This window comes from Thalassophryne amazonica, chromosome 2 (genome assembly GCF_902500255.1).
Source record: "Thalassophryne amazonica chromosome 2, fThaAma1.1, whole genome shotgun sequence".
Classification (NCBI taxonomy): Eukaryota; Metazoa; Chordata; class Actinopteri; order Batrachoidiformes; family Batrachoididae; genus Thalassophryne; species Thalassophryne amazonica.
The window spans coordinates 96108497-96394666 of NC_047104.1; the positions used below are offsets into that span (position 1 = coordinate 96108497).

Sequence of the window (286170 nt, forward strand, 5' to 3'; positions counted from 1 at the left end):
TGCCCATTCCTCTTTGCAGCACCTCTCATGCTCCATTAGGTTGGATGGGAAGCGTCGGTGCAGAACCATTTTCAGATCTCTCCAGAGATGTTCAATCGGATTCAGGTCTGGGCTCGGGCTGGGACACTCAAGGACATTCACAGAATTGTCCTGAAGCCACTCCTTTGATATCTTGGCTGTGTGCTTAGGGTCATTGTCCTGCTGAAAGATGAACCATCACCCCAGTCTGAGGTCAAAAGCGCTCTGTACATTGCTGTATTCATCTTTCCCTCAATCCTGACTAGTCTCCCAGTTCTTGCCGCTGAAAAACATCCCCACAGCATGATGTTGCCACCACCATGCTTCGCAAGCCTGATTAGTGGATTGCTCCCGAGATGGATGTCCTTCTGGAAGGTTATCCTCTGTCCACAGAGGAATGCTGGAGGTCTGACAGAGTGACCATCGGCTTCTTGGTAACCTCCCAGACTAAGTCCCTTCTCCCCCAATCACTCAGTTTAGATGGACGGCCAGCTCTAGGAACAGTCCTGATGAATCTGAACTTCTTCCTTATACAGATGATGGAGGCCACTGTGCACAATGGGACCTTCAAAGCAGCATAAATGTTATGTACCCTTCCCCAAATTTGTGCCTCAAGACAATGCTGTCTTGGAGGTCTACAAACAATTCCTTCAACTTCATGCTTGGTTTGTGCTCTGACATGCACTGTTAACTGTGGGACCTTATACGTAGACAGGTGTGTGCCAACTGAATTTACCCCACGTGGATGCCAATTAATCAATTAAGCTGTAGAAACATCTCAAGGATGATCAGTGGAAACTGGATGCACCTGAGCTCAATTTTGAGCTTCATGGCAAAGGCTGTGAATACTTATGTACATATGATTTCTTAGGTTTTTTTTTTTTTTTTTTCATTTTTAATAAATTTGCAAAAATCTAAAGAAAACTTTTTTCACATTGCATTATGGGGTACTGTGTGTAGAATTCTGAGGAAAAATTGAATTTCGTCCATTTTGGAATAAGGCTGTAAAATAACAAAATTTGTGAAAAGTGAAGCACTGTGAATATTTTCCAGATGCACAGTATAGCACGTTTCCATCTGAATCAGACACACAAAGCACTTTACATTGATGCCTCACATTCATACACACACCGATGTCAGGTGCTGCCATGTAAGGTGCTCAATACACAATGGGAGAACTTGGGGATTAATGACCTTGTGTGTTGAGGCCAGCAGGAGTCGCTGTGCATGTGGTAGTCAATAGGCCTCACTCCCTGACACATACTTTAGCCACTCAGGCTACAGGTCGGGTTTTGACCGACTGGTCGGAGCGTCTGCCTTCCATGCAGATGGATTGAGAAATGGTCTTTTGTGTATATAGAAAATGTTTTAGATCTTTGAGTTCAGCTCATGAAAAATGGGAGCAAAAACAAAAGTGTTGCATTTATATTTTTGTTCAGTGTAGTTTCCTGTCACCAAGGTCATTAAAAAATCCCTGTTCTGAGGAATGGGTCCCTGCTTAAATGTCTCTGAGACCTACATAGAGACACCAGATGTGCAGAGTTGTGTTTTCAGTAAGTTTTCTCTTCTGTTTGATACATGAACACAATAAGATTTCAGACAGAAAGCATGTTTTATCACTCCATTAGAGTCCAGCAGCAAAACAGTGAGGCCTTGTCCACACATAAACGGATAATCTTTTTCTTTGTTGTTTTCCAAGTGTTCTGTAAATATGGCACTGTTTCAAGAAATATCTGTGTACACATGAAACCACTGGAAAGGACTTAAAATGCTGTATTATATATGTCAGGCCTGTCTGTGTTGCTGTAACGCTCCCACAGAAAACAGAGAAGATATGGAGAATGCAGATATGAAGTTAAACTGCTGCTTCTGGTCACACTGGATTATAAATCAACTAAACTACACAAAAATGTTGACCGAGAATCCTGTCAATCCAAATAAGTATATAACAGATGTGTTTCAGATGCAGTATCAGAGACACTTGACAGAGAAAGACATGACGTACTGCGGCAGAGGTTGCTGAGGTTAGAGAGGTGTGGCTATGACATCATTTCACAAAAGTTGCACATTCGTTGCACACACAAAAACACAGCTTTATCTACTGTGGGACCTGCTTTCAAAAAGTAGAGTTTTCGGGCTACAAAAATGCCAGTTCCATGTGGACGAAATGCTGTTACGATATAAAACTTTTGCAGAGATGCCAAAACATGGGCCCTTAAAGTGTGTCAGATGTGTTTCTTCTTTGTTTTGTTTTTTTCAAGGACACCGGGTATGTGTTTGTTTCTAGTATATTGGGGTTTGTTGACAGCACTGTATGTCCAGCCACACAGAAATAAATAACATAAATCAGAATTAAGGATAGATAAGACTAAATGTTCACAACTGATCATTACAACAAGCACAAAAATGAAGCAATATTTCAATCTGTATCAGTCTGTATTTCACAAGAGTTACAGACTAGCTGGTGTCACCCCATGAAACCTATAGTTATGTTATTAATACAAAGAGGATGCACTCTGAGGAAGACCTGGAAGTGTCTAGCCATAAAAATTACAATGCATGACTCTGACTCAGATGTTCTGCATTCAAAAAGGTTTAATCTGGTCACAGGCAGGATTTGGTACACAAAAAGACAGTCAAAGATCAGTAACGGTAATAAATACATAGGGCAAGGCGTGGTTGAAAAACAGGCAGGTGGTCAAAAACACGGCAGGCAATCAGAACAAGGACTATGACAAAACTCGGAAGGAAGGCTGGAAGTGAAGGCGATTAAGCACAACGATCTGGCATCGAAGGACAGAAACAGCAAGATTTGAATAGAGGGTGGGATCATAGTAAATCAGACACAGGTGCAGGAGACAAGCACAAAAAGGGCATGGCAAAAAAAGGGAATAGACACACCCTAAACCAAAGCCCACACCGAAAGTCAAGTGCGTGCAGACAAAGAAACACAAACCATAAAACCCCAGAAAGAAACACACACAGCCTAGGATACATCAGCGCCTCCTCTGATTCACTTGTGACATCTGACTGTACATAAAGCAGAATAGCTGCCCTTAGGCTACATTGCATTGACTTCTTCAAATTTGAAATTACTACTGTAATTTTTTTAAAGGACAAACATAAGGTTTGGTACTGTGACCATTTGCTTCTGCTTTTTCTTCTTCTGTTATAGTGCTGAATTCTAGAAAGGAATGTTGGGATGTGGGGGGGGGGGCGGTGTTGCTAGTCAAAATACTTGCTTGGTGCTACAGCAACTGGTTTCAGGCAAATTGTTTCACAGGTGGGTTGCATCTCAGGAAAAGGATCTTTGGTATGGTATACAGAACCTGTCGTTGCTGCCTCTGGGCCGGGTTCTGTGTTGGGTAAGGTGGCCTTCAAGTGGGATTTCTACTTGTTTATGCTTGAACCTATACACCATCATGACCTTTGCTTTAGCATTCCTTTTGTCAGGGTGTCACAGTGGTAATTCTTCAACATTGCTGTGAGACTGGTTTGGCGTGACTAGTCATGGGAAGATACCTTGTGTATCGTGTTTGGACTTTTTCGCATCAGTCTATATCTGATTGTTGGTGTGGATCCCAGACAGCAGACGCATATTTGAACATGAGGCGGACTAGCATTGTGTAACACAGGCGTTTCATGTTCTTGGGGACACCATTAATATTTCTTTGCGATGGCATCCTGGTGCAGACAGCTTTGTTTGCTGCAGCACTGCAGTTATGTGCTCCAAGACATGGTCTCGTGGTGATTTACTCCCTGGTTGTCAGCATCCTCTACTTGAGTATGTTTGATGGTAGTTGTCCTAAGGGTGAACCTGATTGTCTGACACTTAGCTGGATTGAATTTTATATTCCATGTTTTTCTCCCACTGTTGTAAGGTGGGAGGCAGGCCAAGTGTGCCGCAGCCCGTGCGGTCGCAGAGGCAAAAACTCAGGTCTGGGAGGAGTTCGGGGAGGCCATGGAGGAGGACTATCGGTCGGCCTCGAAGAGATTCTGGCAAACCGTCCGACGCCTCAGGAGACGGAAGCAGCTCTCCACCGGCACTGTTTACGATGTGGGTGGGGAGCTGTTGACCCTGACTGGGGATGTTGTCGGGCGGTGGAAGGAGTACTTCGAGGATCTCCTCAATCCCATCGTTACGCCTTCCGAAGAGGAAGCAGAGACTGGGGACTCAGAGGCGGACTCATCCATTACCCAGGCCGAAGTCACCGAGGTGGTTAGAAAGCTCCTTGGTGGCAGGGCTTCTGGGGTGGATGAAATCATCCTGAGTACCTTAAGTCTCTGGATGTTGTAGGACTGTCTTGGCTGACACGCCTCTGCAACATCGTGTGGCGATCGGGGACAGTGTACCTGGATTGGCAGACCGGGGTGGTGGTCCCTCTGTTTAAGAAGGGGGACCGGAGGGTGTGTTCCAACTATATGGGGATCACACTCCTCAGCATCCACGGTAAGGTCTATTCCAGAGTACTGGAGAGGAGAATTTGACCGATGGTCGAACCTCGGATACAGGAGGAGCAGTGTGGTTTTCGTCCTGGTCGTGGCACACTGGACCAGCTACACGCTCCATCGGGTGCTCGAGGGTTCATGGGAGTTCGCCCAACCATTCCACATGTGTTTTGTGGATCTGGAATAGGCGTTCGACCGTGTCCCTCGGGGCACCCTGTGGGGAGTGCTCTGGGAGTATGGGGTCCGGGGTCCTTTGCTAAGGGCTATCCGGTCCCTGTACGACTGCAGCAGGAGCTTGGTTCGCATTGCTGGTAGTAAGTCAAACCTGTTTCCAGTGCACGTTGGCCTCCGCCAGGGCTGCCCTTTGTCACTGGTTCTGTTCATTATTTTTATGGACAGAATTTCTAGGCGCAGCCAGGGTGTAGCGGGGGTCTGGTTTGGGAACCACAGAATCTCGTCTCTGCTGTTTGTGGATGATGTGGTTCTGTTGGCTTCGTCAAATCAGGACCTTCAGCGTGCACTGGGGCGGTTTGCAGCCGAGTGTGAAGCGTCCGGGATGAAAATCAGCACCTCCAAATCCGAGGCCATGGTTCTCGACCGGAAAAAGGTGCTTTGCCCTCTTCAGGTCGGTGGAGTGTCCTTGCCTCAAGTGGAGGAGTTTAAGTATCGCGGGGTCTTGTTCACGAGTGAGGGATGGATGGAGCGTGAGATCGATAGACGGATCGGTGCAGCATCTGCAGTGATGTGGTCGCTGTATCGGACCATCGTGGTGAAGAGAGAGCTGAGTAGGGGGGCAAAGCTCTCGATTTACCAATCGATCTACGTTCCGATCTTCACTTATGGTCACGAGATTTGGCTCATGACCGAAAGAACGAGATTGCGAGTACAAGCGGCCGAGATGAGTTTCCTTCACAGGGTGGCTGGGCGCTCCCTTAGAGATTGGGTGAGGAGCTCGGTCATTCGGGAGGAGCTCGGAGTCGAGCCGCTGCTCCTCCACGTCAAAAGGAGTCAGTTGAGGTGGCTCGGGCATCTTTTCCAGATGCCCCCTGGATGCCTCGCTGGAGAGGTGTTCCGGGCACGTCCCATTGGGGGAAGGCCCCGGGGAAGACCCAGGACACGCTGGAGGGACTACATCTCTCGGCTGGCTTGGGAATGCCTTGGGGTTCCCCGAGAGGAGCTGGGGGAGGTGTGTGTGGATCGGAAGGTCTGGGCGGCTTTGCTTGAGCTGCTGCCCCCGCGAGCCGACTCCAGATAAAGCGGAAGAAAATGGATGGATGGATGTTGTAAGGTGTTACAGTGTTCTTGGAGCTGGTTGGAGTCTTGGAGCATTGTGATAGCTTGATAAAGGAAGCTGTCATTCATGAAATGTCTGATTGTTGAGGTTATCTGTTCAGTTATGTCATTGATCGAACCTTAAAAAAACCCAGATGCCTCAGAACAGTACCTTGTGGGGCTCCCAAGGTAACGGGGATTGTGTCTGACTGCTACCCTTCCAGCACAGCTTTCTGGTATGGTCTGCTAGGAATTATCTGATCCACCCCCAGCTGTGGTTCCGGACCCGGTAATGCTCCAGCTTTAGCACTATCCTTGATGTATGAAACTTTATCAATAGCCTTTCAGAAATCTAGTAGGACCAAGAGGTTGTTACCCTTGGGGAGTGTTTACACCAATTACTTGGAAAAGGGCCACTAAAAGTGAAAGTCCAGATTCATGTAAAGTGAAAGATTTTTGGATGAAAATATCTTACTCCAAATATAAAACCAGTCAAGTAAGGTCTGGCTTTGAACAACAGTCTCATCTAACATTAACATTTTAATTAACCTTGAAAATGACATTCTTTAAAGGTTTATTCAATGATCAACACTTTGACATGGACATTATTTCTGCAATATGTTTGTCATAGAAGGATTCAAGGTCATTTCAGGTCCTATCAGTTCATGTCAAATCCTCTCCCTGCTCATACCTTTGCTGTTTCACAATATGTCCCATTGGCGCAGACCAGCCACGGCCAATCAGGCCAAAAGCAAACCCAGCATTATCTTTGAAGTGTTTTTCCTGCTGTCCTCATTCTGAAGACCAGTGTGGGATCCACTCTGCTTTCCAACCCTCAGCTGAGCAGATATCCTTAAAAGATCTCATGCACCAGCAGAAAAAAGGATCTTCTCTTCAGAGTCCAACTTTTTGTCCCCTTTAAAGTACTTTTTACTTGTAGAAAAAGTATTCTTTAGAAGGAATGTTTCTGGTCAAGATCCTGTGCTGTTTGGTCTTAACATTACACTTCAATGAAGGGAAGAAAATCCAACTCAAGACAGCAGGTGAGTGACACTTAAATTTTGTTCCTCCATACCACCCCCCCCCCCCCCCCCCAAAAAAAACCTTTTGATTTGGTTTTGCTTCCATTCTTAATAATGAATAAATAATTAATTAATTAACAAACAGATTAATAAGTAATGACTTTTCTAAACTAATGAGTTTGAAGTATAAATCTAGAAGTTTACATCACTCATGATGGGGATGAATATCATGGTACTTTTGGGCTTTAATGGTGTCTTTGAACTGTTCGTTTGCCAGGGTGGAATGGTTGTACTGCATACATCATTATTTAAAAAAAAAAGATTTGATGTGTGCTTGTGATCATTGTTCTGTTGGAACACCCAATTGTGGCCAAGTTTCAACCATCTAGTTGTTGATTTGAGGTGACATTGAAGAATCTGGAGGTAGTCCTCCTTCTTCATTATTCCATCCACTATGTACAATGCACTAGTATCACTGGCAGCAAAACAGCCCCAGAGCATCATGCTACCACCACCGTGCTTGACAGTCGGTACAGTGTTTAGTTTTGAAAGCCTTACCTTTACTCCTCCAAACATAGCTCTTGTCATTGTGGCCAAATACTTCAATCTTGCCTGAGCCTTGATGGTTCCTGGGTTGGTTCTGAACATCCTAACCAATTTCCTGTCATCTGAGGGTGATAGATTGGGTCTTCTTCCAGACCTTGGCAAAGTGGTGACCCATCTGGCTAACATCTACTTCAGTACAGTTGTTTGAACTGATGATCTTGGGATTTGCAATTGTTTAGAAATGGCTCCAGGAGGCCTTCCCACCTTGTGTAAATCTACAGTTCTTCTTTGATCTTCACTGACTTTTTTGGACTTTCCCATTGTTCTGAGTATTGGTCAGCCAATGGGTGCTGTCAAACACGTCCTTTCTATGATGACAAAGAGAAACTACCAGTTATAGTCATTCATGATGACTAACAAGAAGTTCATAGGCTCCACAAATGCAAGCGTGGAAGCAAGCGTGAGTGTGAACTAAACTGCAAATACAATTTATAACATTTGCATAGTCTGGAATGGGTCAAAAGTAAATGAAACCTTTATATAATAATTATAGATCAGTAATTATTCAGCATAAAGTAAACACATCCAATAGAACAGCATGTTCTGATGTTTCTGAACAAACAGATGATTCCTCTGATGCTTGCAGTGCACACAGACCAGAGGGACATCCTGAAGCTGAAAACACCATATGTCAGCAGATCAGTCTTCAGGATGTTCTCAGGAGGTGAGGATACATGTAGGCTGGACTCTCTGGAGCTGCACACAGTGACCTCATGTGACTTCAACAGTACTAATCCACTCATCATCATCACTCATGGCTGGTCGGTAAGGTCAACTCCCAATCTCTTCCACTCGCCACTGCTAGACACATAACATACAGATATCCAGCTGTGTAATGCAAACCTGGTAAGTCAGAACAAATCAAGCCGTTTAATGGAACTAATCACCTCAGGCAACATAATATGTGAGGAGGACGAGTCTACAACTCCTCTTGGACAGGACACGAGTTTATTTACCCAGCTAAGGATGGTACCCATTTAACACTGGGTGAACTAGGACAGCGTAGATGAAGATTCTTGTCCAAGCACACAGACAAGGTAGCGTGACCAGGTAGCTCAACTCCATATCCCACTAAGCTACCTGCTCTACAAGTACTATAAAGCACTCATTCATAATAGCCATTCAATTCAATTAAAATGTTAAATGTGACTAGATCTGGCCGTGGCTCATGCAGTCAATCACTGATGCTCTACTACTTGCACATTAACCCAAAACAGTGGAAGTCCTTTACACAAAGTCAAATAATCTATTAACTGAGATTCTTATTTTAGGGAATACGGCCTTGCCCCAAGCGAAAGAGTTCAAGTACCTCTGGGTCTTGTTCACGAGTGAGGGGATGACAGAGCGTGACATTGGCTGGAGAATCAGCGCAGCAAGGGCGGTATTGCATTTGCTCTACCGTACTGTTGTGACGAAAAGGGAGCTGACCAAAAAGGCGAAGCTCTCGATCTACCTGTCAGTCTTCGTTCCTACTCTCACCTATGGTCATGAGTGTTGGGTCATGACCGAAAGAACTAGATCGCGGGTACAAGCAGCTGAAATGAGCTTCTTCAGGAGGGTTGCTGTTGTCTCCCTTAGAGATAGGGTGAGAAGTTCGGTCATCCGAGGGAGGCTCGGAGTAGAGTCGCTGCTCCTTCGCATTGAAAGGAGCCAGCTGAGGTTGTTCGGGCATCTGGTAAGGATGCCTCCTGGGCGCCTCCCAAGGGAGGTGTTCCAGGCATGTCCATTTGGGAGGAGACCCTGGGGAAGACCCAGGACTAGGTGGAGAGATTATATCTCCACACTGGCCTGGGAACGCCTCAGGATCCCCCAGTCAGAGGTGGTCAGTGTGGCACGGGAAAGGGAAATCTGGGGTCTCCTGCTGGAGCTGTTGCCCCCGCGACCTGAACCCGGAAAAGCGGTTGAAGATGAGATTACATTATTACTGTATGCACATTTTAGTTGACTGCACAAAAAATAATCATTTAGCAATTTGATTTCAAGAAGAATACTCTCCTCAAGCTGTTAAACTTATTCCGGAATATCCCCCTCCTACCTCCAATAGACATTTTCCCCTAGAGTGAAGAAAATGTGGAATGGAATATGGAATAATACTAGCTGAGCGCCGTGCAGTGGCACAAGGCTCACTCTATGGTAGACGAAGGCACAAACCGGAAATGGCACAAAAAATCTCTGCTGTGGGGAAAAAGCCAAAAACCGTTGTCGTAAAAAGCCACAATCCAAGGGTAGACGAAGATAGACATTATAAAGAGGAGTAGATGCCACATTTGTTGTTGAGACACAAGAAATGTGGCCGCCATCTTGGAGAGGTCATCAGACACAGTAATATTTTATAATCTTATTTTCTTTTTAATCTTTCTAACATAATATGTATGAAATACCAAGTGTTCCAATACTTTTGGTGGGCACTGTATCCTAAGCTTATGATGAGTGCAGAATGAATGTGGTATTATTACTGTTTTGTTTAAGAATGTTTAATTTTAACTTTTGCTGCACTTTGTGTGAAATCATAGTCATATCGTATCATAGCTTTCTCGATGACTTATTGAGAACATTTTCTTCATAATCTTCTGCTTGTAAACTCAAGGCATGGGACACTGACTTGCAGGAGGAAATAACACGTAACAGTGTAATACTGCATGCAAAGCAACTTAAACAGGAACAGACAATATCTCCCTGAATCCTCCGTAATGTCATTGGCTAATGAGAGTGTACATTACACCAGAAAAAGTTAAATTCAATTCTAGTATTCCAGACTTGTGCAACAGATGTTGTGAGGACAAGGGTACACTGTTCCACTGTTTATTGCTATGTCCAAAAGAGGTTAGGATCCTGACAATCAGACTCAAGCTGGAACCAATTTATTTATTTTTTAAACCAGGCTTATATCCAAAAGGGCACAATATAAATCATTGTGAACAAATATTCATAAACATGTTTATTACAAGAAAAAGGAGTGATTGCTTTAACATGGAAAAAGATGGACAAACCAAGAATTACACAGTGGTTCAAGGAATAATCTTTGTTTACCTTTGGAAAAAACATACACTGTTAAAGATAAGCAAGAACTATTTCAAAAAGTCTGTGGATGATATATATATATATATATATACTTTAAGAACAATGATGGAACTCAATGAGCAAGCCTTGATTAGGACTCCTACACCCTCTGCAGGATTAGAGTCACATAGTCTATGGATTTGTAGGAGCAGATACAGCACTTGAATGAACACTCAAACTTATGTGCTTATTACTAAAAGTTTCCTTTTATTCATTGGGTTTTGTTTTTTTACAGTTCAGGTTGTTTAAAATGTGCATATTACCTCCACCAATGAATCTGTGCAGAGGTCACGTTTTCACTCCTGTTCGTTTGTTTGTTTGTTTGTCTGTCTATCGTAAACAGCCTGTAACCCACAATTTTGCCATATATCATTATGATTTTTTTTTTTTTTTTTACAAAAGATTCATATCCTGATAGGCAAGAACTGATTCAATATTCAAGGTCATAGGTCAAAGTCAGGAAAAATCTTGGAAAAATCCCTATCCTTTATCATTGAATGAATTTTCAAAAATTCATAACTCTGTCAAAAGATCAAATTTATTTCATATTTGAGAATGTTATGTAGAATGGTTTCCTTTATTGACTGACAAAGTTTGATCCAAATCTGATCTGGTGTTGCAGACTGAATGGTCCCCCCTAAAAATTGGTCCACCCTGCCTTCCACTTTGCATGGGTTAGGGTTTGGGACCACAGCAGCACGTCTGAGACGGACACTCTTCACGCAAAGGGATCACATGGATTAATGTGATTATTAACCATCAGATGACAAAGTAAAACCCCTTAAATCATTCTAAAGTCAATTTTAAGCAGAAACGAGGCAATAATTGGTGAGTCGTTACTGACACTCTGAAATTACGTAGGCACTGCTGGAGCTACTGTGCGCTGTGATCGGTCCTTTGTCTTTTATTATGAAATAATGCTGAATTTATGTGGAAATGATTGTTATACAAATGCTTCAGATATCTGTTGCTGAGATAGATGATGACTGGAGTACAGTTTGAAGCAGAAACAACGCTGTTGAGCTCCAAAATGATACATGCGCAGTGAAGGCAGGGGGACCGATTTTTAGGGTGGACCATTCTGTCTGTGACACCGGATTACAGATTTTGTGGCCATTTATATTTAGCATTGTATATTTTACATTATATCTTAATGTTCCAATCACTCTCATATTTGAAACTCAGGTGCAAACTGGCACTCAATATCAGATGAAAAGTTTGATCCAGATCTGATCGGGATTGTGGATTTGGTGAACATTTAAATTTAACATTGAAAACCCCATTTAATGAATATTTTACGTTATATCTTAATCAAACATGTCCCAATCACCCTCATATTTGAAAGTAAGGTGAAGACCGGCACTCACTATCAACTGACAAAGTTTGATCCAGATCTGATCTGGATTGTGGATTTTGTGGAGATTTGAAGTTAATATTGAAAAGCCCATTGTGTACTTTTTGCATTATATTTCAATCAAAAGTGCCTCAATCACTCTGATTTTTCTGTTATGGATTTACCGACACCACCAAAAATGGATAGAGGTTCCAATTTTATGCCTGTTCATCTGTCTTTCAGTTATCAGTCAGAAACCAAGTACCAAAAAACAATGACAAATTGGGCATATCAGAGATAACCAATGTTCTGTGAAAATTATCTGAAAAAGAATTCAGAAACTGACAAAGTAAAAAAAAAAAAGTGACAACAAAACAAAAAACTTTTCTTATTAAATGCATACTCCTGACATTTGATCACTTCTAATTTAGCTTATGAAAAGTCACTTCTAACAGGACTTTGACCTTGAAAGTATTTCCACAGTAAAAATTTGTGGAATTGGAAGCTAGTGTTGGTGGAGGTTTGGGCTCTATGAGTGTGATGCTCTAGTTTACATATGTATATACTCAGACACGTGGGCAATTTTGTGTTCGGATTTCTACTTTTTATATACAGTAAAACTTGCATAAACTGTCATTGTATAAACTGGATATTCACACTCACATGACAAAAGCAAAAGTCCCAATGCTTTTGTATGGTTTTCCATGTAATAAACACCGTATAACAGATTTTGTATAATGGATTTTCGCCCACATTGGACAAAACGTCCTGTCCAATTGCAATGCATTTCCATTTTAAAAAAAATTTTAAAAACTTCACACATACCAGACAGAGCAGTGTAGGCATGCCCAGTAAGAGAGGTATGAAATGAAGTTCAGCATTGGCACTCTCCGATTTGAGGGAAGTGGGTACCATATTTCCTTGATTAAAAGCCCGGCTGTTAATTTTTTTCAAACTGTGCTTAGACCCAGCAGGTAAATGAGGCAGGGAATAATTCAAGACCGGCGATTAACAAAATGCAGCTTGCTGCCTGCACTGTAATATGGTGTTAAGTTTCACACATATCCCTGGGTGCGATGAACCAATCCGCTTTAGATCAAAGCCCTTTGCCTGGCTGTGAACCCTCTCCAGAGTCTGACATGTACCTGCTAAATGACTGAGACCACAAAGGGCTGTGATTTATCACTTTTATGTTTTCACTCCTTCCTCTCCCGTCATATTTTTAAAGTTTTTTCAGTGCGTCCTCTGATTTCACTTCAATCATGAATCAAATACGTTTGGCAGAAAAGTCCGCAAATATGACCAACTTTACAACAAGGTGCTAAAATGATCCACAAATCATGGAGAAAATTGTTCGTACCATACCGGTGGTTTGGAGGTTGATGATTGCATAAAGAAGTGAAGCTCAATGAGGGACAAATTCATCCAGATAAAGCCGTTGTTCCTGCAGCAAACTGTATAAAAACGGAAAATTTTAAAGGGCAACGCGCACATCGACGTCATTGCATGGTCACAGACTTACGGAGTTGCAGAAGCATAAATCAGGCTTTAGGATTTTAAGGTACCACTCCGCAGCATACTTAGAAAAAAGGATTTTGTCCGTTTTATACATATAGCAGATTTATATTGTAACGGACAAAATTTGCTGGTCCACCTGAATCCATTGTTTGCATGTTTTACTGTATATACTTGAACAACAAAAAACGCACAACTATGTGTTAATATTGCTTTATGTGTAAAATATCTGTCAGATTTTGTACAGGATATCACATACATTAGTAAATGATGGTGTGTTTTAGTTTATGGCGTCAATAATCAGAAAGGTAACGTTCTAGAGCAGATCACAGTCAAAAGCATTTGTGACCACCCTGTACTGTAATTCATGCAGCTGATCTGTGCATGTAACCCACTAAATGGTTGTTGAGGAAAAGCCTGCCACTCTTTCCTCAAGGCATTCTGGAAGTGAACAACAGTGTTCTGTATTGGGATATGAGCATGAACACGATGATCCAGAACACCGTGTTGTGCAACCTCCCTGTGTGATAGACCCTCCTACTTAACCAACGGATGGTCGACTCATGAACATTTAAAGAAAGGCTAGCTTAAATATAAATCTTATTTTTTCTGATAAAACATAATAAAAACATACATTTCCCACCCTTTTTATGATTTTTTTCTATAATTAATAAATGGATAAAATAAAAAAATTATTAAGAACACATCTGGTTGGGCAAAAATTTTGACATATGTATATGGGGACCAAGCTCCCACCTTAATGTATCCATATTGAATTCTATGTGTAAGTGAGAAAAAGTAGGACAGTGTTTCAGCAAAAAGGGGCTTTTTAGATAGCGTGACTGCTATGAAAGAGATTTTCGAGTGAAGCTCATGGGTTCAAAACCATGGGTTCAAAACCAAAAAACTTGTTGAAAGATACTGCAGTCCCAATGTTATTTGACTTCAGTGAGTGTGTAAACACAGGGTGAGCACTGGAAACAGGATCCTGTTGAGAAGAAAAAGCCAGCTGTCTCCGTGAGCGCAGAGACAACCGAGAACCGGAGCAAGTTTTTACAGGAAGTGAGCTTCAAAAGTAGACTATTTATTCATCAGTGTACCTGAGGATATGATTTCAGTTCAAATATAAATTCTTAATCTTACCTGTTACGTCGTTTCAGTCAGATTCATCATCACAGCCTGACAAAAACTTTTCCACATAAAGCATCCTGATTTTGGACGACAACAACGAAGAAAATAGTTCCTTATCATGGCTGAAAAAACATAGTGTTTTAAAATAAGTCTCTGTGTTTTCAGCATGAACCAGAGAATGCTGGGGTTTTGTTCCACAATAAGAAAATTAACTTAAATGTTGAAAAGTCACAGCGCCTCATTCATTCATTCATTCACATTTATCACAGCCATCAGTCGACTCTTCTGCAATGAAAATAAATGCCATTATCCACCAAGACAAAAATAAAATAAAAGCTAAAAAATGTTAAATTACTCTGTTTGGTGTCTGTGTAAGAAGTGAAAGAGATGCAGAGCTTATGGCTTCCTGTTGTATTGTAAGCATATTACCCCATACACATAGATCACACTTCCGGTTTGAATGCAGCGCCTCTAGTGGCAGTTTAATTTTAGAGTGATAATTAAACACATTTAATTATCTTTATTATTATATTTAATTATTATGATCATTCCTTGTCTGTCCAGTTTTTTAGTTTCACTCCTTTCACTGTTTCCGAGGTGCATAAAGTCCTGACGCTCTTAAACATCTCTAAATCAGCTGGTCCTGACAAATTAGAGCCTTACTTTTTAAACCTAGCAGCTGATTTTGTTGCTGCTCCTTTAACATATATTTTTAATTTGTCTCTTGCAACCAATGAACTCCCCAGTGTATGGAAATCTGCTTATGTTCTCCCCCTGTTCAAAGGGGGTGACCCCTTAATATTGAATAACTATCGTCCCATTTCTAAACTGTCTGTCCTAGCTAAGGTGCAAGAACAACTCATTAGTAATCAACTCAAAGAATTTCTTAATAACAATAATATTTTATCTGTTCATCAGTCGGGTTTTAGGAAATCACATAGTACAACTACTGCAGCTTTAAAAGTACTTAACGACTTAAGTGACTCTCTTGACAGTAAGCACCACTGTGCAGCTCTTTTCATCGATTTATCCAAAGCCTTCGACACAGTTGATCACACACTGCTATTACAAAGACTTCTCAGAGTCGGACTTTCTCCACAATCTGTCAACTGGTTTGCTAACTATCTTTCGCATAGGTCTCAGTGTGTACAATCAATGGGGCTCACTTCCAGTTGGGTAGAAATTACTAAGGGCGTTCCACAGGGGTCGGTCCTCGGGCCACTCGTCTTCATTCTATATATAAACAATATTACAATGTTTCTGGTGCTAAATTTAATTTTTACGCAGATGATACTGTGCTATACACCTCAGCTTCCACATTACAATTGGCCGTATCCCAGTTGCAGACTGCTTTTAATATTGTCCAGTCAAATTTTAAAGACTTAAAACTTGTTTTAAATGCAGCCAAAACCAAATGCGTGTTGTTTTCAAACTCCAAATCTAAATCACAGAACTTGCCAGCAGTCACCTCTTCAGAGTACAAATTGAACAAATGTCTCAGTACAGATATCTTGGGATTTTAGTTGATGCCAGTCTCTCTTTTACACCTCACATCCAGCAGCTGGCAAAGAGACTGAAATTGAAATTAGGTTTTTACTTTAGAATCAAGTCTTGTCTGTCATTTGAGGCCAAAAAGCGATTGGTTGCATCTATTTTTCTGTCTGTGTTGGATTATGGTGACATAATCTACATGAATGCTTCTGTTCAAAGCCTGCGTGTTTTAGATTCCATTTATCATGGTGCCTTAAGGTTTGTCACCAACTTAAAATCTCTTACTCATCATTGTTTGTTGTATTCTCCTGTTGGTTGGTCATATCTGTATTCTCAAAGAAAAAGCCACTGGCATCTTTTAATTTACAAATGTATTTTAGGCTTGCTTCCAGCGTATCTCCAGGTTTTTATCAGCACAAAAGCCGCAGGTAGTTATAGTCTGCGCTCCCAGGATCTGCTGTTGCTGTCTGTTCCTGAGGTCAGAACAGAACAGGGAAAGAAGGCTTTTAAATTCGCTGCGCCCTTCACCTGGAACAACTTACAAAATGACCTGAAACTTCAGGAGCTGGTCTCTTTAAATACTTTTAAAGCACTACTACATGACTCGGAGGCTGAAACATCAGTCTGTAGATGTTTGGCCAGATGATCACATGATGCTTTTTTTAACATGTTTCATGAGTATCAATGTTTGTTTTATCCTGTTTGTCTCTTTTGTTTGTTTTAACTTTGTCTCTTTTGCTGCCTGTCTTGGCCAGGACTCTCTTGGAAAAGAGATTTTTAATCTCAATGAGCTTTTCTTGGTTAAATAAAGGTTTGAATGAATGAATGAATGAATGAATGAATTCATAGAAAATGCGAATTTCCAAAATAACTGTTAAAAATTGTTTTATTTAACACTTTGAATAACACTATTATATAAAAACATTAAAAGAGGTCCCTTTTAAACATATGGCTATGTTCCATGCAGTCAAACCAGCATCCACCAAGCCAATGGCGCATTCATGAAGAGTTTCAGTGAGGAGTGGCATGGCAAAAATGCAACAAATTTCAAATTTTATAATTTCTTTTAATCAGCATTGCAATTACAGAGATGTTGAACCCAGTATGTTATGTTTAAGCTACACTGAGTCAAAATAGAACCCCAAAAGCAGGCAGCCAGGAGACGGGCCTGACAGGCCATAACCAAGGTGGTTTAATATTCCACAGTGACAATAGTGCCAGAACAATCCAACGTGACAAACAATCCACAACATCAAAAGACTAGGTGAGAAACAAAACAAGGAAAAACCAAAAACAACTATCAAAAACACAGCGGGGTACAAAACACTTATGGACTGGAGAACAAGGTGGAGATGGACAAGACACATGGCGAAAACAGAGGAAATCAACTGGCAACTGTTGGAAGGAAAGGTGCAACTTAAATACGAACTCAGCTAATGAATAACAGGTGTAATATTAGTAAGTACGGAAAAGCTGGAACACGGGAGGAAATAAAGTAACACACAGAGATGAAGGAATAAAACAAACAATGCGAGGTAAGTGGGTAAATAAAACCTGAACACAAAACATAAAATCATTTACATATCAATCCCTGTTTCCTTAAAAATACACTCAACAAAAATATAAACGCAACACTTTTGGTTTTGCTCCCATTTTGTATGAGATGAACTCAAAGATCTAAAACTTTTTCCACATACACAATATCACCATTTCCCTCAAATATTGTTCACAAACCAGTCTAAATCTGTGATAGTGAGCACTTCTTCTTTGCTGAGATAATCCATCCCACCTCACGGGTGTGCCATATCAAGATGCTGATTAGACACCATGATTAGTGCACAGGTATGCCTTAGACTGTCCACAATAAAAGGCCACTCTGAAAGGTGCAGTTTTGTTTTATTGGGGGGGATACCAGTCAGTATCTGGTGTGACCACCATTTGCCTTATGCAGTGCAACACATCTCCTTCGCATAGAGTTGATCAGGTTGTCAATTGTGGCCTGTGGAATGTTGGTCCACTCCTCTTCAATGGCTGTGTATATGAGCAAAGCGGCGCGCAGCGGCGTGAAGCTCACTCATGGTACCAGACTAAACAGGAAGTGCCAATTTTCAAATCCACAGTAAAAGAGGAAATGTTCAAATGTCAAACACTTCCTGGATTGACAGATGAGATCCCATGGAATCTCGTGGGAACTTGGTGGCAAGCTCACACTCAAACAGGAAGTGCCAATTTATCAGTCACAGTGAAACAGGAAATGTTCAAATGTCAAACACTTCCTGGCATGGGTGGAGCTAGAGTGAATGCCAGGGTTTCACTGGACTCTCCTGAAATCTGATTGGACACAGATGATTGACCTGTCACGGCACCACACGTCTGGTTGAAAGACCTGCATTTTCAAATCAGTGAGCCACACTGACTGCTAGGTTCCTCCTGTCCAGTAGTTTGTGCTGTGTACCACAAAAAGTTCTAATCCACCTTAGTAGAAGAAGAAAAATGTTTGCTCCATATTTCAACTGAACACGTCGTTTGAACTATGGACTTCTAATCACACCAAACTTATCTTGGTGAGTAAACAACCATATTTTATGCCAGAAATGAGGTCCAGGTTGTTAAAAGCAGCATTTCTCCTTTAATTCGGGTGGCTTGTTGTTGGCTTATTAGTGCAGCAGATAACTGAAACAATCTTTAAAATGGTGATACAAGCATCAAATTCAGCACAAATACAGCTGGAGCAAAATTAATGGAGCAACTTTAACTTTTGACCCCTGTACAAACTGAAATTGACCTTTGTCGCAATTCTTGCTGCTTTTACCTCATAACTCCATAATATTCAGTCACAGATTGTCCAAACTATATCTTTGTGGAATCTTTATGATTAGGCAAATAATATGGTGTAGTTTTCTATATGATTGGGGCATCTTTTAATTTAGACCAGGGGTGGGCAACTTGTTCCAGAAAGGACTGTGGTATACCGAGACCCTGCGGCGCTATGGATTTTTCCGCAAGAAATCTATCCTTGCGGGCTGCCTCCACATCAAAACAGTGAGCGTAGTCTCTGGACCTGTTGCCACAGTTGGTGCAGCTCCGCACAGCAGAGAGGGGGGTGGTGTGAGTGGCCCGCTGCAGCGTTTACCGAGCCCGCAGACTCAATAAGCGCATCAGAGGCAGAGCAATCACGGTGACCGGTGCCGCGACCGGCCCGCCTGATAAGGACGCAGAACACAATGCGTTGTTTATCTCTGCTTCTGTAGTGTCCGGTGGGTTGTGCGCACCGCATACAAGTAGTTGCCGTACTCAAAAGACCAAGATTCCTTGGGGATAGGACATGCGCAGAACACAAAATAATGTTCCTTTCTATGGGGATATCCCGATGCGCGTTTATATGACCTGATATTCGGATTAGAAAAGGAGTAACCCAGGGGTCTTATTCGGGTTTTTAAAAACCGGAATATGAGCATATTCGGGTTTTTGCGGATGTTTACATGGCCGTGCGCAACCGGGTTATTGCTAATATTCCAGTTATGAAAGAGTTATGAAAGGGTTATTGGCTGCATGTAAACGTAGTCACTGTTTCTCAATTGCCCTCAAAAGTATTGGAACACTTGGTATTTCACACATTTTAATTTATTTATTCAATTTCAAATACATTTTTTTCTAAAATTATGTTCCTTAAACTCCAACTGAAAGCAAATCTCTACAACTTGATATAAATGAATTAAAAATATAAAGTCCAGCTTCCTGATGAAGTAGTGTAGAGGAGGATTTTCTTAAAAAGAAGACCTGATAGATCAGCTACAGTTTGACAGAAAGTACGAGGTCTATTAGAAAAGTATCCGACCTTATTATTTTTTTCAAAAACCATGTGGATTTGAATCACGTGTGATTGCGTCAGCCAAGTTTGAACCTTCATGCGCATGCGTGAGTTTTTTCACGCCTGTCGGTTGCGTCATTCGCCTGTGAGCAGGCTTTGAGTGAGGAGTGGTCCACCCATCTCGTCATTTTTTTCATTGTTTAGGAATGGCTCAGAGACTGCCGCTTTGCTTGATCAAAAATTTTTCAGAAACTGTGAGGGACATCAAAGTGGACACCATTTGAAAAATTCAGATGGTTTTTGGTGAATATTTTATGGGCTTCAAAAAGATTATGGAGTGTTACTGTCGCTTTAGGGACGGCCCAGAGCGACTGGTGGTGCGCCTCGCTCCGAAGCCGCCATCGACAGGCTGAGCGACCATTTCATTTCTAAACGGATGGCTGTATGGATCCTTGACCATCGTGTGCAATTTCTCTGGTTATCACAAGAGCTGGACATCAACCATTTTCTGGCAGATTTCACTTTTAACAAGAGATTTTGTCATGGAAAGCTGAGCGGAGGCTTCATGTGTCACGATGGATTCGCTACTGGAATGAGACAAAACCACGTCCATTTTGGTCTCACAGGACGGCTTTGAGATGGCGTTCAGACAGCTGTCGGTGGTTTTTCCATCGAGTGATTATCCAAGAAATTGTGGATGTGCCTGGACATGCCAGAACATGTCCTGTGAGGCTTCATCACGGCGTTGCTTTGCGCCATGCGGCACCGCCGCGACACGCGGAATTCCTCCGCACGTCTGTCTCAATGTGCCAAAAAAGTGCTGATGTCCATGTCTTTTCACAATTCCTGTGTTAGCCAGATGACATCCCGGATAAAACACAGCGTCCAGTTTGGAAATGAACAGCACATTCCACTGTTACAGGAGTTTTTGTCATGGAAAGAGGAGCGGAGGCTTCGTGCGTCGCGGCGGTGCCGCATGGCGCAAAGCAACGCCGTGATGAAGCCTCACAGGACATGTTCTGGCATGTCTAGGCACATCCACAATTTCTCAGATAATCACCCGATGGAAAAACCACCGACAGCTGTCTGAACGCCATCTCAAAGCCGTCCTGTGAGACCAAAACGGAGGTGGTTTTGTCTCGCTCCAGTAGCGAATCCATCGTGACGCACGAAGCCTCCGCTTGGCTTTCCATGACAAAATCTCTTGTTAAAAGTGAAATCTGCCAGAAAATGGTTGATGTCCAGCTCTTGTGATAACCAGAGAAATTGCACACGATGGTCACGGATCCATACAGTCATCCATTTAGAAATGAAATGGTCGCTCAGCCTGTCGATGGCGGCTTCGGAGCGCGGCGCACCACCAGTCGCTCTGGGCCGTCCTTAAAGCGACAGTAACACTCCGTAATCTCTTTGAAGCCCATAAAATTTTCACCAAAAACCATCTGAATTTCTCGAATGGTGTCCACTTTGATGTCCCTCACAGTTTCCGAAAAAATTTTGATCAAGCAAAGCGGCAGTCTCTGAGCCATTCCTAAACAATGAAAAAACGACGAGAGGGGTGGACCACTCTTCACTCAAAGCCTGCTCACAGGCGAATGACGCAACCGACAGGCGTGAAAAAACTCACGCATGCGAACGAAGGTTCAAGCTTGGCTGACGCAATCACACGTGATTCAAATCCATATGGTTTTTGAAAAAAAATAATAAGGTCGGATACTTTTCTAATAGACCTCGTACATTTGAGATGAAAGCCTAGATTGTTTTGGTCAAAGAAACTTTTATATTTCTTCATAATTGATGTAAATAAAGTCCAAGACATGTTCAGTGACTTGGAAATGTTCATGTTTCCATCCCCTGACTTGTCTGAAGAAAACTGGCAATAAAACTGATTATTATTTACAGGTTTTATCAAATTTTAGAGATTTGCTTTCAGTTTGAGTTTGATGAAGATAATTTTAGAAATTTTTATTCTTTATTTTTTTGTTTTTCTTGTATTTAAAATGTGTAAACAAATTAAAATGTGTGAAACTCCAAGTGTTCCAATACTTTTAGAGGGCACAGTATCCTTATGATGAGTGCAAAATGAGTGTGGTATTATTACTGTTTTGCTTAAGAATGTTTAATTTTCACTGTTGCTGCACTTTGTGTCAAATCATACTCATATCGTATATCATATTGATATGAAAATTCAGTAAGGTATATCTTCTATTATACATTCCAAATCTGAGGTGGAACTCTACTAGTGTTTACTAAGGTACACATAAATAGCTTTAAAAAAAAAAAAAAAAAAAAAAAAGAGTAGAGCCACTTAGGTGTCTGGTCTTGAGAACCAGGGACAGTAGGTTGAAAAGCTTTTTTTATCCCATGGGAACTCTCCCTACCCACCTAAGCAGCTCAAGAATATGGACAGCATGTATATATGTGACATATACGCGACAATTTATATGACAATATTGAAATATGATCATTTGGCCATATTGTGCAGCCCTACTGTCAACTAGCTGAAAACTTTGAATATTAATTTACATGTACATTTAAAAAATGCGTAAAGTGGCAGGGGGTTAAGAGGGCTGTAATTAGGGGGGTCAGCTGAAAATCAAAAAAGAAAAATCCTTAAAAAGGTGGAGAGTATGGGGGGCAGAGCCCCTCCAGAAGCTCAAAGGCAAAATAAGGAAAATGCTTAAAAAGGCGGGGGGGTCAGGGGGGGCAGAGCCCCTCCAGAAGCTAACAGGTTCTTGCCATGCTAATGCTCCCCTGAAGCGTTTACTCAAAATAACGTCTGAAGAACCTAAATGACATGGTGAGATGCTGACGAGCTTTGCTCATTCATGTCTGTGAGATATTCATATTAATAATAATAGCAACAACTAATAGTAACAATAATAATGATACAATGATACAATACAATTTTAGAAAAAAGTCAAAGACATAAGGAACCTGACACAACAAAACACAACAGAAAAATAGACCCAACTAACAATGATCCCGTGAACACCTAGTGACTCTCACACTTCATCCCTGTATCCCATGAAAACACATTCCTTATATTTAGTTTTAAAATGTTGAATGTTTGGACACTGCCACATTCATTGTAACATTCACAATGAACCGGCAAATCATGGGCAAACAAGGAAGTGCTTAAATCACCAAGATAAAAGTGACAACAGGTGTTTGAAAAACACTGAGGCGGAACTAAAAGAAGCACGTGAATAAACGGAACACACTGATATACAATAACTAAACAGACAAAAACCGGTGACAGAAAAATTATATGAAAAACAACAACAACAACAGGTGAGTAGAACATAAATAACAATAACCAACCAAACCCGCAGAATAACAGAAGTAAAAACACTGACCTAAAGGACAACGTTGGTGGTGAGGAAATACAAACCAATACAAAAAACTAAGAAAGAAACATCACAGGGATAAAACATGAAAGACAATCAGAACACAACTGCAATCAAACCAAATCCCGAATAACAATACAACCCCTGGCAAAAATTATGGAATCACCGGCCTCGGAGGATGTTCATTCAGTTGTTAAATTTTGTAGAAAAAAAGCAGATCACAGACATGACACAAAACTAAAGTCATTTCAAATGGCAACTTTCTGGCTTTAAGAAACACTATAAGAAATCAAGAAAAAAAGATTGTGGCAGTCAGTAACGGTTACTTTTTTAGACCAAGCAGAGGAAAAAAATATGGAATCACTCAATTCTGAGGAAAAAATTATGGAATCACCCTGTAAATTTTCATCCCCAAAACTAACACCTGCATCATATCAGATCTGCTCGTTAGTCTTGCACCAAGTGGACTGACATGAATCATGGCTCCAACACGAGAGATGTCAATTGAAACAAAGGAGAGGATTATCAAACTCTTAAAAGAGAGTAAATCATCACGCAATGTTGCAAAAGATGTTGGTTGTTCACAGTCAGCTGTGTCTAAACTCTGGACCAAATACAAACAACATGGGAAGGTTGTTAAAGGCAAACATACTGGTAGACCAAGGAAGACATCAAAGCGTCAAGACAGAAAACTTAAAGCAATATGTCTCAAAAATCAAAAAATGTACAACAAAACAAATGAGGAACGAATGGGAGGAAACTGGAGTCGTGTGTGACCGAACTGTAAGAAACCGCCTAAAGGAAATGGGATTTACATACAGAAAAGCTAAACGAAAGGCATCATTAACACCTAAACAGAAAAAAACAAGGTTACAATGGGCTAAGGAAAAGCAATTGTGGACTGTGGATGACTGGATGAAAGTCATATTCAGTGATGAATCTCGAATCTGCATTGGGCAAGGTGATGATGCTGGAACTTTTGTTTGGTGCCTTTCCAATGAGATTTATAAAGATGACTGCCTGAAGAGAACATGTAAATTTCTACAGTCATTGATGATATGGGGCTGCATGTCAGGTAAAGGCACTGGGGAGATGGCTGTCATTACATCATCAATAAATGCACAAGTTTATGTTGATATTTTGGACAATTGAAAGGATGTTTGGGGATGATGAAATCATTTTTCAAGATGATAATGCATCTTGCCATAGAGCAAAAACTGCAAAAACATTCCTTGCAAAAAGACACATAGGGTCAATGTCATGGCATAGGGTCAATGTCAATGAGCAGATCTGATTTGATGCAGGTGTTAATTTGGGGGATGAAAATTTACAGGGTGATTCCATAATTTTTTCCTCAGAATTGAGTGATTTTTTTCCTCTGCTTGGTCTAAAAAAGTAACCGTTACTGACTGCCACAATCTTTTTTTCTTGATTTCTTATAGTGTTTCTTAAAGCCAGAAAGTTGCCATTTGAAATGACTTTAGTTTTGTGTCATGTCTGTGATCTGCTTTTTTTCTACAAAATTAAACAACTGAATGAACATCCTCCGAGGCCGGCGATTCCATAATTTTTGCCAGGGGTTGTAGAACAAAGACATGGAACAAAGAATAAAACCGTGCACACACACCTGTACCACGTACAGACACATGACCCAGCCCCGCTGAAAAACATACACAGGGGAAAGGACACAGAGGAGAACCTGCACAAACACAAGACCGAGGAGGAACAGGGGCAACGAATACGACACACACATGCACGCAGGATGTGGGAAGACAGGGTGCACACAGTGGATCAGGAGAGACACACACACATACACACACTGGAGTCAGGGAGAAGTACACACAACGGACCATCAGGGACACACCCACACACATACAGGAGGCAGGAGACGAACACATAACCAGAGGTGTAAAGCTCAGGCTTCAGAAAGTAAAAGCCCAGCCACATATTTGTTCCATCTTCCTAATAAACCAGCTAACTGTAATTAGTTCAGCTCTTCAGGCAGGTGGATGAGCTCATTATTGAGATCACCTGTTTTAGGTGCACAGGTAGAAGCAACACATGGGAGGGTTTTTACTTTCTGGAGCTGGAGTTTTACACCGCTGCACATAACATAAAACCTACAGGACAGACATCATGGGAAAACAGACAGATGACAACTCAAAAATATGAAGAAAAAAAAAAAAAAAAAAAAAAACATGGCCAAACAGGCCACTGGGGCAGAACCACCACAACTGGCCCCTTATAACCAAATTGCCATTCCTAATTGTTACAGACAGTGAGTTGCTGCTCAAAACATGCCACACTGCCTTAATTTTGTTGAGGTGCTTGTCAGCATCTACGGTCGTGTTTGTGTGCAAACGCATGTTCTGTGACTCAAAACACGCTATTTATAATCTGCAACTTTTTTTTGTTGTTCAATATACAGTAAAACTCACCTAAACCTTCATCATATAAACCAGATATTTGCACTCACTGGACAAAAGCAAATTCCCAATGTTTTTGCATTGTTTTGCATGTAATAAACACTGCATATACCGTATTTTGTATAACGGATTTTCACTCACATCAGACCAAACGTCCCATCACATCGCAATGTATTTCCATTAAAAACCCTTCACACATACTGAAAAGAGCAGTCTGTGCGTGCCCAGTAACAGAGGTATGAAATGAAATTTAGCACTGACACCAGCCGATTTGAGGAAAGTGGGCAGGCTCGGACTGATAATCTGTGATTTGGGGCATTTGCCCGGTGGGCCGCTGCACGTTTAGCCATGCGTGGGCCGGCCCTCCCATATTTATAGAGATTATGGAAATATACAGTGTTCTCGAACCGCGCACTGCTGTCAACACGAGGAAAGTCCGTGATCGGTGAAGCTACAGCATTTAATCGGCGCAGCTGCAGAGCCACTTCCTGAATTTGTGTCAAAATAAAAGTTCTGTAGTGTTTCATACACGGCGCAGTCTTATTCTAGGTTTCAGTTTTGTTTCTATTTGATCAATCAATCAATCAATCAATCAACTTTTTTCTTATATAGCGCCAAATCACAACAAACAGTTGCCCCAAGGCGCTCCGATCACACAACGGAGACTTACATCGAGCACAATGATTGACATGACCAACAGCCAATGACAATGGAGAAGCATACAGGGTGGCCAATCAGATTGCAGGAAGAGCAGGCGGCCGCTCCCGCTCCTGTGAATGGATTGAGTCCTCGGCACCTGGACTTCTCTCCGCTCTTCTACTGATACAAGGTTGGAATCATTTCTTTTATCCTAATTAACTGTGCTTTACTTTTGTTAATCTTTAAATGCAACAGCTACGGACTTCAGCTCCTTAATTTGCTGCTGTGTGAATCGTAGCAGTGGTTACACATTACCCCCCCCCCTTCTCTCTCTCTCTCTCTCTCTCTCTCTCTCTCTCTCTCTCTCTCTCTCTCACACACACACACTTTGGAGACACAAAAACGTTTTTCCGCTTGTGTGCATTTGCTTCTGTTTTGTCAGACCCGGCGCCAGAAAAAAAAAATATTAAGGGGGCGATGAGCTTATCACAGGGGGCGGGGTCGCCCCCCCTCTCCCCCAAAAAATAGTGCGCACCGGAGGAGACGTGCGCTCCTGGAAAGCTCGTGTATTTACGCTGCACCGTTGTAAGAGACTGACTAAGAGTGAAGACAGTATTTTTTAAAATTATTATTTGAACGTATAGCCCCTCGGTCAAGTGATCTCTTGCATACCACAGAGCCGGTGTTCTGTTGAGATGAGGTGCGCCAACTTTCGACACTCTGAGCTGTGACGTACCTTGGCATTGTCCAATAGGAACGACGCGTCGGGCCAAAACACGGAAGACTCGTGGCAGAAACCACTGATCTCTACAAAATGGATTGGACCAATCCGATTGGTGCAGAAACCACTGATCTGTACAAAACATTAACGTGTGACAGGACTGCTCATTTATAGAGCAGTTTTCTGAAGAAAAATCATTGGAAATGTTTTTTTGTTGTTGTTACCTCAAAATTTCTGATTACTGTTAAAAAAAAGTTTAGAACACTTGTAATTAATAGGTAAATAAATCAATAAATGGTTCTTTAGAAACCTTTCATCTGTATTAAAACCACCTGTTATTTCAGATTAGATAATTTCTTGTTTAACATAAGGAACCTCAGACATTTATTTTTAGACAAATAAAATAACATGGAAACTTGTATATTTTTTTGAAGTCTGGTAGATTATTTATATCTTATTTCAACCAGAAAAACAAACACTAAAACACTAAATAAATATTTTTATTATAAATGCAAAAGGAAATAATTTAACAATGACTGCAGTGTGATTGTAAAGTAGGATTTCTGTGACATAAACCTCATGATGTTTATATATATATATATATATATATATATATATATATATATATAGTCCAGTGATTTTCAACCTTTTTTGAGCCGCGGCATCCTTTTTATATTTACAAAATCCTGCGGCACACCACTGTCATGTGTCACGCACCACTAACTCGACTGTCTCTACAAGGTGCGTTAGCACGTTAGCAAGATGTGCGGTAAAGATATGACGTAACATAGTATACTATAGTCATGGAGCTGTATATAAGAACTAGAGAGCGCAGTCCCATTGCTGCACACTAAACGAAAACGTCCCTTCATGGACAGCGACATGAGGTCTCCTAACCCGGCAAAATATTGACGAAGTACCCGGATGTTAATGCATTTTCAATGGAGATTCGCGACTGAACACACTCAGAAAAATGCACGCAAAATACGTGTTAAAATGCCATTTTGTCCTGGATATCGAGCCAGTAAAATTAAATTACATTAAATTATGTCAGGAAAGTGTTAAACATACTCTGACACACACACATTCACAAATATTAGTGTTGAAAGTTACACGGATCTGTGCTGTTAAGCTACGCTGCTCGGCTGAGCTGCTGCTGCTGTGTTCATCGCAGCGCGGCTCCTAAAACCATTACAATACTTTTATATATATTATATTTTTACACAATTATCCTTTATTGACCGAGTTTCATTCATGAAGTCAGTGGTGTATGTGTGCACCTCTGTGTGTGTGGCAGCACAGCGCGGGTCATTAATCTCATTATTTTAAGGTGCAAAAAAAAAAAAAACTCCCCAGTCTTGTCCAACAATTTTTAGTCACTAACGACAAGAATTTTAACTAGACATTGGTCTAGCAGTGGAAAATATCAACTAGACATAAGTGAAAATAATGATCCGTGTCATCGGGCGACACAGGTACGGCAGGAGACATACAGCTGTTTATCATCCAAATATCACGGACAAAGTGACAACAATAACCAAAACCACTTACTTATGGAAGGAAATACTGTCTCCCTTGTTCCTCCGTTAGTGACTTTGCCAACATGCGCAGCTTTCCGGCATATTCCACCTGTTTCTTGACGAGACTAAGTGAACTTCTATGCACACAAATCACTAACTTGCCCAGAATTAAAATGGCGATCACGCCTCCTTGTCGGCACACGGCTCAGCGCTACTGCGCGCTTTGCTGCCATCTACTGGAATAAAAGAGCATTACACCACCTGCCACACTATTACAGCACATACACCCGATAATGGTGATATTTGATAATTGCCCACGGCACCCCTGACGATCGATCACGGCACCCTAGAATGCCGCGGCACCCCGGTTGAGAATCACTGGTATAGTCATTTAAACTTGTAATTTCGTCAAAATATGTAATTGCCTTTAATGTTATCAGGATGCCCCCTCGTGGCGCCGGGTCCACGTTTTGTACTATGATCAAGGTGAAATGACAGTGAAAGTGTGTGTTTAGGTGTGTGTTCATGGTGTTTAGGTGTATAGTATTTGTTCATTGAGGGTTCGGTATGGACGGGTGGGTGTGCGTGTTTAGGGGTGGATTCATCGGGCCAGTAGTGGGCTGGTCCAGAGGAAAAATGCCAGGGCCGAAATTTGTTCCCAGTCCGACCCTGAAAGTGGGTACTGTATTTCCTTGATTAAAAGACTGGGTGTTTATTTTTTTCAAACGTGCGCCGAAACGAGGCAGGGCATAATTAAAGGCTGGTGATTATTAACAAAATGCTGCTTGCTGCCTGCACTGTTATATGGTGTTACGTTTCACACATATCCCTGGGTATGGTGAACCAAAGACAACCGTTTTAGACCAGAGCCCTCTGTTTGGCAGCGAAACATCTCCGTAGCCTGACGTGTACCTGCTAAACGATGGAGACAGCAATTTTCTGGTTTCACTCCTTCCTCAATATGACAGTTTTACAACACGGAGTTGAAGAACTACAAAGACACTCAAATCACCTGAAATTCATTGAGGGAAATTGCACGTACCATAACACTGGTTTGGAGGTTGATGATTGTATCAAGAAGTGGAGCTCATTGAGGGACAAATTTACCCAGAAAAAGCCACAGTTCCTACGGTAAATTACATTGACACCCACCAACGTGACGGAGAACTCATGCGTACATCGACATCACTGCATGGCCACAGAGTTATGGAGTTGTAGAAGCATAAATCAGGCTTTAGGATCTTAAGGTACCACTCTGCAGCCGACTGAAAGAAGAGTGACTCAACTAAATGTTATCCTTTTAAATGCGCATAATGCTTGGTTCTTACTTAAGGTTGGCGTTTATATTTTTCAGATGAAGTTTTGACCTAGCCATTAAATGAGGCAGACCCCTATTCAATGCCAGGCTGCTGGGGGATTCCCCGTAGATTGTTCGGCGCCTCCTGACTGTAACTAATCCGTTACATACATATAACGGCTTTTGTCTGTTTTATACCTTTTGTCCATTTTATACATATTGTGTGCGCTGGATGAGAGAAAGCACAGCCATTTCATTTATTTAACTATTTATTTATTTAACAACCAAGCATTTTGCTTAACGCATTTTCATTCACACACACCACAGACTTTGTAGAGATGCTCAGCTCCACTCCTTAACCCCAGAGGGATCCTGATGGGAAATCATCAAAGGGGCCAAGACAGTTCAATCATATTTTTAGCGATAACAGACAGTCGCCCATCACCCATGCAGGGGTCCTGTCAGGAAACATGCACATCCCGTAGGGATTCCAATGGGAAGGCATCAATATGCACATTTCGGCTTGTTAACAGATGTAAGGCAGGGAACACAGTGTAATCACAAGTGGCGACACTTGAATATGCGCTTCACTCATCTTGGCGTTCTATCACATGCAGAACAGAAAACATACTGTAACCACAGGTGACAAGCTGGTATGGTGAATTATGTCTGCACTGTCCATTGCAGCTTGAAAGTGGCCTACCTGTTCTCTACTTTTGTGCTGGCTGCATGAATGGCCCCGCCTTTTCTAAGTGCCCAGCGAATGGTGTTGGATGATTGTGGGTGGCACCTGGACTCTGGCCAACTCCGGCCGAGAGTGGGTCAAATGGCCATTCACCTGGCATTTGCCGTCATTTAGCCGTTGGTGTGAAGGCTGTCTCGATCACGTCATTCAGCCAGGGTTCGACATGGCCGGTGATTTCGTGCAGCCCCTCAGCCGCGGCACGATAAGGACGACCTCCATTTGACATGCTGTGCAAATGTTGCGAGCATGATCAGATGGCAGTCCAACCTCATCTGGCTGCCGTTCGAATGGGTTGCCGGTGCGAAGGGCAGATGAATGTAGAGTGCATGTGCTGTGCCCACATGGATGTGGCGACTGCTGTACAAGGCGTTTGAGTGCAGCTCCGATTTTTCACAAGTGTCATTTGAGTGTCATTTGTCATTTGTGCACCATTCAGCCTCAATCGTCTTATGTGTGAAGGGGCCCTTAACCTTGTCCAGAAGTAGCGTCAACCTCGCTGGGGTCAGAGGCATCTGGTTTGGACCATCACACAGTGAAAATGTGTACTGTGGTCAGACAAATTAGTATTCCTTTTTTTTTTTTTTTTTTTTTTTTTTTACAAGAAATGGACACAGTGTACTCTGGACCAAAGATGAAATGTACCATCCAGTTTATTATCAGCTTCAAGCCCAAAAGCCAAGGTCTGTCATGTATAGGGGTTGTGTCAGTGCCCTTGTCAAAGGTAATTTACACTTCTGTGATGGCAACATTAATGCAGAAAAGTACTTTGAGATTTTAGAGTAACATATGCTGCCTTCAAGATGATATCTTTTTGAGGGACATCCACACATTTTTTCAACAAAATGATACAAAACCACATTCTGCGCATGTTAGAACTCATGGCTTGGAGGAACAAGGTACAGATGGTGGACTGGCCTGTCTGCAGACCTGCCCTGTTCCCTACAGAGAATGTGTGGATAATTTTGAAATGAAAAAATGTGACAACAACAGTGCCGTACTGTTGCATGCCTTAAGAAGTGTTTGCTGGAAGAACGGCACAAAATAACACCAGACACACTATTGTTTGCAATGCTCAACATTAAAACATCTTTTAAGTGTCATGAGGAGGAATGCCAACATTGCAAAGCAGCAATGTTGTGGCAAAGTGTCCCAACTTTTTTGGAACATGTAGGCCTGGAATGCAGCAATGGCTCTATATTGGTTACAGAAGAAGGGAGTACAGATACAAGACTGGCCTGCCTGCTGTCCTGACCTGTCCCCAATAGAGAATGTGTGGAGAATTTTGAACTTAGAAATGCAACAACGTAGTGCAGCGGATAACTGAAAAAAATGTTTCAAATGGTGATGCAAGCACCAAATTTGGCACACATACTCCTTAGACATTACTCTTTTAAAAATGCCGGGTACCCATGTGAACTTTCAATAGGCGGCCAAGAAGGGGTCAATTGAAGTATTACACAGGGGTCAAAATTTAAAAATGCTCCAATCATATTGAAAGGTATTCCATATTATTTGATCATAAAGATTCCAAAAAGGTATAGTTTGTACTATCTGTGAATGAATGGTCTGGAGTTATGGGGTAAAAACAGCAAGAACACTGAGAAAGGTCAATTTCAGTTTGTACAGGGGTCAAAAGTTAAAGTTGCTCCAATTTTGTAATACTTCAATTGACCCTGTGTAATACTTCAATTGACCCCTTCTTGGGCCGCCTATTGAAAGTTCACGTGGGTACCCGGCATTTTTAAAAGAGTAATGTCTAAGGAGTATGTGTGCCAAATTTGGTGATTGCATCACCATTTGAAGGATCCCTCAGTAAATATTCACTTAGCTGCTGCACTAACGAAGATTCCTTACTGTTGCAGACCTGAAGACGTTTGAAGGCAAAGTAACACCTGAATTGTTTCATTACTTGGTATCCTTAATGCAAAAAAGTTTAAGTTTTTTAAGAAGGAACTGCAACCTTACGAAGTGGTAAATGCTTTAGCATCCCAACATTTTTTGTCATGTGTCACAGGCCTAAAATACAGGAATGGATATCTATCAACTATTTCTGATTTGGTGTTGTACTAACGTAGCAGGTATATATTTAGCTGATTGCTTTACAGTGTGCCCACTAAATGTTATAAATAAATCTGTTTTCCATATGCATTTTGGTGTTCTTTTTGTTGTTATAATTTTTTTTTTTAATAGATCAATGGTATCATGGAGAGCTGGGTGCTCAGATTAGCTACAATCCTGAAAACCAAGTTAACAGATGTCAATGTAGTAATCACCGACTGGTTGCCCCTGGCGAACCAGCACTACCCCAAAGCTGTACAAAGCGCCCGAACTGTTGGAAGAGACATTGCCTACCTGCTGGGGTCACTTAAGGTAAGAAGATGGCTTTCTGCTAACTTTATTTTCAATGTGATTATCATTTATGTGCTTCTGAATCTCCTACATTAAAAAAGATTGCAGAAGCAGCCTAAAATAGGGTGTAATTAAAGGATAACTTCCGCTTTTGTTGAAAAACCATAACATATGAACACATTTTTAACAATCAAATCTCTGAGTGCTTGATTCACCACTGTCAGCTGCATCCCATGAGACAAATCCCCTTTTCTACAAATTTATGGAAAGGAAACATGTGTCAATAGAGCACCTGGAACACAGCTTTAAATGACATCATACTATATTTTTATACCTATCAAAACTGAGTAGTAGAATTATTAGTGCTGGGCCACACAAATGAGCTGTGGGGGAACACACCACAATAGCAGAGATGATCGGACAGGAACAGCCACTTCTGCCAGTCTGGCCAAAGTTGCAGTGGACATGAGTACCTCTGTTCTTATGCATGTAAATTTTTTTGGTTTGTTTTTTAATTGAGGTGCACGAGACTGGAGCACACAATACTGTGTAGCTTAAATCTTTTTTTTTTAATCTGGAGTGCCCTCTCTGCTCCTCCCCCTCCTCTCTCTCTCTGAGGACATGCGATGGGAGTTCATTGATGTGCACGATGTGAGGAATGGACGAACAAGAAGGGACTATGATGACATGCTTTCATTAAATGAGACACACTGCTCAGTTCCAGCTCAAGCAGCACACGTACAGTGCATCTGGAAAGTACTCACAGCGCTTCACTTTTTCCACATTTTGTTATGTTACAGCCTTATTCCAAAATGGAGCAAATACATTTTTTTCCCCTCAAACCTCTACACACAATACCCCATAATGACAATGTGAAAAAAGTTTTTTTTTAGATTTTTGCAAATTTATTAAAAATAAAAAAACTAAGAAATCACATGTACATAAGTATTCAGACCTGTCTACATATAAGGTCCCACAGTTGACAGTGGATGTCAGAACACAAACCAAGCATGAAGTCAAAGGAATTGTCTGTAGACCTCTGAGACAGGATTGTCTTGAGGCACAAATCTGGGGAAGGGTACATAAACATTTCTGCTGCTTTGAAGGTCTCAGTGAGCACAGTGGCCTCCATCATACATAAATGGAATAAGTTCGGATCCACCAGGACTCATCCTAAAGTTGGTCACCCATCTAAACTGAGCACTCAGGGAAGAGGGGTCTTAGTCAAGGAGGTGACCAAGAACCCAATGGTCACTCTGTCAGTGCTCCAGCATTCCTTTGTGGAGAGAGAAGAACCTTCCAGGAGGACCATCTCTATAGCAATCCACCAATCAGGCCTGCATGGTGGAGTGGTCAGATGGAAGCCACTCCTTTGTAAAAGGCACATGCCAGCCCACCTTGAGTTTGCCAAAAGCCACCTGAAGGCCTTTCAGACCATGAGAAACAAAATTCTCTGGTCTGATGAGACAAAGATTGAACTCTTTGCCATGAATGCCATGTTTGGAGGAAACAAGCAGCATCCCAACAGTGAAGCATGGTGGTGGCAGCATTATGCTGTGGGGATGTTTTTCAGAGGCAGGAACTGGGTCAGGTTTGAAGGAAAGATGAATGAGCACAGTGGCCTCCATCCAGTGATGCTGGTAAGGCCTTACTTAGTAACACATTACTTGGTAATGCGTTACTCTAATCTGAACGTTTTTTTCAGTAACGACTACTCTAACGTGTCAATCTTTCTAAATCAGTAATCAAATTAAAGGTACTTCTCCAAGTCACTGTGCATTACTGTTATTTTTGTATTGTGGGTCAATTGCTTAATTAAAGCCGTACTCAGAAGGGGGAGTGCTGAGTACCTCACACCGGTGTCAGGAGCACAGCATTCGGTTGAACTGTCCACTTTGCCCACTTTCAGTGAACTGCAAGCTTTTCCTCCACTGTGCTCCGAGTTGAAAAACAGTTTTCTCTCAAAGCATTCAGAGTTATGGCTGTACAAAGACATGTTTAGACTTTTTTTCCCTTTATTTAAACTCTGTGCCACTCTGTCTCTCCTCGCTAAAAACAGCTGATCCACAACGTGTTTTCAACAAATACTAACCCTTTTTTGTTCCACTCACATGCACCTAATGTCTCTTTCTGCAGTTCTTCATCCAGGATGAAAACTCCAGAGCTCTTTTGAACTCAGACTGGGGTGACTGTTCTTCTTTCAGCAGGACAGTGACCATAAACACACAGCTAAGATATCAAAGGAGTGGCTTCAGGACAACTCTGTGAATGTCCTTGAGTGGCCCAGCCAGAGCCCAGACCTGAATCCAATTGAACATCTCTGAAGAGATCTGGAAATGGCTGTGCACTGACGCTCCCCATCCAACCTGATGGAGCTTGATAGGTGCTGTAAAAAGGAATGGACAAAACTGCCCAAAGATAGGTGCGCCAAGCTTGTGGCATCATATTCAGAAAGACTTGAGGCTGTAATTACTGCCACAGGTACATCAACAAAGTATTGAGCAAAGTCTGTGAATATTTATGTAGATGTGATTTCTTAGTTTTTTTTTATTTTTAATAAATTTGTAAAAAATTAAAAAATACTGTATATATTTTCATGTTGTCATTATGGGGTGTTGTGAGTAGAATTTTGAGGAAAATAATTTATTTACTCCATTTTCAAATAAGGCAGTAATATAACAAAATGTGGAAAGAGTGAAGCGCTGTGAATACTTTCGGGATGCACCGTATGTGCCTTTACTGTATGTGTTGCGGTGGTGTGATGCACTCTATGTGGTGGTTGGCTCTCACTGCGGTATTGTATCACTTCCTGTTCCGGAGGACAGCGGTGTTTTGCTGCATCTGTTAGCTGTTTAATCTGCGTAGTTAGATTGATCTAGATAACTAGATAACGATTTGTTTCACAGTGTAATCTTCACATGCCTTAACTAAAGCACTCCCTCTGCTGAATCACCTCTAAATTATTTACACATTATTCACTTTGTGTGTTTGTAGGAATCCGCTAGCTTAGCGCAGCTACTAGCTCTTAGCTGGTTTAGCATGGCGGCTTCTCCTGTCTCTCCCGCACTTTTCTGCTCTGGGTGTGAAATGTTTAGTTATTCCTCGGCCTCCTTTAGCAGTAATGGTATTTGTAATAAGTGTAGCTTATTCGTAGCTTTGGAGGCCAGGCTGGGCGAATTGGAGACTCGGCTCCGCACCTTGGAAAATCCTACAGCTAGCCAGGCCCCTGTAGTTGGTGCGGACCAAGGTAGCTTAGCCGCCGCTAGCTGTCCCCCAGCAGATCCCAAGCAGCCGGGAAAGCAGGCCGGCTGGGTGACTGTGAGGAGGAAGCGAGGTCCTAAACAGAAGCCCCCTGTACACCACCAACCCGTTCACATCTCTAACCATTTTTCCCCACTCGACGACACACCCGTCGAGGATCAAACTCTGGTTATTGGCGACTCTGTTTTGAGAATTGTGAAGTTAGCGACACCAGCAACCATAGTCAAATGTCTTCTGGGGGCCAGAGCAGGCGACATTGAAGGAAATTTGAAACTGCTGGCTAAGGGTAAGCGTAAATTTGGTAAGATTGTAATTCACGTCAGCAGTAATGACACCTGGTTACGCCAATCAGAGGTCACTAAAATTAACACTGAATCGGTGTGTAACTTTGCAAAAACAATGTTGGACTCCGTAGTTTTCTCTGGGCCCCTCCCCAATCGGACCGGGAGTGACATGTTTAGCCGCATGTTCTCCTTGAATTGCTGGCTGAGTGGTGTCCAAAAAATGAGGTGGGCTTCATAGATAATTGGCAAAGCTTCTGGGGAAAACCTGGTCTTGTTAGGAGAGACGGCATCCATCCCACTTTGGATGGAGCAGCTCTCATTTCTAGAAATCTGGCCAATTTTATTAAACCCTCCAAACCGTGACTATCCAGGGTTGGGACCAGGAAGCAGTGTTGTAGTCTTACACACCTCTCTGCAGCTTCTCTCCCCCTGCCATCCCCCCAATACCCCATCCCCGTAGAGACGGTGCCTGCTCCCAGACCACCAACAATCAGTAAAAATCTATTTAAGCATAAAAATTAAAAAAAAAAAAAAAGAAATAATAATATAGCACCTTCAACTGCATCACAGACTAAAACAGTTAAATGTGGTTTATTAAACATTAGGTCTCTCTCTTCTAAGTCCCTGTTAGTAAATGATATAATAACTGATCAACATATTGATTTATTCTGCCTTACAGAAACCTGGTTACAGCAGGATGAATATGTTAGTTTAAATGAGTCAACACCCCCGAGTCACACTAACTGTCAGAATGCTCGTAGCACGGGCCGAGGGGGAGGATTAGCATCAATCTTCCACTCCAGCTTATTAATTAATCAAAAACCCAGACAGAGCTTTAATTCATTTGAAAGCTTGACTCTTAGTCTTGTCCATCCAAATTGGAAGTCCCAAAAAACAATTTTATTTGTTGTTATCTATCGTCCACCTGGTCGTTACTGTGAGTTTCTCTGTGAATTTTCAGACCTTTTGTCTGACTTAGTGCTTAGCTCAGATAAGATAATTATAGTGGGCGATTTTAACATCCACATAGATGCTGAGAATGACAGCCTCAACACTGCATTTAATCTATTATTAGACTCAATTGGCTTCGCTCAAAATGTAAATGAGTCCACCCACCACTTTAACCATACTTTAGATCTTGTTCTGACTGATGGTATGGAAATTGAAGACTTAACAGTATTCCCTGAAAACCCCCTTCTGTCTGATCATTTCTTAATAACATTTACATTTACTTTAATGGACTACCCAGCAGTGGGGAATAAGTTTCATTACAGTAGAAGTCTTTAGAAAGGTCTTGTCTCAGAGTGATGCTGAAAAACTAATTCATGCATTTATTTCCTCTAGCCTGGACTATTGTAATTCATTATTATCAGGTTGTCCTAAAAGTTCCCTGAAAAGCCTTCAGTTAATTCAAAATGCTGCAGCTAGAGTACTGACGGGGACTAGAAGGAGAGAGCATATTTCACCCATATTGGCCTCTCTTCATTGTCTTCCTGTTAAGTCTAAAATAGAATTTAAAATTCTTCTTCTTACTTATAAGATTTTGAATAATCAGGTCCCATCTTATCTTAGGGACCTCATAGTACCGTATCACCCCAATAGAGTGCTTCGCTCTCAGACTGCAGGCTTACTTGTAGTTCCTAGGGTTTTTAAGAGTAGAATGGGAGGCAGAGCCTTCAGCTTTCAGGCTCCTCTCCTGTGGAACCAGCTCCCAATTCGGATCAGGGAGACAGACACCCTCTCTACTTTTAAGATTAGGCTTAAAACTTTCCTTTTTGCTAAAGCTTATAGTTAGGGCTGGATCAGGTGACCCTGAACCATCCCTTAGTTATGCTGCTATAGACTTAGACTGCTGGGGGGTTCCCATGATGCACTGAGTGTTTCTTTCTCTTTTTGCTCTGTATGCACCACTCTGCATTTAATCATTAGTGATTGATCTCTGCTCTCTTCCACAGCATGTCTTTTTCCTGATTCTCTCCCCTCAGCCCCATCCAGTCCCAGCAGAAGACTGCCCCTCCCTGAGCCTGGTTCTGCTGGAGGTTTCTTCCTGTTAAAAGGGAGTTTTTCCTTCCCACTGTCGCCAAGTGCTTGCTCACAGGGGGTCGTTTTGACCGTTGGGGTTTTTCTGTAATTATTGTATGGCTTTTGCCTTACAATATAAAGCACCTTGGGGCAACTGTTTGTTGTGATTTGGCGCTATATAAATAAAATTGATTTGATTTGTCTTTAAACCGGGAAAACATTTCTTCTAAATGCAGCGCCATGGAAATGTGACATCATATGTCCATCAGAGCCAAAATGCACGAGAATGGAGGAAGACGTATCTGTGCCAAATCAATGTGCAGATCCAACTTGGATCTGCTGTGGAGGCCCTAAATAATAAAATACAAACAAGAGAACAGCTGAAGGGACTTAAAATGTTATTGCTGAATAAATCAAATCAAATCAGAGGATGTACACCCCTGATGCACTGCTGGACATCATTGCATCACAGAGAAAAGGCTGGTCCAGCACATGAACGATCACTGTGCATGGATCTCTGAGCCATCATGACACTTAATTATATATGGATTATGGATATATGGATTATATATGGTATATGGAGCAGCAGGGTGGCTTAGTGGTTAACACTATTGCCTCACAGCAAGAAGGTCATGGGTTTGCATATCCCCCGTGTTTACATGGGTTCCCTCTGGGTGCTCTGGCTTCCACCTGCATCCAAAGACATGAAGGTTAGGAGAACTGGAAACTTTAAATTGTCCGTTGGTGTACGTGCAGGTGTGAATGTGTTTGTTTGTCTGTGTTTGGCCCTGCGACAGACTCGCGTCCTGTCCAGGGTGTACCCCACCTTATGCCCTGTGACTGCTGGGATAGGCTCCAGCCCCTGTGACCCTTAATTGCAGTAAGAGGTTGAAAATGAGTGGGTGGGTATAAAAAAAAAATGGATGGATTCTATACTGGACATGGAAGATAGGACACTAGATCCAGCAGGGACATCATTCTGCAAATCAGTGAGTGCGCTGTAGGCTTTATTATCATTTATTTATTTTGCTTTATTTTTGCCATTATTGGTAAGAGGCAGAGCTTGGGGTGGCAGAGCTGAAGATGTGATTCTCTTTGGGAGTGACGAGAATGGACAGGACTAGGAATGAACATATTAGAGGGACAGCTCAGGTGGGACAGTTTGGAGACAAAGTCAGAGAGGTGGGATTGAGATGGTTTGGACGTGCAGAGAAGGGACCCAGGGTATATAGGGAGAAGGATGCTGAGGATGGAGCCACCAGGCAGGAGGAGAAGAGGAAGGCCAAAGAGGAGGTTTATGGATGTTGTGAGGGAGGACATGCAGGTGGTTGGTGTGACAGAGGAAGTTACAAAGGACAGGGTGAGATGGAAACGCTTGATCTGCTGTGGCGACCCCTAACAGGAGCAGCCATAAGAAGAAGAGTGGGAATTTCCACAGTCTGTTCACATGGATAACAGCAGGATAATTTTTTTTTTTTTTTTTTTGCCAGCTTGCACTCAGCCGAGACGGACGCACTTTTCTCTTCTCCCTCCCTCCTTATCTTTCCTGCTTCTGTGGCGTGTTGTCTGTGAGGCTGCAGCTTTGCTCTTCTGGAAAATGACAAAAATGGATCTGTTAAAGTGGTCTCTGAACGCAACTGACACTATTTTTTCTACAAGACATTCGGGGGCGGAGGACCCAACCTGTCCTGCCGGGACGCATGTGATGGGTTACGTGATGGACTCGTGGAGGAAATGGCAGGTCATGTGCCTTTACATGCTTTCTGTGGAGGACGTCAAAGATGTGTACATATTCGGCTTGGTGGTGACCGGCTTTCTGCTGTGTGGAGCGGGCACTGCGCTGGTTTACCGGAAAATCAAGAAAGTGGAAGCAGCTTTGATTGGTCCTTCCAGGCTGCCCTACATGATTGATTCGATTGGGAAGGCAGTGGCTGCGCAGTCGGTGGGTGTTAACTGCACGTTGGAAAACATCTCGAGCAGAATCGCAGCCCTGGAAACCCACTTTGATCGTCTGTGAAGACCACATTCTACATTCAGATGCATTGAGAGCCACTCTGTTCTCAGAACTGTGGAATCTTTCAGGCGTCTGCTAATCTGGTTATTCATTTGGCTTCCCCGAACACAGCTGCACTTCAAGATCGCTGTGATAAAACCTCCTCAGAAGATCAACACTTAAGCCTCGCTCCCTGGTCTTCCCCCCTCCCCTCAGCTTATCCAGCTCTGATGTTGACTGTGTGGACTGCTCAGGACTGCTCAGGGCTGAGCCCCTCCCCCTCCAGGATTGTCGGACAAGGCCGTTGACGGCGCCAAACAGGCTGCCTCCGGAGTGTTCTGATAAACTGGACCTTTTCAAATCTCAGTTGTCGTCCTGCGTCCTTGTTTTGTCTGTGTGATTATTGTTTTTCTGTGCTGATGGGGATTTTTTTCCTCATTGCTGCTGTGTAACGCAGCGGCTATGAGGGTTTTTTTTTGTCCTTTTCCCTCGTGTTTTGCTTTTCAATATATGTTTATGTACTGGGCCGGCCTATGTGTTGTGTGTGTGTTGTTTGTTATGGGTCGGTGTTGGTTTGCTCAGCCCTGCTGTTGACCAAGGCAGGGATGTACATCTGGAGCTGGTCCCCGGGCGCCTAATGGTGACTTCTGCTCCTACTGGCAATTAGGATGGGTTAAATGCAGTAGACACATTTCATTGTGCAGGGAACATGTTCTTCTGTGCATATGACAATAAAATTCCTTTGAATCCTTGAATAAATTCCTTTGAATCCTTTGATAAGAGCTGAAGACTTTATGTGCAAACATATCATTCATCTTCAGCTGCGAGTGGCCACTTCAGTGAGATACCAACTGCAACACTGTCGCTCGTTCGTGTTTGGTCTCTAAGTCGCATCTCCAACTGCTCTCCAACAGTCGCACCCAGTGAGATAGGACCCTTAAGCATTAGTTTTTCCAGAAAGGATCTTTGCAAACAAAGCAATTTTCAAAGGTGCGTACAGCAGTCAGAGGTTTGATTGCTATTGATGTTTTAGTGTCACTAGGGCAGTGATTTTCAACCTTTTTTGAGCCGCGGCATCCTTTTTATATTTACAAAATCCTGCGGCACACCACTGTCATGTATCACACACTACTAACTCGACTGTCTCTACACGGTGCGTTAGCAACACGTGCGGTACAGATATGATGTAACATAGTATACTATAGTCATGGAGCTGTATATAAGAACTAGAGAGCGCAGTCCCATTGCTGCACACTAAACGAAAACGTCCCTTCATGGACAGCGACATGACGTCTCCTAACCGGGCAAAATATTGACGAAGTACCCGGATGTTAATGCATTTTCATTGGAGATTCGCGACTGAACACACTCAGAAAAATGCTCGCAAAATACGTGTTAAAATGCCATTTTGTCCTGGATATCGAGCCAGTAAAATTAAATTACATTAAATTATGTCAGGAAAGTGTTAAACTTACTCTGACACACACACATTCTCAAATATTAGTGTTGAAAGTTACACGGATCTGTGCTGTTAAGCTACGCTGCTCGGCTGAGCTGCTGCTGCTGTGTTCAACGCAGCGCGGCTCCTAAAACCATTGCAATACATTTATATATATTATATTTTTACACAGTTATCCTTTATTGACCGAGTTTCATTCATGAAGTCAGCGGTGTGTGTGTGCACATCTCTGTGTGTGTGGCAGCACAGCGCGGGTCATTAATCTCATTATTTTAAGGTGCAAAAAAAAAAAAAAAAAACCCCCAGTGTTGTCGAACAATTTTTAGTCACTAACGACAAGAATTTTAACTAGACATTGGTCTAGCAGTGGAAAATATCAACTAGACATAAGTGAAATTAATTATCCGTGTCATCGGGCGACACAGGTACGGCAGGAGACATACAGCTGTTTATCATCCAAATATCACGGACAAAGTGACAACAATAACCAAAACCACTTACTTATGGAAGGAAATATTGTCTCCCTTGTTCCTCCGTTTGTGACTTTGCCAACATGCGCAGCTTTCCGGCATATTCCACCTGTTTCTTGACGAGACTAAGTGAACTTCTGTGCACACAAATCACTAACTTGCCCGGAATTAAAATGGCGATCACGCCTCCTTGTCGGCACACGGCTCAGCGCTACTGCGCACTTTGCTGCCATCTACTGGAATAAAAGAGCATTACATCATTTGCCACACTATTACAGCACATACACCCGATAATGGTGATATTTGATAATTGCCCACGGCACCCCTGATCGATCGATCACGGCACCCCGGTTGAGAATCACTGCACTAGGGTAACACACATACAAAAAAGAACTTTTCCTTTAAGTTTGACCTCCAAACAACTCTAAAACTCAGTTTCAGCTATCATTCTTCAACAGGAACATTTTCAGTTTCCAGCCAGAAAGGTTCATTTGATTGGTTACAGTCTTGGTGCTCATATCTCAGGATTTGCTGGAAGCTTTCTGGAAAGTACAGAGAAGATTGGCAGAATAACTGGTGAGGTTTTCCCACTATGTAAAGTTGATAACCTTATATAACAAACCCTTTTAAAATTCTTCAACCAAAATAAACGTCACAAAGAGCAGAGTTACAGTATTTCTGAATAATGAGCCCATTTCTCTCTGTGTAGGTTTGGATCCAGCAGGACCTTTGTTTGAAGGCATGGCTGCCACAGACAGACTGTCTCCTGATGATGCTGAATTCGTGGATGCTATCCACACCTACACTCACGAATATATGGGACTCAGTGTGGGGATCAAACAAGCGGTGGCACACTGGGACTTTTATCCCAATGGAGGAGACTTCCAACCAGGATGTGACCTGGGAAACATTTTCGATCACATTAACCAGTACGGGGTCTACGGTATGATAAACCATGCCAGTCATGCCTACATAAAGGGGTCATGTTGTGCAAGATAGTTTTTATTGACCTTTTACAGTTCCACATGGTGGGGGTTCATGCATAAACTGTTTTAATTTAGCCTTCATTTAACCAGGTTAGTCCCATTGAGACCAAGATCTCTTTTATAAGGGAGACCTGGACAATTGTAAAGTTTCCAATCCACATAACCTGCATGCCTTTAGACATGTCTCTAGACATGCAGGTTATGCACTTGTTGACACGTTTCGTAAGTTACTCATAAGTTGATATATGTCCATTGATGCTGTCCATTGATTGGCTGAACAACTGTAAACCAGGTGTCTCCAACCCTGCTCCTGGATCGCACCTGCCCTGCTTATTTTTATGTCTACCTGTCCTGCTCATGAGGATTTGTTTGTTTGTTTGTTTCTGGGTTTATTTGTTTTTAACTGTGGTGTTTCTCAGCTCTTGACTGGGTGAACACCTCTGACTGAGGTAATTAGCTGTGGGTGCAGCAGTGGAAGTTAGAAAACAAGCAGTAGCCTACTTACACAAAATTTATTATGTATGTTTAGTATGTTGTTTCTTAATTTAGACATCACAATCATTTACTGACAAATTTAACAAACTCACCAGAAAAAAAGAGAAAAACATAAAACTTCCAGTTAACACCCCTAGTCCACAGGGCGCCATTCTACTACGATCGTCCATGAGCCAATAAAAGTGTAAAAACAGGATGAAACAACTTAATCCAGTTTGCCTCCTAACAGGCTGACTTATAAAGTGCAGACCTGGCAACTGCCTGGCTTCTAAAGTGAAGACATGGCAACCCTCCGGAAAACTAAAAAAAAACGAGCTGCGCCCTCAGTCAGACAACAAACACTACTTTTTAGCTAGATGGAGGACGATCAAATACGTTTCAAGCTGTACTCACTATGAACACCTTGTTTAATGAAGTTCAAACATGATTGAAGCCGTTAAGACTATGAATAACCGAACATTAACACGTAGCGCTCTGTATAGCACTTTAACAGAATAAGAAGACAATTACTTAACTTTACAGTTGTCTCAGAATCCTTTACACTCCTGTAACATCACCATGCTGCTATCTTTATGAAGATAAAATATTTCCTAACAGGCCTGTCACACCTTGACGATTAGCTTCAGTTGGAATGATCATCTCAGCCTGACAAAAACTTATCCACATAGTGTCCTCATTTTGGAAAACGACATCTAAAAAGACTTTAGCTCCTTGTCGTGGCTGAAGAAACATAGTGTCTTTAGAAAAATCCCTCTGTGTTTGTCTGCTCCAAATGCATTTCTCAACCTGAACCAGAGAACGCCAACACTTTGTGGTGCAACATGACAATTAACTTATTTTAAAAGTTGAAAGTCACAGAGCTTCACTCATTCACAACAGCGTTTACCACAGGCATCAGTCGAGTCTTCAGCATTCTGCATGCGATGAAAATAAATCCCATGATCCACCAAGACAAAAATAAACTAAAATAAATTTTAAAAATGTTAAATTACTCTGTTTCATCACCATGTGGAGGGGAAAGTCTGCGTGAAAGTGTACACACACAGGATGACATGCATGTCAACATCAACAGCCATCTACTGCCAGATAAATAGGTTTTGCTGGTGGTGGAAACTCAAGACAAGCCCAACTTAACCGTTCCGACCCGTGTCATGCCGACCCAGACCGCTCGGTGGAAACGGGGCTGTCTGCATAAGCTGGTTAAATCGTCATGGTGTGACAGGTGCAAAACTAATTTGATGTAGCCAGCGTATTCGAGAAAAGTTTCATACTTCGGCATACGCTGTCTAAATGGTCAAGGTGTGACAGCCCCCTAATGAAATCTGAGCAGCACCTAGAAAGCAGCAGATTTCTAGGTGTAGTTTCCCTGTTCTACCACTAGATGGTGTACATACACATGGTCAAAGCTGTGTGTATATTGATACACATTTCTGAGTACAACTACAAGTTAATCAATTCTATACTTTGCATAGAAATATTTCTAAATCTGTGCATGTGAATGGCTGATAAATTAGCTCCCTGGTTGGTTGTAATAAAGTGGCTGGGCTGCTCTAGATGTCACCATCTTGACCGTGTTTGACTCTGCCCAGCTCCCAGCCACGCCATATATCTGCTAAGAGATGATGCAAGAGCAAGGCCGCTATGTCTTGAATGGATGAATGAAGCCCGAATACACACTCTGATTTTGACTTTACCAAACTACTGAAGGCTACAAGGCTACCTGAATTTGGATGATTAACACACATTTTTTGTGGACTGGGTGGTATCATGGCATTTCTCCCCTGGTCATTTGCCCCCTGGAAATTTCCCCCCTAGGTCACCCCCCCGGCCACCCCCCCGTTCACTGTCCTTTGCAACCAGGATCCGCAGTATTGTCCACAATTTGCAGCTATAAACAGTGTCCTAAAAAATGTGTATTTTGCATATTTGAAAAGACTCATTGATACAACAACAGTTTACATGCCAAATTATCAAAGAGCAATGGTAATTTTTCATGCCTGTTTAGTAAATATTTAGTTATTACAAATAAAGTCCCAATAAAACAGGAATATGTTTTGTTTATATTTACTGTCGTATGTACAGTTTGACAGGTAAATACAGTACTAAAGAAAACATGCACAGGGGTGGGGTGACTCTAGAATAATCGGGAAAGGACCGGTGTCGCAAACCAAATGGATCCCCCCTAAAAATCAGTCCGTCTGCCTTCACTGAGCATGCGTCATTTGGGACAAAAGCTTGTCTGAGTCTGACTCTGTTCACCCAAAGCGATCAAATGGATTAATAGGATTATTAACCATCAGATGACAAAGGTAAAACCTCTTAAATCACTCTGAAGTCAGTTTTAAGCAGAAACGAGGTGAAACTCTGTGATGCTTTGAAATGACCGACGCACAGTGAACGCATCAGCTAGCAGCTCATGTTGCGGCAGCACTCTGCTCACTTCATGCAACTTTTATGATGAAATAATGCAGAATTTATGTGGAAATGATTGTTGTACAAAAGCTTCAGATATCTGTCGGTGAGACAGATGATGACTGGAGTGCAGTTTGAAGCAGAAAAGAGGTGATACTCGGTGAACTGCGGCTTATGACGTGCAGTGAAGGCAGGGTGGGCCGATTTTTAGGGGGACTGTTCGGTCGTCGACACGGGGGGGGGATGCCTTAGAACCAGACTGGTTTTCCATTAATTGAGCCCTCAAATTAATAAAACATGAGCATGTTTCCCTTTCCCTCCCAGGGCCTTGGAGGTGTACAAGGGATCCTACAGGGATGGCAGACTGCAGTTGATCACCTTCTCTGCTGCATGGATGATACGCTGTAGTCTGCACCTGTCCTTGGCAGTGGCAGCAGCATCCCAGACGGTGATGGAGGAGGAGAGGATGGACTCAGTGATGGCACTGTAGAAGTTCACCATCATTGATTGGCAGGTTGAACTTCCTCAGCTGTGACAGGAAGTGCATCCTCTGTTGTGTTCTTTTGATGAGAGAGCTGGCGTTCAGCTCCCACTTGAGGACCTGGGTGATGGTGATCCCCAGGTAGCAGAAGGACTCCACAATGGTGACTGGAGATTCACACAGGGTGATGGGGGCGGCCAGGACTGGGTTCTTTCTGAAGTCAACAACCATCTCCACTGTCTTCAGGGCGTTTGTTCACAAACTTCAGGAGCTTCACAGACTAGGGACTGGAGGTGCAGCTGTTGGTGTACAGGGAGAAGAGAAGAAGAGAAAGAATGCAGCCTTGGGAGGATCCGGTGCTGATGGACCGTGTGTTGGAGACGTGCCCTCCCAGCTTCATATGCTGCCTCCTGTTAGACAGGAAGTCAGTGATCCACCAAACTGAGAGAGCTTGTCCTGCAGCAGGGCCGGGATGATCATATTGAAAGCAGAGCTGATGAAAAAAGCCTGAACATGCCCCTCTTTTCAAGTCCGACCACCTAAGCTATCAGGGTAATCTAGTTCAGGTGTTTATTAAATCATATTTTTGGGGACTGTGCGGCAGTGGTCCAAATTATTTACTTTGGTGTGGACATTAAAGTTATGAGCCACTTATTTTCTCAGTAATAATGCGCAGTGGCTGCTCTGCATTGTTATATTTTCTTCCCACTCGCTCCCCTTGGGACGGGAACTCACGATCTCCGGCATGGGAAGCAGACTCTCTAACCAGAAGGCTGAAACCTGGGCCTCTGGCCTTGTGGAGAGAGAATCCTTTTAGCTGTTGGACAGTGAGGTTTACTGACTACTATTGCACAGCGGCTCCTACTGGCATCCGTCACACATGCATTAAGTTGATCTACCAGATGAAGCTATGACAGCTGCTACAAGTACTAATGCCATTAGCATACAACATTAAATCCAACAAGAATTTCTCTTAGCGTGTATATTGCAGCAGAAGCTGCAGTGATCCATTAGGATGTTTCCCCACACAACAAGTCATATTATTCTAGGGGTTCGTAATAAAATACTCCAAACAAAACAGACACAACCTCCACTACCAGCTAAAGATGGGTTCAGGCTGAGAGAAGGTGTTTGAAGCAGAACTGCACTGGGCATAAGAACATTTTGGCAAGCGTGACAGGAGGACACTGGCATGTGTCCAGCTTGATCAAAATAACACCATGATGATATGGCTTCTCAGGTTTTCAGGAAGATTCTAGAACAGATTGAAAGTCAAAATTCTTTTCAGATAATTAAAAAGATCAACATGTGCCACATTTTGAGTTTTAAAAACAGTTTATTTTTCCCTGCAGGTTTTCAACAAACAGTGAACTGCCCTCATGAGCGATCAGTCCATCTGTTCATTGACTCACTGCTGCACAACGACAAGCAAAGCATGGCCTACAGGTGCAGTGACAGTAAGACCTTCGACAAAGGCATTTGTCTGGACTGTCGGAAGAATCGCTGCAACACACTGGGCTATAACATTAACAGGGTCCACACTGGCACCAGCAAGAGGCTCTACCTGAAAACACGCCCTCAGATGCCCTACAAACGTACGTGGTTGCACTTATCACTTCAGCTAAACAGCCTTCAGATACCATCTAAACATGGGGTGGTTTGAGGGCCAGTGGAGGACAAAGTGCCAATTTTGGGATCACATCATACATAAAATGATAATTTTCCAAGTAGAACAGGTCTGTAGTCACTTAGAACATTACAATAAACCATTATCATCAAACCATCAGGCACATTTATCACAGTAAAAACATAGATGTAATTTTAGAGAGAAATAATGTTTTTTTGTTTGTTTATTTTGCCCTTTTTCATGAATGTTGCATACACAGTGGTATGAAACTTGTCCCCTGCAATTCAGAGGGCACACATATGCATAATGTTACTGTTACAAGTGATACTACTCATTTGAGTCTCCCTAAGTAACCATACTTTTGACACAAAGTAATTCAAGGGTCCCCCAAAGAGACTTAGTTCCAAAGCAATCTAGTTGTTGCCTTAGATTCCTCGTTAGCATGTAAGCCTGAAAACCATACAGTAACATAAGAAGCGCTGAAGTTTAGATCTTCTTTCAATCAGTGAGTTAGTCTACAAGAATTCCTTTATTAACGCCTGCATATTCATCTTTGAAATTTTAGGTTTTGATAAATACAGATGAGGACAAATGAACCGCCTGTTTTGGGCCATGTTGGCATATTTTAACATAATTTGCAGTTATTCTTTTACATATTAGCTTGTTTAAGAATGATGGCACAGTGAGACATGTCTGGTCTTGTCCAGGCCTGTTCAAGTAAAGTAGGTTTGTTTGCATGTAATTTATGAAGTCTTGTTACTAACTGCAGGCTCCTGGTGGACACAAACAGTACTGCTGCTTGTTTTCGTAGCTTTATTATTGTAACTTGGGAGTGAGGTGGGGCATAGCCCTCAGTGCACCTCCTGCAAATGGTGACTTAACATGTGGGCTTGGGAAGCTTTTAGTGCAGCAGAAAAGAGAATATTAATAGAGGAATCCTTCAAATGGTGATGCAAGCACCAAATTTGGCACTAATACTCCTTAGACAATACTCTTGAAAAAGCAGAATGTCCACTTGAATCTTCAATAGTCAGCCAGTAGGGGTCAATTGAAGAATTACACAGGGGTCAAACCAAAAGATGCTCCATTCATATTGAAAACTGTACCACATTATTTGTCTGATCACAGAGATTCCAAAAAGGTATAGTTTGGACTATCTGTGACTGAATGTTATGGAGTTATAGGGTTAAAAAAAATGGCCAAAAAAAGCGAGAAAGGTCAATTTCAGTTTGGACAGGGGTCAAAAGTTAAAGTTGCTCGAATTTTGTTTAGAAATTATGCGAATTATTGGTTGAGCTAATAAGATTAATAAATGGAATAGTTTTGACTGTCTGCAAAGTAAAGGTAACAATGTCAACATCCATTGGATTCTATATGACATGTGACATATGTCCCCGTAACATGATAACTAAGCATGACACATGATGCAAAGTGTTCCTTTTTAAAACCCTATTAACTCAACCAATAATTTTGATTTTTTTTTTCCAATGTTAGAGCACCTCTAACTTTTGACCACTGTACAAACCGAAATGGACCTTTCTCACCTTTTTCGCTACTTTTTAACCCCATAACTCCATAACATTCAGTCACAAACAGTCCAAACTATACCTTTTTGGAATCTCTGTGATCAGACAAATAATGTGGTATAGTTTTCAATATAATATATAATATCATTTTGACCCCTGTGTAATTCTTCAATTGACCCTTTCCTGGCTACCCATTGAAAATTCAAGTGGACACCCTGCCTTTTCAAAAAGAGTAATGTCTACTCTAAGTATATTTGTGCTTGCATCACCATTTGAAAGATTTTTTTTTCAGTTATCCACTGCACTATATGTAGTGTGTGGCTGTTATTTATACTGGTAAAAAGCAACATCCAAAAAGATTTATGTTTAAGCAACAGCACCATTAGAGACCACCACCTTCAAAAACAACTTGACAGACCTGTCTTTGTTTCATGTTATGGCCTATGTGCATGGTAAAAGATGTTGACATGGCCCAAAATAAAAGGTTCTCTATATCTATCACCTGTATCCATTAGAACCAACCATTTCAGGACAGAATACGCAGTTGTTTTTTGTGAAGTTACTTAAAGAAATTTAATCCTAAGAAGCTTGAAAACAGATCAGTCAGGTTTGATGATATTTTTGTCACTATTTTGTTCATGGTTAAAGTTGTGCAGTTACAATAAAAGTAAGATTCTAATGATGTTTATTCACACTTTTTTCTGGCTCCCATTGCTGGGGTTCTTTCTGTCTAATGCCAGCTGCTTTCACTGAGTAGCTGCTCACTGCTTCCAGTGTTTTTTTGTTACAGTATGTCAACTAAGAAAGACCAGTATAAATGTGTTGAAGTGATCAAGGTACAGGCGACAGGCCGTGAGCACAAGGCTTAGATCAGTGACATCAGTTGCTTTCAATCTGTGGTTGCAGTGGAGATCTGTAAATATTTGGAATGATATTGTTAAATCACGTACAGAGACGAGAGATGGGTTTTCTGTGTGTAGTCTACCATTACCAATTCAGGATCCAGTTTGTGAACGAGATCGAGTGGATTGACCCTTCTTTTACTATTGCCCTCACTGGGACAAAGGAGGAGAGTGGAGACCTCACCATCACCATGTGAGTATAGTTTTCCACCAGGCGTATATTACATCACATCTGCGCTTGTGTCCTCATCGTTTGATGAGTGCGATGTGCACCTCTCAACAATACGAGTGAGCAGCTGATACACTGCAGCAAGTCAGATCTATGAATAAAAAAGAACAACAAAATAAACATGGTGGAATAACTAACTGATTCATGGACATGCAGTATGCATTAATCCCTGATGACAGCATCACCATTCGTAAAAACTTTACAAAGTTCAGGAAGTGCTGCTGTGTTTTAGCTGTATATCGTCATAACAGATGGTTATTTATTTGTAATAGGAAATGCAGCAACCTGTTGCAGGAATGATCTAAATCATGTTTCTTTTTTGTTTTCTGTGCCTGTCATTTAAAACTGTACTAGACCTGAAAAAATTGCAAGGAACAAAACCTACATTTTCCTGATCACATTGGAAAAAGACTTAGGGGATTTGATGTTGCTGAAAATCCACTGGAAGAATGACATGTGGAACTGGATACAAAACATGATCCCCTGGGGTGGTGGAGTGACCAATCCATCGCTCACTGTGGGCAAAGTCAGTGTAAAAGCAGGCGAGACACAAGAGAGGTACGAAATAATCTCTTTTACAACAGTGGCATCATTGTTAGATGTGCATTACTAATAAATTCTAAATGTTATAAAAATGTCATATATTCTTTTTTCGCCTGCTCCTGTTTGGGGTCACCACAGCAGGTCACACCAACCACCTACATGTCCTCCTTCAGCACACCCATAAACCTCCTTTTTGGCCTCCCTCTTCTCCTCCTGCCTCTGGTGGCTCTATCCTCAGCATCCTTCTCCCTATATACCCTGGGTCCCTCTGTTCAGACCATCTCAGTTTTGCCTTTTGACTTTGTTTCCAAACCGACCAACTTGTACTGTCTCTGTAATATGTTCATTCCTATTCCTGTCCATTCTTGTCACTCCCAAAGAGAATCGCAGCATCTTCATCTCTGCCTCCTGTCGTTTTATTAGTGCTACCGTCTCTAAGCCGCACAACATAACTGGTCTCACTACTGTCTTATAAACTGTCATCATAGATCATTCTTTCATTTCTGCCACCTTTCTCAACCTACTCCACCCTGCCTGCACTCTGTTCTTCACCTCTGTACCACACTCTCGATTACTTTGGATACATAATCATAAGTATTTAAACTCATCTACCTTAAACACCTCTACTCCTTGTACCTGCACTATTCCACTGGGCTCTCTCTCATTTACACATGTACTCAGTCTTGCGCCTACTGACTTCCACTCCTCTTCTCTTCAGAGCATATCTCCCCCTCTCCAGGCTCATCTCACCTTGCTCTCTACTACTCAGTACAGATCACAGTGTCATCTGCAAATATCATAGTCCATGGAAACTCCTGTCTGATCTCATCTGTCAACCTGTCCATCACCAGTGCAAACAAGCAAGGACTCAGAGCTGATCCAGTGCCGCCAACTCCTCAGTAAGAAAAGTAGCTATTGGCTGTCCTAAAAGTTGCCAGAAGCCACTAAATGACATTATCTAATTTGCATATTATTTGCATAGTATGACATAATCACAGATGCTGTAGGAAAAAAATGTGGGAGCAATCATTGAATACATTACCAACATTTTAATATTGTTTCGTAAATTCCATGTTCATAAATGTAGAGTATTGAAATGGAATTTACACTGACTTCTGGCTGAATTTGAACAATACGAGGTCTGTTAGAAAAGTATCGGACCTTTTTTTTTTAAAAAAAAACCTGATGGATTTGAATCACGTGTGCTTGCATGAGCCAACATTGAACCTTCATGCGCATGCGTGAATTTTTTCACGCCTGTCAATTTGCATCATTTGCTGGCAAGCAGCATTTGTGTGAGGTCGTGTGTTGCGCGCTCGTCGGATTTTCATTGCAAGGAAAATGACGGAACGACTGGAGCAGCGCTACTGCATCACATTTTGCCAGAAACTGAGCGACAGCCAGGTGGAAACCATTCGGAAGATTCAGACGGCTTTCAGTGACTTTTCAATCGTGTGACTATCCGAGAAATTGTGGAAGAGGTGGGCATGTCACAGCATGTCCTGTGAGACTTCAACACAAAGGTGCTTTTGCTCCACCGTTAGCAGCTTCGGCATGAATTTCACCGTCACTCTTTTCATGGCCAAATCTTCTGTCACAGTGGAATGTGCCAAAAAAGTGCTGATGCAATTTCTGCAATTTCTCGGATAGTCACACGACGGCCCCACATCACCGCAGCATTCACTTTGGAAATGATCTGGTCATTTCAGCATGTTGATGGCCGACCGGAGCGTGGCTCGTCTCCACCGTTGTGCGGCCGTCTTTAAACCGGTTGTACCGCTCCTTAATCTGTGTGATGTCCATAGCATCGTTACCGAAAGCCGTCTGAATCTTCCGAATGGTTTCCACCTGGCTGTCGCCCAGTTTCTGGCAAAATTTGATGCAGTAGCGCTGCTCCAGTCGTTCCTTCTTTTTCCTTGCAATGAAAATCCGACGAGAGCACAACACATGACCTAACACAAAGGCTGCTTGCCAGCAAATGACGCAATCGACAGGCATGAAAAAATTCATGCATGCGCACAAAGGTTCAAGGTTTGCTCATGCAAGCACACGTAATTCAAATCCATCAGGTTTTTGCAAAGAAAAAAGGTCAGATGCTTTTCTAACAGACCTCGTATATAAGCAGTATAAAGCTTATAGACTCTCCCAAATGTCCTAAAACTAGAGAATTAATGTTAAAGAATGCCTTTACTTTTGTTATTGTACAATTTTTTTCCTATCTCTTTGTGGCCTCGTCCTTTGTCCATTTGCTGTTCATTTTACAGTTAAATGTATTTGTTGGAAAAAAAAAAACACGTGACAGACAAAAAAAGTGAGTGACACCTTAATAATATTGAACTACAGATAAACTTCGTTGTTGGTTTGTGTGTTTATTTTGCCATTAAAATTGGCCATCACTTCTGAAAATAACATAACTTCACAAGGCCAGGGATCCTCAAAGTCTGGAGACTAATTAGTCACAGCGCAGCAAATAAGGTGAGTAGGCTGAGCAAGTACGAGTCAGGTTTGTCATTCAATGCAGGAACAGCCGCGGAGGCATCCTGTCTGCGTGTTTGAACGCGGAGGATTATAGATATGGCTTTGCAGCAGCAGCAGAGGTGGGGAGACCCGCTGCCGCTCGGTGAGAACAGAGACTAGATCTGAGTTGCCAAACACCAGAAAAGTCTCCAGTGACACCAGGAAAAGTAGCTAGATGTGTCGCTTTTGAGAAAATAAGTCATCAAGAGGGTTTGGAAAGTCACCGGATTTAGCGAGAAAGTCACCAAGTTGGCAACACTGAGCTGATCCTTGGTGTAATCCCACCACCACCTTGAAAGAATCTGTCATTCTTCTACTGCGCATCTAACCGCTGTCACACTGTCCTTGCACATATGAGGTCTGTTAGAAAAGTATCCGACCTTTTTATTTTTTCCAAAAACCATATGGATTTGAATCACGTGTGATTGCATCAGCCAAGCTTGAACATTCGTGTGCATGCGTGAGTTTTTTCACGCCTGTCGGTTGCGTCATTCGCCTGTGAGCAGGCTTTGTGTGAGCAGTGGTCCACCCCTCTCGTCGGATTTTTATTGCGAATAAATGTCTGAACGATTTGGAGCTTTGCTGCATCAATTTTTTCCAGAAACTGAGAGACCTCCAGGTGGACACCATTCGGAAAATTCAGATGGCTTTCAGGGACCATTTTATGGGGATTACACAGATTCCCATTCCCAGAGCAAACATTGCATCTGTGGTGTGCTTTCTCAACATGAAACCATATTGCTGCTCTCAAATCTTCACCTCTTTTTTAAACCTAGTTTCCACTACTCTTTCCCATAACTTCAGGCTGTGGCTGATCAACTTTATGCCTCTGTAGGTACTGCAGCTCTGCACAGCACCCTTGTTCTTAAAAATCAGAACCAACAAGTTTGTCTCCACTCCTAGGCATCCTCTCACTTTCCAAGATTTTATTAAACAGTCTGGTTAGCGACTCCACTGCCATTTCTCCTACACATTTCTATGCCTCCACTGGAATGCCATCTTGACCAACTGCCTGACCAACTCTTCATCCTTACTAATCCATTGTACTTACTGATTTATTCTCTCCACATCATCCATCCTTCTTGCTATCATTTTCTTTATTCATCAAATCCTAAAAATATTCCCTCCACACTGGTTGTCAGCACATTACAGTCTACATCCTTTATCACCCTAACCTGCTGTACATCCTTTCTAGCTCCATCCCTTTGACCAGTCAGTTCTGTTGTATGGCTGGGGGGCCTGGCTGCCTTTTTGTTTCCGTCTTTTGTTTTTCCTTCCAGGTGGCTTGCATTTGGGACTGAGTGGCTGTGTTGCTGAGGTTATCAGGACCTCACCCTGATCACCTGCGGCTCGTCAGGACTCACAGCTGTGGTGCATCTATATGGATTGGAACATGGTGGCATTTAAGACTGGAGTATACAGTGTGTATTTGCCAGAGACACGACCTTGTGACCAGACGGGTGAGATCGTCGTCTCGGGAGCCATCTCATCATCAGTGGATGCAGAGAACGTCCAGGGTTTGATGCACGGTCTGTGAAAGAGGAGGGGGTGAGGTCTCACGCTCGTCAGCACACTTCCTGAGGTACGTTAGATTTTGTGACTAATGTTTATACAGTCAGTAAATGTGGTGTCCCTCACACCTTATTATATTGAGCTGTACGTTAGTCATGTATCGGCTTCCACTGCAGTGGAGTTTTGTGAACTGGATGTTCCATGCCTGCAGGTTGGGAAGCTGATTAGTAATTAAGCCAGGAAGTGTTTGCTGTTTATGTACACCTTTGAGTGGTCTCTCTGTGTGTAGAGTGTGGACTCACATAATGGTTCCTTCTTTCACAGACTCGGTTTGTTGCGGCCACCTGGGGGGTGTCGGCGGGGTCCTTGGGTCCGAACGGCTTCTGGCTCCGGACCGTTAGCGCTGCTGGGAGCGCACCGTATCACCACCACGCCAGACCGCACACTTTTTTGTTGTTTTGTATCACATCACTGTTATGTATTAAATTCAGTTAGCCTTTGTACCGTGCTCTGCTTATTTCATACTGGGTCCTTCAAACGCTGGTCGGTTCTCCGAGCTGCGTCCGACACATAAGTTCAAGTCCTGTTCTGCTTCCTCAGTTTTCAACTTTAGGTAGAGCTCACTATATGCCCTTTCCTTTGTCTTTCTCACTTCATTCAGCCACCAAGTCTATTTGTCTTCATCCTCTGTCCATTACCTTCCTAGCTGTCTCCATCACCACATCTGCAGTACTTTTCCAGTTGTCCAAAATCACTTCACCTCCATCCAGTGCCTCTCTCACCTCCTCCATGAACTTCACGACAGTCTAATAGCATAATTGCAATAACTCAATTAAATATTACACTATTTTATATCAGTTGTGTGTGTGTGTGTGTGTATACTGGAATTTTGTAAATGTAAAGGTCATTGCTTAGTCCCGTTTCCAAACAGTAGTAAAAGAAGATGCTTTTTTGTTATTTGTTTTGCATTATAATGTTTGATATGATACAGACTGATTTAGCCAAGTGGAGAAAAGCTGCATTTATTATTATTATTAGGTGATCTCTTAGAATTTTAGTTTGTTTTGTTTTTGTTTTTTAAAGTATTCCAGTTACAAAATACAAAATTAAGTCAGCATTTGTTGACTAAAGCAATATACTTTTGTCACATGATAAATGATAGATTATTAAAAATCATAATCAATAAAAAAAAAATAATAGATAACATAAGAATGATTATTTTGATTGGTTTCCCAGTGTTGGTATTTCATAATTTACATTGTTCCAGTTGCAATTTGGACATTTTGTGTTTGACATCTTAATACACTTTTCTGTGTTTTCTAGGACATACTTTTGTGCCAAGACAGATGATGAGCAACATGTTCAAGTATCTGAAGACAAAATGTTTGTGCGCTGCAAACGAAAGAAGCTCAAAACAGCTGTGAAGAAAATGCTCACAGACCGTCGTCTTTATATGAACTAAAAATACCCGATAGTTCTCAGGTGAAATGCTACTGTGTCACTTCTTGTCAGGTTCTTACAAGACATTCTGCAGACCTCTTACAGTGAATTCATAAAAGTTTTGAGGATGTGTACAAAATAAATCAGAAATGGGTTACTAGATTTTTCACCAAACTTGACAAGAAATTTTTTCAGTGTGTCTCCAGATAGGTAATTCTTGGAACAGACTAGACAAAGGTCAAGGTTATCTGAGATATGGTCAGAAAAAACCAATTCATAGAAGATCTCTGTAATCAATCAAGGAAAAAAGACTATATAAAGCTTAAATTCGCAAATGATCGGAAAGAGAGAGGTTATGATAGCATCACAAACCCTAACATTCATGAACATCCAATCCCAATATTAAGTGTATCTGGAAAGTATTCACAGTGCTTCACTTTTTCCACATTTTATGTTGTAGTCTTTTTTGAAAATGGATAATTTTTTTCCTGAAAATTCTACACACAATACCCCATAATAACAATGTGAATATACACACACGATTTTTGCACATTTAATAAAAATAAAGTAAGAAATCACATGTACATAAGTATTCACAGCTTTTACCATGAAGCTCAAAATTGAGCTCAGGTGCATCCTGTTTCCACTGATCATCCTTGAGATATTTCTAAAGCTTAACTGGAGTCCACCTGGGGTAAATTCAGTTGATTAGACATGATGTGGAAAGGCACACACCTGTCTACATAGAAGGTTCCACAGTTGACGGTACATGCCAGAGAACAAACCAAATATGAAGTTCAAGGAATTGTCTGTAGACCTCCGAGACAGGACTGTCTCAAGGCACAAATCTGGGGAAGGGCACAGAAACATTTCTGCTGCTTTGAAGGTCCCAATGAGCACAGTGGCCTCCACCATCTGTAAATGGAAGACTTTCAGATCCACCAGGGTCCAGGACTCTTTCTAGAGCTTAGTCAAGGAGGTGACCAAGAATCCAATGGTCACTCCTTCAGATATCCAGCATTCCTCTGTGGAGAGATGAGAACCTTCCAGAAGGATAACCATTTCTGCAGCAATCCACTAATCAATATGGTAGAGTGGCCAGATGGAAGCCACTTTTTAGTAAAAGGCAAATGGCAGCCCGCCTGGAGTTTGCCAAAAGGCACCCAAAGCACTCTCAGACCACGAGAAACAAAATTCACTGGTCTAATGAGACAAAGATTGAACTCTTTGGCATGAATGCCAGGTATCATGTTTGGAGGAAACCAGGCATCTACAGTGAATCATAGTGGTTACAACATTACGCTGTAAGGATATTTTTTAGGGGCAAGAACTGGGAGACTAGTCAGGCTTAAGGGAAATATGAATGCAGCAAAGTACAGAGACATCCTGGATGAAAACCTGCTCCAGAGCGACCTTGACTTCAGACTGGGGCGACAGTTCATCTTTCAGCAGGACAATGACCCTACAGTCAAGGTATCAAAGGAGTGGCTTCAGGACAACTTTGTGAATGTCCTTGAGTGGACCAGCCAGACCCCAGACCTAGAGCTGACTGAACATCTCTGGAGAGATCTGAAAATGGCTGTGCACCAACACTCCCCATCCAACCTGATGGAGCTTGAGTGGTGCTGCAAAGGGGAAAAACTGCCCAAAGATAGGTGCGCCAAATGTGTGGCATCATATTCAAGAAGGCTTGAGGCTGTAATTGCTGCCAAAGGTGCATTAACAAAGTATTGTTCAAAGGGTGTGACTACTTATATACGTGATTTCTCAGTGTTGTATTTTTAATAAATTCCCAAAAATTTAAAAAAAAAAAATTTCAGTTGTCATTATGGGGTGTTGTGAGTAGAATTTTGAGGCAAAAAAAAAAAAAATGAATTTACTCAATTTTGGAATAAGGCTGTAACATAAAATGTGGAAAAAGTGAACACTTTCCGGATGCATGGTACTTACCATAGACCCTACAAAAAAAAAAAAAAAACTAAAAAAAACAAAAACACACCCACACACCCTTGACAATCAATTCAATCAGGTCCAAATGTTTTCAATAATCCAATAAGCAATACAAGGTTGCCACAGTTTTAGAAAATCTTCAGCCCTCTCTAGTCTAAATTTGATTTTTTTTTTTTTTTTCCCCAAGTTAAAAAAAAAAACAAGATCTTTCAACAATAAAGAAATGGCTGGGCGACGTGTAGTTTTCCAGTAAGATAATGTTCCGTGTCATGCTCGCAATGTGATAAAGGCAATTGCAGCTGCCTGGGAGTTACTAAAGGACACTGTGGTGACTCCAGGAACTCCATAAACAGCAATCAGCGTACAAGGATCCAGCCTGACTCCAAGAACACAAGCGATAACCTCAAAATCCAAAATGGTTGAAGTTTAGGGCAAAGAAAAAAACATATGATTTAAATCACAGGGAGATGAGTTACGTCTGTTACACCGATCAAAAACAATGGGATAAATGTTGAATAATTTGGACTTTGATAAATGCAACCTGTCTACAGCCTTATCCCCGAAACCTTCCTCAAAATCCAGACCTAACTCTTGTTCCCAATTACAGATCATTTTATTTGACTGGGTGATTGTCCATTGAAAGAACAAAATTATATATCCACCGTATAAGAGCTTTCTTATGGGGCATACGGTCAAAGAGGTCCTCCGAAAGATAAAGACTGGTAAATTAGCCCATCTGACTTTATACTGGACAAATTTGCAGCCCACAGAGCCTGAGGTACACCAGTTACATTCACTCCCAAATACAAAAACCAGAATGAGTTAGATGGAAAGGAAGATCAGTTTGTCTGAGTCGCTGTGCAGCTACATTTATAAGAAAGCATTCACTTTTTTGTATGTTAAGCCTATATCCAGGAAAAGAGACACAATTTTGGAGTACTGTTAAATGACTAGTTGGATCCACTCTGAGTTCTTTGTGCCTGATACTAGCATTAATTAGCCTGTTAGCTTCTGTTGGTCAATGCTGAGTTTGTAATAAAAACATCGACATTAAATAAAAGTAAATATAAATAAATTAAGGTCACTTTGTAGCAGTAGCATCACATTTCAAAAATGCAAAAGAGGCAATATTTTTTTCCCCCTTAAATATGTATGCAGGGCAGTGCCTTTCATTACTGAAGACTATGTGAAAATGTATTCATGTGTTCCACTGAAGCGAGAGGGGAAGCAGTTACCCAACAACAATGAAACGCTTGTAGCAGAATGTCAGTCACCATTTAGAAGTCTGCAGTTGTCTTTCCTATACAGGTAATAAACAGAAAATGTTCATTTCACTTGTATGGAGATGGGAAAAAATGACAAAGTGCAAAATGCTGTTAAAAAGAAACTGAAATCTTGCTGTAGCTTTGAAACAATGAGGTTCAGCAAGTAACGAAAACGATGAAACCGGAGTTAACGTCTAAATCTGATGATCTACTGTCTAGTCAAATGTTCATACACTATGATTAAACTGAAATTTTATTTATGACCTTATTTAAAAAAAACATAAGATGCCTTTTGCTATTGAGTACAAGTAACATTTGGTCAATTCTGTTTTATTAATGCATTTCAAGTAATTTTAAAAGAAATTACATTTTTGCACAATACCCTTCCAAATTTAGTAAAAATTGTCAAGGTGAGCAGATTTGGAACCCGAACATAAAGTAAATAAAAAGGACAATAGAAGACAAACGTATAAAACAAGACAATAAAATCCGACAGTAGTACTGAGCCTTTACCATTTTGGACTTATGATGTTACATCACACTTCAGTGCACATTTTATCAATAACATTGCAACAAACTCAAAATAATCTTGTCCCAGAGAGTTAACCCTAAAGAGCCAGTATCTGCACATCATAGCTACAAGAAAATATATAAGCATCATTCAGCAAAGCTTCAACTCCAACACAGGTAACAAAAAAAAAAAAAAGACACCAAAACAGTCAAGACGTGACCGAGGATTACATTTGTCAGTTAAGAAGCTAAATTGTTGTGCATTGATATGACTGCCAACTACTTTGCTGTGACAATGATCATTTGTGTACCCACTAAGGAGGACACAATAAAGGCATTTCTCTGTGAAGAGGCTTGTTCTCTGCCGACCTCTGCATAGAAAGTATCTGATAAGTTGTCCTACACACTGCAAAGAAAACAATGCTAAATTGCAGCCCAACTTGTGTGAAAGTACACAATATATATTTTTTTAAAATTTCCAGTAACTTGCAAGTATTCTGTATTCTCATCCAACTGTCACTGAAGTTGACCGAAAGTCATTTGGCGAGACATATACGGCCAGCCAATATATACCAACAGGTCAATTTCCAGTTGACAGTGACAATATAGCAATAATAAATTTACAAACTCTAGATTTTCAAGTCAAGTCCTCTATATGCAATCTGTCTGAACTGCTGCAAATAAAAACAATAAAAGCAAAATCCACCATCACATTTGAGTTAGTTTTTTCTGGCTCGTGATACATCAGGCAAGTGGTTTTAAAAAAAATAACTTCTTTAAACACTCTTAAGTGTATGAATGTCAAAGATGGACAACTGAACAAGTCAGACTATAAGGATAAAAATCATTTCTTTTCTACAATTGCACTTCACAAGTGTTTTCCAGAATTTAATTAAAAAATTCTCCTAATTCTCAAACTGCTCATTCTGAATACAAAGACGAGCACATCTGTAGAATAAAGTGCTCCTTTTACCTGCCAGTGCCAAACTAATGAGTCAAACGGTGAAAATAATGATCATTTCAGCTCTAAACTATACCTGTATGTAAACAGCAGTTTCAAACATGTTGCAACAACAAATTTACACGTTTCGATAATCTCAGCTCCAGCACCCTCTGAGCGAACAATGCTATAGCTCATTTTTGATGCACTGTAGCTGCTACATTCCTCCCATACAACCCCTCCTCTACAATCACGGCAGCTAACTTGAAATTACACAAGCATCAGCAAAGCAGGACTTCCCCACTAGAGTAAACATGCAAACATCATTTCAGCAACACCCAATACAGCTGTTCTATGTATTAATCCTGAGAAAGTGAATTTAAAAAGTAAATCAGCACACAGACAAAAAAAAATTCACTTAGTGAGAGAGAGCGAGAGCGAGAGATTTTAAAAAAAATACTGCAACATATATACAACTGCACACTGAAAGAGCACATATCCTTAAGAAATAAAAGCTTTTTTGACTTAAAACAATGTCATTACATTGGCAAAAGAAGATGTCTTCCGATACAAGGTCTCAATGCTGTTTGATTGGCAGCAAAATCTCACGTGATGTTGTGCTGTTGACTGCAGCATCAAGGAGGAAGAACAAGGGGGAAAAAGAAAAACAAAAAAACAGCTGGCACAAATGAAGGACAAAGGCAGAGCCAACGCTGTGATGCTTCATTCTTTCTTCCATCCTGACTTAAAAAAAAGCACGAAGACAAACTACATAATGAATATCTGGAAAATTTGTCTCCAGTTCCTCCTATGAGAAGGTATTTCTTGTAAAAGCTGTGTGAACCACTGTAGATGTAGCTCTCAGAGGTGCTGAGTGAGTTTGTTAGGCCCAGGAAATGTCAGGCTTTGTCCAGTGAAATCAGTTCAGTTGACAGGTCTGACTCTTTGGAGAGAAGTGCTCCAGCTGTAGGCACAAGAAAGAACCAAGGCAAAGAGCAGACCAGCATCTCAGCGCCTCATCTGGCCCATCTGATAGTTTTCTCTGTGCTGACGGGGGTGGCGCTGGCCCTGTGGGTTTGCATGTTGGGGTCTTCGCCTCCTCAGAGTATCTGCAGGACAGACACAAAGAAATCAGAACACTTCAACAATGCTCCTGTTCCCAACATGTTTGATTTTTAATCATCTTTAGACTGGTTGAGACAGCAAACAGAACATTTGCATAATTACCTCAACACAAGTGCCAGTTAAAACTCAGTTAACCTGGAGAGGTGGTGGTCTTGTGGTTAACGCTGTTGGTTTGTGACCAGAGGATCCTCAGTTCAAATCCTTGTCAGACCATAAAAACCCTAAGGGCCCTTGGGCAAGGTGTGCAGTTGAGCATTGCATGGCAGCACCCTGTCATTGATGTACGAGTGTGTGCATGAAGGGGTGAATGTGAGAAGATCATTGCAAAATGCTTTGACCCATGAAAGGGCTATATAATGTACTCCACATGAGGAAAAAACAACAAGATAGCACCGATAGGAACAGACCTAGTAAGTACCACATCCGTACCACCTGGCAGATTTGTTTAGTGCATGTGCAAAATTACATACGTGAAACATATGATGGCCAACTAGAACAACTGAGGGTTTTATATTTATGAAATTTACAGCCAGAGACTGTGTGCATACGTAAACAATCAAATGTATATGTGCGGTGTTTTAATTCTGATGTGTAGCAAAATTACGTTCAACCAGTAATAATTGTGGATTAATTGCTGTATTTTTTTGTCTGAGGTAATGGGGTGTGATATGAATTGTCCTTTTAGGGATCAATAAAGTTGTTTCAATCTTCAAAAAATATTCAGACAACTTAGTTATTGCCCATCCAAAACAGCTCGTCTGTGCAACCACAGGCCATTTATGTCAAGCTAACAGCTGTCATCTTCTTTTGGGTTTCTTCTATACTGCGGTTTCTGGTACTATATGTGTTGCTGCCCCCAGTGGTGAACAAAAGTCAAGCAGCAGTCACCAATGTGTGACAGCATAAAAGCAAAAACCTGAAGAAGGTTCATAGTTTTTCATAAAATATGTATTTGTAGGTAAACAATGCCACACTCAGCGTGTTCTTATTTATCACATAAAATAAGTGATGACGTTAAACAAAGAATTACTGGATTGCATCTTATCTCACCAAACTGCATTGACTCATTCCATGATAAAAGGTATTGTGCCTGAATCTTACTGAAGCCAATGTATCTACATAAGAATAGTTTTGTTTATAAGGGAATGTGCACACACCTAATGAATACACAATCCAAGTATATCCAGATATTCTGACTTAAAATCAAAATGTAGTCAGTATAACTACAATGTTAAAGCGAGTTTTTAAAATGCACTTTCAAAAAGAGGAGGATGTGTAGCTCTCTTATGCAGTGAGGGAGAAGTGGTACTTCCTACAAAAGGAGTTGTGTTTGTCCCAGCATCCGGTAAGAAGCTGGTCATTTTCTATCTCATTCATCAAAGAAATGGAAACTCAGTCATAAGTTTACACGTGGTGGGTTCAAATAAGAATTGATACATCCTTGAGTCATATCACCCCAAATAAAGGAAGGAAAAGGTTATCAAGGGAAAAAAAGAAATGCAGTATTCTATAAGTATGGCAAGAAATTTGACTTGGCTATCTAGAAAGTATTCAAAAACAACTGGAATTCTTATTTAGTCAAAAAGTCGAGTTCCTTTTGAATAAATACTTGATAAAAATTCATCATATATATTTTTTAAATATATTGGTGATGTGACAAAACAGTCTGTTATGATTTGTCATCATCCTCTAAGGTAAACAGAAACAGGTGGCAGCCTCAAAATCTTAAGGACAAGTCCACTTCATCAGGGTCGACTTATCAAAAAAATTGAATTTAAATCCAAGATTTTTTTTTTTTTTTTTTTTTTTTTTTTTTTAATATACTTGTATGTAAAAGTTTGGGCAGTTTTTCATGATTTTCCGTCTGGATCAGAAACCCCTCGAACTGCCACCTTATCGTGGTGGGGGAGTTTTCGTACCCGGATGATCCTAGGAGCTATGTTGTCAGGGGCTTTGTGGCCCTGGTAGGGTCTCCTAAGGCAAACAGGTCCTAGGTGACGGGTCAGAATAAGGGCAGTTCAGAAGCTCCCATGACCAGTACAAAATCAAGGACAGAGACATCCATCATCATCACTCAGGCCGAAGTCACAAAGGTGGTCAGAAAGCTCCTCGGTGGCAAGGCCATCCTGAGTACCTTAAGTCTCTGGATGTTGTGGGACTGTCTTGGTTGACACGCCACTGCAACATCACGTGGCGGTCGGGGACAGTGCCTCTGGATTGGCAGATCGGGGTGGTGGACCCACTGTTTAAGAAGGGGGACCGGAGGGTGTGTTCCAACTATAGGGGGATCACACTCCTCAGCCTCCCCGGTAAGGTCTATTCCAGAGTACTGGAGAGGAGAATTCAACCCATAGTGAAACCTTGGATTCAGGAGGTGCAGTGTAATTTTCGTCCTGGTCGCGGCACACTGGACCAGCGCTACACCCTCCATCAGGTGCTCGAGGGTTCATGGGAGTTTGCCCAACCAGTCCACATGTGCTTTGTGGATCTGGAGAAGGTGTTCGACCGTGTCCCTCGGGGCACCCTGCGGGAGGTGCTCCGGGAGTACGGGGTCCTTTGCTAAGGGCTATCCGGTCCCTGTACAACTGCAGCAGGAGCTTGGTTCACATTGCCGGTAGTAAGTCAAATCTGTTTCCAGTGCACATTGGCCTCTGCCAGGGCTGCCCTTTGTCACCGGTTCTGTTCATTACCTTTATGGACAGAATTTCTAGGCGCAGCCAGGGTGTAGAAGGGTTCTGGTTTGGGAACCACAGAATCTCATCTCTGCTGTTTGCGGACGATGTGGTTCTGCTGGCTTCATCAAATCAGGACCTTCAGTGTGCACTGGGGTGATTTGCAGCTGAGTGTCAAGCGTCCAGGATGAAAATCAGCACTTCAAAATCCAAGGCCATGGTTCTCAACCGGAAAAAGGTGCCTTGCCCTCTTCAGGTCGGTGGAGTGTCCTTGCTTCAAGTGGAGGAGTTTAAGTATCTCGGGGTCTTGTTCACGAGCGAGAGATGGATGGAGCGTGAGATCGACAGACGGATCGGTACAGCATCTGCAGTGATGCGGTCGCTGTATCGGACCGTCGTGGTGAAGAGAGAGCTGAGCAGGGGGGCAAAGCTCTCGAATTACCGATCGATCTACGTTCCGACCCCCACCTATGGTCATGAGATTTGGCTCATGACCGAAAGAATGAGATCGCGAGTACAAGCAGACGAGATGAGTTTCATCCGCAGTGTGGCTGGGTGCTCCCTTAGAGATAGGGTGAGGAGCTCGGTCACTCGGGAGGAGCTCGGATTCGAGCCACTGCTCCTCCACGTGGAAAGGAGCCAGCTGAGGTGGCTTGGGCATCTTTTCCGGATGCCCCATGACACCTCGCTGGAGAGGTGTTCCAGGCACGTCCCATTGGGAGGAGGCCCCGGGGAAGACCCAGGACACGCTGGAGGGACTATGTCCCTCAGCTGGCTTGGGAACGCCTCGGGGTTCCCCCGGAGGAGCTGGGGGAGGAGTGTGTGGATTGGGAGGTCTGGGCGGCTTTGCTTGAGCTACTGCCTCTGCGACCCAACTCCGGATAAAGTGGATGAAAATGGATGGATGGATATATCATATAGCAGATGAACACACTGATATTTGAGAAGTGAAATGAAGTTTCTAGTATTTACAGAAAGTGTACAATAATTATTTTAACAAAATTAGGCAGATGCATAAATTTGGGCACCCCTGTCATTTTACTGATTTGAATATATTTAGCACTAATTACTGGAACACAAAAATGGTTTGGTAAACTCATTGACCCTTGACCTCCTTACACAGGTGAATCCAATCATGAGAAAGGGTATTTAAGGTGGCCATTGGCAAATGTTTCCCCTCTTTGCACCTCTTCTAATGAGCAGCAACATGGAAGCCTCTAAATACCTCTCAAATGACCTGAAAACAAAGATTGTTCAACATCATGGTTTAGGCGGAAGGATACAAAAAGCTATCTTAGAGATTTCAGCTGTCAGTTTCCACCTGTGAGGAACACAGTGAGGAAATGAAAGCTCACAGGCACAGTACTAGTTAAGGCCCGAAGTGGCAGGCCAAGAAAAATGTCAAGCTGAAGCAGAGGATGATGAGAACAGTCAGTCAACCCACAGACCTGCTCCAAAGACCTACAACATCATCTTGCTGCAGATAGTGTCTCTGTGCATAGTTCAACTATACAGCGCACTGTGTACAAGGAGATGCTGTATGATGCTGAGGAAGCCTTTTCTGCATACATGCCACAAACAGAGTCACTTGAGGTATGCTAAAGCACATTTGGACAAGCCAGGTTCATTTTGGAATAAGGTGCTGTGAACTGATGAAACTAAAATTGTTATTTGAATATGAATAATATAATTATATATGAATACAGCATTCCAAGAAGAACACTTGCTCCGAACAGCAAAATTTGGAGGTGGTTCCATCATGCTGTGGGGCTGTGTGGCCAGTGCAGGTACTGGGAATCTTGTCAAAGTTGAGGGTCACATGGATTCCAGTCAATATTAGCAGATTCTTGAGAACATGTTCATGAATCAATGACAAAGTTGAAGTTGCATCAGGGCTGGATCTTTCAACAAAACAACGACCCTAAACACTGCTCAAAATCTACTAAGGCATTCATGCAGAGGAACAAGTATGACATTCTGGAATGGCCATCTCAGTCCCCAGACCTGAATATTATTGAAAGTCTGTGGTGTGATTTTAAGCGGGCTGTCCATGCTCAGAAACCAACAAACCTGACTGAACTGGAGATGTTTTGTAAAGAAGAATGGTCCAAAATACCTTCAACCAGAATCCAGACTTTCATTGGTATAACCCCTGGCAATAATTATGGAATCACCGGCCTCGGAGGATGTTCATTCAGTTGTTTAATTTTGTAGAAAAAAAAAGCAGATCACAGACATGACAAAACTAAAGTCATTTCAAATGGCAACTTTCTGGCTTTAAGAAACACTATAAGAAATCAGGAAAAATAATTGTGGCAGTCAGTAACGGTTACTTTTTTAGACCAAGCAGAGGGAAAAAAATATGGACTCACTCAATTCTGAGGAATAAATTATGGAATCACCCTGTAAATCCCCAAAACTAACACCTGCATCAAATCGGATCTGCTCGTTAGTCTGCATCTAAAAAGGAGTAATCACACCTTGGAGAGCTGTTGCACCAAATGGACTGACATGAATCATGGCTCCAACACAAGAGATGTCAAATGAAACAAAGGAGAGGATTATCAAACTCTTAAAAGAGGGTAAATCATCACGCAATGTTGCAAAAGATGTTGGTTGTTCACAGTCAGCTGTGTCTAAACTCTGGACCAAATACAAACAACATGGGAAGGTTGTTAAAGGCAAACATACTGGTAGACCAAGGAAGACATCAAAGCGTCAAGACAGAAAACTTAAAGCAATATGTCTCAAAAATCGAAAATGCACAACAAAACAAATGAGGAACGAATGGGAGGAAACTGGAGTCAACATCTGTGACCGAACTGTAAGAAACCGCCTAAAGGAAATGGGATTTACATACAGAAAAGCTAAACAAAAGCCATCATTAACACCTAAACAGAAAAAAAACAAGGTTACAATGGGCTAAGGAAAAGCAATTGTGGACTGTGGATGACTGGATGAAAGTCATTCAGTGATGAATCTCGAATCTGCATTGGGCAAGGTGATGATGCTGGAACTTTTGTTTGGTGCCGTTCCAATGAGATTTATAAAGATGACTGCCTGAAGAGAACATGTAAATTTCCACAGTGATTGATGATATGGGGCTGTATGTCAGGTAAAGGCACTGGGGAGATGGCTGTCATTACATCATCAATAAATGCACAAGTTTACGTTGATATTTTGGACACTGATTTCTTTTTTTTTGCCAGCTTGCACTCGACCGAGACGGACGCACTTTTCTCTTCTCCCTCCCTCCTTATCTTTCCTGCTTTTGTGGCGTGTTGTCTGTGAGGCTGCAGCTTTGCTCTTCTGGAAACGACAAAAATGGATCTGTTAAAGTGGTCTCTGAACACAAATGACACTATTTTTTCTACAAGACCTTCGGGAGCGGAGGACCCGACCTGTCCTGCTGGGACGCATGTGATGGGTTACGTGATGGACTCGTGGAGGAGATGGCAGGTCATGTGCCTTTACATGCTTTCTGTGGAGGACGTTGAAGATGTGTACATATTCGGCTTGGTGGTGACCGGCTTTTTGATGTGTGGAGCGGGCACTCTGCTGGTTTACCGGAAAATCAAGAAAGTGGAAGCAGCTTTGATTGGTCGTTCCAAGCTGCCCTATATGATTGATTCGATTGGGAAGGCAGTGGCTGCGCAGTCGGCGGGGGTTAACCGCGCGTTGGATGACATCTCTAGGAAGATTGCAGCCCTGGAAACCCGCTATGACCGTCTGTGAAGACCACATTCTACATTTCAGATGCATTGACAGCCACTCTGTTCTCAGAACTGTGGAATCTTTCAGGCGTCTGTTAATCTGGCTATTCATTTGGCTTCCCCAAATACAGCTGCACTTCAAGGTCGCTGTGATAAGAAACCTCCTCAGAAGAACAACACTTAAGCCTCGCTCCCTGGTCTTCCCCCCTCCCCTCAGCTTCTCCAGCTCTGACGTGAACTGTGGACTGTCCAGGACTTTCTCAGCCTGCGCAGGGCTGTTCCCTTCCCCCCCCAGACTGTCAGACAAGGCTGTCGACGGCGCCGAAACTGGCTGCCTTCCGGAGTGTTCTGATAAACTGGTCCTTTCAAATCTTGGTTGTCGTCCTGTGTCCTTGTTTTGTCTCTGTGATTATTGTTTTTTGTGCTGATGGGATTTTTTTTTTCCTCATTGCCGCTGTGTAATGCAGCGGCTATGAGGGTTTTTTTTTCTTCTCCTTTTCCCTCGTGTTTTGCTTTCATATATATGTTTTATGTACCGGGCCGGCCTATGTGTTGTGTGTTATGTGTGTTGTTTGTTATGGGTCGGTGTTGGTTTGCTCAGCCCTGCTGTTGACCAAGGCAGGGATGTACATCTGGAGCTGGTCCCCGGGCGCCTAATGGTGACCTCTGCTCCTACTGGCAAATAGGATGGGTTAAATGCAGTAGCCACATTTCATTGTGCAGGAAAGTTCTTCTGTTCTGTGCATATGACAATAAAATTTCCTTGATTCCTTGATTATAGTGTTTCTTAAAGCCAGAAAGTTGCCATTTGAAATGACTTTAGTTTTGTGTCATGTCTGTGATCTGCTTTTTTTCTACAAAATTAAACAACTGAATGAACATCCTCCGAGGCCGGTGATTCCATAATTTTTGCCAGGGGTTGTAGCTACAGGAAGTGTTTAGAGGCTGTTATTTCTGCAAAAGGAGGATCTACTAAAAATACTGATGTATTTTTTTTCTTTTGGGGTGCCCAAATTTATGCACCTGCCTAATTTTGTTTAAAGAATTATTGCACACTTTCTGAAAATCCTATAAACTTCATTTCACTTCTCATATGTCACATATTGTCTGCTATATGATATATTTAACTGAAATTGCTGATCCAAACAACCAATGATTTCTAAAGGAAAATTATGGAAATCATCAGGGGCGCCCAGACTTTAACATACAACTCTAGCTATTCTATGAATAAATGGTAAAATGGGAGGTGATAGTCTAAAGGTTAAACGTTGGGCTTGAGACCAGAGGATCCTCAGTTCAAACCCCAGCCTGACCGGAAAATAACTAAGCGCCCTTGGGCAAGGTCCTTAATATCTAAATTGCTTCCAGCGTGTCGTGAGTGCCTTGCATGGCAGCACCCTGACACTGGTGTGTGAGTTTGTGTGAATGGATGAATGTGAGGCATAACTGTAAAGTGCTTTAAACATCTCATACAGATGGAAAAGCGCTATATGAATGCAGTCAAATTACCATTTTGTGCTCACCCTATAAAATTTGTTTCAGAACTGTGACTCAATATCAATGAAATGGCACCTCTTGTGTTTGTTAATCTTAGACCCCTAATGAAGGCTTTTAACATGATAATATTGAGTCCTGCTCATGTTATCTTGCACATAGTACAATTATCCACACACAATTTTCAGTAGTTGTCATGCATAGAACTGGCACGCCATACCATCTGATAATTTAGGTAACGTTAATCAATAGACAGAATCTACACAGACTCATACTTACAAAAAAAAAAAAAAACCCAGTTTCATTCCTAAAAACCTATAATGTACCTGGCAGCCGCTTTGGTGGAGGCAGTTTGGGGTTGCTGCTTGGAGTGTGTACACTGCAAATCTTGATGAAGCCTGCCATCAACATAATTAGAGCAATGCCCATCAACAACACCGCCCACCAGTAAACCTGGATAACAGAAGATGAACAGAAGAAAGTTAGCTTCAATAACCATTAATCAGATAACTGAAAAGTTATCTTTTATGACGATAAACCGAAAAACTGCTAAAAAAAATTTATCTTTATTACAGTTAACCGATAATTATTAGTATTGATTCGGATGCGGCCACATCGGATTACACTGTCGGTTTCTGATAAACCAGTTTCACTTTAAGCACCGCAGGGGCTGCTGGGTAAATTCAAGGATCACTAAACACAAAAAGAACGCATGTAAAATGAATGAATAAAAAATAAATAAATAAATAAAACCCCAAACACTGTCATCATCTTTCAAAAGCAGTAAAACACAGTATTAGAAGTCACAGTTTATCTCCGTATTAGATACACCGTCATTTACGAACTAAAAGCTGCTGCTTTTTTCCACAAGCTTTGAACCCTGTGGCTTAAACAACCAAATACGTATGTCCATTAATGCATTGATTGGCAGAGTAAAATATACAGAGTAAATATAAATTCTTACCTGTTAGTTTCAGTGGGATTCATCTGAAAAAATAATCGTCCTGAGATTATCCAAAACAGTCTAAACGGCGAAGAAACATCCCAGTTTGTACACAGCTGCACCGTGAGAGCTCCTCTCTCCCACTGAGTCTTGGCAATACCATCAGCCATAAAGAAATAAAATAATATTAAAATTAGTCCGTTTTGTTTTTGTGTCGAGCGGACGATAACACTTCTTTTGGATCCAATGACGGACGGCACCAGGTTAAGGTGCATTTACCATTTCCATTTCATTTATTTGTGCAAGGACAGCATACAAATACATTATGCTCAATGAGCAGAGATGTTTGTACCAGATTATAGCTGCAACAGCTAATTTCCATCTGTAGTCCTTGATGGTCAGGGGGATACACATAGGGCTATTAAATACAACGCAAACACCTACAAATTATGTAATACTTGGTGGTGCATTTACCGCCACCTACCGGATTGAGATTTTACAAAACCTTAACTCCTGGCAGCGATAGTCATTTGTTTAGATGTGATGAAGTAATACAGTGTCCTTTAGATATTTAAATAATTCTTTTTTGCACAATATGTGATGGGTTTTGCAGATTTCCAAGGGACAAGGGACAGAAACACTGTAACATCTAAAGTGAAACTAAACTACACTACCCACAATGCTCCCTGTGTCGACCGGCCAATCACATTTTGCGCTTAATGCTGACATCATAAGCAAGCGACAGCCAGTCTGCCATAAATAAACACATAACAGACAGACTAAAATGTTTGATTTTAGGGTTTACAAATATTTTTGACTGTTAAACTTTGCTCAATTTACCAGAAAAAAAAAAGTTATCAGATTGAAAGTTATCAGAACTAAATTTATTGGAAGATAATTGGTCTGCTGATGGTTTTAAAACCTATCTGAAAAGCTAATCCGCTAGCAGAAACATTAGCTTCGATGATTATCTGCTAACGGATTATCTGAACTGTGCCCACCGCTGTCTGTGTGTTGTTGTCGAGACAACTCATGAGCACTGGAAACACAAGAGGGAGTTACTGTATTTTACTATGTGGACACTCACCACTATCCACTCTGCAATGTTCTCATAGAGTACTGCATTGAAGATGGCCTTCTTTAACCTTGCCAGTGGCCCGTCAGCATCCACCAGACGGCACCTATTAAACACGTCACAGTAGCCCTTAAAGTCATTGCAAGGTGAGCCGGGCTGCAGTGTTGTGATATTCTTGTTGAAGAAACGACTCCATTTCTCTGAACCTGTGCTGCTGCAGGCGCTGGGGTTTGCTGTGGGCAGAAAGGCACAACAACACATCTGAATTACTCATGGAAACTGTGCACTTTCACTCACATGCAGACACTTAAAAAGTCCATTTAGTGCAGAGGAAATATTTCTGAAAACTGTCAGACATTAACACATCACATTATTTCAACTTAACTGTACGGGCCACAGCCGCCACACTCATCACAGACTGTATGAGGCAGAAAGGTGTACCTATTAAAGTGTCACTGTCTTTGGCTGTTAGTAAAGAGGAGTGCATGGGACTGTTAACATATGCTGGAATGTAAAGTTGGTTTTACTTTGTGTTATTCATGCAGACGTGATTATTTAAGTATCATTGCCATCCTACCAGCTTTGATGAGTCCAGTCATTTTTGTTAGACCCCCCAATCACTAAAAAACCCAAGACGTGTGTGTGTGCCAAAATCACAGGAGAACAAGTGTTTGAAATACTCTGGTACCATCAGTCATTGAAACAATAAAGTCGCTTTGATCCACATTTTCTTTAAAGCATTTGAGCTGAATGAACATTTTGACCATGTCAGCATGATTTCTTGCACAATGTTGCTGGTGTACATTATAAAGTGGACGGTGATTTAGTGTTGTGTTTGCTTTGTATTAAGTGTCCATTTCTGACAAACCAATTCAATTTGCATTGGTTTCAACGAAGCGTTTGTGGGGTTTTTATTTTTTGTTTGTTTTTGTCATTGAGGAAACATGCTGCAGTCTATCACTCACTTTTCTCCATGCAGCAGACATGGCACAGCTCAGATGCCTCATCCTTGCCATCTTGGCTGGCACACGTGCATACCTCCAGACCATACTTATCGCAAATGGAACCAGAGCAGACCTGGTTAAAACAACAGGCCAGAAATTAGAATACGTGCCATGTTTGGAAACCAACAAAACAAGCTCACAATAGTACAAGGTGATCACAAAACAGCAGACCTGGAACTGGTACAGGGCGCGACAAGAGATCATTTTTACCTCCACCAACGAAGTTGGGAGGACTATGTTTTCACGCCTATTTGTTTGTGTGTCTGTTTGTGAACAGCCTGTAACCCACATTTTGTCATATATCATTATGAATGTTTTTTAAACAGAGGATTCATATCCTGATAGCCAAGAAGTGATTACAATTTCAAGGTCAAAGGTCAAATTAAGGAAAAAATCTTGGGAAAATCCCTATCCTTTAACATTGAATGAATTTTCAAAAATTCATAACTGTCAAAAAAGATCAAATTTCTTTCATATTTGAGAGAGTTATGTAGGATGGTATCCTTTATCGACTAACAAAGTTTGATCCAGATTACAGATTTTGTGGCCATTTAAATTTAACATTGAAAACCCCATTTAATGTTGATTTTACATTTTAATCAAATGTGTCTCAGTCACTCTCCTATTTGAAAATAAGGTGCAGGACTGGCACTCACTATCCTCTGACAAATTTTGACCAGGATCTGATCCGGATTATGGATTTTGTGGACATTTGAATTTAATATTGAAAAGCTCATTTGGTGTACATTTTGCATTATATCTCAATCAAAGGTGCCTCAGTCACACTCATTTTTCTGTTATGGATTTATCTACACCACCAAAATTGGAAGGAGGTTCCAATATTATGCCTGTTTGTCTGTCAGAAACCAAGTGCCAAAAAGCAATGACAAACTGTGCATAGCAGAGATAACCAATGTTCTGTCAAAATTATCTGAAAAAGAATTCAGAAACCGAAAAAGCTGAGCAAAAAAAGAAAAAAAACTGACAACACCACAAATAAACTTTGAATCAAGTGCATGAACTAAATACATGCTCCGGACATTTGATCACATCTAATGTCGTTTATGAAAAGCCACTTCTAACAGGACTTTGACCTTGAAAATTTGTTTCCAAAGTTAAAATTTGTGGAATTTCGAAAATAGTGTTTGTCAGAGGTTTGCGCATTACAAACACGGTGCTCTAGTTCTTAAAGAAATAATGGATAGAAAGTGACAAAGTGCAAATCAAAGAACCACTTCACTATTTCCCATAACAAAGACACATCATCACAAACTTGACCCAAACTCAAAGGCTCATTTCCTATATATAAACCAATTCCTCATAAAATTAACCAGTTTAAACCATTTAATCATTGCTATAGTAACATTAGCGTGTTGCCCATGGGGATCCATGGACACTACATTGAGTACCTCAATTCAAATGAAGTTGGGACATTGTGTGAAATGTAAATAAAAATAGAATACAATGATTTGCAAATCCTCTTCAACCTATATTCAATTGAATACACCACAAAGACGAGATACTTAATGTTCAAACTGATAGACTTTTTTGTTTTTGTGCAAATATTTGCTCATTTTGAAATGGATGCCTGCAACACATTTTAAACTAGAGACATTCATCACGAAATGCCCCGCGAGCAGTATTATTTTCCATGCAAAGTGCAGTAATATGTACTTGTATGGGGTGGGTATTTGGTTGAAGCCTTATGTGTTTGACGTAAACTGGGATATACAATGAAAAAATTGGAGATTGGCATAATATTTATTTAGAGGATGTGACAAACAGTGACCATAAAAGGTCGGTCACGGTCGCCAGCCTTCAAAACAAATGCAAACACTGGTGACCTTGAAACAGAGGTCAAGGCCTTCGAACCCATGCGAAGTACTCCTCCAAGGCATGTACCCACCAAATATTAAGTTCCTGCAAACAATAGGTGCGAAGCTACGTTACAGCGAAGGATTTGACAGTTGTGACCACTGGTGACCTTGAAAAGTAGGTCAAGGTCACTGGCCTTCGACTCCATCCAAGGCACGTACTAGGGGTGCCGGGGGGGGGGGGGGATCGATCCACATCCGAATCGCGATTCTTATTTATTACGATTCTGAATCGATCCAAAATGTCCAAGAATTGATTTTAAAAAGCATTCCCCCACGAGGGGAGGGTCCGGCGTGCTTCAAACATTTGTGAGCTGCAGCTTAGCATGGCAGATGAAGAGCTAATTCAGCCAGCACTGTCTTTGCTGAAGGCAAATGTTTGGGCGCATTTTGGATTTTATTATTTGCTGCGTAAGAAGGAGCTTGACATGACTTATGCAGCATGCAAAATCTGCAAAATGAAAGTCAAGTACTTCGGAAACACTTCAAATCTGCAATCCCACATGCTACGCTATCACCCGGAGAAAAAGATGGGAGCAGCGGTCTCTGCCGACTACTGACCAGCGCTTCGCTAAACTGCCAGCCAACTCTGAATGAGCAAAGCAGATAAGTAAATTTACATCTAGAATCACTTGATTAACCTTGTAAAGCTGCATTTTCTTAATCATTTTTTAAGTAATATAACTATTTCTCAGAGCTCTTTGAATCGAAAATCGATTCTGAAACAAATCGTCACCCCAAGAATTGGAATCGAATTGAATCATGAGTTGTTGTACGATTCACATCCCTAGCACGTACCCACCAAATATTAAGTTTCTGCGAGCAATAGGTGCCGAGCTACGTTGCAGCGAAGGATTTGACAGTTGCGACCACTGGTGACCTTCAAAAGTAGGTCAAGGTCACTGGCCTTCGAACCCATGCAAAGTACTCCTCCAAGGCATGTACCCACCAAATATGAAGTTTCTGCGAACAATAGGTGCCGAGCTACACTGCGGCGAACGAATTGCGGCCGGACAGACGGATAGAAGGACGGACAACCTGGATGCTACGTGTCCTGCCTCGTGGTGCAAGCGCCGCATGGGGCACAAAAAGCTGGGACAGTAGCAACAAAAGACTGGGAAAGTTGAGGAAATGCTCAAAGAATACGTTTCGAATACATTTGGAAAATTCCACATTCCACAGGAATGGGCCAAACTGGAAACAAGTGAGTGCCATGTTAAATTAATTGGAAACACGTGAGTGTCATGATTGGGTATAAAAGGAGCATCCCCAAAAGTCTCAGCCGTTCACAAGCAAAGATGGGAGGAGGATCACCACTTCGTGAAAAAAATAGTCCAACAGTTTAAGAACAATGTTTCTCAACATTCAATTGCAAGGAATTTAGGGATTCCACCATCTACAGTCCATAATATAATCAGAAGATTCAGAGAATATGGAGAACTTTCTACACATAAGCGGCAAGGCCGAAAACCAACACTGAATGCCCGTGACCTGCGATCCCTCAGGCGGCACTGCATTAAAAACAGACATCATTGTGTAAAGGATCTTACCTCGTGGACTCAGGAACCGTTCAGAAAACCATTGTCAGTTAACACAGTTCGTCGCTTCATCTACAAGTGCAAGTTAAAACTCTACCATGCAAAGTGAAAGCCATACATCAACAACATCCAGAAACACCGCCGCCTTCTCTGGGCCCGAGCTCATTTGAAATGGACAGACGCAAAGTGGAAAAGTGTGTTGTGGTCTGATGAGCCCACTGTTACCAGCACAAAGTTCAAAAGCCAGCATCTGTGATGGTATGGGGTTGTGTTAGTGCCCATGGCATGGGCAACTTACACATCTGTGATGGCACCATCAATGCTGAAAGGTACATCCAGGTTTTGGAGCAACACATGCTGCCATCCAAGCAACGTCTTTTTCAGGGACGTCCCTGTGTATTTCAGCAAGACAATGCCAAGCCACATTCTGCACGTGTTACAACAGCGTAGCTTCATAGTAAAAGAGTGTGAGCACTAGAATGGCCTGCCTGCAGTCCAGACCTGTCGCCCATTGAAATTGTGTGGCGCATTATGAAGCGCAAAATACGATAACAGAGACCCCGGACAGTTGAACAACTGAAGTGGTACATCAAGCAAGGGTGGGAAAGAATTCCACCCACAAAGCTTCAACAATTAGTGTCCTCAGTTCCCAAACGCTTATTGAGTGTTGTTAGAAGGAAAGGTGATGTAACACAGTGGTAAACATACCACTGTCACAGCTTTTTTTGAAACATATTGCAGGCATCCATTTCAAAATGAGCAAATATTTGCACAAAAACAATAAAGTTTATCAGTTTGAATACAGCCCCTGGCAAAAATTATGGAATTACTGGCCTCGGAGGATGTTCATTCAGTTGTTTAAATTTGTAGAAAAAAAGCAGATCACAGACATGACACAAAACTAAAGTCATTTCAAATGGCAACTTTCTGGCTTTAAGAAACACTATAAGAAATCAGGAAAAAAAATTGTGGCAGTCAGTAACGGCTACTTTTTTAGACCAAGCAGAGGGGAAAAAAATATGGACTCACTCAATTCTGAGGAAAAAATTAGGGACTAATTGAAATTCATTATCTTCATAAATAAACTTGTGATGAATTCTGAAAAACAGCTTAAAAATTGCTGTTCTGTTCTCATGACTGATGAATCATTTCTGCTGAAAACTGATGCTAACGTACCCCATTGAGGCAGACTTGTGTATCTTTATGGCAGGAGGTGAAGTTGGCCTTTGGTTCTGAGGCAGGACACACAGCTGTAGCTCCGTTGCACATGCCATGAAGAGCGCACTGTGACTCCTCCCTGCACATCTCATTTGGACCTTTGTAAGTGCACTCTGCTGTACAACACGGGCCCTGACTGGGACTGCAGAGATGGAATTACAAACGTACAATCAAATGCTATCCAAGTAATAAAAGATTCTGCCCAGTAATCACAAGAATACATTTCTAACCTGCAGATTTTGCCAGGCTGCAGTTTGCACTTTTTGTCTTCTGCCTCATTGGCGTTATAGCAGCAGATGTCGGTACACTGATCGCTGTAGCCACAGTCACACTCTTCTCCCTTCTCCACTAATCCATTACCACAGATAGGATGACCAGACTCTGCAGACACAACAGTAACAAACCTCTCTCATCTGTTCCCTCTCTGACACACAAATACAGATAAAGTGAGAATTTACCAACAAAACAGAAGACCCTTTTCTTCTCCAGAACCTGGCTTATATTGCGAATGCTGCAGAGAGAGAACTTGTTATTGTTGAGCTTGTCCCCAGATGTGGCTCTGGCATACATGATGTAGTTGCCCTGTTCCTTTTTGTCTTGCATCTTCGACTCCCCTGGTGTGCATTCAATGCCAGAGTCATGCTGTTAAACAAAAATAATTAAACATAAAAATTAGAATAATAATAAAAAAGATACAAGAAAAAGTCAGAGAGGAGGCTGAGAACAAAAACAGGTAAAAATAAAAATATTGTACTACTAAAAAAACAAACAAACAAAAAAAAACTATAAGCACTACATGGTGAGAAATGTAGGACATCAGAATTCTTACAGGAGAGCCAAAGTTGTGTCCAACTTCATGCGCAAAGGTGATGTGTGAAACCTTGGGAGGGACATGGGATGCATAGTTCTGCACAGTAATAATACCAGTGTTCAGAGACTTTTTCTTTCCATCAGAGTACAACTTGCTCTTCTCACAGATACCCCCTGAGCTCCCTGTGAAAACACAATTAAATATTTACAAATTTGGAATAAAATACCTGTTCAAAGAGACAACCATTCATAAAGACTGGCTTTTTAAAAACAGTTTCACAAATAACAGAAATATCTACTACTGTACTTGTGCACACAGGATGAAGATCACAGAACCATAAACCAGAATAACATCGACAGATGGTGCAAGTTATTTGGTGAACCAAATGCACTGATGCATGAGTCATGTCTCTGAAGAACGGGTTTCAGCACAAAATTAAAGGCATGTCCCTCAACATACATAATCGTCTTTACTACCAATGTCCTCCAAACAGTGAATATGTTTGCAAAGTTTACAAAAAACACCCCCAAAAATCTTTAATTATGAGTACAACATAGTCAGGTCAAAAGTGAAAGACTCACATATACAGACATGAAAAATGTAATGTGGTAGTTGTTTTGTGACAAGACCCAGAAAGCTTCCAGGAATTATCTTCATCTCCCATCGCCATGTTGTCTGTCACGCGCAGTGCTTCCAGGATTATTTACATGAGAAACAATGTTCGCACTGCAAAGTGTAGGACAAGCTTAAAGATAAAGTAATCATGTCTCAACCTGATAGTGGAGTAAGCAAACATACCAGGCATTTTTCTGGCACTGAATTACAGTGGTATAAGGAGAAATTTGTCATTTTGGGTGCTTGTGACTTGTACACAGCACCGTGCGTGTTGTTTTCTTTGTTGACTGCACCTGGAGCGACACAGATGACCTTGGAGTTCGGCGACATCATGGTGTACCTTGTGGAGAATCTGGACAGCTAATTTCTTCAGAGCAGGCTGGGTGAATGATGCAAAAATATGGAACCTTCACTCCAAGAAGCCCCATGTTATCACCGCACGTGTAAGTACACTCGGGCTCAGCAAGCTAAGGACTTAATAAGTTGGGGAATGCAAACTTACATATTTCTAATAATATTTAGTGATAATGTTCATCATTAACTTTATTGAATTTTGTGTACACTGCTGTGGAATTGTGGGGCAAAACCCAGACAACTCTCACTTTTTTTGCGGCTTCCGTAACAAAACAGTAACGTGACATGTTTTACTATTTCTTTGTCATTAACTTCAGTGAATTTTGTGTATGCTGCTTTGGGATTGTGGGGCAAAACCCAGCACTCTGTACACTGGAATCCTGTGGAAGCGTACATTCTCCTTCTGTTCACATCTGTTGTGACAGTGAACTGCACAACAAGTCTCTGGCATGGTGTAACAGTGGTTAAAAAAAGGCACCTGGACAATAAATAGTGTGCTAAGACAATGACTGGATGTCTTTGTAGCACTGGAAAGACTGTAAAACTATTGCAAGTATTTTTTTCCTCAATTCAATTAAATTTAATTAGCTTATAATGTGCCAAATCACAGCAAAAGCCATCTCAAGGCACCTTACACAGAACAATTCAACATAAAATTTAAATAAATGAATTAAAAATGAATAAAAACTTTCAAATACATAATTAAAAACTGAAGTAAAAGAATAAAACAGATAAAAAAAAAAATATTCATAGGTAAGAGAATAAACATAGGTCTCGAGTTAAAAATGTCCACGGACTCTGACTGCCTCACGGTCGCAGGAAGACTTTTCCACAGGGTGGGTGCACGATGAGAAAAGGCTCTTTGACCTGCTGACTTCTTCTTCACCCTGGGAACACAGAGAAGTCCCGCATCCTGCGACCGCGAAGCCTGGGACCCCATAACTCAGCACACTTAATGCACTTTGCAAGTGCTTCCAATGCTTCTGTCATTAAGTCCTCACGCCATTTAAATTATTTAGCTAGCATGCGCAATAGCTTAAAAAAGTACCCAATTTGGTCTTCATCACTACTGCAAGTTCAAATTAAACGTCATGTCGCCTTCTGGCAGGTTAAAGGACAACAGTGTATACAATGGAATGTGCTCAGCCCCAGACCATTTCTACGCAGCTTTTCTTTAAACAAATCAACTTGACAAATACGAGGAGGATAATATATATATACACGAGGTCTGTGAGAAAAGTATCGGACCTTTTTATTTTTTTCAAAAACCATATGGATTTGAATCACGTGTGATTGCATTAGCCAAGCTTGAACCTTTGTGCGCATGCGTGAGTTTTTTCACGCCTGTTGGTTGCGTCATTCGCCTGTGAGCAGGCTTTGTGTGAGCAGTGGTCCACCCCTCTCGTTGGATTTTTATTGCGAATAAATGTTTGAACGATTTGGAGCTTTGCTGCATCAGGTTGTTTCAGCGGGGTCTGAGCATGTCGATCGGCGCTGGGAGCGCGCCGCGCTCTCAGCAGTTGTGGGCCGTCCTTAAAGCGGCAGTAACACTCCTTAATCTGTATAATCCCCATAAAATCGTCCCTGAAAGCCATTATTAATTTTCCGAACGGTGTCCACCTGGAGGTCTCTCACAGTTTCTGGAAAAAAATTGATGCAGCAAAGCTCCAAATCGTTCAGACATTTATTTGCAATAAAAATCAGACGAGAGGGGTGGACCACTGCTCACACAAAGCCTGCTCACAGGCGAATGACGCAACTGATAGGCGTGAAAAAAACTCACGCATGCGCACGAAGGTTTAAGCTTGGCTGATGCAATCACACGTGATTCAAATCCATATGGTTTTTGAAAAAAATAAAAAGGTTCGATACTTTTCTCACAGACCTCGTATGTTCTCCACTCAGATTGCAATAGCCAATCACAGCTTATAATGTTGGTCTTAGGCTGTTGCCTGCTGCTAGAGATCCCTGTGCTGATGACCTTTGATATATATATATCAAAACAAACAAACAACCCCCCCCCCCCCCCCCCCCCATAAAACAAAACAAAATGTAAATTCTGGAATTTTCAGCCTGCAGTCCTGGAGCTCTGCCCATAGCATGTAGTCCCTCACCACCACCAGCACCCCCGCCATTGGCGGGTGGGGGGTGCGTGCTCTTAACTGAAGCCACTCAAACCAAACAGAGCACCCATTAGCTGCTCTTGACCAGTATCCCCAGCAGCTGTTCTTGTCAGATGGTCACTGTTCACCCCATAGCTCCATGCTTCCTTCAACATCTCATACTTTGAATCAGTTCTTTCATTTCACAGCATTGCTCATTTTCAGCAGATTTTCTGAGTCAACTGGTTGTACTGTTTCTACTAAGAAGGTAGTGTGTATGAAATTAAAAGGATGTCCTGGGGTAAACCAAAATCATCATTCATGCATGTTGTGAAAGTGAGAACCAAACTAATTCATGCACAATTTCTTTCTATGAAAACAATTTATTATGGACGTGAAAGGTAGAGTTTATTATGTAATCACAATACATCCCATCTGTAAACTGTGATCATCCTGGTGATAAGCACTTTAGAAGATGACAAATAACTGCTAATGTTTTAAGACACACAAATCACAACAGGATTTAAAGGGGAACAGAAACGCCCATGGATTATGTATAGCATGAATAAACACAAAAAATGCATTCTTTTGATCGTTCAAGAAACACTAAAGACCATATAACATCTACAGAAAACCTAACCTAACCGAAGTCTGAGAGGCTTTGACATCGACCGGCTGCTGCCATTTATGCAGGTTAGGCGGGTGACGTCACTGGTTGGGTCTTGTTCTGAGATTCCCTGCCAGAGGCACCAACAAATATATTATTTGACTATAGTTATATATGACTACTAGAGTCCGCACTCCCAATGCTGCCCAGCAAAGCGAACGTCCCTTCATAGACAGCGACGTGACACCTCCTAACCAGGCAAAATAAGTTCCCGACAAAGTTCCCGGATGTTAATGCATTTTCAATGGGGATTTGTGACTGAACACACTCAAAAAACACTTGCAAAATATGTGTTAAAATGTCATTCTGACCTGGATATCGAACCAGCAAAATTAATTAACATTAAATCATGTTAGGAAAGTATTAAACTTACTGAGACTCACACATTCCCAAATATTAGCATTGAAAGTTACACGGATCTGCACTGTTCAGCTGCGCTGCTGGGCTGAACTGAGCTGCTCCTGCTGTTTTAAGCATAGCGCGGCTCCTAAAACCATTACGAAATACATACGTACGGTTTTCACAACTACTTTTGGTGCAAATCAGACATCTTCAGTGATGTACCCTGGGGTCATTGGGTGTTTCGGGTCTCTCAACATAGTACACCCTCGCCCAGGCGATCCAGCCGGGGGTGATCAGGCCCCGTGTCTGAGTAGCTTAACGGTTCACGGATCACCCCGTTTGATCCACAGCCATCTTGACGCCTTTTCTGCTGCGTCAGTGATGTTTTTTATGGCTCTTCTGCAATGCAGTCCCTTCACTCCCAACATCTTGAGTGCTCTGATGAGTGACTGGCCAACTAATCCTCTGCAGCTGACCTTAATGGGGTTGCATCGAGTCCTCCATCCCCTGCTTCAGCATTGGCTTGCCAAATCCTCATACTTGGCCCTCTTCCTCTCAAAGGCCTCCCTCATCCGGTCTTCCCAGGGAACAGTCAACTCCAGCAGGACCACTTGCCTTGTTGTTTCTGACAACAGGAATATGTCCGGTCTGAAGTGTGGTCACTGCAATGTTTTCCGGGAATGTAAGCTGTCTCCGGAGGTCAACCTTCAGCTGCCAGTCCCGCACTGTTGCCAGCAGCCCTCCTGTTGGTCTTAGGCTCTGCCGTGGTTTCTCCCCAGCCTTTACAAAGGTGATGGAATACCCTGCTGGTTGCTGTTGCCTGCTGCTAGAGATCCCTGTGCTGATGACCTCTGCAATAACCTTCAGCACCTGGTCATGTCGCCAACAGTAGCGCCCATCTCCCAGTGCTCTTGGGCAACAGCTCAAGATGTGCTCCAGCAATCCTCCTCCCTGGCAGAGTGGGTACAGTGGAGTGTCTGCCAGGTCCCAGCGGAAGAGGCTGGATGGACTGGGGAGAACATCGTAGACCGACTGAACCAGGAACTTTATCCGATGTGGTTCAGACTTCCACAGTTCTGTCCATGATATCTTCCGGTCTGCTGCCTGCTCCCATCGGGTCCATGCCCCCTGCTGCTGCATGGCTACTGTCCTACTGTAGTGCGCCTGCTCCACCCCTGCTCGGACCTCATCCTGGGCTTTGCTGTACCGGGGTCTTGGGTTGTTCCCAAGCCCTGCCCGACCGGATCCATCCATCCATCCATCCATCTATATATATATATGTTTACATAATTATCCTTTACTGACCGAGTTTCATTCATGAAGTCAGTGGTGTGTGTGCACGTCTGTGTGTGCGTGGTGTGTGCAAGTGTCGTCTGTGTGCTCGGATGCCACAGGCACGGGCAGGAAACATACACCTGTTTATCAGCCAAATGTCACGGACAAAGTGATAAGAATAACCAATACCACTTACTTATGGAAGGAAATATTGTCTCCCATGTTCCTCCGTTTGTGGCTTTGCCAACATGCTCAGCTTTCTGTCATATTCCACTTGTTTCTTGACAAGACTAATAGAACTTCAATGAGCGAGCTCAGTAAACTGCACTCGTCCCCAGCAGAGGAGACCCCAACCGGTAGTGCCCTCCACTGACTTCAGCCAACGGCAATTTGCATGTCAATTTAGTGGCAAATTCAATTCAAATAATATTATCTACACTGCGCTCAAATATTCTGCAAGTATATGAATAACACTTCATTTTTACCAAGGAATGCACAAACAAATTCTCAAAAAGCATTTCTGTTCCCCTTTGAATACAGTGGATTTCACTGGCAGTATTCCATGTGCAGAGTCCTTGATTCACCTCCAAATTATAAGGAATTTTCAGTGTTTACGTTAAATTTTCATCAAAAAATGAAGTGATGTGGGAAGACTTTCTGGCGTAGATATGGCATCAAGTTCTTTCTGACTACTTCAACATGAACTTTGGCTTAGCAGCACAGAGCACACATTTTGAATTCTGTGCCAGGTCTTATTGCTGATCTGTATCTGGATGTGTATTTGTGCAAATGGTTTTCAGGTCAGAGATAAATCTTTCACTGAGAATGACCTCTCAGTCACAAACCTGTGTGGGATGGTGTTTCTGAGTGCTGACCATCACTACAAACAACGCTGTTGTGCAGTAGAGGTTTGGACATGGACAGTATAAACAATGTGCCATTTTGTGTGTGTATGTGTGTGCGTATAAACAGAACAGTTCACATGAAAGTGTGTGTTTCCCTTCTAGTCATCTGTGGTAGTTGTTCATAGCAATATAATTTTTGGTCAAATTTACTGATTTGTCTGTCTGTGTATTCATGCAGAAACGTGAGATATGCACCAACCTGAGGGAGCTCCGACCCAAGCCAATCCCAGCACCCCATCATCAAAGTCCCTGTCTGTGAAGACATAGGCCAGGCAGTAGCCATCGTGGTTCTGCTCAGAGTTCAGTTCCAAAAACTTCTCCACACCAATGTTGGCAAAGCGAAATGGATTGTTACTTTTCTTTTCATCATCAGTTGTGTTTATCTGAATGAAAGAGTCAGCCCATTACTGGAGAAAACAGTGAGCAATGTGCTGGTGATGTAGAAGAACTCAGATGAATTGAAAGGTCCCTGACCTAAAATTTTGAGCATTCACACAGAAGAAACGTGGCCTATAAGAAAATATTTTCTAACAGGCAGAGAGATGTATAAACTACTCAAAATATAACCACGTCAGATGCTTCCAGAGCAAGTGTATAAACATAAGAGAAGTTCTTATAATGTGAGAGTCAAATAGCACCTGGCATTCAGAAGAGGTTCAACTCAACTCACCTTGATCCTCTTAACCATGAAGCTGATATTTCGGATTCCCATGAAGTCTGTTGCCTGGTAAATTGAGTCAATGGCCTTTACATGGCTGGAAATCTGTACAGAAAGTGATTGAACAAATTTGCAAAACAATGAATTTAAAGCTGTATTTGATTTACTCTTTAAAAAGGGGCAGGATACAGTGTTTGACCACCAGGCCAGAAACATTTTGCTAATAAAATCTATGAAAAATAATGCTTCTAAAATAATGAAAAACACCACTAAATATACATTAATTTGGATGGCATTCATTTCCGTGCATCCACAACCATTTGATTCTGGCTTCCCCTCTCAAAATCTTCTGTTCAAATCATGCCCAAACTGTTGGACATGATTTGACAGCAATCTGTTTATTATTTTTAAAATCAGCATGACACTGACGACTCCAGCTAAATATCCTGTTGTCTGCATCAATTAAAGTAAGCAGTCAGAACTTTTAACAAAGTGTCAGACATCAGAATCTAACAGCCACTCCACAAATTGACTCCTAGCAATAGAAAAACTGGACATCACCTTCCACCTACTCATATTTTTGCACTCCAGACATCTTTTTGATAAAACACTCATTGTTTGTACAATTTGTTGGTGCTGTTAAAACTCCTCCTCAAAGAGCTATGCTGCTGAAAGGAAAGTGCCAATAAACCCCAACAACAATGTATAAACAATTGTGATTCTTAATGTGGTATGCATGACAGTTTGTCCGACAGCATCTTAAGTTGGCCACTGTCCACCATCTGAATCAGAGCTGCTAATGTGCAGCCTGCAGGCCATGTTTGGCACAGCCTCTTTTTGTGTGGACATGTTTATTTTTTATTTAATATAACCAGGTTAGTCCAACTGAGATAGAGATCTCTTTTGCAAGGAGACCTGGACAATTATAAAGTTTTCAATTCACCTAACCTACATGTCTTTAAATGTGGGAGGAAACCTGGGCACCCGGAGGAAACCCACGCAAACATGGGGAGAACACGCAAACTCCAGACAGAAAGGCCACAGGTGGAAATTGATCCCATGACCCTCTTGCTGTGAGGCAACAGTGTTAACCACTAAGCCACCATGCTGTTTATCATGGCGTTAAACCTGTAGACATGCCCCCTAAGATCTGTCAATGATGGCTGGGGGGATTCTGACAAAAATTATGGACACTAAATTTTATTTATACAAGTACACAAATGCATTGTTTGCGCCCATGAATTTGATGGTTGGGAGGTTAGTGATGCTAGTCAAGCTGTGGTAGGATCATGATGAGCATATTACTGATTTTTGTTTTGTAAAGCAGCTTACATTATTCCACGCAATGCACCTCACAATTTGGTGATCCCCCGGCAGATTATTCGCTATTAATTTATCAGCAAAACTGTCTACATAATGGTTGCCTGAATAATACAACACTGAGTCCCCAGGACTTTCTTGCTGTGAGGCAACAGTGCTAACCACTGAGCCATAGAACTGCCCACCGCAACATTTGTCCATAGGAATCATTTATTTTATTTTTATATGCTGAAGTTGTACATTCAAAAATAAATAAATGGCAAATGAACTGCATTTATATAGCTCTTTTCGATCTGAATCAGAAGCTCAAAGCGCTTTACAATGATGCCTCACATTCACCCATTTACACACACACACACACACCAATGTCAGGGTGCTGTCATGCAAGGCAGTCAACGGCACACTGGGAGCAATTGGGGGATTGAGGACCTTGCCCAAGGGCCCTTAGTGATTTTACAGTCTAGCTGGGGGTTGAACCAAAGGAGCTCTGTTCTCAAGCACAGCGCTTAACCACTAGACCATCACCTCACCTAAGCTATTATTTAACAAAAAAATCTAAGCTAGACTTACCTAAAATAAATGTCATAGTTCTGCTCTGCCATAGCTTTTTCAAATTCATACCAACTTCACATACATATGTACCATTACAAAAAGGACTGTAAGAAGCAAGCTGCAGTGCAAAGACTTCCAAGTTTCTTTTCAAACCAGCAGGACTTGATCATTTAATATTCAAAAGTCTATTGATGCATCATCCCACAAACACAGATCAACAAATAGGAGATATTTTATTGGAGTCAGCATAGGATTATTCAGTTTGATGTCATGTTTCTATGCTATAAGTATAGTTACACACCTGGGCAATGACAGCCTCTTTTGTACCGTAGTATCTGAAGAAGAGGTGGTCAGTCTGGATGAAGAGCTGGCATGTGTTCTTCTCTTTCCCTGTTGCCCTCTTTTTCCTTAGAATTACAGGACCATAGGAGGATTCCTCCTCCAAAACACTGTTCACACCCTGTACCAAATACAAATGTCGAGACTAAATGCGGCTGGCAGCGATGGGGAGCAAACATGGTTTTTAAGTTGAATGATGTAAGGAAAATTAATACTATTTTAAGATAAACTCGAGCACCGCGCTAGTACAGCTCAAACTTTGTTTCCAATTCCAGGCTGCTCACACTCAGAGATGCTGTTTGGATGCGCAGTGATGTTCTTTAACAACAGCATAGGGAGTAGATGTGAAAGGATTTGGTAATTACATGATTAAACATAATGTGACAATGCAACCAAATTTGACAATTTTAAAGTTTTTCCAAATTCTTACACGAAAATTCAGTAAGGTATAGCAAATATGAAATTGGTTATGTGTGTTACACGATAATCTTATTTTTCCAGGATCAACACATTTGTTGTCCAGTGTAATGTAAGGCAATATATTTAAAGTTGTGAGCCTTGCTTATCTACATGTTTAATTCTGCCTCAATGGAGACCTCTGTTGTGATGCTGGAATTCACCTTGCTTGGCTCTATTGCAGATGCCTGGTACTTCTTCATCCTTTCAAATACTGAGTGGTCAGCACAGCCACCCTTGGACCCATACTTATGAGGATAATCTGTCAGATAGGGAAGAGACAACAGAATGCATACAAAGATCTTACAACACATTATGGAGCCATGTGTGGTTGGTTCAGGCTGATCAATCCCTCTGTCAAAGAGAACATTGAGAAAAGTGACTTTTTTCATTATTTTTAAACAAGTTCTGATGGTGCAGGTAAGGGAAATGCAGCAGTCTTCAACATCTGCTGTCTGAAAATTTAAAGTACATAAATCAGACCCTACAATGGCTGGCGTACACAGTACCTTGATGTTTTTGTGATGTTCCTGGTTCAGATTAGAACATGTCAGACAATAATTGCAGCTGCCTCTGGAAATTCTCACATACCCTCGGCCGTTTGCATGGGTTTCCTCTGGGTGCTCTGGTTTCCTCCCACATCCAAAGACATGTGGGTTAGGTGGATTGGAATCTTTAAGTTGTCCATAGGTGTGCGAGTGGGTGTGAATGTGTTTGTTTGTGGCCCTGCAACAGACTGGCATCCTGTCCTGGGTGTACCGCGCCTCGCGCTCTATGACTGCTGGGATAGACTCCAGCCCCCCCGCGACCCTTGACTGGACTAAGCGGTTGAAGATGAGTGTATATATATATATACACACACATACATATATATACACACACACATACATACATACATTTGTACATGTTCAATAAAGCCCCTCTATCAATCAATCAAGCAATCATAAACAATATTTATATTTAACAGTGTCTGCAGAAGGACGTGCGTGTGCACATACATGAGCTTTTGACAAAAGCGGACGTTAGCTTTGAGTTAGCGGGCAAACTGACGTCCACGAAATGTCTTGTAAATAAAAACAAAACAAAAAACAAAAAAATAGTGCTTTGAGTTTTAGAAGTGTTTATTTCTCGCTAGCTTTTACATATGACAAAGAGGATATATTTACACACAAATGAAACAGAGTTTCCAGCTAGCTACCAGCCTGTGACATCACCATGCTAACATCTGCAAAATGTCTTGTAAATCACTTCAGAGGTGTCATCAGGTTCCAAAAACAGTATTTTCAGTTTCTGAAGTGTTGATTTCTCACTAGCTTTTACATAATATATGAGAAACATGGTATATAAACATATAAACAAAGCAGTTTTTGAGCACCAGAGAGGGGCCAGCAACTGATGTCATGGTGCCACTCTACTCTGATTGGCTGTCACCCCCGGCAGTCAAAAAAATAAGTAAATAAATAAAAATAAAAAAAATGTCACTTTTTAACCTCTTAAAATGGGTTCAGGTTAGCCATCATTGAACTTGTCCAAGGTCTGTGTCCTAAGAATGTTCCCTGCGAAGTTGAAGACTCTGGCAGTAATAGGACTGGACTTATGCAGAGCACAGACAGACAGACAGATGGACGGACGGACACAAGGTCTTCACAATACCTGATGGCTATATTTGATGGCCTTGGGTAACAAAAACACCATCTCCCCTCTATCTGTATATAAACATACCGTCATAATCAGGGTTGGGTAGGATTACTTTGAAATGTAATTCAAAAGTAAGATTACAAGTAATACAAATGTATGTAGATACATACATACATATAATCCACATGTATTCTTTCAAAGTAATCCTCCCCAACCTTGGTCATAATGCACAGTGAATGTATTCTCATTTAAATACAAATCAAAAGGATTTTTCCTAATTTAAGAAAAACAACCAGTCACCGATAAGAACCTCCCTTCTTCACCCACAGAAGCACCAAACCCAAAAGTTCCAAGGTGATGTCGTTTATGTGGAATTGAACTTCCTGTGACAATAAATGTGTAATTTCACCAAAGATAATATTTTGGCAAATACTTACTAATGTCATCCTCGTGATAGATAACTGAGTGGAAGGGCACCTCCTTGCCCTTTAGGTATCTCTCAGAGGGTTCAACATAATATGTTCCATGATGAGTTTTGATGAAACCCTCAAAGCGCCCGTCGATCACAGAGCCATGGGTCAGGGTGCCCTTTTCACCTGAAATAAAGAAGATGAGCAGTGAAACAAAAGCTATATGTGCTATTCTGTGATACATATAAAAGACTTCTACTGAACATCAAAACAATTTCATACAAGCACAAACTGTTGACCCACTGACCAAACGGTCCCCCCCTAAAAATTGAGCCGCCCTGCCTCCACTGCGCATGTGATTTCGAAGTGTCAACAGTTCGTCTGAGAAAGAGTCTTCATCCAAAGCAATCAAATGGATTAATGGAATTATTAACTATCAGGTGACAAGGTAAAACCTCTTAAATCCTTATAAAGTCAGTTTTAAGCAGAAATGAGGCGATATTTGGTGACACTTTGAAATGACGGACGCGTAGTGAACACAACAGCTAGCAGCCTGTGTAGCTGCAGTGCTCTGATTGCTTCCTCAGTCTTTTATGATGAAATAATGCTGAATTTTTGTGGAAAAATGTGAAATAATTTGACTTGTGTTGTATTTTGTGTGACCCCTCAGTTGTTCATGCACCAGGGAGTAGGTCCCCCACCTGCAACGGTCACATACTCCACAGGAGGCATGCCACTGGTTTAAGTAAGGGTATGAGCTTTTCACTGAGGAGTTTAACAGCTCCAACACTTTTGACAGAAGACCGATCATACGGTATATGGTATAAATCTTTTAAGAAGGACATTCAGGGCAATCTTGAAGGGGAAAAAGGAGGCTGTAATGAAAGGGTGAATGAAAATCTAAAGGAGGTAATGGTCTAGTGCAGGGGTGGCCAAGTTCGGTCCTCGAGAGCTACCTTCCTGACACTCTTAGTTGTCTCCCTGCTCCAACACACCTGAATCCAATGAAAGGCTCATTAAGAGTCTGCTAACGAGTCTTTCATTGGATTCAGGTGTGTTGGAGCAGGGAGACAACTAAGAGTGTCAGGAAGGTAGCTCTCTAGGACTGAACTTGGTCACCCCTGGTCTAGTGGTTAAAGCCTTGGGCTTGAGACCAGAAGATCCTCGGTTCAAATCCCAGCCTGACTGGGAAATCACTAAGGGCACTTGGGCAAGGTCTTTAATCCCCTATTGCTCCTGGTGTGTAGTGAGCGCCTTGTATGGCAGCACCCTCACATCGGGGTGAATGTGAGGCATTATTTGTAAAGCATTTGAGCATCTGATGCTGTCCATTTAGCATTTACAGTTGTGGTTCGACATTTATATACAACCCCTGGAAATAATTATGGAATTACCGGCCTCGGAGGATGTTCATTCAGTTGTTAAATTTTTTTTTTTTCAATCTTTTTATTGATTTTATTATTTTCAACATTAACAGAAATAAACAACATAACAGTATCATCATATAATAACTTGTTCAAGTATTACTCTTTACATTCATAACTGTATACCCGAAAAAAAAAAAAATAATAATAAAATAAAACAAAAACACCCCCCCCCCCCCCCTTAAAAGAAAAAAAAAAAAGTCATGTATGTATAAAGAACACTATACCTGCACTAGGTTAACATATCCAAAAAAAAACCCCCAAAAAAACAGGAGGACGCTGGTCACACTTTACTTGTTAAAATGATCCATAAAGGGTTGCCACGTTGAGTGGAACAGCTTGACATTGTCTCTCAGTGAATATCAGATTTTTTTCCAATTGTAAATGGTGCATAACATCTCTCAATAGGGCTGGATGGGTCGGAGGAGCTTTGCTTTTCCAATTCAACAATATAAGACGTCTCGCCAACAACGTCACAAAACTCAAAACATGCATTTCTTTTTTACTTAAATCCTTACATGTAGATACACCAAACAATGCCATTATTGGATCTGGGGGGAGTTTCTTCTTAAAAATTTCAGACAGTGTTTCAAATATTTTAACCCAATAAGTGCCTATATTAATGCATGTCCAGAACATATGTGACAATGAAGCGGGAGCCTGGCCACAACGATCACATGTGGGATTTACTCCTGAAAACATTTTAGACATCTTCAATTTGGACAGGTGTAATCTGTGCAATATTTTAAATTGTATTAGTCCATGTCTGCAGCAGATTGAGGAGGAATGAACCCGTTCCTGCGCTGTAGTCCACTGTTCCTCAGTCATGTTAACACCTAGTTCACTGCACCAGGCATCTTTCAGGTGATCCAATGGGGCTATACAGTCTAATTGTGAAAGTTTGTTGTAAATCCTGGAAATAGCCCCTTTCCTTAGTGGGTTTGTCAGGAACAAATCATCTGAAGCAGTACTCTGCGGTGCATTGGGAAAGGATGGAAATATTTCTCTGACAAAGTCACGTACTTGTAAGTACTTGAAAAAATCTTTGCTGTCTATATTAAACTTTTTCTGGAGTTGTTGAAATGTGGGAAAGACATTATCAATAAATATATCTTTAAGTGTATGCACGCCTTTGAATTTCCATTGTTGAAATGACAACCCTGAAAACAAAATATGGGTTTGATTATGGACCAACGGCGTTAAAATTGAACATTGATCCCAGTGAAAATGCCTTCTAATTTGAGACCAAATCTTAAGAGAATTAAATACCACAGGGTTTTTGCATTTATATTTACCAAGTTCAAGGTTTGAATAAACTAAAGACCTCAGTCCATTAGGAGAAAAAATTTGACTTTCCATCCGTTCACTAACAGGTCTCTGAGCTCCACCCCAGAATGACATGCAACGTATGTTACAAGACCAATAATAGAGCCGAAAACAGGGCAGTCCCATTCCTCCCATAGGTTTAGGTCTTTGTAAGAATGTTTTTTTTTTGTTTTTTTTTGTTTTTTTAATTCTGGGTGTCTTTTTGTTCCAGATAAACTGAGAAATTAAAGAGTCAACTTTCTTGAAAAATGCATTTGTTAATAAAATGGGAATGCATTGAAACAGAAATAAAAATTTGGGTAAAGTGAACATCCTGACTATATTTATTCTTCCGGCAAGCGAGATAGGTAACTGAGACCACTTTGTAAAGTTTTCTTCTGTTTGTTGAAATAAATTAGTAAAGTTATGTTTGAAGAGGCCAGAAAACTCTTGAGTCACATTTATTCCCAGATATCTAAACCTATGTTGTGTGTTGGCGGGGTTTGGCTGGACATTTTGGTGTTCTTTTCTTTTCTTTGCTCTCCAGGTGGTATGAAAACTGATTTATTGTCTGTGGAGAAGGTGCTGGCAGAAGAGTCCTTCACCCTCATCAACGTGATATGCAGCACCTGTGGATGATGCTCACGTGCAACCTTAAAGACTTTCAGCTGAAGCAGATAATGAGATGGCGTTCTGCATTTAAGCCATGTGTGATTCAAGCAGAATTGCCGGGAACTCGACCTTGTGATGTTCGTTTGTGAGATGCTGAGGACCGCGCCTGGGTTTGACACATCGTGCCTGTGAAGGAGGACGGGTGAGGGACACATGCTGTCAGCACACATCAGAGGTGATTTGATTGTCTGAATAATTGTTAACAGTAATTTGGTATTTTGTTACGCAGTATATGTGAATATTGATGAGAGTTGTGCAGCTTGCTTCTCACGGCTGTGGCGTGCGGACAGATGATCCTCCACCTGTTGTGAGAAGCTGCTCATTTACATAAAGCTTAAATTCAGACCTGAATGTGTTGCTGATAGTGTGTGCCTTTGAAGGATATTAGTTGTAGCTGCTGACTTACCTCACCTTTTCTATCCTTCACAGAATCGGTTTGTCGTGTCCACCTGGGGGGTGTTTGGCGGTGAACGTGGGTCCAGAGGCGCCGGGCTTCGATCCCTTTGGGCACTGGAGAGCGCGCCGTCCTTCACTCCGCCAGACAGACGCGTTTTATGTTTGTACACCGAGTATTGCACAAAAGGGGGGAAAATAAATTGTTTTGTTATTGGAACCGCTTTCTGGTTATTTTAGCGCTGGGTTCAGTCAGACGCAGGTCCGCTCCTCAACCCGTGTCGACACATAACCTATTCAAAATGGTGAAAGGAAACGAGGCAAAAATGTTTTTGTTTTGTTTTGCTATGGAGTTAATTGGAAAAAGTATGCTCTTTGATAAGTTAACTTTATATCCTGAAACTTTTCTAAAGTCCATTAACATATTCCTAATTTTCGTCAATGATTTTGTAGGATCTGTGATATATAGTAGCAGATCATCTGCGTAAAGCGATACTTTATGCTCCGTACCACCTCTTAATATGCCTTTATAGTCCTTTGCAGAGCGTAATGAAATGGCTAAAGGTTCTATAGCAAGAGTGAATAACAGAGGAGACAAAGGACATCCTTGTCTCGTGGAGCGATGGAGAGAAAAGGGACTAGAGTTTATCGTGTTTGTCTGTACTGTGGCCCGAGGCATAGCATAAAGCAGCCTGACGAGAGATATATAATTAGAGCCGAGTCCAAACCTCGACAGGGTCGAGAAGAGATAATCCCACTCGACCCTGTCGAAGGCCTTCTCAGCATCCAGCGAAAGTAAAATTTCAGATTGGTCATTTGTATCGTACATGTAAATAATATTAAATAACCTCCTAATATTAAAAAACAATTGCCTGTCTTTCACAAATCCCGTTTGGTCCTGGGATACAATTGTTGGTAGAACTGACTCTAATCTCCCTGCTAGTATCTTCGCTAGTATTTTATTATCTACATTTAATAGGCTAATGGGTCTGTATGAGCCTGGTTCGAGAGGATCTTTACCAGGCTTTTGGATCAGAGAGATAGTAGCCTCATACATAGTTGAAGGCAAACATCCTTTACTTTGTACCTCGTTGTATACATCCAAAAGAAGGGGTGAAATCTGTTCCCCGAAGGCTTTATAAAATTCTGCGCTATACCCGTCTGGACCAGGACTTTTTGAACATTGCATATTTTGAATAGCCCGTTTTATTTCCTCTAATGTTATTTTTTGTTCCAACTGCATTCTATATTTGGAAGATATAGATGGGATTTGAAGACCTTCAAAAAATTTCTCAATTAATATTGGATCATTTTTAGATTCTGAAGAATAAAATTTTGTATAATATTCAAGAAATGTTTTATTAATCTGCTTCGGGTCATTAGTTGTCTGCCCTGTACTCATTTTTATTTCTGTTATTAACCGCGAGGCTGCAACTTCTTTAATCTGCCGTGCTAACAGTCTACCTGTCTTTTCTCCATGCTCATAATACTTGTGTCTAAACTGCGTCAGCAATTTAGTTGTGTCATTCGTGTAAAGTAAGTTAAGCTGTGTTTGCAATGAAACCTTTTTTTTTGTAAAGTTCCGTAGAAGGTGAAACTGAGTATTTCTTATCTATCTCTAACAGTTCTTCAGCAATTTTTGATTCCCTTTCCCTTTGCTGTTTATTCCTTTGGCTGCTCAATGAGATAATCTGGCCTCTCAAATATGCCTTTAGTGTATCCCATAATATGGATCGTGTGACCTCTGGTGTATCGTTTATTGAAATAAATATTTCTATCTGATTCTTTATTTCCCCAATTAACCGGTTATCTGACAGCATGCTATTATTAAATCACCATTTTCGTGGGGTTGATCCATATCCAATTGCTAACTGAAGAAATACTGGACTATGATCAGACAATACTACTGGCTTGTAATCACAACTTTGAATCTGTGTCAGATACTTGTAGTCTAGCAAGAAGAAATCAATTCTGGAATACGAGTGATGAGCAGGAGAAAAATAAGAAAACTGCTTTATCTTTGGAGACAAAACCCTAAATGGATCAACTAGCTTATATGAATTAATAAATGCATGCATATCTTTTGCGGATTTAGACATAATCACTGATCTCTGAGATGATCTGTCAAGATCGGGATCTAAGACAAGATTAAAATCTCCGCCAATTATTAATTGATGGGAATCCATATTAGGCAAAGCCGATATAAGTAAGTAAACTTAGTAAGTAAACTTTATTTATATAGCACTTTTCACAGACCAGGGTTACAAAGTGCTTCACATGATAAAATCAATAAATACAAAATAACACATACAAACATTTAAAAGAAAATCAAGCTAAAATGCAATTTTAAAAAGGTGAGTCTTAAGTTGCTTTTTAAAAACATCGACAGAGTCTATCGAGCGAAGGGAGCAGGGAAGCTCATTCCAAAGGCGCGGCGCCACGGCTTTAAAAGATCTGTCCCCTCGAGTTTTAAAACAGGTACGGGGAACCATCAGCAGGTTCAGGTTGGAGGACCTCAGGCCCCTGGTGGACACATACGGAGTAAATTTTTGTGGTTTTTTGTTGTTGCATCCTGTTGAAGCATCCCGTGCTTGACGTGTTGGCATCAGAATTTTGGCTCTCTGTTGGGACTGTTTACACAGAGACTGCTACCTGCTGCTTTGGACTTGAATTAACAGTCTTTTTCAAGACTTTTTTTTACCTTTTTACTTTTTTTTTTTACTTTTTTACTGTGCTCCAACGCCTAAGGAAGACCTCTAACGGTCGAAACATCGCGACGGAGCACTTTTATCAGCTAACTTTCATCAGCGTTGGCAAGCTAACTAGCTTGCTAACGCTTTCGTTTTTATTTATTTATTTTTTTTATTTTTTTTTTTTCTCTTTTAGCACTGTTGTCGTGCGTTATCTGTGCTGCTCCACAGCGTGTTTAGTTGATTTTTATTTTATTTTAGCACCGTTGTCGTGCGTTCGCTGTTGTCGTGCGTTGCCTGTGCTGCTTCATGGCCTGTTTGGTGCCTTGATTGGGGCACTCCTTCTGCTGAATCACCTTTAAATTATTTACACATTATTCACTTCGTGTGTTTTTAGGAATCCGCTAGGTTGCGTAGCTACTAGCTCTTAGCCGATTTAGCATGGCGGCTTCTCCTGTCTCACCCGCACTTTTCTGCTCTGGGTGTGAAATGTTTAGTTATTCCTCGGCCTCCTTTAGCAGTAACGGTACTTGTAATAAGTGCAGCTTATTCGTAGCTTTGGAGGCCAGGCTGGGCGAATTGGAGACTCGGCTCCGCACCGTGGAAAATTCTACAGCTAGCCAGGCCCCTGTAGTCGGTGCGGACCAAGGTAGCTTAGCCGCCGTTAGTTCCCCCCTGGCAGATCCCGGGCAGTCGGGAAAGCAGGCTGACTGGGTGACTGTGAGGAGGAAGCGTAGCCCTAAACAGAAGCCCCGTGTACACCGTCAACCCGTTCACATCTCTAACCGTTTTTCCCCACTCGACGATACACTCACCGAGGATCAAACTCTGGTTATTGGCGACTCTGTTTTGAGAAATGTGAAGTTAGCGACACCAGCAACCATTGTCAATTGTCTTCCGGGGGCCAGAGCAGGCGACATCGAAGGACATTTGAAATTGCTGGCTAAGGCTAAGCGTAAATTTGGTAAGATTGTAATTCACGTCGGAAGTAATGACACTCGGTTACGCCAATCGGAGGTCACTAAAATTAACATTAAATCGGTGTGTAACTTTGCAAAAACAATGTCGGACTCTGTTGTTTTCTCTGGGCCCCTCCCCAATCAGACCGGGAGTGACATGTTTAGCCGCATGTTCTCCTTGAATTGCTGGCTGAGTGGTGTCCAAAAAATGAGGTGGGCTTCATTGATAATTGGCAAAGCTTCTGGGGAAAACCTGGTCTTGTTAGGAGAGACGGCATCCATCCCACTTTAGATGGAGCAGCTCTCATTTCTAGAAATCTGGCCAATTTTCTTGGATCCTCCAAACTGTGACTGTCCAGCGTTGGGACCAGGAGGCAGAGCTGTGGTCTTATACACCTCTCTGCAGCTTCTCTCCCCCTGCCATCCCCTCGTTGCCCCATCCCCGTAGAGACGGTGCCTGCTCCCAGACCACCAATAACCAGCAAAAATCTATTTAAGCATAAAAATTCAAAAAGAAAAAATAATATAGCACCTTCAATTGCACCACAGACTAAAACAGTTAAATGTGGTCTATTAAACATTAGGTCTCTCTCTTCTAAGTCCCTGTTGGTAAATGATATAATAATTGATCAACGTATTGATTTATTCTGCCTAACAGAAACCTGGTTACAGCAGGATGAATATGTTAGTTTAAATGAGTCAACACCCCCGAGTCACACTAACTGTCAGAATGCTCGTAGCACGGGCCGTGGCGGAGGATTAGCAGCAATCTTCCATTCCAGCTTATTAATTAATCAAAAACCTAGACAGAGCTTTAATTCATTTGAAAGCTCGTCTCTTAGTCTTGTCCATCCAAATTGGAAGTCCCAAAAACCAGTTTTATTTGTTATTATCTATCGTCCACCTGGTCGTTACTGTGAGTTTCTCTGTGAATTTTCAGACCTTTTGTCTGACTTAGTGCTTAGCTCAGATAAGATAATTATAGTGGGCGATTTTAATATCCACACAGATGCTGAGAATGACAGCCTCAACACTGCATTTAATCTATTATTAGACTCTATCGGCTTTGCTCAAAAAGTAAATGAGTCCACCCACCACTTTAATCATATCTTAGATCTTGTTCTGACTTATGGTATGGAAATAGAAGACTTAACAGTATTCCCTGAAAACTCCCTTCTGTCTGATCATTTTTTAATAACATTTACATTTACCCTGATGGACTACCCTGCAGTGGGGAATAAGTTTCATTACACTAGAAGTCTTTCAGAAAGCGCTGTAACTAGGTTTAAGGATATGATTCCTTCGTTATGTTCTCTAATGTCATATACCAACACAGAGCAGAGTAGCTACCTAAACTCTGTAAGGGAGATAGAGTATCTCGTCAATAGTTTTACATCCTCTTTGAAGACAACTTTGGATGCTGTAGCTCCTCTGAAAAAGAGAGCTTTAAATCAGAAGTGTCTGACTCCGTGGTATAACTCACAAACTCGTAGCTTATAGCAGATAACCCGTAAGTTGGAGAGGAAATGGCGTCTCACTAATTTAGAAGATCTTCACTTAGCCTGGAAAAGAGTTTGTTGCTCTATAAAAAAAGCCCTCCGTAAAGCTAGGACATCTTTCTACTCATCACTAATTGAAGAAAATAAGAATAACCTCAGGTTTCTTTTCAGCACTGTAGCTAAGCTGACAAAGAGTCAGAGCTCTATTGAGCTGAGTATTCCATTAACTTTAACTAGTAATGACTTCATGACTTTCTTTGCTAACAAAATTTTGACTATTAGAGAAAAAATTACTCATAACCATCCCAAAGATGTATCGTTATCTTTGGCTGCTTTCAGTGATGCCGGTATTTGGTTAGACTCTTTCTCTCCGGTTGTTCTGTCTGAGTTATTTTCATTGGTTGCTTTGTCCAAACCATCGGCATGTTTATTGGACCCCATTCCTGCCAGGCTGCTCAAGGAAGTCCTACCATTATTTAATGCTTCAATCTTAAATATGATCAATCTATCTTTATTAGTTGGCTATGTACCACAGGCCTTTAAGGTGGCAGTAATTAAACCATTACTTAAAAAGCCATCACTTGACCCAGCTATCTTAGCTAATTATAGGCCAATTTCCAACCTTCCTTTTCTCTCAAAGATTCTTGAGAGGGTAGTTGTAAAACAGCTAACTGATCACCTGCAGAGGAATGGTCTATTTGAAGAGTTTCAGTCAGGTTTTAGAATTCATCATAGTACAGAAACAGCATTAGTGAAGGTTACAAATGATCTTCTTATGGCTTCGGACAGTGGACTTATCTCTGTGCTTGTTCTGTTGGACCTCAGTGCTGCTTTTGATACTGTTGACCATAACATTTTATTACAGAGATTAGAGCATGTCATAGGTATTAAAGGCACTGCGCTGCAGTGGTTTGAATCATATTTGTCTAATAGATTACAGTTTGTTCATGTAAATGGGGAATCTTCTTCACGGACTAAAGTTAATTATGGAGTTCCACAAGGTTCTGTGCTAGGACCAATTTTATTCACTTTATACATGCTTCCCTTAGGCAGTATTGCTTAAATTTTCATTGTTACGCAGATGATACCCAGCTTTATCTATCCATGAAGCCAGAGGATACACACCAATTAGCTAAACTGCAGGATTGTCTTACAGACATAAAGACATGGATGACCTCTAATTTCCTGCTTTTAAACTCAGATAAAACTGAAGTTATTGTACTTGGCCCCACAAATCTTAGAAGCATGGTGTCTAACCAGATCGTTACTCTGGATGGCATTTCCCTGATCTCTAGTAATACTGTGAGAAATCTTGGAGTCATTTTTGATCAGGATATGTCATTCAAAGCGCATATTAAACAAATATGTAGGACTGCCTTTTTGCATTTACGCAATATCTCTAAAATCAGAAAGGTCTTGTCTCAGAGTGATGCTGAAAAACTAATTCATGCATTTATTTCCTCTAGGCTGGACTATTGTAATTCATTATTATCAGGTTGTCCTAAAAGTTCCCTAAAAAGCCTTCAGTTGGTTCAGAATGCTGCAGCTAGAGTACTGACGGGGACTAGCAGGAGAGAGCATATCTCATCCGTGTTGGCCTCTCTTCATTGGCTTCCTGTTAATTCTAGAATAGAATTTAAAATTCTTCTTCTTACTTATAAGGTTTGGAATAATCAGGTCCCATCTTATCTTAGGGACCTCATAGTACCATATTACCCCATTAGAGCGCTTCGCTCTCAGACTGCGGGCTTACTTGTAGTTCCTAGGGTTTGTAAGAGTAGAATGGGAGGCAGAGCCTTCAGCTTTCAGGCTCCTCTCCTGTGGAACCAGCTCCCAATTCAGATCAGGGAGACAGATACCCTCTCTACTTTTAAGATTAGGCTTAAAACTTTCCTTTTCGCTAAGGCTTATAGTTAGGGCTGGATCGGGTGACCCTGGACCATCCCTTGGTTATGCTGCTTTAGACGTAGATTGTGGGGGGGTTCCCATGATGCACTGTTTCTTTCTCTTTTTGCTCCGTATGCATCACTCTGCATTTAATCATTAGTGATCGATCTCTGCCCCCCTTCACGGCATGTCTTTTTCCTGGTTTTTTCCCTCAGCCCCAACCAGTCTCAGCAGAAGACTGCCCCTCCCTGAGCCTGGTTCTGCTGGAGGTTTCTTCCTGTTAAAAGGGAGTTTTTCCTTCCCACTGTTGCCAAGTGCTTGCTCACAGGGGGTCGTTTTGACCGTTGGGGTTTTTTATAATTATTGTATGGCCTTGCCTTACAATATGGAGCGCCTTGGGGCAACTGTTTGTTGTGATTTGGCGCTATATAAGAAAAAAGTTGATTGATTGATTGATTGATTGATACGGTTGGATCAGTTCCTTGATGTATTCCGGAGCCTGCCCATGCAAGCCTGCCATGCATAAATGATCTGATAAAACTTTCATTGTCTACGTTAGGAGCATAAATGTTCACAAGTGTAACTGGATTGTTATAAAGTTGTCCTGAAACCATAATGTACCGACCTCGGGAATCAGATGTTACTTTTGATGCTTTAAAGGGGACGCCTTTTCTGATAACAATGGCTGTGCCTCTGCTTTTTGCAGTAAAGTCTGAATGAAATATCTGCTCTATCCATCTAACCCGCAACCTCTGATGATCTTGTTTTCTCAAGTGGGTTACTTGTAGAAATCCTATGTCCATTCCCAACTTTTTAAGATGTGCTATAATATTGCCCCATTTAACAGCTCCAATAAGACCTTTACAATTCCATGAAACCAGATTTATCAGATTATAAGATTTAACATTTTTATCAATGTCACTAACCATGCTCTTCTTGTTGGTAAAAATTCACAACCCAATCATTCATTATTTCAACAGGTCCCCAAAAATAATTACTCATTACCATAGTGCAGGTAGAAACATGAACAAAAACAAAAAAACTCCACTGAACTTGTCCCTGTTCTCTCTGTTCCTCCCTAAACAAAAAATCCCTATGGAACTTGGGCAGAGGAACATAACACAAAACCAAACCCCCCCCAAAAAACAAAATAGTCTAGTTTGGATTCAGAGAGATATATGAACATCTGACTTACCACTAAGCCCCTACACAATTATGTCAAGTATATCCAGACCCCTTATTCAGTATAGACTGGCAAACTCACAATTAACTTTTAACTGAGGACCCAAAGTTGTCCCCTATTATCCCTAGTATGCACCTATATACATATAACCTCACACACACAAAATAATAATAATGATAATAACGATAAGTACAGCCTATACGACAGAATCTTCACATATAAATACACAGGTAATCAATTACCAACTCAAAAAAAAAAAAAAATTATCAAACCTTTTACTCAATACAAGTAGTAACAAACTTTTTTTCTCCTTTCCCTTTTTCCCCCTTTTCTTTCTTCTTCCTTTCCCTTCCCCTTCCTTCCTTCTTCCCTCCCCTTTTTTTTTCCTTTCTTTTTTTTTTTTCTTTACATAATAACTTAGTAGACTAATTTACCTGCTTAATGGTTTATCAGTTCAGGCTGAGTTTGACCTTCCAGTAAGGTCTAATGTAATCTGTTATATCCGCGCAGTTTAGTTCGATCCGTCCCCTCGCGCATTTAACACTCCGTCCTCAGATGCGGCCGCTCCCCCCGTTGCGCCCTCCGACGTCCTCAGCTTGATGTTTTGAATAAACTTCTCCGCTGCCTCAGGGTTGGTAAATGTTTGTCTGGAGCCATTCACTGCTACCACAAGTTTGGCTGGAAAATACAAGCTGAACGTAACTCCAGCGTTGCGGAGCTTCGACTTCACCTGATTAAATGCTGCTCGCTGCCGTCCGACTTCGGGACTCATGTCAGGGAAAATATAAACGGGAGAGCCCCCATAATGTAAGCTGCTCCTGCTCCTGGACAGTCTTAGAATTTTTTCTTATCCTTGTTGTAGTGCAGTCGGACAATGATGGCCCTCGGACGCTCCCCACTCCGTGGTTTGGGAATCAGGCTTCTGTGAGCTCGGTCAATAACAATGGGGGAGCCGAAGTTGTCCTCCCCAAGGACCTCCGCCAAAAATTTGGCAACAAAGTCAGTGGGGTTGCCAGCCTCGGCGCCCTCCGCAATTCCAATAATGCGGATGTTCTGTCTGCGACTTCTGTTTTCTAAGTCCAAACATTTTTCCTGTAACTTCTTATGGTCTGTCACCAGTAGTGTGTATGATTTCTCCAATGCTGTCAGTCTATCAGACGTATCACACAGGGACTTCTCCATTTCCTTCTGTGTATTAGCTGCCTCCTCCTGTAGTGTAAACAGCCTCTCAACTTTGCCCATTAGTTCGTCTCAGGTAGCTTTGATATCCGCTTTAGCTTCTTCCTGCAGAGAGGAGATGTCCCTATGAATGTCCCGATGCATACTATCGATCTTGGATTTAACACCGTCCAAACTATCCTCGTACTCTTTTAATCCGCACGGAGTTCCGCGCGTAATATTCCCACGGAGATGGGGGCATCCTCTCTGGTCTCTGCACTAGCGTTAGCCTTAGCCTTAGCTGCTTCGTTTCGCTCGTCGGTCGGGGGATCAATATCTATGGTCTTCTGCGTGAATTTTTTTCCTTTTTTGACTTCCATTTTGACTTAGGTACTGGTTTTATGTTAGTTATCGAAGATACTTGGGTCTGGAAATGCGAAATAATTAAACAATATACGGAGCTGGATGCTTACACTACTTCACTCCATGACGCCGGAAGCGGAAGTCCAGTTGTTTAATTTTGTAGAAAAAAAAGCAGATCACAGACATGACACAAAACTAAAGTCATTTCAAATGGCAACTTTCTGGCTTTAAGAAACACTATAAGAAATCAGGAAAAATAATTGTGGCAGTCAGTAACGGTTACTTTTTTTTTTAGACCAAGCAGAGGGAAAAAAATATGGACTCACTCAATTCTGAGGAATAAATTATGGAATCACCCTGTAAATTTTCATCCCCAAAACTAACACCTGCATCAAATCAGATTAGTTAGCTCGTTAGTCTGCATCTAAAAAGGAGTGATCACACCTTGGAGACCTGTTGCACCAAGTGGACTGACATGAATCATGGCTCCAACACGAGAGATGTCAATTGAAAGAAAGGAGAGGATTATCAAACTCTTAAAAGAGGGTAAATCATCATGCAATGTTGCAAAAGATGTTGTTTGTTCACAGTCAGCTGTGTCTAAACTCTGGACCAAATACAAACATGGAAGGTTGTTAAAGGCAAACATACTGGTAGACCAAGGAAGACATCAAAGCATCAAGACAGAAAACTTGAAGCAATATGTCTCAAAAGTCAAAAATGCACAACAAAACAAATGAGGAACGAAGGGGAGGAAACTGGAGTCAACGTCTGTGACCGAACTGTAAGAAACCACCTAAAGGAAATGGGATTTACATACAGAAAAGCTAAACAAAAGGCATCATTAACACCTAAACAGAAAAAAACAAGGTTACAATGGGCTAAGGAAAAGCAATCGTGGACTGTGGATGACTGGATGAAAGTCATATTCAGTGATGAATCTCGAATCTGCATTGGGCAAGGTGATGATGCTGGAACTTTTGTTTGGTGCCGTTCCAATGAGATTTATAAAGATGACTGCCTGAAGAGAACATGTAAATTTCCACAGTCATTGATGATATGGGGCTGCATGTCAGGTAAAGGCACTGGGGAGATGGCTGTCATTACATCATCAATAAATGCACAAGTATACGTTAATATTTTGGACACTTTTCTTATCCCATCAATTGGAAGGATGTTTGGGGATGATGAAATCATTTTTCAAAATGATAATGCATCTTGCCATAGAGCAAAAACTGTGAAAACATTCCTTGCAAAAAGACACATAGGGTCAATGTCATGGCTTGCAAATAGTCCGGATCCAATCCAATTGGATCCAATTGAAAATCTTTGGTGGAAGTTGAAGAAAATTTTCCATGACAAGGCTCCAACCTGCAAAGCTGATCTGGCAACAGCAATCAGAGAAAGTTGGAGCCAGATTGATGAAGAGTACTGTTTGTCACTCATTAAGTCCATGCCTCAGAGACTGCAAGCTGTTATAAAAGCCAGAGGTGGTGCAACAAAATATTAGTGATGTGTTGGAGCGTTCTTTTGTTTTTCATGATTCCATATTTTTTTCCCTCTGCTTGGTCTAAAAAAGTAACCATTACTGACTGCCACAATTTTTTTTCCTGATTTCTTATAGTGTTTCTTAAAGCCAGGAAGTTGCCATTTGAAATGACTTTAGTTTTGTGTCATGTCTGTGATCTGCTTTTTTTCTACAAAATTAAACAACTGAATAACCATCCTCCGAGGCCGGTGATTCCATAATTTTTGCCAGGGATTGTATACATAAACTCATCATGGGTACAAATGTCATGATTATTTTGGGCTTTTAATGATATCTTTGAACTGTTCTTATGTCAGGGTGGAATGATTGTACAACATAAATCATTGATGACTTGGGTGCACAAGTCTGAATTTTGGATCTTGGTAATTCACACAGGGTCAAAATTATACACAGGCTCAAATGCATACATTCACTTAAATCTTTTAAGTGGTGCTGAAGGTTCTACAACATCTTTTAAAGTGACAAAGCCCAGGCCTGTTAACTCCTCCAACCGGTAGTTTGTCTTTGCCAGCATAAAAATGATGTGTCTGACAGCACTCAATGGACTGACCAATACTCAATAAAGATCTAAGAAGGAGAATTGTAGATTTACACAAGTTGGGAAGGTGTCTTTGAGCCATTTCTAAACAACTGCAGATTGTAAGATCAAGTCAGTAGGACATGTCACCACTTGGCGAAGGTCTAGAAGACCCAAACAGCTATTGTCAGATGAGAGAAAATTGGGTAGTATGTTCAGGAACATACTCGGGAACCTCCGAGGCTCAAGCCTGCCATGAAATGGAAGCTGCTGGGAAACTGGCATCACCGTCCAAAGTGACGCGAATTTTACATCACCATGGACTGAGAGGGTACTGACCAAGAAAGAACCCCTTGCTCCAAAATAAACATCTTTAAGCTAGACTGAAATTTGCAGATGCTCACATGAACAAGCCAAATGCGTTCTGGAGAAAAGGTTTATGGGCCGATGAGGCAAAGATTGAGCTATTTGTCCACAATGACAAGAGGTATATTGCGAGGAGGCTTTCAAACCTAAGAACACTTTACCAGCTGTGGTGGTAGCACCATGCTCTGTGGCTGTTTTGCTGCACAGTGGTACTAGTGCATTGCACAAAGTGGATAGAATAATGTAGGGGAAAGACTAACTCCAAATTCTTCAATATCACCTTAAATCAACACTGTTGAAACCTGGCCACAATTGGGTGTTTGCAACAAGACAATGATGCCAAACACACATCAAAACTGGTTGTGGTTGGATAAAGCAGGGTAACATTAAGTTTCTAGAATGGTCTTCACAAATGCCACAACCTCAACCCTATTGAAAATTTGTGGACCACTCTTAAAAGACAGTGTACCGGGAAAACCAATTTTTATGATCTACCAATCCTGCCAAGAAGAGGGAATGGACTGCATTTATATATTGCTTTTTCATCTAAATCAGAACCTCAAAGCACTTTACAGTAATGTGTGGCATTCACACACACACACACACACACACACACACACACACACACACACACACACACACACACACACACACACACACACACACACACACACCACACACACACACACACACACACACACACACACACACACACACACACACACACGTCAGGGTGCTACCATGCAAGATGCTCACTACATATATTGGGAGCAACTTGGGGAATAAGGACTTTGCCCAAGGCCCTTAGTGACTTTCCAGCCAGATGGGGGTTTGAACAGAGGATCCTCCGATGTTCAAGCCAATTGTTTAACCACTAGACCATCACCTCCCCAACAGAAATCTGGTCAAATATCCAGCCAGAAATATGCCAGAAGCTTGTTATGGTGACCAAAAGCATCTGGTTGAGGTGCAACTTGCTAAGGCACATTTAAACAAATATTGGGGGGGGGGGGGGGGGGGGGGGGGGGAGCTAAGTATATGTATATATTTGAGCCTGTATGTATAATTTTGACTCTGTGTGGATTAGAGTATAGCCAAAATAAATTCAAACTTGTGTGGCCTGTTTTCTCTCTCTCTCTAGTCATTAAACCTCTGGGGTCGACGCCGTCGTATACATACGTACGTTATCGCCATAATATCTACCAGAAATAAATCCTGTTTGGTCTGGGTGAATAATTTGAGTGATTATCTTGTTGACCCGTTAAGCTAAAATCGCAGTTAATATACGTACATCTCCGTTCAATAGCGATATTGGTCTATAAGACTGACATTCAGTGGGATTTTAACCATCTTTGTGTATAGCAATTATAGCTGCTTCCTTCCAAGATGGTGCCATCGTCTTAAATTCTAGAGCATATTTATAGGCTTTTAGCAGCAGGGGGGTTAAAAGATCCTTAAAGGTCTTATAGAATTCGTTCACATATCCATCTGGGCCTGGGCTTTTCCCATTTTTAAGTGAGGAGATGACTTGTTTAATTTCAACTTCTTTTATGGATTCATCCAATTCCTTAGCTGACGAGGCTGGCAATTCTGTAAGTTCTATGTGCTCTAAATAGTTAGCTAATTCCACATCATCAGAACAGGTGTCTGTATTTTTATATAATGATTTATAAAATTCAGCAAAAGATTCTTCTATGTCTACAGGTTTAGTGACGAAATCTGTCTGTAATCTTATTTTGTGGACTGCATTGGAGGATTGTTGTTTTCTAAGTCTGAATGCAAGTAATTTGCTTGCCCTATTCCCATCTTCATAGTATCATTGATTTGTGAATCTTAAATTGCCTTCAATTTTATTGGATAATAAACTATTAAGTTCTCTGCGAGTGGCATTTAACTCTTTTGTAATATTAATTGTGACGGATTGTTTATGTTTCTGTTCTAATTTTTTTAGTTTATCCTCAAGTTCACGCTGTTTGGCCTCTTTCTTTTTTCCTTGCAGTTGTGTATGAAATAATTTGTCCATGGATATAAGCCTTAGCACAGTCCCATAAAATTAACGGATTTGCTTCTGGGGTGACATTAGTTTGTAGATACATTTTGAATTCTTCTATAATAAAAGGAAGAAAATCTTTATCATTAAGTAGAGATGTACTGAGTCTCCATTGTTTAGTTGTATTTTTATGGCCAATATCCCATAGTACTGTGATGGGTGCATGATCCGAAAGGGTGATAGGTAAGATTTGAATTTTTTTTATCCTATGTAATTCTGACTTTGGGGTGAAAAAATAATCTATCCTGGAATAGGTCGCATGTCTGTTAGAATAAAAGGAGAAGTCGCGGTCTCTCAGAAACTTGCTTCTCCAAATACCCACCAAGCCTGTTTCTAGAATGTGGTTTTTGAGGGCTTTACTCATTCTAGATAAAGCGGTCTTGGAGGGATGTTGACGGTCCAGTAGCTGTGACATGACAATTAAAATCACCTCCCATTAACAATATACCTGTACTAAACTGTAATATTATATTAATCGTCCTCATTAGGTGCATATACATTCACTAGTGTAACTTCTACACCATCAATTATTCCATTCACCAGAACATACATACCTCCCCTCTGTATCTTTATGTATAGAAGTGATCATGAAATTAATATGTTTATGTATAAGTATAGCAACTCCCTTCTTTCTGCCTGAGCGGTGTGAAGAGTAGTATATTTTATCCGCCCAAGATTTTAATTTTTCATGTTCAACATCAGACATGTGAGTCTCTTGTAGGAAGGCTATATTGCAGTTAAGTTGTTTTAGTTGACGTAAAATTTTCTTTTTCTTGATTGGGCTGTTCAGGCCCTTTACATTATAGTTTATAACTATTAATCCATCCATTCCCATCTATCTAGGTTGAAATTATATTATATGTAGACAAATTTAGTAAGGATATGAGCGCAGGGTGGGAGGCGGAGATGAACACGCACCAGTTATTTGTGGGTCTTGAGCTGCAGGGCCAAACCAAACAATCCATCCATATATGGTGAGTTGCATCTATAGTTGAAACATTTTTCATTCTATTTATGGTAAAAAAGATGTAAGACAGTGTTGTTCTCATGCTTAACACAAGTTCCCTAAAGAACAAAGGGAACAAAGTAACAAAACACATAGTAAAAAAACACACAAGAAAAAATACAACAGATAATTTGGGGAACAAACATTTAACGTGTGGGAAACTCGTCCCTAAGCTACTAAATAGCAGCAAAAGTGCGCAGCACAGATTAGAATTAACTGCGCTCTAAGTGCGCAAACAGGGAGGGAGAGAGAAAAAAGAAAACAAAGAGAGTGACTGGTGCTCCCGCGGAGTCAGCACTTGTATTAATCAAACAGCTGTTGTATATCGGTATAATTTTATTATTTAAATCAACAAACACTCTCTATATAATCAGTCTTTAGTTATCACCAACATTCACTTTGTCCTGGTATATTAGGCCAGCGTATGTTACACATCTCTTACCCCGTTCCCGGTCCTTCTGGCTCTGCGCTCGTCATTTGAAGAATACGATTGGCATAGTCCATGGCTTTCCGTGCGTCCACAAATTCCTTGCTCTGGTCTCCGTATGTAACCCTGAGTCTGGTCGGGTATAGTAGTCCGTAGCGGATCTCCTTTCGGCCTCGCAGCATTTTTCGGACTTCAGTAAACGCTGCTCTGGCTTTGGCCACAGTAGCGATGTAATCGGGAAAAATGGCAACACGTTGTTGATTGTACATCAATGGTGCGCGGTCTCGGGCTTTCCGCAGAATCATAGCAACGTCCTCATCATAGTGTAGTTTGGCAATTATCACCCGAGGTTTCTCCCGGTCCTTTGCATTGCCCAGAGTAAGCGCTCTGTGAGAGCGGTCCACTTTCACGTCCCGGTCTAATTGTAAGATTTCCCTGATGACTTTAGCGACTGCTGTGGGGGAGCTGGAGTCAGGCCCCTCTGCTATGCCCGCTATCCTGATGTTACATCAGCTTATTCGGGCCTCCATGTCCTCACATTTGTCTTTCAGAGTGGTTACCTGGGTCTTAAGGTGGTCCACAGTGGCATGTAGAGCGGTGGTTTCATCTGACCAAGTAGATAGTCCACTCTGCAGATCTTTCACATCCGTCTTTATTGTCCCAATTTCCTCACGCATTGTTTTAGTGCTATTAGCGATTTCAGCTCTGAGGCCTTGTAGTTCAGACTTAAGCGCCTCGAAGTCACTTGTTAGCGTGGCCTTAAGTTCGTCCCTCAGTATTTTGGAAATGTCTCCTCTCAGGGAGGATAATACCTCTTCCTTCAAGTCTTCGGTGGTCATCATTTCGCTATCCACGCTCTCAGCCGGGCTGTGTGGGACTTGATCTTGGTCCGTGCCGGCTAGCCTCGTGTTTCTTTTAGCTCGCGAGCTATTAGCCTTGCCGGTATAGCTAAATTTTTGGAGTTTCTGAGCCATTCAGACCGGTCGTATGGGCGTAGTTTGTTCTGTAGCGAAATTACGCTGTGTTATGGCAGTGTTGCGGGGTTGGTCTCAATGAAATTAGCTGTATTATGGCATAAAATTGGATTGCTCAGCGGGAGCTCCAGAAATCGCGTCCTACTCCATACTCGCTCACTAGCGCCCCCATAAATAACTTTTGAATGATATGAGATAGAAATTTACTTTTATTGCTTAAAAGTTAACTCCGCGGACCTTCGAGCCAGCCATCAGCCATCTTTGTACTTCTCATAGAAGCTGTGTGATGACGTGCGCAATGCGAGTGTCCAATCAGAATTGGTTCACCGTCACATGGTTTTCCAAAATCCAATCGTAGGGCAGATTTACCTCACGTGAAAAGCCAAAGATCATTTTCAGGAGTGATATGTTACTAGTTGGCCCATTTGAATAGCTCCAATGAGTACATACTATTTGTACATACTCAGTGTGCCCTGTGCCATTAGACACAGCGATCAGTGAAAGCAGGAGCACACGGAGAGCCTCTGATGACAATCTCACGTGCTCAAACAAAGAGTGTGTAACTATCAGGATTGCTCCACTAGTTTGCATGTGAATGTTACTGGATAACTCTGTTGCTTTCTCTGCGTAAAGCACTGTTTACCATATCAATGGACAACAAAACGCATAGACCATTTTGTATATATTGTTCAAAATGTGCATTTGTGTTTATTGTTTGAACCTTTTTGTTGTACAGACTTTCACACAAGACATCAAATTACCTTTATATAGTGTCAAAAGAGTTGTTTATTATAGTTTGCTGTGTGTTTTGAATAAATGTGTGTGGAAAATTATTTTTCGCTTTATTTTTTCGTAGCATATTTTTGATTGTAAACCTTTATTACACTTATAAAACACAACAAAAACATATATATTCTGAAAGCACAGGTTGTCCTGAAAAAAAGAGACATAAAACTTGATTGTGGGGTGCAGGGAGAGCTGTTAACAGCAACAATAAAGCATTTATGCCAGGCGAGTGAACTGTCCAAAAAATGCCATCGGACCCCAGAGGGTTAATGATGCATTATGTTGTAAAATCATTAAACCTTGGCAAAAAAACAGTTCAAAAGAAAACATTAAAAGCCCCAAATTACCATGACACTCATGCTAGACCTGTTCAAAATGTCAAATGTTACAAATTCTTTTGGCACACGTTGTTCTTGTTCCACTAATAAAATAAAAAGATCTGTGCCAAATCAAGTCGTCTTGTAAAACGTTAAACCTACTGTAGTGACTACAATGGTGACATCCTTGGATTTGAAACTGAATCTCTGTCCAGGATGTAGTTTATGGACACAACATGTAGACTTACCAAAGATTTCACCACTGTAAATGTGAGATGTATCAACCGGTGCATCTTCTCCTGAAACCTCAATGATGAGATCGGGAGAAAACAGGGTTGTATCCCTCTTCATCCTCAAATTGAAATGCCTGGAAAAAAAAACAAAGTTGAAAATGTGCAATTAACACCAGGATTGTCCATGCATAGTAATAATTTTCTATTTCATGTTCCTCAAAGTATGAAAAAGAATTGATCGACAATAACAAAGATTGAAAAACAACATGAACAAAGACAACAAACGAGTTAAAAAGGTATCTTTCAGTTAACATCTTATAGACTGCACTGTGTTGCAAAACCAATTTACTGAGAACTGAAGAGTATCATAGTCACTCATGACATTTTGTTGGCCTTTTTACAGACAGACATTCATGCTAGACTCTCAATGAATTAAAAGCTTCAAAAATAAGTAGTGACATACAGTGGTAATACACTGATGTTGCATGCAACCCAAAATAGTAGCTTCATTTAATTGAAATGCCAGACTTGTGGGACTGAAAGGAGCCTTCACAGAAACAACTGCTCTGCATACACAATGACTCGTGTTGTTGCTTGTATTGTCAGAGCAGATCACAGCTCTGACGTACCAAGGCATCTTATTTCTCTCTCACACACACACACACATACATACATATATACATACATATATACACACACACATATAGATATAGATAGATAGATATAGATATAGATAGATAGATATAGATATATATAGATAGATATAGATATATAGATAGATATAGATATATATAGATAGATATAGATATATAGATAGATATATAGATAGATATAGATATATAGATAGATATAGATATATAGATAGATAGATAGATATAGATAGATATAGATATATAGATATATAGAGATAGAGATATAGATAGAGATAGAGATAGAGATAGAGATAGAGATATATATATATATATATATATATATATGTGTGTACAACCCCTGGCAAAAATTATGGAATCACTGGCATCGGAGGATGTTCATTCAGTTGTTTAATATTGTAGAAAAAAAGCAGATCACAGACATGACACAAAACTTAAGTCATTTCAAATGGCAACTTTCTGGCTTTAAGAAACACTATAAGAAATCAGGAAAAAAAAAAATTGTGGCAGTCAGTAACGGTTACTTTTTTAGACCTTTTTTACCTGACATGCAGCCCCCATATCATCAATGACTGTGGAAATTTACATGTTCTCTTCACGCAGTCATCTTTATAAATCTCATTGGAACGGCACCAAACAAACGTTCCAGCATCATCACCTTGCCCAATGCAGATTCAAGATTCATCACTGAATATGACTTTTATCCAGTCATCCACAGTCCACAACTGCTTTTCCTTATCAAATCAAATCAATTTAGCGCCAAATCACAACAAACAGCAGCCCCCAAGGCGCTTCACATTGCAAGGCAAAGCCATACAATAATTACGGAAAAACCCCAACGGTCAAAACCACCCCCTGTGAGCAAGCACTTGGCGACATTGGGAAGGAAAAACTCCCTTTTAACAGGAAGAAACCTCCAGCAGAACCAGGCTCAGGGAGGGGCAGTCTTCTGCTGGGACTGGTTGGGGCTGAGGGAGAGAACCAGGAAAAAGACATGCTGTGGAGGGGAGCAGAGATCAATCACTAATGATTAAATGCAGAGTGGTGCAGACAGAGCAAAAAGAGAAAGAAACACTCAGTGCATCATGGGAACCCCACAGCAGTCTAAGTCTATAGCAGCATAACTAAGGGATGGTTCAGGGTCACCTGATCCAGCCCTAACTATAAGCTTTAGCAAAAAGGAAAGTTTTAAGCCTAATCTTAAAAGTAGAGAGGGTGTCTGTCTCCCTGATCTGAATTGGGAGCTGGTTCCACAGGAGAGGAGCCTGAAAGCTGAAGGCTCTGCCTCCCATTCTACTCTTACAAACCCTAGGAACTACAAGTAAGCCTGCAGTCTGAGAGCGAAGCGCTCTATTGGGGTGATATGGTACTATAAGATAAGATGGGACCTGATTATTCAAAACCTTATAAGTAAGAAGAAGAATTTTAAATTCTATTCTAGAATTAACAGGAAGCCAATGAAGAGAGGCCAATATGGGTGAGATATGCTCCCTCATTCTAGTCCCTGTTAGTACTCTAGCTGCAGCATTTTGAATTAACTGAAGGCTTTTCAGGGAACTTTTAGGACAACCTGATAATAATGAATTACAATAGTCCAGCCTAGAGGAAATAAATGCATGAATTAGTTTTTCAGCATCACTCTGAGACAAGACCTTTCTAATTTTAGAGATATTACATAAATGCAAAAAAAGCAGTCCTACATATTTGTTTAATATGCGCATTGAATGATTTCTCACAGTATTACTAGAGATCAGGTAATGCCATCCAGAGTAAGGATCTGGTTAGACACCATGTTTCTAAGATTTGTGGGGGCCAAGTACAATAACTTCAGTTTTATCTGAGTTTAAAAGCAGGAAATTAGAGGTCATCCATGTCTTTAAGACAATCCTGCAGTTTAGCTAATTGGTGTGTGTCCTCTGGCTTCATGGATAGAGAAAGCTGGGTATCATCTGCGTAACAATGAAAATTTAAGCAATGCCGTCTAATAATACTGCCTAAGGGAAGCATGTATAAAGTGAATAAAATTGGTCCTAGCACAGAACCTTGTGGAACTCCATAATTAACCTTAGTCTGTGAAGAAGATTCCCCATTTACATGAACAAATTGCAATCTATTAGATAAATATTATTCAAACCACCGCAGCGCAGTGCCTTTAATGCCTATGGCATGCTCTAATCTCTATAATAAAATTTTATGGTCAACGGTATCAAAAGCAGCACTGAGGTCTAACAGAACAAGCACAGAGATGAGTCCACTGTCTGAGACCATAAGAAGATCATTTGTAACCTTCACTAATGCTGTTTCTGTACTATGATGGATTCTAAAACCTGACTGAAACTCTTCAAATAGACCATTCCTCTGCAGATGATCAGTTAACTGTTTTACAACTACCCTTTCAAGAATTTTTGAGAGAAAAGGAAGGTTGGAGATTGGCCTATAATTAGCTAAGATAGCTGGGTCAAGTGATGGCTTTTTAAGTAATGGTTTATTTACTGCCACCTTAAAAGCCTGTGGTACATAGCCAACTAATAAAGATAGACTGATCATATTTAAGATCGAAGCATTAAATAATGGTAGGGCTTCCTTGAGCAGCCTGGTAGGAATGGGGTCTAATAGAAACTAGACTAATGAAAATAACTCAGACAGAACAATCGGAGAGAAAGAGTTTAACCAAATACCGGCATCACTGAAAGCAGCCAAAGATAACGATACATCTTTGGGATGGTTATGAGTAATTTTTTCTCTATTAGTTAAAATTTTATTAGCAAAAAAAGTCATGAAGTCATTACTAGTTAAAGTTAAAGGAATACTCGGCTCAATAGAGCTCTGACTCTTTGTCAGCCTGGCTACAGTGCTGAAAAGAAACCTGGGGTTGTTCTTATTTTCTTCAATTAGTGATGAGTAGTAAGATGTCCTAGCTTTACGGAGGGCTTTTTTATACAGCAACAGACTCTTTTTCCAAGTGAAGATCTTCTAAATTAGTGAGACGCCATTTCCTCTCCAACGTACGGGTTATCTGCTTTAAGCTGCGAGTTTGAGAGTTATACCACGGAGTCAGACACTTCTGATTTAAAGCTCTCTTTTTCAAAGGAGCTACATCATCCAAAGTTGTCTTCAATGAGGATGTAAAACTATTGACGAGATACTCTATCTCACAGAGTTTAGGTAGCTACTCTGCATTGTGTTGGTATATGGCATTAGAGAACATAAAGAAGGAATCATATCCTTAAAGCTAGTTACAGCGCTTTCTGAAAGACTTCTAGTGTAATGAAACTTATTCCCCACTGCTGGGTAGTCCATCAGAGTAAATGTAAATGTTATTAAGAAATGATCAGATAGAAGGGAGTTTTCAGGGAATACTGTTAAGTCTTCAATTTCCATACCATAAGTCAGAACAAGATCTAAGATATGATTAAAGTGGTGGGTGGACTCATTTACTTTTTGAGCAAAGCCAATTGAGTCTAATAATAGATTAAATGCAGTGTTGAGGCTGTCATTCTCAGCATCTGTGTTGATATTAAAATCGCCCACTATAATTATCTTATCTGAGCTAAGCACTAAGTCAGACAAAAGGTCTGAAAATTCACAGAGAAACTCACAGTAACGACCAGGTGGACGATAGATAATAAATAAAACTGGTTTTTGGGACTTCCAATTTGGATGGACAAGACTAAGAGTCAAGCTTTCAAATGAATTAAAGCTCTGTCTGGGTTTTTGATTAATTAATAAGCTGGAATGGAAGATTGCTGCTAATCCTCCGCCTCGGCCCGTGCTATGAGCATTCTGGCAGTTAGTGTGACTCGGGGGTGTTGACTCATTTAAACTAACATATTCATCCTGCTGTAACCAGGTTTCTGTAAGGCAGAATAAATCAATATGTTGATCAATTCTATAATTTACTAACAGGGACTTAGAAGAGACAGACCTAATGTTTAATAGACCACATTTAACTGGTTTAGTCTGTGGTGCAGTTGAAGGTGCTATATTATTTTTTCTTTTTGAATTGTTATGCTTAAATAGATTTTTGCTGGTTATTGGTTATTAGCCCATTGTAACCTTGTTTTTTTCTGTTTAGGTGTTAATGATGGCTTTCGTTTAGCTTTTCTGTATGTAAATCCCATTTCCTTTAGGCGGTTTCTTACAGTTCGGTCACAGACGTTGACTCCAGTTTCCTCCCATTCGTTCCTCATTTGTTTTGTTGTGCATTTTCGATTTTTGAGACATACTGCTTTAAGTTTTCTGTCTTAATGCTTTGATGTCTTCCTTGGTCTACCAGTATGTTTGCCTTTAACAACCTTCACATGTTTGAATTTGGTCCAGAGTTTAGACACAGCTGACTGTGAACAACCAACATCTTTTGCAACATTGCGTGATGATTTACCCTCTTAAGAGCTTGATAATCCTCTCCTTTGTTTCAATTGACATCTCTCGTGTTGGAGCCATGATTCATGTCAGTCCACTTGGTGCAACAGCTCTCCAAGGTGTGATCACTCCTTTTTAGATGCAGACTAACAAGCAGATCTGATTTGATGCAGGTGTTAGTTTTGGGGATGAAAATTTACAGGGTGATTCCATAATTTATTCCTCAGAATTGAGTGAGTCCATATTTTTTTCCCCTCTGCTTGGTCTAAAAAGTAACCGTTACTGACTGCCACAATTATTTTTCCTGATTTCTTATGGTGTTTCTTAAAGCCAGAAAGTTGCCATTTGAAATGACTTTAGTTTTGTGTCATGTCTGTGATCTGCTTTTTTTCTACAAAATTAAACAACTGAATGAACATCCTCCGAGGCCGGTGATTCCATAATTATTGCCAGGGGTTGTATACATATATACACACACATACAAGGTCTGTTAGAAAAGTATCGGACCTTTTTATTTTTTTCAAAAACCTGATGGATTTGAATCACGTGTGCTTGCATGAGCCAACCTTGAACCTTTGTGCGCATGCGTGAATTTTTTCACGCCTGTCGATTGCGTCATTTGCTTGTAAGCAGCCTTTGTGTGAGGATGGGTGTAGTCTCTCGTCGTTGAAACGTGTTTTATTTGTGGTGTATTCAATTGAATATAGGTTTAAGAGGACTTGCAAATCATTGTATTCTGTTTTTATTTACATTTTACACAACGTCCCAACTTCATTGGAATTGGGGTTGTATTTTATAAACACTAATCTAGACATGAATCTAAACCTGGCACTGTTTTGTGCATTTGGGTACTTTGAGTTGGATGACATTTTGACCTATATTTTGACCCTGAAATTGACACTGAGGGACACGCCCGATCTCTTCAGCCCCATTATGAAAAATGTCAAGTATAACATAAACAAAAATTGGAGGGGTTTTCTTTATTTTCATGCAATACCTTGTGGAAGTTTACATACCCATTCCTTCAGAGATCCATTCAGTGTCCATTCTGTATACTTCAGTACATTTATATACATAGTGTGTCAAGTTGATGTATTCCACAAAATACTGTCAATCACAGACCAAAAGTAAATGAAAATTTCACAAACATCTTAGTCTTATGAACACTGAGTGTATGATTTTTACTCCTTGTCAACAGGCCAATTCAAACAGTGGTCAGAAATTCTGGCTAGGTCATTATGAGAAATACTGTCACTTCTGGTTGGAGATGATTTCAAGAATGGAGCGCTTACACACAATGTACGAGGTCTGTGAGAAAAGTATCCGACCTTTTTATTTTATGCAAAAAATATATGGATTTGATTCATATGTTTTTATGTCAGCCAAGCTTGAACCTTCGTGCGCATGCGTGAGTTTTTTCACGCCTGTCGGTTGCGTCATTCACCTGTGGGCAGGCTTTGAGTGAGCACTGGTCCACCCCTCTCATCGTTTTTTCATTGCGAGGAAATGGCGGAATGATTTGGGCATTGTTCCATCAGAATTTTTTCAGAAACTGTTAGAGACAGGCAGCTGGAAACCATTCGGAAAATTCACATGGCTTTCGGTGAAAATTTTATGGGCTTCACAGAGATTACAGAGTGTTACTACCGCTTTAAGGATGGCCCACAATGGCGCACGGCGCGCCGCGCTCTGAGCCGCGATCGACAGGCAGAAACCACCATTTAATTTCTAAACGGATGGCTGTGTCGATCCGGGACCATCGTGTGCAATTTCTCTGGTTATCACAAGAGCTGGATATCAGCCATTTTCCGTCAGATTTCACTTTTAACAAGAGATTTTGTCATGGAAAGCTGCGCGGAGGCTTCGCGCGTCACGACGGAGCCGCTGATGGAGCGAGACAAACAACACCTCCGTTTTGGAGTGTCAGAGGACAAGTTGGGACAAGCCCAGCTCTCCACAATTTCTCTTATACTCACTCGACTGGTAAGCCACTGAAAGCCGAGATAGGCATCCAACTTTTTTTAAAAAGTCGTGTGCAAGATTTGAAAGAGTAGCTAATTAATTGTCTGTAATATGTTTTCAAAGTTAAAAATGAAATATTTTAAAAGTATGAAAATTTAAAATTCATACCCTAAATGTATGTATCACTGGGGATACAGAGTGTAAAATTAAAAATAAGGATCATATTTTGATAAAAATCATGGAAGTGTGTTATTATAGCCTTGATACATTAGAAAATAGCAATTAATTAATTTTCAAAAAAATGTATATGTCATTGACCATTTAAGGGTTAAAGAAACCATGGTAGTAATATGAAGTAATATTAATTCCATGAAGAAATTAAAAACTTGAAATGGTAAATAAGTTTATGAAACTCTGGAATACTTACATTTCTCACATGTAGAAATCATTAAGGAAATCGGAATTAGGACTCTGTTCTTCCCTTGTTTTAAGGAAAGTAAAAACTTGAAATGGTTGTTGAGGCTCCAGTTTCTTTGTGCAAGCTGCTCACAGCATGTGAGCAGGGCCTTGAGTATACTCTATGCTTCAGATTAGAAACACAGACTTCTTCCTGGAAATTGCCATCACAACATAGACTGCCCAAAAATCTTAGTTAGCAGCCAAATGGCAAAAAGTAATCAGAAAACTAAACTGTAGTGTAAACATTGATTAGAATCTGGGCTTGTTTAGAAATGTTAAAATTGCAAGGTGGCACCACAGCTGAATGACATACATATTGGCTCTGTATGCAGATTTTCTGCACTCTATATACACAGAATTTACCAGATATCTTGAAGTAGCCAAATATTCCATCCCAGTTTGCTCAACTATGAAAAAGAAATCCCCTCCAATTTTTTTATATGTTGTAGTTGACATATAGGGCTACATTTTTCATAATGGGGCTGAAGAAGTTGGGCATGTCCCTCAGTGTCAATTTCAGAGTCAAAATATAGGTCAAAAGGTCATCCAACTAAAAAGTACAAAAGTACCCAAATGCACAAAACAATGCCAGGTTTAGATTCCTTGGGTTCTCCCCATTACAGAAATGTCTTTTTTTTCTTTTTTTTAATCGGACTAGTGGTTGCTAAATTACAGTAATTTGAAATTTGGCGGCCGCACCCTTTTTCGCAAAAAAGTTAAAAAATGAAATTGCGATATCTCAAAAACTACTGGTCCAATCAAGTTAAAATGTGAAATTCTGGCTTTTTAGGCTATGAGTTACCCATTTACCAAATTTCATAAAAGTTGGAGGGGGTGAGGTTTAAAAATGCCATTTTTTGGGGTGATATGAGATGGACTTACCCCTCTGCTGTAATCCACCAATGAGGCCTGTATGGTAGAGTGGCCAGACAGAAGCCACTCCTTAGTAAGAGGCACGTGGCTGCCTACCTGGAGCTTGCCAAAAGGCACCTGAAAGACTTTCAGACCATGAGAAACAAAATTCTCTAGTCTGATGAGACAAAGATTGAACTCTTTGGCATGAATGCCAGGCATCATGTTTGGAGGAAACCAGGCACCACCCCTACAGTGAGGCATGGTTGTGGCAGTGTTGTGGGGATGTTTTTCCATCGGCATGAACTGAGAGACCAATCAGGATTGAGGGAAAGATAAATGCAGCAATGTACAGAGACATCCTGGATGAAAACCTGTTCCAGAGCGCTCTTGACCTCAGACTGCGGCGACAGCTCAACATTCAGCGAGACAATGACCCTAAGCTCACAGCCAAGATATCAAAGGAGTGCCTTCACGACAACTCTGTGAATGTCCTTGAGTGGCCCAGCCAGAGACCAGACGTGAATCTAGTTGAACATCTTTGGAGAGATCTGAAAGTGGCTGTGCACTGACACTCCCCATCCAACCTGATGGATCTTTAGTTTTTCAGCATTAGTGAAGGTTACAAATGATCTTATGGCCTCAGACAGTGGACTCATCTCTGTGCTCGTCCTGTTAGACCTCAGTGCAGGTTTTGATACTGTTGACCAAAATTTTATTACAGAGATTAGAGCATGCCATAGGTATTAAAGGCACTGCAGTGGTTTGAATCATATTTATCTAATAGATTACAATTTGTTCATGTAAATGGGGAGTCTTCTTCACGGACTAAGGTTAATTATGGAGTTCCACAAGGTTCTGTGCTAGGACCGATTTTATTCACTTTATACATGCTTCCCTTAGGCAGTATTATTAGAAAGCATTGCTTAAATTTTCATTGTTACGCAGATGATACCCAGCTTTATCTATCCATGAAGCCAGAGGACACACACCAATTAGTTAAACTGCAGGAATGTCTTTCAGACATAAAGACATGGATGACCTCTAATTTCCTGCTTTTAAATTCAGATAAAACTGAAGTTATTGTACTTGGCCCCACAAATCTTAGAAACATGATGTCTAACCAGATCCTTACTCTGGATGGCATTACCCTGACCTCCAGTAATACTGTGAGAAATCTTGGAGTCATTTTTGATCAGGACATGTCCTTCAATGCGCATATTAAGCAAATATGTAGGACTGCTTTTTTGCATTTGCGAAATATCTCTAAAATTAGAAAGGTCTTGTCTCAGAGTGATGCTGAAAAGCTAATTCATGCATTTATTTCTTCTAGACTAGACTATTGTAATTCATTATTATCAGGTTGTCCTAAAAGTTCCCTGAAAAGCCTTCAGTTAATTCAAAATGCTGCAGCTAGAGTACTGACAGGGACTAGAAGGAGAGAGCATATTTCACCCATATTGGCTTCTCTTCATTGGCTCCCTGTTAATTCCAGAATAGAATTTAAAATTCTTCTTCTTACTTATAACACTTCAACACAGAGCCCTACAGGTGCCCACAACTGCAGAGTGAAGGGCTAAAGAACAACAACTTGTATGGAAAGCTCTCACAGTATGTGGGTACCCATAATGGTCCCTGGACAAAGTGCAGAAGTCCCAGAAAACAAAGACACGAGATAGACAGGAGACGGAGACAAGAAGAAGAGGAGTGTCTCTCCCTTATTTAGCAGGAGTAGGGGAAAAACTACAGAGGCTCTTCAGACAGCACAAAATCCCAGTTTACTTTAAACCGGTTAACACCTTGAGACAGAAATTAGTTCACCCTAAGGACAGGATCCCTAGTTACAAACAGAGCAATGTAGTGTATTCTATCAGATGTCAGGAAAACTGTAATGAACACTACATAGGTGAGACTAAGCAACCTTTACACAAAAGACTATACCAGGAGCGCAGAGAGGGCGCAAATGGACCTCAGTCTGCAGTTCATCTCCACCTTAAAGACACTAACCGCACATATGAGGACAAGGAAGTTAAAATCTTAGCCAGAGAGAAGAAATGGTTTGAGAGAGGGGTCAAAGAGGCATTCTATGTGAAACAGTTGAAACCCAGCCTTAACCGGAGAGGGGGTCTGAGACACGCTTTGTCCCGTTTACAATGGGGTACTCAGGTCAAAGCAGTTTCAGTCTTTTGTTCATGGTAATGAGTCATTCACGTCATCAGGAGAGTCGTCAAGGGAGCCATCAGGAGAGGCTTCCGTCCCATCATTAGGAGGGACAGCTGCCCTGTCATTAGGAGGGTGCTTACTAGAGCACAATAGGTGCTAATTAGAGCTATTGTTTAGTCACCAGCCTATAGCAGTCGGCCTCTCGGTAGGAGGGGTCTAGTTAGGTTTGAAACTCCAGCTTTGTGGCTTCTGTTTATTCTTCTCTACAAGAGTCAAGACAGAAGTCAGACTACCAGAGCAAGAATTTTAGCTGAGGAAGCTTCTGCGATTTGAAGCGAAACGTCCTTGCATCAAACAACCCAGTCCAGTCAAAGAGTCAAGCTTCTCTACTTACTTATAAGGTTTTGAATAATCAGGTCCCATCTTATCTTAGGGACCTCATAGTACCATATCACCCCAATAGAGAGCTTCGCTCTCAGACTGCAGGCTTACTTGTAGTTCCTAGGGTTTGTAAGAGTAGAATGGGAGGCAGAGCCTTTAGCTTTCAGGCTCCTCTCCTGTGGAACCAGCTCCCAATTCGGATTAGGGAGACAGACACCCTCTCTACTTTTAAGATTAAGCTTAAAACTTTCCTTTTTGAAAAAGCTTATAGCTAGGGCTGGATGGCCGTTATGTGTCACGGCGCACTGTTGTTCCAGTAGGTGCTTGGGTGGTGCCCATCATTGGACAGCGGGAGGATCTCTGCGCGCTGCGCCCTCGTCATTCTCTTCATTCGGGCTCTGGTGGTGTGTCCCCGAGTAACCTTAGGCCGCTGGACCAGGTAGCTCATGCAGCTAACACGACGGCGGCTGCTACGAGGTGCGCGCTCGTGAATGCAAGGTCCATAGGAAATAAAACCTTCATTCTTCGAGACTTCTTTACATCATGATCGCTGGATGTACTGTTTTTAACTGAGACGTGGATCAACGTTGGTGAGTCCACTGCTTTCTCAGAGTTATTACCTCCTGACTGTACTTTTATTAACACACCAAGAGCCTCTGGTCATGGCGGAGGAATAGCTACTGTTCTACGGGTTGGCATTCAGCACAAAGTTGTTACGGAGTGGTCTTTTGCCTCATTTGAACTGAGCTGTTTCGAGCTAAGAGCGCGACAGACTAATCCAGTGTTGTGCGCTGTCATTTACAGACCACCGAGACACAACATGGATTTCATCAAGCATTTTTATGATTTGATGGTTTCTATCTGTACACGTTATGACAGGATTTTAATTGTCGGAGATTTTAATGTGCATGTATGCTGTCAGTCCGTGCTGATGGCCAGAGACTTTTTAGACTTATGTGAAGTTTTTAATCTAACACGTCACTGGCTCAACGCAGATACACGGACACACATTGGACCTGGTGTTGTCGCATGGCTTTTCGGTTGGCCATGTTATTGTTGAGGATGCTATGTTCTCTGACCATTGCCCTGTCATGTTTGACGTGTTTTTAACTTTTGGAGAGCAGCTGCCAGCTGTGCGTCATAGCCGTGCTATTAAGGCTACCACAGCGGCTGATTTTAGCTCTCTCTTTACCGCTGCAGCGTGTAGTCTTTTAAACCCGTGTCCATCTATAAACATGAACACGGAGCACCTGATGAACTCTTTTGTTTCCACCTGCTCTGATGTGCTGGACAGCATAGCACCTCTTAAAGTCATGTGCCCAAAGTCCAGGCAGGAGTCCTGGCTAAATGACACTACGCGTGCAGCTCGGCGTGAGTGTCGGAGGGCGGAGCGGAGGTGGAAAAAGAACCACCTGGAGGTTTTTTACCAGGTTCTTAAAGATAGCTGGAGGAACTATCAATGTGTGGTTAAAGCAGAGAAAATAAAATATTTAGCTGACTTAATCGCCAACAGTGTTAACAAACCCCGTGTTCTTTTTAAAACTGTGAACTCTATTTTTAATCCTAATCCTTCCACTGCATTGGAAACAACCAATGAAACCTGTGAGAGATTTCTCTCCTTTTTAATGATAAGGTTGCTGTGATAAGGACCAATATTTCACCCTCTTCACCTTGTGGCCCAGGGGCTAACGCATGTACGGCAGCATTTAGCCAGTTTGACCCTGTGCCACTTGCTGTTCTTACTGGGATTGTAAGTAAACTCAAAGCCTCTACTAGTCCTACAGACCCAGTTCCTCCTCGCTTTTTTAAAGAGGTTTGGGGCACCACTGGCACCTTTGTGAGTGAGGTAATAAACAGTAGTCTGGTCTCTGGCACTGTCCCCACTTTTTGTAAAAATGCTGTTGTTGAGCCTCTGATTAAAAAGCCTGGCCTTGATCCTGTGACTTTAGCAAATTATTGGCCCATTTCTAAGCTTCCTTTGGTTTCCAAGATCTTGGAGAAATGCGTGCTTGCTCAATTTCAGCCGTTTTTAGATGCACATGGCATTTTAGACCCATTTCAGTCGGGTTACAAAACGTTTCACAGTACAGAGTCTGCACTTCTTAAGGTTTTTAATGATCTGTTTTTAATAGCTGATGCGGGAAGCTCTGTTATTTTAGTGCTTTTAGACCTGACTGCTGCTTTTGACACAGTGGACCATGCAACTCTCTTATCTCACTTGGAAACCTGTGTGGGTGTCAGGGGGATTGCTTTGAAGTGGTTTGAGTCTTACTTGAGTGGGAGGTCCTTCTCTGTGAGGCTGGGGGACTCCTGCTCCTCTTCTGCTCCCCTGCAGTGCGGTGTCCCCCAGGGTTCTAGCTTAGGCCCAATTCTTTTTGCTCTGTATCTCCTCCCACTCGGTGAGATATTTAGAAAACATGGCATGTCATACCATTTTTATGCTGATGACTACCAAATTTACATGCCGATTGTCAAGAATAACCACTGCCCCCTGACACCCCTTCTCGACTGTCTCGGTGATGTCAAGGCTTGGTTAGCACAGAATTATTTAAAACTTAACGAGGGAAAAACTGAGATAATTCTGTTTGGCAATTCCCGCTTTGACTTGGGACCTCTCCAAAGTTTTGTGCGTCCCAAAGTCACCAGCTTTGGTGTCACCATAGACAGCGATCTTAAATTTAATAAACAGGTTAACTTCTTCTTTGTCTTTCGGCTGTTCCCGTTAGGGGTCGCAACAGCAGATCAATCGTTTCCATCTCACCCTGTCCTCTGTATCTTCCTCTGTCACACGAACCACCTGCATGTCCTCTCTCAGCACATCCATGAACCTCCTCTTTGGTCTCCCTCTTCTCCTCCTGCCTGGTGGCTCCATCCTCAGCATCCTTCTCCCTATATACCCTGGGTCCCTCTGCACATGTCCAAACCATCTCAATCTCGCAAACAGATTAACGCGGTTTTAAAATTGAGGTTTTTTTTTAGCTTCGTCTTTTATCAAAAGTGAAACCTTTTATCCCTTTTAAATTGTTTGAACAAGTCATGCACGCTTTTATTTCTCCTCGTTTAGACTACTGCAATGCACTTTATTTGGGGATTAGCCATAACGCACTTTCTCAACTGCAGTTAGTCCAGAATTCAGTGGCTCGACTTTTAACAGGGGCCAGAAAGCGTGAGCATATTACCCCAATTTTGGCTTCTCTGCACTGGCTCCCTGTATGTTTCAGAATTGATTTTAAGATACTTTTGTTTGTTTTTAAAGCTCTGAAAGGACTGGCCCCACAATATATCATCAACTGCCTCCAGGTCTACACTCCAGCACGAGCTCTGAGGTCCGAGGGCCAGTCCCAGCTAATGGTGCCTAGGACGAGACTTAAAACTCAAGGGGACAGAGCCCTCTCCGTGGTCGGTCCCAGACTCTGGAACGCTCTGCCCCTACATGTCCGATCTGCTCCCACTGTGGAGTGTTTTAAGTCCCGTCTTAAGGCCCATTTTTATTCCTTGGCTTTTAACACCACGTGAGTTGTACGGTCCTTGTGTCTTATTTTATTTTTATTTTATTGAAATTTATTTTTTTTAATCATGGTTTTATCTATTTATGTATTATTTTATCTTATCTACGAGGTCTATTAGAAAAGTATCCGACCTTATTTAAAAAAAAACAAAAAAAACATATGGATTTGAATCACGTGTGCTTGCGTGAGCCAACCTTGAACCTTCATGCGCATGCGTGATTTTTTTCACGCCTGTTGGTTGCGTCATTCGCCTGTGAGCACGCATTGAGTGAGGAGTGGTCCACCCCCTCGGCGGATTTTCATTGTCAGGGAAATGGCTGAGAGACTGCTGCTTTGCTTGATCAAATTTTTTTTTAGAAACTGTGAGGCACATCCATGTCAACACCATTTGAGAAATTCAGGTGGTTTTTGGTGAAAATTTTATGGGCTTCAAAGACATTAAGGGATGTTACTGTCGCTTTAAGGATGGCCCACAGCAGCTGTGGGGCGCGCCGCGCTCCAGCTGCCATCGACAGGCTGAACGACCATTTCATTTCTAAACGGATCGCTCTGTGGATCCGTGACCATCGTGTGCACTTTCTCTGGTTATCACAAGAGCTGGACATCACCCATTTTCCTGCAGATTTCACTTTTAACAAGAGATTTTGTCGTGGAAAGCCGAGCGGACGCTTCGCGCGTCACGATGGATTCCTCCGCACGTCTGTCTCAATTTGCCGAAAAAGTGCTGATGTCCACGTCTTTTCACAATTCCTGTGCTAGTCCAGACGACGTCCCGGATAAAACAGCATCCAGTTTGGAAATGAACGGCACATTTCACTGTTACGAGGAGTTTTTGTCATGGAAAGGAGCGGACGCTTCGCGCGTCATGACGACAAGCGAGACAAAGAACACCTCCGTTTCAGAGTGCCAGAAGGACAAGCTGGGACATGCCTTTCAGTGCTTACCAGTCGAGTGAGTATCAGAGAAATTGTGGAGAGGTGGACATGTCCCAGCTTGTCCTTCTGGCACTCCGAAACGGAGGTGTTCTTTGTCTCGCTTGCCGTGGTGACGCGCGAAGCGTCCGCTCCTTTCCATGACAAAAACTCCTCGTAACAGTGGAATGTGCAGTTCATTTCCAAACTGGACGCTATGTTTTATCCGGGACGTCGCCTGGACTAGCACAGGAATTGTGAGAAGACGTGGACATCAGCACTTTTTCGGCAAACTGAGACAGACGTGCGGAGGAATTCCGTCACGGCGGTGCCACGACCTGCAAAGCAACGCCGTGATGAAGCATCACAGAACATGTTCTGGCATGTCCAGGCACATCCACAATTTCTTGGATAATCACTCGACTGAAAAGCCACCGACAGCTGTCTGAACGCCATCTCAAAACCGTCCTGTGAGACCAAAATGGAGATGGTTTTGTGTCGGTCCAGCAGCGAATCCATCGTGACGCGCGAAGCGTCCGCTTGGCTTTCCACGACAAAGTCTCTTGTTAAAAGTGAAATCTGCAGAAAAATGGGCGATGTCCAGCTCTTGTGATAACCAGAGAAAGTGCACACGATGGTCACGGATACACAGAGCGATCCGTTTAGAAATGAAATGGTCGTTCAGCCTGTCGATGGCAGCTGGAGCGCGGCGCACCTCACAGCTGCTGTGGGCCATCCTTAAAGCGACAGTAACATCCTTTAATGTCTTTGAAGCCCATAAATTTTCACCAAAAACCACCTGAATTTCTCGAATGTTGTCCACATGGATGTGCCTCACAGTTTCTAAAAAAAAAAATTTGATCAAGCAAAGCAGCAGTCTCTCAGCCATTTCCCTGACAATGAAAATCCGCCGAGGGGGTGGACCACTCCTCACTCAAAGCCTGCTCACAGGCGAATGACGCAACCGACAGGCGTGAAAAAAAAAAATCACGCATGCGCATGAAGGTTCAAGGTTGGCTCACACAAGCACACGTGATTCAAATCCATATGTTTTTTGTTTTTTTTTTTTAAATAAGGTCGGATACTTTTCTAATAGACCTCGTATTTTATTGTTATTGCTATTTTCTGTGTCTATGCTTTTGTTGTGCAGCACTTTGGAGACTCGGGTCTGTTTAAATGTGCTTTATAAATAAAGTGGATTGGATTGGATCAGGTGACCCTGAACCATCCCTTAATTATGCTGCTATGGACTTAGACTGCTGGGGGGTTTCCCATGATGCACCCAGTGTTTCTTTTTATTCACCTCTTTTTGCTCTGTATGCACCACTCTGCATTTAATCATTGGTGATCGATCTCTGCTCTCTTCCACAGCATGTCTTTTTCCTGATTCTCTCCCCTCAGCCCTAACCAGTCCCAGCAGAAGACTGCCCTTCCCTGAGCCTGGTTCTGCTGGAGGTTTCTTCCTGTTAAAAGGGAGTTTTCCTTCCCACTGCTGCCAAGTGCTTGCCCATAGGGGGTCGTTTTGACCGTTGGGGTTTTTCTGTAATTATTGTATGGCTTTTGCCTTACAATATAAAGCGCCTTGGGGCGACTGTTGTGATTTGGCGCTATATAAATAAAATTGATTTGATCTTGATTTGATCTTAAGACGTTCTGCAAAAAAGGAATGGGAAAAACTGCCAAAAGATAGGTGCACCAAGCTTGTGGCATCATATTCAAGAAGACTTGAGGCCGTAATTGCTGCCAAAGCTAAATCCAAGTATTGAGCAAAGAGTGTGAATACTTATGTACTTCTGATTTCTTAGTTTTTTTATTTTTAATAAATTTGCAAAAATAAAAAAACAATACTTTTTTCATTTAGTCATTATGGGGTGTTGTGAGCAAACATTTGAGGGGAAAAATTAATTTACTCTATTTTGGAATAAGGCTGTAACATAAAATGTGGAAAAGGTGAAGCACTGTGAATACTTTCTGGATGCACTGTGTGTACTATATACACATTATATATCTGTTTTAATAACTGTATAAAACTAAGTGTGAAATGATGCAGATAAACCGAATATATGCAAAGTGTGGTGAGGTGCCTCCCCCCCCAACACAAAGTCAACAAACACGAAACAAAATGGGATACGTCTGTGTGTTACTGCAAGAGACACATTGAATGAAAGTGAAAACAATATAAAGTCTGCCTGCTGTTGCACCACTTCCGGGGCATATGTGGTTGACTCTGCCAGATTACTGATGCATCTGGAAGACAGCAGACAGTGACTGTGCATCTCCCGTGACAGATCAACATATACATGGGCAGACAGAGACAGTTGTCACACCATATAACATTTAAGTTATTTGAATTTGGAGAAAGCTCAAAGACAAAATGTAAAAGTGAAGAAAATGCCAAAGTCCAGTCAGTTTTCCTGCGCCATGCTGAATGAAATTCCATCACACTGGACATGCGCACTGAATATATACAGATATATTATGCCACCTGTGGCTCTTTTTTGGGGCAACTTATGTAGATGTGTGCATACACAAGCTGTCACAGCTATCTCATTAAGCAATTTTAGTGTGGTATCTTTGATTATTGCTCCAGTGAAATCAAACCCTCACGTTTCATGCCATCAGAAAAAAAAACCCCATGAATTTGTGTGCACACTCTACTCTACAGAATAACAGGCATGATGTGCATGTGACTCCTCACAGAAGCAGAAAACAGACAACACTGTGAGCATGTCACTGACATACATTCCCTCTCTCTTCATAAGACTTGCTTTCAAAGTGCAAGCCTTATTCAAAGATGACTCAAAGGATGCTCACATTACCCCCTTTAGGATTATACCACATGTCCAAGAAGACAAGGCCTGAGGATGAAACAGAATTCCTCCACTGAAGAGTAACACAGAGAAGACAAGAGCACGAGATAAACTGAGACCAAGAGAGTTGAATAGAAAGGAGTAGCACAGAAAATGCTTGGGATTGTGAGATGGCACATGATGCAGCAGAGGTCGACAGCTCCTGTGCCACATTTCCCAACAGAGGATTTCTCATGATCATTTCTTATCTTGTTTTACATGCATTTAGTATAACTTCTTATCATCGATTCACAGATTATTCAACATACACGTTCACAGATGGATCTGATTGAAACGGCTGTTGTATTTCCTGGCCTTTGCCTTGGTTTCTTTTGATTTTCAATTTCATGTACAGCAGAGCTCACCAACCCTGTCCCTGGAGATCACCTGTCCTGCATGTTTTACAACTCTCCCCACTTCTCCCACAGCTAATTAAATCAGGTGTGCTCAGCCAATCACGAGCTGGGTAACACCTGACTTGACTAAATCAGTCGTCACTGCAATAGCATGATACAGAAAACATGCAGGACAGGTGATCTCCAGGAGCAGGGCTGGTGATCCCTTATTTACAGTAACGGTATCGTATGACTGCTTTCATTTTACTGCCTGGACATGAATTAAATTAAAAGTGCTCATGCAGCCATTCCCAAACTTAAGAATGCCATGGTTTACTTTGACATTTCATATCTTTTGAGGTTCGTACAAATCTCCTTTTACAATTTTGATCAGCACAAGACTATAAATGAGAAGTATTTTATTTACATTATGTTAAAATAGGTCAGCTAAATGAGGAACACCACATCATTGAATTCCCATGACTTGCTTTATTACAGTTTTCAAATAATTATAGATATTTATGGGTCATTTTAAACTTTAAAAATCAAACACTTTATTATTTGTTTATTTTTAACAACTTCTCAAGGCTCACCTGCAGTACCTTCAAGGCTGTAAAGATGTATATATTCAACAGCCGATCCAATATAATAAATGCAAAATGAAAGCGTTGATCCATATCATCGCACCTTTGTTCTGAAATTCACATTTCATGCCTGGGTCACCACTTCTGTCCATGCCCACCACTTTCTTTAACATTCAGTCTGTGGTAGTGGCTGAGCATCAGGCAGATAATGGACATATAACCACTTCATTAATTTTACTTTAACCTTTATTTAACCAGGTTAGTCCCATTGAGATCTAGATATCTTTTACAAGGGAGACCTGGACAATTCTAAATTTTCCAATTCACCTAACCTGCATGTCTTTAGATGTGGAAGAAAGCCGGAGCACCCAGAGGGAACCCACGCAAACACGAGGAGAACATGCAAACTCGACACAGAAAGGCCACAGGTGGGAACTGATCCCATGACCTTCTTGATGTGAGGCAACAGTGGTAATCACTAAGCCACCATGCTGCCCTGTTCATATCAATCACAGGCCCATAAATTGAATTGGGCAACGCTGTCTCATTTGAAGGCAGGCTCTAAAAGGATAAAATATGATGTAATTTCTCTACTTCTGGGGACACAAACACGGCACTTTCTCTGAGATTTTGGGCAAATTACACGCAAACAAAGTGAAAATACAAAGAAAAACTGATGATGCGATGGAAAGTGCATGTGTTATGGTTTGTTTATGACCCGGAACTCAAATGTGTCAGGGGGTTGTGCAGGAGAGAGAATGTAGGTACTCTGGCTAGCTGTGCAGGCTAACATTTACCGGCACAACCTCTCCCATTTGCCTCATCTTCCCTTCTCCACAGAGTTGAAAAAACTGCACTTATCGTGACTGCAGCCGAAAACAAAACAGTACACCATTTTCCCATGAGAACTGACGCCGTTTGTGGGAACAGACTAATCCCTGGGCGGAGTGTGGGAGAGTCAGCACAAACCATTTGGAGGATGGGGGTTTCAGCAGAAAACATTTTTAACAGGCACGTCCGCTAGGTAACAGCAAGTATGCTTTTAAGTTTACAGAGATGGGCTGAATGGTTTGTGCTGAAACTCCCACACTCCACCCGGGAATTCTCTGCGGTGTTCATGCCAGCTGTCCCCAGATGTGATCAAATGTCATGATACCACACAAGGGTTCAAACGAGACTGCACTGCCCTATTGAATCGAATCATGGAAGACTTCATGGTACTGGTAAATATATCATTAACCCAAAGAATTGCTATATCACAGTGATAAAACTTGTGATTCAGGGCCCGGTCACACCTCAGCGATTTAGCCAGAGTATGCTGACAGTTCCGTTTCCATCAAGTGGTTTGGGTCAGTACTGCACTGTGTAGTATGGATTTGTCTGGCTTGGTTTGCGTTTCTATTGCAGGCAGAACCCTTTTGTTTTGCAGGTGAACACTTAAATACTGATACGCAGTCATGGATCACGGGATTTATTTTCATTGCATGCAGACTGCTGATGAGTCGACTGATGGTTGTAATAAACACTACCATGTATGAATTAAATGCTTTGACTCTTTCAACTTTTAAGTGCCGGGCGCGGTCTGATCCCCCCTCCCCCCAAGATTGGCTCCTCATCTGATCAGACCGCGGGGGGCGATCAGACCACAACACCGGCATCCTCAGGCTGAGAAACGCACCTGGGAGCAGAGAAACCACTGAGGGACTTTATTTAAAATGCTACAATTCCAGCCTAGGAACTACAAGGACGACAAAGAACTAAAGTATTTTCAGATATCGTTTTCCAAAATCAGGACGCTTTGTGGATACGTTTTCGTCAGGCTGTGATGATGAACCCGACTGAAACGAACAGGTAAGATTAAGACTTTATATATCAATGGACGCATTTCAACTTATGAGTAAATTACAAGAAACGTGTGTCAACAATCGCATAACTTACCAACAGCTTATGTCCTGCATGTTCAGGACATATAAGTCATACATTGAAAATATTCTGCATGCCTATATATCAGCGTGCTTCAACATGCTCTTAACTTTAAAAAAAAACCTTACCTATAACTTATTAGATGTATGTTAGCGTTTTGAAGACAGTCGACATGCGTTGGCTAAATCGTCAAGGTTTGACAGGGGGGTTACATGACTGTAGTGTGGGAGAACATGCAGGCGGTTTGTGTGACAGAAGAAGATGCAGTGAACATTGCATTTCTGAATAGGAGCAGCCGGGGGGGGGGGGACCAAAGAGCATCTGACTGCAGTTGGAAGAGTGCAAGTTTCACACAGACCGTGTGTGCATCTTCCAGAAAATCCTCCAGAAATGTAACTATGGACTTGCTTCATCATTTTGAAGTTAGTACTAATTAAGTTAAAAATGCTACACTTTTAAGTTAGAGTCAGTTACAAGCTAGGGGGTAAATGTAACAGGGTGACTTTTTATGTATGATTGTATTTTGGTGTCATGTCTTATTTTGAAATGTGGGCTTTTATTTTGATGTGTTTTGTTGCATGTGTGCGTGGTTCCTGTTTTGCATCCTCCCAAATGGCTACACCTGGAGTGGGCTTGTTTTGGCCAATGACTGTAGGCAAGGTGGCAGAAGTCATTGGATTGGGGACACTTTATAGGATGGGAGTGTTTATAGGCGGGAGAGGCAATTGTGAGGTGAAGCAACGGTAAGAAGATGCGAGCACTAGAGGGCACGACGAGGACAGCACGGTGGAGGAGAGCTTGGGTTGTAGCAGTAGCAGCAATCATGGTGGCAGTGGCAGCGTCGACGACGAACGGTGGTGTGGAACCGAGTACAATGTGTAACACGGCAGGCGGGCAGTTAGTCTGCTGCACGTAAGTGATTGTTTGATACTCTGGCGTGGGAGAAACCCGATGGTTGTTATTTACCTGCGCTGCCGTGTGAATGAGTGACTGCCTTGAGTTTTATGTCACAGCTTTGGCTCCGTCAGTTGGGGGACTTCTAGGGGGAGAATTAACAGCTTGGAAAACCGGAGCACGATGCACATCACGGTAGCTGGGCAGAGTTTCTCTGCCACTGTGTGTAAGTTTCATTTAGTGCTCTGAGGATTTTTGCTCTGTGCTTTTGGAAAATGCTGCTTGTTGAAGGAACTGTTTACCACTCTGAGCTCCCTGTGTTTCAGGTGTCCTGGAGTGGCACAACTCGTGTTATACAGCTGGACTCCATAGCCAGCTCCTCGCCCCCCCTCCGCTTCCTCATGCTTGGACTGATTACTTTTCTGTATTGTTTCCTTTTATTATATTTTTGTATATTTTACTTCTAGCTTGTAATAAATTATTAATAGTAATAGTTTATTGTTTGGTCTTTTGGTTGGGTGCACTGCTTGCCTCATTTTAAGAGATTCTCTTTGGTATTTTATTATCCGAGTTCCTAGTACTCACCCAAACAATAGGTGCCGTTGTCTGGTTGTTTTATTTGTCTTTCTCGGCCGCAACAGAAATTTTGGCATTGTCGTCAGGATTTGAGCCCGAGCAGTGTAACAACCAAAGACCATTAAAGTAGACCTGCATTGAAATAAATGTGGTCAGATCTCAGAAAGAAATAGCTGATATGTATTTATAAGACCCTTATGAATGCAGTAAAGTAAATCTGCAAGCCCAAATTTGTAATTCAGCAGAGAAATCTTCGTTTAAAAATGACAAATTTGCAGCTTAAATTTGGCCCTCCACAAAAAATGTTTGTACATCCGGGACATTGCAGTGACGTGAGGCAGAAGACGGAGCGCTAGCGCCTTCAGTCCAATCCCGCATTGAAATTGATTTTATCTGTTAGTAATGTTACTGTTATATACATCCTGGTTTCAACATCCAAAAGTAAGCTGCAATGACTGCGAGATACAGCTCTGCATGCTCAGATCAGCGGTGACATCGACAGCGGGCAACGTTCTTCCTCGACCCTTGCTCTCACTGCCTCCGATGCGCAGACTCAGCAAATGCCGCAGCGGGCCACTCACACCGCCCCCGTGTCTGCTGTGCAGAGCTGCGGCCAACTCCAGCACCACCTCCCTCTCTACTGTATGGAGGTGCGGCCAACTTGGCAACAAGTCCAGAGACTACGCTTGCTGTTCTGATGCGGAGCGGTCTGGCATCCCGCAAGGATAGATTTCTTGCGGAAAAATCCGCAGCACCGCACGGTCTCGGTAATCGCAGCCGCAGAGCTCCGTGGCCACAGAGAGGTTTGTATCTTTTTAATGACTTGGATTCTTTGCGGGTCCCGCATCCGTACCTCGCAACGGTAACAACGGAGGCTAAAGACAGTAGATTTTCAATGCGACACCACTCAATCAAATGGGCGTATGAAAAAGTCCCCAAAAATAATTTTCAAGCAAAAATAAAAGAAATGTGTACTCAAACGTACCGCAAGACAATATGAAGTTTTTAAAAAAGCTGATCCTTCCATATAAGACAATAAAAAGGTGCTTTTTTAAGAGATGCAAACTGACGTAAATTCACAAATTACAGTTGGCGCGCGCAATGCATGCTGGGATAGGGTCTTCTGTCTGACGTCTTGGCAACATCCCGGATGTGCTGACAGTTTTGCGGAGGGCTATATTTTAGCTGTAATTTCGTCATTTTTAAATGAAGATTTCTCCATTGAATGACAGATCTGGGCTTGCAGATTTACTTTACTACATTCAGAAGGATCTTATGTGTAAATATGTCATTTTTTGGTCCAAAGATCTGACTGCATTTATTTCAATGCAGGTCTACTTTAAGTTTTGTTTTATTGTCTGTACTGTTTCGAAAATGTTGATGATCCCAGTTTTCCCGGTGCACCTTGGTTGCCGAAGTTTCATAGGCCAAACAGTGACATTAAGTATGGGGTTTAGAAAGAACAGATGTCCATTTTACTGAACCTCGAAAAATTTAATTTTTATTGGGAGCATTGGCTGGAGAGGCCAGATTACAAATTAATGTGTTAGATGTGGGAGAGCGAGACACAAGTGCTAAAATCTTTACATGTCTTGATTCACTTTATGGTGAAAACATTCCTGTTGCAGTACAGAAACATTTCAAAAACCCAATGAGTCGGTTGAGTCTTTTACCCTTCATTTGAGAGCACTTTATTGTAGGCTGCAGCAACATAGCCCTGATGATGGACCCACTGAGAGTAATCTACAGGATCAAATGCTGCTGGGACTTCGAGAGGGGCCTTTGTCACAAACCCTCCCAACATATGTACGTCGTAACACGGACCTTGATTTTTCCGCTGTGCACCGGGAAGCTTTGCTCCTGGGAGGAGGAACAGCGTGGACGAGTGGGTATTGATACTGCATGCTCAGCTGCTGTTGGTGAGTCACGATCTTATACACCACCCATACCTAGCTGGAGAGAGGCTCTGAAACAATAAATTATGAATGATGTTAAAGGCCAGGTGAAAGGGCTTACTCAAGGAATAATGAATGAAATAAAACCGCTTTTACAGCATTCCGTAGCAGACCTCCTTTCCGTGCGCTATCGACCAAGATTGAGGCAAAGATTTCATAATTCCAACAAATGGACTAGAGACAGTCAACCAATATGTAGGCAGTGTAGGCAAACTGGTCATATGGCAAGGGTTTGCAGAAGTGCTGGTATACCGTTTTTAAACTAGCTACCCCTGCTACTGAGGTCCAAGCAGCAGGGACAGCCTCTGAGGCTGATTATCAGGGGGCCAAAACTCAGTTTGTGGGAAAATGCCCAACTATTGCAGTTTGTGTTGGTGGTGTGAAAATGACTGGGATATTGGACACTGGTTAACAAGTAACCATAATTCAACAAAGTGTCATGGAAGAATATTTCACCCAGATTGAAAGAGACAACTCCCCTGGTGTTCGCTCTTAAAGCCGCAAATGTTCTTAGTATACCATATTCTGGTTATGCAATTATGGACTTTGAAACTGAAGGAGTAAAAATCCCAGAGAAAGGTGTTGTTATTGTTAAGGATGACTGTTCTACTCATCCATTACTTATTGGAATGAATGTGATTGGTGCATGTTGGGATGTTGTCGTTAAGCATTTGAAGTCTGCTCTTTTCGCTCAGAAATGGAAACCCCGGAAGGTGTGGCAGGAAGCGTTTGCTGCATGCCAGAGGGCCACCACAATGTCAAATGATGGGTTTGTGTGTTATGTTCAACCAGCTAGTCGGTGCATTGGTTCAGGTACCACCCAAAGGTGAAATCATTGTGTGGGGACGGGCTTGTACAGGGTCTAGTAGTTCTGATTATTCTGCAGTACTGGAGGCTATGCCTCATATGCGGAAGCATGGGGAGTTGCCAGAACCTTGTCGGTTCTGCGAGGTGGGAGGGTAGAAGTGAATGGTGAGGTTGCACAGTTGACTGTGTCGGGAACATCGACCTTGGGAGCATGGTTGTGCTTGGAGGAGGATTGGAGGACATTACAAGATGCCGATTTGGAAATGAAAATGGTGGCGAGGTATGTGGCTGAAGGACTGATGCCTGATGGGCCTGCAAGACGACCCCAGGACTCTAGAGATTTGTTTCCAGGTTGTGTGCCCAACTGCTAAGCGTCAGGAAGTTTGAAAAAAGTATCACGAAGCAGCCGCCCACGCAGTAGCTGAGAGAATGCTTTCCAGGATATGACAGTTCTTCTACTGGCCTGGCATGGATATGGAGGTGCGTCGGTTTCAACAGGGTTGTGTTGCTTGCAGTTTGCAAGATAGGGCAGCCTAGGGCCCCACTGCTACTTATCCTTTAGAGGTAATAGGCCTGGACTACTTGACCTTGGGTAGAGCTACTGACAGGTTTCAGAACATTTTAGTTATGACCGACCAGTTTACACTCTATATTTTGGTTGCACTGCAAGGTTCCATTCGGATCAAGGTGCTAATTTTGAATCCACTCTTGTTAAACAACTTTGCCAGCTGTATGGTATAAGCAAAAGCCGGACCACTTCATATCACCCTGTTGGTAATGGAAATGTAGAAAGGATGAACCAGATATTCCTTAACATGTTGCACTCCCTAGAATTTGAGAGACAGCATAGGTGGCCTGAGAATCTGCCAGAACTTCTGGCAGCCTATAATATCACTCCTCATAGTGCTACAGGCTATGCACCTTCTTTTTTAATGTTTGGCAGGCACTTGAGACAACCGGTAGATATGAGTCTGGGTGTTGGTAGACAATCTGAAGAATATAACATCAGTGGGTGGGTTAGAGTCCACTACCGAAAGTTATCCTTGGCCTATAGCTTAGCCAAGCAAAATCAAGGAAGAGTGGCAGAGCATAACAAGCGTACCTATGATAGAAAGGCTAATGCTTTACCCCTGGCCCCAGGTGAGCGAGTGTGGGTGCGAGATAGAAATCGTAAAGGTCAAGGTAAGCTTCATCCAGGATGGGATCCCGAGCCCCATGTAGTGCTTGAACGAATGGGTGACAGGCTTGGTTTACCGAATTAGACCTGAGGAAGGGGGAAGAGAAAAGACCAGCCACAGAAATGCATTGAAACTCTGTTCAGTGTCCTCAAATTGTCCAATACAGAGTTCTGAGGTTCCCATAGAGACTGGCTTAGAAGATGAGGCCCCATACTATTGTTTTCTGCTCGACCCTCCTGAAAACCTAGTGGACAATCCTGTAGTGAATTCATCTGATGGACCACTGAGCCTATGGCGTTCCACCGCGCTGAATTTGTGACAGCCACCCGCTCGGTTTAGACCAGGTGAAGATTGAGGTGACAGGGACTGCCACCCTTAAAGTAGGGGGTGATGTAACAGGGTGGCTTTTTATGTATGACTGTATTTTGGTTTCATGTTTTATTTTGAAGTGTGGGCTTTTATGTTGATGTGGTTTTGTTGCGTTTCCTGTTTTGCATCCTCCCAAATGGCTGTACCTGGAGCGGGCATGTTTTGGCCAATGACTGTAGGCATGGTGGCAGAAATCAGTAGATTGGGGACACTTTATAGGATGGGAGTGTTTATAGGCGGGAGAGGCAATTGTGAGGAGAAGTAACAGTGAGAAGACACAAGCACCGGAGGGAATGACAAGTACAGCACGGTGGAGGAGAGCTTGGATTGGAGCAGTAGCAGCAGCAATAGTGGTGGCAGTGGTAACGACGATGACAAACGGTGGTGTGGAGCCGAGTACAATGTGCAACACGGCAGGCGGGCAGTTACTTTGACCCTGCATGTAAGTGATTGTTTGGTACTCTGGCGTGGGAGAAACCTGATGGTTGCTATTACCCTGCATTGCTGTGGGAATGAGTGACTGCCTTGAGTTTTATGTCTCAGCTTTGGCTCCGTCAGTTGGAGGACTTCCAGGGGAAGAATTAGCGGCTTGGAAAACCAGAGCACGACGCACATCACGGCAGCTGGGCAGAGTTTCTCTGCCACTGTGTGCAAGTTTCATTTAGTGCTCTCGGAGGATTTTTGCTCTGTGCTTTTGGAAAACGCTGTTTGTTGAAGGAACTGTTTACTACTCCGAGCTCCCTGTGTTTCAGGTGTCCTGGAGAGGCGCAACTCGTGTTATACAACCGGACTCCATAGCCAGCTCCTTGCCCCCCTCCGCTTCCTCATGCTTGGGCTGATTATTTTTCTGTATCGTTTCCTTTTATTATATTTTTGTATATTTTACTTCTAGCTTCTAATAAATTATTAATATTAATGGTTTATTTTTTGGTCTTTTGGTTGATTGCACTGCTTGCCTCATTTTAAAACGTCTTTGGTATTTTATTATCCGAGTTCCTAGTACTCACCCAAACACTAGGTGGTGTTGTCTGGCTGTTTTATTTGTCCCACTCGGCCATGACATACGCAAGGAATGGGTATCGAGAACCGGTGTCGCAGACCGAACGGTCCCCCTAAAAATTGGTCCCCTCGATGACATGCTTCAGGGATTAATGCCTTGTTTCTGCTTCAAACTGCACACCAGTCATCATCTGTCTCAGCGATAGATAGCTGAAGCTTTTGTACAACAATCATTTCCACATAAATTCAGCACTGTTTCATCATAAAAGGTGGCAGAAGCGATCAGAGCGCCGCAGCTAAATGAGCTGCTAGCTGATGCATTCACGGTGCATTGGACATTTCAAAGTGTCAAGGAATTTTGCCTCATTTCTGCTTAAAATTGACTTTTGAATGATTTAAGAGGTTTTACCTTTATAATCTGATGGTTAATAATACCATTAATCCATTTGATTGCTTTGGGTGAAGAGACTCCGTCTCAGATGTACTTCTGTGGTCCGAAATGATGCATGCGCAGATGCAAAAGGCGGACCGATTTTTAGGGGTGGACCGTTCGGTCTGCTACATGGTTCTTTTCCAGAATCGTTAAATTATTCGATCAATAGCCCTTTTGCTTAACGATTCCCTTATTCGTCATTCAGAGCAGCCGTTGTTTTTGAGGGTGTTTTATCGCGAAAATGATCATTTCTTTACGTTGATTGCAGACCCTGCAGTGGGTCTGTAATCAACCACTTCTGTAGTGGCTGTTCTTGAAGCAACAAAGCAGTGCTCCATCCCATTGCTACGTTTAGGGTTGGGTATCAACAACCAGTTCTTTTCGGGTATCGTTAAAAAATGATTCGATCCACCGACATTAATAGCCTTTTTGGTTAATGATTCCCTTATTGGTCCTTCAGAGCGGCCGTTGTTTTTGAGTGTGTTTGTCAGGAAAATGATCATTTGTCCACATTGATTGCAGACCCTGCAGAGGGTCTGTAATCACTTCACTTTGAAGCGTGAACCAATGAAGCAATGCTTCGATGCGCTGGCTGGTTGGTTAGATTCACTGCTCTTCGGAAGCGGCAAGTCCACTTCTTAACCCCTCTCAAAGCCATTGTCAATAGTGAGTCATTTCTGTGTGGATTAAAGTCAGTAACTGGGACTCTTGTTGCAGTCAAGAAACAAGAATTGTCCTACGTTTCGTTGGCACAGCTCCCAACGCTGTGCGGCTCTCTGCCAAGATAGAGCCCGGTCGGAATTAATAATTTCACTTAAAATAAAATGACACGTCTTTCCAAACGCTGTAATACACACAACAAACTACAATCAACTTAAACATTTTCTTCCTCCCAAAATGAGACGTCCTGCATTCTTTATGAATTACATCCTGATGTGCAGCACAGCCAGATGTATGGAAACACATTCATGCCAATAATGTCTGAAAGGAAATGCTTTTGACAAAAACTACAGATTGTTTATTTCTATAAATTTATGTCCAGAGATCAAGGATCCACCACGTAGAGTTTATTATGTCCAGAGTTTAAGGATCCAGTGATCAATTTTATATTTATTTACTTTAAGACTCAATAAAATGTTGTTGACAGAGAAAATCTGTAAAGCCTACTTATAGTACACAGAAAATTCACAAGAGGTATCGACAAGGGAATTGAATCGATAAGCAGAATTGATAGATAAAATCTTATCAATACCCATCCCCTAGCTACAGTGGGGCCAAAAAGTATTTAGTCAGCCCCTGATTGTGCAAGTTCCCCTACTTAGAAAGATGAGAGAGGTCTGTAATTTTCAACATAGGTACACCTCAACTGTGAGACAAAATGAGCAAAAAAAAAAAAAAAAAAAAAATCCAGGAAATTAAGTTGTAGGATTTTTAAAGAATTTATTTGTAAATTATGGTGGAAAATAAGTATTTGGTCACCCACAAACAAGCAAGATTTCTGGCTCTCACAGACCTGTAACTTCTTCTTTAAGAAGCTCTTCTGTCCTCCACCTGTTACCTGTATTAATGGCACCTGTTTGAACTTCTGTATAAATATAATATATAAATATATCTGTATAAAGGACACCTGTCCACAGCCACAAACAGTCAGACTCCACACTCAACCATGGCCAAGACCAAAGAGCTGTTGAAGGACACCAGGAAGAACATTGTAGATGTGCACCAGGCTGGGAAGAGTGAGTCTACAATAGGCAAGCAGGGTCTGAATAAATCAACTGTGGGAGTAATTGTAAGAAAATGGAAGACATACAATCCACTGATAATCTCCCTCGATCTGGGTTCCATGCAAGATATCATCCTGTGGGGTCAAAATGATAATGAGAACGGTGAACAAAAATCCCAGAACTACACGGAGGGACCTGATATATGACCTGCAGAGAGCTGGGTAGTAACAAAGGCTACACACTATGCAGAGAGGGACTCAAATCCTGCAGTGCCAGGCGTGTCCCCCTTCTTAAGCCAGTACATGTCCAGGCCCGTCTGAAGTTTGCCAGAGAGCATATGGATGATCCAGAAGAGGATTGGGAGAATATCATGTGGTCAGATGAAACCAAAATAGAACTTTTTGGTAAAAACTCAACTTATTGTGTTTGGAGGAAGAAGAATGCTGAGTTGCATCCAAAGAACACCATATCTACTGTGAAGCATGGGGTGGAAACGTCATGCTTTGGGGCTGTTTTTCTGCAAAGGGGACTGGACGACGGATCCGTGAAGAATGAGCGGGACCATGTATCACAAGATTTTAAGCCAAAACCTCCTTCCATCAGTGCATTGAAGATGCAACGTGGCTGGGTCTTCCACCATGATAATGATCCCAAATACACCGCTCGGGTAACGAAGGAGTGGCTCCGTAAAAAGCATTTCAAGGTCCTGGAGTGGCCAGGCCAGTCCCCAGACCTCAACACCATAGAAAATTTGTTGAGGGAGTTGAAAGCCCATGTTGTCCAGCGACAGCCCCAAAACATCACTGCTCTAGAGGAGATCTGCATGGAGGAATGGGCCAAAATACAAGCTAGAGTGTGCACAAACCTGGTGAAGACTTACAGGAAGCCTTTGACCTCTGTCATTGCCAACAAAGATTATGTTACAAAGTAGTGAGTTGAACTTTTGTTATTGACCAAATACTTATTTTCCACCATAATTTACAAATAAATTCTTTTAAAATCCTACAATGTGATTTCCTGGATTTTTTTTTCCTCTCAGTTTTTTTTGTCTCTCACAGCTGAAGTGTACCTATGATGAAAATTACAGACCTCTCTCATCTTTCTAAGTAGGAGAACTTGCACAATCAGGGACTGACTAAATACTTTTCTACCCCACTGTATGTTGGTTCATTGCTTCATTGCTTTTCAGATGCGGCAGGTCCGCTTCTTAACCTCTCTCAAAACCATTTCAAAATGTCAATCGTGAGTCACTTTTGTGCAGATTAAAGTCACGAACTGGGACTCTTGTCTTGTTGCTGGCAAGAAACAAGAATCGCCTTCCATCCCGTTCACACAGCTCCAAACACTGCCGTTCTCTGCTGAATCAAATTAGAGTCCAGCCGGGTATTTCAAAACAAATACCTGTTTTAAATAAAATTACACCTCTTTCCAAATGCTGTAACACAGGCAACAAACTACAACAGACAAACATTTTTTTTCCTCCCAAAATCAGATGTCCTGTGTTCTTTATGAATTACATTGATGTTGACTTGTAGCACAGCCAGTTGCAAGAGCTCAGCTCAGAGGTATGGAGTGACATTCATGCCATTAATGTCTGAAAGGAAATGCTTTTGAGAAGTACTACAGATTTTAATTTTATTTACGTGAAGAGATCATGGATCGAGTGACCAATTTCATATTTATTTACTTTAAGACTCGAAATGTTCTTGACATAGAAAACCTGCAAAGCCTATTTTTAGTACACAGAAAATTCACAGTAGGTATTGATAAGGGAACTGATAAGGAATCAGATCAATAAGTGGAATTGATAAATTCTACTCAATACCTATCCCTCTTTGAATTAATATTATTCATGTTAAAATGTGTTAGTTATGCCAAAGACATTTAAAAACAGATATGTTTAAATACATGTTTTTAAAAATGACAAAAGTAAAAAAATAGAAGAATAGAAAGTTCTTTAAAAAACATGTTTAAATGTTTACAAAGCCTGTAAAATGTGTAAATGCATAAACAGTTCCTTAAAAATGCACAAATACTTTTAAAATGTGTTTAAGATGTGTAAAAGAATAAAAAGAAACATGTGAAGATATTGAAATTGTGTGTATGTGTCAGTGGGGTGGGGGCGTTCAATGAGGGAGGCTCACTCTCCCACAATTTGAAAACCCCTATTTTAGTACAAAGCTCATTTCAGATAAAGCCAAGGGATGACAATGAGCACAAAACGAAAACCAAAAAGAACACATTAAAGAAAGAAAAGCCAAACATGTGGAACAAAGCTCTTAAAAGACATGTCGCATGGTTAATGTCCCAGTTAACAAGGCAGCATAAAAGTACTTATGATTGGAAGTCTCTCTGCACATAAATGCTAATAATTAGTGAACGCTGACGTATTTTATTCCTCTCACTCTGAGCATTAGCAGATGCATTTCTGGAAAAACTTCTCTTTGCAATTCTCTGCATTTTTCGGAGTGTGACGTATATTTTACAATGAGCAGAAACATCCTGATGACTGACAGAGAAAAATGAACCTGCTCTTCCCAAAAATGAAGCTTCTAAGCTTTCGTTCAAAAGCGATGGCTCGGACAGGAGATGAAATACTTCACCCCGAAAAATTTTTTCCAGAGTGTCGGATTTTGGAACCTAAAGCGTGGCGAGTCGCTGTTTGTGTGGATGACACAGAGACAAATTTGGTACACTGGGGAAAAGTCAAAATACATTATTTCCAGGAGTTAATCGACTTTATTTAACATGCCACAAACGTGAGAGAATTGAAGGTAGAGCTGCAGCCGGCGATCGCGCGTACGAGCTTCTTTGATCTTGTGGAGTTTACATATGGGAAAATCTACAACTATGTGATACCGGCATGTTCAGATTTGTCCCCCTTTTGTGTTTTTTTCCTCAGTAGTGCTATCAAGCCTTTTTTTTTTTTTTTTTTTTTTTTACTTTGAGAGAGTCTGTTAATTTGGAGCTGGAATATGGGTGTGTTGCACAGCACGACACTGCTCCTCTAAGCTGTTTTACTGCCGCTGTGAACATGAATGAGTGTCTCCACAATGTTTTTTTCTGTGGCAGATGTATTTTTTTAGATTTTACAAACAGGCATAAAATGGAAACCTCCATCCAATTTTGGTGGTGTAAGGTAAATCCACAACAGAAAAATGAGAGTGACTGAGGCACTTTTGTTAGAGATATAATGCAAAATGTGCACCAAATGGGCATTCAATATTAAGTTCAAATGTCCACAAAATGCACAATCTGGATCAGATCCACATCAAACTTTGTCAGGAATAGTAAGTGCCAGTCTGCACCTCACTATCAAATATGAGAGTAACTGGGGCATGTTTGATTAAGATATAATGCAAAACATATATTAAGTGGGGTTTTGATGTTACATTTAAATGGTCACAAAATCTGTAATCTAGATCACAATTTGTCAGTCGATAAAGGATACCATTCTGTGTAACTCTCTCAAATATGAAAGAAATCTGATCTTTTTTGACAGAGATGAATTTATGAAAATTCCTTCAATGTTAAAGATAGGGATTTTACCAATTTTCCAAGAATTTTCCTGACTCTGACCTTGAAAATTGAATCAGTCTTTGCCTATCAGGATATGCATCTTCAGGAAAAATTTCATATCGATATATGAAAAATTGTGTGCTCCAGCCTGTTCACAAACAAACAGGGGTGAAAACATAACTTCTGCCCAACTTTGTTGGCGGAGGTAATAAACTGGCAAACCCCTGTACATGTAATTGACAAAGATGATGTATTAATACACACACAAATATCACAACAAGAAAAATCCAATTATCTCCCCTTGAACAGGGCTGATCAGAATACTTTTTGTTCATGTACATGTTCACATTGTGAGATACCACTGGGTGAAGTTTCATTGAAATCAATAAAGCGACTCAGGTGGCTTTGTGCTAACTGAGTCAATATCATATGATGCATAAATTATTTCCTCTTGAAGAGCCCCCACCCCCCCAAAAAGGCTTTACCTTCTTGCACATCTTCATATGAGCCACCACTCTGCCAAGTTTTAAAATGAGTCGCATTTACACGATTTACAGGTGGACAGGGTGATTCTGATAGAAACTGCCCACCCCTTACTTGCAGGTGTGTACACACACACACCACTTTCCAGCAGTGTTACTTTCCGACAAAAACATAAGCCATAATAACTTGAACAATGCAACAACAACATAAACCCTAATTAGGTTTCCAAATACGTAGTTCCCTTAAACCTGGATGTTCCAGATGAGGAATTACATCAGTTGTATCATCTCTGTTCTTTGTTATCACTGTTATCCAAGGCTTGGCTTGTTTGGCATTTGTCTTTGTAAAGAGGTTCTCTACAGAGAAATCCATCTCCCCTGCCTTGTTCTGTCACCTGATCCAGCCACAAACACTCATGTGAGTGGGCTTACACAAGAAAGCTTTTCTCTTGTTACAACAGACATCTACAGTACCACACAGCTCTGCTTTGGGTTTCAGAGCCAGGACAGTGTGTGCATGTGGAGGTACAATGGAAGATGATAACATCTTGTCACAAAGCTAACTTTAACTCTAGCTAACTTTAATGCAAAACAACAACTCTAAAGCTAATTTTTGAGCAGAAAACTTGCACGAATTCATGAACCACAAAGTCCTGTCTTTCAACACAACTGTCATTTGTGCTGTTAACTTTTAAGACTAAATTATAAACATGAACAACTCATAACTAAAGCAGTGCTCTTAACTACAGAAAGCAAACGCTTCATTATGCAACTACAATCATGAATGGATGAGATAGAAATAGCTTATTCTCAGACTAAGTGAAATGCACACATATATTACACCTTTACTATTAGTAACTGATAAATTATTGGGACTTTAAACAGTAATAAAATTCACAGCTACAAAATAAGAACACATTTGTATTGCCTTGTTGAAATTAATGATGTACCATCTGCATGGTTTGAAGCATAAACTACACTACTAAAAACATGTTTATTGGAGGTTCTCGGACTGCATTTATATAGCGCTTTTCCATCTGAATCAGACGCTCAAAGGGCTTTACAATTATGCCTCACATTCACCCCGATGTCAGGGTGCTGCCATACAAGGCGCTCACTACACACCGGGAGCAATAGGGGATTAAAGAACAATTACCTTCAGTAAGCACACATTTTTTAAATGACAATTTAAGGCAGATATGGAAAAAGTGCAGTGTATATACAGAGACATTAAGTATTCAACCAAAAACACATGAATGAGCTGGACTGTTAACTATGGTAAACCAAACCCTTACTTTCTACAAGCGTTCCATCCTATTTCTACAGCCACATTTGGGAGATGTGTCACTGGATACAGGTCTCATTAATTAATTAAAACATATAAATATATATTAACAAAGGCAGCTGAATAAAGGTAAAATGAAAGGAGCTCATGTTAGTGACAATCCACAGCACTGTCACCAAAATTTTAAGACATCTTTTAGTTGGCTTTTTTAATTCATTATTTTTTTCATCTGTTTACTTATTTATTGCTTTCTTGTTCTAGTTCTAGGCCTCAGATTTTCTGTGTGGTATTGTCTAAGCACTCACAACCCATTTTCAGCTGCCAACCAATATTGTAGCAAACAAACACACTATGTCACTCACCTTCACAAAGTTAGCAAAGGAACTCAACCTGTTTTTGGAATGCAGTCTTCCATGAAGACAGCTTTTATAACAGTGAAGCTAACAAGGCGATGGATGGGCGCTGGCCCTGCACCCCACAACGCCATGCCTGTGGCACCAATGACTACGGGGCTCACCTTAATAATGTACTTTGTTTTTGATGCTACTCTGCTTTATCAGTTTCTTCAGCTTGGTAAAACTTTGTAAAAATTCTGCAACTGCTAGAATGGCCTAAGCAGTGGGTCACCTCTCTGAGTCTGGTCTACTTGAGGTTTCTTCCTCAATATATCAGAGGTAGTCTCTTTACCATTGTCACCCATGTGCTTGCATGGGGGTTTGGTAAGGTTAGACCTTACTCATGTGAACCACCTTGAGGCAGCTTTGTTGCGATTTGGCGCTCTATAAATGTAATAAATTGAACTGAACCATAAAGCACACATTTTTTGCTCATATGCATGAGAGTAAATGCACTTTGAGGTCTGTACCGAGAGATCACTCAGAATTTTTATTTTAGTAACTCAATTTAGTGTAGTCACTGGAAGATCTGTAGTGTAAATAATTAAAATTTTCACAACCATAACCAACACAAAGTAAAAGTGATCAGCCCTGCATCACATAAGTCAAAAACTTTATAAGCTTCAAAAAGCAGAGTACGCTGCAGGGCTGTTATGCTGCTAGAACCGTGCCAGGATTAGTGAGCAGTAACTTTTTTTTTTTTTTTTACTGCACCCAATAACTGTACCATATTATGAAGAAAACGAAACATCCATAAAAAACAAAATAGTAATTTTGCATGACAGCCAGCTTGCTTATTAAGTCAAATAATAGCTATTGGAATTTAAATCACAATACATGTCACCTATAAAAAGATGCCTTATCTGGATAAATTCATCTTTCATTGTGTATTCTGTCCGCTGTAACGGGACAACAATAAACAATTGAGGCAAAATGAATCCGATATTTTATGTCACACTGTATGCGCCCTACTACTACTTAAAATTACAGCAAACATCTCACACATCTAATTTAATTTTAGATTTTTTACAGATTTATTACAGATTATTTTGAAGAGAAAATAGAGGATATTAGGTCAAATATATCCCAGCATGCTCTTGTCACACCATTAGATCCTACTACGGATGTGGGTGCCATACATGATAGGATGCAGAGATTTACCAGTTTCAACACAGTTTCTCTAGGTGCTTGCATGTTGAACTGACATAGGATTTACATCTGATGCCCTTCCTGACGCAACTCCATATTAGATGGAGAAATGTGGCAGGGGGTGGGGTTTGAACCAGGAACCTTCTGCACCGAAACCACATGCACTAACCACTTGTCCACCACCCCGTTTTGTCCCAATACCAACTAAACTGTTTAAATATCTATGGCCTACACTATGCTGAAAGTTTTTGACTTGTAATTAACTTGAGGTTCTATTCCTAAACATTTTAAATCTGCAGTGATCAAACAAAGGACAACCAGCTTGTTCTTGAGGACAACAGTCAGCTTGTGGTTAGGTAGGTTAGGTAGCCCTTGTGTACCTGTTGGAGAAACACTGGTCTAGACGCAAAGATGCACTGTAATCAAAGCAGCTGTGGCAGTGTTTAGTCTACAGTATTTTAAGTCTGGTAGGCTGTCAGCCAGATTCATTCATTCATATATAAATAATGGCAAATATTAAATCACAGTCTTATGATCGAAGGAATAGCGGTTGCGCTTTTATGTGTACACCTGGACATATGCTCAAGAAAGAGACACACACACACACACACACACACACACACACACACACACACACACACACACACTAGAAAGTTGTCGACAGCACAAGTGGACCAAAAAGGCTTTACGTATAAGGCTTTGCTCTCACTGCCTCCGATGCGCTTATCGAGTCTGCGGGCTCCGTATACGCCACAGCGGGCCACTCACACCGCCCCTATCTGCTGTATGGAGCTGTGGCCTACTCCAGCAACAGGTCCAGAGACTATGCTCGCTGTTTTGATGCTGAGCGTTCCGGCAGCCCGCAAGGATAGACTTCTTTCAGAAAAATCCGCAGCGCCGCAGGGTCTCAGTAACCACAGCCGCAGAGCTCCGTGGCCGCTGAGAGAAGTTTGTAATTTTTAATGACTTGGATTCTCTGCAGGTCCTGCATCCGTACGTACCACGGAAGCAGTGTGAGCGAGGGGTAAGACTGTTATAATATATGACTGTGATTACTTCAGCAACACAGGCAGCATCACTCAATTCTTCAAGGCTAGTAATGACAAGCAAGAACACAAATGCAAAGAGAAGGGACTTGCTTGCCATGGTGAAGTAATATGCAGGGGGGACGTTTGTGGATCAAACACAATGCTGCGGGGGCAAACTATTCTTGGGCTACTCAAAATATATGACAGATAATGACAGGAGATGAAAAGGAAAAGTGCCAGAATTGAAGCCAAACAGAAGGACACAAAGGGAATCATTTCTTTTTTTTTTTTTAACAAAAAAGGGATAGAAAGGCAGAAAGATGACGTGCACAGAACAGCAAGAATAGCATGTCAGTGAAGGTTAGCTAGCTCATCCAGTTACAAGTCCTGAGGTGCCATTTCATTGCAGTGAGGTCCATAGACAGTGATGCTTTTGTAAATTGTGCATATGTACACCACTACAATGGCATTCAAATGAAACAAGTAAGATGTTCTTATATCGTACCATTTAACAGCCATCCATCCCGATGACTCCAATTAAGGACGGGGGGGGGCATATCTTAGCTGTCACAGGGCGTGAGGCAGGATACCAGTCTGTCGCAGGGCCATATATACGTAGACAGAAACACATTCACTCCCGCCCGCGCGCGTGCACACACACACACACACACACACACACACTTACTTACAGGCAATTTAAAGTTTTTGATTCACCTAATCTGCATGTCTTTGGATGTGTGTGGAAGCCGGAACACCCGGAGGGAACCCACGCAAATATGGAGAGAACATGCAAACTCCACACAGAAAGACCATAATCAGGAAGTGATCCCATGACCTTTGTACTGTGAGGTAACAGCCGTTTAACCACTAAGGCACCGTGCTGCCCATTTAACACTCAGGAATTACAAATATTTTTGCACACAGCCCCTCCATTATCAGAGGACATTAACAATAAATCTTATATTTAGTTTGTATAATTACTGAATATGGAGGATCTGTATATGAAAATGGCACATGCAATATTTGTTAAAACCTCTGAACTAAAGCTAAAAGTCTACACTTCAAGCACAACTTTAATGGTTCATTTCATCTCTGCTGTGGTGATGTACAGACCCAAATATTACAAAAAGTGTGTCATTGTTTTGTCAATGTTGTATTAATATTTATGGACCCAAGTGCAAGTATGTCCAGGACGTTTTTGGATAGCATACTTGGAAACCTGCCAAAGGCTTATCTACAGCATCCATAAAATATGAAAATGATATGGACCACAGAATGCCATTTTTTTTTCCCGCCACATGAAAACAGGTTAGGATATAAATTATAAGCTCAACTTGAATCACTCAAGTCAAAACCCCCAAGGATGGCATAAATATTTTTTTATTATTATTATTTTAATTTATCTCAAACAGACAATATGAAACAGACATGAAAAACTACATTTCCAAAAACAACACAGTTGCGATTAACAGAAAAAATAAATATGCTTGAGCGGGAGAAGGAAGAAGCAGAATGCTTATGGGGTCCCACCCCTTCTTCTGTTTTAACTAAGGACAAGACCATATGAATTTAGACTTACCGTCCATGAGCATGGAAGTTGAGGTGCACGGTTCTGTCTTGTGGAGAGAGTGCCCTCTTTGCTCTCTGGTGATGGTTGTGAAGAGCTTCTGTGTCATATGACAAACCTTCATAATGGCGGATGTATTTGTTCAGAGTATTCTCAAACTGACCTGAAACAAGAAGTCAGTGAATAATTAGAAGATATCAGTCAAACAATAAGTGAAAGATAACACGTATCAGAGCTAATGGGAAACTTGTGTGGTCAGAGCCATGAATGTCAACAAAAAATAGACTATATTTACAATGATTCACCCACTCACATACCAATGCAACTTGCAATGATGCAAAATATGTACCATGATATTCTTCAAATCACAATAGGTGTATTGTGACATGGATCAGCACCTCCCGCCTGCACAAAGTTTATTTCTGCTCGCACGCAGGGAATTCCTGCTCTCTCGCTTGAAACTTATAGCACTATAGGGGTTGGATTTTGGCACTATGGGGGGGAGGGAACCAGGTCAGCACTGGCTCTGCTGTGACTGGTCATCTCTGGATAGTGAGGTTTGACTGACAGCCCTCCTCTCTGACGCAGAATTCAGTCGGCGACAATGGCGTTAAGCGATTATTGCCTCGTTTCTGCTTAAAACTTCACTCCAGACATCATCTATCTCAGCGACAGATCTCTGAAGCTTCTGTACAACAATAATTTATACACAAATTTAGCATTATTCATAATAAATTACAGAAAGTCCTAAACATCACCTCCTGACACCAGCGCATCCATCTGACTCTACACCCAAACTGATCAAAGGGAATAATGTGATTATTAACCATCAGATGACAATGTAAAATCTCTTAAATCACGTGCAAACCATTATGACACCACCACCTCACCACAAGTTTCAAGCAAGAGAGCAGGAATTCCCTACGCGCGAGCAGAAGTCAACTTCAAGCAGGCCAGGGGATGGAGGGGGCACGCTGGTCCGAGCACGCACATAGTGGTAATTTGCATGAGCGCAGTTAATATCTACGTGTGAATGCATTTTTTATGCGAGTGTGGTTTTGGTGCTGATCTGTGGTTTGAATCATATTTATCTAATAGATTACAATTTGTTCCTGTAAATGGGGAATCTTCTTCACAGACTAAGGTTAATTATGGAGTTCCACAAGGTTCTGTGCTAGGACCAATTTTATTCACTTTGTACATGCTTCCCTTAGGCAGTATTATTAGACGGCATTGCTTAAATTTTCATTGTTACGCAGATGATACCCAGCTTTATCTATCCATGAAGCCAGAGGACACACACCAACTAGCTAAACTGCAGGATTGTCTTACAGACATAAAGACATGGATGACCTCTAATTTCCTGCTTTTAAACTCAGATAAAACTGAAGTTATTGTACTTGGCCCCACAAATCTTAGAAACATGGTGTCTAACCAGATCCTTACTCTGGATGGCATTACCCTGACCTCTAGTAATACTGTGAGAAATCTTGGAGTCATTTTTGATCAGGATATGTCATTCAAAGCGCATATTAAACAAATATGTAGGACTGCTTTTTTGCATTTACGCAATATCTCTAAAAAAATATTTACATTTACTTTAATGGACTACCCAGCAGTGGGGAATAAGTTTCATTACAGTAGAAGTCTTTAGAAAGGTCTTGTCTCAGAGTGATGCTGAAAAACTAATTCATGCATTTATTTCCTCTAGCCTGGACTATTGTAATTCATTATTATCAGGTTGTCCTAAAAGTTCCCTGAAAAGCCTTCAGTTAATTCAAAATGCTGCAGCTAGAGTACTAACGGGGACTAGAAGGAGAGAGCATATCTCACCCATATTGGCCTCTCTTCATTGGCTTCCTGTTAATTCTAGAATAGAATTTAAAATTCTTTTTCTTACTTATAAGGTTTTGAATAATCAGGTCCCATCTTATCTTAGGGACCTCATAGTACCATATGACCCCAATAGAGTGCTTCGCTCTCAGACTGCAGGCTTACTTGTAGTTCCTAGGGTTTGCAAGAGTAGAATGGGAGGCAGAGCCTTCAGCTTTCAGGCTCCTCTCCTGTGGAACCAGCTCCCAATTCAGATCAGGGAGACAGACACCCTCTCTACGTTTAAGATTAGGCTTAAAACTTTCCTTTTTGCTAAAGCTTATAGTTAGGGCTGGATCAGGTGACCCTGAACCATCCCTTAGTTATGCTGCTATAGACTTAGACTGCTGGGGGGTTCCCATGATGCACTGAGTGTTTCTTTCTCTTTTTGCTCTGTATGCACCACTCTGCATTTAATCATTAGTGATTGACCTCTGCTTCCCTCCACAGCATGTCTTTTTCCTGGTTCTCTCCCTCAGCCCCAACCAGTCCCAGCAGAAGACTGCCCCTCCCTGAGCCTGGTTCTGCTGGAGGTTTCTTCCTGTTAAAAGGGAGTTTTTCCTTCCCACTGTCGCCAAGTGCTTGCTCACAGGGGGTCGTTTTGACCATTGGGGTTTTTACGTAATTATTGTATGGCCTTGCCTTACAATATAAAGCGCCTTGGGGCAATTGTTTGTTGTGATTTGGCGCTATATAAATAAAATTGATTGATTGATCTGACACCATACCAGAGCACCCAGAAAGAATCCACATGAACACGCATACTCCACAAAGAAAGGACCAGGCAGGAAGCGATGCTGTGAGGCAATAGTGCTAAACACTAGACCACTGTGCCACTATCCAACAAATTCTCTTAAAGGAGACCTACATTGAAAAAAATGCAGTCAGATTTTTTTGAACAAAAAAATGACTTACATTTACACACAGGGTTCAATTTTAGCGGTTACCCGGGAACCCGTGGCACCCTATTTTGGGGGCGGGCACACAACTCTTTAGACTTGCATTCCCAACTGGAATCCACCTTTTTTATTTCATAACTGTACAGAAATCTATCAAATTTGGACAAAATTTGCGCAGAATTTGACTTTCTGAGACCGACACATACACAAAACGTCATCAAAAAATGTTCTTCTCCTCTGTTTGTAATGCCACGTTTTATTATACACAGATCAAATGGAGCGTTTTTGAGGGAAGAGCAAACAGCAGCCAGCGGAGAGTTTTTTATATTTCTCTACATGCGCGCGCGAGCAAATCATCCGTGAAGATTATTTTATTTATTAACTACACAGATGTATAATAAAAGCAAATGGTGACTGGTTTATAAACACAATTATGACAGAGTTTTTGAGGGAAGAGCTGCCTTAGATTCTGAGCTTAATTCTGATTCTGAGGAAGAACACCTTGAAGTGCTGCAGAGAATGGCAGATGACCATGATGACTGCTAATAGATTTTCTGTATTCACAACAAGTGTAATCAACACTCATGGCAGCCATGATTGTTAATGGGCTGGATGTTTAATAAAACATCGGCAGCTGAGATGACCCCATGCCAATCTGCCTGTGCATATTGGCATGGGGTCATCTCTGTTGTGTGGGCCGCTGAAGAGGAGGTACTGCTGGCCCACCACCACCAGAGGGCATCCTGCCTGGAGTGCGGGCTCCAGGCACCAGAGGGCGCTGCCGCCTAACAGGAGTAGCCGGGGTGACAGCTGACACTCATCACCTATGACAGCTGTCACCACTCATCTGATCAGCATATCAGCAAGACGTCATCTCCACCTCTTTGCCGAGATATCGCTTTACCAGGAAGGTAACGTTCTCAGCTGGCTGTGAGATTTATTCGACAGTAACCTTTTGTGACTTTGTGTATCGTATAACAGACTCTTTTTCCAACAAGAGGTGGAGTTGGTTTCCCTGCCGTGTGAATTGCTGGATGCATACGCGCCCACATTTAATTGTTTTTTGTTCCTCGCCAGCAGTACCAGGTCCGACACGCGGAGGCAGTGGCCACCTGGGAGTTCTGGACTTGGCAGCTCCAGTATTCCCGGGGTCTGGTGGCGGAGGAAATCATGTGGTTCCGGTTCTACTTTAGACAGACGTCTTCTATCTTCGAGCCTGCCCACACGACACCTTTTGTAATTTGACCTTTTGTCTATTGTTGCAATCTGTTGTGTTTGTTGTGCCCTTTCACAACAGTAAAGTGTTGTATTTGACTTCCTCCATTGTCCGTTCATTTGCGCCCCCTGTTGTGGGTCCGTGTACCTACACTCTCCCAACAATCTCAGCTTCTGACAAGGTTAGAAAATTTCGAAATTTCAGAAAATATTACTCCAAAAACACAAAAATTCCCTTCCATAATTTCATCCTGTCTGATGAAGGGCGAGGCCCGAAACGTCACCTTTGGTGTGTTATTAAAGGCTTGTTTGGGAGCTAACTGGCTGTGCAGATCTCTTTCGTTTTTTGTTCTTCCATAATTTCACCCCAAATCTGCCCCAGATATCACCAGAATGCACAATTTGCATCCTTTATATCAAAATTCTGTGGGGGGCATGCCCCCAGACCCCCCTAGTTGCTTTGCCGCTATGCTGCGTAGCGGTAGATTTGGTACCAAACCTTTCTGAGGGGCACCAAACTTTTCAGATTTTGGTGCCCTTAAGGCACACAACTATTTATTCTAAAAGGTAAACCCTGTTTACACATGAGAGCCTTCTGAATGTAGTAAAGTAAATCTGCAAGCCCAGATCTGTCATTCAACGGAGAAATCTTCATTTGAAAATGACAAATTTACAGCTAACATTTAGCCCTCCGCAAATTGTCCCTCTCATCATGGACGCTGCCGAGACGTCACGGACAAGACCCTCTCCCAGCATGCATTGCGCCAATTGTAATTTGTGGATTTACGTCAGTTTGCATCTGCACCTTTTTCTTGTCTTATACGGAAGGATCTACTTTTTTTAAAACTTCATATTGTGTTGCGGCACGTTTGGTGAGTACACATTTCTTTTATTTGTGGTTGAAAATTATTTTGGGGGACTTTTTCATACGCCCGTTTGACTGAGTGGTGTCGCATTGAAAATCTACTGTCTTTCACCTCCGGTACCGTCACAGGGTACGGAGGCGAGACCCGCAAAGAATCCAAGTCATTAAAAAGTTATAAAACTCTCTCAGCAGCCATGGAGCTCTGCAGCTCTGATTACCGAGACGTGCGGCGCTGCGGAAAGTCTGTCCTTGCAGCAACAGGTGTTACCGGCCGCTCGCATCAAAACAGCGAGCGTATTCTCTGGACTTGTGCCAAGTTGGCTGCACCTCCATTCAGTAGAGAGGGACGTGGTGCTGGCTGCACAACAGACACGGGTGATGTGAGTGGCCTGCTTCTGCGTTTACCGAGCACGACTCGGTAAGCACAGCGGAGGCAGAAAGCGAGGCGTTGGTGAAGAACAGCGCCCGCTGTCGATGTCGTTGCTGATCTGAGCACACAGATCTGTATCTCACATTCATTGCCGCTTACTTTTGGATGTTGAAACCAGGATGTGTATAACAGTAACATTACTAACAGATAAAATCAATTTCAACGCGGGATCGGACTGAAGGCGGGAGCGCGTCGTCTTGTCCCTGACGTCATGGAAATGATACGGCTGTACAAACTGTTTTCACAGAGGGCTAAATTTTAGCTGCAAATTTGTCGTTTTTAAACAAAGATTTCTCCGCTGAATTACAAATTTGGGCTTACAGATTTACTTTACTGCATTCACAAGGGTCTTATAAATACATATCAGCTATTTCTCTCTGAAATCTGACCACATTTATTTCAATGCAGGTCTACTTTAAACCAAGGTGCACCAAGTTTTGTGAATCGTGCTGTCAAGTAGAGACAAAAGTCAGAAATTGACCAGGTTTTACTGATGACAGTCCATCCCAGCCAGCTTATGCTGCGTTTACACATGACGATGGCAATCACGAATGCCATGAAGTATACATTCTTGGCTGGTGATCACAAATGTGATGATTTGAGGCAGTGGTGTCAGGTGTCCTCAGGAACTGCTGCAACCTGTTACCACGTGCTACGATTAATGGCACGTGTTGCTGGAGAATTATCAGTAACCATTACGCACGGTCAAGAATAATGTTCCGCGCTGTTGCACGCATAACAGCGCATCATTAAGTTCTGTCACGCTGTGAATGAGGCAAATTGTCTCCACAAACACCCCCCCATATTACTCATCAGCTGCTGAACAATTCAGATCGCTCCAGTTTGTTCCTCAAAATCCACAGCAGAAGAACTTTGTGACCGCATGCTTAGTTGGGCTCTGTGCTGTGGAGTGGCGCAGAGAGGAGGAGAACACTGAGAGCCAAATGTGTGGCTCCACGTGGCTCTTGTCTCGCGCATTTTCCCAAACATCAGGCACATGCAGCAGGTCGAACACCTGCAGGAGCGAGCAGATCAGAATTGGAACGAAACTTTTAGCCGACTTGGCATCACTGTCCTTCAGCATACTGCGGCAATGAAACTGAATGCGCTGCAGCAGAGTTTAATTGTGCGCACGTCAGAGAAGAATGCTGTCACGCTCTATTAAGGATCACCACTAATCAAGAGGGATCAATACGCTCAGTTGCAACCTCAACGACATGAGGCGAAATGAGGGTGGTGTGCTCTATGAAAATCACGAATATCACGCACGAACACGCACTACTAGGAAACCTATTCAGATGCCTTAAGTCACATTAAGAATGTCAGGAATGTGCCAAGAATGATGCAAATGACATTCGTAACACGTCTTGCCTATATGTAAATGAAACATTATGTAGACAACTCAGGAACACCATCATCTTATAACTCAGCAAATTAAAAGCACACTTAAACAGGACAAACCCTATTGTATCTTGTGAACGTCGATGCTCCAGATCGAAAGTGCATCTATATTTCGCCCTTGTTAGATCCAATAGATATACTGCCACCTGCTGGATCTTTAGTGGAGGTACCTGCCTTCTAAAGCTAGTAACTGTGGTGAAACACACACACACACACACACACCATCTTTTGTAAAATTTTGTAACTGTTAGAAAAGCCCAAGCAGTAGGCCACCCATCAGAGTCTGGTCCGCTTGAGGTTTCTTCCTCAGTAACACTAGAGTAGGGATGTTTCTGTGAAGGCTCTCAGTTGTCCAGGTGGTTTCCATAGTAGAGAAGCTTGAATCTTTGACTGGACTGGGTTGCTTGACGCAAGGACGTTTCGCTTCAAATCGCAGAAGCTTCCTCAGCAAAAATTCTTGCTCTGGTAGTCTGACTTCTGTCTTGACTCTCAGGAAAACTGTAATGAACACTACATAGGTGAGACTAAGCAGCCGTTACACAAAAGGCTATACCAGCACCACAGAGAGGGCACCGGTGGACCTCAGTCTGCAGTTCATCTTCACCTTAAAGACACTAACCACATGTTTGAGGACAAGGAAGTTAAAATCTTAGCCAGAGAAAGGAAATGGTTTGAGAGAGGAGTGAAGGAGGCATTTTATGTGAAACAGTTGAAACCCAGCCTTAACCGAGGAGGGGGTCTGAGACACGCTTTGTCCCCTGTTTACAATGGGGTACTCAGGTCAAAGCAGTTTCAGTCTTTTGCTCATGGTAATGAGTCATTCACGTCATCAGGAGAGTCGTCAGGGGAGCCGTCAGGAGAGGCGTCCGTCCCATCATTAGGAGGGACAGCTGCCCTGTCATTAGGAGGGTGCTAACTAGTGCACAATAGGTGCTAATTAGAGCTATTGTTTAGTCACTAGCCTATAGGAGTCTGCCTCTCGGTAGGAGGGGTCTGGTTAGGTTTAAAACTCCAGCTTTTGTGGCTTCTGTTTATTCTTCTCTACAAGAATCAACCTTGCCCAAGGGCCCTTAGTGATTTTCCAGTCAGGCTGGGATTTGAACCGAGGATCCTCTGGTCTCAAGCCCAATGCCTTAACCACTAGGTCATCACCTTGTGGGCAAGAAACATCCTCTGTTTCAAACCGAACATTATCATAATGGTTCTCTGGTGTGAGCTGGATCCGCGTTGACGGTGCGTAAACAAACGTTTTCCATCAAGTAAAGAAAAATAATAACAATAATATCCTCTGTTTTGTGGGACAAAGTGCATAGCTCCAAACAATTTTGGTCGGAATTAATAACTTCAAAGCGAATCGCTGTTCTACATCAAATGACACCTCTTTCCAAACGTTGTAATACAAAACAAACAACCGACCAAAACCGTTTTTCCTCCCAAAATGAGACATCCTCAGTTCTTAATGAATTACAATTTGGCAAAAACTACAAATTTTGTTTATTTCTATTTATGTCCCTGAGATCAAGGATCCACCATGTACAGGATCCAGTAACCATGAACAGATTTTATTAATTTTTATTTATGTCCAGAGATCGAGGATCCAGTGACCAATTTCATATTTGATATGTTATCATCTGTTTGAGTCTGTAAAGAAAACTGCCAACACTATGTTTTTGAACAGCCAAGATTGCTTTTTCTTCACTTTCTGGAAATTAGTACGTCTGATACATTTTTCTTCATGTGTTGATTTGGAATAGAATGTGCAGTGTTTTCAATGTATATGATGAATCCACCCAAAGGACGCAACAGTTCAGGATAAAAGACTTCATACATATTTACTCTGTGCGCCACTTTGTAACATTCTAGCTTCTGCTGCTACATTAATTACCTCCTTACACCAGTTATGCACATGCTCTACGTCGTCTTCTCCATTTTTTTGTGGCAGTATTACAGAGCCACATACAGGCCTGGCATATGTACTACATTGTGGACAGAGATATTTCTTGAAACAGTCCTCTGTTTATGGAACACTTTTTGAAAACAAAAAAGATCGCATAGGGAAAGTTCCGTTTCCATGTGGACAAGGCCTAAGTCCAGAGATCCTGGTAAAGCATACCACCCACACAAAGGAGACTGGACCCTATTTTGCCTGCAGAGCACCAATTAGTCGAAGTATTTTAAACATTCCATTATGGCAGACTTTCAGTCCCATAAGCCAGCACTCAGACCATATTAGGACAACAACAAAGAACAACACAAAGTCAAATCAACTCGGAGCATGCACTGGTGTCACATGCCATCACACCACAGATCCACCATGGGTCTTGAATGGCAACCACCTAATACTACCTCTCAAAAACTAATTATCCATCTGCCGTAGCCACTTGAAATACATGGGCATCCCCTTGGCCTTCTCCAGTTACTGGGATCCTCCATACTCGGGCACCTACATGTTAAATCATGATTACAGAAATGCACCACATGGGCAAAATGTAATAGCAAACATACACTTGCAATACAAGTCACACTTCTAAGATTCCCTAAAGCCCCTGTCACACCGGGCCAACGTAGAGTTGCGTAATGCAGCGTACTGACTACACTGAACTTATGCATTCCTACACCAAACTTATGCATCCCTACATGGCAATACGCTGAGGGACACAAAGGGGTCCACGAAATGGACACAAAAAATTAAACATTTTTAATTTTTTCGTGAACATTCGGCATTGTTCTACGCCAGGCTATGCAATACTCCACTACTGTACACCAAGCCTTTGCAATTGTATGCTACTCTACGGCAGTCCAGCGAAACATCCTTTTAGTTTTTTTTTTGTTTTTTTTTAAATCAGTACATACCTGCATTGCTAGATTTTATTCATCCCGCTGGACTCTGCTAAACTTTGCTGGCAGCGAAACCTCAAACAGAAGAAGAGGCAGGCCAAAGCTTCTCCTCCTGCATGCAACATACGCAGCCATTCCTGTGTAACAGATACATAGCATAATGCAACTCTACGGAGGCCTGGTGTGAAAAGGGGTTTAAGGAACTCCTCATCTGACACAAAGTCAGATGGTACTCAAAAGTCAAACCAATCAAGGAATTTTTTTGGCACAGGTCCTGGTTGCTTCACAGTTAATTTTCATGTAATTTCATTTCCTACTCTTTTTATACAGTGTCAATGACAGCTTGCACTCATGCAACAAAACAGAGCAAATTAGAAGCCAGATTCTGGAGCTGTGCAGTTAATGGAGCCATTTACTGTAGGAGAGAGATCAATCTGTGTGTGAAAGTGTTCAGCTACAGCTGAGGGATACAGAACAGGTTTTTCAATTCCAGAACCTGGCCCCACATTGTTATTCCCGCTGGCTTACACTGTCTTTATAAAACAAACAACAAAAGCAGTCAGTTCAAAGCACGAGCAAGGAGCATGTGATTGTCATCAGGTGACTGAGGTTCTGTTTCGCTCAACTGAATTTGCTGTAGCCATGTTAAATGCCAACACAACACTCAGTAAAACAAAATATTGTGTCTGAAATGCCGAATTGCAGTTGGAGAAATCAATAAGTGCAAAAAGCAACATTTGGAAAAATGTTCAGTCACAGTTGAAAATGAAATGGGGCTCTGAGTGGTTAGAATAGTCATCTCAGAATAATCACAAAGACTCCCACAAACAAAAAACATAGATAATGTAAATGCTTCCCACTTCCTGTAGCTCAAGCTACACAGCTTTACATTGCTGGGGAGGCACAACTCCCAAAACGGGGAGAGGCCGTATCAGGCTAGTAGCAACATGCCTATGAATGCAGAGAGTAACATTACAACAATCCTCTTCCTTACTTCATCTTCTGATGGGAGCAAGTCAGACAGCATGAAGAAGCACTCTGCAAAACAACACTGGCTTGGGGTGAGAGCCCAAGAAGATTTAATTAATCATGGAATATGTTGATTATGTAAGAACACAAACACTGCCAGCTAAGACAGGCGTTCTCTGTGGGATGCAGCGTCTCTATTAATATGTAATAATGTGATAGAAGAACAGACTGTTGACTATCTCATAGCGCAGCATTAAGGACACACATTTCTAGGATGTCAAAACAGCTTTTGTGTCAAACAAACAGTATGTATTGGTCCTGTAGTTTTGATGTTGTTATAGCCACATTCTTCGCTATACTGTATTTCTGAGGTACACTCAACAAAAATATAAACAGAACACTTTTGGTTTTGCTCCCATTTTGTATGCGATTAACTCAAAGATCTAAAACTTTTTCCACATACACAGTATCACCATTTCCCTTAAAAATTTTGTTCACAAACCAGTCTAAATCTGTGATAGTGAGCACTTCTCCATTGCTGAGATAATCCATCCCACCTCACAGGTGTGCCATATCAAGATGCTGATTAGACACCATGATTAGTGCACAGGTGTGCCTTAGACTGCCCACAATAAAAGGCCACTCTGAAAGGTGCAGTTTTATCACACAGCACAATGCCACAGATGTCACAAGATTTGAGGGAGCGTGCAATTGGCATACTGACAGCAGGAATGTCAACCAGAACTGTTGCTCGTGTATTGAATGTTCATTTCTCTACCATAAGCCGTCTCCAAAGGCATTTCAGAGAATTTGGCAGTACATCCAACCAGCCTCACAACCGCAGACCACGTGTAACCACACCAGCCCAGGACCTCCACATCCAGCATGTTCACCTCCAAGATCGTCTGAGACCAGCCACTCGGACAGCTGCTGAAACAATCCGTTTGCATAACCAAAGAATTTCTGCACAAACTGTCAGAAACCGTCTCAGGGAAGCTCATCTGCATGCTCGTCGTCCTCATCGGGGTCTCGACCTGACTCCAGTTCGTCGTCGTAACCGACTTGAGTGGGCAAATGCTCACATTCGCTGGCGTTTGGCACGTTGGAGAGGTGTTCTCTTCACGGATGAATCCCGGTTCACACTGTTCAGGGCAGATGGCAGACAGCGTGTGTGGTGTCGTGTGGGTGAGCGGTTTTCTGATGTCAATGTTGTGGATCGAGTGGTCCATGGTGGCGGTGAGGTTATGGTATAGGCAGGCGTCTGTTATGGACGAAGAACACAGGTGCATTTTATTGATGGCATTTTGAATGCACAGAGATACCGTGACGAGATCCTGAGGCCCATTGTTGTGCCATACATCCAAGAACATCACCTCATGTTGCAGCAGGATAATGCACGGCCCCATGTTGCAAGGATCTGTACACAATTCTTGGAAGCTGAAAATGTCCCAGTTCTTGCATGGCCGGCATACTCACCAGACATGTCACCCATTGAGCATGTTTGGGATGCTCTGGACCGGCGTATGACAGCGTGTACCAGTTCATGCCAATATCAGCAACTTCGCACAGCCACTGAAGAGGAGTGGACCAACATTCCACAGGCCACAATTGACAACCTGATCAACTCTATGCGAAGGAGATGTGTTGCACTGCATGAGGCAAATGGTCACACCAGATACTGACTGGTATCTCCCCCCCAATAAAACTGCACCTTTCAGAGTGGCCTTTTATTGTGGGCAGTCTAAGGCACACCTGTGCACTAATCATGGTGTCTAATCAGCATCTTGATATGGCACACCTGTGAGGTGGGATGGATTGTCTCAGCAAAGGAGAAGTGCTCACTATCACAGATTTAGACTGGTTTGTGAACAATATTTGAGGGAAATGGTGATATTGTGTATGTGGAAAAAGTTTTAGATCTTTGAGTTCATCTCATACAAAATGGGAGCAAAACCAAAAGTGTTGCATTTATATTTTTGTTGAGTGTATATTAGAATTCATTTCCAGCTGTCACTCCCAACCGGGAGTGACAGCTGTTACTCGTCATCAGCACCAGCTGTCACTCATCCACATCACCACCACCTTAAAGGCCGGACTGCAACTCCACCTCCCCGCCGAGAAATCAACTACCTTGGAGGTAATTTCTCTGCTACACTTAACGCTGACTAATAGTCTGAACTTCTTTGCAGCCGTTTTTCTGTGGTGTTGCCTTATCTGTGGGATTGGCGTTTGGTGTGATCAGCGACGGCTTCGCTTCACACCCCAACCAGATAAGTGGTTAGACAGGAGCTGCACGAGTGTGTAACTGGAGGTGGAGGTGCTCCCTCCCAAAAGAACACAGACTGTGGGATTACTGAGTGTGCGTACTCACACTCACCTGTGCTGTTTCTGTTCTCTGCCAGCAGTGCCAGGTCTGACAGCTGGAGACGGTGACCACCTGGGGACTCAGGACTTGGCGGCTCCGGTGTTCTTCAGATCCGTTGGCGGTGAGGGCCGTGTGGGATCCGGCGTCTCCTATCCTCAAGCCTGCCCACACGTCACCCAACGTGTATTTGACTGTAGTTCCAAACTTGTTGTCTGTATTCCGTTGTGCACAATTTACAACATTAAATTGTTACTGTTTGGCTTATCCATTGCCCATTCTTTTACGCCCCCTGTTGTGGGTCTGTGTTCCTACACTTTCACAACACTGTTTCAGGTGCAGTCTCCTATGCATGCAGTAGCATCTCGGACACAAGCTAATACATAATTAAACACTCGCGTACACAATTCAGTAAGAGTCGCTCATCCGCCATTGTTGAAGACAGAGATACCAAGTCTTGCAGAATGGTACATAAATGTAGCAGCTCACAGATAGCAAAAAGTTTATAAAAATAAATAATTAAACTAGCGTGTTGCCCGTGGGGATCCAAAGGCTCTCGATTGGGATCGACCGGTCGATTGTGGGCTGAGTTCCAGTCAATAGCATGAAAAAAAAAATTAATGATCTGGACCCAGCGAAAGGATTTAGTCCTGCTATAACAGACTGATGCAGAAGGTGGCAGCAATGCACCAATAAGAATACCAGCTTCCTTTACACGACAAAAAAAGAAGAAATGCCACAGAAAAGGAAGAGCGAGCTAATGCTAAAAAATTGAAAACTTAATTTAATTCAGAGTGAGAGGATTATTTTTTTTTCATTTATTTGAATGCCAAATCCATCTGTCTTATCAGTAAAGCAAATGTGACTTTACCAAAGAAAGGGAATTTGGAGCGGCATTTCAAAACGAGCCACAAATCTCCCAGTTAAATCACCTCTGCACGCCCAAAAAGTCCAGGAATTGAAAAGTCGGCTAGCAGCAAAAGGTCCGTAAATATGGAAGGCGTGATTTTATTTCTTTTTTTAGTTAACCAGGCTAGTCCCATTGAGATTGAGATCTCTTTTAGAAGGGAGACCTGGACAATTTTTAAATTTCCAATTCACCTAGCCTGCATGTCTTCAGATGTGGGAGAAAACTGGAGCACCTGGAGGGAACCCATGCAAACAAGGGAAGAATATGCAAATTCCACACAGTAAGGCATCGATCCCATGACCTTCTTGTGAACAAGATTGCGTGTTCTGTTCAGTCCAGGAATCTGCAGAAGCATTTATTCCGTGCACAGCTGGACAAGACATCCAGACTCCTCTCAGTGCGAGAAGTCTAGCTAAGGTAGAGAACAACTTTTCCAACTTGAATTAGGCATTGTATTATTTGGGTTGTTTGTTGTAGTGTAAATCATATTTTTGTGGACTGTGCAATGGTTCTAATGGTTTACTTTGTTGTGGACATTAAAAGTTATGAGCCACATATTTTTTCCAATAATCGTATATACGAGTCTGTTAGAAAAGTATCAGACCTTTTTATTTTTTTCAAAAACCTGATGGATTTGAATCACATGTGCTTGCATGAGCCAACCTTGAACCTTCATGCGCATGCGTGATTTTTTTTTCACACCTGCTGGTTGCGTCATTCACATGTGAGCAGGCTTTGTGTGAGCACTGGTCCTCCCCCCTCGTCGGATTTTCATTGCGAGGAAAATGTCTGAACGATTGAAGCAGCGCTGTATCAAATTTTTCCAGAAACTGTGAGAGACAGCCAGGTGGAAACCATTCGGAAGATTCAAACGGCTTTCGGTGACGATCCTATGGGCATCACACAGATTAAGGAGTGTTACAACAGGTTTAAAGACGGCGCACAATGGCGGAGGGCGCGCCGCGCTCCGAGCAGCCATCGACAGGCTGAAATGACCAGATCATTTCCAAAGTGTACGCTGTGTTGATCCGGGACGTCATCTGACTACCAGAGAAATTGCAGAAGAGGTGGACATCAGCACTTTTTCGGCACATTCCACTGTTACAGGAGATTTTGTAATGAAAGACGTGCGGAGGAATTCGCGCGTCGGGACGGAGCCGCTAATGGCGCAGAACAAAAAGCACCTCCATGTTGTGTGGGCCGCTGAAGAGGAGGTACTGCTGGCCCACCACCACCAGATGGCGCCCTGCTTGGAGTGCGGGCTTCAAGCACGAGAGGGCGCCGAAACCAGTGGAGTGACAGCTGTCACATCATCACCACCAGCTGTCACTCATCTACGTCAACCTCCATAAAAGCCGGACTGCAACTCCACCTCCCCGCCGAGAAATCAGCTACCATACAGGTCATTTCTCTGCTGAATTTAAACTAACTAATAGTCTGAACTTCTTTGCAGCCATTTTCCTGGGGGTGTTGCCTTATCTGTGGGATTGGCATTTGGTGTGATCAGCGATGGCTTCGCTTCACACCCCAACCAGATAAGTGGTTAGACAGGAGCTGCGCGAGTGTGTGACTGGAGGTGGAGGTGCTCCCTCCCTTACAGAACACAGACTGTGGGATTACTGAGTGTGCGTACTCACACTCATCAAAACTGTTTCTGTTCTCTGCCAGCAGTACCGGGTCTGACTGCTGAAGACAGTGGCCACCTGGGGCGCAGGGCTTGGCGGCTCCGGTGTTCTTCAGATCCGTTGGTGGTGGAAGCCGTGTGGGATCCGGCTCTTCTATCTCCAGACGTCTTCTATCTTCGAGCCTGCCACACGTCACCTTGTGTATGATTGACATTCCGCAAGATTGTTATTGTCTGTACTTCGTTGTGTGCTTCACAACATTAAATTGTTACTCTTTGGCTTATCCATTGTCCGTTCATTAACGCCCCCTGTTGTGGGTCCGTGTCACGACACCTTCCCAACACTCCGTGTTGGAAGTCTCACAGGACATGTTGTAACATGCCCAGCTCTTACACAATTTCTCGGATACTCACTCGACTGAAAAGCCACCGAAAGCCATCTGAATCTTCCGAATGGTTTCCAACACGGAGCTGCTTTTTGTTCTGGAGCAGATTTTTTTTCCCAAACTTAATTTACAAAAACTGCACTTTAACCACTGCACATGGACAACATCATTAACATCGTAACATAAACCTATTTTTATATTGTGCCTAAAACTCTTGTGAATATATTCTCTGGATTTATAGACGTTGTTATTGCGTTTGTTTTATGTAAACATGCGAGAATCACAGGCTGTCTCTCCGTTATTTTCAATGGGAGCTGCTGTGAGCTACGCTCGCTTCCTGATCATGTCGTTCTGGGGGAAAGTGAAGTTTGCTCTTTAACGTCTTGATTATTGTTCTTTACAACACTGTTTGTCCTCTTTGTTCCAGACTAATATATATAAGATGTCTGAAATTCGGGTTGCGTTTATTAAACTCCACGCAGATTAAACGTAGCAGACACGGATTATTTGTTATAATTGTTTTAGCAAGTTTTCAGGGTATCATGCATGCAGTTTCTTATTAACGTGATAAAAGCATTAAAAAAAATTACATTTTGTAGTATAATATTAATTTACAATTGTCGTCAAGTGGATTCTGTATATGTTGTTTGAGTGCAGCGACTCTCTGGCGCCCAAGGGATTATGGGATACATCAATATTTATTTTGACACCGGTTATATCAGACGGTTATCTAATTACAACTTAGCTTTTTTTGTGTGTGAAAATGCCTTTTTTTACAAATAAAAAATGGCATATTTTACAAAAGCACATTTATCTGTAAACACCAGCACACGACACACCTGACATTAACGTGTTGGTTTACATAGAATGAATCATCCAATCAGTGTGAGCAGAGGCACATTTTACCCAGAATGCCATCTGTCTGTGTTTGTTACAAAACTTCAGAATTAGTGCATTATTCAACATTAAAAGATATACGTTATATCTTAACTTTGCACAAATGACAGAACTGACATTAATGGAGTTATTCTATCAGTATTCATTTATACACCAAACCATAACTCAGCAGGGCTTTATTTTCCAAGACCTCCACCTGACAGCAGTGCTGTGACTGGGTAGAGAATTGAGCTGTGTGGCTTCTCTCAGTTACTTCTGTGCTGGAAGCGATGTAGTAAACAGAAGCTTTCAGCAGAAAGCAGGACGCTCAAAGACAGAATTGTTGACTCATTGTTTGGGTCTGTTGTTGCTTTTGATGCTTCCAAAAGCGATTGTGGTGTTAAAAGTCAAAATCAGCTTGTTAGTAGTTGTAAGCGTACCGGAGACAATACTGGAATTTATTGGTTATCTGTAACTTCCGATATATTTTTGGGGAGTTTATCGTTTTATCTTTATCAAAGATAACCTTTCAGTTATCTGATTATCTGTTATCAAAGTTCATATATGGTTATCTGTGCCCACCACTGCTACTTTCTTTCTAGATATTAAGATGTATCACAGCATGGTGTAGGAGTGTGCAACACAGACAAAATAATGTCTTGATATTTTTGTGACTGACTACACTGATAATTAGATGATATTCTTCAAAATTGTGTTTGTGAAAGTCTTGGTACTCAGGCATTAATTGTTGCTTACAAATGACATTAAAGAACACAATGTTTAAAAAAAATGGCTTTTATTTCCTTCAAACCTAAGAACTAAAGTAAAAACTTCAGATCACAAATATTACTTGGATCAGCTAAAGTTTGCCAGTGTGTTGCGCAGGCACCTTAGCTAATTTAAAATTTTAAATTTAAATTTTGGGAGTGATCCGGAGTTGCTGACCAAACGGTCCTTTCTAAAAATTGGTCCACCCTGCCTTCACGCCGCATGCATCTGAGACCGATTCTCTACACCCAACGCAATCAAAGGGAAGAATGTGATTACTAACCATCAGATGACAAAATAAAACCTCTTAAATCATTCGAGTCAGTTTTAAGCAGAAACAAGGCGATAATCGGTGAATCACTACTGACGCCCCAAAATTATGTAGGCGCAGCAGCAGGACGTCAGACTCGAACGTGCTACTACGGCGCTCTGATCCTTCCCCCATCTTTTATTATGAAATAATGCTGAATTTATGTGGAAATGATTGTTGTACAAAAGCTTCAGATATCTGTCGCTGAGACAGATGACTGGAGTGCAGTTTTAAGCAGAAACAAGGTGATAATCAGTGAACTGCTAATGACGCTCAGAAAGGACGCTGCTGATGCTCCGGAATGACGCATGCACAGTGAAGGGAGGGCAGCTCAATTTTTAGGGGGGAACCTTTCGGTCTGCGACACCATGATTAAGATTTCACTTCAAATAGGCTTTGAAGGATTATGTAAAAAATAAAAAAATACTTCACGGATTCTCACCAAATTTGCACCACACAGATTTTCGGCCATGGAAGACTCCAGTGAATTTTGGAGGTGATCCAAATTTCAATTTGTACACTTCGCTTTGTCGGATTTTGAGGATTACATCAAAACTACTTCACGGATATGACATCACGATGTAAAACCAAGATCAGGAAGACACTTTTCTTTCAACTTGAGAATTATCAGATTGCATCTTGATCAGTCAGACAATTCTGCATCAGTTTTCAATTACTGTATTGTGGAATATGCAAATTTGTTTATATGTAGGTATGTATGTATGTATAGATATATTTAAATCTCTTTAGTGTTAAAGATATGTAGATGTGGGTGAATTTATAATGTTTTGCTCATGTGGTTTTTGACATTTCTGGAATAAATTAACCTGAATCCGGATCCAGGTAAAAGCCGGGTCACGATGTAAATCACATCTTTTATTTTGAGTCCTCGTAAACTCTTGATGGATGTCAGAACTCTCCGATTCCTCATTTTTGGTTTTATTTTTTTTTAAAGGCAACAGATTTGGGAGACCTGTTTTTTTAGCAACAGTCTTTTCAAATCCAATCCACCTTCACTAGAGAGGCTGAGCAACTAAATCTTCAGCAGTAGTTTGCAAGGCTGAAGGTGTTTGCGCGTTTCCTTTACCCCTCATAGGTTTTCATCATCATTAAGACAGTGTGACGCTGCTAGCAAGACATTATGTGATTGTGAATCTGCAGCAAAGTTACCAGATGTAGCTGATGATTTACATTGCAAAGGTTGTTCAAAACCGCCTCTCACCTGTGAAATAAAATTCAAAACTGCCCAAACTACAACTCCAATTCCAATGAAGTTGGGACGTTATGTAAAATGTAAATAAAAACAGAATACAATGATTTGCAAATCCTCTTCAACCTATATTAAATTGAATACACCACAAAGACAAGATATTTAATGTTCAAACTGATAAATTTTACTGTTTTTGTGCAAATATTTGCTCATTTTGAAATGGATGCCTGCAACACGTTTCAAAAAAGCTGGGACAGTGGTATGTTTACCACTGTGTTACGTCACCTTTCCTTCTAACACTCAATAAGCATTTGGGAACTGAGGACATTAATTATTGAAGCTTTGCAGGTGGAATTCTTTCCCATTCTTGCTTGATGTACAACTTCAGTTGTTCAACAGTCCGGGGTCTCCATTGTCATATTTTGCACTTCATAATGCGCCACACATTTTCAATGGGTGACAGGTCTGGACTGCAGGCAGGCCACTCTAGTAACCGCACTCTTTTACTATGAAGCCACGCTGTTGTAACACGTGCAGAATGTGGCTTGGCATTGTCTTGCTGAAATAAGCATGGATGTCCCTGAAAAAGACACTTGGATGGCAGCATGTGTTGCTCTAAAACCTGGATGTACCTTTCAGCACTGATGGTGCCATCACAGATGTGTAAGTTGCCTATGCCATGGGCAGTAACACACCCCCATACCATCACAGATGCTGGCTTTTGAACTTTGCGCTGGTAACAATCTGGATGGTTGTTTTCCTCTTTTGTCAGGAGGACATGATGGCCATGATTTCCAAAAACAATTTGAAATGTGGACTCATCAGACCACACCACACTTTTCCACTTTGCATCTGTTCATTTCAAATGAGCTCAGGCCCAAAAAAGGCGGTGGCGTTTCTGGATGTTGTTGATGTATGGCTTTCGCTTTGCATGTTAGAGTTTTAACTTGCACTTGTAGATGTAGCGGCGAACTGTGTTAACTGACAATGTTTTTCTAAAGTGTTCTGAGCTCACGTGGTAAGATCCTTTACACAATGATGTCGGTTTTTAATGCAGTGCCACCTGAGGGATCAAAGGTAACGGGCATTAAATGTTGGTTTTCGGTCTTGCCCCATACTTGTAGAAAGTTCTCCAGATTCTCTGAATCTTCCGATTATATTATGGACTGTAGATGATGGAATCCCTAAATTGCTTGCAATTAAACATTGAGAAACATTGTTCTTAAACTGTTGAACTATTTTTTCATGCAGCTGTTCACAAAGTGGTGATCTTCGCCCCATCTTTGCTTGTGAATGGCTGAGCCTTTTGAGGATGCTCCTTTTATACCCAATCATACACTCACCTGTTTCCAATTAGGTGTTCTTTGAGCAATTATCAACTTTCCCAGTCTTTTGGTTGCCCCGTCCCAACTTTTTTGAAATGTGTTGCAGGAATCCATTTCAAAATGAGCAAATATTTGCACAAAAAGAGTCCATCAGTTTGAACATTAAATATCTTGTCTTTGTGGTGTATTCAATTGAATAGAGGTTGAAGAGGATTTGCAAATCACTGTATTGTGTTTTTATTTACATTTTACACAACGTCACAACTTCATTGGAATTGGGGTTGTATCAACATTGCTCTGCTTCAAACAGAAACTTAAATACTCAACGTCAGCATGCACATCGTTGAAACAATGATCACAATGTTATTGTAGACATACAATAACATCATAGCCAAGCGATTTGTTCACTTGCTTCAAAATCAGAAGGTTCCTGGTTCAAGACCACCAGTGCTCTTTCTACATGTAATGTGGAGTTGTATAAGGAAGGACATCCGGCGTAAAATGTGCCAAATCAACCTGTAGATCCATGTTGAATCTGTTGTGAGCTCAAAAGGTTTTTTGCTTGTTTGTAATACAGAAAGAGTACAGCACTGAGTCGAACTACCAACTTACAGACTGGGGTTTGATTCCAGGTGTGTCCACTTAAAGCTGCACATCTGTGCCCTTGGACAAGACACTTGATTTGCATTGTCCAAGTCCACACAGCTGTAAATGTGTACCGGCTTTGACTGGGGACTACCCCCTGGATGAGACTGTAATAGACTCCTCGGTCTCACTACAGACAACGGCACCATGCACTGACCTGATGGATGAGAGTTAGCCTGGTAAGGATTACAGAACCAGAAAGGAATAACCCTGTCTGGTTTGGTCGGCTGCAGCTTGTTTTCTGTATTACAATGTTTGGAAAGAGGTATCATATGATTTACAACAGCGATTCGTTTTGAAGTTATTGATTCCATAAAGTCGAATCTTTGAATATCTTTCCAACTTTACATGTAAAAGGTAAGAATATCATGGTCTAATTAAGTTAATTTCAGAGCCATTTGGTATATTTAGAGTGTAGATAGTTATATATTGTGCAATAAAAAGCATTCTATCATAAGAAGAACTTGGTGTTGGAGATTATCTTATGTCTCTTAAATTGTATTTTTAGAAAAGACCGAAGGCTGAAGTTGCAGGAAATGGCCTCCATTTGTACTTGAAACAGTCAACATGCTAGAGCTTCCTCTCCTGGAGGACCTACTTCCCCAGGTGATAATGGCAATAGCACCACTATACTAAAAAGTTCTGAGAAGAACCCTGTATTTTATAATACTACCCAACCTAGAGCCTGTGGATCCCCACGGGCAACACGCTAGTGTCTAATAATCTGGCTTTAACCACATAAATTTCACATTGAGTAGGATCTGCTTCTTTCCCGGTCTCTTGTTCAACACTTTGCAATTGCAGCTCTGTTGCACACCTGAAAAACACATCTATCCATTTCAGTAATATAGGTTAATGGGTGTAACGATCCATCTGAACCCATGTAAATTTAATGATTAACAAGCCAATATGATTGAAGCAAACTAAAAACTATTGTCATCTTTATTTTGAAATTGATTTTTATCCAACTGACTGTGTTAAATGGAGAGGGGGCTATTCTCTCAAATCAACTACAGGGTCCCTGAACCTAAATTAATCATAAATGCATTGTGAAAGACTTTGTAATATCAGTCAATACCATCACTGAACAAAGTATCAATATAAACACTATATTATGATGAAGCCTCTGATTTACACCCCTAACAACTAGAAGGCACACTCTGACACTGCATACTTCTGCCAGGAAAAAATCAGTTCAGATAGCACAAAAATGTCAATATTGATATAAAAGAATGTCACAAAGTTTAAAAAATAAAATTCACATTACTACCACAATCATCTTGATTTGTTGAGCCAGGGGAAATCTTTGCACAAAAAACATTGTAATCTGTAAACAACAGAGTTTTGATGTTGACAGGAAGACAGATAGGAATAGCACATGATGTCCTCCATCCTCTGCTGACAGGGAGCACACAGAGTTCAAAGTCCTACCAACACCATTGTCCTAAGTCTTAAAAAAGAAAATTCAGGAAAATGTTACAGGATGAAAAATAATTGTTCTTACTATCCACTGGTATATTTTCAGTTCAGACACCAAGATGGTGAAAACTGTCACCATAGGTTTCCTTATAACAGAGGACATAAACTCTAATTATAATATAACAACAACTTTGTAAAAACCTGGTCTGGATAAACAAAATCCAGACTTTGTCTTGAAATAAGTGGTAATTTCCCTTATCTTTTTCCATCTGATGCTGAAAGGACGTTGCAATTATGAGAATTATACATTCTCTCTCACATATACACACACATGTGAGCCTACCCTGTTAGGTAGGCTCATGTGTAACATCACTGAATGCAGTACAGTGTTTTGTAGCTATAGCAATCACCAGTGGTTGTCATGCTGAGGATGATGCCAACTTTTGAAATAGTTGTCAGCTTGTTTAATCACTTCTTGTGTTTTTGTTTTGTTTCTTTGGAGGGGGCATGCATTTCAACATTTTGAATCTCCTCTACTTTCCTATAATACCCCACCAGAATTTTGAAATACAAGTCAAACTGCTGGTAGGTCTGCTACAATAAGCATTATTGTTGAATAATATATTATCCCAGAAATAAAATTGTGATAACATATATTCTTGTCATTTTACAAATATTTTATTCCACAGGTAATGCAAGTACACCCTTTTAAGAAGCAATGAATTCTTAAGAATATTCAGACATTGAAAAATCCAAAATAATACCACAACTAAAATAGATTCTCTGACTTTGTTAAAAACAAACACACACTTGAACAAACAAAGGCAGCATTAACATACCCGGTCCGGGCCTATAGGGAGTATAGAAAAGTGCTAAGGGCATGGGCCACAAATGGGGGGGAAGTAAATTTTCACTATTCTTATGCTAATACTAGTTACTATAAAGTACTAGTTACTGCTAATACTATTCAATATAAAATAAATATAAGCTCATATTGATTTAACTGCATAGTGTTTCAGTGTGGAAGGTTCCCGGTTGGAATCCCATCCCTACCACATTTCTCCATGGAATGTGGAGTTGCGTCAGGAAGGGCATCCGGCATAAAACTTGTGCCAATTCAACATGCAGATCCACCTTGGATATGCTGTGGCGACCCCGAGTACAAAACAAGGGAGCAGCCGAAGGGACTTACATTGATTTAACTGCATAGCAAAGGCTATAAAATAATAATGATGATAATACTTTCCTCCCCCCCCCCAAAGTGTCTGATGAGCGGAGCCATTCTCAAAAAAAAAAAAAAAAAAAAAAAAAAAAAAAAAGACGGCTCAAACTGTCTGGCACTGGGTCGCGATTAACTATGTGAATAACAATCAATCAATCAATCAACTTTTTTCTTATATAGCGCCAAATCACAACAAACAGTTGCCCCAAGGCGCTCCATATTGTAAGGCAAGGCCATACAATAATTATAAAAAACCCCAACGGTCAAAACGACCCCCTATGAGCAAGCACTTGGCAACAGTGGGAAGGAAAAACTCCCTTTTAACAGGAAGAAACCTCCAGCAGAACCAGGCTCAGGGAGGGGCAGTCTTCTGCTGAGACTGGTTGGGGCTGAGGGAAAAAAACAGGAAAAAGACATGCCGTGAAGGGGGGCAGAGATCGATCACTAATGATTAAATGCAGAGTGATGCATACGGAGCAAAAAGAGAAAGAAACAGTGCATCATGGGAACCCCCCCCCACAATCTACGTCTAAAGCAGCATAACCAAGGGATGGTCCAGGGTCACCCGATCCAGCCCTAACTATAAGCCTTAGTGAAAAGGAAAGTTTTAAGCCTAATCTTAAAAGTAGAGAGGGTATCTGTCTCCCTGATCTGGAGACAGAGGAGCCTGAAAGCTGAAGGCTCTGCCTCCCATTCTACTCTTACAAACCCTAGGAACTACAAGTAAGCCCGCAGTCTGAGAGCGAAGCGCTCTAATGGGGTAATATGGTACTATGAGGTCCCCAAGATAAGATGGGACCTGATTATTCAAAACCTTATAAGTAAGAAGAAGAATTTTAAATTCTATTCTAGAATTAACAGGAAGCCAATGAAGAGAGGCCAACACGGGTGAGATATGCTCTCTCCTGCTAGTCCCCGTCAGTACTCTAGCTGCAGCATTCTGAACCAACTGAAGGCTTTTTAGGGAACTTTTAGGACAACCTGATAATAATAAATTACAATAGTCCAGCCTAGAGGAAATAAATGCATGAATTAGTTTTTCAGCATCACTCTGAGACAAGACCTTTCTGATTTTAGAGATATTGCGTAAATGCAAAAAGGCAGTCCTACATATTTGTTTAATATGCGCTTTGAATGACATATCCTGATCAAAAATGACTCCAAGATTTCTCACAGTATTACTAGAGATCAGGGAAATGCCATCCAGAGTAACGATCTGGTTAGACACCATGCTTCTAAGATTTGTGGGGCCAAGTACAATAACTTCAGTTTTATCTGAGTTTAAAAGCAGGAAATTAGAGGTCATCCATGTCTTTATGTCTGTAAGACAATCCTGCAGTTTAGCTAATTGGTGTGTATCCTCTGGCTTCATGGATAGATAAAGCTGGGTATCATCTGCGTAACAATGAAAATTTAAGCAATACTGCCTAAGGGAAGCATGTATAAAGTGAATAAAATTGGTCCTAGCACAGAACCTTGTGGAACTCCATAATTAACTTTAGTCCGTGAAGAAGATTCCCCATTTACATGAACAAACTGTAATCTATTAGACAAATATGATTCAAACCACCGCAGCGCAGTGCCTTTAATACCTATGACATGCTCTAATCTCTGTAATAAAATTTTATGGTCAACAGTATCAAAAGCAGCACTGAGGTCCAACAGAACAAGCACAGAGATAAGTCCACTGTCCGAAGCCATAAGAAGATCATTTGTAACCTTCACTAATGCTGTTTCTGTACTATGATGAATTCTAAAACCTGACTGAAACTCTTCAAATAGACCATTCCTCTGCAGGTGATCAGTTAGCTGTTTTACAACTACCCTCTCAAGAATCTTTGAGAGAAAAGGAAGGTTGGAAATTGGCCTATAATTAGCTAAGATAGCTGGGTCAAGTGATGGCTTTTTAAGTAATGGTTTAATTACTGCCACCTTAAAGGCCTGTGGTACATAGCCAACTAATAAAGATAGATTGATCATATTTAAGATTGAAGCATTAAATAATGGTAGGACTTCCTTGAGCAGCCTGGCAGGAATGGGGTCCAATAAACATGCCGATGGTTTGGACAAAGCAACCAATGAAAATAACTCAGACAGAACAACCGGAGAGAAAGAGTCTAACCAAATACCGGCATCACTGAAAGCAGCCAAAGATAACGATACATCTTTGGGATGGTTATGAGTAATTTTTTCTCTAATAGTCAAAATTTTGTTAGCAAAGAAAGTCATGAAGTCATTACTAGTTCAAGTTAATGGAATACTCAGCTCAATAGAGCTCTGACTCTTTGTCAGCTTAGCTACAGTGCTGAAAAGAAACCTGAGGTTATTCTTATTTTCTTCAATTAGTGATGAGTAGAAAGATGTCCTAGCTTTACGGAGGGCTTTTTTATAGAGCAACAAACTCTTTTTCCAGGCTAAGTGAAGATCTTCTAAATTAGTGAGACGCCATTTCCTCTCCAACTTACGGGTTATCTGCTATAAGCTACGAGTTTGTGAGTTATACCACGGAGTCAGACACTTCTGATTTAAAGCTCTCTTTTTCAGAGGAGCTACAGCATCCAAAGTTGTCTTCAAAGAGGATGTAAAACTATTGACGAGATACTCTATCTCCCTTACAGAGTTTAGGTAGCTACTCTGCTCTGTGTTGGTATATGACATTAGAGAACATAACGAAGGAATCATATCCTTAAACCTAGTTACAGCGCTTTCTGAAAGACTTCTAGTGTAATGAAACTTATTCCCCACTGCAGGGTAGTCCATCAGGGTAAATGTAAATGTTATTAAAAAATGATCAGACAGAAGGGAGTTTTCAGGGAATACTGTTAAGTCTTCTATTTCCATACCATAAGTCAGAACAAGATCTAAGATATGATTAAAGTGGTGGGTGGACTCATTTACTTTTTGAGCAAAGCCGATAGAGTCTAATAATAGATTAAATGCAGTGTTGAGGCTGTCATTCTCAGCATCTGTGTGGATATTAAAATCGCCCACTATAATTATCTTATCTGAGCTAAGCACTAAGTCAGACAAAAGGTCTGAAAATTCACAGAGAAACTCACAGTAACGACCAGGTGGACGATAGATAATAACAAATAAGACTGGTTTTTGGGACTTCCAATTTGGATGGACAAGACTAAGACAAGCTTTCAAATGAATTAAAGTTCTGTCTAGGTTTTTGATTAATTAATAAGCTGGAATGGAAGATTGCTGCTAATCCTCCGCCACGGCCCGTGCTACGAGCATTCTGACAGTTAGTGTGACTCGGGGGTGTTGACTCATTTAAACTAACATATTCATCCTGCTGTAACCAGGTTTCTGTTAGGCAGAATAAATCAATACGTTGATCAATTATTATATCATTTACCAACAGGGACTTAGAAGAGAGAGACCTAATGTTTAATAGACCACATTTAACTGTTTTAGTCTGTGGTGCAATTGAAGGTGCTATATTATTTTTTCTTTTTGAATTTTTATGCTTAAATAGATTTTTGCTGGTTATTGGTGGTCTGGGAGCAGGCACCGTCTCTACGGGGATGGGGCAACGAGGGGATGGCAGGGGGAGAGAAGCTGCAGAGAGGTGTATAAGACCACAGCTCTGCCTCCTGGTCCCAACGCTGGACAGTCACAGTTTGGAGGATCCAAGAAAATTGGCCAGATTTCTAGAAATGAGAGCTGCTCCATCTAAAGTGGGATGGATGCCGTCTCTCCTAACAAGACCAGGTTTTCCCCAGAAGCTTTGCCAATTATCAATGAAGCCCACCTCATTTTTTGGACACCACTCAGACAGCCAGCAATTCAAGGAGAACATGCGGCTAAACATGTCACTCCCGGTCTGATTGGGGAGGGGCCCAGAGAAAACAACAGAGTCCGACATTGTTTTTGCAAAGTTACACACCGATTTAATGTTAATTTTAGTGACCTCCGATTGGCGTAACCGAGTGTCATTACTGCCGACGTGAATTACAATCTTACCAAATTTACGCTTAGCCTTAGCCAGCAATTTCAAATGTCCTTCGATGTCGCCTGCTCTGGCCCCCGGAAAACAATTGACAATGGTTGCTGGTGTCGCTAACTTCACATTTCTCAAAACAGAGTCGCCAATAACCAGAGTTTGATCCTCGGCGAGTGTATCGTCGAGTGGGGAAAAACGGTTAGAGATGTGAACGGGTTGACGGTGTACACGGGGCTTCTGTTTAGGGCTACGCTTCCTCCTCACAGTCACCCAGTCAGCCTGCTTTCCCGACTGCCTGGGATCTGCCAGGGGGGAACTAGCAGCGGCTAAGCTACCTTGGTCCGCACCGACTACAGGGGCCTGGCTAGCTGTAGAATTTTCCACGGTGCGGAGCCGAGTCTCCAATTCGCCCAGCCTGGCCTCCAAAGCTACGAATAAGCTGCACTTATTACAAGTACCGTTACTGCTAAAGGAGGCCGAGGAATAACTAAACATTTCACACCCAGAGCAGAAAAGTGCGGGTGAGACAGGAGAAGCCGCCATGCTAAATCGGCTAAGAGCTAGTAGCTACGCAACCTAGCGGATTCCTAAAAACACACGAAGTGAATAATGTGTAAATAATTTAAAGGTGATTCAGCAGAAGGAGTGCCCCAATCAAGGCACCAAACAGGCCATGAAGCAGCACAGGCAACGCACGACAACAGCGAACGCACGACAACGGTGCTAAAACAAAACAAAAATCAACCAAACACGCTGTGGAGCAGCACAGACAACGCACGACAACAGTGCTAAAAGAGAAAAAAATAAAATAAAATAAAAAATAAAAAAAAACGAAAGCGTTAGCAAGCTAGTTAGCTTGCCAACGCTGATGAAAGTTAGCTGATAAAAGTGCTCCGTCGCGATGTTTCGACCGTTAGAGGTCTTCCTTAGGCGTTGGAGCACAGTAAAAAAGTAAAAAAAAAAAAAAAGTAAAAAGGTAAAAAAGTCTTCAAAAAGACTGTTAATTCAAGTCCAAAGCAGCAGGTAGCAGTCTCTGTGTAAACAGTCCCAACAGAGAGCCAAAATTCTGATGCCAACACATCAAGCCAGATATCACAGTGTGTGTTCTGTCCTCTGACCACAAACGAGCCTCCAACAAAGTCAACAAAGTCAAAACAGACCAAAATGTTGGTGCCCAGGGGAGGAAAAAACAGGACCAAAAATACGGGTACAGCAAAAATAATATGAATAATGACCCCCCCGTTGCATTGCATCAGTGCCATCATGCTTTCATCCATGGTTTGCTAATCCCTAATGGGCCTTTCACACTGGAAGCGTCAGCCCAATGCGTCAAAGCTTTCATATTATAAATATATACACATACACACGAGATCTGTTAGAAAAGTAACGGACCTTTTTATTTTTTTTCAAAAACTATATGGATTTGATTCATATGTTTTTACGTCAGCCAAGCTTGAACCTTCGTGCGCATGCGTGAGTTTTTCCACGTCTGTCGGTTGCATCATTCGCCTGTGGGCAGGCTTTGAGTGAGCACTGCTCCACCCCTCTCGTCATTGTTTCATTGCGAGGAAATGGCGGAATGATTTGGGCTTTTTTCCCCCCATCAGAATTTTTCCGAAACAGTTAGAGACAGGCAGCTGGAAACCATTCGAAAAATGTATCTGACTTTCGGTGAAAATTTTACGGGCTTCACAGAGAATAAGGAGTGTTACTACAGCTTTAAGGACAGCCCACAAATGGCGCACGGCGCGCTGCGCTCCGAGCCGCCATCGAGAGGCAGAAACCACCACATCATTTCTAAACGGATGGCTGTGTGGAGCCGGGACCGTCGTGTGCAATTTCTCTGGTTAAACTTCAGAAATAATGCATTATTTAAAATTAAAAGATATGTTGCATTTTAACTTTGTACAATGACAGAATTGACATGAATGGAATTATTCTATCGATATTAATTTTATTTATAAATCAAAACCATAAGTCAGCACTGCTTTATTTTTCGAAGACCTCCGCCTCATGGCAACACTGCTATTGAGTAGAGACTTGAGCTTCGCTGCTCTTCTCAACTGCTTCACTGCTGGAAGCTACGTAGTAAACAGAAACTTCCAGTAGTGGGCAGGGCGCTCAAAGACAGAAGTGCTGACTCATTGTTTGGGTCTGTGGTCGCCTTTGATGCTACCAGAAGCGATCGTGATGTTAAAACTCAAAATCAGCTTGTTAGTAGTTGCAAGTGTACCGGAGACAATACTAGAAGTTATCGGTTAGCTGTAGCTTTCAATAAATTTTTGGGTGTTTTATTGGTTTAGCTTTATAAAAGATAACTTTTCAGGTAGCTGATTATCTGTTATCAAAGCTAACTTTTTGGTTAGCTGTGCCCACCACTGGTTAGGGGAAGGGACACACTTACATTATGGTTAGAGTTAGGGGTAGTGAGAATTTAAAAAAAAAAAAAAAAAAAAAAAAACGCATCACAAAAATGTCACTCATTTCGTGATGGGGCATGAAAAAAGCGTGAGTGTGGGCTGGAAATGTCATGTGGTTCAGCAAAGCTTAAGTTTTCCCTGCCTGTAATAGCAAAAAAAAAAAAAAAAGCTAAAATATAGGTGTGAGCTTATTTGTATTATACAGTTCATGTCTGTGTTTATTTACGCACATCATTAACCCCCTCAAATCCGCCTGGTGCTGGCACCTCCACATGGCAGTGTCTATATATTGCAGAATAGTCACCTAATGGTGTCACAGACTCCTCTTTTCAGGTGTCCTTTTGAGGCATCTAAGCATAAACTATGTGGTCTCAAAACAACTAACATGAATATGTCATAGATGAGTTTTCTACAAGGAAAACAAGGAGCCAAACTGTAGCAGGTGATATTTTAGCGAGGAGATGGTTTTATGGCCCAGTCACACGGCACTTAAAGGGCAACGAAGCCCTAACGAAACAAGAAATCTGGACTTTTGTTGGCATCGTTTAAAGTAGACCTGCATTGAAATAAATGTGGTCAGATTTCAGAAAGAAATAGCTGATATGTATTTATAAGACCCTTGTAAATGCAGTAAAGTAAATCTGTAAGCCCAAATTTGTAATTTAGCGGAGAAATCTTCGTTTAAAAATGACAAATTTGCAGCTAAAATTTAGCCCTCTGTGAAAACAGTTTGTACAGCCGTATCATTTCCATGACGTCAGGGGCAAGACAACGCGCTCCCGCCTTCAGTCCGATCCCGCACTGAAAATGATTTTATCTGTTAGTAATGTTACTTATACACGTCCTGGTTTCAACATCCAAAAGTAAGCTGCAATGAATGTGAGATACAGATCTGTGTGCTCAGATCAGCAACGACATCGAAAGCGGGCGCCGTTCTTCCTCTCCCACTCTGCCTCCGCTACGCTCGCTGTTTTAATGCGAAGCGGCCGGTACACCTGTTGCTGCAAGGACAGACTTCTTGCGGCAAAATCCACAGCACCACACATCTTGGCAATCAGAGCCCCAGAGCTCCATGGACACTGAGAGAGGTTTATATATTTTTAATGACTGGGATTCTTTGCAGGTCTCGCCTCCATATCCCGCAATGGTACCGGAGGCGAAAGACAGTAGATTTTCATTGCGACACCACTCAAACGGGCGTATGAAAAAGTCCCCAAAATAATTTTCAAGCATAAATAAAAGAAATGTGTACTCACCAAACGTGCCGCAAGACAACATGAAGTTTTAAAAAAGTAGATCCTTCCGTGTAAGACAAGAAAAAGGTGCAGATGCAAACTGACGTAAATCCACAAATTACAACTGGCGCAATGCATGCTGGGAGAGGGTCTTGTTCGTGACGTCTCGGCAGTGTCCATGATGAGAGGGACAACTTGCGGAGGGCTAAATGTTAGCTGTAAATTTGTCATTTTCAAATGAAGATTTCTCTGTTGAATGACAGATATGGGTTTGCAGATTTACTTTACTACATTCAGAAGGATCTCATGTGTAAATGCAAGTCATTTTTTGTTCAAAAAATCTGACTGCATGTCTCCTTTAACCTTTGCGCAGCTTTGTTCCTGCAGCTGGCGCTTCGTCTGGATTTTTAAACTGTTGAAAAATTTGAACGAAAGGCAACGAAAACCTCAATTCGTCCGTGCTTCGTTTTGCTGTCATTCTTGATGTTTTTTTAATTGTTTGTTTAGTTTTTGTAACGTTATTGTTTAGTTTGACTTCGTTCGACCAGCTGAATGTTTTCACACCATGCAGAAGCTGCTTCTGAGCGCTGCTGCTGCGTTCATGTACTGTTGGAAATTACGGCGCAAACTCAGCCTGTTTGCTTCTATTTTTTTTATCTGGGTGGGAGGGTCAGCTTCAATGGACTCAGGCACCTTAGAGAAGAATTCATCTTTTGTGTGGATACAATTATTTTGCCACAAGCAACTGCTGAATTTGAAACAACAAATAAGTTGTTTCATTTCCGATGGTACTTGAATGCAGCAGCAGCGACAGCTGCAGCCCCTGCGTGCGCTTAGTATTTTTTATTAAATATAACAATATGAGTGTAGGAATGACAATCCAGCCCTTACGCACATGTGGCAACAGGTAGATAATTCAAATGATAATATAAAGAGCTGTTTCAGAAGGCAGAATTCACATTGTGAATCAGCTGCAGCTGGTGGAATAACCACACGTGAGTCAATGTGCGTTCACACGGACTGATCAATTTACTGCTCTGATATATTCAATCATCTGTACACATTTATTCCCTGTTTTGACAGTTTTCTGTTATAAATCTATATATACATATAGCTTATTAATGGAATACAGCAGTGACCACAGCACACCAAAGTTTTGTTTTTTTTTTGGGGGGGGGGGTTGTTTTGTTTAAATTGGAGCAAGATGGAGCACGCAGCATGTCATCAGACAGTGAGGGTTCTGATGATGAAGGGGATGATCACTCTTTTGTTCTGGACGAGGAAACAGAGCAGGTGGTCCACCAACGTGCACACAGATCTCCACACCTTGTTTGCAGTTTATCCAGGACTCAGGCGCTATGAGCTCCGTCCCAGCGCCGAGTCCTGGAACTCAGAGATGCAAACACAGACTGCTGGCTCCAGGCACGTTTCATTTAAAGCGTTGAGATCGTTAGTTTCGGTTTTGTCAAGTTCCTCTTTCATCCCTTTTGTGCTCTTGCTTCACAGGATATTACCTTTTCTCAGCGAATTGTTTGTTTGTTTGTTTTTTTACTTTTTCCCTTCGTTCAGGAATCATTGTGTGCTGTGTGACTGGGCCATTAGGTTTCTAGTCGCAAGGTTTCTACATTCTAAACTGTTTTATTGACTTGTTTGACATTTTATTATATTAAAAAAAACAGACTGATTTAGTTTCTTGTGTGAGTGTGTGGATGAGTGGGTGGGGGCACTTGCCTCGGGCGCCAAACTGAATAGGGCTGGCACTGAGCGTTAACCATGATCAACCTTTGCAAGACTTAGGCTTTCCTAAATAATGAGCACATCACGTAACTTTCACTTTTGTGTTTCAACCGGCCTCACATTTCCCCCCACACAGCGCACATCAGGCTTTGAGAAGTTTTTGCTGTTTTGATTTTAACCCCTGTCAGTATCATCAGCCCTGAGAGGAAAAAAAAAAAAAACCTCTATTCGCTGTTTTGCAGTTGTGAATCTTGCACCATCTCGCGGTTGGTGACTCGCGCAAGAGGTCGGTTTCAGCAGAGTTTCGGTTTAGGGCACAATGTAAAACACACCTCGTGAAGTATGAACAACAAGATAACATCAGGGCATGGCAGAAGTTCATCACAGGTGCTACACCTCTTCCAGATAAACCTCTCAACTTGAGAGAATGTGTCATCAGCATAATTGCTCGTGAACTCACTGAATCGACACCATCCATAACCTCGCTTTGCCATTGTTTACATGCGCTGTGAGATGCCGGAACTCTGGTGGCACCGTGGTGCATTCTGGGAAGTGCAGGGGGATTATGGGAAATGTTAAAGTACAGAATGAAACACTGACAGAGGCTGTAAACAAAGTCAAAATATCAGCTTGTTTGTGTTAATCCACTTGCTTCTCTTATTCGGCTTAAACCCAAAACATTCCCAGAAAGAGCTATGCAGTGCAGCTATGAAACAAGTCCATTTCACCTGGGTCATGGCTGCTGTGTGTGAGTGTGTGTCGGGGGGAGCTAAGACTCGCGCATAATGAAACTCCAACACCCAGAAGACTGCAACCAAAAGTGACATGTCTCAGCATATTTCTTCCATTCATTCATCTTACACTCAAGTCTTATAACGGTAGTGAAAACCTTTCTGCTTATCATAGCATTATGTAGCTAAAATGTTGATAGCATCTGTATATAAACAACCATGCATGCAAACACAATAGGTAATATCGAGTTCAGCAAAAAATGATAAAGATCAAGTTCATATATCATACAATAAGTCAATTTACTAACTATCATGACAGAACACACAACGTAGCCAGTATTCATCAGATGGCAGATAAACTACACACAAGTTCAATGGCAGTTGTTGGTAATTTTTAATAATCCATCCAACATCCACAAACCATTCAGCAGATGGCAGAAACATATATGGGATATTATAGTGACGTGACCATGACCAAGTCAACATGTGCATATGTAATTTTGACAAAATCTCACGACCTCCCTGTGATCTTTAGTACCCACCTGGGGTAGGGGGTCCTCATACCCCAGGTTGGAAACCATGGGACTAAACCACTCACTCATGTGCCTACATTTTTGTTATAAGAGAGCTTTTGTATTAAACAGAGTGGAGAGTGACTGATCATCAGTTGTCTGCTGGGCAGTGATCAGTCATTAAAGGGTGAGACAGGGTATGGCTCCCTGTAGTCACCACTAGTACGAGATAGTGTAGAACACCACAGTCAGTGTTTTATTTTTAATATATATAAATATTTTCCTTTTGTTTCCATATTTCTACAAGATACACTGTCTAAGGCTTTGGGTGCATCAGTAAGAAATGTTAAGAGTTACACACCATGGAGCTTTTAGCATACCACTATGTATGAGTTAAACGTAGTTTTAAATTCAGTGCATTTCTACCAACTCCCTAACTTCTGACAACATATTTTCCATCCCGTCTGCATAGCGGCACCGCTCTAGTGGTAATAACCCAGCTTGCAGCTGTCAAAATTAACTTGTATCTGTCAATTTTTATTTATTTTTAAATTAACCAACCAGCCAAAACGGGCTGTCTAACTTCGGCCATTTTACACACAATTAGTAACATATTAGCTTTTATTTCCATTTAAAAAACTATATACTATAGCTAGCTAGCTAGCGAGCAACTTAGAGATTCAAGAGTACAACTGTCTGATCCGATTAGCCTCCACTGACGATCACTGAACACTTTACCTGCTGTGTGAATTAAACACAAACTTACCTGGAATTTCTCGTAGGCAAGAGAACATAAAAATCAGCTTAACAAATAGCATATCGATCTTCCCTGTCAGACAAGTAACCAGACTAAGCTTTCCACTGAAACAGCTGTACCTTCTTGTTTTTCTTTCTTCCACTTAAAGCCGCCCTTCCTAGTTAGCCTGCTAACTGCTACTACTGCCTCCCTTTGACGCTGAAGCTCCGACGCGTGTGTCAATTAGAGTGAAACAATGTTCGAAGCAAAGTGTCAATGCTTGGTTTGCTTATAAGCACGTGATTACCGATTCGATACCGCCTATTCTAGAGAAAAGGGAAGGAAGCCCCGCCCTCCCACTATGTTAGTAGATACGGGAAATGTGTCTGACTTTTAAAAAAAAAACATCGCCCTTCTCCATTCTATATATTTATATTTAGTGTGTAAGTGTCCAAACTTTCTAGATTGTTTTTACTGCTGAATGTGACTACAGATGAATAGTTATTATTATTATTATTATTATCATTATTATTGTTGTTGTTGTTGTTGTTGTTGTTATTATTATTATGTTGTTGTTGTTGATGTTATGGATGGATGGATGGATGGATGGATGGATGGATGGATGGATGGATGGATGGATGGATGGATGGATGGATGGATTGGCAAAATGACATATAAAATGCAATATATAAATAGCACAAAGGATAACACATAAAGTATGAAACATACTTATTTCCAATGTGGTCCTCTTGATAACTGCATCAACAAAGTATAAAATAACATAATCAGTTCAAAATAGCTGAGGATTACACAGCTGTAAGTATTAAGACGTAATAAAAATATTGACAACAAATTATAAATAATTTAATACAAATACCTCAGGACAACAGACAAGAAGAGACTAACATCATAAAACATTGAAAATTGCATATAAAACATCACAAGACTGATTTTAAAAAAAACATTCCATAAAATTACTTGACTGCTCTCATAAAAATATCTCTGATTGGCTAGATTGCACAGACTGAGGTAGATTAATACAAGCACAAATTCCTGTATGTATAAAAGATGACTTTCCAAAACCATTAACTCTTGGCACAACACAAGAAGAACCTCTTGACCTAATATTACAATTATGCCAATTCTGGACCATTTCTATTATATTTGAGATAATCAGGAGTAGTCCCGTTTACAGCATTACATGTAACCAAGTTTCATTTGTTCTACTCTATATTCTACTGAAAAGATTCCAACTATATCAAACTAAATATACCCAACACGTGTTCTTGGAGGAGCATCCAACAAATAGCAGATGATATTATTCTGCTTTCTTGTTGTTATAGTTATTTAGAAAACACATACTACACATAGAACATGTATATATTTTGTCAACAATTGATGAATATTTTATATAACCCCATATCATTTATATTATAGAACATTTTACTGCTAAAGACATACACTTTGTAAAATGAAATAAACACAAAGCACATTTATCAGTTCAGTTCTTGTTATGCAGTCACCTTGATGCTGTGTGTTTGGCAGTGCAGGTGCAGCCACACACATACATCTGTAACTCTGTAAAAACTACTGCCGCTTTGAAATTTTTGATTCTGATTGATACAGGTGAGGACCAGTGAACCTGCAGTTTTGGACTGCTTTGCCATCTTTTGACGTAATCATTTTCTTTTATATATTTGTTTAAGTCATTGTGTTGGCACAGTGCATGGGCTTGTTCAAAGAGGCACATCTGAAGTAAGGCCTTTTGTTTGCTTGTGATCTACGAAGCGTTGTTGCTCGGTCCTAGAGGCCACGAGGCCACTGCTAGGCTCATGTAGGCTTCATGTACAAACACTACATTCAGACAGAAGCAACAGTGGTCTTAATGGCAACCAGGACAGAGCATGCTATGCTTGTGAAACACAGGGAAGTACATTTCTTTTAACTGCTCCTATTTTTTATGATTTATTTATTGTGGGCTTTTTTGTTTGTTTGTTTGTTTGTTTTTAGCTATTTATTGCTCAGTTTCACCACAGTGGAAACAGTAAACAATATGGATGTTGATTTGGCCCAGGTTTTACACTGGATGCCCTTTTGTGACACATCTCTAGATGTACGTGGAGAAATGGGAGACTAGGGACTATCTGTTTGACAGGGAAGCACATAAACCAGAAATTACCGGTGGAAAAAAGTCTAAAAGGGAAATGCATTTATCAGCAGTGCAATTAAATCCTCCTGACATTAGATAGACAGACAGACAGACAGACAGACAGACAGACAGACAGACAGACAGACAGACAGACAGACAGACAGACAGATAGACAGATAGACAGATAGATAGATAGATAGATAGATAGATAGATAGATAGATAGATAGATAGATAGATAGATAGATAGATAGATAGATAGATAGATAGATAGATAGATAGATAGATAGATAGATAGATAGATAGATAGATAGATAGATAGATAGATAGATAGATAGATAGATGCATATACCAGGACATATATACGAGGTATCTTATAAAACTAACCGGCAGTTTTATAAAAAAAACTATATGGATTTGATTGACGTGCGATTACACCAATCATGCTTGAACCCTCGTGCGCATGCGTGAGTTTTTTCACGCTTGTCGGTGACGTCATTTCCCTGTGGGCAGGCCTTGAGTGAGATGTGGTCCCGCCCTCTCGGCTGAATTCCTTTGTTTCACATGCTGCTCCAGACAGTGCGCGTTGCTTTATCAAAAATTTTTCTGGATCTGTGAGGAATATCCAAGTGGATACTATTCGAGAAATTAAGCTGGTTTTCGGTGAAAAGTTTAACAGCTGATGAGAGATTATGGGGTGTTTCTGTCGGTGTAAGGACTTCCCACGGACCGGGACATCCTGCAGCGCTTCCAGGCGCCGTCGTCGGCCTGTTTCGACCTGAAAACATCCTAATTTAAGGATTAATTCACCCAGGACGTCGTGAGAGAACAGAGAAGATTCAGAAGAGGCCGTCATGAGGACTTTATGCGGACATTCCACTGTTTAAGGACATTTTTTAATGAAAGACGTGCGCGCAAATTCGCCGAGTCGTTTCCGTGATGACTCGGCGAATCTGTGTGCGCCACGACAGGAAAACACCTCCGTGTTGAAAACCATTTGTAAAATTCAGGCGGCTTTTGATGGCTTTCAACAAGTGAGTAACTGAGAAATTGTTTAACAGCTTGGGCATGTTCCAACTTGCCCGTTAAGGTTTCCAACGGAGGTGTTTTTCCTGTTGCGACCCCCCGCGGTCGGGTCCGGCCCGACATGCGACTCTGCCCGCACGTTCTTTCATTACAAAATGTCCGTTAACAATGGAATGTCCGAATAAACTCCTCATGCCAACTTCTTCTGAAAGTTCTCTGTTCTCTGACGACTTACTGGGTCAACAGAGCCTGAAATGTGGAAGTTTTCAACTTGAAATGGCGAGACACTGCCGCCTCGTGGGCCGTCCTTACGACGACACTACCAGACCAAAATCTCTCATCAGCCGTTAAAATTTTTATCGAAAACCAGCTGAATTTATCGAATGGTGTCCACTCAGTTGTGCCTTACAGTTTTGAAAAAATTTTGATCAAACAAAGCAGCAGTCTCTGAGCCATTCCTAAACAATGAAAAAAATCGACGAGAGGGTGGGCCACTCCTCACTCAAAGACTGCCCACAGGCGAATGACGTAACTGACAGGCGTGAAAAAACTCTTGCATGCCCACGAGGGTTCAAGCATGTCTGATGTAATCACACGTGATTCAAATCCATATGGTTTTTGAAAAAAATAATAAGGTCGGATACTTTTCTAATAGACCTCGTATATATATATATATATATATATATATATATATATATATATATATATATATATGTTTATTTGAAATGGGACAATGCATATAAATGAACATTGTTACATGTAAATATTGTTGGGAAAGTGTAGTGACACGGACCCACAACAGGGGGCGTAAATGAACGGACAATGAAAGAGTCGAATATGAACACTTTACTGTTGTGAATGAGCACAACCACAATACAGAGGAATGTGAAATTTTGCAAACAGTCAATCACAAGGGTGACGTGTGGGCAGGCTCGAGGATAGAAGACGTCTGTCCTGAGAAGAACCGGAACCACACGATTTACTCCGCCACCGAACCCGGAGAATACTGGAGCCGCCAAGTCCCGAGTCCCCAGGTGGCCTGTTGTGTGGGCTGCTGAAGAGGAGGTACTGCTGGCCCACCACCACCAGAGGGCGCCCTGCCTGGAGTTCGGGCTCCAGGCACCAGAGGGCGCCGCCGCCTCACGTGAGCAGCTACGGTGACAGCTGTCACCCATCACCTGAGACAGCTGACGGCAATCATCTGTGGGGTATATCAGCAGGACGGCACCTCCACCTCATTGCCGAGATATCGTTTCTACCAGAGAGGTAACGTATCGAAGCTACGGAGTGTATCTTTTTGGATTGTGCTAGTTTGTGGATTACTGTTCCAACGAGAGGTGGAGGTAACTTCCCTGCTGTTCGGAGTCCTGGGTGCAAACGCGCCCCCATCTAACTGTCCTTTGTTCCTCGCCAGCAGTACCAGGTCCGACACGCGGAGGCAGTGGCCACCTGGGAGTTCGGGACTTGGCGGCTCCAGTATTCCCGGGGTCCTGTGGCGGAGGAAGCCGTGTGGTTCCGGTTTTACCTTGGAGAGGCGTCTCCTATCTTCGAGCCTGCCCACACGACACTTTTGTGAATTGACTGTTGTCCATTGCTGTGATTGGTTGTATTCGTTGTGCACATTCACAACAGTAAAGCTTTGTTATTTTGACTTACTCCATTGTCCGTTCATTTGCGCCCCCTGTTGTGGGTCCGTGTTCCTACACTTTCCCAACAGGATATCTCGGCCAGCGTCATGGATCCCGAGGGGCGTCAACCGGCTGTTGAACGGCCAATGGAAGAACAGGACGCGCAGGCGTCCGCGGGAGGGGTAATCGGTGAGTTGCAGCGGATCCTCACCGGGATCCTCCGGGCGCCGCTGCGGCTCTCCCTCCCGTAGATCCTGTGCGTAACGTTGACGTTCCACTGGTTGTTCAACGACCTCTCCCTCCTTCCCCGGAAGCATACATAAGCCCTCCAGAGCCGTACGGAGGCTGTGTGGAGACGTGCGCGGATTTTCTGATGCAGTGTTCGCTCGTCTTCGCACAGCGTCCCGTTATGTACGCGACCGATGCTAGTAAAGTAGCTTATGTCATAAACCTGCTTCGCAGTGAGGCACGCGCTTGGGCTACAGCGCTCTGGGAGCAGAATTCACGGCTCCTTCTGACATACGATGGGTTTGTGAGGGGGCTCAGAACCGTGTTCGATCACCCTAATAGAGGAGAAACCGCTTCAACCGTGCTACTGTCAATGAGACAGGGGCGCCGGAGCGCAGCTGTTTATGCAGTCGACTTCCGCATCGCGGCTGCGAGATCCGGCTGGAATAACGCTGCCCTCCGCGCCGCCTTTGTAAACGGACTGTCTTTGGTTCTCAGGGAGCACCTGGTGGCTAAGGACGAACCGCGGGATTTAGACGGGCTTATCGATCTTGTCATACGGTTGGACAACCGGTTAGAAGAACGTCGGCGGGAACGAGACGAAGGGCGTGGCCGGGCACGCGCCGTCCCTCTCCCTTCCGGTTCCGACCGCGCTCCGCCTTCCCCACTGCTCCACGGCCCCTGCGCTCCGTGGGGCCACAGCTCCCCCTACTGACGAAGCTATGGACACGAGTAGGGCAACATTTAGGGCACCAGCTGCACAGAGGAGACGGGCCCATGGAGCTTGTTTTGTTTGTGGTGCACTAGAGCACCATGTGAGAGACTGCCCCGAGCGGTTACAACACCAACGCCCGCCCCTAGAGACTGGGCTAGGGGTGGGCCGAGACATTCACGTGGGACACACCCACATTGCTACACGACTCCCAGTCACGATCCTGTATGAGGATTTAACCCTGAAGGCCCCTGCACTGGTGGACACGGGCTCTGAGGGGAATCTGTTGGACTACAGATGGGCCAGGGAGATAGAACTCCCTCTGGTGGCGCTTACCTCGCCTGTGCAGGTTCGAGCGCTAGATGGCTCCCTGCTCCCTCCGATCACACATAAGACACCACCTGTAACGCTGGTGGTGTCAGGAAACCACCGGGAGGTGATCGAGTTTTTTGTGACTCAGGCCACTTCCCGTGTGGTTTTAGGCTTTCCCTGGATGTTGAAGCACAATCCCCGGATTGATTGGCCGTCCGGGGTAGTGGTTCAGTGGAGCGAGACCTGCCATCGGGTGTGTCTAGGTTCCTCGGTTCCTCCCGGCTCCCAAGCTAAGGAGGAGGTCAGAGTCCCGCCCAATCTGGGGACGGTGCCGGTGGAGTACCACGACCTTGTCGACGTGTTCAGCAAGGATCTGGCGCTCACACTCCCCCCCACCGTCCGTACGATTGTGCCATCGATTTGGTTCCAGGCAGTGGGTTCCCGTCCAGTAGACTGTACAACCTCTCACGGCCTGAGCGCGAATCAATGGAGACCTACATCCGGGACTCGTTAGCTGCCGGGTTGATCCGAAATTCCACCTCCCCGATGGGCGCAGGTTTCTTTTTTGTGGGTAAAAAAGATGGCGGACTTCGTCCATGCATCGATTATAGGGGGCTGAACGAAATCACGGTTCGCAACTGATACCCGTTACCCCTGTTGGATTCGGTGTTCACGCCCCTGCATGGAGCCAAGATTTTTACCAAGCTTGATCTTAGAAACGCGTATCATCTGGTTCGGATCCGGAAGGGAGACGAGTGGAAGACGGCATTCAACACCCCCTTAGGTCACTTTGAGTACCTGGTCATGCCGTTCGGCCTCACAAACGCCCCCGCGACGTTCCAATCCTTGGTTAACGACGTATTGCGGGACTTCCTGCACCGGTTCGTCTTCGTATATCTAGACGATATACTCATCTTTTCTCCGGATCCTGAGACTCATGTCCGGCATGTACGTCAGGTCCTGCAGCGGTTATTGGAGAACCGGCTGTTTGTTAAGGGCGAGAAGTGTGAGTTTCACCGCACCTCTTTGTCCTTCCTGGGGTTCATCATCTCCCCCAACTCCGTCGCACCTGATCCGGCCAAGGTTGCAGCGGTGAGAGACTGGCCCCAACCCACAAGCCGTAGGAAGCTGCAACAGTTCCTCGGCTTTGCGAATTTCTACAGGAGGTTCATTAAGGGCTACAGTCAGGTTGTTAGCCCCCTGACAGCCCTGACCTCACCAAAAGTCCCCTTCACCTGGTCGGATCGTTGCAAGGCCGCGTTCAAGGAGTTGAAACGGCGCTTCTCGTCTGCACCCGTTCTGGTGCAGCCCGATCCTAGTCGCCAGTTAGTGGTTGAAGTGGACGCCTCGGACTCAGGGATAGGAGCTGTGCTGTCCCAGAGTGGGAAGACCGATAAGGTCCTTCATCTGTGTGCCTATTTTTCCCGCAGGTTGACCCCGGCTGAACGGAACTATGACGTCGGCAACCGAGAACTCCTTGCGGTGAAAGAGGCTCTTGAAGAGTGGAGACACCTGTTGGAGGGAACATCCGTGCCATTCACGGTTTTCACTGACCACCGGAACCTGGAGTATATCAGGACCGCCAAGCGGCTGAATCCCAGGCAAGCCCGCTGGTCACTGTTCTTCGGCCGTTTTGACTTCTGCATCACCTACCGGCCCGGGACCAAGAACCAGAAATCGGATGCCTTGTCCCGGGTACACGAAGACGAGGTCAAAGCGGAGTTGTCGGATCCACCGGAACCCATCATCCCGGAGTCCACTATCGTGGCCACCCTCACCTGGGACGTAGAGAGAACCATCCGGGAGGCCCTGGCACGAAGCCCGGACCCCGGGACTGGACCAAAGAACAGACTTTACGTCCCACCAGAGGCAAGGGCTGCAGTCCTGGACTTCTGTCACGGCTCTAAGCTCTCCTGTCATCCAGGGGTGCGAAGAACCGTGGCAGTTGTCCGGCAGCGCTTCTGGTGGGCGTCCCTGGAGGCCGACGTCCGGGACTATATCCAGGCCTGTACCACCTGCGCCAGGGGCAAGGCCGACCATCGCAAGGCTCCGGGACTGCTACAGCCGCTGCCCGTGCCTCATCGCCCCTGGTCCCACATCGGCCTGGATTTTGTCACGGGCCTCCCGCCGTCCCAGGGAAACACCGTGATCCTCACGATAGTGGACCGATTCTCCAAGGCGGCCCACTTCGTGGCCCTCCCGAAGCTCCCAACGGCCCAGGAGACAGCGGACCTCCTGGTCCACCATGTCGTCCGCCTGCATGGGATACCATCAGACATCGTCTCCGATCGCGGTCCCCAGTTCTCCTCGCATGTCTTGAGGAGCTTTTGCCGGGAACTGGGGGCCACGGTCAGTCTCTCGTCCGGGTATCACCCCCAGACCAACGGGCAAGCAGAGCGGGCCAATCAAGAAATGGAGCAAACACTGCGTTGTGTGACAGCCGCGCACCCGGCGGCCTGGAGTACTCATCTGGCCTGGATCGAGTACGCCCACAACAGTCAAGTGTCATCAGCCACCGGCCTCTCCCCCTTTGAGGTGTGTTTGGGGTATCAGCCCCCATTGTTCCCGGTGGTTGAGGGAGAGGTCGGTGTGCCCTCGGTCCAGGCCCACCTGCGGAAGTGCCGTCGGGTGTGGCGTGCCGCCTGTTCTGCTTTGTTGAAGGCCCGGATGAGGGCGAAGACCCATGCAGACCGGCGGCGGACCCCGGCCCCTACGTATCGCCCCGGGCAGGAAGTGTGGTTGTCCACAAAGGACATCCCGCTACAAGTGGCCTCCCCAAAACTGCAGGACAGATACATAGGACCGTTTAAAATTCTCAAGGTCATCAATCTCGCCGCAGTGAGGCTGGAAGCCGAAGCCTCACTGCGGATCCATCCAGTATTTCATGTGTCAAAGCTCAAGCCCCATCACACCTCGCCCCTCTGTACACCCGGTCCGGCACCACCTCCTGCCCGGATCATCGATGGCGAGCCGGCTTGGACAGTGCGCCGGTTGTTGGACGTCCGACGGTTGGCCGGGGCTTTCAATATCTGGTGGACTGGGAGGGGTACGGTCCCGAAGAACGCTCCTGGGTGAAGAAGAGCTTCATCCTGGACCCGGCCCTCCTGGCCGACTTCTACCGTCGCCACCCGGACAAGCCCGGTCGGGCGCCAGGAGGCGCCCGTTGAGGGGGGGGTCCTGTTGTGTGGGCTGCTGAAGAGGAGGTACTGCTGGCCCACCACCACCAGAGGGCGCCCTGCCTGGAGTGCGGGCCCCAGGCACCAGAGGGCGCCGCCGCCTCACGTGAGCAGCTACGGTGACAGCTGTCACCCATCACCTGAGACAGCTGACGGCAATCATCTGTGGGGTATATCAGCAGGACGGCACCTCCACCTCATTGCCGAGATATCGTTTCTACCAGAGAGGTAACGTATCGAAGCTACGGAGTGTATCTTTTTGGATTGTGCTAGTTTGTGGATTACTGTTCCAACGAGAGGTGGAGGTAACTTCCCTGCTGTTCGGAGTCCTGGGTGCAAACGCGCCCCCATCTAACTGTCCTTTGTTCCTCGCCAGCAGTACCAGGTCCGACACGCGGAGGCAGTGGCCACCTGGGAGTTCGGGACTTGGCGGCTCCAGTATTCCCGGGGTCCTGTGGCGGAGGAAGCCGTGTGGTTCCGGTCTTACCTTGGAGAGGCGTCTCCTATCTTCGAGCCTGCCCACACGACACTTTTGTGAATTGACTGTTGTCCATTGCTGTGATTGGTTGTATTCGTTGTGCACATTCACAACAGTAAAGCTTTGTTATTTTGACTTACTCCATTGTCCGTTCATTTGCGCCCCCTGTTGTGGGTCCGTGTTCCTACACTTTCCCAACATGGCCACCGTCTCCGAATGTCGGATCTGGTACTGCTGGCAAGAAGCAGAAACAACAAGATGTGGGTGTGTGCACACCCAGTAACAGCAATGGTGGAGATTCCACCTCCACCTCTCATCCACACTTGTGCAGCTCCTGTCACACAGCACTTATCTGGTGGGGTGTAAAGCGAAGCTGTCGCCGGTCACGCCAATCTCCAGATAGTGCACTCCACAGGAAAAAACAGCTGCAAAAAATTAGTTTACTAGACACAGTTATTTATACGGCTGAGATTGTTACCTTCACAGGTCGATGATATCTCGGCAACGAGGTGGAGATGACGTCCGGGTTTTATGGAGTAGCATGATGAAGTGTTGATGGGTGACAGTTGTCATGAGATGATGAGTGACAGCTGTCACCCCCGGCTGTGTCTGTGGCGGCAGCGCCCTCTTGTGCCTGAAGCCCGCACTCCAGGCAGGGCGCCATCTGGTGGTGGTGGGCCAGCAGTACCTCCTCTTCAGGCGGCCAACACAACAAATATGCCGGATTATAGCAGGATGCTAATTTCCATCCGTAGTCCCAGTAACATAGAAAGACTAAGACCACACAACATTGTGACAGAAAAACAATTAAAACAGAATACACATACAAATATTTACAATTCAAAGTAACAATAATTGATAGATAATAAGTAGCTGACAGGTGGAGGAACCAAAAGAGTTTCATGATGGGTGTTGAGATGCAAAAGTACTGTATTAAAGTGACAAGTGCTATGTGCAAAAGTGTTTCAGTGCCTGGTTGTAATTGCACATTACAGTACTAGGTTGTATTGCACGTTGCCCAGTACACTCATTTGCACATACACAAGTGTAAATATTACACAGGGTGTCATACACAAGTTTATTGTGTAAAGACTACTAATCCATTTAATAAAATAAAATACACAAGGGTGTTGTGTACATATAATTGAAAAGGAAACTCAAATGGTGCCTCCACGGTGGAATTGTATTTTAGACTACAGATGGTTGCACGTCTGATTTGCCAGGAACCAAGCTTTCAGTTGTCCTTTGAAAGTAATGAAAGTGGTGTTCTCCCTGCTTTTATTTATTTATTCAAACAAACACAACCAAATAGTAGCATAACTTTAACAAGAATCACTAGTGAATAATGTCCTCCAGTTTTGCTAAGACGCTGAGGTGGATTTATGACTAATATGAGACATTATGACCGCCCCCAAATTCTGATTGGCTCATCTACTTTCTGGGGAGCCACATGTTTGTTATTATTAAAATCTCAAGCATGTATTTTTATTTCAGTTACTGTTAGCATGCAAATTAATGCAAATCTCACAGTGGCACCCGTTTGCACACGAGGTACCAATAACACTGAATCCCATTGCTTAGTGTCATTGAGCTAGAGCCATGATTCCAAAATAATGTTATTATCAGTATGCAAATATATGCAGACATGACAGTTGCGCCATCCACTTCACATGAGGGACCAATTATTTAAATATAAATGTAAATATCCACTGCACTGATCAGAAACCCCTCAAAATTAAGAACAGGTTTCATTGTGAGATCTACTCCACATATTGATGATGGGAATCCTGGGTTTCCACCATTCAGACCTACTGAGAGATCGTGTTTCCTCAAAGATCGTGTTCCCTTTTTAATATGAATAAATATGCACAAACTCCCCAAAGCTCAGGAGAAATATCTGTTGCGCTTCTTCATTCTGTCCAGGAGATGTCACTATAGAGCACGATGTAAATGCTTCGAACTGTGAAGCCTTTTTTGACATATTGGCTCGTAGCTTCAGAAAGCTTTGTTTTGCTGCTTACACTTGGCACGGCGAACACCGGCTCCTCTCTCACACTGACGTCAGCCACCTCTCATCCTCACAGCTGTTTAATGAGGGCTTCAGGGGCGGAACCAGAGGCGGACAAGACCACCCCCCCCCCCCCCCCAAAAATAAAATAAATTAAAAATCCCTGCCAAATGCTGTTTCTGGACCCTCTATTCAGCAACAAGTGACTCAGCTAGATACATTTTTACCCAACCATGATTCAGCAAGGGTGTTCACTTTTTTAGCCACAGACATTTCAAGTGTTCTCTGTTACTTATCATCATAACATCATAGCATCACATTCAAGATTGTACAATACAAGTTTAACTTAATAAAAAAAACAGGTTATAACGTTTGTTTTCTCTGTGGTGTAATTTGTGGTAAAATATGTGCCGAAAGTGCAGGAAATGGCACCTAAAAATTAAAAGATTTCTGGGGGCCTTCCCTCCCAGACATCCCTCCTTTGTCATGCCTTACTTGTTTGCGAATCCACGCCCCCCCCCCCCATCCCCACCCCCACCCTTTACAAAATCCTCAATCTGCCCCTGAGCAGAGGGGCCATATGGGTGCCACTTTCTTCAAAAATTACATTTGCAAATAGTGACATGCAACTGAAAGGCATGCTTTTTATTTAAATTCAAATGTATATATATTTTCAGGAATTACCCTGGATTACTTTGAACAGAAGAACGCCAAGGCACTTCACAAGGGTACGTCTAACCTTACTTACTGCCATGGACAAACACGTAGGTAACAGTGGTTAGGAAAAACTCCCTCTGGCTTTTTTTGAGGAAGAAATTTCAAGCAAGCCAGACTCAGGAGGAGGACAAACTGCTTAGGCCTGGTTAGTCTAAATTTAACGCTTAAAACTACACTTGATAAGATTGCGCCTCCTCTTTTAAAGTCACGCCCTCCTAAGGCACAGTCACCTTGGTTCAATGATTATTTGCGTGACCTCAGGCAGAAGGCTAGAGGTTTGGAACGGAAATGGCGTTGTTCCAAATTACAGGTGTACCGCCTTGTGTGGCGGGATGCTATGCTATTTTAGATTATAAGCATGCACTACTGGCCACGAAGCGGACCTACTACTCTGATTTGATCAGTAAAAACAAACATAACTCAAAGTTTTTGTTTGACACGGTCGCATTTCTTATTCACGGGCAGCCACCTGTTAGTCATTCTCCCTTTTCAGCACAGGATTTCTTGGATTATTTTGAGAAGAAAATAGAAGATATTAGGCTGAGCATATCTCAGCATGCCTCGGTCCAGCCATTAAAACCTGCTATGGAGGTGGGCGCTGCCATTGAGGTGTTACCTAGATTGACAGAATTTAATAGTATTTCATTGGCGTGCTGACGAAACTTGTGGTATCTACAAAAAGCACAACCTGTTTATTTCATCCCATACCAACAAAATTGTTTAAGGACCTGTGGCCCACTCTTGGGCTGACTGTGCTGGAAATTATTAATCTGTCATTCACCTCTGGATCTGTTCCGAAATGTTTTAAATCAGCAGTGATTAAACCATTACTTAAGAAATCTAATCTTGACCCTAGTGTATTGAAAAATTACAGGCCGATATCAAATCTATCATTCTGTTCCAAAATTTTAGAAAAGGTGGTTTCACGGCAGCTTGTAGACCACCTCACTGAGAATGATCTTTTTGAGCCGCTGCAGTCTGCTTTTAGGAAATATCACTCCACAGAGACAGCGCTCACTAAAGTAGTGAATGATCTTCTGCGAGCAATGGACTCAAACACCACTATGGTTTTGGTGTTGTTAGATCTCAGTGCTGCGTTTGATACCATGGATCATCATATTTTGCTCAATACGTTAGAGAATTTTTTGGGGATTACTGGAAGTGCCCTTGGCTGGTTGACGTCATATGTGTCCAGTCCTTTTCAATGTGTCTTGTATAATGGCACTACCTCTGACCTTGCTGACATGAGATTTGGGGTTCCACAGGGATCTGTTTTAGGCCCCTTGCTTTTCTCCCTGTATGTGGCACCCCTTGGGCGTATACTGCAGAGTTTTGGGGTGGCCTTTCATTGTTATGCTGATGATACTCAGTTGTACATGCCAATAACTGTGGGAAATCTCACTCCCATAAAATCCCTGGAGGACTGTCTTCTATCAGTGAGAAGTTGGATGTCTAGTAACTTCCTACTTTTAAACTTTGATAAGACTGAAATGATGGTTCTTGGTCCAGCGAGACATCAGCATCAGTTTGACCAGTTGGCGCTCAGCCTGGGTTCGTGTGTCATACACATGCCCGTATATAGAGGTCAGGGGGTTCAACCGAACTCCCCCCAGAGAATTCTGCTGATTTTTTTCTGCTGATTTTTTTCTGATCTGGATATCAACGTTATGTATTTTCTTTTCATTGATAATAAGCAACAAGCACTAACTGTTACACAGCTATTATCACACACCCTCAAGTTTCAATTTCCTCTGCCAGAGTAATCCCTTAAATGATGAAAGGGGAAACTGCTAGATAAACTTTTCCCATGGGGTTGAGAATTTTTGCTCCCTGGTCCCTATCCTCCTCTGATATCAAACAGATTAGTAGGCTTGTAAATACCTATGTAGACACACAATTACACTTGTCTGGTTTGTAAAAACATGTTTGTATGTATAAGGTGAGAAATAAAGGGAGTTTCTCCTTCCTGTTGCAAATACTGTATAGGTGCAAATATTCGCGTAGGATTTATTATGCGAATTTCGCGAGTTAAACAAGGTCGCCAAATTAAATACCGCTATTTTAATACATAACGTACATATACGTACATATTCATAATGTAAACGCGAATATTAATACAGCTAAATACGAGGTCTGTTAGAAAACTATCCGACCTTTTTATTTTTTGCAAAAACTATATGGATTTGAATCATGTGCGCTTGCATCAGCCAACCTTGAACCTTCGTGCACATGCGTGAGTTTTTTCACGCCTGTTGGTTGCGTCATTCGCAACCGACAGGCAGGTATAAAGTTTGCATTAATGTTATCTTGGTTCTTCCTGGGTGGTTCTTATGGCAACTGATCCAATCCCAAGCAAGGACTATTTGTATATAAAAATGTATTTCCTAAAATGATACATTTTGGGTTTCAAATGAAATTTATGTAGCTTTTTATCCCTCGAAATCCTCAAAAAGCTTCTGCTTCGGGGGGCTTCACCCCCCTGAGCCCCCCACAAGGGCATTGCCCCTCGACCCCACCAGGGGCCCTGCGGCCCACTGGACCCCCAACTCAAGGATTTGAACCCCCCCTTTCACATTCCTATATACGGCCCTGATACATCATACGGACAAAATGAGGAACCTTGGGGTAATTTTTGATCCCATGTTGTCTTTTGACCTCCACATCAGGGATGTTACTAGGACTGCTTTTTTCCATCTGAGAAATATAGCGAGGATCCACCCCATCCTGTCCATGGCTGATGCTGAGACCCTGATTCATGCTTTTGTTTCTTCTAGACTAGATTATTGTAATGTTCTATTTTCAGGGTTACCACAGTCCAGCATTAGGGGTCTTCAGCTGGTTCAGAATGCTGCCGCCAGACTTCTGACATGTAGCAGAAGGTCTGAACATATCACACCCATTTTGGCATCTTTGCACTGGCTCCCTGTCTCTGTGAGAGCAGATTTTAAGGTTTTGCTATTGACTTATAAGGTTGTTCATGGACTGGCGCCATCTTATTTGGCTGATCTGGTGGAACTCTATGTGCCGGCCCGGGTTTTGCAGTCGCAGGATGCGGGACTTCTCTGTGTTCCCAGGGTAAAGAAGAAGTCAGCAGGTCAAAGAGTCTTTTCGTATCGTGCACCCACCCTGTGGAACAGTCTTGCTGCGACCGTGAGGCAGTCTGAGTCTGTGGACATTTTTAAGTCAAGACTCAAAACCTATTTTTATTCTCTTTCTTATGGATAGTTTTTATTTTTATTAGTTTTATTCTTTTACTTCTGTTTTTATTTATGTATTTGAATTTTTTTTTTCATTTTTAATTATTTATTCAATTTTATGTTGACTTGTTGTTGTGGCTGGCGTGCCTGGCTGGCTTTTGTTGGTCTTCTGTTTCTGTCTTTTGGTTTTCCTTCCAGGTGGTGCGCATTTGGGACTGAGTGGCTGTGTGGCTGAGTTACCAGGACCTCACCCTGATCACCTGAGGCTGATCAGGTGCGGCTCGTCAGGACTCACAGCTGTGGTGCATCTACACGGATTGGAACATGGTGGCATTTAAGTCTGGAGTACACAGTGTGTATTTGCCAGAGACTCGACCTTGTGACCAGACGGGTGAGATCGTCGTCTCGAGAGCCATCTCATCATCAGTGGATGCAGAGAACGTCCAGATTTGATGCATGGTCTGTGAAAGAGGAGAGGGTGAGGTCTCACGCTCGTCAGCACACTTCCTGAGGTACGTTAGGTTTTGTGACTAACATTTGTACAGTCAGTAAATGTGGTGTCCCTCACACCTTATTATATTGAGCTGTTATGTTAGTCGTTTTAATCAGCTTCCACTGCAGTGAGTTTGTGAACAGGGTGTTCCATGCCTGCAGGGTGGGAAGCTGATTAGTAATTAAGCCAGGAAGTGTTTGCTGTTTGTACACCTTTGAGCGGTCTCTCTGTGTGTGGAGTGTGGACTCACATGATGATTTCTTCATTCACAGACTCGGTTTGTCGCGGCCACCTGGGGGGTGTCGGCGGGGTCCTTGGGTCCGAACTGGTTCTGGCTCCGGACCGTTAGTGCTGCTGGAAGCGCACCGTAATCCACCACGCCAGACCGCGCACTCTTTTGTTATATTTATCACATCACTATTATGTTTATTAAACTCTGTTATCCTTTGTACCGTGCTCTGCTTATTTTATACTGGGTCCTTCAAACGCTGGTTGGTTCTCCGGGCTGCGTCCGACACATAACACTTGTTTTATGTAAGGCGCCTTGAGACAGCTTTTGCTGTGATTTGGCGCATTATAAGCTAATTAAATTCAATTAAACTATACACTATACGTAGTGTAGAGATCAGTGACCTCTATCAAGGACTCTAGATCCATGTTTTGAAGACCATTCTCATGCTGTGCTGACCTTAATTTCTGTAATCTCTATGTTGTGAAAGTGTCGTGACACGGACCCACAACAGGGGGTGTTAATGAACGGACAATGGATAAGCCAAAAGTAACAATTTAATGTTGTGAATCGCACAACGATGTACAGACAATAACAATATGGTGACTGTCAATCATACACCAGGTGACGTGTGGGCAGGCTCGACGATAGAAGACGCCTGGCGAGAGAAGAGCCGGATCCCACACAGCTTCCACCACCAACGGAGCTGAAGAACACCGGAGCCGCCAAGCCCTGCGCCCCAGGTGGCCGCTGTCTTCAGCAGTCAGACCCGGTACTACTGGCAGAGAACAGAGACAGTCCTGATGAGTGTGAGTTCGCACACTCAATAATCCCACAGTCTGTATACAATTAGGAGGGAGAACCTCCACCTCCAATCACACACTCGTGCAGCTCCTGTCTAATCACTTATCTGGTTGGGGTGTGAAGCGAAGCCGTCGCTGATCACACCAAACGCCAATCCCACAGATGAGGCAACACCACAGGAAAACGGCTGCAAAGAAGTTCAGACTATTAGTCAGCGTTAAGTGTAGCAGAGAAATTACCTGAATGGTAGCTGATTTCTCAGCGGGGAGGTGGAGTTGCAGTCCGGCCTTTATGGTGGTGGTGATGAGTAGTGGATGAGTGACAGCTGGTACGGATGATGAGTGACAGCTGTCACTCCTGGTCGCTCCGACGCCCTCTCGTGCTTGAAGCCCGCACTTCAAGCAGGGCGCCATCTTGTGGTGGTGGGCCAGCAGTACCTCCTCTTCAGCGGCCCACACAACACTCTATGAGAAGTACCTAAAAAAAGTCTCACTTTCCTCCTCAAAATATTATTGTTGGAAAATCTGCCCACCTAATAAACAACACTAGTCATTTTACTGCATCCTTGCAAAACATGCAATTTAACCATGTTGGTGCATTCACTGACAAAGTAGGCACCCTGACTGTTCATTTTTAAAGTTTGATTAAAACTTGTCTTTTTTTCCTTGGCTTTTGACACAAACGAGGCTTAGTTGATAAATGTTTTAAATCGCATTTTAGTGGTTCTTTTTATTTTTATTTTATTGTATTTTATAATTTGTCTTATGTTTGTGGTGTATAGCACCTTGTGTCAGTGCTGGCTGTTTTAAGGTGTGTTTGGTATGGTATGGTATGGTAAAGTACACAAAAACACTGATTTCACACTGTAAAAAAATACATTTTTTCCCCATTTATTTCAATAGAGGGCCCCGAGGGGGCGCTGCTCTACATGATGTGATGTCATCAAAGTCCAGTTTTCTGAGAGGTTCAGGTTTCTGAGTGTTTGTCATCAGCAGGTGAAATTGGGCTAAATTCCCTATGTTTAGAATGGTCGGCTCATCTGACATTTTATTCAGTAGTGATACGCACTTTAGGGCCCCTTCATACATAATGCGAATTTGGTCAATTTGTGCATAAAATGCGCATAAAGCAGGAATCGTATGCAAAATGTGTAGAATCGTAGCTGCTTCTAACGCCTCATACACCTGTTGCTACAACTATTTGCGCACACTAGTGGCTAAAAGACAGAGTATGCACTGTGAGAGCCCATTGAACCCTCTTGCGGCAGGTGTCGGCCAAATTCCAACTGACATGCACAAACATCTAACACCGCTCACATGGCATTTAGAAAACGTGTGGCCATTCACACTATTAACATGACAACAGTGAGCAGACAATCACTGTGGAAGTGGATGTGAAATATGTCTAAGTGCCCCACAACTGTGAAGTTGCTGAGTGCACATGTGGCGAGTCACAGTGTCGGCTTCCCCACAACATGTGTGTGTGTGCTTTGCGCACTCCTCCCGCCCCCTCCCAACACATCTGTGCATGTGGTTCACCCCACCCCCCACCCCCCGCAGGCGAAGCATAACCCATCTGATCACAGAGTGACATCTTGGTCTGTGTGCTGACAGGACAGGGGGCGTGGCTGGCTGCCCACAGCTGTTGAGACATCTCCGGTCCTGGACATCACAGCTGCAGCACACGTCCCGTGTTTTGATGGACACACGTGTGTGTGTGCTTGTGTGGAAATACATAAAAACATATGTTGCTTTTGTGACGGGCTGGAGAAACAGACTGTCAGTCCATTTGGACACGCAGCAGGCGATCTGAATGTCACGTCTGACAGGACATGTGTGTCGGGTCACAAGAGCTGTGAGCGGCGTGCCACAGGACAAGCCAACAGTGCCACAAATATGCCACTTGCAGTCAAATATCAGCAGAAATACGCTGTACCAAACGCTATTTGGTCAGTTATCACAGCGCTTTTTTCTTTTTTAGAAAACGTTTATCTACTTGTTGATTTCAGCCATTTCACGTTCCTGTTACAAGACAGTGATTGTAGTGCAATGGTAAAGTTTCCATCTGGTAATCAGAGTGTGTGGGTTTGAATCCTGTGGCATTTTTCTCTTTTAATTTAACCAGGGTTATTTAACCGCGGGCTTCTGTGTTGCGTTGCATTATGTATTATTTATATCAACCCAGTGATATTCACTAATTATACAGCTGGTTTTTATTTTATTTTCCTCCACATTATCAGCGCGATGTGGTGCAGTTCATCCCACGGAACACAGTGCAAGCAGCTGCACTGTGTTCCTGCTCAGAAGACACCATTGCGTGCACGAACCATTGCACCAGTATCGTGCAATACCACGACATAACCGCAGCAGCACTCGCCACATCATACTCAGCGCCAGAAGCCCCACACCACACACCAGCACCACCACGAAGGAGCTGCGCAAAAGCACCCACAAACCGGCTTCTGTACTGTGTGAAAACATTCAGCTGGTTGAACGAAGTCAAACTAAACACTAATGTTACAAAAACTAAGCAAATGATAAAAAACCGTCAAGAATTACAACAAAACAAAATACGGACGAACTGAGGTTTTCTACCGCATTCGTTTAAAATTTTCAACACTTTAAAAATCCTGATGAAGCGCCAGCTGCAGGAATGAAGCTGCGCGAAGGTTAAATGATGCCAACGAAAGTCAATGAAAGTCCAGATTTCAAGCTTCATTTGGGCTTCGTTGCCCTTCATTAAGTGCCGTGTGACTGGGCCATAAGACGTGTCACAGTGTTATGAAGCAAGGGTGTTCACTTTTTTAGCCACAGACAATGTTCACTGTTACTTGTCAGGATAATGTCATAGCATCACATTAAAGACTGTACAATAGAAGTTCAAATTAATAAACAGGTTATAAAGTATCTTTGCTTTGTGGTTGTATTTTGTGGTGAAATATGTACCAAAATGCAGGAAATGGCACCTAAAAATCCCAGATTTTCTGGTGGGTATGCCCCCAGACCCCCTAGGGGAGCCAGATTTGTTCAGAACTCCACTCATTCACAAATCCACCACCGCTACCCCCTTTACAAAATCCCAGACCTGCCCCTGCTTGGTTAGAATACTCAATTTAATTAAATTCAGTTTAACTTTATTTATATAGCACATTTAAAAACAACTGCAATTGACCAAAGTGCTTCACAATAGCAGCATTACAATAACTGTAAAATATTTACAAGGGGAAAGGAATAACAAATCTAAAAATACAGTACAAAATAGCAAACCAAAGCATACACCACTTAGCTAATGTTGAAAGCCAGGAAGAAAAGGTGAGTCTTCAGTCTAGATTTAAACTGTCCTACAAACTCTGAGGACCTGACAGACCAAGGAAGATTGTTCCAGAGTCGGGGTGCTGCCACAGAGAAGGATACTAACATCATAAAGGACTAAACAGCTATACATTGTAACCATGTGGAGAGTTTCTTACAGACTGATGGTGGTGGTAGTTGGGGCAGCACAGACACCATTTTACCTTGTAGTTTAACATCTCACATATCACATATCAGTGTTGATGTAATCAACTTTCACGCTTGCAAATCATACTTTTTAAAACCTAAAAAAAAATTTAAAAAATTTTAAAAAATGCCACAATTTCCAATTTTGGAAAGAGAGTAAGTCTTAAAGCTCGGGTAGTAGGGACTGATTTTTAGGGGGGACCTGTTGTGTGGGCCGCTGACGAGGAGGTACTGCTGGCCCACCACCACAAGATGGCGCCCTGCTTGAAGTGCGGGCTTCAAGCACGAGAGGGCGTCGGAGCAACCAGGAGTGACAGCTGTCACTCATCATCCGTACCAGCTGTCACTCATCCACTACTCATCACCACCACCATAAAGGCCGGACTGCAACTCCACCTCCCCGCCGAGAAATCAGCTACCATTCAGGTAATTTCTCTGTTGACTCAAACCGTTGAGTGATAATCTGAACTTCTTTTGCAGCCGTTATCCTGTGGTGTTCTGCCTTATCTGTGGGATTGGCGTTTGGTGTGACAGCGACGGCTTCGCCTCACACCCCAAACCAGATAAGTGGTTTAAACAGGAGCTGCACGAGTGTGTGATTGGAGGTGGAGGTTCTCCCTCCTTTACTGAACACTGACTGTGGGATTACTGAGTGTGCGAACTCACACTTATCAGGACTGTCTCTGTTTTCTGCCAGCAGTACCGGGTCTGACTGCTGAAGACAGCGGCCACCTGGGGCGCAGGGCTTGGCGGCTCCGGTGTTCTTCAGCTCCGTTGGTGGTGGAAGCTGTGTGGGGATCCGGCTCTTCTCTCGCCAGGCGTCTTCTATCGTCGAGCCTGCCCACACGTCACCTGGTGTATGATTGACAGTCCACCATATTGTTATTGTCTGTACGTCGTTGTGCGATTCACAACATTAAATTGTTACTTTTGGCTTATCCATTGTCCGTTCATTAACGCCCCCTGTTGTGGGTCCGTGTCACGTCACTTTCACAACAGGACCATTCGATCAGAGACACTGGTACCTACTACCTCCGGATTCAATGGCCTGAAGCAGAACAGAGTCTTTGACTCCTCCGATCATGAAGCAGGTTATTTCCTCAGCCATTTACAGTGCATCCGGAAAGTATTCACAATGCTTCACTTTTTTCACATGTTATGTTACAGCCTTATTCCAAAATGGATGGAATACATATTTCCCTCAAAATTCGACACGTAACACCCCATAATGACAATGCAAAAAAAAAAAGTGGGGTTTTTTTTTCTGCATTATTACAAATAAAATAAACTAAGAAATCACAAGTATTCACACCCTTTTCCATGAAGCTCAAAATTGAGCTCAGGTGCACCCTGTTTCCACTGATCATCCTTGTGATGTTTCTACAGCTTAATTGGAGTCCACCTGGGGTGAATTCAGTTGATTGGACGTGATTTGGAAAGAAACACACCTGTATACATATAAGGTCTGACAGTTGACAGTGTATGTCAGACCACAAACCAAGCATGAAGTCAAAGAAAATGTTTGTAGACCCTTGAGACAGGATTGTCTCAAGGCACAAATCAGTTGTGCAACTTTGAATGTCCCAATGAGCACAGTGGCTTTTATTTTACATAAATGGAAGAGGTACACATCCACCAGCACTCTTCCTAGAGCTGGACACCCGTCTTAACTGAGCAATCGGGGATTTGATTTATTTTAATTTAATTAGCTTATAATGCGCCAAATCACAGCAAAAGCCGTCTCAAGGCGCCTTACATAAAACAAGTCAACATAAAATTGAATAAATAATTAAAAATGAATAAAAAATTCAAATACATAAATAAAAACAGAAGTAAAAGAATAAAACAAATAAAAATAAAAACTATCCTTAAGAAAGAGAATAAAAATAGGTTTTGAGTCTTGACTTAAAAATGTCCACAGACTCAGACTGCCTCACGGTCGCAGGAAGACTGTTCTACAGGGTGGGTGCACGATACGAAAAGGCTCTTTGACCTGCTGACTTCTTCTTCACCCTGGGAACACAGAGAAGTCCCGCATCCTGCGACCGCAAAGCCCGGGTCGGCACGTAGAGTTCCACCAGATCAGCCAGATAAGATGGTGCCAGTCCATGAACAACCTTATAAGTCAATAACAAAACCTTAAAATCTGCTCTCACAGAGACAGGGAGCCAGTGAAAAGATGCCAAAATGGGTGTGATATGTTCAGACCTTCTGCTAAGGGAAAAGGGCCTTAGTCAGGGAGGTGACCAAGAACCCAATGGTAACTCTGTCAGTGCTCCAGCATTCCTCTGTGGAGAGAGGAGAACGTTCCAGAAGGACAACCATCTCTGTAGCAATCCACCAATCAGACCTATATGGTAGAGTGGTCACACAGAAGGCACTCCTTAGTAAAAGGCACATGACAGCCCGCCTGGAGTTTGCCATAAGGCACCTGAAGGACTCTCAGACCATGAGAAACAAAATTCTCTGGTCTGATGAGACAAAGTTTGAACTCTTTGGAGTGAATGCCAGGTGTCATGTTTGGCGGAAACCAGGAATCATCCCTACAGTGAAGCATAGTGGTGGCAGTATCATGCTGTGGGGATGTTTTTCAGCAACAGGAACTGGAAGACTAGTCAGGATTGAGGGAAACATGAATGCAGCAGCAAGGTCCAGAGACGTCCTGGATGAAAACCTGCTTCAGAGCGCTCTTGACCTCAGACTGAGGTGCCAGTTCATCTTTCAGCAGGACAGGGACCTTAAGCACACAGCCAAGATATCAAAGAAGTGGCTTCAGGATAATTCTGTGAATGTCTTTGAGTGACCCAGCCAGAGCCCAGACCTAAATCTGATTATACAACTCTGGAGAGATCTGAAAACAGCTGTGCACAAATGCTCCCTGTCCAACCTGCTGGAGCTTGACAGGTGCTCCAAAGAGGCATAGGCAAAACTGCCCAAAGACAGGTGCGGCAAGTTTGAGCATCATCTTCAAGAAGCACAGAGGCTGTAATTGCTGCCAAAGGTGCATCAACAAAGTATTGAGTAAAGGGTGTGAATACTTATGTACATGTGATTTCTTAGTTTTTTTTATTTTTTTGAAAATTAAAAAAAAAATCCAGCAAAGCCAAACAAACACTATTTTCATATTGTTATTATGGGGTGTTGTAAGTAGAATTTTGAGGGAAAACATTTATTTACTCCATTTTCAAATAAGGCTGTAACAGAACAAAATGTTGAAAAAGTGAAGCACTGTGAATACTTTCTAGATGCACTGTACAACTGGGTGTACTGAGACAGTGCAGAAAAGTGTGTTGTCCAAGAACACAGACAGGTAACATAAGTGGGATTCAAACCCAGGTCTACATATTTGCATATCCACTGCTACCTACTCTACTACTTAGTATTATGTTTATTTGGAAGGTAAAACTGCAGATAAACACAGAAACCAAGTTTGGGACACCTCTTCTCTCATGTGATTTTTCATTTATTGGTTGTTATAGGTACACAACCAAGTGAACCATCGCAACATCATGAACTGTACATCTCCGGGGTTCAGGAGTGTTTGGTAAATTTCAATTACACATCTTACTCTGGATGCCCTTCTTGATGTAACACTAGTTGTACAAGGAGAGACACACATCACCTGGTCTTCCCAAGCGGTCTGCCCTCCAAGAACTAACAAGGACAAACTCTGTTTAACTTCTGGGGATCTGACAATGCTGTGTAAGCTGAAGCTCATATTGATAAGCAAAATAGCTTGCCATATTTATTTCATTTAACAAATGAAGTCATAGTGAAATTTTTATGATATTTATTTATTATTTACTATAACATTTTTATGAAGTCAGTGCAGAATACTCAGGTTGACGAGACGTTTCAGCCCGTGTAGAATACGAGGCGCCGCAAACGCATCACCGCTTGGGTTTGCAACAGCGCCCCCTTGCTTGGCGTGATTCTGATGACGTCACTGGCAGAGTTGTCATGGCGTCTTTGAGACAGAAGCTGCTGCTGCATTTTAGCTAAAAATCCGTCGACAGACTGTAAACCGCAATGGAGAAAAATGCAAATGCGCTCGGAGGGACAGAAGGAAGCTCCGTTTGTGCTCCTGTCGGCGGAGACGTGGGGAATGTCGGAACCGCCGACAAATGCAAGAAGAGTGAGGCTCATCTCAGCACTTTGGGGAACGTTAGTTGTAATAACAGCACGGCGAATGTTAGCGCTGCTGATGTCATTTCCAGCGCTGGAAAGTCTGACGGGACACAAGTCAGCGAAATCCCGCCGGATCGGAACAAGGACGCTGAGGTGAGCTCCGTGGATCGGATCAATAACGGGATGGGTCATGATTCGCTTCTGGCTGCGGGAGATAATGAGGGTGGTGCCTCAAAGTTAGTCAACAACAAAACCGACGCTCCCTCCTCATCTCCCGCCCGGGCTTCCGGTCCGGACGGGGAGCTATTGGGTTGTGCGGACAGGGAACCGACTGAACTTCAAAACCCGACTCATCTGAGTCCGGATGTGACAGCGAGCGTCAAAGTGGGGCCGTCCGGAGATCAAACCTTATCCGAGGGACCGGTGAGTGGGAGTGACCCCGATCCCAGCCTCGGCGGAGAGTCCCGGAGCATTGATTCACTGGAGTCCTTTTCCAACCTGAACTCCTGCCCCAGCTCCGACCTGAACAGCGAGGGGCTGGAGGACAGAGGACTGGCCTTACAGGCGGACTACGGGCCTGACGGCACAAAGACTTCGTGCGCAAAGGACCGTTCCGCCGGTCAGTCCATATATCATATCAAATGGATCAAGTGGAGGGAGGAGAACACGCCGATCATCACCCAGAACGAGAACGGCCCGTGCCCGCTGCTGGCAATTATGAATGTGCTTCTTCTGGCATGGAAGGTAAAAAAAGGAAAAAAGTGCCTCAGATCATTGGGGCAAAATGATTTTAAAGTTATCTTTTGTATTTGCATATGGCTGGGCTTGGGCAAAAGCTGTAAGTGACCCTGTAAAATACAGTGAGCGAGTGAATAGATCCATAAATTGAGTCCATTCCCCCAGTTTGTCAACAATTACTCAAAAACAATAAATACTATCATCTTGTAAGTCTCCAGTTTTAAAGGGTGCATAGTAAGTACGTATAAACTGATTATTTTATTTTTTAATTTAACCTTTATTTAACCAGGTTGGTCCCATTGAGATCGAGATCTCTTTTCCCTTCAGCTTTCAGGCTCCTCTCCTCTGGAACCAGCTCCCAATTCGGATCAGGGAGACAGACACCCTCTCTACTTTTAAGATTAGGCTTAAAACTTTCCTTTTTGCTAAAGCTTATAGTTAGGGCTGGATCAGTTGACCCTGAACCATCCCTTAGTTATGCTGCTATAGACTTAGACTGCTGGGGGGTTCCCATGATGCACTGAGTGTTTCTTTCTCTTTTTGCTCTGTATGCACCACTCTGCATTTAATCATTAGTGATTGATCTCTGCTTCCCTCCACAGCATGTCTTTTTCCTGACCATCTCCCCTCAGCCCCAACCAGTCCCAGCAGAAGACTGCCCCTCCCTGAGCCTGGTTCTGCTGGAGGTTTCTTCCTGTTAAAAGGGAGTTTTTCCTTCCCACTGTCGCCAAGTGCTTGCTCACAGGGGGTCGTTTTGACCGTTGGGGTTTTTCCGTAATTATTGTATGGCTTTGCCTTGCAATATAAAGTGCCTTGGGGCAACTGTTTGTTGTGATTTGGCGCTATATAAATAAAATTGATTTGATTTGATTTGATTTTGCAAGGGAGACCTGGACAGTTATAAAGTTTCCAATTCACCTAACCTGCATGTCTTTAAATGTGGGAGGAAATCCACGCAGACATGGGGAGAACATGCAAACTCCACACAGAAAGGCCACAGGTGGGAATCGATTCCATGACCTTCTTGCTGTGAGGCAACAGTAGTAACCACTAAGCCACTGTGCTGTTATTAAATGTTGGTTAACTTTAATTAACGGGATCAACAGAGAAAGCAAATTTGTTTAGCTTTTTTTAATATACGGTATACCTTGTCAGGTGGAGCATGTGTGAATGAATGAATATATTTATTCAAGATAGCCAATTATGTGCACACTGTATAGTACACAGTATCTCAAATTGTCACTATGAACATCTTTCCAATGGGGTCCTCACACAAATTTACAATCATGACCAAGACCAAGGTATGGGCTTGATCAATTTTTTGGGACTGGTTAGGGCTGAGGGAGAGAACCAGGAAAAAGACATGCTACCAGGAAAAAGACATGCTACCAGGAAAAAGACATGCTAAATCATTGCATCATTGATGCAATGATTAATTTTATTTTATAGATGTTAGGAGGAGGTGCTGCTTTTGCCTTTTCAGTGTATGTGTGTTTGAAGTTTCATGCAGCTTGAAATGAGCTTGTCAGTTTCTATCATTTTCCCATGCCTCTGCTTCCAAGGCCACTGCTGCTTGTATTTTAAATGAAGGGGTTGTTGATACTCTGTTTCTCTACTTCATACAACATCCAAACTGCCGGGGTCATACAACATCCAATAACCAACTGTTAAGGTTATAGGACTGGGGTTGTGCATGAACCCCAACGTTGGGTAGATTAATTTAGAATGAATGCTGTACTAATAGGAATTTGCAGTTTGCTTACAGTATCATATCAATAGCAATGGCCTATTTTGAATTGTCCACTTCTAAATACACAGTTTCTGTATTTAGAAGCTGTCTAGCAATAAATCATATTTAGACCTGAAGCAACTTATTGTAGACTTTCTCAGTCTATGACAAGGAAGTCCATTCCTGCGACCGAATACTTAGTATGCACTTCACATCTGTTAGTACATACTACTAAGCTATTATTGTATTGTGTATGAGAAATAAGCAAGTGAGTAATAGGTACACAATTTGGATATACTACACCGCCAGCATCTTACCTGTCCTTCAACCCACATATTTACGGATGACACACATGCACATGAGCAATAATTTCTATTTTGGAACAGCAGACTTTTTAAATTCAATATAGTTCAATTTATTTTACATATACAGTGCCAAATCACAACAAAGCTGCCTCAAGGCACTTCACATGAGTAAGGTCTAACCTTACCAACCCCCCCTCCCCCAGCAAGCACACAGGTGACAGTTGTAAGGAAAAATTCCCTCTGATGATATTGAGGTAGAAACCTCAAGCAGACCAGTCAGAGGGGTGACCCACTGCTTAGGGCATTCTAAAAATTCCAAGGTTTTTACAAAGTTTTACAAAGCTGAAGAAACACGAAACGAAAAACATAATAGCATCAAAAACAAAGGGCATTATTGAGGTGAGCACGCAGTCATTGGTGCCACAGGCAGGGCCTGGGGTGCAGGGCCAGTGTTCATCCATCATCAGTTTCACTTTAGTAAAAGCTGTCTTTATGGAAGACTGCATTCCTAAAGCAGACTGCAGTAGTCCAGAGAGGTCACGCTCAGCAAGGTGGTCCACGGGCTGCTACATCAGCTACAGCTAGAGCATCTTGTGGTCAATCCAGCGCCCTGGGGTGTGTAGCCCTCATTTGCAGGAGGTCTCACCACTGCCCCGGACAGAGAGAGAGAGCAGAATCAGTCAGCGGTAAATAACCGCACCTAGGTATGAGTTCATCAACAGGGAAGCAGAGAGTACTAAGATGATAGTGGTCTACACCTATGTATGCAACTATACATGGTTTCTGATATGTAGTTGTATAGTACCACAACCCCTCAGATGCTGCTGCTATTTTCATGTATGTCCATTATCTTCTTTGAATTTTATCAGGAAGTTTTTCTTCTTCAGTTACCAGCCTCCGGCTGCGTCATGAGATAGTGTTGTGTAGTCTGTTTTGCACACTGTGGAGGTAGCAGATCATCTGGTACCATTTGACTACTAGTAAATGCATACTGAGTATTGCTTTTTGCCTACTATATAGTATGCTAATATTCATATTCGGATGTAGCCCATATCTATTCTTGCTCTGTGAGCTATGGCTCCTGAGTTGCTCTTTAAAGGCCCCTTAGTAGGCCTGCGCGGTTTAGGCGGTTTATCCAGTACACTGTATAATTTTGGCTGATGGTAGAGATTTGGACTCCACCAACTAATCGCGATAACGGCCGCAGAGTTTTTCGATCCAGGAAAACTCCTCTGTGAAGCAGCTGTGTGTATGTGAACCAGTTTGCTACGGCGGAGAGGGGTGTTCTGAGTTGAGGTGACTCTCACTGCTGTTGATGTAAGTTTGTGAGACGCCTGTTCTGCCACTGATATTTGCAAAGCCATTGTTTATTTATTTCATCCGACGCACTGGGGGAAGGAGGAGGCTCTGTCACGACCTGAATCAAACATTTGTGAAAGCACCACATTTAAAATCCTTTTCCTCCCAGGCAAAATTTTGTAGGTAGGACCTACTTACTTGCCTCCATAAAGATGGTATTCTACCACTTTTGCCTAGCACTTCCCAACAAAGTAATGAGGAGTTGGGTCTGTAACTTTCGGAAGACTAAATAGGAGTTGGGTGTATAATAGTAGGGTGTGACCTGAATCAAACATTTGAGAAAGTGCCACATTTAATAGCACAAGGATTTTTTAACCGAAGCAGAATGTGGCTTGGCATTGTCTTATTGAAATAAGCAGGGATGTTCCTGAAAAAGACATTGCTTGGATGGCATCAAGGGTTGCTTCAAAACCTGGATGTACCTTTCAGCATTGATGGTGCTATCACAGATGTATAACTTGCACATGCCGTGGGCACTAACACACCCCTATACCATCACAAATGCTGGCTTTTGAACTTTGTGCTGGTAACAGTCTGGATGGTCTTTTTCCTCTTTTGTCTGGAGGACACAACGTCCATGATTTCTAAAAACAATTTGAAACGTGGACTCATCAGACCACTGCACACTTTTCCACTTTGAGTCTGTCAATTTCAAATGAGCTCAGGCCCAAAGAAGGTGGTGGCATTTCTGGATGTTGTTGATGTATGGCTTTCACTTTGCATGTTAGAGTTTTAACTTGCACTTGTAGATGTAGCGACGAACTGTGTTAACTGACAATGTTTTTCTGACGTGTTCCTGAGCCCACGCGGTAAGATCCTTTACACAATGATGTTGGTTTTTAATGCAGTGTTGCTTGAGGGATTGAAGGTCACGGGCATTCAATGTTGGTTTTCGGCCTTGCCGCTTACGTGTAGAAAGTTCTCCAGATTCTCTGAATCTTCTGATTATATTATGGACTGTAGATGATGGAATCCCTAAATTTCTTGCAATTGAACGTTGAGAAACGTTGTTAAACTGTTGAACTATTTTTTTCAGTTTTTGCAGTTGTTCACAAAGTGGTGATCCTTGCTCCATCTTTGCTTGTGAACGGCTGAGCCTTTTGGGGGTGCTCCTTTTATACCCAATCATGACACTCTGTTGTTTCCAATTAACCTGTTCACCTGTGGAATGTTCCAAACAGGTGTTCTTCGAGCATTCATCAGCTTTCCCAGTCTTTTGTTGCCCCTGAGCATTCATCAACTTTCCCAGTCTTTTGTTGCCCCTGTCCCAGCTTTTTTGAAATGTGTTGTAGGCATCCATTTCAAAATAAGCAAATATTTGCACAAAAACAAAAAGTCTGTCAGTTTGAACATTAAATATCTTGTCTTTGTGGTGTATTCAATTAAATATAGGTTGAAGAGGATTTGCAAATCGTATTCTGTTTTTATTTACCTTTTACATTAATGTCCCAACTTCATTGGAATTGGAATTTTGTTATTGTGTAATTGCTCAAAAGACAGTAAATTCCACATTGAGGTAATTGTCTTTCTTCACCAAGCAGTTATCAAAAGTTTATAACATCCGAAGAAGGAAAATATATATAATAAAATATATAAAATAAAATATTTCTATTTTATTGATGGAGAGCACACAGACCACAGTGGCCAGTGTTGGCACAGTTCCTTTAAAAAGTTACTTTTTACTTACTTTATACAGTTACTTCATTAGCAGCTGCCAACAAGTTGTCGGCAGCTGCTAATGAAGTAGCTGAATGTAGTAACTGTACAATAACTGTACAATGTAACTGTATGCAGTAAGTAATAAAGTAACTTTTCAGAGTTATTATGGCATGTTGATATTTTGGACAATTGAAAGGATGTTTGGGGATGATGAAATCATTTTTCAAGATGATAATGCATCTTGCCATAGAGCAAAAACTGCGAAAACATTCCTTGCAAGAAGACACGTAGGGTCAATGTCATGGCACAGGGTCAATGTCAACGAGCAGATCTGATTTGATGCAGGTGTTAGTTTTGAGGATGAAAATTTACAGGGTGATTCCATAATTTTTTCCTCAGAATTGAGTGATTCCATATTTTTTTTCCTCTGCTTGGTCTAAAAAAGTAACCGTTACTGACTGCCATAATATTTTTTTCTTGATTTCTTATAGTGTTTCTTAAAGCCAGAAAGTTGCCATTTGAAATAACTTTAGTTTTGTGTCATGTCTGTGATCTGCTTTTTTTCTACAAAATTAAACAACTGAATGAACATCCTCCGAGGCCGGTGATTCCATAATTTTTGCCAGGGGTTGTATAATCACATAAGAAGGTATTAAAATCCATCCCCTTGTCTGCTTCGTGACACCTGGGTAACGGAACAAGTTGGGGATTGCCTGTTGGTGTGAAGTGTGGTGGGGACCATCAGGTCTAGAACAGAACCATCGGGAGAAATGTAGTGGCCATGTGCAATGTCAATGGCACCCTGCTTCTCAGGAAGTATGCCAAATACAATCTTGTCATTACAGCACCATCTTCAGGCAAATGGAAAAGTTCAAAGTCTCCTTGCACCACCCTCACATGAAGCATTGGCACCTGCTCAACTTCATCATCTGAAAGCGTGACCAGAAAGATGTCCTGTCCACCAAGGCAATGACTGGTGCAGATGACTGTTGGACAGATCATTGTCTGATCTGCTCCAGGATCCAGCTGAACATCCACCCCAAGAGGAGACCTGGACACTGCAAAACTATCCAAAGGTCAAAGAAGCAAAAGCCGAGTTTCAGCAGCACCTGATGAAAGTACTCTCCACAAAGTACACCGGCTCCTAAACATTGGGAGGAGTTTAAGACAACCATAAGCAGCCTGCCAAGAAACACTCGGACAACAGAAGATGAAGCACCAGGACTGGTTTGATAAGAATGACCAAGTCCTCAAACACTCATTCACCAAAAGCAAAACACAAAAGTCTGGACTCCAGCAAAGCAGAGCAACTCTGCAAAGTTTTCTTATGCTGATTCAGAACAGGAACTTGAAAAATGACCAAGTAAGAAAAAGAATTACAACTACAAAAGAATTATTTATTTTAAATGAGAGCGAGAGAGAAAAACAGAAAACAAAATGGGTCCACATATTGTAAAAACAAAAATCAGTGGTGGATCAACAAGGCTGCTGAAACCCAAGCCCTCGCTGACAAAAATGACAGCAGAGGCTTTATCAATGCCACCAAAGCAATCTACGGCCCCTCCTCCCAAGGGCAGTCACCTGTTCGAAGCAAGGGTGGTCTGAGCCTACTGCAGACCAAAGATGATATCAGTGCTTGATGGAAAGAACACTTTGAAGACTTCATGAACACCAACCCAATTGTTGAGCAGGAGGAAGTGCTCAGCTCTTTACCAAGACAAGATATCATTGAAGAACTCAAAATTCTCATCCCCCTTAAAGCCATAAAAATCAAGAAAGAACCCGGTGAAAACTATATTCCTGTTGAGGTCTTTAAAGAAGGAGGTCCCTTTCTCCAACACTAACTACACCAACTCTTCATCAAAATCTGGGCTCAAGAAGAAATACAAGCAGACCTGAAAGTGTTAATGATTGTCACCATCTACAAGTGGAAAGGAGACAAGTCTGACTGCAGAAACCGTCGCGGAATCTCTTTGCTGTCTACCACAGGAACGGTTCTTGCATGAATTGCCACTGAGACTTCTCCACAGACATGTCTGCCACAATTCTCATAAATGGCACAAAAACTGAAGCCTTCTTTGTTCAATCAGGAATAAAGCAGGGAAGCATCATTGCCCTTATGCTCTTCATCTTTGTAGTAACAATCTTCTACCTGATCAAGGACAAGGTGCCACCATTAATTGACATAGTGTACAGAACAGATGGAAAGCTCTTCAACCTGAGATGACTGAGCACCAAGAAGAAAATGACCACCACTTCACTCCTGGACTTCCAGTATGATGACAATAGCAATGTGTCATCCTTTACAGAAGAAGGTCTTCAGAAAATTCTTGAACCCTTCAATGAAGCCTGCACTAAGCTTGGTCTTCACATCAACCTGAAGAAGACACAGATCCTGTATCTGTCTCCACCCAACATGGTCAATCCAAACTTCCTGCTGTGAAACTGTATGGACAGGTCCAGGAGAATGTGGCCCACTTTCCAGACCTGGGCAGCCATGTCTCATCACACGTTGACATTGATGATGATATCCAACCTCAACTCAAGTGTGCAGGAACTGCCTTCAGACTGCTTTGCACCCATGTTTTCAACAACAGAGCCCTTTGACATGAGACAAAAATCCTTGTATAGACTGCCGTCATCATGCCAACCCTGCTGTACAGATCTGAGACCTGGACCACCTACTGCTGCCACCTGAAGGTCCTCAAGTGATTCACCAGCACTGCCTGAAGAGTATCCTCCACATTAGGTGGTAAAACTACTGTAACAACATCAGTGTCCCGGCTGAAGCCAAGCTCCAGAGCATAGACTGTTATTACCAAGAACCAGTTTCGGTGGGTTGGTCATGTCTTCAGGATGGATGATGGCTGACTTCCCAAGAAGATCTTCTATACCCAGCTGATCGAAGGAAAATGTTCCAGAGTAGGGCAGAAGAAAACCACAAGGACCTTCTGAAGCACAACCCCAAGATCTGCTCTAATAACTGGAAGACCTGGGAAGAACATATGATCCACAGGAGTGGAAGTCTTTGGAAAAAATGCGGACAAACAACACAGATGAGAAGAATTGAAAGAGGAAGGAGAGAGGACAAGATCCTGACCTGCAGAAGTTTCCCTCAGAAACCATGTGCAGCCTTTGTAAGAAACAGTGTGCAACAAGACTGGGTCTGTTGAGTCATCTCTGCCTCCCATCCCATCTGTGAATGTACCAAAAGGCCATCTTCCTCACTACGGAGGGATTGCCATGATGACGACGACAATGGTTGATCACACAGGCCCACATCACCATTACAATTGCAATGCGATTATCTATGCAGCCCTAAATCTCAACCATATACTGTGTACCTGTTAAATGTAGGTACAGACATATTTTGCACAATATAATTGAAATATACGTGGTCTGTTAGAAAAGTACTGGACCTTTTTATTTTTTGCAAAAACCTGATGGATTTGAATCACGTGTGCTTGCATGAGCAAACCTTGAACCTTTATGCGCATGCGTGAACTTTTTCATGCTTGTCGATTGGATCATTTTCTGGTCAGCAGCCTTTGTGTGGGACATGTGTAGTGCGCTCGGCGGATTTTCATTTCAAGGAAAAAGACGGAACGACTGGCGCAGCGCCGCATCAAATTTTGCCAGAAACTGGGCGACAGCCAGATGGAAACCATTCGGATGTTTCAGACGGCTTTCGGTGACTTTTCAGTCGTGTGACTATCCGAGAAATTGTGGAAGAGGTGGGCATGTCACAGCATGTCCTGTGAGACTTCCAACACGGAGGCACTTTCGCGCCGCCGTCAGCAGCAGCATGAATTTCACAACCACTCTTTTCATGGCCAAATCTTCTGTCACAGTGGAATGTGCCGAAAAAGTGCTGATGTCCACCTCTTCCGCAATTTCTCGGATAGTCACACGATGGTCCTGCATCACCACAGTGTTCACTTTGGAAATGATCTGGTCATTTCAGCATGTTGATGGCCAACCGGAGCGTGGCTCGCTCTCCACCGTTGTGCGGACGTCTTTAAACCGGTTGTACTGCTCCTTAATCTGTGTGATGCCCATAGCATCGTCACCGAAAGCCGTCTGAATCATCCGAATGGTTTCCACCTGGCTGTTGCCCAGTTTCTGGCAAAATTTGATGCGGCGCTGTCGTTCCGTCTGTTCCGTCACAAAGGCTGCTTACCAGGGAATGACGCAATCGACAGGCGTGAAAAAGTTCACGCACGTGCACAAAGGTTCATGGTTGGCTCATGCAAGCACACATGATACTTTTTTAACAGACCTCGTATATTGGTTGAAAGTAACAAAAATTACTTCATACTGCTGTGTGTTGTTGCAAATAAAACAATTGCAATTTGCTTGCACAGTATGCATGAATGAAAATAGAGTTTGTAAGTTAAAGTAGGAATGAGTACTAATCATAATACAGTATATGGCATTGAATTACTCACCAATAAGTCATGTGGGCACATTGTTTAGCTCACCCTCTGTCTTTATCTTTGAATTTCTCACAAAGTAACTGTCCAGACATGTAAAATGTTTTTTCTTTGCTTTGTTTTTTTCCCCCTGTAATTTTAGGATTAAAGTTCAATTTATTTCAGCTTGCTGGTAGGTGTTGAAGGCTGACAACGGTTATGACGTATTTTACAGGTTGTCGTCCTCTGCACTGTCCCACATGGATGACAACAGCCACTGGTTTGGTTTTACTTGTGCTATTAAATAACTGATGCAATGACAAGTGTCCACATGCTTTGTGTTGCAGGTTAAGATGCCGCCTATGATGGAAATTATAACGGCAGAGCAACTGATGGAATATCTTGGTGAGTGTTTGCAGGGTTCACCACAGGACTTCTAATGAGGAGGTAGAAACAAAAATGTACGGAGTGCAAAGTGCAAGACATTCAGTAATATGATGTCATGAATGACAGTCATACCAGAACTCTTCACTCTTGAGAGTAAGTAAAAGGCTTGTAATCAAGCAGAATCTGTTATGTGTCGACGCGGATTGAGGAGCGAACCTGCGTCAGACAGGACCCAGCGCTAAAAATAACCAGAAAACGGTTCCAAACAAAAACTATTTATTATACACCTGTGTTTAAAAGTGTAAAAACATAAAAAAAACAACGTCCCTCTGGTGGAGTGATCCGCGGCTCGCTCTCCAGCGCCCGCAAGGATTAAAGCCGGCGCTCCTGGACTTCCTACCACCGCCAAACACCCCCCAGGTGGACACGACAAACTGATTCTCTGTGAAGCAAAGAGACGGTGAGGTAAATCAACAGATACAACTATATCTTCCAATAAACACACGCTGCCAGCAACACACTCAGGTCAGTGTCCTTTTTTTTTTTACTTTATGCAAATGAGCAGCCTCTCACAACAAGTGGAGGATCACTTATCCTTCACGCCACAGCAGTGAGAAGCAAACTATGCAATTCTCTTTACAATTCCAGTACACTGTGTAACAAAACACCAAGTTACTATCAACAAGTACTTAAACACTTAATTACCTTTCGTGTGTGCTGACAGCATGTGTCCTCACCCCTCCCTGCTTCACGGGCTCGATGTGTCAAACCCAGGCGCGGTCCTCAGCGTCTCACAAACGAACGTCACAAGGTCGAGTTCCCGGCAGTTCTGCTTGAATCACACATGACTTAAATGCAGAACGCCATCCAATTATCTGCTTCAAAACCACCCAGTTGTAATAATAATTTCCAATAATACGCCATCTACTTTTACAGACGTCCCAACTTCAGTGACAGTTTCTCCTGGCTAGTAAACATACTTATATGGTTCACTTCCCCTCAGGAGCAGTTGTCGGTGTAAGGTCAGATTCCACAGCTAACACAGGAAGAGATCAGTTTAGTGGGGTCCCCCATGAGCTTGTCCTTTGCTGTTTTAAAGGAAACGCTGTTTATCTCTCTTTTCTCTGTGCACAGTTCAGACATAGATTAGCTCTGTGATATCGGAGTGGAGTATCTGATTACTTGTCTCCTGACAAGTGGCGTGACATGGCTTGTCTCCTGAAGTCCATTCTAAAGCGTCCACGAACAGATTTCTGGACATTCTTGATTTTGAGGTCAAACTTTTCTTATCGTCCAAAAACATTTCCCTTTTTGTGTTATATCAGCATAAGTTGAGTGATTGTTATTCAACTGCGATATTTGCATGCATTAAGTTTATGCATGAGCTGTCCCTGGTTCCCAACCTGGGGTCTGTCACTCCTCAGGGGGCGCCCAAGATCACAGGGGCGGCCTGAGATTTTGCCTGCGCAGAGGTTGTCAAAATTAGAAGTGCATGTGTTAAATAAAGTCATAATAACACACTTATTGAACCACCAGAACTAGTTAACCTCCCCCCCTTTGATGAACTACAGATAAAAGGGGAAACACACGATAATTAAAGTTTCTTTGTGTTAAAGTTGATTTGGTTACTTTTTGTGAGGGATGCTTTCATCTGAGTCAAAAGTCAACAATAGCATTACTGGTTGTTTTCAAGAAAATCTTTAATTTGAAGAAATGGAACCTTTAGGGGTCATCAAGAATTTAATGCTGGAATCTGTTCTTCAGTTTGAGTGGTTCCGTAGCACCGAGTAATGGATAAATTTTGTTTTTGGTAACAATTTAGCTTCTGAGAAAATTCTCTAGGACTTTATCAATTCCATTTCAATTTATTTCATTTATATAGCACCAGGTCACATCAAAGCTGCCTCAAGGCGCTTCACACAAGTAAGGTCTAACTTTACCAGCCCCCAGAGCATGCACACATGCAACAGTGGTAAGGAAAAACTCCCTCTGACGATATTGAGGAAGAAACCTCAAGCAGACAAGACTGAAAGGGGTGACCCTCTGCTTATGCCATTCTAACAGTTACAAGATTTTTGCAGTTTTACAAAGCTGGAGAAACAGAAAAGAGGAAATCAAACAGTACAACTTTACAAAAGAAAGAATAGGGATGCACCGATCCCGATACCAATATCGGGTATCGGCCCGATCCCGTATGTACTTATACTTGTAATCATAAAACTGCTGTGATACTAGACACCCTATACTCCTTTACAGCAGCGTGCTGTCAACCTCTCAATACATTGTGTTTATATTGTGGGTTGATTGCGGCAGCCCATGAGAGGCGGAGGTCGGGGTTCAACGGAACTGCCTGCTTCGCCAAAGAAGCGTTTCATGCTGCGAGCTTTTCATCTGTTTTCTGCAGCGCAGCTCTGAGTTGAGAATAGTTGTTGTCTCTCAAAGCGCCGTGATGGGAGCACACTTGCACGGAGCTTTTTACTAAGAAATTTTTACGTTTTTTTTTTTTTTTCATTTAAAACTCTGCCGCTCCATGTGGGTCCTCGCTAAAAACAGCTGATGCGCACGCATTAACAACGCTTACTTTTTCCACCCAAATGCGCATAAAGTCTCTTTCTGGGGATGACATGACGTACAAAAATGCTGAAAGCCGTTAAACAAATTCCCTACCTCTCAATCTGGTCATGCTTTTTCCATAAATACACGTCAATTCTTCCTGCACAGATGTATAACCAGGGGCGAATCCAGGTGGAAGGGGGGGGGCGTGCTTCCCCCTCCACATCCCAAGATTAAAGGTCCAATTTTGAAGACAGTTTTTCATACTGCTACTACTGCAACAATTACAATGTTGAAAAAGAATTTAAATGTTAGAAAAATGTTAGAAAGTATTTAATAGTTACCTTTATCAACAATGTAGATTAGAAATTGTACATTTTACTGCTCAGTGCTGTCAGCAAAAATATGAGGTCAAGAAAGATATCTTTATTTTATTTTTTTATAAAGCAAGTATTTATGTTCATTGAAGTCAAGGAAGGGTGACTATAAAGTGAGTATTGGAAAAACTGGTTATCATTTTCATGTTGAGGTGGCAGGAGGGTGTTGTCAGCAGCTGCTGAAAGTACCTAATAAAGTAACCAGTGATCTAACTTAGTTACTTTTAAAATTGAGTAATCAGTAAAGTAAGTTACGTTTTCAAAGTCACTGTGGCAATGCTGGTGCTCACAGACATAAGTAAAATTACTGATGGACAGTTTCAGTTCAGTTATTGGTGTTGTATATTTTGTCGTGCTGAAGTCTACAGGTTACATTTCAGAGAGATGTCTGGCAGCGTCATGTTTGTTAAGAAACACATGGTTAATGTTAAAGCACAATTTGTTGTAGTCAGAAAGTGAAGTAACATGATTTAAGTGAAATGTTTGTAAATAAAAACAAAGCTAATATTGTAGCAGTCACAGTCAAAATCTAAAGAACAACTGATGAATAAAACATTTTCAAAGTCATCATAAAACTGTAATGGTATCATTAAGTATTTGTATCAGTACTCTGTATCGGCAAGTACCCAAATGTAAGTACTCATACTTGTATTCGGTCTGGGAAAAAGTGGTATCGGTGCATCCCTAGAAAAAAAGATTAATTTGATGAGAAGTCCACGCAGGTGTTTGCACCACAGATAGGGGTCATCCAGCAGTGCTCATGCCATTCAGTGGGCCTGTTCCCACGGCCGAGTCCATTCCACTTTCCATGTCCGTTTAAGAAACTATGCTTGTAAACCTTGTATCGTGCAAATAATTTCTCACAAAAAAATTAGAAAGCGACCAGCACTTCATGAATTATAGCATTACATCTACAAGATCATGAATGTATGGGCGTAATATATTGCAATGTGGGGGGCTGTATGTCAAGGGCGCAGAAGCAGAGAGAAAAACAGCAGTGCAAGGCGTTTCTCTTTCACCATCTTCATAGTTGTTCATTTGCCACAACATCAACTGAAATGAGTAAATTAGCATCTAATTGATCTTAGCCAGTCAGAAATACTTTCATGCAGACTGTGCTGTGAGCACCTGTATTTTCTGTCAAGAGTTTGTGCTTAGGGAGTTCCACTATTTCTCACTGCACGGTACATAAAAGTTGGCATTTTCTTCTCTACACTGGGTATTACAAAGAGAAATTTTAAAGCGGTTTTAATATGTTCCATGCATTCATTTTGTCAAAATAATTTTGAAGATGCACACACACACACACATGCAAATTATACAGTTAGTCAGCTAATCTTGTCAGCATTCTGGCCTGAGGTTTTACTTTTGGCTCTTTATTTGACCCACCTTGGAAAATAACCAGGTGTAAATTTTGTGGATGATAGAACTGTGGTTTTCAGCATTCACAATGCAAAAATCAGTATTGTGTCTCCAGAGCTAACTAGGCTGAGGCAGAGCAGGAGGCAGGCTGTGCTCATGACTACAGAGCGCCGTGACGCCACAGTGGACATGAACTCAACCTATCCCATGCCTCTGGGGGAGCACTTTCCAGGGAAACTTCACACAACATTTTCTGTCAAATAGTTTGAACTGTCATGCTGTTTGTTTGATCACCCGTGTCATCAAGGTGGCAATTGTTTCACTCTGTTAAATAACTAAGGATTGTCTGGGTCTGTTTGTGCACTTATGCAGGAGACTACATTCTTGAAACCAAGCCTAAGGAGATATCGGAGGCTCAGCGGCTAAACTACGAACAGGTAAGGCCTGCCTAATCACTATGGAATATTATTATTATTAAACAGGTGTGTGTATCCTGGTGTGTGCATAAGTAAGTTTCTGACTTTTCATTGTGTTTACGGAGCATAGGGCTTTTGGGATGAATACACTGTTCTGTATCTGACTTCACTGTGATGATTGACACTTGTCAGCACACAGGCATTTTGTGACTGTGGTTCTCTCTCAGCATTATTGATTTTTCTTTTTTTTTAATAATGATACACAGTGAAATCTACACTGCTGCAATGTGATGCACACATACAGTTGTGCTTAAAAATGTACATACCCTGGTAGTACTTTTGTTTTTTTTTACCTCCGCCAAGGAGGTTATGTTTTCGGTCGCGTTTGTTTGTTTGTCTGTCTGTCAGCAGGATAACTCAAAAATGGATTTTGATGAAATTTTGTGGAGTGGTTGGAAATGACAAGAGGAACAAGTAATTAAATTTTAGTGGTGATCCGGATCACGTTAGCATGTCTATGGCATTTTCAATGTTAAAAGTTAGCATTAAGCAGTTGCAGCTGTCATCACGTTCGGTTGCATTTGTTTTCAAATTGTAATATTTCTTAAATTTATTTTTGTTTATATATTAATAATCTAATGATTATTATATACAATTTTAGAGAAAGAGACAAAAAGAAATAGATCACTGTGCCAAGGAGGGAATCTCTTTAGGGTCAGTGACCCTATGGCTTTGTTTAGAGAAGTGTTTCATGAATGTTAAAAAATTCATATATTTGCAGTTTAGTTGAATAATAAATTGAATTTTGTCTCTTATTTGTTTTTGTGTATAAGCACTTGCAATATCAATATCAGTGCTCAGATGACAGTAGCTTCTGGGAAAGGTGCAAGTTGCAATAAACTGTGATGCCAAGCACTAAGGATACATGCTATCCCGTCACAGCAGATGAAACTTTTTTTACTACTGAGCAAACATCATTGTTAGACTTTTTTAGGTTCAATGATTCCATGGCGTGTAGATGTTATGGCGTCAGTGACCCCATGGCCTTGGCGGAGGTTTGCACTCTCTGAGTGCTTCTATTTTTTTATTTTTATTTATTTTATTTTTTTTTTGGCCATTTTTAAGAGAATATGAATTCTTGTAAAGCACCTGTAGAGGTGCTTTGCCCTCTACAGGTCGGTGGAGTGTCCTTGCGTCAAGTGGAGGAGTTTAAGTATCTCGGGGTCTTGTTCACGAGTGAGGGACGGATGGAGCGTGAGATCGATAGACGGATCGGTGCAGCGTCTGCAGTGATGCGGTCGCTGTATCGGACCATCGTGGTGAAGAGAGAGCTGAGTAGGGGGGCAAAGCTCTCGATTTACCGATCGATCTACGTTCCTATCATCACCTATGGTCATGAGAGTTGGCTCTTGACCAAAAGAACGAGGTCACGAGTACAAGCGGCCGAGATGAGTTTCCTCCGCAGGGTGGCTGGGCGCTCCCTTAGAGATAGGGTGAGGAGCTCGGTCACTCGGGAGGAGCTTGGAGTCGAGCCGCTGCTCCTCCACGTCGAAAGAAGTCAGTTGAGGTGGCTCGGGCATCTTTTCCGGATGCCCCCTGGACGCCTCGCTGGAGAAGTGTTCCGGGCATGTCCCATTGGGAGGAGGCCCCGGGGAAGACCCAGGACACGCTGGAGGGACTACATCTCTCGGCTGGCTTGGGAACGCCTTGGGGTTCCCCCGGAGGAGCTGGGGGAACCCATTATGGCACAAGTATACACTCTATTCAACTTTATTCATTCCATACAGTACCTAGTTCATTTAAACCGGCATGGTGTACATACTTCTAAACATTTGTTATTTTTTGAAAATAATGAACACAAAACCTTTTATTCAGTTTGGTAACTTTTAGCATTGTTAGCATGCAAAGCTAATTATGAGTAAAATAGCATATACTTTCCTTTATTCTTTACAAATGCAAGCCTAGATTTGATCTGTTTTGGCGAAAGAATATCCTTCTGCATTCTACTCCACTATGAAGCTAAGAGTGGTGATGCAAAATGCACAACTTGCACTTGCAACTTTGCACTGTTCCACTGCATACTTGCAAATTTGCATCTTGGTAACAGAGAAGGTCGGTGTGCCTTCCGTAATATGGAAATCAGAACTGAGCTGATTGCAAACCACATAAAACTGCATTTTAGCATTTTTCCACTGCTTCTATGGGTTATGTAAGATGCTCATTACTATGCCTACGGAACGACAGGAGTTGGAAGTGTCACATTGTGTTGTTTCACATGGCCCCGGATGCTTAGAGATGCATCGTTGTATTCAGCTCCGGGCTGTTACTGGGGCCGTGTGTGGCTCACCACAAGAGGAAGTTTGAGGTGGAACTCCAACTCCAGCTTCTGTTCCCCTACTTCCCCTTGTGTCTGCTGCTTGGCCATGGTGTGGGTGAAGCTCAGCCTCTCCTCCTTTGCATGTCAGTGCACCAGCACATCTGTGAATGATTTGAGGTCACACTTGTCCCCATTTAAAGAGGAGGGAAAAAATAAAATAACGTACAGTCTCTTTGCAGATGCTAACTGCTATGGACTTTCCAAATCTGAGCTGAAATAGGACCTCCTAAATAAGTCCTGTGGTGTCCTCAGTGTGCTCAGCTAAAGTAAGGGTGTAGCTCGGCTTTGTGTTTCATAGTTATTATGGCGGTCTGATTCTGGCCTGAGAGCATGGAGCTTCTGCCCGTGTGGATGTCTGCGTGTCCGTATTGGTAGCGTGCGTGGGTCTCAGGCGATATAAGAAGTCTGAAGGAGGGTCGGCTGCTGTGGGGAGGGTTTTGGGATGCTGGAGCAAGTCTGAAATTTATGTGCATGCAAAACAAAAAGCAGCCTCTTGCTCTTGACCTTTTACAAATTTAAAATGAAGTGAGCTGGCTTTTAAAAGAGGAGTACAAGTTGATGACAAAGCTGGTTCTATTTATAGATCTGTCTAAAAAACATTGTCACAGGAGTGTGTGAAGATTAAAATAGAAATCACTCAGCTGCTCTTTAGGTTTTGTTAAATATTTACTCAGAGGAGCCGAGTGAGAGTGTAATTTGGCTGTGCTTCTTTCTCAGCGGACCCATCTCACAGCACTCTAATTTGTTATTTTTATTTATTTATTTATTTTAAGTCTTTCATCCATGGAGGTTCTTCAGACATTGGAAGAAGTGGATTATAGTGGTTAAGATGCAGCTTTTATTAGACTGCTTCTGCAGTGGTGTTATCCACAGGAGTTGGCATTTTTATCACCATGCCAATTTGTTGTTGGAAAAGCAGATAAAAATTAAAAAGTTTGAATTACTCTTCAAGAAATCCATTTATTCTCTAATTCCTCTTCATCTAGTTAAGGGTCATGGAACCCATCCCAGCAGTATTGGGCGAGAGACGGGGTGGACAGGCACCTACTCTGTTGCAGGGCCGACACATACAGACAGATGCAGTCATTCTCACACCTGCAGTGTATAAAGTCACAGATTCACCTAAACTGCATGTCTTTGGAAGTGGGAAGAAGCCTGAGCACCCAGAGAGAACACATGCAAGCACAGGGAGAACATGCAAACTGCTCAGAGAAAGGAGCAGGTCGGAAGCAAACTTCTTGCTTTGACCCAACAGCGCTAACCACTAAGCCACCATGCTACCCATGATGAAGGTACGGTAATTCTTATGGAGGTGATGGACCAACATATAGATAAACTCATGAAAGGCCTCCTGATTATTACAAACTTCTCAACACACTACCACATCCCAAACAGGATTCATGAACACCAAGTTCACCACCTTGTGACAGGTCTTGGAGAAGGAGATTGTAACAAGATGCAGTCTCCCCCATCCTGTTCATCATGGGGAAGAACCTCCTTATTACAGCAGCTGCAGCGGAGGCCAGGGGATTGATGGCTGCAGCAGGAGGTAGGCAGCCCCCAGTATGAGGATTCATGGACAATATCATAACACTGAGAAACAAGCAGGTGAATGGCTGAGGAAGACTGACAGGTCAGGGCTGGCTGGCAAGTTCAAGTCTTGATTTAACAACATGGGCTGCTGCCAAGGCTGATGTGGCTGCTGACAGTCTACGAGACACCAATGAGAGAATGGAGAGGAGAATCAGCAAACATCCGAGGAACTGCCTCGGCATCCCTCCTAGCATCACAGCGGGGCACCAGGCCAGCTCCAGATCCCACTCTCATTTGTAGTGAAAGAGTTCAAGGTAGCCAAGTGCAGGGTAGCGATGTTGCTCAGAGTCTTCAGAAATGAACTGGTCAGCTGTGCTGGGGTAACAACAAGGACAGGCTGTAAGTGGACAGCAGACACTGCAGTAAGGCAGATTAAAAGCTTCCTTGAGATGAGAGACATTAATGGCAATCTCTACACCATGTGGCAGGTGCAGGGAACTTCCCATTTTCACCATTGGGGCAAGGTAAGTGTGGAGAAGAGGAGGGAAATGGTCCAGACAGATGTGCGGCAGCAGGTGGAAAAGCACGGAAGGCAAAGGCTGTCGAACTCGCAACCCGGGGAACTTGGGCCAAATGGTATCTCCCAAAAAGGAGAGTCTCACGGGCCAAACTCTGGAGGCTGGAATCATTCCACATAAGCTTCCTCCTGAGGTCAATGTATTACACACTCAAACCTCTGGTAAATTCTCCCCCTATCATCCACACAACACTGAGGCCTGACATAGTCATATGGTCAGAGCAGGTAAAGAAGGTCCTTGTGGAATTCCCTGTCCCTTGGGAAGAAGGCCATGATGAGGCCCATGAAAGGAAGAGCCTAAAATACCAAGACCTTGTCCATGAGTGCAGAGAAAAATGGTGGCAAACGTCACTGTTTCCCATGGAATTGGGGTATAGAGGGTTCCCATTGCAGTCTGGACGGAGCTCACTGCACTTGGAATATCAGGGAATGAGCAGAAGACAGCTGTGTGCAGGATTGTTGAGGCAGCAGAAAGCGCCTCTTGTTGGCTCTAGTAGAAGAGGGAGGAGGAGGACTGCAGGTCTGGAGTAGATGTGCAGTGATTTGGCCACCACTGCTGACCTACCACCTGGAGGGTACCGCAGTTAACGATGGAAAAGATTTGGTGAAAGTTAGGCTCCGCCTGACAACATCAGTTGCAGGCCAAAGGCCAAAAGTCATGTCAAGGAACTACTGCATTTGTGGCATCCTCAGATGTATTAACAGTGCAAAATTTACTGAAAACTACTCCTGCCAGTGATGCAGGCTGTAGACAAGGGTTTCATTCAAGCACTATCCACTTATAAATTTAGAGCTATCCACAAGGCAATACAGTTTCTATAATGAGTTGGAATGGCGCTGAGTCCAGAATGTCCAGTTTTTAGATGAAGAATTCAACCCTTTTATTTCCTGTCAATTACATAATTTTTTAATGTTAATTTACTGTCTTAATGTATTTCTAAATTGTTTAGGTTGTTATCATATACACACACTATTATTATTATTATCATACTTCTTATTCTTCTTCTTATTATCATAAGTATTATTTTATTTTATTGTTAACTTCTGTTTTGCCATTTGTCACTTTCTTGTGTCACCCATGTATTTTTAATGTGTTTACTGTTATATTATGTACTTACATTGAACTTAATAAATAAAATCATGCACACAGGCATACACGTACACAGACGCCACTTCGTTTTTAATATATAGATGATTTACTACCGCCTGCTGGAATGGCGTGTGAGTCTAGAATGCAATTACCAATATCCATTGTTCAGTGTAGTTAGCTAATATCCGTAGTTTCTCTAAAAATATTAGTCCTATCAACGTTCTGTTTTGGAGGCATTAATTCTTAACCTAAAATGCGTAAGCATACCAAACAGCAAATGTTAGCTCTCCCCAATTTGTCTGTGATCAAAGTTACACGCATGCATGCATGCATACATGCATACATGTACAAAGATGCCACTTTGTTTTTAATATATAGATGATTTAACACCTCCTGCTGGAATGGTGTGTAAGTCCAAAATGCAATTATCAATATCCATTATTCAGTGTAGTTAGCTAATATTTGTAGTTTCTCTAAAAATATTAGTCCTATCAATGTTCCATTTCGGCGGCGTTAATTCTTAACCTAAAATGCATAAGCATACCAAACAGCAAATGTTAGCTCTCTCCAGTTTATCTGTGATCAAAGTTACACACACACACATGCATGCATGCACGCATACATGTACACAGATGCCACTTCGTTTTTAATATATTGTGGTAAGCAAGAACGAAAACTGAGCCAGAGCTTTTTGTTGTTTCTGTATTCTGCCCCAAGCAGGTGCTTTTAATTTTACACACCCAGAAACAGACACAATAGCGGAAGACATCAAATACACTACAGTTCACACTCATGGTAACGGCAACATGACACTTGTACTTAAACTGACTAAATCAGTTTAACTACAAAAACACAATAAATCAATAACACTAAGAACACTTTCAACTAACATGAACCACAATAATAACATTTAAAACGCCAAACTACCATGGTGCAATGCAGCACAACATTCATTATTCACTGTTGTTAGTTAATATCCCTGATTTCTCCAAAAATATTAGTCCTATCAAACTTTCTGTTTTCACAGCATTCATCCTAGACCCAACTATACATAAGCATACCAAACGGCAAATGTCAGCTCTCCACAGTTTCTCTGTGATTGATGCCATACACAGGCACGCACACATACACACACAGAGGCCACTTGGCTATTATAATATAGATTTTTTTTTCAACGGTCCCCCCAAATGAACAAATTACTCCTCTGTCTAAAGCCATAGTATTTGAAAGGCTCAATCTTCATTGCTATGTGGATAGCTCTTAAGTTATTTTATTGCCTGCTATATCAAAGTGATGATGTTGTGAAAGTGTAGTGACACGGACCCACAACAGGGGGCGCAAATGAACGGCCAATAGATGAGCCAAAAAGTAACAATTTAATGTTGTGAAACGTGCACAACGAATATACAGACAACCTCAGAATATAATTACAGTCAAATCACAAAGGTGACGTGTGGGCAGGGTCGAGGATAGAAGACGTCTGTCCTGAGATGAACCGGAACCACACGATTTCCTCCGCCACCGAACCCAGAGAATACTGGAGCCGCCAAGTCCCGAATTCCCAGGTGATCACCGTCCCCGACTGTCGGATCTGGTACTGCTGGCGAGAACAAAGACAGTCAAGTGTGGGTGTGTGTACACCCAGTAACAATAACGGTGGGAATGCCACCTCCACCTCTCACTCAATATGCTGATGTGTTTGCAGTGATCCCTCAGAGAAAAAGAGTGCCGTCCTGCACTCACTCAGCTTCCACAAAACAAGGAACCGGTACGCCTGCAAACACTCACAATGTACAGATTACAGATAAACACAAAAAGGCTGAGGATATTACCTACAATGAAGTACGATATCTCGGCAACGAGGTGGAGATGACGTCTGGTCTTTATGGAGTGTGATGATGAAGAATGTGTGACAGCTGTCAGGAATTAATGAGTGACAGCTGTCACTCCCAGCTGTGTCCGTGGCGGCAGCGCCCTCTCGTGCCTGAAGCCCGCACTTCAGGCAGGGCGCCCTTTGGTGGTGGGCCAGCAGTACCTCTTCTGGCGGCCCACACAACAGGACCCCCCCCTCAACGGGCGCCTCCTGGCGCCCGACCAGGTTTGTCGGGGTGTCGGCGGTAGAAGTCGGCCAGGAGGGCCGGATCCAGGATGAAGCTCCTCTTCACCCAGGAGCGTTCTTCGGGTCCATACCCTTCCCAGTCCACCAGATAATGGAACCCCCGGCCCATTCGACGGACGTCCAGGAGCCGGCGCACAGTCCAAGCCGGCTCCCCATCAATGATCCGGGCAGGAGGCGGCGCCGGACCGGGAGCACAGAGGGGTGAGGTGTGGTGAGACTTGATCCTGGAAACATGGAACACCGGGTGGATCCGCAGTGAGGCCGGGAGCTGGAGCTTCACTGCGGCAGGGCTGAGGACCTTGAGGATTTTGAAGGGTCCAATGAACCTGTCCATCAGTTTTAGTGACTGTACTTGTAGAGGGATGTCCTTCGTCGACAACCACACCTCCTGCCCGGGCTGGTATGCAGGGGCCGGGGACCGCCGGCGGTCTGCATGGGTCTTGGCCCTCGTCCGGGCCTTCAACAAGGCAGAACGGGCGGTGCGCCACACCTGACGGCACCTCCGAAGGTGGGCCCGGACCGAGGGCACACCGACCTCTCCCTCCACCACGGGAAATAATGGGGGCTGGTACCCCAAACACACCTCAAATGGGGAGAGGCCGGTGGCAGAAGACACCTGGCTGTTATGCGCATACTCGATCCAGGCCAGATGGTTACTCCAGGCCGTCGGGTGCGCGGATGTTACGCAGCGGAGGGTCTGTTCCAGTTCTTGGTTGGCCCGCTCTGCCTGTCCATTCGTCTGTGGATGGTACCCGGACGAGAGGCTCACGGTGGCCCCCAGTTCCCTGCAGAAGCTCCTCCAGACGTGTGAGGAGAACTGGGGACCACGATCTGAGACGATGTCGGTGGGTATCCCATGCAGACGGACGACGTGGTGGACCAGGAGGTCTGCTGTCTCCTGGGCTGTTGGGAGCTTCGGGAGGGCCACGAAGTGGGCCGCCTTGGAGAATCGGTCCACTATCGTGAAAATGGTGGTGTTGCCCTGGGACGGCGGGAGGCCCATGACGAAATCCAGGCCGATGTGGGACCAGGGGCGATGAGGCACGGGTAACGGCTGAAGAAGTCCTTGGGACCTTTTATGGTCTGCCTTGCCCCTGGCACAGGTGGTGCAGGCCTGGATATATTCCCGGACGTCGGCCTCCATAGACGCCCACCAGAAGCGCTGCCGGACAACTGCCACGGTCCTTCGCACCCCTGGATGACAGGAGAGCTTGGAACCGTGACAGAAGTCCAAGACTGCAGCTCTGGCCTCTGGTGGGACGTACAAACGGTTCTTCGGACCGGTTCCGGGGTCCGGGCTCCGTGCCAGGGCCTCCCGGACGGTCTTCTCCACGTCCCAGGTGAGGGTGGCCACGATAGTGGACTCCGGGATGATGGGCACCGGTGGATCCGACAGCACCGTTTTGACTTCATCTTCGTGTACCCGGGACAAGGCATCCGATCTCTGGTTCTTGGTCACGGGGTGATAGGTGATCCGGAAGTCAAAACGTCCGAAGAACAGTGACCAGCGGGCTTGCCTGGGGTTCAGCCGCTTGGCGGTCCTGATATACTCCAGGTTCCGATGGTCAGTGAAAACCGTGAATGGCACAGACGCTCCCTCCAACAGGTGTCTCCACTCCTCAAGAGCCTCTTTCACTGCAAGGAGTTCTCGATTGCCGACGTCATAGTTCCGTTCAGCTGGGGTCAACCTGCGAGAAAAGTAGGCACACAGGTGAAGAACCTTATCGGTCTCTCCGCTCTGGGATAGCACGGCTCCTATCCCTGAGTCAGAGGCGTCCACTTCAACCACGAACTGGCGGCTAGGATCGGGCTGCACCAAAACTGGCGCAGTAGAGAACCGTCGTTTCAACTCCTTGAACGCGGCTTCGCACCGATCCGACCAGGTGAAGGGGACTTTTGGAGAGGTCAGGGCTGTCAGGGGGCTAACTACTTGACTGTAGCCCTTAATGAACCTCCTATAGAAATTAGCGAAGACGAGGAACTGTTGCAGCTTCCTACGGCTTGTTGGTTGGGGCCAATCTCTCACCGCCGCAACCTTGGCCGGATCAGGGGCGACGGAGTTAGAGGAGATGATAAACCCCAGGAAGGACAAAGACGTGCGGTGAAACTCGCACTTCTCGCCCTTCACAAACAGTCGGTTCTCTAATAACCGCTGCAGGACCTGATGTACATGCTGGACATGGGTCTCAGGGTCCGGAGAAAAGATGAGAATATCGTCCAGATATACGAAGACGAATCGGTGCAGGAAGTCCCGCAAGACGTCGTTAACCAAGGCTTGGAACGTCGCGGGGGCGTTGGTGAGGCCGAACGGCATGACCAGGTACTCAAAGTGACCTAACGGGGTGTTAAATGCCGTCTTCCATTCGTCTCCCTTCCGGATCCGAACCAGGTGATACGCATTTCTAAGATCCAGCTTAGTAAAGATTTTGGCTCCATGCAGGGGGGTGAACACGGAATCCAACAATGGCAACGGGTATCGGTTGCGAACCGTAATCTCATTCAGCCCCCTGAAATCAATGCATGGATGGAGTCCGCCATCTTTCTTGCCCACAAAAAAGAAACCTGCCCCCATCGGGGAGGTGGAGTTCCGGATCAGCCCGGCAGCTAATGAGTCCCGGATGTAGGTCTCCATTGATTCGCGCTCAGGTCGTGAGAGGTTGTACAGCCTGCTGGACGGAAACTCAGCGCCTGGAACCAAATCAATGGCACAATCGTGCGGGGGAAGGGTGAGTGCCAGATCCTTGCTGAAGACGTCAGCAAGATCGTGGTACTCAACCGGCACTGCCGTCAGATTGGGAGGGACTTTGACCTCCTCCTTAGCCTGTAAACCGGGGGGAACCGAGGATCCTAAACACACCCGATGGCAGGTTTCGCTCCACTGAACCACCACCCCAGACGGCCAATCAATCCGGGGATTGTGCTTCAACATCCATGGGAAGCCCAAAATCACGCGGGAGGTAGAAGGAGTTACAAAAAACTCAATCTCCTCCCGATGGTTTCCAGACACCACCAGAGTTACTGGTTGTGTCTTGTGTGTGACTAAAGGGAGGAGGGTGCCATCTAGTGCCCGCACCTGCACTGGCGAAGGAAGCGCCACCAGAGGGAGCCCTACCTCCCTTGCCCATCTGCTGTCTAGCAGACTCCCTTCTGACCCCATGTCCACCAGTGCTGGGGCTTGAAGGGTTAAATCCCCACTCAGGATTGTAACTGGGAGTCGTGTGGCAATCTGTGTGTGTCTCACTTGAATGTTATGACCCCCCCTTAGCCCAGTCTCTAAGGGCGAGTGTTGTTTTGGCCGTTTGGGGCAGTTTTTCTGTGTGCTCAGTTGAGCTGCAGAGAAAACACTCTCCACGGATCAGCCTCCTCATTTTGGCCCTGTGCATTTCTCTAACGTCAGCAGGGGGAGCTGTTGCCCCACGGAGCGCTGTGGAGCGTGGGGAGGGCGGCGCCTTTTCGAACCCGGAAGGGAGAGGGGCGGCGCGTATCCGGTCACGTCCTTCGCCTCGCTCCCGACGGCGTTCCTCCAACCGATTGTCTAACCGTATAACGAGATCGATAAGCCCATCTAAATCCCGCGGTTCCTCCTTAGCTACCAGCTGCTCCTTCAGAACCAACGACAGTCCATTTATGAAGGCGGCGCGAAGCGCAACGTTATTCCAGCCGGACCTCGCAGCCGCGATGCGGAAGTCGACTGCATAAGCGGCTGCGCTCTCGCGTCCCTGTCTCATTGACAGCAGCACTGTTGAAGCGGTCTCTCCTCTGTTAGGGTGATCAAACACAGTTCTGAACTCCCCCACAAACCCAGTGTATGCTGATAACAACCGTGAGTTCTGTTCCCAGAGCGCCGTAGCTCAGGCGCGTGCTTTACCCCGAAGCAGAGCAATCACATAAGCTATTTTACTAGCATCTGACGCGTATATGACGGGACGTTGTGCGAAGACGAGCGAACACTGCATAAGAAAGTCCGCGCACGTCTCCACACAACCTCCGTACGGCTCAGGAGGGCTTATGTATGCTTCAGGGGATGGTGGGAGGGGTTGTTGAACCACCACTGGAACATTTATATCCTGCACAGGGTCGGCAGGAGGACGAGCTGCAGCAGCGCCCTGAGCGCTCGCCGCCATCTGTGCGGAGAGAGCCTCCACTCTGCGGTTCAGGAGGATGTTTTGCTCGGTCATTTGATCCAACCGAGCCGTAAAGGCGGTGAGAATGTGCTGCAGCTCACCAATCATGTCTCCTGCAGACGCCTGCGCTCCCTGCTCTCCCATTGGTCGTTCAACAACCGGGTGACGCCCCTCGGAGTCCATGACGCTGGCCGAGATATCCTGTTGTGAAAGTGTAGTGACACGGACCCACAACAGGGGGCGCAAATGAACGGCCAATAGATGAGCCAAAAAGTAACAATTTAATGTTGTGAAACATGCGCAACGAATATACAGACAACCTCAGAATATAATTACAGTCAAATCACAAAGGTGACGTGTGGGCAGGGTCGAGGATAGAAGACGTCTGTCCTGAGATGAACCGGAACCACACGATTTCCTCCGCCACCGAACCCAGAGAATACTGGAGCCGCCAAGTCCCGAATTCCCAGGTGATCACCGTCCCCGACTGTCGGATCTGGTACTGCTGGCGAGAACAAAGACAGTCAAGTGTGGGTGTGTGTACACCCAGTAACAATAACGGTGGGAATGCCACCTCCACCTCTCACTCAATATGCTGATGTGTTTGCAGTGATCCCTCAGAGAAAAAGAGTGCCGTCCTGCACTCACTCAGCTTCCACAAAACAAGGAACCGGTACGCCTGCAAACACTCACAATGTACAGATTACAGATAAACACAAAAAGGCTGAGGATATTACCTACAATGAAGTACGATATCTCGGCAACGAGGTGGAGATGACGTCTGGTCTTTATGGAGTGTGATGATGAAGAATGTGTGACAGCTGTCAGGAATTAATGAGTGACAGCTGTCACTCCCGGCTGTGTCCGTGGCGGCAGCGCCCTCTCGTGCCTGAAGCCCGCACTTCAGGCAGGGCGCCCTTTGGTGGTGGGCCAGCAGTACCTCTTCTGGCGGCCCACACAACAGATGAAGGACCTTGATCAAGGAGTAGGCCACAAAGCCCCTACACCCAACCATCACAGGAAGGCACCTGACCTTCCACCCAGCTCACTGACCTTGAAAAACCAATCCTCTATTTTTAGTAAGCTTCCTCTTCCAGACGGTTCCCCACAGAACTGTGTCAGCTCCTTACAGTTGCATGTCTGGACAAACCACCTTCCAAACATCTGGTTGATGCTCCTTGTTGTCCCATTGTAACTTCCCTGCATGATCTTAGCCTTTCACCTGTTCACCTCGCCTCTTGCTGAGCCAGCTAATGCTTCTCACTCACCATGATAGCCCTTATATTTGAAGTTTCAAAGAAATCATGGCTAAGACCACCCTTGTGTTTCTACACCCACTAGGCTTTTGTAACATATTCCTGCCCCGGCTTGTTGACTTCATTGATCCTCATCACCTTGCGCTCCCTCTCCAAATACTTGAACAGTGTTGTGAGAAAATGTGGTTTTCCCTGATCATCAGGCTCTTTGGTAGCCATCTGCTCACTTTCCATTCCAGGGTCCATGCTGTTGAGTTTGATATCTTGTAAACAAGAAGTGGTCAAAGGATCCCAGGGAGAATGCCAAACTGAACTACCCAAGCCTGCAACTTCCTTAGTACACCACAGCAGTCTATGGCTTTTAGTCATCTTTCATCTCTCTTAACGTCCGTCAGTGAACTACCAGACACCTTCCCCAAAGAATTTACCAGTTTGTCTGAGACTCTTCAATTATTTGTTGCTGCTATACTGAATCTGTGTTGACTGCGATTTTGTCATTCTTTAGTACCAACATCATTGTCTTGCTTTGCTTGAAATGCAGCAATGGCCAATGCAGTAACTTTTTATAACCCTGAACGATCCAATGACGGCCTGGAACAGATCCTGTGGTGACAACCAGATCATCGATAAACATCCTTATAGGCGGGTGGCATTGATACTAATCAGTGACATTATCAACTTTAGGATAGTCACACAATATAATTATTCAGTTTAATCTTTAATAAATGGTAAATGGACTGCATTTATATAGCGCTTTTCCATCTGCATCAGAGGCTCAAAGCGCTTTACAATAATGCCTCACATTCACCCCAATGTGAGGCTGCTGCCATACAAGGCGCCCACTACACCCCAGGAGCAACTAGGGGATTAAGGACCTTGCGCAAGGGCCCTTAGTGATTTTCCGGTCAGGCTGGGATTTGAACTGAAGATCCTCTGGTCTCAAGCCCAATGCTTTAACCACTAGACCATCACCTCCCCTCCCACACAGTAGACATAATGTGTGGCAGGGAACAGTCAGTGCCAAATCATGAAATTATAATTGACAAGAAATTACTGACTGCTAACTCGAAATATTGAGTGTTTTGAAACCTGTATTGAACAATGTTCCTGAATCTGTATCAAAAGAAAGACATCACAAAGGCAATTGCTAGATGAGATATACCAAAAAAAAAAGAAAAGGAAATAATACTATATTTAATACCCAGGTCTCTATTCTATATTACTTTATTTTTAAAAGATTGTCATTTTTATGGCATTTTTCTTCATGATTTTTAAAAAAATCATGCCTGAAATTCTTTGCACAGTATATTGAGGAGTGACGTGCACTTGGTTTAATGACATTATCTTCTAGTCTGTGGGCTGTAACAACATCAAATAGTCAACTGACGTTTCCCCTTCATGGGTAACTGGCACAATGGAATGATGTATTTTTGTTCTACAGTGATTCATTTTAGGCTTTTTTTAGGTTTCTAGAATTACTGAATATAATTTTGAATATCTGTGCACACAGACACATGAAACATGCTTTTTCATGCAATAAAACAAATACACTTGTATGCAAAAGTTTGGGCACCCCTGATGATTTCCATGATTTTCCTTTATAAATCATTGGTTGTTTGGATCAGCAATTTCAGTTAAATATATCATATTGCAGACAAACACGGTGGCATTTGAGCCTGTAACAGCCTCTAAATGCTTCCTATAGCTTCCAATGAGAGTCTGGATTCTGGATGAAGGTATTTTGGATCATTCTTCTTTACAAAAAATCTCAGGTTTGTTGGTTTCTGAGCATGGACAGCTCACTTAAAATCACACCACAGATTTTCAATAATATTCAGGTCTGGGGACTGAGATGGCCATTCCAGAATATTGTACTTGTTCCTCTGCATGAATGTCTTAGTAGATTTTGAGCAGTGTTTAGGGTCGTTGTCTTGTTGAAAGATCCAGCCCCGGCACAACTTCAGCTTTGTCACTGATTCATGAACATTGTTCTCAAGAATCTGCTGATATTGACTGGAATCCATGTGACCATCAACTTTAACAAGATTCCCAGTACCTGCACTGGCCACACAGCATGATGGAACCACCTCCTAATTTTACTGTAGGTTGTAAGCATTTTTCTTGGTTACTGTGTTCTTTTTCAGCCACGCATACCGCCTCGTGTTATGTTCAAATAACTCAATTTTAGTTTCATCAGTCCACAGCACCTTATTCCAAAATGAAGCTGGCTTGTCCAAATGTGCTTTAGCAGGGTTCTGGCTAGTGCAAACGTGCGTTACGGCCCGTTACGCTATAATTTTGGACCATTACGCTTATTTTGGACCGTTACGATTTTCAATACAGCGTCTGTAATCAACCGTTTCTGCAGCGCAACTCCAGTTTGAAGCGTGAATCAAAGCAATGCTTCGATTCAATGGCTCGTGGCTCTTTGATTCGCTGCTCTTCAGAAGCGGTAAGTCCGCTTCTTAACCCCTCTGAAAGCCATTAAAATATCACGAGTCACTTTTGTGTGGATTAAAGTCACTAACTGGGACTATTGTCTTGTTGCAGTCGAGAAACGAGAATCGTCCTCCATTTTATCACAGCTTTAAAAACTGCGCTGCTCTCTGCAGAGTCCACTCGGAATTAATAACTTCAAAACGAATCGCCGCTTTAAATACAATGACACCTCTTACAAATGTTGCAATACAGACAAAACTACAATCGACTAAAACATTTTTTCCTCCCAAAATGAGACGTCTTGCATTCTTTATAAACCTGACCTGAAGCACATCTGCAAGAGCTGCAGCTCATAGGTATGGAAAGACATTTATACCAATAATAATGTCTGAAAGGAAATGCTTTTGACAAAAACTATAACAGATTTTATTTCTGGTTATGTCCAGAGTTTAAGGATCCAGTAACCAATTTCATGTTTATTTACTTTAAGACTCAATAAAATGTTATAATGTTATCTTATAAAGCGCCAAATTACAACAAAAGCCATCTCAAGCTGCTTCACACAGAACAGTTCAACATAAAAAAATTTAAATAAATAAATAAATAAATAAATTCAAATACCTAATTAAAAACAGAAGTAAAAGAATAAAACGTAAAAAAAAATAAAACCTATTCATAAGAAAGAGAATAAAAATAGGTTTCAAGTCTTGACTTAAAAATGTCCACGGACTCTGACTGCCTCACTGAGGGCCATGTACTGGCCAACCCAGAATGAGATTGCCAACTCAACAAACTTCCCCTGCCTTCTGGACATGATGAAGGGACTTGGGCTGTCATACCTGGCTTTTCCCCTTTGGGTACCCCTAGAATGGCCAATTTTTACCTTAAATTTTCAAAAGCCCCCCCCCCCCCCCCCCCGGTCACTTCACTCCCTCGACATTACCACTATGCTAAAATTTTATCCTAGCTACAACCCTGCTTTAGCATACCTCAAGCAACTCTGTTTGTGGCATGTACGCAGAAAAGGCTTCCTCTGCATTACAGCATCATACAGCATCTCTTTGTGCAAAATGCGGTGTATAGTTGAACAGTGCACAGAGACACTATTTTCAGCAAGATCATGTTGTAAGTCTTTGGAGCAGGTTTGTGGGTTGACTATGACTGTTCTCACCATCCTTCAGCTTATCTGAGATTTTTCTTGGCCTGCCACTTCGGGCCTTAACTAGTACTGTGCTTGTGGTCTTACATTTCCTCACTGTGTTCCTCACAGTGAACCCCCAACAGCTTATTAGCTGGTTACAAATATAACTTGTTTTAGCATCTGATTCTCCGCTCTGCTCAGGATATTACACATTGCCAAGGTCAGTAGAATAAAAATCAGTCGTATTACTTTGTCACTGTATATAGGCCTCCTGGCTCATATTCTGAGTTCTTAGATGAATTTGTTGCGTTCATCTCTAACTTGTCAACTAGTGTAGATAACATTCTGATCATTGGTGACTTTAACATTCATATAAATAAGCATTCTGATCCCCTCTGCAAATCATTTATGGAAATTGTGGATGCATTGGGATTTTGGCAATGCATTCGGGATTCGACGCGCATTAGTGGAAATACCCTGGATCTGGTTCTCGCATGTGGTATTGCTGTCACGAATATTGACATCATGCCTCTTATATCAGTGGTGTCTTATCACTCACTTATTAAGTTTACAGCTTCCCTGCCGTGTTTAGTGGAACAACAACCTTATATATCATTACAGCGATGCATCGACTCCTCAACTAAGACTGAACTCAAAGCTAGACTGCCTGATGTCTTAGGTTCACATTTGACGAATACCCAGTCAGTAGACAGACGTGTGGATAGTCTAAACTCAGTGCTCAAAACTACACTCGACATGATTGCACCACCTTTGTTAAAACCGCGCCCCACCAAATCACAGTCACCTTGGTTCAGTGATTATCTGCGTGACCTCAAGCATAAAGCACGAGGTCTAGAACGGAAATGGCGTTGTTCAAAATTAGAAGTATTCCACCTTGCGTGGCGTGATGCTATCTTAGACTATAAGTATGCATTATTGGCTACAAAGCGGACCTATTACTCTGATTTGATCAACAAAAACAAGAAACATTTATGCATGGACAACCACCTGTAGTTCGCTCTCCTTTTACAGCACAAAATTTCCTGGATTACTTTGGAAAGAAAATAGAAGACATAAGGTTAAACATATCCCGGCATGCCTTAACCCAGCCACTACACCCTGCTATTGAGGTGGGTGCCACTACTGAGGTATTACCTAGATTTACAGAATTTGATAGTATCTCAATAGGCATGCTGACAAAACTTGTAATGTCAACAAAAAGCACAACCTGTTTATTTGATCCTATACCAACAAAACTGTTTAAGGACTTGTGGCCCACCCTTGGGCCGACTGTGCTGGAAATTATTAATCTTTCTTTAACTTCTGGATCTGTTCCTAAATGTTTCAAATCTGCAGTGATTAAACCATTACTTAAGAAACTTATTCTTGACCCTAGTGTATTGAAAAACTATCGGTCGATATCAAATCTACCATTTTTCTCTAAAATTCTGGAAAAAGTGGTGTCACGGTAGCTCGTAGACTATATTACTGAGAATAATCTCTTTGAGCCACTGCAGTCTGCTTTTAGAAAATATCATTCCACAGAGACGGCTCTCAAAAAAGTGGTGAATGATCTTCTGCTTACAATGGATTCGGACACCACTACGGTTCTGTTGCTGTAAGATCTCAGTGCTGCATTTGATACAGTGGATCATCATATTCTACTTAATAGGCTGGAAAATCATTTTGGGATTACTGGGAGTGCCCTTGCATGGCTGACGTCATACTTGAGCAGTCGTTCTCACTGTGTTTTGTGCAGTAACACTACCTCCAACCTTAGTGACATGAAATTTGGGGTTCCACAAGGGTCTGTCTTAGGCCCTCTGCTTTTCTCACTTTATATAGCACCCCTTGGACACATATTGCGGCGTTTTGGGATTACCTTTCACTGCTATGCAGATGATACTCAGTTATACATGCCAATAACTGCTGGTAATCTCGTTCACATAAAATCCTTAGAAGATTGCCTTGCAGCAGTGAGAAGTTGGATGTCTAGAAACGTCCTACTTTTAAACACTGATAAGACTGAAATGATGGTTCTTGGTCCAGTGAGACATCGGCATCAATTTGACCAGTTAACGCTCAACCTCGGCTCGTGTGTCATACATCACACTGACAAAGTGAGGAACCTTGGGGTAATTTTTGATCCTTCATTGTCCTTTGGCCTCCACATTAGAAATATTACTAGGACTGCTTTCTTCCACCTGCGAAATATAGTGAAGATTCATCCCATCCTGTCTATGGCTGATGCTGAGACCCTGATCCATGCATTTATCTCTTCTAGATTGGACTACTGCAATGTTCTATTTTCTGGTTTACCGCAGTCTAGCATTAGGGGTCTCCAATTGGTTCAAAATGCTGCAGCAAGACTTTTGACACGAAGCAGAAAGTACAACCACATTACACCCATTTTGGCATCCCTTCACTGGCTTCCTGTCCCAGTGAGATCAGATTTTAAGGTTCTGCTACTAACCTATAAAATTATTCATGGACTGGCACCTCCTTTCCTAGCTGACCTAATTAAACCTTACGTACCGGCCCGGGCTTTACATTCTCAGGGTGCAGGAATACTTTGTGTCTCTAAGGTGAATAAGAAGTCTGCGGGTCACAGAGCTTTCTCTTATCATGCCCCTGTTCCGTGGAATGATCTCCCTGCGTCAATAAAACAGTCAGATTCTGTGGAGATTTTCAAGTCCAGAATTAACATGCACTTATTTTCCCTTTCATATGGCTAGCATACTGGTACAGTTTTGTTTTACACTTTTTACTCTTATAATTCATTTAGTAGTAATTGGAGCGGGCTGCGGCCTCAACTTTATCTAAATTCAGGGTCTTTTAGTGAAGTTTAGGGCTATTGGCCGGCGATCACCTTAGTATTTCTTCTGTTTTTCATGTTGTTTAATGCTGGCAAATTATACAGTATTTTTTGTTTTTCTGGTGCCTGATTCTGTTTTTTTCTCTCTGTTTAAGGTGCAGCTCCATCCAGAGATGGGAGTTGTATTTGTGTTGGCAACCCTCCTGTCTTGTGCTCCAATAGCATTTCTTGTATTTTTGTCCGTGAATTGTTCTGTGAATTGTTTCTGTAATTTATGTTTGTAGCATGGCCCAAGCAGAGGGTCACTCCTTTGAGTCTGGTCTGCTTGAGGTTTCTTCCTCAGAGGGAGTTTTTCCTTACCACTGTTGCTCTGGGTGTTGGTAAGGTTAGACCTTACCTGTGTGAAGCGCTTTGAGGCAACTCTGTTGTGATTTGGTGTTATATAAATGAAAAAATAATTTACAGTGGAAACTGACAGCTGAAATCTCTGAGATAGCTTTTCGTATCCTTCCCCTAAACCATGATGTTGAACAACCTTTGTTTTCAGGTCATTTGAGAGTTGTTTAGAGGCTCCCATGTTGCCACTCATTAGAAGAGATGCAAAGAGGGGAAACATTTGCAAATGGCCACCTTAAATACCCTTTCTCATGATTGGATTCACCTGTGTAAGAAGGTCAAGGGTCAGTGAGCTTACCAAACAAATTTTGTGTTCTAATAATTAGTGCTAAATGTATTCAAACCAATAAAATGACAAGGGTGCCCAAATTTATGCACCTGCCTAATTTTGTTTAAATAATTATTGCACACTTTCTGTAAATACTAGAAACTTCATTTCACTTCTCAAACATCAGTGTGTTTGTCTGCTATAAGATATATTTAACTGAAATTTCTTATCCAGACAGCCAATGATTTATAAGTGAAAATCATGAAAATTATCAGGTGTGCCCAAACTTTTGCATACAACTGTATGCAACAGAAGAAAAAGATAATGAGAGATTTTTTTATGTGGTGATAAAATGTGTTCTTAATTGCACCTTGGTTTTTTTTTTTTTTGGCTTAATGTAAAACACTGAGCAGCACTGCTGCTTTCTTTTATGTATTTTTCAACAGCAGTGATAATGCTTTAATTTTTTTGCTGCTGCATTTAGCAGTTAAAACTGCCACTTGCGTTGTTCATTATCTGTTACATGTTAACAATTTTAGGAAATGCTTGTTTTATGAAACTGGCTGCACTAAGGTCCTCCATGGATATAATGTAGATGTTGTTTGTTGTCATTTCCTGCACGGACCCTTATGCAACATGCAACATGTACAGTGAGGCAAATACATATTTGATCTACTGTCAAGTTTTCCCACCTACAAAGAATGTAGATCTGTAATTTTTATCATAGGTACACTTCAACTGTGAGAGATAGAATAAAAAAAATCTGAAAATCACATTGTATGATTTTTAAATAAGTACTTTGCATTTTATTGCATGAATAAGTATTTGATCAACTACCAACCAGCAAGAATTCTGGCTCTCACAGACCTGTGAGTTTTTCTTTAAGAAGCCCTCCTATTCTGCACTCTTTTCCTGTATTAATTGCACCTGTTTGAACTTGGTACCTGTAAAAAGACACCTGTCCACACACTCAATCAATCACACTCCAACTTATCCACCATGGCTGAGACGAAAGAGCTGTCTAAGGACACCAGGGACAAAATTGTAGACCTGCACAAGGCTGGTATGGGCTACAGGACAACAGGCGAGCAGCTTGGTGAGAAGGCAACAACTGTTGGCATAATCATTAAAAAATGGAAGACACACAAAATGACTGTCAATCTTCCTTGGTCTGGGGCTCCATGCAAGATCTCAACACGTGGGGTAAGGATGATTCTGAGAAAGCCCAGAACTACATGGGAGGACCTGGTCAATGACCTGAAGAGAGCTGGGACCACAGTCGTAAAGATTACATGAGTAACACACTACACCGTCTTGGTTTAAAATCCTGCAGGGCATGCAAGGTCCCCCTGCTCACGCCAGCACATGTCCAGGCCTGTTTGAAGTTCACCAGTGATCATCTGGATGATCCAGAGGGGCCATGGGAGAAGGTCATGTGGTCAGATGAGATCAAAATACAGCTTTTTGGTATCAGCTCCACTCGTTGTGTCTGGAGGAAGAAGAAGGATGAGTCCAACCCTAAGAACACTGTCCCAACCGTCAAGCATGGGGGTGCAAACATCATTTTTTGGGGTGCTTTTCTTCAAAGAGGACAGGACGACTGCATCGTACTGAAGGGAGGATGGATGGGGTCATGTATTGTGAGATTTTGGCAAACAACCTCCTTCCCTCAGTAAAAGCATTGAAGATGGGTCATGGCTGAGTCTTCCAGCATGACAATGACCCGAAACAGACAACCAGGACAACTAAGGAGTGGCTCCGTAAGAACAATTTCAAGGTCCTGGAGTGGCCCAGCCAGACTCTAGACCTGAACCAAATAGAAAATCTTTGGAGGGCGCTGAAACTTGAAACCTGAAAGATCTGGAGAAGATCTGTATGGAGGAGTGGACCAAAATCCCTGCTGCAGTGTGCAATCTTGGTCAGGAACTACAGGAAACATCTGACCTCTGTAATTGCAAACAAAGGTTTCTGTACCATATAATAAGGTCTGTTTTTCTATTGTATCAAATACTTATTTCATGCAGTAAAATGCAAATGAATTATTTTAAAATGATACAGTGTGATTTTCTGAATAATTTTTTGTTTAGATTCTGTCTCTCACAGTTGAAGTGTACCTACGATAAAAATTACAGACCTCTCCATTCTTTGTAGGTGGGAAAACATGCAAAATCGACAGTTGATCAAATACTTATTTGCCTCACTGTATATGAATGTATGAAAGATTGAAGGCGCCCCCAGGGTTGTGCACTGCCGATGTTCCCCCAACATGAGCGCAGATGAATGCAAGCGATGCAGTGCTAATCATCACAGCAGAGCTCCCTTCCTCTTTGAAAGGCTCTGTCCTAAAGTGAAGGGATGTGGTCTGTCACACAAATTCTTCTAATCCCACCATGAGTGCTGTGTCTAAGCGTCTTAATCCACACCCTCGTGGGCCACATGAAGGCTTTTCTTCACAGTTCTGCTCACCAAGGGTCACAGCTGGAGCAGCTCACTACTCTTAGGAAGTACAGTATAGAGCCTGCAAGTTTATTTACCAGCTGCATCACATTTGAAGCAGTTAACCTTTCATGAAAAGTGGTGAATAAATGAGCACAAAAACCCTCAACATGCAGCTGTGTGCATGTTTGGTAATGGAGCTGTAGCACTCAGTTGTAATTTTGTTAAGCTGATTGCTGTTATGGAAGAATAAAATATTTGTTGACTGTATCAACGGGAAATGCCACTCATATTCAAGCTCACACAGTTTTAATGTCGTTTCCGGGCAGACACTTCCATTTCTTCCTGTGGTTTAAGTTGATTTTCAGAAAAAAAAAAGATGAGCCTGATAAGCGCAACAAGTACAAAAACCCTCATTAAACACTCATATTAGTTTCACTGAAATAATGATGTCAAAAATTTTGAAAAAAACAAAACAAAAAACTGGCTAGTTGAGGTTGCAGTCATTGTGTTACACATTGTGCCTGACTATGTGGAAGTGAAATATTTCTAGGAAAGGTATGAAAAACTATTTACAACCGTGCAAATTATGTGCAAACAGCTATAAAGGTTAAATGCAACCTAATATAGGTCAAGAATGCTCTTTACTATACACAGTTTCTGACTGTATGGTGTGACAAAGATCTTGTTTCTAATGAGCTGCATCTTTGTTCTCCTTGTCAACCAGAACATGAGTGATGCCATGGCAGTGTTGCACAAGCTGCAGACTGGCCTGGATGTGAATGTGAAGTTTACAGGGGTACGAGTCTTCGAGTACACCCCAGAGTGCATTGTGTTTGATCTGCTGGACATCCCTCTCTACCACGGCTGGCTGGTTGACCCCCAGGTAAGTTGGAACTTCTTCATCACTGTTGTGATCACTTCACCTAACTGAAAAGCAACTTGCATTGTTGTGTGTTTGACTGTCCTTGATCATCTCTCGCCGCACTGTAAAAGGGTTTTTCTGTTTGTCTGAAATTAAGCCTCAACAATGTTCTAAAGGTTTTGTGATTATTTTTATTACTTCTGTCAGGAAGTTAGGTTTTTCTTCCATTTGTTTGTTACATTGTTTGTCAGCAGGTTATTCCAAAAGGAGAAAATTAATTTCAATTCAATTTGCTGGGGAAGTAGGCTTTGGCTCAAGGAAGACTTGATTACATTGTGGTGCAGATGTAAATCGAGAATTACGAATGTAACTACGGTTCTATGAATTCCAGATGACTGCCAGAGGGCGGTGCTTTAGCACCTGTATAACTACATGTGCGCAGCACAGAGGTCGAGAATATATACCAACAAAGTCACGCCATTGGATGTGACCTGGGTGACGTCACTGGTTGTCTTTATATACCAGACGCACCCAGCGCTCGCTTCTTTTCGAAATTAACTCGCAAGACTCTGAGTGACAAGAAACTCTGGCGGTCATCCGGAATTCATAGAACCGTAGTTACATTCGTAACTATCTCGTTCTATTTCATTCCAGATCATTCAGGAATGAATGATCTCGGCAGTCGCACTAATGTACTGCTTCAACATTCAGACAGGACACAGGGAACCTGAAACAGATAATCCTGGATCAGAATGCGGGGCATACACAGCCAAGGGAACTGGCTGGTTAACGTGAAAGGTTGAAATTCTTTTATGTAAAAAGGACGGATTAGGCCACAGCGTAACCCCAGATCCATCAGAATTCCATCGCAAACAGTCCCCAGAGACAGATAGGGCATGGAGCTCTCCCACACACTTAGCCGAAGACAGTGCAAGTAGAAAGGCAGTCTTCACTGACACCCATTTCAGATCAGCACTTTCAGTTGGTTCAAAAGGGGATAAGCTTAAACCTTCCAGGACTAGAGGAAGGTCCCATGAAGGTACGCGTGCAAGCCTTGGAGGCCGCAAACGTAGAGCACCTTTTAAAAAACGACACACTTAGAGGTGTGAACCCAATGACCTGCCATCAACGTAGACGTGCCAGGCAGAGATTGCAGCAACATAAACCTTCAAGGTAGCGACAGAAAGTCCTTTCTCCAGCAGTTCTTGTAAATATTTGAGGAGAATAGGCACAGGGCCCACGCTCCGGGTCTAACTTTTGGTTCTCACACCACCGCGCAAACAGCTTCCATCTGTTGTCATACAAAGCCCTGGTAGAAGCAGCACATGAATTAAGGGTAGTCTGAACAACAGCCTGGTCACAAGAACTTAACAAGGAGTCCGGTCCCTCAACGGCCACACATACAGTTGAAGGCGTTCTGGGTGAGGGTGCCAAATCTTCCCCTGTAGCTGTGACAACAAACCCTTCCTCTCCGGGAGAGCCCAAGGTTCCCCCTCGAGGAGTTTGTAAATCATGGGAAACCAAATCCTCCCCGGCCAGAATGGAGCAACCAGCAGCACCCTGTGGCTGCTCTGATCTATCCTGTGCAGCGTCAACATCAGCAGCGGGAGAGGAGAGGAGAGAAGGCATAAAGGAGGCAGTCTGGCCACGGGTGAGCCAATGCATCCTGCCCCAGCGGGCTGTCTGGTTCCGAGAGGGAGTACCACCGTGGGCAATGTGTCGAGGTGCTTGAAGCGAAAATGTTCACTTCCGCTACACCATACTTCTGCCAGATCATTTGGACCACAATCGGGTTCAGTCTCCACTCTCCTGGTGGTGGTTTCTGTCTAGAGAGTAAATTCGCAGCACTGTTCTGACACTTTAAAGGCGAGGCAACGCCCATAAGAGAAGTCTCCGAGTTTCTGCCAGTGAGTGATTGGACCTGGTGCCCCCCCTGATGGTTTATGTGATAGACTGTTGACGTGTTGTCCAACCGCACAAGAACATGTCTTCCTCTCAGGGCCGGGAGGAAATGCTGGATAGCCAGTCGCACAGCATGAAGCTCCAGTACGTTTATGTGTTGGAGTCCCTCCTGAGGACTCCAGACACCCCTCACCATCCTGTGATTCCACAGGGCCCCCCAACCTTTGAGTGATGCATCTGTAACAACCACCTCTCGGCGAGAAGGGACGGAGCCTAGAGGGACACCCTTGCAGATGAAGTCTACATTCCCCCAGGGTCTGAGGTGCAGAAGGCACTGGTTGGAGAGTCGTACAAGCCTGTGCTGATGCAACTTTGAGGTGAGGCCTAGGTTGTTGATCCAAATCTGTAGGGGACGTAAGAACAGAAGTCCCAAAGGTACCACTAGCGACATTGCAGTCCATTTGCCCATCAACTGGAGCAGCAAACCAAAAGGCAGCGTCACAGCCCATTGAATGTGTGAGATGAGACAAATTACATCGTCCACTCTCTGCGGGGATGGCGATGCAGTCATAGTCAGGGAGTTGATGGCAATGCCGATGAAGGTCGTTTGTTGACTGGGAACAAGAGAACTCTTTGCAAAGTTCACTGTGAGTCCTAAATGAGAGACATGGTGCAGTAGAAGAGCTGTGTCGTTGTGCGCCTGCTCCTGAGTCGGAGCGCAGACAAGCCAATCGTCTAAGTAGGGTAGGATTCTTAATCCAAGAGCTTGCAGTGGGGCTAGTGCTGCAGCCATACATCTGGTAAATGTACGAGGGGCGAGAGAGAGGCCGAAAGGAAGCACCCTGAACTGGTATGCCTGACCTTCAAAAGCAAAGCGGAGAAACTGCCTGTGACGAGGCGCCACTGGCACATGGAAATAGGCGTCTTTTAAGTCGACACTTGTGAACCAGTCTCCTGGTGTGATAGTTTGAAGGACGTCTACCGTGCGGAGCATGTGAAACTGCAGCACTTTGATATAACGATTCAGACGTCGGAGATCGAGGATAGGACGAAAGCCGCCATCCTTCTTTGGAACAAGGAAGTAAATTGAACCCCCTGAACTGTGAACTGGCTCTATGGCCCCCTTCTCCAGGAGTTCCAAAATCTCCCGTTGTAGGGCGGCAGACTGCACCGAGTCGGAAACAACAGTCATCCTCACCCCATTGAACTTTGGAGGACGACATCTGAACTGAATTCTGTAACCTTCGAACAAGGTTGAAATGACCCATGGGTCTTGAACTTGAGCCTGCCAGTGGCTGAGTTGATTTCCTGAAAAACGGCTGGGGGCCAAACGTTGGCAGTCAGACCCGACCACCTCTGCCTCGCATCCCTGAGGACCTCTGGGCGCGATTACTGGAAGCTCTGTGAAACCGTTCAGTTCTCCTGGGTTTGCCCGTAGGCTCCCGAAAGGCATGCCGCTGGGAGAGCTGGCCCTCAACTGCGAAAGCACGTGCAGCTCTGGGAATCAGCGGAAGCCTGGATGTAGAGTGAAAAGCTGTAGCACGTCTGACTGGCTGAGGTCTGGAAGACCAGTGTAGGTCAACAAACTGTTGCCGAGATTTACTAGCCTCAACAGCACGCTCCAAAGTTTGTTGGGCCGCAGGTCCAAATACTTGGCCTGGAAGAACCGGCAGTGAACGGAGTGTGCCTCTGCAGGATTCGGACAGGGGGGACTGCGCAAGCCACACCTGACGTCTAGTGATGGTAAGGGTTGACATCAGTCTGCCAAGCTCTCTGGACATATAAGCAAAGGTTTGGAGTGAGGCATCACTAAGACTTTGCGTAGCATCATCAACCTCTGCCTCCCTCAAAGACTTTGAGAGGGCAAGGGCTAAATGGGACAGTGAGTTGCCTAGGCGACCGTTGCGAGCAGCTATGTCATAGCTTTTGGTGAGGAGGTCATCAGTGACCCTACACTGAGGTCGTGGGCAGTGGGTATCCGGCCGAGCAGCATCAGCTGGAGCCACAACCAGGTTCGCAATAATGCTGTCAACGGCGGGCATACGGTTCAGACCATACTGCGCCGAATCACACATAGAGCTAAGGGCTCTGCAGTCCTGCGATAGATGGGTCAATGATTTGGGGTCCGCCCAACATCGTTGGAGCTCCTCGATATATGGTTGTGAAACTGGAACATTGAACTCAGGCTTCTGCGTGACTTTGAAAAAGGCACTTGAAGCAGTGGTTTCCGCAGGGGGATTGTCGACCCCAAGCCTGGATAAAGCCAACTGAACAGCTTGCTTAACAAAGGATAGTCTAGGTCCGGTTTGCGGCAGGGACTCTGCCTCAGAGGTGTGAGAGCCCACTAATGAATGGCTTGGAGAAAGACCCCTCTCATCCTCATCCTCCACACAGTTTATATCACTTGTCATGTACAAGGAATCAGTCGCAGCAATAGACACGACATCTTCCTCCTGAGTAACTACACTGGTCTGGTCAGCCTCATTAGGGACAACAGGAACTGTCACTGCATCCCTAGGCTGTAGATTCAGAAGCAAGGACTTAATCTGAGCAAACTCAGCAGTCATCGTTTCGACCTTTTCAGCCAAAGTATGGTCATGAGTAACCTTCTTAGCAGAAGGGGCTCCTGCATGTGGGCGTTTACGGCGCTTTGGTTCCTTCCTGGGGCTGGAGGCCAAAGTCGCACTAGATATTCCACTTTCCAATGCCGCAAGTCTAGCAGATCTCTCTGCCAGTGGCATGCTGGCACAATTAAGGCAGGCATCGCCAGTCAGGGCTTCCCTCAGGTGTCCGATCCCAAGACACGAGGGGCAAAACATATGTCCATCATCTGGGCTCAAGGGAGCCAAACAGGTACTACAGCCATGCAACAAAGGCCCTGTCAACATTGTGGACTGCGTGCAGATGACTAATGCAAGCCCTGACGGTTACAGATGGAAAGACAAAGCGTGAATCACACTCAGTGTAAATAGTAACACGAAGCACGGAGCGTGAAGCACTCACAGCCGTCGACTTGACATGAGGCACGGAGCATGAAGCACTCACAGCCGCAGACTCGACACGAGGCACAGAGCGTGAAGCACTCACAGCCGCAGACTCGACACGAGGCACGGAGCGTGCAGCACTCGCAGTGTAAAAGCTAATACAAGGCCCGGAGCATGAAACACTCACAGCCACAGTAATAACACGATGCACACAGCCAAAAAACTCACAGCCCAAGTGCTAAGTCACTTAGAGCAACAACAACAAAACTAGCTGCTAGCGGAGCTGTTAAACTTAGCAAAATGGCGGCAGTGCAGACGAAGTACTTCAAGGAGTGAAAAACCCTCACGGCAAGCCCAACACAGTACGCTATACTGGTTCTGATACACACACTACCACGTAATTAATGGGGTTAAACAACACAGCTAAGAGGAAAATACCCAGCAGGGCAGCGGCAAAGGCGCGCACCCGGCATTTAGGAAGGCGTACTCACGACAGGCGTCAATCAAAGAATACATAAAACGGTGAAGCCGTGTCTCGCATCCTCTGGAGGACGTGTGCAGTGCACGTAGCTCCAACCGGAAGTGGGTTTGCGAGGCTACAAGCGAGAGCGGCAATCGCAGCTAAATGCGTTCTCAACCTCTAAGAATGCGAGAATGTAGAAAAGAAGCGAGCGCTGGGTGCGTCTGGTATATAAAGACAACCAGTGACGTCACCCAGGTCACATCCAATGGCGTGACTTTGTTGGTATATATTCTCGACCTCTGTGCTGCGCACATGTAGTTATCCAGGTGCTAAAGCACCGCCCTCTGGCGGTCAGGAGGAATGAAATAGAACAAGATCTTACCTTTGTTGTTTGAACGTTGACCTTTGTTCTAGATTCCTTTTATTGTGAGTCTGCCTTTTTCTTTTACAATACGTCTGGAAAGTGTTCACAGTGCTTCACTTTTTCCACATTTTTTTTTTTTATGTTATAGGTTATTCCAAAATGGATTAAATTAATTTTCCCCCTCAAAATTCTACACACAATACCCCATAATGACAATGTGAAAACATTTTTTTAAGATTTTTGCAAATATATTAAAAATAATAATAATAATAATAAAACTAAGAAATCACATGTACATAAGTATTCACAACCATGAAGCTCAAAATTGAGCTCAGGTGCATCCTGTTTCCATTTATTATCCTTGGGATGTTTCTACAGCTTAATTGGAGTCCACCTGGGGTAAATTCAGTTGATTGGACATGATTTGGAAAGAAACACACCTGTTTACATATAAGGACCCACAGTTGACAGTGCATGTCAGAGCACAAACCAAGCATGAAGTCAAAGGAACTGTCTGTAGACCTCCGAGACAGGATTGTCTCAAGGCACAAATCTGGGGAAGGGTACAGAAACATTTCTGATGCTTTGAAGGTCCCAATGAGCACAGTAGCCTCCATCATCTGGAAATGGAAGAAGTTCAGATCCACCAGGACTCTTCCTAGAGTTGGCCGCCTGTCTAAACTGAGCAATCGGGAGGAAGGGACTTAGTCAGGGAGGTGACCAACAACCCAATGGCCACTCTGTTAGAGCTCCATCATTCTTCTGTGGAGAGAGGAGAACCTTCCAGAAGTACATCCATCTCTGCAGCAATCCACCAATCAGGCCTGTATGGTAGAGTGGCCAGACAGAAGCCACTTCTTAGTAAAAGGCAGGTGGCAGCCTCCCTGGAGTTTGCCAAAAGGCACCTCCAAGGACTCTCAGACCATAAGAAACAAAATTCTCTGGTCTGATGAGACAAAGATTGAACTCTTTGGCATGAATGCCAGGCGTCATGTTCGGAGGAAACCAGGCACCATCCGTACAGTCAAGCATGGTGGTGGCAGCATCATGCTGTGAGGATGTTTTTCAGTGGTAGGAACTAAGAGACTACACAGCATTGAGGGAAAGATGAATGCAGCAATGTACAGAGACATCCTGGATGAAAACCTGCTCCAGAGCGATCTTGACCTCATACTGGGGTAAGGGTTCATCTTTCAGCAAGACAATGACCCTAAGCACACAGCCAAGCTATCAAAGGAGTGGCTTCAGAACAACTCTGTGAATGTCCTTGAGTGGCCCAGCCAGAGCCCAGACCTGAATCCGATTGAACATCTCTGGAGAGATCTGAAAATGCCTGTGCACCGACACTCCCCATCCAACCTGATGGAAATTGAGAGGTGCTGCAAAGAGGAATGGGCAAAACTGCCAAAAGGTGCACCAAGCTTGTGGCATCATGTTAAAAAGACTGGAGGCTGTAATTTGCTGGCAAAGGTGCATCAACAAAGTATTGAAAAAGGGTGTGAATACTTATGTACGTGTGATTTGTTTTTATTATTTTTTTTTTCATAAATTTGCAAAGATTTCAGAAAAACTTTTTTCATGTTGTCATTATGGGGTGTTGTGAGTTGAATTTTCAGGGGGGAAATGAATTTCATCCATTTTGGAATAAGGCTGTAACATAAACAATCAAAATGTGGAAAAAGTGAAGCGCTGTAAATACTTTCCAGGTGCAGTGTACTGTGATCCTGATAACAGATATCTTGCCACAGGATCAATGGAATCTGGACCAACAATCCTATTCATGAATTCCACTTACAAATAGACAAAAAGGTGATTATACTTTCAGCATTCAGATCAAAGTTTCAATGATTTGGGGCCTTTTCTCTTTCTGTATGCTGCTTAACCCTATTCAGGACTTTAGTGAGCACATTATGGAGAAAGCAATTGCCATGCTGTCCAATGGACCCCAAAAGTACTGAATAGGGGTAAAAGAGCTGTGATGAACGGGCTGGTCCAGGTCACACGAGTCTACTTTATTCAGTTCTTTAAACCTTTGTGAAGATTTAATTAGACGTGATCATTGTACACATTCGTTGTGTGTGTGTGTGTGTGTGTGTGTGTGTGTGTGTGTGTGTGTGTGTGTGTGTGTGTGTGTGTGTGTGTGTGTGTGCCTAGTGGTGTAAAAAAGTTTGACCCCCTTGAGATTTTACACATTTTCATTTGTTTATAACATCACATTTTACAAAACAAATTCAGGTTTTGTTTTATTAAAATTTCTAAAATCACATTAAACGTTCAGAGAAAAAAAATCAACATGACATATTAAATAAAAACATGGATTTTCTTCAAACGTAATTTCAGATGCTGTTTGCCAGGTCATAATTCCTAAAACCACTAAACTCTTTTAGTATATACCAGTATATACATATATATTTTTCTATTGTTGCAGATGCAAGACATTGTGAAAGCAGTAGGTAACTGTAGTTATAATCAGCTGGTGGAGAAGATAATATTCTGCAAACAGTCGGACAACAGTGAGCTGGCAGGGGAAGGTAAGTTCCTTCTCTGCATGCTGCTGTTCTCCTCCACCTCATTCTTTCCTTTTATCCCTTTGCAATAAAACATGAACAAAGTCATTAGTACTGGGTGAAAATGTTGAAGGAGTCATATTTGGATCATACTGCACTATGAGGTGCCAATGTCCACCGTTGAGTGCTTTGAGAGGAAGGTCAGCTATTTCCTGCAGAAGTGGTTGGGCCTACCCCAAAGCCTATGTAGCATCGCCTTGTACGGGAGGAAGAACAAGCTGAAACTACCTCTTAGTAGTTTAACGGAGGAGTTTATGGTTACCCGAACAAGAGAGGTGCTACTGTATAGAGACTCCAGTGACAGCAAAGTCTCCTCAGGTGGCATTGAAGTAAGAACTGGTAGGAAGTGGAGTGCTCATGAGGCAGTCCAGCAGGCGGAATCAAGGCTGCGACACAGGGAGCTGGTGGGAGCAGTGGTATCCAGTCAGGCAGGGCTTGGGAGTAACCCAAGACCATGGTACAGCAAAGCCCAGGGGAAGGAAAGACGCCAGCTGATCCTGGATGAGGTCCGAGCAGGGGTGGAGGAGGCCCGCTACAGTAGGACAGTAGCCATGCAGCAGCAAGGGGCATGGACCCGATGGGAGCAGGCAGCAGTCCGGAAGATATCATGGACAGAGCTGTGGAAGGCTGAACCACATCGGATATAGTTCCTAGTTCAGTCGGTCTGCGATGTTCTCCCCAGTCCATCCAACCTCTTCTGCTGGGGCCTGGCAGACACTCCACTGTTCCCACTCTGCCAGGGAGGAGGTTCGCTGGAGCACATCTTGAGCTCTTGCCCAAGAGCACTGGGAGATGGGCGCTACCGTTGGGGACGTGACCAGGTGCTGAAGGTTATTGCAGAGGTCATCAGCACAGGGATCTCTAGCAGCAGGCAACAGCAACCAGCAGGGTATTCTTTCACCTTTGTAAAGGCTGGGGAGAAACCACGGCAGAGCCTAAGACCAACAGGAGGGCTGCTGGCAACAGCACGGGACTGGCAGCTGAAGGTTGACCTTGGGAGACAGCTTAAATTCCCAGAAAACATTGCAGTGACCACACTCAGGCCGGACATAGTCTTGGTGTCAGAAACAACAAGGCAAGTGGTCCTGCTGGAGTTGACTGTTCCCTGGGAAGACCGGATGGAGGAGGCCTTTGAGAGGAAGAGGGCCAAGTATGAGAAGTTGGCAAGCGAATGCCGAAGCAGGGGATGGAGGACTCAATGCAACTCCATTGAGGTCAGCTGCAGAGGATTTGTTGGCCAGTCACTTATCAGAGCACTCAAGATGTTGGGAATGAAGGGACTGCATTGCAGAAGAGCCATTAAAAACATCACTGACGCGGCAGAAAAGGCGTCAAGATGGCTGTGGATCAAACGGGGTGATCCGTGGACCGTTAAGCTACTCAGACCCAAGCTGGGGCCTGATCACCCCCCGGCTGGGTCGCCTGGGCGAGGGTGTATGATGTTGAGAGACCCGAAACACCCAGTGACCCCAGGGTACATCACTGAAGATGTGTCTGAGTTGCACCAAAAGTGTTTGTGAAAACCACAGGGATCTACCCTTTACTGTTAAATGTGTCTGGGATTTTGTGTTTAACCACTTTAATGCCCCAAATTTTTTATCTATCAATGCAGTAACTACTTGCTATAGATGTTGTGCAGTCACGTTACCTTCAGAGCTGAAGCTGCCATTTTGGAGGGCAAAAGAGGTGCTGGATCTATTCACTCAGTGTACAAATGCCACAGATCACATCTGTATGTGACCTGTGACAATTTGTGAAAGTGTATCAGATCTGCACAGATCTAATCACATATATCAGATCTGATAGATGTGATTAGATCTGTGCAGTCACAGATGTGATCACATCTAGCAGATCTGATTGCATCTGTGACATTTCACGTCATGTACAAAGCTGTAATTAACAGCTGAACTACGTGTTAAAACGTTGTTGTGCACACACACACACAGACATTCAGATTGAAATTCCCACAGACTCTCTCAAAGTAAAATAAACATTTTGCTTTCATTGAAAGCTCCATTGAAAGGAACATAAAGCAAAAGATAAAAAAATGAACATTCACTCATGCGTTGAGCACGCACGCGATCACCAGCCAATTGATTAAAGGTCCACTGGTGGAAATGGTCCACATCCATGTACATGGCAGCAGTAAACCAGCATCCTGTGACACAAATAGCATGTCACCACAATTAGGTTCGACAGACTCTGAAAAAGTTAAGTGTTTTGGGGTTAAGTGTGTCGTCTCCTCTTTCAATCTGAGCCATCACTTTCAAAGAAAAGCTTCGGAGCTTCATTATCGGACATAACTGCATTCGTTTTGCTCTGTCTGTCAGCCATTGGGATGTTTTTGTTTTGCTAATATGTACGTCACACACTGAGAACTGCCGAGTGACACGTTTTTCGGAAATGCACCTGTTAACTCGCTCAGGGAGAACAATAAAAAACATCATGTTGTGTGTTGGGGGGTTTGGCTGGATGTTTTTGTGTTGTTTTCTTTTCTTTGCTCTCCAGGTGGTATGCAAACTGGTTTTTGTCTGTGGAGAAGGTGCTGGCAGAAGAATCCTTCACCCTCATCAACATTATTGGCTGCACTTGTGGAGGATGTTCATGTGCAGGCCTAATGACTCGCAGCACCTGTGGATGATGCTCACGTGCAGACTTAAAGACTTTCAGCTGAAGCGGATAATGAGATGGCGTTCTGCATTTAAGCCATTAGTGATTCAAGCAGAATTGCCGGGAACTCGACCTTGTGACGTTCGTTTGTGAGATGCTGAGGACCGCGCCTGGGTTTGACACATCGTGCCTGTGAAGGAGGACGGGTGAGGGACACATGCTGTCAGCACACATCAGAGGTGATTGATTGTCTGAATAAGTGTTAATAGTAATTTGGTATTTTGTTACGCAGTATATTTGAACATTGATGAGAATTGTGCAGCTCGCTTCTCACGGCTGTGGCGTGCGGACTGATGATCCTCCACCTGTTGTGAGAAGCTGCTCATTTACATAAAGCTTAAATTCAGACCTGAATGTGTTGCTGATAGTGTGTGCCTTTGAGGGATATTAGTTGTAGCTGTTGACTTACCTCACCTCTTCTATCCTTCACAGAGTCAGTTTGTCGTGTCCACCTGGGGGGTGTTTGGCGGTGAACTTGAGTCCAGAAGCGCCGGGCTTCGATCCCTTTTGGCGCTGGAGAGCGCGCCATCCTTCACTCCGCCAGACAAACCATATTTTATGTTGTACACAATTATTGCACAAGAGGGGAAAAATAAAATTGTTTTGTTTTTGGAACCGCTTTCTGGTTATTTAGCGCTGGGTTCAGTCAGACGCAGGTCCGCTCCTCAACCCGCGCCGGCACATAACAGTAGTTCCCGGCCATTCTAAAATGGACCCAGCGGCAGAAGCAGTTCCATTTGCCGAAAGAGTTCAAGAATACTTGGAGAAAATATGGGAGCAATTACAGTATCTCGCAAACCTAATTAAACAAATAGATGCCTGCATTACGGAGCTTGCAGCGCACGCCGTTCTGCTTTCTGCTCCTCCGGCTGCGGCACTATCGATACCGGTGCAGATAACTCCGTCACCCAGAGATTCGGCTTCCTTCTCTTCTGATGGTAGCCGTGTCTCATATGTGACAAATTTGCTCCGAGGTGACGCCTTAGCTTGGGTCACTGCGTTGTGGAGTAATGACTCTCCATTGTTAGGATCCTTAAGGATATCTTCAGGTGTTCTTGGACAGGCATAATAATGGAAAAAAAAAAAAAAAAGAAACATAATTAGTTATTTGGGCTGTTTTTGTTTTTTTGTAAGGGGTTATAAATTGTTTGGGTGTTTAGAGGCGGTTCTTGTGGAGTGAACGACTGGCGGTTCGGAGCTCGGCTGGACTCAGCCAATCGTTGGTTTTTATTAGTTGAACTTAGGTATTTTCTCTTTGGGATTGGGTCGTTTTGTTTTGTTGTTTTTTATTTCCCTGCTTCCCTAACCCCAACCTCACTTGCCCTAAGACCGTTTGTCTTGTGGGTTGTGGGGTGGTGCAGGTTGGTCACGTTGAGTGTTTCTCAGAAGACCTCTGCACCTAGGGGGGGGGTTGTCAGGGGCGTTTTTTTGGGTTTTGGTTAGGGCCCGGTTCCACTCCAGCCTCGGTGGGCTTTTGACCGTTCGTCATTGGTGTTACCGGGGTGTGGTGCAGCGGGAACATACCTCAGTCGGAGGGGTGGGCCGATCTGTTGCCGTTCGCCATTTCGGTAGTTCCGCCCCTCCCGATAGGCTGGTGGTATGGTCAGGTAGGGGCACCGGACGTATTTCCGGTTTTCCGCTGCGCTTCGGGATTGGGATCGGGTTAGTTTTTCCTGTTTCCTTTCCCGGCTTAGTAATTTTGTGCCGTTCGCACAAAATGGAGCTAACGACTGGCTCTGGGAGTGATCTGGGGTCTTTCGGGGTGCTGGAGGAGGTAACAGGGTTTTCCAGTTGTTTTATTTGCCCCCGGGGTGTTTTAATGAAGTCCGCCGGGGGTTGGATTTTTGTGTTTTTATGCTTCCTTCCAGGTTCCACCTCCAGGGTTGATGGGACGGTCCTCTGGGGGGGGGGGGGGAATTGATTGTGGGGCCGACTCACCAAGTGTGGCCGGGTCTGGGGTTCCTGGGTTGTGGGGAGGGGGCCTCCTGGGGTTGATGGTACGGTCCTCTGGGGGGCGCTGCTCCTCCATGTAAACCTGGGGACCTCTGTGGGATTCCGGTTTTGGTTGTCTCTCCTAGAACTGGCGGTAAAGGTCTTCTGGGGGGGGGGGGTTGGGCTCTGCATATCGTTCTGGGGGGGTTGGTTGTTATTTTTCTTTGTGAATTTGTGTTTGTATTGTGTTGTTGGGGCTGTGTTGGGTTTTTGCATTTGGGAGTTTTTCTTTTCTTCCCGGGGTTGGATGGGACGGTCCCCTGGGGAGGTTTTGGGTGGGTTTGGTGTTTTTCTTGTATGTTGGGTTGTATATGGGACTTTTTTGGGGTTTTGTTGATGCCAGCCGGCCTTCCAGCCGCGGTGCCCTGTCCTGCTGTCTGCTGTGGACCTTGGGAGCGTTACGCCGTCTGCTTGCTGTCATGGACCCCGGAGGGAGGTGCTGTTCTTGGGCCTGGTCTGTTCGGTCGCCGGGAGGCTTATTTAGCGCTGGGTTCAGTCAGACGCAGGTCCGCTCCTCAACCCGCGCCGGCACATAGCACTTCAGAGACCACAAATTTTGAGTGCATGTGAACAGAGAGACTTACAGTCATGAATACTTTGATGTTGTGTTGCTAAGTGGAACGTTAAAAAAAATGTTCGACATGTCCTTTAAAACTAAGGACTTTAGAAGTGCATTTTTAGACCTGCCCTTTCTGTTTACTGCAGTGTTGTCCAGCTGAGCTTTTTTTTTTGGCTCTTTTGCTGTTTGTTGTTCACCTCCAGTAGCACAAGCAAACCTTCACAGCAGAATAGCATTAATTCACTGACACATTTACAATATTACAAATTGAACATGTTTGCTGCAGCGCTCTGTGCAAACACATTCTCCACAGACCAAGTTCAAATAAAACCAGGAAGCAGATGTGGCCCCTCAACAAACAAGCCACTTCCACAGCTCACAGTTGTCTTAGCAGCTGTCTGTAAAATTTCCTCTAATAAATATTTGTTCATTCAACAGTTGTGAGCTGGAGATTCGCTGAGCCAACACACTACAGTCAGATGGTCAACAGTCTTTTTTTCATGCCAGGCAGCTGCTCATTTGCTCATCACATGGTTGTTTTTCTGCATATGTTGTCATGAAACCAGTGAGATGACAAGATTTCAGTGCTTCAAAGCTGACTGATTAAAGTTTGCAACCATATTATCAGGACTGATGCATTAAATTCAGCGGTCTTCATGAGCAAAACTGACACAATAGTCACTGTGTGCTTTTGTGCTTCACTGCATTTGCATCTTAAGAGTTAAGATTTAATTAAGATTTAAAACCAGGCTAATTTTTCCTATAGTGCACAACCTGCTACGTCAAAAGATGCCCACAAGCTGATAATTAGAAAAAACATTTTTTCCAACTACGATTCTTTGCATTCTGTTAAGTTTATCCTTTCAGTTGAGCAATATTACTAACCTATTACAAAAATCCAATGAGGGTACATTCCCTTGGGTTAAAATTAAATGTTAGAGCAGGAATTTCTGGTAAATTTCAAGAAAAACTTTGAAATGAATCAAATAAAAATTTGGGATGCCTGAGTAATTCAAGTGCAACATCTGCTTTTTTTACTCTCTGTGGTTCTTGAAATACAAGCAGCCACTTCACTATGGTTAAAGTTCAGAACAGGTATTATTTTATAGTAGTAAGTCCCTTTGGCTGCTGCCTTATTTTGACTCGGGGTTGCCACAGCACATCCAAGGTGGATTTGCATGTTGATTTGGCACACGTTTTACACCAGATGGCCTTACTGATGCAACACTACATTACATGGAGAAATGGGCAGGGGTGGGTTTTGAACTGGGATCCTTCCGCCCTGAAAACAAGTGTACTTAACTGCTTTGTCACCACCAATAATAACAATCAAATGAAAGTGCTTTACACTAACCATTACACATAAAATTATTGAAAAATCAAGATGTAATCACATTAAACAGATTGAAAGCATATATCCATAAAATGCATGGTAAAATAAATATATAAATAGATTAAAATATACCAGCTCAACTAGCACCACTCAGCCATATAGATTAATAATCACACAATTTAAACGGTTTTAATTCTCTATGTGTGCTTTCTTTTGTTGCAAAGTGAATATCAGAAACATATTTTCAGCATCACATCAGTCAGTAGTAACGGGTTAAAAACTCAACAGAAAAGCATTTTAACTTCATTTTATGCGCATAATTTATGTACACAGACTACAGGCATTAAGTAAATTAATTCAAGTATTTGAGTAAGATTCATTATTGGTGTGTCACTTTGCATTCCCATCCCTCTCATCAGGGATTGTGGCCGAGCAGTTTCTGAGCAGCACAGCCACTCAGCTGACGTACCACGGCTTATGTGAGCTCACATCCACTGTGCAGGAAGGAGAGCTGTGTGTCTTTTTCAGGAATAACCACTTCAGCACCATGATCAAGTATAAGGTAAGAAATACACCAAAATCATTGCACCTGAGAGAGGTACGACTGAGGTAATGGGATCACTGTGAACAGATTTCAAAAGGTAATGGCCAGATTTTGCCAAAATAGATTGGGGGATTGAGAAAAATATAGGTCTTTAAGGCATGTCTAAGAGGGTATTGTTCCTTGATTTTCCATATTTTAGTGATTCTAGTGTTGGTGGAGGTATACTTTCCTCAAGCCTGTTTACTGTTGTCCTTAGTTATATTTGGAGTATTGTGTATGTTAAGTGTGCACACTACAGCAACTTAAATAAAACTGCTTATTTTTTTACCTCCATTCAGTAGCACTAATCGAAAACCCATTTTCATTGACTTTTTGAGAAAAAATATGTTATGCATGTGACATTTGAATGATTGTTTTCTTAAAGTGAAGCCCACAGTAGTAAATCGAATGTCTGTTTCCATGTTGGTCATCACACAGATATGACCAAATTAGCTGGGTTTGGCCAACTAAGATGACTTGTTGGGTAGTCAGTGGTCAAGATTGTCAATAAATTAATAAGGTCAAATCTAAGCAGTGAAACTCCACATTGATTTTAATTTAAAAAGAAATCAGCTATAAACCTACAAATTGAAACATGGCTTGGCACCTTTGGCATGGTGCAAGTTAATTTGCAGAAATGGACTTTTGAGTACTCATACCTGTGCTGTGGCCTCTGAATCGCTTTCCTGGAAACAAATTTATCGTCTTCTCTGCAGTGGAAATGTGCACACTGTCTCTGTAAATTGAACATTGACACTATAAAAACACATTACTCAAACAGTTATTTGAAACAGCTTCTGTTAAATGTTTACCCTTAAATTGTAGGAACATCATGCTGTTTGATTTACCCAACTAATGTTGTGTACAAGAGATTATAGGCTATTATAACTGGTTATCGCAACCCTACAAATTAGTCTTCAGCCTGTTAAGTAGGCTGCTGTATCTTTGGTTGCTTCACCAAACTTGTTACTTGAGGCGATTCAGTAACCTGTGTGTGTGTGTGTGTGTGTGTGTGTGTGTGTGTGTGTGTGTGTGTGTGTGTGTGTGTGTGTGTGTGTGTGTGTGTGTGTGTGTGTGTGTGTGTGTGTGTGTGTGTGTGTGTGGGGGGGGGGGGGGGGGGGGGGGGGGGCATTACTATAGGCGTCACCCTGTGTCCATGAATCTTGTAACCCAAATTCTCTTAAACCGTTTTGGTGGATTTGAGTGAAGCACAGTGATAGCACAACATACGAAGCTGTGGATGAAGGAAACTAATAACTCATTGTGGTCTGACATCCTCAAGGGGAGGTCAGTGGAATTATTGGTTTAATTGTGCATCATATGATACTCACTTCATAAGATTAACTCCTAACTGGAACATAAATTTTACTGAAAGTTCACATAATAGTCACACACGATGTGAAGAAGTGCTTTAAGGGAAAATATTTCATTTTCAAGAAAAGATAATTGAGCTTTTCATTTTAACATATACGAGTACATTATGTTTGGCAATTACATGAACGAAGGTTGACCAGTTTGTTCACACATGCTTTTCAAAAAAGATTTATTACCATGGATGTGTATATATATATATATATATATATATATATATATATATATATATATATATATATATATATATATATATATATATATATACACATACATATATATTTGGGGGGGGTTGCTTAAGAGTTATGTTTTGTAGAGGACATTGAAAGTTGATGGTCAGGTGTATTTATCAAAATGGCCAGAAAATAGCATTGCTGTGTCACCAAGTACCTTTAGAAAAAGAAGCTCAGAAGGACATTCTTGTTGTTACTGTTGTAACATCAAGGGGTGATGGTTTAACTATGTTAACAGTGTCATTGGGGGCAGCTGAATTTCAGGGGCAGTGAAAGCCTGGAAGATGACCCAAAGTCTGGACAGTGTGCACCTGTGTCTGATTAACTTATTACAATGTGTTTGTCACATGGTGATGGATGGACAGTAGGTGATTGGTATCAGTGAGATAGCTAACTATGTTGGAAGCTCCCAGGAGAATGTTAATAACATTTTACATGCAGAATGTGGTATGTCAAAGGTTTGTACTCTGTGGGTGCAGCATCTGCTGACCCCTGATCAATTGTGCATCCTGATCAATAGTGTACTATGTTCATTATGTCAAAGGGGAAAAGTAACACATGTTGAAACACATGCAGCTAATTTCGTTAAATGTTTCCTAATCCTGGATAAGTGCTGGGTAATTCATTGTGAGCCAGAGCTACATCATCCATGCAGTGGAAGCACATGTCCTCTTGCAATCCAAAGGGTGTCAGTTTGTCTCCTGGGAAGGTGATGGTCTCAGTTTTCACATTGCAATCACAGATGGCCTTCAAAAGAGCCAAACTATAAACAACTGGCCCATCTGCACTTCTTGAAAAATAACCACCGATCTGCCGCAGCCAGATGAAACATCAGCATCCCCTTGTGCAGCAGTGCTGGATCATCCACACAGAAACATGCCACATGCCCAAAATGTCACAGCTGACATTCCCTCACAATGCAAATAAAACTCCTCATCTAGCCTCCAAGTAGCCGTTTGTTTGACACCAGCTCATTCCAGTGGTAGCCTGAATGGGAACCTGTTGAAAAATAGCCAGCTCAGTTTTAACTCCCCCATCACATCATAGTTAGCCTATGAACTTTTCAGCCAACCCTGGTACAACATTATGACCTTCTAAAAGTCCTCGTTCAGAATGTACCTCCAGGTCGCATATAGCTCCTGCCCACAGTTGCCATTTCATATCACTGCAGCAGATACTTTACTTTTGAACCATCATTGCGGCTGTAAGAAAGGCTGTGTGTCATTCAGTCACACATATTTACATCCTTCATCAAAGCTTTTGAATAAAAACTGGTGAGATGGTTTGATTATTTTATTGTATCTGTGTTGGTGTTTCTCAGGGCCAGCTGTACCTCCTGGTTACAGACCAGGGTTTCCTGACTGAGGAGAAGGTTGTGTGGGAGAGTCTGCACAACGTTGATGGAGACGGCAATTTCTGTGATTCAGAGTTTCGGCTGCGACCTCCTTCTGATCCAGAGACCGTGTACCGCGGCCAGCAGGATCAGATAGATCAGGTCTGAGCACTGACGCAGGCCACGGCTGGTAGAACCAGCATTCTCACATTGTGGATCAGTTGAGGACATGACTTTTGTAGAATTCAGTGCATGATATAAAACCTGTCATATGATTAGATATACTGCTTTTTGAATTATACAGCCACTGCGGAAAAAACTAGACAAGAAAATTAAATGAAAAGAACAAAACACATGACTCCAGTAAAATTCCAAGTGTGCAGCAACCAAGGCTGAAAAACCTGTACAGGAAAGAACATTCCTCAATAATAGATGTGTTTTAGTTCCCTGTACCAGCTCATCAGACACACGAGAATTGCATGAGGGAATACAGGGGAACATTCCATTTTATTCTTCACAGGGCCTTCAAGCACTCTCCTTTATTAGCAACATAGGTTTGGTGAGGAAAATCAATGTATGTAATTTTCTGCAAACACAGTCAGTTCAGTTCACTTTGAGGAAATTTGAAATGAAGCAACTGGGGGAATGGGTTAATTGTTGATGCAAAATGCACAACATAGAGACTTTTAGATCATTAAAGCTGAAAGGAAGATTTGCTTTATGCCACAATGAAGATGACACATAAACACAGAATAGAGGGTTTGTATCTTATGAAGTCTTTCTGTCTTTGTGCACGGGCCTGTGTGTATCAGGACTATCTGATGGCACTATCACTGCAGCAGGAACAGCAAAGCCAGGACCTCCAGTGGGAGCAGCTGCCAGAGGGCATCAGTGACCTGGAGTTAGCCAAGAAACTTCAGGAGGAGGAAGACCGACGCGCCTCCCAGTACTACCAGGAGCAGGAGCAGGCAGCGGCTGCAGCAGCAGGACAGGTTCAGGTGAGGAAGGACGGGTGGAAAAGAGGAAAAGTACAACCTCAACTAAGTGCTTAGGGGGTGAGGGTTGTACAACTAATATTCTATATTTTGGAATAATAGTTCTGTAACCCTTCCTGAATTTACAAAAAATGAATGTTTATGAGTTCAGTGGTACAAATATTTCATGAGGTGAAAGCTGGAACAAACCATTCAATGAGCCTCGTTGAATGGTATGTGCCGAAAAAGTGCTGATGTCCACCTCTTCCGCAATTTCTCAGATAATCACACCACGGTCCCACATCTCGACAGCGTTCACTTTGGAAATGATCTGGTCATTTCAGCATGTTGATGGCCGACCGGAGCGCGGCGCGCTCTCCATCATTGTGCGGACGTCTTTAAACCGGTTGTACCGCTCCTTAATCTGTGTGATGCCCAGAGGATCGTCACCGAAAGCCGTCTGAATAATCCAAATGGTTTCCACCTGGCTGTCGCCCAGTTTCTGGCAAAATTTGATGAAGTCGCGCTGCTCCAGTCGTTCCGCCATTTCCTTGCAAAGAAAAAACGACGAGCGACTACACCCATCCTCACACAAAGGCTGCTTACAAGCAAATGACGCAACCGACAAGCGTGAAAAAAGCACGCATGCGCACGAAGGTTCAAGGTTGGCTCATGCAAGCACACGTGATTCAAATCTATCAGGGTTTTGAAAAAAATAAAAAGGTCCGATACTTTTCTAACAGACCTCGTATTCGTTCCATTGAAAGAATATAAAAACATTCATTATTTGTTTTATATAACAGCTAAAATAGATCCTTGTCATTTGATATATTAATTTATAAACAACAGAAAAGGAACTTACATTTTGGTGTGGTACTGCCCTGACTTTGTGTACTTCCAAAAAAAAATTATTGTGTACTTCCTCACTCCAGCGAAAGGTCACATCAAAAATTTGTCCAGCTTTGGTGCGTCACTGCTGCTCTGACATCAACAATCCAACACAAACTTTAAATACAAGTTCAAAAATAATTCTGCCGATGTCGTCCGTGATGCTGTGCACCAACTTTGTGTACTTCCAAAAAAAAAAAAAAAAAAAAAAAGACTGTGTACATCCTCAGTGCAGAGAAAAAAAAAATTACGGCAGAAATTAGTGCAGCTTTTCATTCTAACGTCTTCCTAACAGCTCTTCATGCCTCCAGACGGCTTACAGTGCAGTGGATGTCTTACGTGAGTGTGTGTGTGTGTGTGTGTGCATGCGTTGCATGTGTGCTTGTGCGTGCAGAGTGCAATGGTACCAAACGTATGGAACCAAATTTCCACGCTAAATGGAACCAAATTGCACTCTAAATGCAATGCAACACAAATGGGACATCACGTGACATACAAAGCACCAATCAAATGACAAGGATCCACTCAGCTGTTATATAATAGAAAATTATTTGTCAGAATTGAAAAGTAAAGTGGGATGTTTATGAGAGTAAGTCCCTTCAGTTGCTCCCTCGTTTTTCCACTCAGGGTCGCCACAGATCTGCATGTTGCTTTGGTACAAGTTTTACGCCAGATTCCCTTCCTGACGCAGTTCCACATAACATGGGGAAAGGCAGGTGTGGGGTTTGAACCGGGAACCTTCCACACTGAAACCAAGCGCACTAACCTCTTGGGTACCACCCCCACAGTCACAGTAACCAACAAAATGGCCATTGAAGCATCTGAAGCATTCCCGGTGTCGCCGACCAAACGGGCCCCCTAAAAATTGGTCCCCCCGATGACGCGGTTCACGGATTAACACCTCATTTCTGCTTCAAACTGCACTGCAGTCATCATCTATCTCAGCAACAGATGTCTGAAGCTTTAGTACAACAATCATTTCCACATAAATTCAGCATTATTTCATCATAAAAGGTGGCAGAAGCGCCGCGGCTAAACAAGCTGCTAGCTGATGTGTTTACTGCGCATCGGACATTTCAGAGCGTCACGGAATTTTGCCTTGTTTCTGCTTAAAACTGACTTTAGAATGATGTAAGAGGTTTTACCTTTATCATGCGGAGATGCAAAAGGCGGACCGTTTGGTCTGCGACACCAGTACTGCGTAAAGTATTTATATCTCCAAGCATTAAACAGTGACATCTGGTGAATGAAAAAAATGATTGCAGGCATCAGTATAACTAGACCAAGTTAGTCAGAACTTACATCTTTATCAGATCCTTTTTCTTGCCTTTTAAATGTGCAGTTCTGCACTTTAACCATCTTTTTAGTTCCGCTACTGTTGCTGCCTCTAATGGTGAGTTAATAACAGCTCCAAGTACATCTTCTGGTTCCAAAATTGGTTTAAATGTACAGCACCTCTCTTTGTTTACATCCATGGATGCCGGCTATAGGCATACAGACTATCCCATGATAGGTTGCGCGAGGGCTACTTCAAGACATGTGCACTGACACATGCAGTGCCCCTATACTTTTTCTCCTTAGCCCTGTTAAGACGATTCTGACATTGTCTCTGAATCAGGAGTGGCTTGACACTAGGAATGCTTTGCTTGTAGTCCATTTCCTGGACACCACTGTACGTGGTGGCTCTTGATGCTCTGGCTCCAGCCTCAGTCAACTCCTTATGAAGCTCCCAAAGGTCTTGAATCAGCTTTGCTTGACAGTCTTCTCAAGGTTGCAGTCATCCCTGTTGAGTCAACCCTTTCAGCAGTGACCTTCTGTGACTTAAATATTGTAATGTTTTGAGTCTTTTCTTAACTATAGGCCGTAATTATCAAAATAAAATTTTAAAAATGTTTGCAACATTTTAGGTTATATGTAATGAGTCTAGAATATATCGCATTTTCACTTTCTGAAATATCTGACAAAAATAATGAACATTTTCATGATTATAATTTTTTTATTTGATGCACCCGTTTGTCACTCAACCACCAGTGACAAAACCTTTTCTCATAACTGACACCCGATGTGTCTCTCACATGTGTCCTGGGAAAATGGTACAAGCCTTGAAAGAGGGCTTCAGTGGAAACTGGAATCTGAATTTTACACAAGCTTCCAAGATTCAGCTGAAAACAGAGCTGAAGCTCACTACAACCAAAAAGCAAGTCTAGAAAATACAATGAAGTCGGTCTTGCGCTTGGGATCACAGTGGATGTGGTGGGAGATAAAGAGAGACCCGTGTATATTTTGTGTCTGAAAACTCAGGTAGTTGACACTATGGACCCAATGATTTAAGAATGCAGGCTAATTCCTTATTCAGAGAAATGTTTGTTTTTTTTAACGATATCTTGAATTTGTCTTATTCTGTGCACGCAGCAACGTGTAGTGGGCAGTGAAACACTGTCAAAATAAATTTCTGGCTATGCCCTTCTAACAATACATAATGCACTGTTTTACTGTTTTTTGTGTAACGTGGCAGTGTGTTGCCCGAGTGTGCAACGTAAAGTGACAGGATGAGATACAATTTACAGAGACATCCATGTGAATGAGTGGATTCAACACCATGGTGGAGAAGTACTCCACAAATTGTACTGAAATTCACCAAACTGGGGGTATAGGACAGCAGTGTTACAGATCTCAAGTTTAAGGTCAAATTGTGACCCCTGCCTACTCTTCAATAGCTGCCGCTCTGTGCAGGCTAGCATCCATTTTTGTGCAGGCCATGGTATACTGAGGCTGGATTGTAAATGTTGTTTCACCCTCTGTCTGGACTGGTGACAAAAACCTACGTGGCCTATGGACTATAAGGTTCGTGATTGGAACTCAAGTGTCACGGTGCAAGTTGTTTGATAAAAGCTTGTGGGATTTGGCTGCTTATACACTACCACCTGTTTGTGCAGCAGGGCCAGCAAGAGCCTGCAGAGGGAGTCGAGTCAGACAGAGGAGGCACGGGAGCAGCCGGAGCAGCAGCCGGAGCCACACCAAGTCCAGGAAAACAGTCCTGTACAGGGGAGCGTAAAGCCAAGAAAGAATCAAAGGATAAAGACAAATGTGTAATTTTGTAACATACAGCATGTGTGTGTATGTTTGTATGTGCGCGCACGCCTGTGAGTGTTGTGCATTTGCTCGTCTGTGATGAAGGGGACAGCGTTTGTCTCGCTGTAGACTGAAAACAGACTTGACTTGAGGACAAACACGGGGAGGAGTGACATGACAAGACTCCCAGGATTTGCTGTTCCCAAACCACTGGTGCCTGCCCTTCTCTGTCCTCAACAAAACCTGAACATCAGAGGAAGGGACACAACAACAACAACAACAACTACCCCATATCTTTAATAGAGTCGGCCAAACTTTGTTACAAGTCACATAGTGCACTATATTTGTGGTTTGTTTGGGGTGGTATGTTTTCTAGAAAAAGACGCAGTCTGAAGAAACAAAATGTCACCCTGTCGTCAAAACATTTTTGTTTTTCTTTATTGCAGTTTATAAGCTTTTTGTACTTGTCAATATTTACACAGAACCACACTTTTTTTAAGTTAGCCATAGATTCCAAGAGTTGTTTTTGTTTTCTTTTTTTATGTGTGTACAGTATGTACCTGTACCTGTGCAACAGAAAGGTTTTCTGGGAGGTTCCTTTTTTTTTCCTTTTACCTGAAAGGCATTCTTCCCCCCAACCCTCAGCATATCACTTCATGAAAAATTAATGCAACACTATTTGTGTTCTCTTTGAAAAACGATGTTCTAAAGGGTTCCTTAATGCCAGATGCTGAACACTGTAGCTACGTGACAGCAGTTTGCCATGTTCAGATTTGCCTTACAGATTATGGCAGGGCTGTTTGAATGTCTACTCATTTGCACAGTACTTGTGCTCTGTGAAGGTGTGCACACCTCATTTGCAGAGCATCGCCCATGTAAGCGGTTTAAATTGAAAAGTAGCCAGATGTTTTTTGCCGTGTGTGACATTTAATCAGCTTTATGGCACTATTCTTCATGTCAACAACTCAGTCCAGCAGGACAGTGTTGCATTTCAGTCTGATGTTTCTCTGAGAGAGAAGTCCATGATGGAGGATTTGGATTAGAGCCCTACCTGTTTATAAAGGACTGTAGCTTCACGCGTTGTCCATGCTGGGTTCTTGATGGAGTTACAGTTTAAGTGACAAACTGTTCCCCTCGGAACGTGAAAATGTGCTATTATTTTTCATAAACCTGAATCCAAGTCTGTAATCTGTGATGTGAAGACCTACAAGAGCACTGGAAGAACAAGTTCAATTCACTTGATTCTTCTGAACATAGAAAACATTTTGGTTTGAGATCACAACACCAATGTGAGAAGATGGTTTAGAATGTCAGGTTTTATTTCCTGATATTTATATTGGGAATGTGTTGCAGAGATGGTGGCCAAGCGGTCAAATGTACTTGTTTCTAGTGTGGAAGGTTTCTGGTTCAAAATCTGCCCATTCTCCATGTAATATGGAGTTGTGTCAGGAAGGGCATCTGGTGTAGAACTTGTGCCAAATCAACATGCAGCTCCACCTTGGATCTGCTGTGGCAAGCTGGCATGAAATGCAAGGGAGCACCCAAAGGGACTTATGTACGTTCTCTTTTTTTTTTTTTTTCTTACATTGGGATTCTGATGAGAACGTTTAATAACGTAGCAGCTTTTGTGTCACACCACTCATTTTTTGTTTAAATTATTGGCACATATGAATCATAAATGACCCGTACGATTTGGTTCAATGCAACAACTGCATCAAGCCTGAGACTGTCATCACCAACCACCATCAAGTTGGTTTCTTCTTTTACAGGAGCCTCAATTATTTTTGATGAGTCTAAACTAGGTTCAGGTGTGGTGACTGATTTGGTATTCTGGAATCTTCTACTTTTCTCTCTCTAAAGTCCTTTGTTGAGTTGGTGGGGAGTTTTAGGGTGTTGTGTTGCTGTATGATTTATTCAGATACATTTCTCTACACGTCAGATTAAATATTCCCGCAGACTTCTGATTTCATTCTGCTGCTGCCATGCTGAGTAACAGCATTGATAAGGATCAGTGCACCCGGACGCCCAAGTCCTGACTTGGTTCATACTCTCAATGTCTTGTATGAGTGCTGGATTGTGATGCCTTCACCTTGGCCCTGTGGAGGTCAGTGGTTGTTCTTACTGTTGTTTTGGGGTTTTATTTATAGCTCTCACAATGTTTCTGCCATCAGCTATTGTTTCTTCCTTTGCCAGCCATTTGATGTCTTGCCCAGTAAACGCTGTGGTTTCTGTCTTTTTCGGGACATTCCAGATAGTTTTGGCTGTGCCCAGAGTAGACACAGAGATAACTAACACTTCACCAATCTGACAGGACACACCAGGATGATGAGACATATCTTTTGTTCACCTAAAAAACTGGACAGTCTGATACAAAAGGTGCTACATTCTGGCATTTCATACATTCAGATTTAAATGTGAGGAAATAAAAGCAATTTTAAAGTCTTGTCATACTTATCTTTTGAACCCAAATCTATTCTGTGTCTCCTAAATTCAGATGACTTGGCCTTGTTGTTCCAATACTTTTAGAGGGGACTGTACTTGTTTTAGGGTCACTGTCAGTCTCACTCGCCTTTTCTAGCCTCTTATGAACGTTGTGCAATGAAAGGGAAATTTCATCACTTACTCATGGACTTTCAGGGTTACAGAAAATGTTCGTTCCTGGTGTAGCTGTGTTGGAGCGTAGTGCGTTCTTCAAATTTAAATTACGCTCTTTCAGTGTGTACATTTCAATGCAGCATTAAACTTAGAGAAACATGATGTACATAGTTATGTAATGCATCCTTTCTTGGTTTGTGCCATTATCTTACCACAGGACTGCCTCCTGAGATAACTTTTCTATCAGTACATTCCAGTTGGATGCCTTTACTCAAGCCTCCTGTTGTTCGTCAGACTGAGGAAGACGTGTGTCATAGTCGGTCCTCGCAGCAGTACTAAAGCAGTTTCCATGTTACAATTTGATGACAAGGAATTTGATTTCATTGCCTGCACCCCCAGCTGTACTTTGTACATATTACGCCTTACATTTCAACATATTCTATATAGGGCAAAAGGAAACGGCTGTCCAAAATGAGACAATCCATACATTGGGGACAACAAAATCTCAGGCCTTTTCTGAAGGGATGTCTCGGTTGTCTTTCTAAAAGGGTTTGCTTTGTGTTGGCAGATTGTCGGCCATTATTTTGGTTGTATGTATGTGGTGTGGATGATCTAAATAGAATATCTTGACAGTTTGAAGGAAGCAGCATGACAGTGTTTAAGAAACTTACCACTGAACTGAGGATAATGAATTAAGCAGCTGTTCTTAACTTGGACTACCTAAAAATAAAAATCTCTGAAGACGGTTTGGAAATACTGTTAACTACATACACCCCCCACCCCCCATGTCAGTTAAAATTAAAACACACTTAGGAAGGACCATAAATGTTACTGTTAATAAGATGAAAATGGGGAGATGGGAAGCTTTTTTTATTTTATATTTTGTCTGTTTTCTTGACTGACATCAGTTGGGTTATTATCGGGACAGATTGTCTTGAGACTGCCCAGATTTACCCAGCTGTACCCATTAAGTGAACCTCATACAACATTCCAAGTGAAGATTAAATTTGAATTTTGACTTCTGGCAGTTTTATTGATTTGTAAGATTTTGTGTTGTGTAGTGTGTGAGTGCATGTGATGAGAAGAGGCACATATTTTACTATTATTTCACATTTTCCACTGTGCTTTGGCATGCCATTCATTACATTATTCCTGGAATTTTCTTTTTGTTGTTGTTGCCATTGTACTGATTGTTGCACCCCGTAGTTTCTACGATAAATCGATCAGAAGGATATTATGTCTTCAATGTCTCAAGCAATTAATTGTATACCTTGTGAAAGTGATGGTGGGGTAAATGCTGTAAAATTTGTGTTTTGACAAGATGAACGTGTTGTCATTGTAATTGGTTTTGCACTGTTCCATTGATATGCACTAACAGGAAAGCAACATACCTCATTTTATACAGAATGCAAATCGTGCAACAGTGCTATTGTTCTTTAAGTACAATATCAGAACATAATAATGGCCAAAGGAATGATCTTAATTGGTATGTGATGTTCTTGAGCCAACTGAATATTTGTTGATAAGCAAAAGGGTTTAAATTGAATGAGTACATTTGTTAAAAAAAAAACATACCACTTCAATAGAACTCCCTGCAGTTTGATGCACGGTGCATCCAGAAAGTATTCACAGCGCTCCACTTTTCCACATTTTATGTTACAGCCTCATTCTAAAATGGATGAAATTCCCCCCCCCCCCCCCCCCTCAAAATTCTACACACAATAACCCAATAATGGCAATGTGAAAAAGGTTTTTTTTTTTCCTCAAATTTATAAAAAATGAAAAACAAGCAATCACACAATCAGCCTTTGTCATGAAGCTCACAATTGAGCTCAGGTGCATCCTGTTTCCACTGATCATTCTTGAGATGTTTCTACAGCTTAATTGGAGTCTACCTGGAGTAAATTAAGTTGAGTGGACATGATTTGGAAAGACACACACCTGTCTACATATAAGGTCCCACAGTTGACAGTGCAGGTCAGGGCACAAGCCAAGCATGAAGTCAAATAAATTGTCTGTAGACCTCTGAGACAGGATTGTCTTGAGAAACAAATCTGAGGAAGGGTACAGAAATATTTCTGCTGCTTTGAAGGTCCCAATGAGCACAGTGGCCTCAATCATCCATAAATGGAAGAAGTTCGGATCCACCAGGACTCTTTCTAAAGCTGGCCACCTGTCTAAACTAAGCAATTGAGGGAGAAGGGCCTTAGTCAGGGAGGTGACCAAGAACCCGGTGGTCACTCTGTCAGAGCTCCAACATTCCTCTGTGGAGAGAGGAGAACTTTCCAGAATAACAACCATCTCTGTAGCAATCCACCAATCAAGCCTGTATGGTAGAGTGGCCAGACAGAAGTGGCACATGGCAGCCCACCTGGAGTTTGCCAAAAAGCACCTGATGGACCCATGAGAAACAAAATTCTCTGCTCTTATGAGACAAAGATTGAACTCTTTGGCGTGAAAACCAGGCGCCATCTCTACAATGAAGCATGGTGGTGGCAGCATCATGTGTAGAGGTTTTTCAGCGGCAGGAACTGGGAGACTAGTCAGGATTGAGGGAAAGATGAATGCAGCAATGTACAGAGACATCCTGGATGAAAACCTGCTCCAGAGCGCTCTTGACCTCAGACTGGGGCGACGGTTCATCTTTCACCAGGACAATGACCCTAAACACAGCCAAGATATCAAAGAAGTGCCTTCAGGACAATTCTGTGAATGTTATTGAGTGGCCCAGTCAGCACCCAGTCCTGAATCTGTTGAAAATCTCTGGAGAGATCTGAAAATGGCTGTGCACCGACGCTCCCCATCCAATCTTATGGAGCTTGAGAGGTGCTAAAAAGATGAATAAGCAAAACTGCCTAAAGACAGGTGCACCAAGCTTGTAGCATCATATTCAAGAAGACTTGAGGCTGTAACTGCTGCCAAAGGTGCATCAACAAAGTACTGAGCAAAGGGTATGAATACTTATGTACGTGTGATTTCTTAGTTGTTGTTTTTTTTATATAAATTTGCAAAAATTAAAAAAATAAAATAAATAAAAACTTTTTCCATGTTGTCATTATGGGGTGTTGTGAGTAGAATTTTGAGGGGGAAAAAGAATTGACTCCATTTTGAAATGAAGCTGTAAAATAAAATGTGAAAAAAGTGAACAGACTGCATTTATATAGTACTTTTCATCTGCATCAGATGCTCAAAGTGCTTTACAATTATGCCTCACATTCACCCATACACACCAATGTCAGGGTGCTGCCATGCAAGGTGCTCACTACACACCAGGAGCAACTTGGGGATTAAGGACCTTGCCCAAGGGCCCTTAGTGATTTTCCGGTCAGGTTGGGTTTGAACCGAGGATCCTCTGGTCTCAAGCCCAATGCTTAACCACTAGACCATCACCAGTGAAGCACTGTGAATACTTTCCAGATGCACTGTATACAGTTTATTGATATACCTATACCAGATGAACGGCTAAAGGCCTGAGTACCAGCACAACAGGGGGTGCTGCAGTCTGATTAATTGTAAGAAATATGTGGGTGCCATTTGATTGGCAGAGTATAGAGTTTGTTGCTTAATGAAATGCGTACACAGGACAAAACTGGTACCAGACTCAATCAGAAAAAAATATAGGTTCACCCCTAATTCAGGTTATACGTTCAGTCTGGTCATTTAACAACTTTTCTATGTGTGGACATAGAAAAGGGAATGGATGCTTTAAAAAAGTATAGTGTGTTATGTAGCAATGGAAACTATTCAGATGTACGTGCATTAAGAGTGTTGAACAATCTGAGGGAGAAGTTTCCTTAAATGCAATATCAAGCTCTCTGATTTTGTGTGTTGGGTGGAAAGTATCAAATGAAGCATGAGGCAGAGTAAAGCTTTTTTTTTCCTTTGACTGGTCCAACAGTAGAATTTCCACTCAACGATCCATTATATTACAATTTAAGTGACTTAAACATAAAAGCAGAAGGAAGAAGTGGTGGGAGATTCATCATTTGTGTTGATTTAAATGTTCCGTCTATTTACATAAATGACCAAATAATGTATGTAGCCTTTCACATTACAGTCACACAAATGTATGTGGTTTTTTATATATATATATATACCTTTATCTATATAGTTATATCTATATAGATATTGATATATGTGTATAAACAAAATGCCTTATAGATGAGGGACATAACCTGATTAGCAGTACTCGGTTAATAAAAGACTAAGACCAAGAGCCGCTTTGTTGTCATTGTTTGTAATGGAACATTATTTACTCAGCAAAGTTGATCCTAAACTTGGTGCATCAGATTCATTTTATACAAAAACTAAATCCATACGGCATAAACATGTCGTCACATACACGAGTGTGCATATAGTGAGGAAAATAAGTACTTGAACACCCTGCAATTTTGCAAGTTGTCCCACTTAGAAATCATGGAGGGGTCTGAAATTGTCATCTTAGGTGAATGTCCACTGTGAGAGACATAATCTAAAAAAATCAGGAAATCACAATGTATGATTTTTTTTTATATATATATAATTTATTTGTATGTAACTGCTGCAAATAAGTATTTGAAGTTGGATGTCTAGAAACTTCCTACTTTTAAACTCTGATAAGACAAATGATGGTTCTTGGTCCAGTGAGACATCGGCATCAATTTGACCAGTTAACGCTCAGCCTCGGCTCGTGTGTCATACATCACACTGACAAAGTGAGGAACCTTGGGGTAATTTTTGATCCTTCGTTGTCCTTTGGCCTCCACATTAGAAATATTGCTAGAACTGCTTTCTTCCACCTGCGAAATATAGCAAAGCTTCGTCCCATCCTGTCTATGGCTGATGCTGAGACCTTAATCCATGCATTTATCTCTTCTAGATTGGAGTACTGCAATGTTCTATTTTCTGGTTTACCGCAATCTAGCATTAGGGGTCTCCAATTGGTTCAAAATGCTGCAGCCAGACTTTTGACACGAAGCAGAAAGTTCGACCACATTACACCCATTTTGGCGTCTCTTCACTGGCTTCCTGTCCCAGTGAGATCAGATTTTAAGGTTCTGCTACTAACCTATAAAATTATTCATGGACTGGCACCTCCCTACCTTGATGACCTAATTAAACCTTACGTACTGGCCTGGGCATTACGTTCTCAGGGTGCAGGACTACCTTGTGTCCCTAAGGTGAATAAGAAGTCTGCGGGTCACAGAGCTTTCTCTTATCGTGCCCCTGTTCTGTGGAATGATCTCCCTGCGTCAATAAAACAGTCAGATTCTGTGGAGATTTTCAAGTCCAGACTTAAGACGCACTTATTTTCCCTTTCATATGGCTAGCATACTGGTACAGTTTTGTTTTACGCTTTTTACTCTTTTAATTCATTTATTAGTAATTGGAGCGGGCTGCGGCCTCAACTTTACCTAAATTCTGGGTCTTTTAGTGAAGTTGAGGGCTAGTGGCTGGCGATCACCTTAGTACTTCTCTGTTTTTCTTGTTTAATGCTGGCAAATTATGCAGTATTTTTTGTATTTCTGATGCCTGATTCTGTTTTTTCTCTCTAACGTGCAGCTCCATCCAGAGATGGGAGTTGTATTCATGTTGGCGATCCTCCTGTCCTGTGCGCCAATAGCATTTCTTGTATATTCGTCCGTGAATTGTTCCTTGAATTGTTCTGTAATTTATGTTTGTAGCATGGCCCAAGCAGAGGGTCACCCCTTTGAGTCTGGTCTGCTTGAGGTTTCTTCCTCAGAGAGAGTTTTTCCTTACCACTGTTGCTCTGGGGGTTGGTAAGGTTAGACCTTACCTGTGTGAAGCGCTTTGAGGCAACTCTGTTGTGATTTGGCGCTATATAAATGAAAATAAATTGAAATTGAAATAGCCTTTGTTTGAATTGCAGAGGTCAAACGTTTCATGTAGTTTTTCACCAGGTTTGCACACACTGCAGCAGGGATTTTGGTCCACTCCTCCATACAGAACTTCTCCAAATCTTTCAGGTTTGGAGTTTCAGCTCCCTCCAAAGATTTTCTATTGAGTTCAGGTCTGGAGACTGGCCAGGCCACTCCAGGACCTTGAAATGCTTCTTACGGAGCCCCTCCTTAGTTGCCCTGGCTGTGTGTTTGGGGTCACTGTCATGCTGGAAGACCCAGCCATGACCCATCTTCAATGCTCTTACTGAGAGAAGGAGGTTGTTTGCCAAAATCTCGCAATACATGACCCCATCCATCCTCCCTTCAATACAGTGCAGTTGTCCTGTCCCCTTTGCAGAAGAGCACCCCCAGAGTATGTTTCCACCCCCATGCTTCACGGCTGGGATGGTTTTCTTGGGGTTGTTCTCATTCTCTAAACATGGTAAGTGGAGTTGATTCCAAAAAGCTCTATTCTGGTCTCATTTGACCACTTGACCTTCTCCCATGCCTCCTCCTCCAGATGGTCACTGGTGAACTTCAAACGGGCCTGGACATGTGCTGGCTTGAGCAGGGGGACCTTGCTGCCCTGCAGGATTTTAAACCATGACAGCATCATGTGTTACTAATGTAATCTTTGTGACTGTGGTCCCAGCTCTCTTCAGGTCATTGACCAGGTCCTCCTGTGTAGTTCTGAGCTTTCGCAGAATCATCCTTATCCCACAAAGTGAGCTCTTGCATGGAATCCCAGACTGAGGGAGATTGACAGTCATCTTGTGTTTCTTCCACTTTCTAATAATTAATCATAACAGTTGTTGTCTTCTACCAAGCTGCTTGCCTGTTGTCCTGTAGTCCATCCTAGCCTTGTGCAGGTCTACAGTTTTGTCCCTGATGTCCTTAGACAGCTCTTTGGTCTTGGCTATGGTGGACAGGTTGGAGTGTGATTGATTGAGTGTGTGAACAGGTGTCTTTTATACAGGTAACAAGTTCAAACAGGTGCAATTAATACAGGTAAAGAGTGCAGAATAAGAGGACTTCTTAAAGAAAAATTAACAGGTCTGTGAGAGCCAGAATTCTTGCTGGTTGGTAGGTGTTCAAATACTTATTTGCAGCAGTAACATACAAATAAATTATTTAAAAAAATCATACATTGTGATTTCCAGATTTTTTATTTTTAGATTGTCTCTCACAGTGGACATGCACCTAAGATGAAAATTTCAGACCCCTCCATGATTTCTAAGTGGGAGAACTTGCAAAAGTGAGACGGCTTCACAAAGCAGGTTTCTGCATACTGATCAAGTCATAATGAAGCAGGGATGTGACAAAAACTGGCAATAAGCATTAAAATTAGTATTCAAAGGTGTTGAGGTGTGGTGAATCAACAAATAATATGATTTAAAGTGGAATGTACAAAAATTTATGTACAAATTGTTTTTATTGGAGATATTCAGTGGCTAGTTCTGATACTGTAGCTGGTTGGCTGTATATCTGGTGTTTCAAAATGATCTGTAGAGGTCTGCTGAGCTGGCTCTTATCTCTAGAACGTGTATGTAGGGAAGTGGATGAGTCCACAATTTCCCCTGCAGTGGACAAAATCTATTACAGGTTATTTAGCAGCAAAGGTTTGTACCATTTACAGCTGACCCTGGGCTATATGTAAATTGGTAGTGGAACTGTTTTATGTGTCATAGGTGCAGCTTTTAATCTTCACTTTAAAATGTCTTATCTGTTCATGCTACATTTTAAACACTAAAGTTGACCATATATCAGACTGGTTTTATATGGAGCTGAAACAATAATTTAGGTATTAAACAGTAGTCATTAAACTGGTCCCACATTGGCCACCAAACCAGCAGGTCCTCTTTGTGCAATGTGCTGTGTTTTAAGAAAAGATTAACATGAGACAACCACTGAAACCTGAGTGTCTCTTAAATGGTTGATTAACAATGTACTACAAAAGTCTGGTTCTTGTTAGTGAAAGCTTATTTTGTTGTAATCCTTGAAACAAACAAAAAATCAAGATTCACTCACACCTCAGTGCACACAAAAATTCTTGCACAGTGAGTTTGTCAATTTTGTGGAACAGGTGTGAATCAGGTGTCCTCTATTTAAGGATGAAGCCAGCACCTGTTGAACATGCTTTTCTCTTTGAAAGCCTGAGGAAAACTGGATGTTCAAGACATTGTTCAGAAGAACAGCATAGTTTGATTAAAAAGTTGATTGGAGAGGGGAAAACTTATATGCAGCTGCAAGAAATTATAGGCTAGAAATGGAGGAATATTTTGTGGACTGAGAGTAAAATTGTTCTTTTTGGGTCCAAGGGCCGCAGACAGTATGTGCGACGACCCCCAAACTTTGAGTTCAAGCCACAGTTCACAGTGAAGACAGTGAAGCATGGTGGTGCAAGCATCATGATATGGGCATGTTTCTCCTACTATGGTGTTGGACATATATCTCACATACCAGGTATCATGGATCAGTTTGGATATGTCAAAATACTTGAAGAGGTCATGTTGCCTTATGCTGAAGAGGACATGCCCTTGAAATGGGTGTTTCAACAAGACAATGACCCCAAGCACACTAGTAAACAAGCAAAATCTTGGTTCCAAACCAACAAAATGCCTCGCAGATGTGAAGGAATCATGAAAAACTGTGGTTATACAACTAAATACTAGTTTAGTGATTCACAGGATTGCTAAAAAAGCAGTTTGAACATAATAGTTTTGAGTTTGTAGTGTCAACAGCAGATGCTACTATTATTGTGAACACCCCCTTTTCTTTTTTTTTTTACTAATAGCCCAATTTCATAGCCTTAAGAGTGTGCATATCATAAATGCTTGGTCTTGTTGGATTTGTGAGAATCTCCTGGTACGTTGTTTCCCATGTAACAATAAGAAATATACTCAAAACCTGGACTAATCTTTTTAGTCACATAGCACTACTATTATTCTGAACACTACTGTATAAGGTCCCACAGTTGACAGTGCATGTCAGAGCACAAACCAAGCATGAAGTCAAAGGAATAGTCTGTAGACCTCAGACAGGATTGTCTCGAGGCACAAATCTGGGGAAAAGTACAGAAACATTTCTGCTGCTTCGAAGGTCCCAATGAGCACAGTGGGCTCCAACATCCAACAATGGAAGTATGGATCCAGCAGGACTCTTGCTCTAGAGCTGGCTGCATGTCTAAACTGATCGATTAGGAGAGAAGGGCGGTGGGGAGGTGACCAAGAATCCAAAGGTTACCCTGTCAGAGCTCCAGCATTCCACCATGGAGAGAGAACCTTCCAGAAGGACAACCATTTCTGCAGCAATCCACCAATCAGGCCTGTGTGGTAAAGTGGCCAGACAGAAGCCAACCCTTAGTAAAACGTACATGGCAGACCACCTGGAGTTTGCCAAAAGGCACCTGGACTCTCAAACCATGAGAAACAAAATTCTCTGGTCTGACGAGACAAAGACTGAACTCATGCAGGATCATTTGTCATGTATTTTTTTTTTTTTTTTGTAAAAGCAAAAACTCGATTTTGCAATATCATAAGCTTTAAAAACAATTAGGATGCCATTTTCTCTACACCTTTTAGGGGTTGAAATCCAAGATGGCATCCAAAATGGCCTCAGTTTAGTAATAATGCAATATCTTTGCTAATACACAAGAATTTTATCATAAAATATCTAAATATAGGTTTTCTGACAAGGAAACCAATGGAATAATCAAATTACGTAATTACATTATGTAATTAACAGCAGGACATAAAAGGGTTAATTTCTTCTAAAAACTGTTGGTCTAAGGTTCTAAAAACTTTCTTGACTCGCGCCATTTCAGCTCATTATACTTGTAGAAACTACATAATTTATTACTACCCGTGAAAAGTGACAGCTACCTAGTTTATAAATACTACCCAATCCAAAGGCAACATGCAACATCTGTTCAGTCGATTTTGCAAGTTTTCCCAAACTACAAAGAACAGAGGTCTGTAATTTTTAATCGTAGGTACACTTCATCTGTGAGAGACAAACTAATTAAAAATAATCAGAAAATCACATTGTGATTTTTAAATTAGCATTTTATTGCAAATAAAAATGGCACTAATTTTTTTATGTTTAAATCATATTCTAAAAGAATATGGTGAATTTTTGCCTTTACACAAAAAACACTTATTTCATGACAAACGAGCCTACACTATAAATGCCAGGTGTCATGTTTGGAAGAAACCTGGCACCATCCCGACAGTGAATCATGGTGGTGACAGCATCATGCTGCAGGGATTTATTTTCAGAGGCAGGAACTG

General features: G+C 42.6%; 3 protein-coding genes and 1 long non-coding RNA gene across 5 annotated transcripts; 3 read left to right on the forward strand and 1 right to left on the reverse strand.

Annotated features, from left to right (window-relative positions):
* Nucleotides 1–6511: 6511 nt before the first annotated feature.
* lipca (lipase, hepatic a) lies at nucleotides 6512–57039 on the forward strand. Its single transcript, XM_034190084.1, has 9 exons — nucleotides 6512–6782; nucleotides 7954–8132; nucleotides 32597–32776; nucleotides 42703–42820; nucleotides 42954–43187; nucleotides 47971–48213; nucleotides 50752–50866; nucleotides 51257–51460; nucleotides 56798–57039. Exons 1-9 carry the CDS (start codon nucleotides 6701–6703, stop codon nucleotides 56934–56936), a joined length of 1494 nt encoding a protein of 497 aa, XP_034045975.1. The 5' UTR covers nucleotides 6512–6700; the 3' UTR covers nucleotides 56937–57039.
* Nucleotides 57040–60443: 3404 nt separating this feature from the next.
* adam10a (ADAM metallopeptidase domain 10a) lies at nucleotides 60444–186842 on the reverse strand. The gene is made up of 16 exons (XM_034190072.1): nucleotides 186637–186842; nucleotides 151750–151900; nucleotides 112453–112571; nucleotides 90707–90865; nucleotides 88796–88893; nucleotides 88138–88296; nucleotides 85977–86069; nucleotides 85506–85689; nucleotides 79065–79228; nucleotides 78694–78877; nucleotides 78466–78616; nucleotides 78194–78377; nucleotides 73567–73678; nucleotides 72614–72834; nucleotides 70910–71036; nucleotides 60444–62688 (listed from the first exon to the last, which is right to left on the reverse strand). Exons 1-16 carry the CDS (start codon nucleotides 186686–186688, stop codon nucleotides 62588–62590), a joined length of 2259 nt encoding a protein of 752 aa, XP_034045963.1. The 5' UTR covers nucleotides 186689–186842; the 3' UTR covers nucleotides 60444–62587.
* LOC117527654 lies at nucleotides 79887–85590 on the forward strand. The gene is made up of 3 exons (XR_004565581.1): nucleotides 79887–80104; nucleotides 85202–85309; nucleotides 85485–85590. It is a non-coding gene; the product is annotated as an uncharacterized LOC117527654 (long non-coding RNA).
* A 24333-nt stretch (nucleotides 186843–211175) lies between the features above and the next one.
* mindy2 (MINDY lysine 48 deubiquitinase 2) lies at nucleotides 211176–277029 on the forward strand. Of its 2 annotated transcripts, none has more exons than XM_034190101.1 (9): nucleotides 211176–212130; nucleotides 221936–221993; nucleotides 226640–226704; nucleotides 249982–250140; nucleotides 258261–258363; nucleotides 265373–265515; nucleotides 268462–268635; nucleotides 269286–269471; nucleotides 273272–277029. In XM_034190101.1, the coding sequence occupies exons 1-9, from the start codon at nucleotides 211288–211290 to the stop codon at nucleotides 273434–273436; spliced, it is 1896 nt and encodes a 631-aa protein (XP_034045992.1). In that variant the 5' UTR covers nucleotides 211176–211287; the 3' UTR covers nucleotides 273437–277029. The 2 variants fall into 2 exon arrangements, with proteins under 2 accessions (XP_034045992.1, XP_034046000.1); XM_034190109.1 differs by having other exon boundaries at nucleotides 211177–212130; nucleotides 273275–277029.
* The last annotated feature ends 9141 nt before the right edge of the window (nucleotides 277030–286170 follow it).

Coding starts and splice junctions, on each gene's coding strand:
- lipca (XM_034190084.1), top strand. CDS start 6,701: ATGTTTCTGGTCAAGATCCTGTGCTGTTTGGTCTTAACATTACACTTC. Junction 6,783..7,953: donor AATCCAACTCAAGACAGCAG/GTGAGTGACACT, acceptor TGATGCTTGCAG/TGCACACAGACCAGAGGGAC. Junction 48,214..50,751: donor CCCTCAGATGCCCTACAAAC/GTACGTGGTTGC, acceptor TTCTGTGTGTAG/TCTACCATTACCAATTCAGG.
- mindy2 (XM_034190101.1), top strand. CDS start 211,288: ATGGAGAAAAATGCAAATGCGCTCGGAGGGACAGAAGGAAGCTCCGTT. Junction 212,131..221,935: donor TGCTTCTTCTGGCATGGAAG/GTAAAAAAAGGA, acceptor TTTGTGTTGCAG/GTTAAGATGCCGCCTATGAT. Junction 269,472..273,271: donor CAGCAGCAGGACAGGTTCAG/GTGAGGAAGGAC, acceptor CTGTTTGTGCAG/CAGGGCCAGCAAGAGCCTGC.
- adam10a (XM_034190072.1), bottom strand. CDS start 186,688: ATGCTATTTGTTAAGCTGATTTTTATGTTCTCTTGCCTACGAGAAATT. Junction 86,070..88,137: donor AAGAGGCTGTCATTGCCCAG/GTGTGTAACTAT, acceptor CTTTCTGTACAG/ATTTCCAGCCATGTAAAGGC. Junction 78,617..78,693: donor AAGGGTCTTCTGTTTTGTTG/GTAAATTCTCAC, acceptor TTGTGTCTGCAG/AGTCTGGTCATCCTATCTGT.